This window comes from Mastigoproctus giganteus, chromosome 3 (assembly GCF_048544385.1).
Source record: "Mastigoproctus giganteus isolate SK-2022 chromosome 3, ASM4854438v1, whole genome shotgun sequence".
NCBI classification, from domain to species: Eukaryota; Metazoa; Arthropoda; class Arachnida; order Uropygi; family Thelyphonidae; genus Mastigoproctus; species Mastigoproctus giganteus.
Window position 1 is genome coordinate 115356934 of NC_143577.1, and position 288358 is coordinate 115645291.

The 288358-nt window shown below is 37.9% G+C and overlaps 1 protein-coding gene across 2 annotated transcripts; it reads right to left on the reverse strand.

Annotated features, from left to right (window-relative positions):
• Positions 1-14993: 14993 nt before the first annotated feature.
• On the reverse strand, positions 14994-185258 carry LOC150088239 (protein held out wings-like). Of its 2 annotated transcripts, none has more exons than XM_090369401.1 (8): positions 184988-185258; positions 134299-134432; positions 118832-118948; positions 84191-84334; positions 57225-57315; positions 40321-40578; positions 16983-17068; positions 14994-15801 (listed from the first exon to the last, which is right to left on the reverse strand). In XM_090369401.1, exons 1-7 carry the CDS (start codon positions 185112-185114, stop codon positions 16995-16997), a joined length of 945 nt encoding a protein of 314 aa, XP_090225527.1. In that variant the 5' UTR covers positions 185115-185258; the 3' UTR covers positions 14994-15801; positions 16983-16994. The 2 variants fall into 2 exon arrangements, with proteins under 2 accessions (XP_090225527.1, XP_090225526.1); XM_090369400.1 differs by having other exon boundaries at positions 14996-15801; positions 40321-40617.
• Between the last annotated feature and the right edge of the window lie 103100 nt (positions 185259-288358).

Genomic DNA, 288358 nt, shown 5'->3' on the forward strand with positions numbered 1-288358 from the left:
CTCTCCATTGCTGAATCAACTATTACAAATTTACATGTATTCCACACCCCTCACAGACAAAATGCACCACGGGTATCGGAGGCCCCACGGACCCCAAAATACACCGAATCACCAACCCTAGTATAAGATACTAGAAGGTAGCTAATTTTTGAATATGTCTTGTTCTCTAAATCTTCTCATAAGAAGATAAACAACAATAAAAATTAGTATATTAAAAAAATTCTAAATTTTTAATAAAGAGGTTTATTAGATTTCTAATAAACCCTATTTTGGATTTTAATTAAGAAACATGATTAGAACTCACACTGTCAACCTGCTTTGCTACTTGGTGATTTTTTTACTAATTTCCAGAAAATTCTGTCACTGAATTATGAAACATCTACTTTGGGCTAATTCAAAAAGCCTAAGAGATAAATATTTCTTTCTGCCAATTTAATGCATTTGTATCTTTAAATAGCTTTTAGAAAAAGTTATTTAAATACTATTTGAAATTCAGCCACAGTAGAATGAAATTCCTGTCAAACTAAGTTGAATTTAATGTTTCCAAATTCCTCACAAAAACTAGACATCTGTTTCAGATACCAGCAATATGGATTTGGTTTATGTGCAAAATCTTGGTTTGCAGTACTTCAAAGTAGATATAGAAATCTACTCAGAATAGGAAAAAAAACGTTCAACTTGTGAAATGTTTGCAGATCTTTATGGAACATGTCATGATACAGCCAAGGATGTGTGTGTGTGTGCGCGCGTGCGTACATGCACTAGGTGCAGAGAGCGTGAAGAAAATAGGCACCAACTCAGAGTTCTGATGTGCTTTTATGAGTTTGAAGATTTTTTGCTGATTCTAGTGAAGCAATGAGAGTTTGAAGATTTCTTGCTGATTCTAGTGAGGCAGTGATAGGTGTGTTTGAAAACTGCTAGCTTGGGGGATAGACACAGATTAATAACAGCTTAACTAAAGCTGCAGGCAGAGGTGAAATTGATTCTTGCACTGCTAACTATTGGTACATGCAGCAGCCTGGAAAGCAAGATGCCTGAGACTTCATGCCCAGCTGTGGATCATCATGGAACAAATCTAACATGGGCTGTGTTAGGGTAACTAGGAGTGAGAACATGTGCATGTACACTAGTACTAGGAGCATTGTAAATAAATTTGATGAATTTGAATTGCTGATTGAGTCATCAAATAGTGGAGTGGAGACATGGTGTCACTCAGACATAAGTGATGCTGAATTTGAATATGGAGAGTAGGGTGTGTACAGGAAGAACTGACAGGAGAGGAGAGGTGAAGGGATTATGCACTTAGTGAAAAAGAATATAAATCTAAGGCAGTACATCCAGTTTACTTGGGTGACAAGTGCAATGTTCACAGTTTGATGGTGTGATATAAGCACTGGGAAAACAAAATTGAGAGGAGTGTGTTATAGGCCTAATGACTGTGATGAGTATATAAAACAGCTATACAGAGAAACAGACAGAATCAGCAAAACAGAATGTCTCATAATGGGAATTTTAACTTTCCAGATATTGACTGGAATTTATGGGTTGATTACTCACACACTAGCAAGACTTTTGTGGATTTCTCGAATGACTGTTTTCAACACAGCACATTAGAGAGGCAGCAATACTCTTGATCTGGCTATCAGCAGTGATTCTTCATGCATAAAGAATCTGCAGGTAAAAGACCTACTGGGTTGCAGTGATCAGTGTACTACTGTGGAATATAATTCCACAGTAGTACACTGATCACTGACCACAGTAGTACACTGATGTTTTCTAGTGTACTACTGTGGAATATAATTCCACAGTAGTACACTAGAAAACAAGGGTAAATGGAAAGGCTTTTGATTTTGTAAGGGTGACTACAGCAGTCTCAGACAGTTCTTAAATTTTGTGCAGTAGGTGATATAAGCACTGATGTTACCAACAGCAAATTCCAAATATGAAATATTACTTCAGGAAAGTAATCAAAGAAGGTACTAGGCTTTATACACCAACAAAGAAATACTGTTCAAGGCTTAAACCTAAATAGATTATAGTAGCACTAGTGAGACATGTAGCAGAGAAGAATAGTGCATGAGATGTATATAAATTAGTCTGTTATCAAGTAACAAAGATTAGCAGCCTAAGGCAGATTGCTTATATTAACTAATGATTATTAGTTAAGAAAAGGAGGAATTACCTCTGTGATGTCTTGTAGTAGAACACTTCCATGCTAATACTCTCCATTGCTGAATCAACTATTACAAATTTACATGTATTCCACACCCCTCACAGACAAAATGCACCACGGGTATCGGAGGCCCCACGGACCCCAAAATACACCGAATCACCAACCCTAATCTTTGAGTGAGAGAATACAATACACGTCCGTATTGTATTCTCTTTAAAAACAATTTAAATGTTTGAAACTAAACATATGAATCCATTCTTTTAACATTTTAAAAACAAATATTAAAACAAAAAAAAACATTAAGAAACCAAGAATTTTGTTAGTTTCTTAATGTTTCAGAGGATTCTTAACGTTTTAATATTTGTTTTTAAAGTGTTAAAAGAAAGGATTCATTATACATTTGGTTTCAAAGCATTTAAATTATTTTTAAAATACGCACGTATTTTATTCTCTCACTCAAATTATTACGGTTGGTGATTCAATGTATTTTGGGCTTGGGATCCACAGGCCTCCAATTCAGTGGTGCATTGGAACATTAATTTTGTCTGTGAGGGTGTGGAATAGATGTAAACTATTTGTACAGTTGATTCAACAACAGAGAGTATCAGCAGAGGAGTGTTCTAGAAGACATCTTCTAGAACACTTCTTGGAGAGGGTGCTGACTCTCTTTAAAAATTACAGCTGTGAGTTACAGGCTCCGAAAAAGCAATAAGTGTTTGTCTATTTATTTACATAATTGTTATTTTATATTGTACTTAATATGTAGTCTTATAGTAACGCTGGTTATTTTTATTTTAATTTAGGTAAAGAGTTTTTGTGGATTACTACTTAATATACATGAAACCGTTATTTCGTTCGAATCTTGCAGCCATTGTTTTTGTATATAGTGGTAGGGAATTCAAATTTTTAATTGGGGTAGCTAGGTTGCTCTAACGCATAATTATATAGAGTAATATGCTTCACTGTTTCTAATAGATAGCGTAGTATTGACATTTAATTAATTTAATTTATTGATCTTATTAATTTAACATAGCATGTCCCAAGCTAGAGCAGCAAAGCAACGGGCACAAAGTGGCAGGAGTGCTGTGACTCGGGGGAGAACTGAGGGGGGCGATTTTCCAACGCATCAGCCTAAACAAATGTGCAACTTGTTAAATGTTTGCCGAACTGTCTGGAACAGAACGTGATATTGCCATGGGGGATGTCTTTGTGTGTGCATGATGTAAGGAGTGTAACGAAATCAGGCGGCTACTCAGCGTTGTTATGGGCCTATATGAGAGTTTGAAGGACAGGGTGGATGCCCTCGAAAGTCTAAATTGAGGGGCCCATCGAGCTCTCAGCTGCCCACCTCAACGCCAGAGCTTGCACTTGGTCATTATGCAACACAGCAGCAACCCCCAAGGCAGAATGCGCTGGTCCCAAAGGAACTAGTAGTTGTTGGTGACTATTGTCAGGGAAACGGGGAACATGCTTTGTAAAAAGGATAGATGGAACAGGACCAGGGCATGTCTGCCAGCGACAAAGGTTGATTACGTTGTAGAGCGGATATCATCTTTTAAGGGCACAAAAGGTGATATAGTTGTACATGTTGGCACTAATGATATTAAGAGTAGGAGACCAGCAGAATTACTTAACAAGTACAGGTCACTGTTGAACAAAAGACGAGAATTAGGTTTAATTTGAAAGTGTCTGCAATTCTGCCCAGACACTATAGGAGGGAGTATATGATGAGAGCCTTGTCGATCAATTCGGCCCTGGAAAGACTGTGCAAGGCTCAAGAGATAGAATTTTTTTCAGCCTGGTCTGTACTTGTTAACAGGAGAGACTGCTTCTACAGGGATGGGATACACTTAAATAGAAAGGGTGCAAGAATATTTGCTGATGTTTTCGAGGCAGTGTTAGGTGGGTCGGAAAACTGATAGCTTGGGGGGGGATACAAGGACACTAATAGTTTAACAGTAGCTGTAGGCAAAGGTGAAGGTGATTCTTGCACAATTTCTATTAGAGTAAGTAGCGACCTGGAGTGAGGGGTGTTGGGGGTTTCAGGGACGGATGGCAGTCATCCTGAAATAGGTGGGTATACGGGATGCGTTTGGGTAACTAGAAATAGGAGCATGTATACCAATGCTAGAAGTATAGTAAATAAATTTGATGAATTTGAAGTGTTGGTCAAGACATCAAAGGCGGATATTGTTGGGATATCAAAGACGTGGTGTCACACAGATATAAGGAATGCAGAACTGGAATTTGGGGAGTAGAGATAGAAAGGGCGGAGGTGTTATGCTGTTAATTAAGAAAAACATAAAATCAAAAGAAGGGCACCCAGTCGATATAGATGAACAGTGCACTGTTGAGTCAGTTTAGTGTGACATAAGCACTGCTAAAGCAAAAATAACAGTAGGAGTGTGTTATAGGCCTAATGAGTACAATGAACGATTATACAGAGAAATAGAGTGGGCCAGTAAATCAGAATTTCTTATAATGGAGGATATTAACTTCCCAGATATTGACTGGAACCTGTGGGTTGGTCACTCACACACTAGTCAGACTTTTGTGGATTTATTGGATGATTGTTTTTTGCAGCAGCATGTTCGACAGGCAACCAGAGAGAGTAATACTCTTGATCTGGTGATCATTCGTGTATTAAGAATTTGCAGATAAAGGAACCACTAGGTGGCAGTGATCACAGTTTACTGTGATCACTGCCAGAGTGCCAAATTTAAATCCCTCAATGATATTGTGGGATTTAATTACCATCAGGGGTAAAGGAAAGGGTTTTTGCTTCCGTAAAGGTGATACAGTGGTCTCAGAAAGTTTTTAAATTCTGTACAGTGGGATAAACTGACGATGTTACCAACAGTAAATTCTAAGTGGGAAGCATTCAATGAATTAATCGTGGATGCTACTAAAAGTTTCATACCTATTAAGAAATATTGTTCAAGGTTTAGGCCTAAATGGTTATCTAATGAACTAATCAGACTCGTAACAGGGAAAAAAAATGCATGGGATGCATATATATTATCAAGCGACTCAGAAGCCTATGGCAAATATAAGCTGGTCTGCAATCAGGTCACAAAGGAGGTTAGGCAGGCGAAGGCAGATTACGAGAAATCCTTGCCAAAAGATGCTAAGAAAAACAGCAAGGATTTCTTTACTTATATAAACTCTAAAAGGGGATGAATCTGATTGGTCCACTTGACATTGATGGTTTGACTGTTGATCCTGCTCAGATAGCAAACAAACTGAATGAGTATTTTGCATCTACATTCACACATGACGAATTATTAAGGTTTGAAAATGGCAGAAGGTTATCAAATTGTAGCAGGATATTTAATGATTTTGTAATAACTGAGAGCAAAGTGGAGGAGAAATTGTTGAAGTTAAACATAAGAAAAGCACCTGGGGTGGATGGGATCTATCCAGTTATATTAAAGGAGGTGGCAAAGCAACTAAGCAAACCCTTAGCCATAATTATGAGAGCATTCTTGGACTCAGGGGAGGTTCCCACGGACTGGAGATGTGCAAATGTATCCCTAATTCACAAAGGGGGATCAAAGGGTGACACAAGTAATTACAGACCAGTTAGTTTAACTTCTGTTCCGAGCAAAATAATGGAGTCACTGGTTAAAAATGCATTGCAGGATCATCTAGACAAGACTGCAGCAATAATTCAGACACAGCATGGGTTTGTTAAGGGAAAGTCTTGTTTGACAAATTTGATAGGATATTATAATGTGGTTACAAAGGAACTGGATGCAAAAAATAATTTTGATATCATATATTTGAATTTCAGGAAAGCTTTTGACACTGTTGTGCATGAAAGACTATTGTACAAATTGGAGCAGAATGGTATTAAGGGTAAGTTGCTACAATGGATAAAAGGATGGTTGAGTGGGAGAAGACAGAGGGTGGTAATCAATGGGTGCTGCTCTTCGTGGACTAATGTTATTAGTGGAGTCCCACAGGGTTCGGTGTTGGGTCCACTGTTTTGTATATTTATCAATGATATTGATGAAGGTATATCAGGCTTAATGTCGAAGTTTGCAGATGATACAAAGGTTGGCAGGGTTGTTAATGACAGTAATGGCAGTGTGCTACTGCAACAGGATCTAGATAATTTGGGCAGATGGGCTAAGAAGTGGCAACTGAAGTTTAACCTTGACAAATGCAAAGTACTGCATATGGGTAGAAATAACCCCAGAGAAATGTACCAACTGTGTGGTACTACACTTAAGGTGGTAGAAAATGAAAAAGACATGTGAGTAATTGTGCAGGCAGATATGAAGTTTTCTGAGCAATGCAGACAGGCTGCCAGGGCAGGTCATGGGGTTTTGTCAATGATATATAGGAATTTTGCTAGCAGGGAAAAGGAGGTGATTATCTCTCTGTATATAAGGCATTGGTCAGGCCACGCCTTGAGTACTGCGTACAGGTCTGGAGGCCTCATTTTAGGAAGGATGTAGATTTACTTGAGCGTGTACAGAGAAGGACTACAAGATTGGTGAGGGGAATGAAGGGATCCTCTTACCAAGAGAGGCTTAGGTTCTGCAAATTGCAGTGGCTGGAGACTAGGCACCTGCGCAGTGATCTAATTGAGGTGTATAAGGCCTTGAATGGTTTGAGCACACTGAATTCTGATGGGATCCTTCCACTTGTTCAGATTATGAACCTAAGGGGGCATAAATTCAAATTAAGAAAAGACAGATGTAGAATAGATGTGCAGAAATTTGCCTTCTGCACATCTATTCTACATTCAGCGGGTGGTTAATTGCTGGAACAAACTTCCATCTGTCGTTGTGGAAGTTGATAGGTTGAATAAATTTAGGGAGGAACTGGAGATGCATTTGGAGGGAATGGTGCGATTTTTTTTTTTTTTTGGCTGATGCTGCACAAGCTCATACACATGCGTTCTTGCATCACATGCCACTACGACTACTACATTCTAGAGGTAATTCCTCCTTTTCTTGACTAACTGATATATAACGTAGAACGTATTGAGCCATTGCAGCTATGTATCTATTAATTAACTATTGCTTATAATGACAGTACAAGAAAAGGGCTGAAACACATTGGGCCACTTCATGTCTATGGGTTAACTGTTGATGACCCAGCTCAGGTTGCAGATACAGTAAATAGGTATTTTATACCTACATTCACACATGAGGAATTCTTTAGGGTAAGATTAAGTTTATCAAACTGTAACAAGGAGCTAAAATGACTGTGATAAACTGAAAGGAAAGTGGAGGAGAAATTGAGGATGGGCATAAAAAAGGCAAATTGAACCTTTATATTAATAGAAAGGGTGCAAGAATATTTGCTGCTGCTATCGAGGCAGTGTTAGGTGGGCCGGAAAACTGCTAGCTTGGGGGGAGACAAAGACCAATAGATTGACAGTAGCCACTGGCAGAGGTGAAAGAGATTCTTGCACTGCTTCTATTAGAATGAGCAGAAGCCTGAAAAACAAGATGCCTGGTATTTCAGAGACTGCTGGGAGCCATTGTGGTACAAGTAAACACATGGGTTGTGTTAGGGTAGCTAAGAATAGAAACAGGTGCAGGTATACTTGTGTGTACACCAATGCTAGGAGTTTAGTAAATAAATTTGATGAATTTGAGGTATTGCTCAAAACATCAAAGGCAGATATTGTTGGGAGATCAGAGACGTGGTGTCACACAGATATAAGGGATGCAGAACTGCAATTTGGGGAGTACAACGTGTACAGAAAGGATAGACAGGATAGGAAAGGGGGGAGGGGTTATGCTATTAGTTAAGAAACACATAAAAACCAAGGAAGTGAAGCCAGTCGACATCGCTGGACAGTGCAATGTTGAGTCAGTTTGGTGTGACATAAGCATTGGGAGATCAAAATTGAGAGTAGGAGTGTGCTATAGGCCTAATGACTGATGAGTATAATAAGGAACTGTACAGGGAAATAGAGTGGGCCAGTAAATCAGAGAGTCTTATAATGGGAGATTTTAATTTCCCAGATATTGACTGGAATTTGGGGGCTGGTTACTCACGCACTAGTAGGGCATTTGTGGATTTATTGGATGATTGTTTTCTACATCAGCATGTTTGGGAGGCAACTAGAGGGAGTAATACTCTTGATTTGATTATCAGCAGTGATTCTTCATGCATTAAGAATCTGCAGATAAATGAACCACTAGGTGGCAGTGATCACAGTGTGCTGAAGTGGGATTTACTCAAAGAGGTAACTACCATTAGGGGTAAAGGGAAGGGTTATTGCTTCCGTAAAGGCGACTACGATGGACTGAGACAGTATTTAAATTCTATACAGTGGGACCAACTGATGATGTTACCAACAGCAAATTCAAAATGGGAAGCATTCAAAGAACTTATCTTGGAAGCTACTAGGCTTTACATACCAGCTAAGAAATATTGTTCAAGGTTTAGGCCAAAATGGATGTCAGATGAACTAATGAGGCATATGGCAGAGAAGAAAAATGCATGGGATACTTACAAATTAACACATGACACAGAAGCCTATGATAGATACAAGTTGATATGCAACCAAGTTACAAAGGAGGTTAGGCAGGCGAAGGCAGATTACGAGAAATCCTTGGCAAGGGATGCAAAGAAAAACAGCAAAGAGTTCTTTACTTATGTAAACTCTAGAAGGAAGGGGATGAATCAGATTGGTCCACTTGATATTGATGGGTCAACTGTTGATGATCATGCTCAGGTAGCTAACAAACTAAATGAATATTTTGCATCGACATTCACACATGAGGAGTTATTCAGCAAGGGGAATGCCAGAGGTGTATTCAACTCTAGCAGTAAGCTACAGAATCTTGAAATAACTGGGAGTAAAGTGGAGGAGAAACTGTTGAAGATAAACACAAGAAAGGCACCCGGGGTGGATGGGATCTATCCAGTTATATTAAAGGAGGCAGCAAAGGAAGTAAGCAAACCCTTAGCCATAATTATGAGAGCTTCCTTGGACTCAGGGGAGGTACCCATAGACTGGAAATGTGCAAATGTGACCCCAATTCACAAACGAGGATCAAAGGCTGACACAAGTAATTATAGACCTGTGAGCTTAACTTCTGTTCCAGGAAAATTAATGGAGGCACTGGTTAAAGAAGCACTGCAGGATCATTTAGACAAGACTTCAGTTATAGCTCAGACACAGCATGGTTTTGTTAAGGGGAAGTCTTGCCTGACCAACTTGATTGGATACTATGATGCAGTCACAAAAGAACTGGATGCAGGGAATAACTTTGATATTATATACTTGGATCTTAGAAAGGCTTTTGATACTGTTGCACATGGAAGACTGCTACACAAATTGGAGCAGTGTGACATTGGAGGCAAATTGCTGCTATGGATAAAGGGGTGGTTGAGGGGGAGAAGACAGAGAGTGGTAATCAATGGACACTGCTCATCGTGGACTAATGTTATTAGTGGAGTCCCTCAGGGCTCAGTGTTGGGTCCATTATTGTTTTCTGTATTTATAAATGATATTGATGATGGTATATCAAGCTTAATGTCCAAGTTTGCAGACGATACAAAGGTTGGCAGGGTTGTCAAGGACACTACTGACACTATGCTGCTGCAACAGGATCTGGAAAGGTTGAGCAGATGGGCTGAGAGGTGGCAAATGAAGTTTAACATTGACAAATGTAAAGTACTACACATGGGAAACAGCAACCCCAGAGCAACGTATCAACTCTGTGGTACTACACTGACAGTGGTAGAGAATGAAAGGGACTTGGGGGTAGTTGTGCAGGCAGATATGAAGTTCTCTGAGCAGTGCAGACGGGCTGCAAGAGTAGCTCATGGAGTATTGTCAATGATATACAGGAATTTTTCCAGCAGGGATAAGGAGGTGATTATTCCATTGTATAAGGCAATGGTCAGGCCACACCTAGAGTACTGTATACAGGTCTGGAGGCCTCATTTCAAGAAGGATGTAGAGCTGCTGGAACGAGTACAGAGAAGGGCAACAAGATTAGTGAATGGAACAAAGGGGTGCTCTTACGAAGAAAGGCTTAAGTTTTGCAAATTACAGTGTCTGGAGACTAGGCACCAGCGAGGTGATGTGATAGAGGTGTATAAAGTCTTGAATGGTTTAAGCATGCTCAATGCTGATGGGATTCTTCCTCTTGCTCAGAAAAATTACCTGAGAGGGCATAAATTCAAATTGAGGAAAGACAGATGTAGGATAGACGTGCGGAAATTTGCCTTTAGCCAGCGGGTGGTTGGTTGGTGGAACAGACTTCCATCCCTTGTGGTGGAGGTTGATAGCCTAAATAAGTTTAAGGCTCAGCTGGACAGGTATTTTGAACGAACAGAGGGGTGAAGTGGAAGTGGGTTTTTTTTTTTTTTTTTTCCGGCACATGCTGCATAAGCTTGCTTTCTTGCATCAAATGCCTCTACTAATGCTAATGCTAATAGAGGCCACGAAGGAGGTAAGCAAACCCTTAACCTTAATTATGAGAGAATCTTTGGATTCGATCCCTGTGAACTGGACAAGTGCAAATATATCCCCAATTCATAAAGGGGGAAATCAAAATGTGCAATACAATATCCAATCTGCTATAAGCTGTTCATACTGTGCCCTGCAGTGAAAATTAATTAGTTCCTACGAGACCTTGAACTTTGAAAGTGTTGCAGAGATACTGATTGTTTCCCTTAGTGTAAGTGTATTTTAGGGTTTTGGTGAAGCGGATTGAACAATGTAGTATGGGACTTAGGTTGGTTTTGTCTGTAGCAAAAAATTTTACCCACCTCTTGGGTTTTAGTTTGAATGAAAAGAATTTTGATTTATTTTCTTGGTAAAAAGACAAAGAATTGGTAGTGGCAAATAATGCAAGAAAGCAAGTTTATACAGCATCAGCAAAGATAAATGCCACTTCCCAAGGAGAAATGTTTTATGCTCTGTACTGAAATACTGTGTTATATATCATGCACTGGAACTGAGATACTGACAGATCAACAAGAATGTGTTATCCTCAGTTGATTATTGATTCTGTACACATGACTTTAATTTAAAGACAGTGTGAAATTCTTATTAGAAAGGTATTGTGATGTGCTAGCTGTACTCCTCTGGCTCAAAATCAGTTTTCTCTCTAAGGAAGTGCTACATTATAAGGAAATTAAGAAAATACTTGGAATACCCTAAATCTTTGGACACTCTCAAATTTACGTGGCAAATGAGTAAAACCCGAATTTTTACTATATAGATTATAGTAATCTATGCAGTAAAAATGGAACTGATGAAACCATTAGGACCAATAAAGCAGGGGGCTGTTTTTAGTACGTGTCCTAAGATAAAGCGATGTCAAACTCGAGGCTGTTGTTTTTGATGAACAACAAACCAGAGATAATTACACAACAGCTTAGCATCCAGGGGTAACATTTTCAAAACAGATACCATGAGAAGATATGCACCCGCCAACTTGCATTCTTTCCATTGGATTCTGGTGCAATGAATGAAGAACAGGATAAAAAGTTTCACTGTGATGTCATACTGAAAAGATAGGAGTAAATTGGCCTGAGGCAATAATGGCTTTTGTCTGTTGTGAATCTCTCACAGGAATGAGGGGGGGGGGGGTGCAAAATCATCTATATGCAAGAAAACTGTACAGTACCACTGTTTTTTTTTACTGATTTTATGTATACAAGTGTACATTACCATTTGTTTTTTTAATACTGCATAAGGAATTTTGTTTGCTTAGAATGTTAAAATTTTTTTTCAAAAGTAAAAAATTATACAATTTGATAAGGTATATCAATGAAATTTAACAGCTCCAATTCCAAAAAGCTAAAGAAATTTGCATTTACTGACACACTAAACTCAGAGTATTAACATGATTGCTTTTCTCCATGAAAAAAAACTAGTTTTCTTTTTCAATCTTAGCAGTATTTTCCTTTTAAACAGCTTGACTCTCCTAGATTATAGTTTTTGGGGAATACATGCAAAGGTTGTCACAGAAAGCAGAAGCTGAAGCAATAAAGTGGGAAGAAGAAAAGTTGGTGATGTGAGCCTGGAGCTGGACAGTAAATGGAAGTTTCTACAGAAAAGGCACACAGCAGAAAGAACTTCTGGGGGAAGGGGATTTGTAAGAGTTGGATCATTAATAGGGCTGCCCTCTTCTGAATGGAGTCTAAAAGCCTGAGCAAAGTTCTGGAAGAGCCCAGACGTTGATACAATATTCCTTGGTAGGATGGATTTGAGATTTTTACAGAGTGTAGTTTAACTGAAAACTGACAAGAAAACCAAGTTTTATAGATGCAGGGGAAGCAATATTCGTGATGTGCTTATGCCAAGAGAGATTAGAAGAAAGGGTAATTATCCCCAATGGAGATGTGATCTTGTTGAAAACTGATTTGTCATTGAAGATATATACCAGTTACCACAAGTGGATCAATACTGATGGAAATCCACACTGGCTGTCACTGATTAGATGGAACTAGAAATAAAAATACCAGTGGAATAAGAAAGTGTAAAAAGGTGACATAGAACAGGAGCAAACTCAGGGAGTTTGGGTTTTGAGAACAAGTGGAGAAATACCACCAGGATTTGGAACTTTACTGGCAGCAAAAAACTGCTCAAAATTATTCTGACATCTTTTTAATGGAAGATCACAGGAGGCATTGAGTGAAACAAGAAGCAATTTTTTTACTCTTAGCTTGATTAACTGCTGTTTTACAATTGTTTTGAGCTTTAGTGTAGATAGAAAATGAAACTGGAGATTTGGATGCAACATTGTCTTGAATAGCCTTAGCATTTTTATTGGAGAACCAATGTTTTAAATGATTTCATCCCTACAAGAATAATTTCAGACATGATCTGAGCAGATACTGACATCAGATTTAAAACAATAATCCAAACAAGAAAAAGAAGAATAAAAATTTCACAAATCATCCATTTCAAATCCATGCAGTGCCAAACAACATGAGGCTGAGACTGGCCATGAGAGAAAGGCTTCATTGGAGAAGAGGCCATCAAGTTGTGATCTAAAGGTCATAGATCACAACTTGGATCATAGATGACTTTTGACAGTGTACTTTGAAGATGTGTGCAGTGTGTATCATTAGAATTGCCTGGTATTCTGGTAGGTAAATGAACAATTTCTGCGAGGTTGTTAGTAATTGAAAAAGTAATTGCTATTCACATACCTCTTGAGATGGAATCAAGCTTACCTATTTTGTTTGTCAACAAATTCTTGAAACCATTTACAGCAGAAGTGTTTTTCCTTAATTTAATTTCATCTCACAAATGAAGGTAAGTGCTGAGCAACAATCCTGATTGTAATGAAAGTTTCCACCAAAGGAGACTGCTGTGACTTCATCCATTTTAGTGTTGGTCAAAATGGATAGTCTTCTGCTCCATTTCTTCGTGTAGTAAACTGTTCCACTTTCCCAAAAATGATCCACCAGCAAAATCTAGTTATGCCTTTTGTTTTTGCCAAGGCTATTTTGAAACATTAATTATACTGTAATGAATTTACTGTAAAGTCAAAATTTTCCTTTTGTTTTTTTATATATTACACAGTAAGTAAAAACACACCAGAAAATCAAGGATTCTAACTACCTAATGAGATCATTTGAAAGATTGACCTTACAAAGAAAGTTCATCACTCATATAAGGAATACTTAGTAGATTGAATAATTATATTTACTTCTTTCTTGCTCTGTGTATTATGCATTAAACATTATCACAAATACATATGTAGGAGACAAACTTTATTACAGTAGAAATGCTTTAAGTACATCAGTGAATAGAAGCACCATTTCAGACTAAAATTTGCTCCACACTATTTTCAATGAAATCTGAACACACTTTTTCTGTTCAAAAACAAGTTAATTTCATTAAATGAAATAAGTCCCCCCCTCTACTGAATAACAAGTGAATTTTAAAACAACTGCATTTATTGTACTTTACGTACAATGAATAGCACCTTTTTTAAATACCAAACAATTCAGGCACATTATAGAGATTAATTTCATAATTTTTCTGGGGGGGGGGTATTTCTATGCCAGAATTGCATAGTTGGATGTTGTAGTATCAAAAAGCCTTCAACACCTAATTTAAAAAATAAACTATATGTTATGAACTACAATAGAAAATAAACATGAATTAACATTTTAGCCAGCCTGAATAATAAAATAAAGGCCCTGTTTGGCACTGCTTGTGTGACAACAGGAAATGTACAACTCTTGTTCCTACTTTTATCCCCTATTTGGCACATATGTGAATATGAAAGGTAAAAGGTGCTGGCTCTTGGTGATAATGATAGCCACAACCATAATCTTTAATAAATCTGACAAAATAATAAAATAAATAAAAAAATTAAGTACATATAAGCCACTTATGAACTTTTAATTCACACACAAACACAACAAGGTTGACTGAGATTCATTAGACTTAAGGACCTTTTCATCATCATCATATTTACTTACAGTTAACATCTAATTAAGTAGCTGTAACTGCCTGGAATTAAAAATGATGCCTTAACAATAACAGCAAGTTGTATAGACTTTTTAAAAATAAACTTTGATGGTTTCGTAACATGATTATGTGACAATATTTAACATTCCTCCCTTTTCTGAGGAGGGGAGAGTGATTGAATTCTACCAAAAAACACTATCATTAATAATATACATTCAATAATAATTGCACTGAATCAGATTAGAGGATGCAATGGATGAAAATATTGTGACAGTGTCTTTAGGCACTTTAGTTTAAAAAGTTATGAGGAAACCTGATTATACAAGTAAAAATTCATACATAAGAATTAATATGCATTTTTTTAAAAATAAAACTTATTCTTATGTTATATAGGCATTTGCATTTGTAACTTTGAGGAAAGAGAAAAAATAAAACTAACTATTTTTTAAGTTTTATGACTGAAGGAGTTTATATATACACAGCAGTAGCACAAACTTCTAATCCATTTTCTTAAGTTAACAACTATCATATGAGTATGTGTAAGTTAAGTATCAAAGCTGCCTTATTTTTTGGCCATCATATCATAAACTGCCTACCTACAACCCATAAATTTAATGAGTGTTTTTACAAAATTTACACATTTTTTAATTAAAACTACCTTTTGCTCTTAAGGTACCAAATCTTTACATACATTGCTCCAACAAACTGGAATGTTCTTTTTCGAGTACAAATAATTCTTTCACACAATATTAATACAAGAATCTGTACAAAAAGCAGCTGCCATATTGTACCTGTTAGTCACAATCCAGTCCCATGTTACAAAAATGAATACATTTTGACAGGTTAGCAAAATATGTCAATTACAAATGTTACCAGCAACTGTTTACTTTTACTTTTATTTTGTTATCATTCAAAGAGGAGAAGTTACCAAACACTAGGAAGCAGAACAGACAAAAGTGATATTACCGCAATGGTAGCGTCGAGGTAGGACATTCAGAGCTTGTAAGGCACGCCACGTGGGTCATTTGACCACCTTTGGTTAGTTGATTATCTTGCCAACGAATGAAGGAAGAATGGTGCACTGCACTAAATGGCTGCTGTGGATGAGTGGCTGGCTTCGTGCAGCCGTGCAGACACTGAGCATCAATGGGATTCACAGGTGGGTGGGTTAGTAGTCTCAGCTGTCATGGTGATGGTGGTGTCATGAAGGCTGGGGTTAAAATGTCAACAAGAGAAAAAAAAAAAGAAAAAGAAAATAGTGTTAGTTATTGTCTAAAGCTTTAAATATGGTAGCTGTAGCAATTTGTTATATTTTTTTAAATGGTAGTAAGTGCATTTAAGTTAAGAAGTGAGAAAATTTTGTAAGATTACATATGCAGTGCAAAATTAGATATTCTAAAAAGTATAGACCATTTTAATCTAAGCAAAATAACCCAAATAAGCTTTAAAAAAATACTAATTTCGATATCCTTCACTTCATATACAAAGTTCACCGAAAATTGATAATTTTAATAATTTTATTCGCTTGATGAATACGGATTTTAAACATGCCACATTTAAATTGTGCAAAAACAGGTAAACTGGCACCACAAATATTTGTATATGCAGTGAATTCAAAACAAATTATTTATGATGTATTTTTCAGATAAAAATCAGAAAAGCTAAACTTTATTTTTATACAGAGATACTGATCAATTTTATGTAATGTTAATGTCACACAGCTCTATTAGTAGCAAATTACATTTTCATTAATAAGTTAAATTTCAAAGAATGCCGAGCATGATATACACAAACCAACTACACTATCTGTCATCTCCAGGATATTAACTGAATAAAAAGACATTGGCAGTTTGTGTCTGATTGATTATAGTTGAACTTGGTAAGAACCATCATTCTGATATTCCTTTTATGAAAATTAAAATAATAAAATCCGTATCCATCTTGGCACAACCTATATTAAAATAGTGAAACTGGTGGTATGCATTACTTTGACAAACATGATCTACAAAACCTTAAATTTTTTTAAGCAAAATGTTAACATGTAGCTACCCTGCTACGTGGCTGTCATTCTACTACTGCTTGTTTTATAAACAAAATTAAAAGAATAAAATAAATATCCATTGTGGCACAAAACTCAGAATAACCTATGTTAAGATAGCAAAACAGTCATATAAGTAAGAATTATTTAAATAAACCATGTCTGATCCAGTAACTTAAAAATGAAATGTATGAAACCTGTATATTAAATATTTTCACTAGCATCAGTATCTCTTAATATAGAGTGAAAACTCTACTATCTAAGTGGAGAGAGAAAAAAGTGTGTGTAATGGTTTTCTCTAGTGTAAAAAGCAGTGTGAATTAATGTCTCATTAAGAGGGGGTCAGAACTAACCTTGATGATTATTTATGATAGGGATGCAGCCCTCTGGTAAGGGTGTTCTCGTAGCCCAAAATGTCTTCTTTGCTTAGCCACTGCACCTACATACACAGGGTAGAAAGTTTAACAAACATCCAAGCTCATATTCTCATAGATGAGAATGAAAACAGCAGTTTACCAAAATGGGAAATGAGGGTACATTTTATTTAGCAATTTCCTAACACAAAAACAAACTTCTAAAATACACATTTATTCAACGTATTATTCTATTTCCATATAAATTTCCGATAAAATTCAGATGTTTATCTTTTAACACTTTGTAGTTAGCATAACCTTACAAAGCTAAGCCTCACTAGGTCTGCTACAGGTAAAAATTGAGTCACTAAGTGTGTAATAGCAATATGCAAACTAGGTTTCCATGTGCAAAGAACCTACATCCTGCCTGTACAGTAACATTTTGTAGCCTTCATAAGCAAAAGGCCTTGTTTTACTTAGTTTTTCGACCTGACAACACATCTCACCAATGTTGCCATCTCACAACACTGGTTTTTGCAGTTCCTGCTTTTCTACTGAAGCAATACCAAAGCACTTGTGGTGAAAGGCCTCCAAAAAAAAAAATATAACAATGCATTAAACAGCAAACCTAGTTTGCTCACAACTATGTACATAGTGGGTATATTTAATTATCATAAATGGCATAATTAAAATATTGTAATAAAACACAGTTGAACTTGGTTATAACGAGATCGCAACTGTAACGAGCAAAACGCCATGATTTTAATTTATGTATATCCCATACAAGTGCTCACTGTTATAACGAGCAGACTACACAGATATACCGTACAAATTTTGGCAACTATGCAAACATTCTTAATTGGCCGGGTAGTCAAAAAAACCCAATTCTTGAATAGACAAAAATGAAAAGGGTGACTTATCTTTTATGACCTTGTCCTTTTGGGGACAAGGGCTACACAATAGTACATTGGCGTTATGCTTGTCACAATACCCTATTTACAGGTTCAGTGAATACAAGACAACCTATTTACAGGTTGTCTTGTATTCACTGATCCATAAATTTATTTCTGTATAACTTTGTATGCAGATCACTTTACTGTCATTTTAAATAAAATCAGTTAGAAACAAATTCTTCCTTCAGAAACATGTCTGCTAACAAAAGGAAGTGTCTCTCGATTCGCAAAAAAGTCGAAATTATTCGTGAGTTAGAACGTGGTGCAAAAAACGTAGTGTGTAAAAAGTTTTTGTCCTCTTCAACAGTAATGACACTGTGGAAGAATAATCATGTTTACATATTGGCACTGGAAAATAATATAGCTGGGGGGGGGGGATTTAGACAGTGTGAGGTTACAAATGCTGAAAAAACATTGCTTCAATGGTTCACTACACAAAGAAGTGCTGGATTTTCAATAGACAGTCCAGTCTGGAAGGCCCAAACCGGAAGAATTTGCTAAACGATTTGGATGTGATGATTTTGCATGTAACAATGGTTGGCTGGATTGATTTAAAAACCAAATACAAGCAGAGGTATATACTAATATTTTTTCTCTCTCTAATATTTCTTTTGTTTTTTGAATCTATCTTTTTATCAAGTTATTGAGAATTTAAAAAATAATAATAAATAAATAAAAAAAAAATAGGAGGTCGATTTAACTCATCACTGATATAGTGAGTAACAGTTATAATGAGGAAATTTTGTTGGTCCCTTGATGCTCGTTATAACCAAGTTAGACTAGTTTTTTTTTAAAGAAAAAATCAGTGAAATTTAGTGTCTGATCTATATGCAGGCTCCGTACAACTCTACATAACTTCATATAGTTATTTTCGCTAATGAAAGACAGACTTTGTAAGAGCTATCATTTTTCTATATTTTATAAACAAAAGTAAAAGAATAAAATCTGCATACACTGTGGCACAAGATATCATCTATGTAATAAAGTAATGAAACCCTTTAGATTAGTGTTTCTCAACCTGTGGTCCACAGACCACCAGTGTTCTGTGGGAAGGAAAATTTTATTGTAAGTATAAAATATAATCACATTAAAATTTTTAAAGCCCCTTTTATTTTTTCAATAAAAATGACAACACAAATTTTTCTTTCTTTTAAAATTTCCCTTCCCAATCGTACATTATCACTGATTCATTACTTAACAGAGCTGATAATAAAAGGAAAAAAAAAAACTAAATTTGTCAGGAAAATTCATAGATGTAAAGAAACTCTACCCAGTGGTCTGCGGTAAGAAAAAAATGCTTGAAGTGGTCCGTGAATAATAAAAGGTTGAGAAGCGCTGCTTTAGATGATGGTACACTATAATTCAAAATATGAAATAACAAATCCCAAATAACAAATGTTAGTGCTTACAAAAAGAGCAAAAAAAAAAAATTTGAATGCTTTTCTTCTTAGCTGAATTTAAATGCAATAGAATAATTACAATTCCTAAAAAGTTTATTTTGGTGATTTGTTTTATAACTATCAGAAACTTAATTTTTATAGTAGTAATAAGTTAATATTTTAACTTTATTTTTAAATTAGTAGTAACTTACTTAGTAATAACTGAACAAATGTCTTACCTTACAAACTGTGATACTTATATGTCAGATAATGTACGTTCATTTAATTAAAGAATGCGACATGCACAAGTTGCAACAAACATGATACGCACAAGTGAGATATGGAGTAATGAGTTTCTAAGCATTTATTTGCGTTTTATATTATTGAATATTTCATGGAAGGGGAAACACATTTCACCGTAATAATGTGAAAACCCACAGAATTCCAGCTATCGGTACTATAGCAAATGCAAGATCAGGTTTACTACCTGTTTATAAATGACTAACAGAAAAGCCCAATAAACCGGAAACTGCAAATTGTTTTATGGTCGTGACCTCCAGAAAAATATCACAAAGGCAATAACAACTGGCGAGTCAACAGCAGGGATTCACAAAAAGGAATGGAACCGTTGAAAATTACATCTAACATAATAGCAGATTTTTCCCAGCACAAAAATACAGTGTTGTAGCAGTATCGTGTTATACAGGATTGCCTATATATAATTACTATGATAAGAGTAATATGTACTATATAGGTACTGAAAGTACATTTAACCATAGGCATAACAGAATATAGCCGGCCGTAAGACCAAAAGAACTTATAAAGACTAAGATAGCCTCTGTTGGTATACATTGCCATACCCTAAAAATAAATATATAATTAGCAATAATATAATATAGAATACAACAATGATTATGTAACTAATTGATATACAGATACATTGAATGGAACTTTTTCATGGGCTAACCCCAATAATTAGCAAGGCTATCTGTTTTTGATTGCTATCTGCCTGTTTAACTAGATCCAATTAATAAACAAAGGCGATTTATGACAAACTTTAAATTTAATCACTACTGATTTTATCACTACTGATACCTCAAATTCATCAAATTTATTTACTAAACTCCTAGCATTGGTGTACACGCAAGTATACATGCACCTGTTTCTATTCTTAGCTACCCTAACACAACCCATGTGTTTACTTGTACCGCAATGACTTCCAGCAGTCTGTAGTGATTTACCAGCAAACAGGCAAGATAACAGCTAGCCCGAAAGATAGCTTTGGAAGGAATATACAGAATATTATTCAGAATATAAGGATAAGTATAGTAATAGTACCTCAAATTGCTCTAATAGATCTTGAGGTATAAACATTTAGGGTTAGAAATCAAAAAGTGAAAAGTAAAGAAAATTGCTTTATATAATGGTACTTGGGATATACTGGGAGCATAACTGCCCTGCCCGACGCTTTAGTAAAATAAATTAAAAATAAATAAATTTTCTGTTTATACTCCGGGACGACCAAACATTCAGAGGAGTTCACAAGATAGATAGAATACAAGAAACAGCACCGTATTCAGTAGTCACGGACTTGAAAACCGATCACTCAAGGCACGTGTACTTATGCACCCACGCGCCTGACCACTAGGCTACGGCGGCCTCTTGGTATGACTACAAGGGGTTAAAGGATGGTGTTTAATAAACAAAAATAGGTTTACAGTAATGATGAAATATAGAATGAATACAATAAAGAAATAAAGGAATGGCTAATTCCAAATACCAGAATGTTGAATATTTAAATAAAATTGAAATTAGTAATAATTATAATTCATCCTAACTGATATAATAATAAATTACAGACAATCTTTGCTGAACAGTTAATTAAGAATGACCAATTTCAACAATAAATAAATAGGAAAATGCAGCATATCACCTTGAACTGTACTAAGTAAAAGAACTGAATTTTGAGCACATGTTACTTATTCCCAAACCACAGTGACAACACTGCCCTCTCAGTTCAGATAACTAAATAAATAATTTTTTATCAAAGAAAGCAGCACCCTCTGAATTTTGAACAACTTTAGGACTAACTAATAAACTGAAATTATAGCTTAATTGTACACTATAGAATTTGAATTTTATTCAGAGAATATCCTATGAAAATGAATAGTTGGTTCTCAATTTTTTAGAATGAAAAGTAACAAGACCAATTGGAATGAAATACCTTTAAAATATTTTAAAAAGTAGAAATAAAAAATACCCTTTAAAAGATGAAGTTGATTACTGCCGTAAGAACAAATATAGGTACAATTTTTTCAATGAGCGTAAGCTATATGTTATATGCTCTAAAGTAGTGCCTACTATATATATATATGTACAAGTCCTCAAAATGACCAATGTGATTTTGAATAGCTATTATAGCATTATAATAGCAAACTACGTGTAAAAAAACAAACAGGATTATATTAAAATTTAAATATTTATATAGAAAATACTTTAGCTATGATATAATTTGGGTTTATATTATTGTGCCATTTATTAATAGCAATAAAAATGGCTTTGTGAAAATTTTTAGCGATAAAATTAACTGGACATCCATTATTAATAAGCTTAGACCTCAAGTCTATAAGCGATTCTATGATATTATTAGCATTATTACATATTTTTTATCAGTCTGAAGCTTTGTGAAACAATGATATTCCTGTATATTCTCTTTGAAATATTAGAATGCCAGTATTAAAATTCAGTAAATCTGAATTCTTTGCACTTGTCATATACTTTAGTGTATAATGTTTTATCTTCTATATAGGTATATGTATCGTTACTATGCTTATTTGTACATTCTATCTCTAATTCAGGTGGGTAGTGCTTGCCCAACAAGAAAGTTCGGTTCATTTATTATTATTAGATCATCTGTGTATCGGTAAAGTATTATGTTTTCATTAAGTTTTGTACAAAATGATGTAAATGGAGGTTAGCAACTAGGCATGAGCTGCAGGTCCCCTTGCTATACCTGTATGTAGTTTACATATACTGTTTCCATAGTATGAAACAGAGCTGTAATGCTCAATATGTTCTACGATGATAACAATATTTGTAAAATAATATGAGAAGTTTACCTCAATATAATACGGAGAACACTTCCGTATGATACTCTCCAGCAATTAAAACGAAAAAAAAAAAAAAAAAACCCAAATCTTACATTACACTAAAAAATAAAAAAATAATTAAAACCCAATTGAACACAATTAAAAATTAAATTAATTAAAATAAATTTAACAAAAATGATCGACAACGCTTTTCAACCGTATGTCGTGATCACAGGAACAACGAAAATTACCGAATAGGGTTGAGCATGACACTTAAATAGGATTTTGTGCGGCTTAATATCGGAGATCTATCTCTCAACGATTGAGCATATACATCTGATGCCTTTTCTACCCCATATCACATACTATGGGAGGTATTTAGACGATACTCTAGTTTGTTTTTTTATGAAAACCCCAAACACGAGAGGTATTAGAACCTACAGTACTTAGTACCGTGCTTGGGTTGGAGGTTGAGAAGATGAAAGACGATATCTGTTGACATTAGACTTGAACTTCTGTAGACTGTAATTTTCAGAAAATACGTATGAAGGAAGGTTGTTCCAGAAAACGGCAGCTGAATGAATAAATGAGGAAGATGAAAAGTTGGACAGTAAATGGAGGTTGGCTGGTGGCGGCACGTGTTCGGACTGTTTTGATACAGAGAGAGAGAGAGCGGGAATTATAGAAGCCAATTCAGAGGAACAGTGCCCATGGAAGTATCTGTAGAAAAGGCATGCAGCAGAAACAGTAAGTCTATGAGACAGCAATTGAAGAGACTCTGTTAGAGAGGAGTCATTAATTAACCTAACTGCCCTCTTCTGATGGAATCTAGAAGCCTGAGAGAGGTTTTGGGAGGACCGCCCCAGATGTGGGAACAATATTTCATGGTAGGGCAGATTTTCAATTTGTACAGAGTGAACAGCTGTTTGGAAGAAAAGTAATGCCGAGAGCGAAAGAGAAAACCAAGTTTTTTAGATGCAAAGGAAGCAATATTTGTAATGTGCTTGTGCCAAGAGAGATTAGAAGTCAGGATAATCCCCAAAAGAGATATATCATTTTGCCTAGAAATCGGAGTGTCACCAAAGTAAGCACAGGAGCATAAAAATCCTTTTTGCAATTAATATAAATATAAATGGATTGAAATCAACTAAGTTATCTTTGCCCCACTGGAGAATTACCTGGAGATCAGCATTTAAGGAATTGGTGGCAGATATTAGAGAAGTTGAAGCTGATTGAGCAGGACAAGGTTTCTCAAAATGGAAAGTGGAATGCAATGTGCTATCATCGGCAAAACTATTTATAGGAATTTCCAGTCAATGGAAAAAGGTCATTAATATACAAGAGGAAAAGAGTGGGGGGGAAAAAACCGAACCTTGGGGGACACTAGCATTAGTGGAGAAGTTAGAAGGGAGAGAGCCATCTACCATCACCCTCAGAGAGAAAACTGGATAACCAATTACAAAAAACAGTTGGTAACCCATAAGATGGAAGCTTGTTTAGAAGACCTTTATGCCAAACATGATCGAAAGCCTTTAAGATGTCAAGAGCAACTGCTTGCGTTTCACCAAAGTTTTCTATTGAATTTGTCCGTAAATGAGTAGCATAAGCCAGAATATCACCAGTGGATCGAAACTGATGGAATCCATACTGGCGATCGTCGATCAGACGGAAGGTTTCTAGGTAGATTAAGAATTGGCGGTTAACTGATTTCTCCATTACTTTAGAAAAAGTAGAAGTAATTGCAATGGGACAATAATTGGATGGGAGGGACTTTCACCCTTTTTAGGAACTGGCTAGATATGAAGCAAATTTCCAAGCAGAAGGAAAAACACCTCTGAAATAAGAAAGTGAAAAAAAAAAAAAAAAAAAAGCGGCAAAGAACAGGAGTTAGTTCGGGAGCACAGGTTTTGAGAACAATTGGAAAAATACCATCAGGACCTGAAGCTTTCTTAGCATCAAGATTCATCAAAATCTTTCTGATATCCTTTTGACGGAAGACCACAGGAGGCATGGAGGGTGTTGGGAATGGTGGGAGGTGTTTTATCAAGATCATTAATACACGAGTTGGAAGAAAAATGGGATGCTAGAAGGTGAGCTTTATCCTTGGCTGAAGAGACAACAGAATCTTCTGGTTTTGACAAAGGTGGGAGCAATGGGCAAAAGTTGCGGCCAATAGCTTTGGCAAGAGACCAGAATGCTCGGCTACCATTAGGGCAAGAAGCAAGTTTTCTATTCTTAGCCTGTTCAAAATCTAGTTTTGACTGATTAATAATTGCTTTATAATTGTTGCAAGCTTTGGTGTCAGCAGAAAATGAAACTGAAGAATTGGAAACAAGCCAATTACGATATGCAACGTCCTTCTCTAGAACAGCCTTTCCGACCAAGGAAAAGAAATCTTGCAGGTCATCACATTTTGCATTCTTGTAATGCCAAACAATTCGAGAATAGCCATGAGATAAAGGCTCCATTGGAGAAGAGACTATCACCAAGTTGTGATATGAGGTGCCTAATGGAGCACTCACTTCGATTGTGTACTTAGAAGGGTTGTTTGTGAGAAAAAGATCAAGCATATTGGCTATATGGTTAGGATTGTCTGGTATCCTTGTAAGTAAATAAACAATCTGTGCAAGGTCATTAGTAATTGCAAAAGCTGGGTCTGTGTGACTAGAAAATGGGAGCCAGATGGAGTTGTGAACATGAAAATCACCAAGGAAAATTACCTCACTGTTAGGAAAGTTGGACCCAAGGATCAGTATTAGGACCACTGTTGTTTTTAATTTTCATAAACGACATTGATGAAGGGATAGAGGGTGTGATGTCTAAATTTGCAGATGATGTTAAAATTGGTAGAGTAGTTAATGATCACTGTCAAGCTGAGCTTTTTCAGAGAGACCTAGATAGACTTCAGGAATGGTAAGAAAAATGGCAGCTATGCTTTAATCGAACAAAGTGTAAGGTATTACACCTGGGAAACAGTAATCCCAAAATAACTTATTCACTTGGTGGAGTTCAACTAAACCCAGTACTGGAGGAAAGGGACTTGGGTGTTACGATACAGTCAGACATGAAATTCTCTAAGCATTGTAAACAGGTTGCAAGGAAGGCCCATGGTGTCCTATTGATGATCTATCGAACTTTTGCAAGTAGAGATAGGGACGTGATAATCCCATTATATAAGGCTTATGTTAGACCACACTTGGAATACTGTGTCCAAGTATGGAGACCGCACCTAAAGAAAGACAGAGCTTCTTGAAAGGGTGCAAAGATGGGTAACTCGCTTGGTGAGATCGGCAAAAGGGTGTCCTTATGAAGAAAGACTTCGAATATGTGGGTTGCAGAGTTTGGAAACTAGACACCCTAGAGGAGATTTGATTGAGGTGTTTAAGGCTCTGAGAGGCATCAGTAAAATGAATGAGGACGAAATTTTCAAGATTATAAATGATGCTAGAACTAGGGGACATAAATTCAAGTTACGTGGGGAAATGTTTAGATTGGACTGCAGGAAGTTTTATTTTAGCCAGCGAGTTATAAATTACTGGAATAAGTTGCCTTCATGGGTGGTAGAGGCCGACAGTTTGGGGAAATTCAAAGGTCATCTGGATAGTACTTTCGGGTAAGGGAAGCGCAGGATGATAGGTTTAATTTGCTTTTTTTTTTTTGTTATTATTATTATTTATTATTTTTTTATTTTTATCATTGTTTTGTTCGGATTTTTTTTTTTTTTTTTTTGGCTGGTGCAGCATAAGCTATAGGCTTTCTTGCACCATGCGGCCATTACTAATACTCAATACTAAGTTAAGTTGCAAAGAGAGGAGGTCAAAGAGCTCCATGTGATTAGTGGAGTTGGGAGAACAGTGGAGACAAAAGATGAATTTGACACAATGAGGTAGAGAAATTTTAAGCCAGAGAAGATGGAAAAGAGGAGATTCCAAATTACCCAGTCTCTGACAGGGAATATCGGAACAGACATATGCACAAGTACCACCTTTGAGGCGAAAGGAACCATACAGCGAATAATTTGGACAACTGAGATGAGCAGTAGTTGAATCAACCAATAACTGAGATTCTGTCAGAAAAAGTACATGGGGTTTGGCAGACTGCAAGTGGAAATGGACGTCATTGAGATTAGAATTGAGACCACGTGTATTTGTGAAATGAACTAGGAAGTGTTTGGGAGGTTTAGATCTTTTTGCAGATAAGCTTACTCTATTAGTTTGACATTTCATGGTGTATTCAATAGTAAGAAAAAGTGGGGGGACATGCTAAGAAGTAATGAAATTTTTGGATATGGCGTACTCATGGTAAGAATATACCCAGCTCTTTGACATAACGTGGCCTTGACAATGCCCCGCACATATGCACTACTTGGACTCTCTCCAGTCACTATCTGGCAGAGTACAGGTAGCAAGATTATACACTAGCTGATACGGAAGCCTCCTTAAGAGTTACCAAGAGGTTCAGTCCTGTGTACTAAATAGCAGCCAGCCTGCGAACACCGTTTTAGAGCTGTACCCTCGAAATGTAAGGAAGATTGGATCTCGCCATGATGTTCATCATAACCTCAAAAGTCATCAGTCATACTGCATGATGGAAGAGGTGGGGAAGGGTTGACTGATAGCAGTACTATCCAAGACATTTTGCATTCGTTTAATAATATTCACTCTACGCTCAAATTTACATTGGAAAGGGAGGGTACGAATACAAAGTCAATAAATTTTCTAAATTTCATGCTTACTTGGGACTTGAATAAAATTCAATTTAACATCTATCGAAAACCTACAAACACCGGTATGCTTCTGCATTATAACAGCTATCACCCATTCTCCTACAAGAGATCTATTATCGTTAATCAATTTCTAAATGCCTATAAATATTCAAAGACGGAAACTACTTTGGGCTCAGAAATACAAATTTTAACCAGCAGATTCTTAAACAGGGGTTATCCCCTTGCTACAATAAACCGAATTAGGGTACAAGCTAGAGATAGGATAAAAAAAACTAAATCAACCAACAATTGTAATATTAAAAAATACTTTATTTCTGTCCCATAGGTTGAACAGTGGCACAAACTGCTTAACAGATTTTTTTTAAAGATACCAAATTTAATATTGTGGCCAGACCAATACGGAAACTACACACTATACTGAAAAATGTGTCCTTTCCTCGTTCGCAACACAAATAAATGACCTGGTATATATTTCTTGCGGGGATTGCAACTCATCGTACCAAGGTTCTACGCATTTTCCTCTGAATTTTCGTGTAAATCAACACACGGCCTCATTTCGTGCTTCTCGTTCAGCAGCATCAGAATTAGCCTTTCATGCCGCCACGAAAAATACTTTTTATTATTATTTTTTTTAACGAGGCCAAATTACTTAAGTGTCCAATATAATTATACCAGACTATTAATTGTAGTGAGGGGGAACAGGTATTCTGTGTGTTATCAGACACGCAGTCTAAAACCCATGGATCCAATATCTTTCTATAACAGAATATTTAGGAGAAGTTCGATTGGCCTGCCTGCCTCCCTAAAATACACCATTCACACTTTCTCGATGGTAAGCCTTGTTATTTCACTTAAGTGGCAACGAACGTGTAGAGTGGTTCTCTTCAAGACGCCTGGTGTGTGAAGAGGAAAAGGGTGCCTCCGTAGCCAGGTGGGCAGGAGCAGCAGCGCGTAGCACACACTTCTTGATTAGACCGGGGTTCGAGCTCATGACCACCAAATACGGGGTTATGCGGTGGTCATTCCCTGACCACCGCATATCCCAGGAGCAATATGGCCTTAGTTTCTAATGCTCCTAAAAACCAAATAAAAGAGGAAAAGACCAAACACTCCAGCACATGACAGCACAACAAAACAAATGGCCCTCAGTCCCCAGCGGCTTTCACTTCCCCTCTTATGGCAGCGAGAGGACCAGAATGGAAGCAGAGGGTGCTAAGAATCTCTGAGTACGACCAGGCTGCCATGCACGGAAACTGAACTTGGCCTGTTACAACGTAAGATCACTCATCGGTGAAGACAGGATATTAGAGCTGGAAAAGAAATTAGAAAATATGAATTGGAATATCATCGGTTTGGCTGAAATCAGAAGAAGAAATCAATCATTTATAAGTTTATCAAGTGGAAATCTGCTTTACACCAATGGAAACAGTGAGAGGAGCGAAGGTGGAGTTGGCTTTCTGGCCCATAAAGATATAAAAAACATTTTGGAACTCCAAAGTACATCACCAAGGGTGCCAAGACTAATACTCAGGATTTCTAAGAGGTACAAGCTGAAGGTTATAATGATTTATGCACCAACATCGAACCATGATGATGAGGTTGAAGAAATGTACACCGAAATTGAGAATCTTCTAGATGAGCAGAAAACCCACTACACTATCATTATGGGGGACTTCAATGCTAAGGCTGGAAAAAGACAAAACAGTGCAGAAACAGGAACTATAGGAAATTTTGGAATTGGTGAAAGACTTGTGGAATTTGCAGAATCTTGAGGACTGTCAGTAATGAACACTTTTTTTAAGAAAAGTGTGAACAGAAAGAGGACATGGAAGAGTCCAAATGGATTAACAACTAATGAAATCGACTTCATACTCACTAACAGAAGATATATTGCGAATAATGTTACCGTCCTGAATAAGGTAAATGTTGGAAGTGATCACAGAATGGCAAGATGCACACTTGATATAGATGTAAGAAAAGAAAGGAAAAAACTGACCTGAGTAAATAATATGAAGGTATTTGAGATAACAGAAGAGGAGAAAAAGCAGTATATACTGGAACTCAAGAACAAGTTTGGGCTTCTGCAGACTGCTCAAGACCAAGATATCAACGAGGAATATTACACTTTCTGAGAGTAATAAAGCCCAAGAAACCTATAGGTAAAAAGAAATCCAAAGAAGAAAAAATTAGTCAAGAAATGTCATGATGAACCAAAGGCGACAAATGAAGAGCAAGAAAAACACTGACGAGGGGAAAATTGAGCATACTAAGTTATGCAAAGCCATTAGAAAGAGACTCAAAGAGGACATAAGATTTCACACAAGAAAAGTGAAACAAGCGTTAAGGGAAAACAAAGGACTTAAATCAGCACCCATGAGCAATAATACAGAAAGAAATGATACTGAAACTGGAGAATAGTGATAGTGTACTTATAAATAGCAGAGAAGGCATAATTCAAATAGCAGAAGACTACTATAGAGAATTATACAAGGAGCAAGGGAATGACGGCCAACAGTGGGCAAGATGGATCGCAAATTAATAACACATACGACATACCCAATATTCTTCCTGATGAGGTAGAACACGCGTTGAAGAAAATAAAGAATCAGAAATCCCCAGGGGAAGATAAAATTACTGTAGAGTTGTTAAAATTGGGAGGAAGAGAAGAGGAAAAACTGGCAAGATTCTTCACAAAATGCATTAGAAAAGGTGTTATGCCTAAGGACTGGAATAATGCAATCATAGTTTTGCTGCATAAGAAAGGAGATAAACCAAAAATTGGAAATTATAGACCAATTAGCTTGTTATCTTACATTTACAAGTTGTTCACAAGGGTCATTACTAACAGATTAGAAAGAATACTTGATGAAAATCAACTGAAAGAGGAAGCTGGCTTTAGGACAGGATTCTCAACTATGGATCACTTTCACATATCACAGCTTATGGAGAAAGCAAATGAATATAAAACACCATTATGCCTGGCATTTGTGGATTATGAAAAGGCATTTGACTCCATACAGCATAAGGCAATGTTTCAGGCACTGGAAAGATAAGGTACTGATACCCCATATATTATGATTTTGAAGAAAATATATGAGAACGCTACCTCCTTTATTAGACTAGACAAAGACAGTAGGAAATTTAAAATCGAGAAAGGAGTTCGACAAGGAGACACAATATCTCTGAAGCTGTTTACTGCTGCCCTTGAGGAAACTTTCAGAAGATTAGACTGGTCGCAGAAAGGAGTCAATGTGAATGGAGATTACCTAAACCATTTACGATTTGCAGATGACAGTGCAGCCAGAAGCCAAGATCCCAAAGAATTAGAGGAAAATCTTAGTCATGCAGAATCTCAGTTATGCAGAGTCGGTAAGGATTTTGGACTAAAGATGAATATGGTTAAAACCAAAGTAATGATGAACAAGTATGCCACAGAAAGGGAAATAATGAACAAACGAGCAGTAATTGAAAAGGTGGAGTCATATACTTATCTGGGACAAGTTATTATTTGTAATAATGATAAATGGCTGGAAGTCAAAAGAAGAATAAATTTTGGATGGATAGCATTCAGGAAATATAGTCACATACTGAGGTGCAATATCCCAGTTTGTCTGAAACATAAAATAATGAACCAATGTATACTCCCCACCATGACTTATGGAAGTGAAACTTGGGCACTCAGCAAAATAATGGAACGAATTATATTGGGAATCAGACTGTTAGATAAGAAGAGAAACACATGGATTAGGCAGCAAACTCAAGTAAAGGACATTCTTATCAAAACTAAAGAACTAAAATGGTCTTGGGCAGGACACATAGCTCGAAGACATGATGACAGATGGACTAAGAAAATAACAGAATGGTACCCAAGAGGAGCTAGAAGAAAACCTGGAAGACAATGGCAGAGATAGATAGGTGAAATTCACGAGGTTGTGGGAAGTAATGGATGGCCATTGCACAAAACAGAAGGAATTGGAAAGTTGCTGGAGAGGCCTTCATCCTGCAGTGGATTCAAAATGGCTGATGATCAGTTGCAGATTTCTGCACAGGCACACGAGGTGTGCGCCTGGGGCCTCTTAAATTGAGGGGGCCTCAAATCTCACATCTCAAAAAAAAAAAAAATGTTTCATTTTAAATTTTTACACTCATCTTTAACTCTAACGTTAAACGTTACACTCATCTTTAACGTTAGTAAACTCTAAGCGAATATCCCCACATTATATGAAATATCTATGCGAAGTAAGTGAATCTGAAGTAGAATACGTATTATCATTAATGCTAGATTTTATGTATTAATGTTAGATTTCAGAGGGATGGTAGGTGTGTCATTTTTTCATTTAAACATTAGTTAAAATATGTATGAAAGAACTGCGCAACCAAAAGCACGCTGTAGTGGTACTGAAAATATTTAGAGGGGGGGGGGCTCAAAATTGAATTGCGCCTGGGGCCTTTCAAGTGCTAAATCCACCACTGCTGATGATTAATTGCTGAAACTGTCGAAATTAAATTACATGAGAATTCTGTTAATGTTCGCCGGCCATTTCTAATCTCCGATTCGGGGGATGATTTTACACACATGTGCAAAGACAAATAATCCCTATTTACGTGTCATGCTCACCCGTATTCGGTAATTTTCGTTCCTGTGATCACGACATACAGTCGAAAAGCGTTGTCAGCTTCAAGAAGGAAAATAGTTTTTTTTGCAATTTTTTTCGTTAAATTTCTTTTAATTTAATTTTTTAATTGTGTTCAATTGGGTTTTAATTATTTTTTTATTTTTTAGTGTAATGTAAGATTTGCGATTTTTTCATTTTAATTGCTGGAGAGTATCATATGGAAGTGTTCTCCGTGTTATATTGAGGTAAACTTCTCATATTATTTTACAAATATTGTTATCATCGTAGAACACATTGAGCATTACAGCTCTGATTCATACTATGGAAACAGTATATATAAACAACATACAGGTATAGCAAGGGGGCTTGCAGCTCATGCCTAGTTGCTAACCTCCACAAATGTCTGACTAGTGTCAGAATTTTGTGGATTTATTGGATGACTTTTTTCTGCAGCAGCATGTTCGAGAGGCAACCAGAGAGAGTAATACTCTTGATCTGGTTATCAGCAGTGATCATTCATGTATTAAGAATTTGCAGATAAAGGAACCACTAGGTGACAGTGATCACAGTGTACTGATGTGGGATTTACTTAAAGATTTAATTACCATCAGGGGTAAAGGAAAGGGTTTTTGCTTCCTTAAAGGTGAGTACAGTGGTCTCAGAAAGTTTTTAAATTCTGTACAGTGGGATCAACTGACGATGTTACCAACAGTAAATTCTAAGTGGGAAGCATTCAAGGAATTAATCGTGGATGGTACTAAAAGTTTCATACCTATTAAGAAATATTGTTCAAGGTTTAGGCCTAAATGGTTATCTAATGAACTAATCAGACTCTAAACAGGGAAGAAAAATGCATGGGATGCATATAAATTATCAAGCGACTCAGAAGCCTATGGCAGATATAGGCTAGTCTGTAATCAGGTCACAAAGGAGGATAGGCAGGCAAAGGCAGATTACGAGAAATCTTTGGCAAAAGATGCTAAGAAAAACAGCAAGGATTTCTTTACTTATATAAACTCTAAAAGGAAGGGGATGAATCTGATTGGTCCACTTGACATCGATGGTTCGACTGTTGATGATCCTGCTCAGATAGCAAACAAGCTGAATGAGTATTTTGCATCTACATTCACACATGAGGAGTTATTAAGGTTTGAAAATGGCAGAAGATTATCAAATTGCAGCAGGATACGTAATGATTTTGTAATAATTGAGAGCAAAGTGGAGGAGATATTGTTGAAGTTAAACATAAGAAAAGCACCTGGGGCAGATGGGATCTATCCAGTTATATTAAAGGAGGCGGAAAAGCAACCAAGCAAACCCTTATCCGTAATTATGAGAGCATCCTTGGACTCAGGGGAGGTTCCCATGGACTGGAGATGTGCAAATGTATCCCCAATTCACAAAGGGGGATCAGTGGGTGACACGAGTATTTACAGACCAGTTAGTTTAACTTCTGTTCCAGATAAAATAATGGAGTCACTGGTTAAAAATGCATTGCAGGATCATCTAGACAAAACTGCAGCAATAATTCAGACACAGCATGGGTTTGTTAAGGGAAAGTCTTGTTTGACAAATTTGATAGGATATTATGATGTGGTTACAAAGGAACTGGATGCAAAAAATATTTTTGATATCATACAAAGCTTTTGACACTGTTGTGCATGAAAGACTATTGTACAAATTGGAGCAGAATGGTATTAAGGGTAAGTTGCTACAATAGATAAAAGAATGGTTAAGTGGGAGAAGATAGAGGTTGGTAATCAATGGGTGCTGCCCTTCGTGGACTAGTGTTATTAGTGGAGTCCACAGGGTTCGGTGTTGGGTCCACTGTTGTTCTGTATATTTATCAATGATATTGATGAAGGTATATCAGGCTAAATGTCGAAGTGTAGTACCAACTGTGTGGTACTACACTTAAGGTGGTAGAAAATGAAAAAGACCTGTGAGTAATTGTGCAGGCAGATATGAAGTTTTCTGAGCAATGCAGACAGGCTGCCAGGGCAGGTCATGGGGTTTTGTCAATGATATATAGGAATTTTGCTAGCAGGGAAAAGGAGGTGATTATCCCTCTGTATAAGGCAATGGTCAGGCCACGCCTTGAGTACTGCATACAGGTCTGGAGGCCTCATTTTAGGAAGGATGTAGATTTACTTGAGCATGTACAGGGAAGAGCAACAAGATTGGTGAGGGGAATGAAGGGATCCTCTTACCAACAGAGGCTTAAGTTCTGAAAATTGCAGTGGCTGGAGACTAGGCACCTGCGCGGTGATCTGATTGAGGTGTATAAGGCCTTGAATGGGTTGAGCATGCTGAATTCTGATGGGATCTTCCACTTGTTCATATTACGAACTTAAGGGGGTATAAATTCAAATTAAGAAAGGACAGATGTAGAATAGATTTGCGGAAATTTGCCTTTAGCCAGCGGGTGGTTAATTGCTGGAACAAACTTCCATCTGTCGTTGTGGAAGTTGATAGGTTGAAATAAATTTAAGGAGGAACTGGACAGGCATTTGGAGGGAATGGGAATGGTGTGATTTTTTTTTTTTTTTTTTTTGGCTGATGCTGCATAAGCTCATACACTTGCTTTCTCGCATCACATACCTCTACTACTACACTACTACTACTATTTACATCATTTTGTACACAACTTAATGAAAACCTAATATTTTACCGATACATAGATGATCTAAGAATAATAAATGAACCCAACTTTCTTGTTCGGCAAGCAGTACCCACCCGAATTAGAGACAGAATGTACAAATAAGCATAGTACCAATACAGATACCTATCTAGTTATAGAAATTTACATAGAAGATAAAACATTATACACTAAAGTATATTACAAGTGCAAAGAATTCAGATTTACTGAATTTTAATACTGGCATTCTAATATTTCAAAGAGAATATACAGGAATATCATTGTTTCACAAAGCTTAAGACTGATAAAAAATATGTAATCATGCTAATAATGTCATAGAATCGCTTAGAGGCTTGAGGTCTAAGCTTATTAATAATGGATGTCCAGTCAATTTTATCGCCAAAAATTTTCACAAAGCCATTTTTATTGCTATTAATAAATGGCACAATAATATAAACCCAAATTATATCATAGTTAAAGTATTTTCTATATAAATATTTCAATTATAATATAATCCTCTGCTTGTTCACATATTTTTCTATTACATTTCTCAATGTTCACTATAATCCTCTGTTTTTTTTCACATAGTTTGCTATTATAATGCTATAATAGCTATTCAAAATCACATTAGTCATTTTGAGGACTTGTACATATGTATATAGTAGGCACTACTTTTAGAGCATGTAACATATCGCTTATGCTCATTGAAAAAGTTGTACCTATATTTGTTCTTAAGGCAGTAATTAACTTCATCTTTTAAAGGGTATTTTTTATTTCTACTTTTTAAAATATTTTAAAGGTATTTCATTCCAATTGGTCTTGTTGTTACCTTTCATTCTAAAAAATTGAGAACCAACTATTCATTTTCATAGCATATTCTCTCTGAATAAAATTCAAATTCTATAGTGTACAATTAAGCTATAATTTCAGTTTATTAGTTAGTCCTAAAGTTGTTCGAAATTCAGAGGGCGCTGCTTTCTTTGATAAAAAATTATTTATTTAGTTATCTGAACTGAGAGGGCACTGTTGTCACTATTGATTTGGGAATAAGTAACGTGCTCAAAATTCCATTCTTTTACTTAGTACAGTTCAAGATGATATGCTGCATTTTCCTATTTATTTACTGTTGAAATTGGTCATTCTTAATTAACTGTTCAGCAAAGATCGTCTGCTATTTGGTAGTAATTGGTTAATTTAACAGTTCTGTAAAGATTGTCTGTAATTTATTACTATATCAGTTAGGATGAATTATAATTACTACTAATTTCAATTTTATTTAAATATTCAACATTCTGGTATTTGGAATTAGCCATTCCTTTATTTCTTTACTGTATTCATTCTATATTTCATCATTATTGTAAACCTATTTTTGTCTATTAAACACCATCCTTTAACCCCTTGCAGTCATACCAGGATCCCTTACTAAAGCGTCGGGCAGGGCAGTTATGCTCCCAGCATATCCCAAGTACCATTAAAAATAGAGGTGGTAGATGACTTTCATCAACCGGTGAAATACCACCACTTTGCTTATTGGAGGCTTGAAGTGGTAAAACCCATGTTTAGTCTCTAGAGCAACGTTTCCGGCAACCCCCTCCCTCCATAATTCTCCTTCGACCCATGCACGGTACTAAGTACTATAGGTTTTGATACCTTTCGTGTTTGGGGTTTTCATAAAAAAAATAAATAATAAATAAAAAAATATAAAGCAATTTTCTTTACTTTTCACTTTCTAACCCTAAATGTTTATACCTCAAGATCTATTAGAGCAATTTGAGGGAAATTGAGGTACTATTATTATACTTATCCTTACTTCCTTTCTGCTTATGTCAGCACTAGCTTTCCTTTGCACAAATACAAACAAAATAACAAACAAACCACAACTGAAATGAAAATTTTGGCTGGCCCTCTATTTTCTGTATTATGTTCTGTATATTCCTTCTAAAGCTAGTTATCTCGCCTGTGTGCTGTTAAATTTAAAGTTTGGCATAAATCGCTTTATGTTTATTAACTGGACCTAGTTAAACAGGCAGATAGCAATTAAAAACAGATAGCCTTGCTAATTATTGGTGGGATATATTGAATGGTGTTAGCCCTTGCAATGGTGTTAAATTGAATGGTGTTAGCCAAAAATGTTCCATTCAATGTATCTGTATATCAATAATTAGTTACATAATCATTATTCTAATTATATATTATATTATTGCTAATTATATATTTATTTCTAGGGTATGGCAATGTAGACCAACACAGGCTATCTTAATCTTTATAAGTTCTTTTGGCCTTACGGCCGGCTGTATACTGTTATGCCTATGTTTAAATACACTTTCAGTATAACAGACTTATGAAATGTTCTATCTACTATTGATGGCATTAATCACAATTTTTCATAACACAGAGAGAGAGAGAGAGAGAGAGAGAGGTAACCTTCGATTTATGTCGAGGTTAGGTTCCTGGGGGGACAGGTGCAAATGGAACCCTTTATATAATGGAGTCTATCGGAAATCACAGGATTAGGTTCCGAGCACCAAAAATTTTACCTACTACTTTGCATCGATTGTTTTATTTTATTAGCATTCTTCATAGTTGTAGTAATAGTTAATGGAGGCATATTCATAGCCCTACACACATTAGGGCAGCTTTCATCAGATTCTATCCTCCAAATATTTCACTAGAATTCAATTAACTACTTTTACCAGACATGGCATGTCTTTATTCTATTAAATTAAAAACTTTATAACACGATTGGAAAAAACTGCACATGGCTATCACTATTATTTAGTTTATTAATAGCACAATTAATAAAAAATGTTAGCGTAATAAAGTTCCAAAACCTGTAAATAGCATAAACAACAACCAACTGAAAGGTTCACTGCATGGACCTTTACTACCCGCATCCAGGAGTGGTTACTTTGAGGGCGGGGATCTTTCTAGTCTCCGATACAAATGCGTTAATTGCTGATTGACTCAGATTGTCCAAATCACGTGAACAGTGCACAATACACAGAACAGTATGATGCCAATAAATCTTCTCTGACGATTTGAAACTTTCAATTTATAAAATATTTGCAAAAATAAATAAATAAAAATAGTGTTGTGGTTAGTGATCGGCGCTATTGCGAATCGGACCAGTACAAAACGAGGGCTACCTGTGTATATATATATATATATATATATATATATATATATATATATATATATATATATATGTGCGGGTGCGTGCACAAAGAGAAAATAATAAACTGAATAAATGCTTCAGAAATTTATTCTTGTCAGGAATTCTGCTTTTTCATGGAGAATTTAATTTATAGTTAAAAATCCATATTACATTCAAAGCTAAAGGAATTAAATTTCATATATAAATAAAATACAGTGAAGTATTTTCAAACACAACCAAACATGTAATTAAAATCTATCAAAGCTTATCAATAATTAATTTAGTATTATGCAATACACATACATGCAATATAATTCTTCATGCCAAAATATTTTCATTTAAATAGGATGACTAATATTGAGGGGAGGGAAAGTGTCAGATCAACAAAGCAATGTGCATTTAGCCCTGTAGTGGCCACACAAAATTCCTCTGTACCTGCCAAACTTTGAGAAATCAGCAAAAAGTAATATTTTTTAGCCACCTATAATTTCAATCTTTTCTGACCAAAACTGAAAAATCCATGTTCTATACAAGCAATATTTTTAATTACTTTTTGAAAATTAAAACTCACTTTAGACCAGTTGGAGAGTGCATAAGTAACAGGAGCACTTGCTGCATAAAATGGAAAGTGTATGCACAAACAGTTCGATTCCGGACAATGCATCAATGTCACGAAGCCAGAAAAGTGAAATTACTATCAGTATCTCTTTGTTACATTTTTTTCAATCAATACATGCATATAATTAAGTTTAACTTAATCATGAATTTTTACTAATTATGCAATTATTAACAGACATTTCTAGAATTTTCTGCAACCAATTCAAAGATAATTTTAAACAAGAGGTATTAGGAGTTTCAGTTGTGTGGACAGAGCAGATGATGCACAAATTGCTGTTAGTTGTGTGGGGTCAAATAGACTCAGTGCTAATAACAGGGTTAAAACTATATTTATAAAATTAGTCACCATTACAGAAAACCCAATATAAATGGAAAGACTTTATTTATAAAAAAATATGTGTACTATAGTTATAAATAATGAATTTATATATCTTCTAACACGCACATGCAACATCAAGGGCAAATGAAAATATCACCTCACACTAAATTGATATTCGGCTATATTCATCTGATGAAATAATGGTTATTTATACACATGAAGTATGAATAACTATATTTACATGGAACCTGCCATGAAATTTTGTATTTTAAATTTTCTCATAATAGTCATTATAATTTCACTGGATATGCCCTTTCTCAAAACCATTCAAGGTCACTTGTAATGAATATGAAGAAAGTAATTATCTGAAATTACTAATTTTAAGTTACTGAAAAAAGAAAAACTTTTAATGAGTTAAATAATGACTATAACACTAAACGCTTGTTGGAATAAATGAACTTTGCGAACGTGTGTGTGTGTACTTAACATTAATTCACAATATGGAATGCATGTGATGTAAATAAACCTATTTACAAAAAAAAGGGTTTTTAATTTAGTACATCCAATTTGCTTTTTACCACCAAGCAGAACTGATTGGTGCTAAGAAGCAAAAAAGTGTGCTAAAAGTTACTTCTGACACACGTATGCACATACACACAAATGAATGAAGAATGAAAAGAAGCAAGGATATATATATACAACAATTAACAACTTGACAATGTTGGTCCCATTCCAATTTATATTCACAATTCTGTGAACAAACTCATTTTTCCATCTTTATAAATATAGATGGGTGTGTGTGTGTGTGCAAACATAAATGTGAATTCATGTCTGCATGTACATGTGTCAGAGGCAAAACTATAAATTTATAAATCGTCTCAAGATTTTTGAAAGGTCCCCACATGGATTACAGTAATTTTGCCATTGATACATACATACAAACATATATAAACATGTGTATTGTGACAATGTTGGCCCCATTTCAATTTATATCCACGATTTTTTAAAGCTCATTTTTTTTTCAAAACACACAGATGTACACATGTATATGTACATTCACATAAGGAATAAACCACTTGTCTCACCCATTCTCAAAGAAAACACTACATGGATTCATAAATGATGTCTGCTATAAAATATAAATTAATTTTCCTTGAAATCCCTGCCATAATTCAACTACTAAAATTTGTGTTAATGAATGCCCTTCTGTAGCCAAATAGCTTCTATAACTAATCAGAATAAAAAGAATCTACACAGTAAAAAGTGATCGGTTCTTAAGGCTACCGAGTATGACCTGAGGTAATCTGGTGTCTTACAGCTACTTTGTGTGAATGGATTTTCAACCCACGAGGATCCTTTTGTACTGTAAAACATTCAGCTACAGATCCCTGAGATTGCCAAACTTGCTGCAAGCAAATAATGAAAGCATCCTTGTCCTGTTGGATGTAACGTTGCAGCTGGCTGCTTCAAGACAGTTCAAAGGTGCAGCATTTCAAGAGCTGAAATATCTCTGATAACTTAAGATTTAACTATAAAAATTTCTTAATTGCAAAATGTCTTACTTGAGCAAACAAAGTGCTATTAATGCACAAGTATATATAACCCTTGAACTATTTCAAATCTCAAGAAAAGACAAATATATTATATATAATATGTATATATCACAGAACTTGGATGCACAAAGCCAACAAAGTAGAATATCCTAATTCAGTCTCACTATTTACAGCTAACTGGTTTCATCCAGTGATACTAGAGACTAATTAAATTCCCTATTATTGAGGGCAACCTGGGGGGAAGGGGAGAAATGACATCTTGCTAATGTAGAATTATCTTCCAAATAACCCACCAGCTGCTTCAGCAGTATATTCAGCAAGTAGAGGAGATGCTAGTGCAGCATACTGATGATAATCTGCATATGTGGTATACAGTAATCCTGCTTCTGTTGGAGTGATGAGAGGTGGGGGCCCTCCACCATTAAGAAGTGCTGCAGTTGTTGGTACTGGAAGTCTGGGAGATAAAATCAATGGTGCTCCTAATGGTGTAGCAGTTCGAAGAGGACTGGACAAAGCCACTGGTGGTGCAAGCAGACGTGTTGGTTCTGTCTCTGCAGAATGAAGTGGTATATTGTTTATTGTTGGAAAAACTGAAAAAATAATTTAAATAACAGTTATATATTTCCTTTTACTATTTAAATGTACACTCCAAAGACAATGGAGCACATAAATAAATTCAGAAATTCTTTAAAAAAATGGTTTAATGAAAGGACTAAAAATGTAGTATACAAAAGACAACAGTATTTTGCGTGAAGCTTTCCATATCCAAAATGCATGCATAATACCGGAGCATCACATTTTTTTCCCTTACAGACAGTGGTGAGCTATAGTGGGCTCGCGAGAACCCATTGTAATTTTTTTTTTTGAAAATTTGCAGGCCCATTGTTGAAACAATCATTTATTTTACAAATGAAATCCTGAATGCAATTATTGAGTATCCAGAGCCGAAACTACAGTGGGGCGAGCAGGGCCCCATCCCCAGCATTTTAATGGTGCAATCAATCAGTTATATATTTTAAATTGCTTCATTTTTGATTTATTTACAGTCAGACCTCTGTTTAACCAACTTCTTGGTAGCGAATTTTTTTGAATTCCTCTTGGTAATTACATTTAAAATGGTTTCCATTGAACGAAGAAAATTTCTGTATAACGAACGGATTAGGAGAGACAACTTTGTATGATTGTTCTCACCTCTGGCCTTTAGGCAATTAGAAAGTGCAAATTAAGGGTGAAAGGGATTACCATTTCACAATGTTGTGGTGTCCGTAAAACCTCTGCAGTCACATACCGCGAAGTCGCACTAGTCAACATGCCTTCCATAGCAGTCAGAGGATTAAGAAGATTCTGTGTCGGAATCTTCTTAATCCCCTTTACTCCAACAAATGGGCATATGTTTTTTGGAGAAGTGAGTGATCCACACCTTCCAGTAAATTTCTCCATCTATGTTTACATGGTCACAGTAGCTGAACATCCGAGTGATTCCGACATTTTGCATAATATTCAAAGAACTAGTGAAAGTAGTAAAGTGGGGGGGGGGGGTTGAAGCAACTAAGATATTATATAAACTTTACTGGCAGATTTTGAAACTTCTGTCGGGGCTTTCACTGTGTAGAAAATGTTCTAAACTTTAATGGCATACCAGCAATAATTAAAAAAAAAAAAAAAAAAAAAAGCATGCATATCAACAATCTCCAAAAAACCAGTGCGAATTAAAGTTGATTGCTAAAGAACTTGATGGGGAAACTATAAAGATCGGTCGTGTGTTTGGGCCATGATGTAGCTTGCGGACAGCAATTGCGGATTAGAGGAATTATCCCGCTTTGTGCAAACATTTTGAAACAGAAGTTAAATGTTCTGGATTATTAAATCGACTTTTAATCTGGAATTTCGTAACCATTTAGCACTAATGATTGACATCCTGCAGGAGGTCTCTTACCTTTCAGAAGCTTAACAGATTCATTATAGTAAAAGCAGATAAATTAATTATTCGAACTATCAATGCTATTGCTAATTTGAAAAATTCTAAAGAAAATTATGAAGCTAAAATTGAGAGAATGTTGAACTGGAAACAATTTGAAGAACTCATATTCAAAGTAAGAACACATTTAAAAAATTACCTCGTGACAAGTTATTAAATGCATTGTTTCATCTTTAAAGGATAAGTAATTAATGAACAGAAAGTGATTTTAAATTAAATGAAGAAAATAATGATGCCATTGAAAGAAATTTTAAACATATGCTACCGGAAATCGTGGAATATGAAATAACTTTCGTCTCAGTGGCAAGACAGTGAAAACCGAATAAGAAATTTGTTTTCTGATAAAATATGAAAGAAAAATTAATGATTTTAGAGAGTTTGTCAAAGACAGTTTATCTTATTTTTTTAAATTTATTAATTTTTATTTATAATTTATATTAATTAATTTATTTATTTATTTATACAGTTTATTTTATTTATATACAAATTAACACATGACACAGAAGCCTATGATAGATACAAGTTGATCTGTAACCAAGTTACAAAGGAGGTTAGGCAGACAAAGGCAGATTACAAGAAATCTTTGGCAAGGGATGCAAAGAAAAACAGCAAAGAGTTCTTTACTTATGTAAACTCTAGAAGGAAGGGGATGAATCAGATTGGTCCACTTGATATCGATGGGTCAACTGTTGATGATCCTGCTCAGGTAGCTAACAAACTAAATGAATATTTTGCATCGACATTCACACATGAGGAGTTATTTAGCGAGGGGAAAGCCAGAGGTGTATTCAACTCTAGCAGTAAGCTAGAGAATCTTGTAATAACTGAGAGTAAAGTGGAGGAGAAATTGTTGAAGATAAGAATGTAATGAAAATGTGAGGCGAAAAAAATAAATTGTTGATAAATTGTTTGTATTGTCGCAGTCATATGACAAATACTTGTATTGTTGCAATCATACTTACTGCAGTAGTAACTGCAGGAAGTATGATTGTGATGTCATACTATTCAAGAATTTTAAAAAGTTAGAACTCCAGAAACTATTGTATCCAGTTATCATCGTAAGGGGAGGCATGACGACCAAGTTTTTAAGCTTTTTTTTTTTTATATAGACTTAGGAAGGTTTTACACATTCACAAAAAGCATGGTTAAGGGGGTAATTAGGCTCATCTGTCCTCCCCCTGAATCCGCTGCTGACTTGATATCATGAAAAATGCAGTCATGAAAAATGCTTCACGCGCGCTCTAATCACAATACCGTTGTTTGTTATTTGGTTTTTAGGAGCATTAGCAACTAAGGCCATATTGCTCCAGGGATATGCGGTGGTCATTCCCTGACCTTTCTGTATCCTCCGTATTTAGTGGTCACAGGCTCGAACCCCAGTCTAACCAAGAAGCGTATGCTATGCACTGCTGCTTCTGCCTACCTGGCTACGAAGGCGTCTAATCACACTACTAGTAGTGCAGGCGTGGGAAGCGCCTCTGGTGGAATCCACGGATGACCGATCAAATTTACTGGGTAGAAAGTCAGAAAAACTGCGAGCCCATTGTTAAAATATTCACAGCTCACCACGCATCTGTAAGTGCAACATAACTTCATTAATCTAGTCATATAATGCTAATTATTACAATGTAAGTGTGAACACAATAACCTTATTCTTTTGACAGATGTGTCCTTGCTGCAAAAAAAAATGGAGCATCTAGCAACAAGCTGGCCAACCTATAATATTTATTATAGCAACATTTCATATCAACAGGGATTTTTTTATTTTTTAATGGATAGTCGGCAACCACCCTTTACAAATGCAACAATATCAAGACTTGGATACTTCAATGCAAGTGAGAGGTACCTTGGATTCTGGGAATGCAGTTATTCACATTTTACATAACTGCATTCCCAGTTAACGTATTGCACATTTTCTCTAGTGGAAGACTAGTTTAAAGGTATGTTCCTTTCAGAAAAAATAAACAAATTTGATTTGCAGTTATACACACCGGTGACTAACCTAGTTTTCACATAAGAAGAAACTGTTAACTGTAAAATTGACATACAATTTTTCAATATAATCTGCTTGTGAAGCAGTCAAATCCCTTGCTATGCATCAGAATACTGATTTAGATTCTTATTTTAAGTGCAATATTCCCCATATGAATATTTTCCTAATTCAATTTAAGGGACATTATGCTGACTTATTTATTGGGTTAGTAACTTAGTATATTCATATTTCCATTTCAACATGTTCCTCACCATACATTTGACCATCAAAGTGTGGCGCATACATAAAAAGTTGCAACCACTGCTCTGTTTTAATTTTAATAAAAGCTCTGTATTTATGAACCAGCAGAAATGACTGAGGCTCACTTAATGTTCTCTGTAACACTTCTATTCCACTTCCACATTTTCATTGATCATTGTTGTAGATACCATTGCTTGTAATGGTATCATCCTCTACCAACAAATGTACTACTACTAACTTCTACAGGGCACAAGGAATATTACGAAGCATTTATTTATAAAGATACAGAAGTGATGGAAAACTCAAACTCACGAAGGCCTGCTGCAAGCCTAAAACAACTGCAGTTCAATGAATTAATAAGTGGTACTTCTGTGCAGATGTCCAGCATACAATTAAAACTTCTATGCACAAAGCTAATTAAGTAGGGCTCAATTTGGATGTCTCGCATCATTCACTACATATATTTTTGGGAGAAAATAAAAACAAACTATTTTATAAAGTGATGTAATGAAAAATTATATTCTTTATTTTACCAATTTAATCAATAACAAGAACAAATATCTTTTAGATACAGCAGTTTTGTTTTTTTTTTAAATCAAAATTTAAAAAAAATAATAAAAGTCCCAAATTCCAATGCACAGCAAACAAAATTGAAGCAGAAACCAAACCCCTATGAGAAGATCATATATACATGGGTGAATAAAATCAGTTTTTATATTAATTTGGACTTTTTATGGATACACCTTTTCCAATTAAAAATATAACACACATCATCAAAAAGGATTACTGTATACATTAAAAACCACAATGATATTCTAACGTTAAACATTAACATATTTAGCTCTCGAGCATCAAAGAATATTGAGTCATAAAGAATAGTATCTCTCTAAATGATCAGAAGAGTAGTATCTCTCTAAATGATCAGAAGAATGTATATAATTTAATCTGCAAACCAAAAAAGAGAACAAACCAGAACCTAGAGATGTCAATTCCTAAACACTAAACCAAAAAGATTATGGGTGGGGGGAAAGAAAAGATTGTATTAACACAATATACAATAGAATTACATTCAAATTTATATTATAGGCAATTTTTGATTTTCAGACACGATGCATTCCTAAAAACGTGTCAGGAAATCAACCAATAGAACCAACAGATGTAATAACAAGGATTCAATTCCCAGAGAGGTGAGAAATATTACAAGATTTCTTCTAATTATTGTATACATTTTTAGCTTTTATAGTACAGGGTATTTCAATATATACAGAGTAATTTTTAATCCCCTAAAAGCCACATTTGACCATGCATAATCCATAAAATTAATCTTCAACAATACTTACCTTAAAATCAAGTGTTCACAGCTTACTGGTGGTGAAAACTCAAATTTTCAAATTAGACGGCATAAAATAGATTTAAATGGTGGGATGAAGGGCTTTCTCTGATGGTGATTTTGCAGAGGATTGTGATGCAAACTATGGTGTTAAAGCTCTTCTGATTTTGATGGTGTCTCATTAGCTTTCTTATCAAGAAAAAGTTCAACATACCTTACTTTTTTTTGATGAACTCTCTCAATGCCTCTACAGACTGCTTAAACACATTTCTTTTGTATTAGGGTCAATTTCTTCCACAATGTTTAAGAACTCAAAGTAAATTAGATGATTTATAGAGCTTCTTATTGTACCGTTGTATAATTGACTTAATAGTGTGAATATTAAATAAGTTGAAATAAGTTAATTGAATGAATATTTGAATAAATTGTTAAAATTTTGCTCAAGGAAGTAGAAGTCATCCCTGGTTGTCATTTGAAAAATTGAAATTTAAAATAATATGAAACCTCAAAGTAAGTGAAAGTGGGGTTCTTCACATTAAAAGTTTTTGTAGGACTTTCAATGACTGTCAATCTTATTCTTCAGGCAATGCCTTATTTGCCTACAGCATTGCAATCGGGTCTACATTAGACATAGTTCCTTAATGAGAGAGAGAAAGGCAAATTATTAAATTATTATTTGTGTCTTTCACTGAGACTTCTGAAGCTGTTGAAAGACAGGGGTCTCTTCAAAATCTGTTGTTAACTCTTGGCATAACTGCTTTTCAGATATTATAACCTCCACACAGTTCCTTCATGGTAAGTCCACCTCACTTGTCAGTTGCCATGACAACCTGGTCAATTTATGCTTCATGTAGTAACACATGAAGGCAGCTATAATTGTTTGATACATAGGCTGAATACTGCAAGAAGTGGTTGTAGTCAAAAACACAACTTTAATTTCATGATAAAGATTCTCTAACGAATATGGATATCCATGATTGTTGTCCGAAAATCAACATTTTGGTTAGTTGATTTCATTTTTATTGGCACAGTGGCAGCTTAGGCCGTAATACGCAAAGTAAAATAAAAAGTAATAAATATGTTTGGTAACCTATAAACATGTCATGTCAAAAGGTAAATAAAAAGTACTAAACGTAAATATCAAAAATATAACAATACAAATTTAAATGTGCAAGTATAAATTAATGGACTGCAAAAAGTTAAAACCATCAGACATATTGTCTCGGCCATCTAAAATCTGGCTGGCAGTAAAACATAAAAGCCAAGCATGTGTAAACATGGACATTTGATAAAAACATAACGAACAGTTTTGCAGTTCTCACACATGGGTGGGTCATCTGCCCTCAGATAAAAAGAAGTGTGTTAGATGACTGTGACTTATGCAGAACCAAGAAAGAACAACTTCCTCTCTTCAGACCCTGCAACAGAGTGGACTGCCATTGCTCAATCATGCTTAATTTAGTGTAGTTTATTTCTAGCCTGCCCATGCCACAAGAAATATGGCTTTTTACATATTACTTGCCTGTAGTCTGTATATGGGACTAATAGGCAAACATTATTCAAGGGAATTGCTGATTTTTCAGCAATATCGTTTCCTCTGATTCTAACGTGGCTTGGGATTGGTTGTCAGAGCAGAATTGAATGTTAAATTCAGATAAAAGAGAGATCTGCTTGAATCCAACACAGAATGGAGTGAGGATTATACCTCACTGTTGATAAAGCTTGTAATGAATTAGTGTATCACAAACCTTTGGTGATCACTGTCTTTGATGTGTTCAAGGGCTAGTTCTATTGCATGCAACTGTGCTGTGTGTGTGTGTGTGTATATATATATATATATATATATATATATATGCTAGTTTTTTTCTTGTGGAATCTTCTTGAATACTATTTTGTGTGGGAGGACAGCAGCTGATCTGACATGATTCTGACTTCAAGCCATCTGTATAGACTGACAGAAGTCAGTCTATACAGATGGCTATGTGATGGCCTTCCCACAGAGTTGGAGAGAGACATCACAAGTTAGAAATTGTACATACCAGGGTGGAAGAAGTTACAATGGTGACTGGGCAACATCCACTATCATTTTTAGTTCATTTAACAGCCCTTGGATCTGAATATCAAAGCATCAGCCAGAACTCCAAAGGCTGTTATACAGATTTCTCCATCACAGCTCAAAAACTGATGTACACATGGGGTTGTCAAGCAGGGATTTCAATTTAAAAGTGTACTGCAAGAACAATACTTATGTCAGAGAGATGGTTCGTATGGTTCAACGTCAAGGCTTTGGACAGGAGATGTTCAAAATGCTCCAGTGGCAATGCAGGTGGACTGGATCTAACCACCGAAGTGCACTATCTCTAGCAGAAACATAAACCTGAAAAATATCATTGAGTTTGGTATAGACAAGAGCTTGGTAAAGACAAAAAAAAAAAAAAAAAAAAAAAGTGTACACCAATCTACACCCCACAAAGTTGACAAAAGGGCATGAAGAATGTTAAGCCTTTGGCACATCTTGTCCTTAGCTGAAAAATATGTTGTAGAAAAGTCAGCTTGTCAAAAATAAGTCCTAGGAATTTAGCTTCTGCTATCACTAGGACAATGTTTTGCCCAAGCCTTAATTCTGGGTCAGGATGATGATTTCATTTGCGGCAGAAATGTACAGACTGTCTTCTGTGATGAAAATCTGAATCTATCAGCAAATGTCCAAGATGAAAATTTATCATTGGCTTTTTGCAGTTGCCTTTCAATGATCTTCATGTTGCATTAATGACAAAATATAGTCATCAATGTATAGGCCATTTTTTACAGTAGTAGAAGTTATTCCGAGATGAATTTTATTTTGATAGCAAAAAGCATGGCATTTAAAACGGATCTTTGTTGCAAAACACTCGAGAAAGTGCGAATCCTACAAGAACTTGAAACTGATTAAGAAAGAAAAAACAGGACCATAACTATGGAGTTCTTGTAATATGCCAAGTCACCAGGCTATGTCATAGGTTTTATCAATATCAAATTAAACTGACACCAGATGCTCGGGATTTAATAAAAGCATCATGAATCTGATCTGACTGAATGATCCAAAGTGGGCCTGTTTCTTTGGAAGCAACACTGTTCTGGAAAGGAGATAATTTGTTTCCAAGTACCATACAAGGCGAGCATTAAACATTCTTTCTTTCTTTCTTTGCACAAACAGCTTGCCAGAGCAATGGGATGATAGTTGCTTGGATTTCTAGGATCCTTTCTGGCTTTTGGAATGCAAGAATGATTACCTTCCTCCAGGAAATCCTTGCCATGAAAAATTCTGTTAAATGAAATTAGATGATCCTTAGATTCTTTTGAAAGGTAATTTATCATTTCATAATTGATGTCATCTGGATCCACAGCACTTGCTCATGATAGAATAAATGCTGCTCTTAACTCTTCCTACGTAAAGGGCTTATTGTATGGTTCTGAAGAGAAGTTTAACACATTTCTCACTTTTCTGTTTTAGGGCCAATTACAGATCCCACTGCAATTAGAGATCCAATGTATAGAATCGCTGAAGGGCATGGTAGATATTTTCCCTTCATTTTTAAATCTTATCCCAGGCTACTTTGGAGCAGGCAGCCTGGGTTACGGAGGAGCTAGAGCAGATGAAAGGATCCTTTTGGCTCCAGCAGCAGTGTAGCTCACTTTGGTACGTGCATGTTTAAAGGATGTTAAATTTTTTGTGGTGGGATATCATCTGAATATCCCCCTGCACCTTGTATTGAGCTTTCCTTGTGCACTCTGAGTTCCCCCAAGATTTTGGAAATGGTGGAAACCATGTAGATGTTTTCAGAATTGCAACTGCTGCTGCATGGACAATAACTTCTGTAAATTACATAACTGCATAATTAATGGGCTCACTGCTGGCTGATTCTTGAGATGTCAAACATTCCAATCAGCCTTATGAAACTTCCACTGAGATATCCTTGAGGGCTGACATGGTCTTTTTACAGTCAGAAGAGATATCGCAGGGAAGTAATCACTTCCATTGGGAAGGTCAAGCTCTCATTGTAAAGAAAGGGAGGAGAGAAGGAAAGCATATGGAATGATCAATGACAGTAAATGTAAGGGTAGGCGTGCAAAGAAAGACATTTCTTCCCATATTTAAGAGGGAGAACTTGTTATTTTCTGTCTATATTAATGTCTGTAGTACCCTGGAATATATCCATTAAAATCTCCTAATAAAAGAACAGGAGTAAGCAGTTGCATAAAAAGATAATTGAGATCAGTCTGGGAGATGTTGATTCCAGGTGGCAAATATACTGAACAAATTTTTCAGAGAAACCCTACAAAAGGGGTAAACAGCAAAAAAACCATAAACTTTTATCAGAAATTAAAAAGAAGTTTATACTCTAGAGCAGCGGTTCCCAAACTTTTTTGGTTGCGGAACCCCTATATGCTGTTTTAAAAATTACAGAACCCTAACTATATATATAGTTATTATATTAAAAAATATATATTTGGATAAAAAATGTTTTACAAAATTATGGTAGTGGTATTTATTGAAAACATGTTTGATACAACTTTTAATACAAAAAAACCTGAAATAAATGCAATACATTTTCACAAACTTTTATTTATATAAATGAGACTGAAAAGTAACAGTTTTAAAGTTAACATTCAATTTTATTTCATTCCTAAAAACTAGAAAACATTAAAATGAAAAAAAAAAAAAAAAAAATTCCTGTAATAAGTAAGCTACCTTTTATGATTTGTCTTTGTTTCATATTTATATTTTTCACATAATGTGAGAATCTTTGATAAAACTTTAGCTGGGTTTAATGAGAAGTATGCTTTTGCTTTTTTGGATTCTAATATCCTTTCAAAATTTGGTTCAATATTGGATAATCGAATTCGCATATCTGGCGCTGCATTTAGTTTGCTGCGGTATTTAGTTTTTGTATCAATGCATTTTGAAAAGGCAGATTCACACATGTACGTAGTTGTAAACGGTAACAAAAACCGAATAGCCCTTTTTGATAAATAAGGATATTCGTCATATATATCAGACCAGAAAGTTGTTACCGGGACTGCTTCGAATTTAGCCTTTAATTTAAAATCTGAGCTAATTTCAATCAAACTTTCATATTCTTCTGGCAGAAATCCTTCTGGTTTTTCTTTTACTCTGAATGGGTTTTGTATCCAACAATTATTTGTATCATCTTCTTAATATCTGGAAAATATTTAATTAGGGATTCAAGTAAACTGTGAAGATGACTTCTAATGTCATTACGGCTTTCATTATCTATGCCTAGTTCAGATTCTTGGAGAAATTCACTTAAAGTTGGAAAACAGTCAAAAGTATTTTGTTCCACAGCAGATATCCAATATTCTAATTTACGTGACAACGACAACAACCTATCTTTGACTTGAAAAATATTAATTTCTTTTTCCTGTAAAGTCGCACATGACCCATTCAATTTTGCAAATATATCAGCTAAATAAGCAGATCTTAATAACCATGATGTGTTTGATAATCTGTCAGATAACTTATTTAAATTTATCGTCAGTGAAGTACATTTAAGAGTTCTTTCTGCAATTCAAAAAATTTGGCAAGAATTCTACCTCGTGACAACCACCTTACTTCCGTATGTAGAAGTAAACTGGTGTGAAGACTACCCATATCTTCACACAAAGCTTCAAAAATCCGTGATTTCAACACCCGACTTTTTATAAAATTAATAATATGAACTGCTTCTTCTAAAACTGATTTCAATGTGCCTGGAATTTGTTCTGTAACTAATGCATATCTGTGAAGAATGCAGTGATTAGAGATACAATTTCTTGCAACATTCTTAATTCGTGTACCAGCACCAGCTATTGCTCCTACGATTGATTTAGCTACATCACTGCACACGGCAATACATTTTTCCCAGCTTATTTCACGTGTTTTCAACGTGAAAACACGTGAAAAAAATTATCAACGTTGAAAAAAATTATCAACGTAGTTAAATATATTCTCCCCTGTGGTGTTTAGTTCCATACTTTCACACAACAGCAAATCTTCAATTTTTTTCTTAAAGTCGTACCGAACAAACACAAGTAAAATTGCCAACCCCGCAAAGCTAATTGCAAAGCGTAAGCATCGCAAACCTTCAATCGTGATGTAAGTTCATTTTCAATATGATTAGTGATATCCTTAATACGCCTCGATACAGTTTCATTAGAGACACAACATCAACCTTTTTAGCAAACACTTTGTTGAACAAACACGAAACAATATCTTTTACACAATCTTTAATAAGTAACTCACCTATTACATGTGCCTCACCAGCAAGACCAATGCGATAACATACTTTATATGATGCTAATGTTGCATTCTCATTATCCGTTTAAAATTTTTTTAGCATAAAACTTTTGGATGACTTTCCAACTTTCTTTTAAAAAAAGAAATGTCCTTGTCTTTGTAATTCGGATGATTTGTTTCAAAATGTCTCCTTAGTTTCGCTGGTACTAATGAACTGTTTGTTAATAATTTATTGCAAAATAAACACATGGCATCTGGAGCTTCTTCATCACCAGCACTAGTAAATCCTAATGGCAAATAACTTTTATCGAATTTGCAATTTTTCACTGATGTTTTCGCAAAATTAGAGGGCAAAATCTTTTCTTGTAGTTTAACAGAACTCGAAGTTGATGGTTGGGCGAGTTCTGAAATCTCTACGTCTGCAGATTCCATGGTTTCTACTGTTTTATTGATAATGGTATCTCCTGTTTCTTTGAATGATCCATATTTTAACCATCGACCCATTGTTAAATTGGAATCCCTATATCCAAATTTTTTTTTTTTTAAAGAAAAGATTATAAAAAGTTAGTGATAGAGTTTCACCTGATTTATAAAAGCACAAACTGCAATCTTAATGAGTAGAAAATGAACGTAAAATAGAATAAATTTGTTAAAAATACAATAATCATAAATAATAAACTGATTCGGCAATCCACAGTGCAACAGCGAATGATTTGTTCTAGTTCTAAAGAAATCATAACAAGAAATGAGATGATGTTTTGTTTTAGGTCTTTTAGGATATTCTGACAATAAGGTAATATGTCCTGATTAGCTGGATCGCGTGAGGCCAAGGCTACACTATAATATACAGGTCGTGCTGCTGGTACAGTGATGTCACAGTCAGTAGACGATGGGCCACCTACAATAATTTTTAATGTATTTATGCACATTTCCTCAGCTGTCTTGTCTCCATTACCTCTCAATTGATTAAAATTGATCTTACTTATTTTGCACTACATATTTCAGATTCCATAACGAAATGTATTTCATGCATTTAAATAATGAATAATGTAATTCTTTTGTATTTTTTTTTTGAGTAAATTTTTACATAACTTAATTTTCATTTTTTTAAAATACCTACCCATTTTTATGAAACAATTTTTATGAAAAGATATATAGGGCATCTTGTCTTGCGGAACCCCTGAATTTTATCACGGAACTCTGGAGTTCCATGGAACACACTTTGGGAACCGCTGCTCTAGAGTTAACCCATTGCCCTCCATTGTGCATTAATTAACACACAATGTAGAGCACCTGCTAGGTCCTGTGTGACCTACCACTGGACCAAACAAACGGATATTACAATGGAAAGAACAAGTTAGGGATGATGACTCAGAACTTCCAACGCCCTCCCCCCCCCAAAAAAAACCTAGGCAGGTGCTGTGTTGTGTGTGTTTCAAACTGGATCCCTAATTCTTTCAGAATTGCACAATATGATGCTCCATGCACAGTATTTCATGCTTTTGAAAATGCAAAGACAGACCAACGTAACACTTACCATTATTTTTCTTGCTGGTGGCACAGCTGTAAACTTTGATGTTGAGGGGGTAAATTAAGATGCTTCCAACATACACAATGGATGACATCACTTCCGTGATGCATTTTTTGCTTTTTGTTACCAATCAAATTTACTCAGTAGGTGCCCCCAATTAGCTTACCTAACATATTTCTGTTGCTTCAAGAAATATCTGTTGCAGACTTTGCCCTCTTCAGAAATGTTGAGTCAAAGTTTTGTTCATAACAGTGCTCCTGCTTGGCTGTCAGGAGCATTTCCTACACTCCAAGAAAGAGATCTGAACTCAGTTTTTGTTTTTCTAACCTGGCTTGAATATTTTCTCACACTCGGTACTGCTATGAGGAATTGTTAAAATGCTAAGCATAAAATTTGCTATATTTTCAAGCTTCCTTATGCACACAGTTCCCTGACTAAGAATCACTGTACATTAATTCGCCCTTCTTTCATAATAGCAGGTAGGTTTGTACACTGAAACTGACAGAACTGATGCTGAAAAACATCTATTGCTTAGCACAATTCCTTATCTTTAATGACACAAAGAAAGTATGGAAATTTATCTACAAAAATTAAAAATTTGATGATAATTATGCACTGCCAACTGATGAAATATGTGCAACCTTAGCATTTATAAGAACAATTTTCAATGTGAGATAGTGCACCATGAGATTGTCACATGCAGCCATTAAGTACTTCTGCACTAAGCAAAAAAACAGAATTCTCTCTTATTTTAGATTCTCCGTGACCTCAGTAGAAATGCCCATGACTAAGGCAGAATCAATCTGGATTAGTCTGCTGTAGTAATCAATTTCTTAAATGGAAGGTTTCTTAAATGGAAGAATTTCTTAAATGGAAGACTTGAACTGCTGATAAAGTGAAATTGCACATAATTCTTCAACATGTCTAGGAATAATGATTTCAATACATGGATGTGAGGTATGTTAGATTGAAGAGCTATATTCAGAAATTCTTTTCTTAACTTCGCATCAATTTGTCTTCTTTCAAAACTTTTTGATCACAAATTGGATTTGAACATGAGTCAGTGCCACCCACTAGTGATCACCCATGCTTTTCTCAACCTTTTCTGACCTCTCTTTTAAACATACTTATCAAATGTTGCCATTGTTCTACCAGTCTAGCTACATATTTAACCAAAGGCAGACACCAACATGTACACACATTCTTCAAAATCTTTTTATTTATTTATTATTATTTTTTTTATTTCAGTGGCATGCATCAGATGCCACTGAAATAAAAAAGGAAGGCATGCAGATCCCTTTTCAGCACACTGATTAATAAGATTGTAGAAGTCTTGCTTCTCCATCATTGAGAAGGTTATGAAATGAATTTTATTTCCTAGAACTGCGTTTAAGAGGACTGTAGACTGATTAAGTAGATTGAATCTCCTACGAATGATCTGTATTTTCATATTTTACCTTGTCTTTACTGTATAATGCATTCTTCTGTTACAATGTAAGGAGTAAATTGCACATAATATTGTAAATTAATAATGTAATTAATAAGGTAATCCTTATTAATTCTGTGTAAAAAATTCACATAACATTGAATTTGCACCTGAATTGTAATTATTTTCCCACTTTGCTTCTTGCTCATGCTTCTAGGTGCAACACTACTTGTTGCATTTTATTATGTGACCACCACTTGTTGCTAGCATTGCGGGTCCTTAGCAATGAACATGATCACAAAATGGAAGAAGCTGAAAAGAAAACAGTTACTTAATTTTTTTGTCATTGAAGTTTCAATACTGAGTCAGCAGTACACAAAAATTTTTATATTGTTTAAAAAAATGTGCTACAGTTTGTTAAAACAGAATATGGACCTCATTACCTCCAGTAATGCTTCTTTTAATTTTAAAAAGTTGTAAAGAGTTTGCTAGCATAATCCCGATTTCAGAAGTAATGGAATTTGCCTGGTTTTTTTTGATTATCGTGGATTGAATATTACTTTTCTTCTGAACCAAATGGAACTGTGGCAAACTATTTGTTGGAAGATTAAGATAATAAAATTTCTCTACAAAAGGTAAAATTGTTAAGATAGCAAGCATATCAGAGTCAAGATAAATAATTCCCACCAAGGAAGTGGAATTTTTCTTTCTGAAAAGAAGTGTCATGTATGTTTAAAATTTGATAATTATGCACTGCCAACTGATGAAATATGTGCAACCTTAGCATTTATAAGAACAGTTTTCAATGTGAGATAGTGCACCATGAGAGAGAGATAGTGCACCATTTAAAAGGAAATGGTGGCCAAGATAACTAGAATTGCCCAAAGAGACGTTTTGCTAGTCCTGTGATTTTAATATCACTTATTTCACATGTTAAGAACACTGAACAGTTCCACTTGTTAAAAAAAAAAATGTCTGCTACTAAGAGGATTTATTTAAAATTCTAATATTGTGTACAGTGTTTACTTAGACACTTATTATATAAGTGTCTAAGTAAACACTTATATAATAACCCATTTGTTTGCTAATAAATGGGTTATTTTCAGGATCAGTTACAGACTGCTTAAACAATAAATAGATTTGCAAAATTTTCAAAAATTCAAATTTTAATATAGTTTTATTATTGTTGTTTTTTTTTATGAAAAGAAATGATGGAAAAAAGTTGAGTTTTTGTAAAAAGGTGGAGAAACTCTTCATTACAACTATATTTATGATAGTGAGATATAGAAGGCTCAAATTAAGTTAAAAAAGATGGATTCTCCATCATAAACCTGGATATATCTAGGTAAGAAGATTATGTTTCGTTTTGGCTTTTCTGATTTTATAACAAACTTTAACACAAGCATGTACACACACATGTTCAATGTATTCAGACATGAAAACATCTATGTTCTATTGTCTCAACTTTGAATTAAGCATCTTCCTCAGTGTTCCTTCTTGAAATAGCAAGATCTATTATTTACATATGTATTCCTAATTTAGAAACATAGTGGAAGGGAATTATATACATAACACTTTATGAATAAAACACAAATTTATAACATTTAAACTGGAAATATGCAACAACACTTCCATCTTTGGTTTGAACAAATATAATAATAAAATATTATTATATTTGTTTATTAAGGCAGATTATGTAAATTCAGGCAGATATATTAAACTACCAAACACACATCTGAATGGCACATCCAAAGGAATGATACTATTTTTTCAGAGATGATAAAATTTGCAATAAAGAATTACTACGAGCTGAAGCGGATAACACAAAATTCAGAGAACAAGGATGTGACATGCAATTTATTCTTTCTTGGAATCATTTATTAAATGTGATATACCTTTCCCAATATTTAAGCTTAAATGAGATATTTATGTGCTTGTAGACACACACCTCACACTCCCCATTTGTTTTTGTCTAATCTTAATTGCCAACTGATTACAACATATCAAGAGCCCACTCTTTGATAATGTCCCTATCAAAATAATTTAAGTTTCTATTAGTTCTTTTGAAAATTAAAGTGTATTCCATGATTTTCTAAAAGAAAACCATATGTACAGAATAGAACTCACATACAAAGACACTGAAATACAGAATCTGTATAACAAGGCAAAATCAACTCTTTCTAGCACACAACTGTTTTAAATTCCAACTTAAGATAAGTGGGTACTAATGTTTAAATTAAACCTTTTAACTAAATAAATTAACGTCCATCATGAAATATAAAGCTAAAATTTCAGTATAATATAACATTTCTTTTTATTCTTGGAGAAATTCAGAACACTTTTGTAAAGCTTAGGGCATATTACTTTGTGTATTCCAAAGACAGAATTTTGGTTTTTATCGAAAATGGTATGAAAAACTTACGACTGTTTTTTGTACTACTGTCTCTATAAGTGCCATTAATTATTGCTAATTCCATAAGCTGTCGCTTCTTCAATTCATCTTCGCCTTCAGTCTAAAGAATTAAAGAGAGAGAGAGAGAGGAAAAAAAAAAAAAAAAACACTATTAATTGTAATTACTTATAAACAATAAATAAATAATATTTATTTATCATACTGTGGTACCAAGACTTTTTTTTTTTTGATATAGTAAAGGAGTTCATGAAAACAGAGGCTCAGACTGGTCTGTGTATTTTCTTCTCTTTTTTTTTTTTTTTACTTTACTCGTTAAATTCCTAGTTAAGGAAAATCTAACGTGCTGGTACTTGCTGCATTAGAAATGCCAACAGATAGAGTTACTGCTATGATTAACAACTGACTCACCATTAACAAAAGATAATGGCAGAAAGCTTGTCTATACAGTACATAAACTGTGGAAGCACAGTTGGTAATGCTATTATTATTTTAATAGTGAATTAGTACCTAAAGCTATATTACACTGTGTGTGCGTTATCTGTACCTGTGTGTATGCATGGGTAAGTCTGCATATTTTGCAGGCTGAAATAACTTGCACAGAAAACCACTCTTCTATCTGTTATTATTTAACTACAGCCCTGACTAAAAAGGCCTTTATGGAATTAAATTCCTCCAGTCTCCAATGGGAGATGAAAGAAGACTTCTCTACAAAGGAGTAGCAACTAGAGAAACAAGCCACAACCTCTGCTTTTTTTTTGGTGTTGGCGATGACGTAGACTTCCAAACAGAGCTTTTGCTTATTATCTGGGTCCAAACGATGAAGCCATGTCTCATCCACTGTTATCACCTTGTAAAGAACCTCACCATCTTTGGCAACCATCTGTTGGAATTTCTAACAAACCTCCAAATGAACTTGCTGTTGCTTCAGGTGCGAGGAGTCTTGGAACCCAGCATGCAGAAACACATATCATATGCAAGTGGTCGTGAATTACAAAAGCAGCATTTATAGAATCTGTGGTGACAACAGTGGTTGGAGCTACAATAGCACCAATTTTTGTGACTGAATCGCATCAATCTTTAAACATTGTAAACCACCAGCAAGCTGTGCTATAATCAAGTGTAGAGTCACCACAAGCCTCTTTTAACAGTTCATGTTTCAGCTGTTTTCATTGAGAAAGAAACAAAATTTGTAAGCAACATACTGTAACGAGGAAGATGAAAAGTTGGTTCTGTGAGTTTGAAGTTGGACAGTAAATGGATGTTGGCTGGTGGCGGCACGTGTTTGGACTGTTTTGAAAGAGAGAGCGGGAATTATAGAAGCCAATTCAGAAGAACAGTGCCCATGGAAGTATCTGTAGAAGAGGCAAGCAGCAGAAACAGTACGTCTATGAGAGAGTGAGTGGAGAGACTCTGTTAGAGATGAACATGACACAGAAGCCTATGATAGAGATGGACATGACACAGAAGCCTACGATAGATACAAGTTGATATGCAACCAAGTTACAAAGGAGGTTAGGCAGGCGAAGGCAGATTACGAGAAATCCTTGGCAAGGGATGCAAAGAAAAACAGCAAAGAGTTCTTTACTTATGTAAACTCTAGAAGGAAGGGGATGAATCAGATTGGTCCACTTGATATTGATGGGTCAACTATTGATGATCCTGCTCAGGTAGCTAACAAACAAAATGAATATTTTGCATCGACATTCACGCATGAGGAGTTATTCAGCAAGGGGAATGCCAGAGGTGTATTCAACTCTAGCAGTAAGCTACAGAATCTTGAAATAACTGGGAGTAAAGTGGAGGAGAAACTGTTCAAGATAAACACAAGAAAGGCACCTGGGGTGGATGGGATCTATCCAGTTATATTAAAGGAGGCAGCAAAGGAAGTAAGCAAACCCTTAGCCATAATTATGGGAGCTTCCTTGGACTCAGGGGAGGTACCCATAGACTGGAAATGTGCAAATGTGACCCCAATTCACAAACGAGGATCAAAGGCTGACACAAGTAATTATAGACCTGTGAGCTTAACTTCTGTTCCAGGAAAATTAATGGAGGCACTGGTTAAAGAAGCACTGCAGGATCATTTAGACAAGACTTCAGTTATAGCTCAGACACAGCATGGTTTTGTTAAGGGGAAGTCTTGCCTGACCAACTTGATTGGATACTATGATGCAGTCACAAAAGAACTGGATGCAGGGAATAACTTTGATATTATATACTTGGATCTTAGAAAGGCTTTTGATACTGTTGCACATGGAAGACTGCTACACAAATTGGAGCAGTGTGACATTGGAGGCAAATTGCTGCTATGGATAAAGGGGTGGTTGAGAAGGAGAAGACAGAGTGGTAATCAATGGACACTGCTCATCGTGGACTAATGTTATTAGTGGAGTTCATCAGGGCTCAGTGTTGGGTCCATTATTGTTTTCTGTATTTATAAATGATATTGATGATGGTATATCAAGCTTAATGTCCAAGTTTGCAGATGATACAAAGATTGGCAGGGTTGTCAAGGACACTACTGACACTATGCTGCTGCAACAGGATCTGGAAAGGTTGAGCAGATGGGCTGAGAGGTGGCAAATGAAGTTTAACATTGACAAATGTAAAGTACTACACATGGGAAACAGCAACCTCAGAGCAACGTATCAACTCTGTGGTACTACACTGACAGTGGTAGAGAATGAAAGGGACTTGGGGGTGGTTCTGCAGGCAGATATGAAGTTCTCTGAGCAGTGCAGACGGGCTGCAAGAGTAGCTCATGGAGTATTGTCAATGATATACAGGAATTTTTCCAGCAGGGATAAGGAGGTGATTATTCCATTGTATAAGGCAATGGTCAGGCCACACCTAGAGTACTGTATACAGGTCTGGAGGCCTCATTTCAAGAAGGATGTAGAGCTGCTGGAACGAGTACAGAGAAGGGCAACAAGATTAGTGAATGGAACAAAGGGGTGCTCTTACGAAGAAAGGCTTAAGTTTTGCAAATTACAGTGTCTGGAGACTAGGCACCAGCGAGGTGATCTGATAGAGGTGTATAAAGCCTTGAATGGTTTAAGCATGCTCAATGCTGATGGGATTCTTCCTCTAGCTCAGAAAAATCACCTGAGAGGGCATAAATTCAAATTGAGGAAAGACAGATGTAGGATAGACGTGCAGAAATTTGCCTTTAGCCAGCGGGTGGTTGGTTGGTGGAACAGACTTCCATCCCTTGTGGTGGAGGTTGATAGCCTAAATAAGTTTAAGGCTCAGCTGGACAGGTATTTTGAATGAACAGAGGGGTGAAGTGGAAGTGGGTTTTTTTTTTTTTTTTTTTGGCTGATGCTGCATAAGCTTGCTTTCTTGCATCAAATGCCTCTACTAATGCTAATGCTAATGAATCATTAATTAACCTAACTGCCCTCTTCTGAATGGAATCAAGAAGCCTGAGAGAGGTTTTGAGGGCACCACCCCGGATGTGGGAACAATATTACATGGCAGGGCGGATTTACGATTTATACAGAGTGAGCAGAGTATACAGAGTTTAGAAGAAAAGTAACGCCAAGAGCAAAAGAGAAAACCAAGTTTTTTTAGATGCAGAGAAAGCAATATTTGTAATGTACTTGTGCCAAGGGAGATTAGAAGTCAGGGTAATCCCCAAAAGAGATATATCATTTTGCCTAGAAATCGGAGTGTCACTAAAGATAAGTATAGGAGCAGAAGAATCCTTTTTGCGAGATATAAGACAAGACTGAGTTTTAGAAGGGTTGAAATCAACTAAGTTGTCTTTGCCCCACTGGAGAATTACCTGAAGATCGGCGTTTAAGGAATTGGTAGCATATTTTCGAGAAATTGAAGCTGATTGAGCAGGACAAGGTTTCTCAAAATGGAAAGTGGAATGCAATGTGCTATCATCAGCAAAACTATGGATAGGATTTCCAGTCAATGGAAGGTCATTAATATACAAGAGGAAAAAAGTGGGGAAGAGAACTGAACCTTGGAGGACACCGGCATTAGTGGAGAAGTTAGAAGACAGAGAGCCATCTACCATCACCCTCAGTGAGCGAACAGAGAGAAAACTGGATAACCAATTACAAAAAACAGTTGGCAAACCATAAGATGGATGCTTGTTTAGAAGACCTTTATGCCAAACACGATCGAAAGCCTTTGAGATGTCAAGAGCAACTACTTGTGTTTCACCGAACCTTTCCATTGAATTAGTCCATAAATGGATAACATAAGCCAGAATATCACCAGTGGATCGACACTGACGGAATCCATACTGGCAATCGTTGATCAGATGGAAGGTTTCTAGGTGGTTTAAGAGTTGGCAGTTAATTGATTTCTCCCTTACTTTAGAAGAGTAGAAGTAATTGCAATGGGACGATATCTGGATGGGAGGGATTTGTCACCCTTTTTAGGAACTGCCTGGATATGAGCAAATTTCCAAGCAGAAGGAAAAACACCTTTGGAATAAAAAAGTGAAAAAAGGCAGCAAAGAATAGGAGTAAGTTCAGGAGCACAGGTTTTGAGAACAAGTGGAAAAATACCATCAGGACCTGGAGCTTTCTTAGCAACAAGATTCGACAAAATCCTTCTGACATCCTTTTGACGGAAGACCACAGGAGGGATTGAATGGAGCGTGTTGGGAATGGTAGGAGGTGTTTTACCAAGATCATTAATACATAAGTTGGAAGAAAAATGGGATGCTAGCAGGTCAGCTTTATCCTTGGCTGAAGTGACAACAGAACCATCTGGTTTGGACAGAGGTGGGAGCAGAGATGGGCAAAAGTTGTGGCCAATAGCTTTGGCAAGAGACCAGAATGCTCGGCAACCATTAGGGCAAGAAGCAAGTTTTCTACTCTTAGCCTGTTCAAACTCTAGTTTGGACTGATTAATAACTGCTTTACAATTGTTGCGAGCTTTGGTGTAGGCAGAAAATGAAACTGGAGAATTAGAAAGAAGCCAATTGCGATATGCAACATTCTTCTCTTGAACAGTCTTAGCACATTTATTGGAAAACCAAGGTTTAGATAAAGGATGACATTTTAAAGTGGAGTGTGGGATAAAGGATTCCATTCCTGCAAGAATGATTTCACTGACACGATCTGAGCAAACATTGACATCAGAAGTTTTGAAACAGTAATCCGACCAAGGAAAAGAAGAAAAGAAGTCTCACAGGGCATCCCATTTTGCATTCTTGTAATGCCAAAAAACACGAGGTTGGGAATAGCCACAAGATAAAGGTTCCATTGGAGAAGAGACAATCACCAAGTTGTGATCTGAAGTGCCTAAGGGAGCTCTCACTTCAACCGTGTACTTAGAAGGGTTGTTTGTGAGAAAAAGATCAAGCGTATGGGCTGTATGATTAGGATTGTTCAGTATTCTTGTAGGTAAATGAACAATCTGTGCAAGGTCATTAGTAATTGCAAAAGCCTCAGCATCTCGACCAGCTGGGTTGGTGTGACTAGAAAATGGAAGGCAGCTGGAGTTGTCACCAAGGAAAATTACCTCACTGTTAGGAAAGTTGGACTGGAGAAAGTCAAGTTGCAAAGAGAGGAAGTCAAAGACTTCCAAGTAATTAGTGGAATTGGGAGAACTGTAGAGACAACAGATAAATTTGACACAATGAGGTAGAGAGATTTTAAGCCAGGGAAGATCGAAAAGAGGAGATTCCAAATTGCCAAGTCTCTGACAGGGAATATCAGAACGGACATATGCACAAGTACCACCTTTGAGGTGAAAGGAATCATACCGCGAATAATTTGGGCATCTGAGATGAGCAGTAGTTGAATCAACCAATAACTGAGATTCTGTCAGAAAAAGTACATGGGGTTTGGCAGACTGCAAGTGGAAATGGACATCGTTGAGATTAGAAGTGAAACCACATATATTTGTGAAATGAATTAGGAAGTGCTTGGGAGGTTTAGATCTTTTCGCAGATAAGCTTGCTCTATTAGTTTGACAATTCATGGTGTATTCAATAGTAAGAAAAAGTGGGTGGGACATGCTGTATGAAGTAACGAAATTTTTGGATATGGCGTACATATGGTAAGAATATATCCAGATCCTTGACATGACGTGGCCTCGACAATGCTCCCCGCATATACACTACTTGGACTCCCTCCAGTCACTATCTGGCAGAGTAGAGGTAGCAAGATTATACACTAGCTGATCCGGAAGCCTCCTAGAGAGTTACCAATAGGTTCGGTCCGGTATACTAACTAGCGGCCGGCCTGCGAACACCGTTTTAGAGCTGTACCCTCGAAATGTAAGGAATATTGGATCTCGCCACGATGTTCATCATAACCTCAAAACCCATCAATCATACTGCATGATGGAAGAGATAGCGAAGGGTTGATCAGAACTTAGCTCTAGAGATTAACATGGGTTCCACCACTTCAAGCCTCCAATAAGCAAAGTGGTAGTATTGCACCGGTTGATGAGAGTAATCTACCACCTAGTACTGCCTGGTAACAGAGGGGCGGCGTTCCTCCATGTGGTGTGGGCGCCACACCTCAACCCCTGCTTACGTTGGTTCACACCTGGGTGGTCACCACCATGTACTTGTGAATGGAGGTTATACCCAGGATTACTAACAGTCCCACCATCATGAAGGTGCAAGCAAAGGATTTGGCTATCACAGACCATCTGGACTTCTCCGAAAATGGGTCCACTTGACTTGAGTGTCACCCGAATATCAGTTCCATCAGCGTTTTAGACTCCCAGGTAGCAAGTACAGCTTGTCTGGCATATCTGAGAGAATGTCTGTGACAACCTCAAGGACCAAGGTCTGTTGCCAGAACAATGCTAATTGCATTGAGAGTCTTCTGAGAGGAGGGCTAAATGTTAAGTGTACAGTTTTTCAACTTTCATATATACAACTCCCACATAAAAACCAGAAAAAAAGAAGATAATCCTCTTGAAAGTGCTGTAACAAGAATTTACCATATGTATTCACTAATAAAGAATGTTTGTGACCAACAAACAAAAATAATTCTAATCCACCCATCTTCAAAATCTACCATTCTATATTTTAAAATGTAGCTTTAAAGCTACATTTTTAAGTACTTTACAAAAAAGCTACAAAATAAAATATGTCTGTGTGTGTGCACAGTTCACTCAATATGTAACTGCTTATATATTATCTCAGTTTTCAAAGATGCTAGAGAGGGAAAAAAAAAAAAAAAAAAAAAACACAACCTATCTCTCAGAATTACTGTGACAGGTGAGCTTTTTTACAGGGGCACATGTAATAAGCAGGGTCTAACTTCTCGCAGTCCTCACAGACCAGTTGGCATGCCACCAGTTTAGAGAATTGGTGTATCTTGTTTTAAATTATAAAATTTTTTATTTGATAATGAAAAAGCCAACTTAAAGCCTTTTTTTTTTTTTTTTTTTTAACAACTCTAAGAGGTTTTTGAAAAGGTGTAATATACAGAGTGGCCATTTTAATAAGTACAGCCACCCTTTTCACAAAATGAAGCATTCATTCAGAAATTGTATCATGTTTCTATCCTGTGATAGGGTTATTGCATGTGCTTAACCCAGTGCAAGAATGGGAAAAATAAAAGATTTAGTACAATTATCTATATATTTAATCCGGAAGCCGTTTTCTTTACTCCATCAGTGTGAATTGAGAGGCTTAACTAATTGGGCTGGAAGTGGTGTCAAATTGAAGACATTTCTTCCCAGGTGTGCACAAAGTTATTAAAATTTTAAAATTACAAATAGTTTTATTTTATGAAATGGGCCAGTTTTGTACTACAAACAAGAATAGTTCACTTCATCATAGATGGAGCCACAGGAAGATATTAACTGTTAAACAAACAGTTGTCTAACCTGATAAGCATTGTTTTTCTGATTAACAATTTGTACATTCGCACAATCGTGTCCTTTGTTCCAAAAAATAAAATAAATAAATAAAATAAAATAATAAAACTCTGCTGCCAATTGCAAAATTATCTACTAGCACTGTCTACCTTAAAAGAAAGAACTAATAGTCAGGATTCCACCACAGCTCACTGTATGTCCCAGTTGTGCATGCGAACTCATACACTTATTGCCATTCATTAGGTTTAATACTTTCAGATCTCATTTTATCATTATCAACTTTGAGTTTGTTTTTTGTTTTGAGGTTATTTAAGGTAAGTAATTTAAGGATTTAGAAGTATGTCACAGTCAAAATTCTACTCCGACTGGTCATGTTGAACGTACCTTGTGGCAAAGGAGAAACACGCCTTTTTGTGTTTCTGCAAATGTATTCATGATCGTTTTGAAAGACCAATCCTGAATACATTTACACATATATAATGATACTACATGGGTACTACATTTCTTTAGGACAGCTAGAGAAAAACTCTGCTACCAATTGAAAAATTTTTGCAACAGTACAGCTAGTTGTAGCCATTATGTACAATAGGCCTAACTGATTTGGTCTCAAATTGAAGATATTTCTTCCTAGGTGTGCAGAAACATGGGAAAATATAAAAAATTCCGAACAAACATGCACTACATTTCTTTAGGACAGTTCGAGAAAAACTCTGCTACCAATTGCAAAATTTTCGCAAGGGATACTGCCAGTTTAGCATTATTATTAGCTATATGGTGCAAGGAAGCCTGAGGCTTATGCTGCATCAGCAAAAAAAAAAAAAAAAATCTGAATTATCCTGAGAGAGAGTCAGAAGTAGAAGGGAATCACCAAGAGGGAAGAGTAAGGATATCCAGCTCAGATGGATGAGCAAAGACCATACTCACCAGATGTGAGCCCCTGGAGTTAGCCACAGCGCAAGGAAGCTTTTGCTGCAATGGCCAAAAAAAAAAAATAAAAATTAATAATACAAATAAATAAATCTATACAAAAGTAAAAAGAAAATAAACAACCTTATGTTTCCCTCCCCATGTGGCAAACTAGAATGTTCTTTGAATTACCCCAAATTGTCAGCCTCACTATTAGTAGTAGTCAGTCTCAGAGGTAACATTCCAGAAATTAACAATTTTCTAGTCAAGTCTAAATCACTTTGCTTGTAATTTGATTTTATGACCATTAGTTCTGCTCCCATGACATTAAAAATTTTGCCTTTATTCATTTTACCATACGCTTTCTGAGCCTTACAGACCTCAATCAGATTCTCTCTAATGTGCCCGATTGTAAATTCTATAGACCACAAATCTGAAGTTTTTCCCCATATATATGTGTCCTTTTCCAGATCTCACCAAGAGGGCTGGATGTCTCTGGACCCATTCAAGAAGACTGATGTCTTTTTTTTTAAGCTGTAGTATTCATACTGGACTCATAGTACATCATACTGAGAGAACTTCATGTCTTTTTTTTTTTTTTTTTTATGAAAACCCCAAACACGAAAGGTATCAAAACCTATAGTACTTAGTACCGTGCATGGGTTGAAGGAGAAGTATTGGGGTGGGGGGAATGCCGGAAACTTTGCTCTAGAGACTAAACATGGGTTTCACCACTTCAAGCCTCCAATAAGCAAAGTGGTGGTATTTCACCAGTTGATGCAAGTCATCTACCACTTCATGTCTGACCACATATCTCCCAAATCCCTATTTTCCTCCCCATTTTTAAATTCAACCCCCACCAAGTGTATAAGTTATACTGGAGTTGCTATTCTCCAAAAGTGTGCTGACGAGGATAAGAAAACTACATGTTTTTTCGGGAGCTGACGTGTGGAACTTTGATTTGAAATTTTTTTTTCTTAACTTTTGATTTAAATTTAGTAGTATAGTATTTGTTTGTGATTTTCTGATTAATTTTGGTGTATGTTATTTACTTGGCCCTTGTAATTGCTTAAAAAACCACAGTTTACTTCTGCCAACATTGTGTTGTATCGATATAGCAGATACCGGGGGTTTCTACGTAGGTTTTTAGTAATGTAATCAGTATAAGAAGAGGCTTATAAACTATTAAGTTATAGCACTATATACGTGTTTTAATAACTTAACTTTATCACATAGTCTGTAACATATGACATTAATATTCATAGAGCTTTTAGTATCGGTGATTTGGTATAGATATAGTACAGCAATAGATAGTTAAATTTATTATCTATTATAACTACTTAGAATTTACAAATTGCTATAGTGTAATACATAACTTAAACTTCATAGGAGATACAGAATTCACATAATGTAAACTTCATAGCAGATACAAAATACATATACCATTAGCTTGATATTGAAAAAAAATAAATAATAAAAAAAAAATAATAAATAAATAAAAAAAAAAATATATATATACACACAGTCAAACTTGGTTATAACAAGCACGGAAATAACGAGATCACGGCTGTAATGAGCAAAACGCCGTAATTATTTTAATTTACATGTATTCTCATACAATTGCTCACTGTTATAATGAGCGTACTACATGGATATACTGAACAAATTTTGGTAACTCGGGTAGTTGAAAAAAAACCCAATTCTTCGAATAGACAAAAATGAAAAAGCGACTTAGCTTTTATGACCACCCGCATCACGTAGGATTAGCAGCCAGCTTTTGATCTTGCCCTTTCAGGGATGGGGGCTCTCCAATAGTGCATTGCTACTTGTTGCATTACCCTATTTACAGATAGTCTTGTATTCACTGAACCATAAATTTATTTTGGGACTTTAAGAATTTTGTCATGGGACACCAGTTAGAAACTAAGCCTTCCTTCGGAAACTTCTACTAACGAAAGAAAGAGTCTCTTGATTCGCGAAAAAGTTGATTTGTGAATTGGAACGTGGTGCAAAAAATGATGAAGTGTGTGAAAAGTTTTCTTTGTCTTCTTCAAGCATATTGACATTGTGGAAGAATAAAGAGGTTTACATATTGGCACTGGAAAAGAACATAACTGGAAAAAAAAAAAAAAAAAAAAAAAAAAAAGTAGAAAGTGAGAGGTTACAAACGTTGAGGCATCATTGCTTCAATGGATCACTACACAAGGAAGTGTGGATTTCCAAAAGACGGTCCGATCTTGAAGGCTCAAAGTGAAAAATTTGCTAAACAATTTGAACACGATGATTTTGTATGCAACAATGGTTGTCTGGATCGATTTAAAAACCGACATAACGTTGTTTATGCAAAAATTAGTGGAGAATCTCGATCTGCAGATCCAATAATGGCAAATGAATGGATTAACCGGTTTGGGCAGAAATCAGGAAAGATTTCAATGGCAAAGGCATCTAGAACTGTTGATGCACTGTTGAGTCAGTTTGGTGTGACATAAGCACTGCAAAAGCAAAAATAAGAGTAAGTGTGTTATAAGCCTAATAACTCGAATGAGTACAATGAACAATTGTACAGAGAAATAGAGCGGGCTAGTAAATCAGAATGTTTTATAATGGGGGATTTTAACTTCCCAGATATTGACTGGAACTTGTGGGTTGGTCATTCACACACTAGTAACACTTTTTCGGATTTATTGGATGATTGTTTTCTGCTTCAGCATGTTCGAGGGGCAACCAGAGAGGGTAATACTCTTGATCTGGTTATCAGCAGTGATCATTCGTGTATTAAGAATTTGCAGATAAAGGAACCACTAGGTGGCAGTGATCACAGTGTACTGATATGGGATTTACTTAACGATATAATTACCATCAGGAGTAAAGGAAAGGGTTTTTGCTTCCTTAAAGGTGAGTACAGTGGTCTCAGATAGTTTTTAAATTCTGTACGGTGGGATCAACTGACGATGTTACCAACAGTAAATTCTAAGTGGGAAGTATTCAGGGAATCAATCGTGGACGCTACTAAAAGTTTCCTACCTATTAAGAAATATTGTTCAAGGTTTAGGCTTAAATGGTTATCAAATGAACTAATAAGACTCGTGATAGAGAAGAAAAATGCATGGGATGCATATAAATTATCAAGCGACTCAGAAGCCTATGGCAGATATAAGCTGGCCTGTAATCAGGTCACAAAGGAAGTTAGGCAGGTGAAGGCAGATTACGAGAAATCTTTGGCAAAAGATGCTAAGAAAAACAGCAAGGATTTCTTTACTTTATATAAACTCTAAAAGGAAGGGGATGAATCTGATTGGTCTACTTGATATTGATGGTTCCACTGTTGATGATCCTATTCAGATAGCAAACAAACTGAATGAGTATTTTGAATCTCCATTCAAACAAGAGTTATTAAGGTTTGAAAATGGCAGAAGGTTATCAAATTGTAGCAGAGTGCTTAATGATTTTGTAATAACTGAGAGCAAAGTGGAGGAGAAATTGTTGAAGTTAAACATAAGAAAAGCACCTGGGGCAGATGGGATCTATCCAGTTATATTAAAGGAGGCGGAAAAGCAACTAAGCAAACCCTTAGCCATAATTATGAGAGCATCCTTGGACTCGGGGGAGGTCCCCACGGACTGGAGATGTGCAAATGTATACCCAATTCACAAAGGGGGGGATCAAAGGGTGACATGAGTAATTACAGACCAGTTAGTTTAACTTCTGTTCCAGGTAAAATAATGGAGTCACTGGTTAAAGATGCATTGCAGGATCATCTAGACAAGACTGCAGCAATAATTCAGACACAGCATGGGTTTGTTAAGGGAAAGTCTTGTCTGACAAATTTGATAGGATATTACGATGTGGTTACAAAGGAACTGGATGCAAAAAATAATTCTGATATCATATATTTGGATTTCAGGAAAGCTTTTGACACTGTTGCGCATGGAAGACTATTGTACAAATTGGAGCAGAATGGTATTAAGGGTAAGTTGCTACAATGGATAAAAGGATGGTTGAGTGGGGGAAGACAGGGGGTGGTAATTAATGGGTGCTGCTCTTCGTGGACTAATGTTATTAGTGGAGTCCCACAGGGTTCGGTGTTGGGTCCTCTGTTGTTTTGTATATTTATCAATGATATTGATGAAGGTATATTATATCAGGCTTAGTGTCGAAGTTTGCTGATGATACAAAGGTTGGCAGGGTTGTTAATGACAGTAATGGCAGTGTGCTACTGCAACAGGATCTAGATAATTTGGGCAGATGGGCTAAGAAGTGACAACTGAAGTTTAACCTTGACAAATGCAAAGTACTGCATATGGTTAGAAGTAACCCCAGAGAAACGTACCAACTGTGTGGTACTACACTTAAGGTGGTAGAAAATGAAAAAGACCTGGGAGTAGTTGTGCAATCAGATACGAAGTTTTCTGAGCAATGCAGACAGGCTGCCAGGGCAGGTGATGGGGTTTTGTCAATGATATATAGAAATCTTGCTAGCAGGGAAAAGGAGGTAATTGTCCCTCTGTATAAGGCAATGTTCAGGCCACGCCTTGAGTACTGTGTACAGGTCTGGAGGATTCATTTTAGGAAGGATGTAGATTTACTTGAGCGTGTACAGAGAAGAGCAACAAGATTGGTGAGGGGAATGAAGGGATCCTCTTACCAAGAGAGGCTTAAGTTCTGCAAATTGCAGTGATCTGACTGAGGTGTATAAGGCCTTGAATGGGTTGAGCACGCTGAATTCTGATGGGATCCTTCCACTTGTTCAGGTTACGAACCTAAGGGGGCATAAATTCAAATTAAGAAAAGACAGATGTAAAATAGATGTGCGGAAATTAGCCTGTAGCCAGTGGGTGGTTAATTGCTGGAACAAACTTCCATCTGTCGTTGTGGAAGTTGATAGGTTAAATAAATTTAAGGAGGAATGGACAGGCATTTGGACGGAATGGTGTGATTTTTTTTTTTTTTTGGCTGATGCTGCATAAGCTCATACACTTGTTTTCTTGCATCACATGCCACTACTACTGCTACTACAACACCACCAACAAAACAGGATTTTTTAAATTTTTTATTGCTATTATTTGACACCTGACAATCCATTTAAATTCAAAAGGGAAAATGTGTTGGCGAAAAAAAAAATCAAAAGGCTCACTTGATGGTGCTTTCATATGACCAAATATGACATGAATTGATAAAAAAAAAAAAAAAAAAAAAAGGCTTATTATCAGAAAATTGTTAAAACCCGGTTGTTTCGAAAATGTAAGGAACCTTCCCGTGGATTACACTGCAAACAAGAAAGCTTGGATGACTTCGGATATTTTTGGGCAATACGTAAATGATTGGAATAAGGAGCTATTCAAAAAGAAGAAAAATGTTTTATTGTTAGTTGATAACTGTCCTGCACATTCCCAGATTCAAAATTTGTCCATTAAGCTGTTGTTTCTGCTTCCCAATGTGACGTCAATTTTACAACCAATGGATGATGCTGCATAAGCTCATATCAATGGATGTAGGTGTAATCAAGAGTTTGAAAGGATTTTATAAAAGATTTCTAGTTCTACATCTGATCAGTCAAAGAGAACAAAAACTTACTAAGTCTATACTGATATTGGATGCTATAAATTTATTGAATGATGCGTGGAACAACATTACTTCAACAATCATATCGGATTTCTTCAAGAAATTGAAATTAAATTCAAATGAAATTTCAATCATAGATGAAGATGATGGAAATGAAGAAAACAAGTTAACGTTATCCCAACAGTTGCTATGTAACAACGTTGCAGGTTTTAATGCAATGCAGATAACATCAATGAATTTGTACAAGCCAATGGCAACTTATTAACTAGTGGTCTTCCTACAGAGAGTGATGTAAATATTGTGCTCAACAAAAACGATAACGACGATGATAAAGTTAATGTTGATATGATGACAAGTGAAAGTGAATCAAAATCAGTGCTGACAATCTCACAAGCTCAAGGTGCAATGGAGACACTAGTCAATTTTTTTGAAGGAACTGAGGCAAGTAATGAGACTTTGCGTTCAATATTTTAAGGAGAAACTTAAGAAATATCAAAGTGAAATCTTTAAAACAAACATCAATTTTAAGATTAATAAATAAAGACTAATTGAAATCGTGTTTGGTATTAAGTGTACTCTTCAAATAGGTCTCTGGGGTTGGGAATATTCATACTCATATTATGCCGTCATACACAAAACCGTATTAAAATTGTAGTTTAGTACTGATTAAAATAGTGAAATGAAGTTTAATCAAATAAATAAATGATTACTATGTATAAAATAAAATATAATATTAAACTGCAGGATACTATTTACAATAAAACAATTAAAATACTAGATGATAAAAGCACTAAAAATATATAAAAATACTGTAGCTTTCAAAGGCATCCGCCTCCTTTTTCAACAGTAAGGTTTTTTATCGTACAGCACATTCTTAAATATCAGCAGGCTCACGGCTCTCAGCACGTGGTTCCACAGGAGCATGGGCAGTATTCTCCTCATGTGTACTGGAACCGGAAATGGCTAGGGAGCGTGCCAGGTGGAACCGTTCATCACATCCAAGGATCACCGCCTCAAAGAGGGGATGAATACGTATTCCCCTGTGTCTATTAATAGTACTGTTCCCAGAGGAACAGATCTGCAAGTTCTCAAGCCACTTGCGGTCCCAAAATCTATATGCCCTGTCGACAATAACAGCTCCATCTGGGAAGATTTGATGGTGCTCCTCCCAGAAATGTTCTGCCACAGCAGACTTTCCATAATCGGCAGTCCTTATTGCATTCATATGTTCCCCCAGATGATCTTTGAATCGACGCTTCGTTTCACCAACATAACATTCCCCACAATCCGGGCATTTAATCTTATAGATGACCCCACTTGTAAATTCTCTTGTTATGTTGGTATGGGGTCTTTTACCTGTGACACAACTGTGTGCAATCTACGCCCTGGAAGTTGCACACAACGTGTCTGACATTCTCGTAATACACGAGCTATGCGCTCCATTAGGCCCGGTAGGGAATGTATGCGGTGGCAACTGGTGTGAATGGTTCACTTAGTCCCTGTTCCATTCCTCGGATATGTTTGTTTATGATCCTCTGGGGGTAGCCGCATTTCCTAAGATCTGCTATGACCCGTTTAACTTCTTCCTTTCTATCCTCGGGGTGCAGCAGTGGGACCCAGCCCTATCCAACAATGCCCTAATCACACTATTTTTGTGATGGTTGGCTTGTGCCGAATTGTAATGCGTATATTGACCCCGGCACATAGGTTTCCTATATACACTGGTCTTTAACCTAGGGCCTTCTCTATGAACCAACACATCAAGGAAAGGGAGGGTACCCTCCACTTCCACCTCCGAGGTGAACTGAATAAACGGGGAGAAGCTGTTAAAAAAGCTACAGTATTTTTATATATTTTTAGCGCTTTTATCATCTAGCATTTTAAATGTTTTATTGTAAATATCTTATTGTAAATAGTATCCTGCAGTTTAATATTATATTTTATTTTATACATAGTAATCGTTTATTTATTTGATTAAACTTCATTTCAATATTTTAAACAGTACTAAACTACAATTTTAATAAGGTTGGTGTATGATGGCATAATATGAGTATTAAGTGTACTGTAGTTTATACAGGCATATTAATACAAATAATATGCAGGTATACTTATATTATTATATAAGTATACATACTATAAGTATGTATACTTAATACATAATATAAGTATATATACTTATATTATTTTTTTCTCTCTAATATCTTTTATTTTTTGAATCTATCTTTTTATTAAGTTATTTAAAAAAAATAGGAGGTAGATTTAACTCATCACTGAAGTAAAGGTTATAACGAGGAAATTTTCTCAGTCTTTTGATGTTTTTTATGACCAAGTTCGACTGTATATTCGACAAAGTAAAGTTTGTAGCATAACTGGTGCATAGTGTTATTACTGCATTATGATAAAGTTTAGTGTAGTATTTTTATCAATATTAAATTTGAATTGATATCATGCCTCAGACCAGAGAAGCAAAGCAAAAGGCTCAAGGTAGTCAATGCTGTGGCTCGGATGAGAACTAAGGGGGGGGGGTGTCTCTGAATCACAGCCTTATGAAGTGTCCTGCTTGTTTGATGTTTGTGAACTATCAAGAATGGGACATAATATTGCCAAGGGGAATGTCCTTGTATGTGTGCTCGATGTAAATAGTGCGAGGATGTTAGTGTTAGGTGCCAAGTTAGCATTGTTATGGGCCTTTACGAGAGCTTGAAGAACAGGGTGGATGCCCTCGAAAGATTTAAATTTGGGGGAGGGAGTCATCAAGCTCTCAAGCTGCCACATCAATGCTACAGTGTGCCCCTGATCATCAGGCAAAACAGCGGCAAACCCCAAGGCAGAGAATACGCTAGTCCCACAGGTGCTAATTGTTAGTGAATGTATTGTTGGGGAAATGGGAGAAAAAAAGGTGATATTGTTGTACATGTTGGCACTAATAACATTAAGAATAGATCTGTGGACATACTCAACAAGTCAAGGATGAAAAAAAAAAAAAAAAAATGACACGATGGGAGAGAGAGAGTATATGATGAGAACCTTGTGAATCAATTAAGCCCTGGAGAGATTGTGCAAGGCTCATGGGGTAAAATTTTTCTCAGCATGGCCTGTGCCTGTTAACAGCAGAAGCTGCTTCTACAGGGATAGAATACACGCAAATAGAAAGGTTGCAAGAATATTTGCTGATGCTACAGAGGCAGTGTTAGGCAGGTCGGAAAACTGCTAGCTTGAGGGGAAACAGACTAATAGATTAACAATAGCTACAGGCAGAGGTGAAAGTAATTCCGGCATGCTTCTACTGGAATGAGCAGTAGCCTAGAAAACAAGGTGTTAGGGATATCAAGAACTGCTGGGAGTCATCATGGAACAAGTAAATACATGGGCTGTGTTTGGGTAACTAAGAGTAGTGGAAGAGAAATTGTGGAAGTAACACATAAGAAATACAACCGAAGTGGATGTGATCTACCCAATTATAATAAGGGAGGCAGCAATAATTACAGGTGCACATATGTACCCTTGTATGTACACCAATGCTGTAATAAATAAATTTACTATAATTTCAAATTCAAATTTGATGAATTTGAAGTGCTGGTCAAGACACCAAAGGTGGATATTGTTGGGATATTAGAGATGTGCAACACAGATATAAGGAATGCAGAATTGGAATCTGGGAAGTACAATGTGTATGCCATATCCAAAAATTTCATTATTTTATACAGCATATTTACCCCACCTTTTCTTACTACTGAATACACCATGAATTGTTAAACTAACAGAACAAACTGATCTGTGAAAAGATCTAAACCTCACAAAACACTTCCTTGTTCATTTCACAAATATATGTGGTCTCAGTTCCAATCTCAATGATGCCCATTTTCACTAAGTCTGCCAAACCCGATGTATTTTGACAGAATCTCAGTTATTGGTAGATTCGACCACTGCTCATCTCAGTTGTCCTAATTATTCACTGTATGATTCCTTTCACCTCAAAGGAAGGTACTTGTGTACATGTCCACTCTGATATTCCCTGCCAGAGACTCAGTAATTTGGAATATACTCTTTTTGATCTTCTCCGGCTTACAATCTCTCTCATGCTACCACATTCTGTCAAATTCATCTGTTGGCTCTATATTTCTCCAAACTCCACTAATCACATGGAACTCTTTGGAACTTGACTTTCTCTAGCCCAACTTTGCTAATAATGAGATAACTTTCCTTGGTGATTTTAAATGTTCACAAATTCAGCTGGTCAATATGCTGAGGCTTTTGCAATTACCAATGGCCTTGCACAGATTATTCATTTACCTATCAGAATAGTTAACAATCCTAAACACGCAGCCAACACACGTGGTCATTTTCTCACAAACAACCCTTCTAAGTACATGGTCGGGGTGAGCCTTCTAGTCATCTCAGTTCACAACTCTATGATCTTTTCTCCAAATGGAGCCTTTCTCTCCTGCCCATTCTCAACCTCTTGTTGTTTGGCATTAAAAGAATGCAAAATGGGATGATATACAGTGAAACTCCCCTTTAATGGAAAGCCATGGGGAACGAGAATGTGTCCGTTAAAGAGAAGTGTCTGCTAACAAGAAGTCTGAGGGAGAAAACAAAAAAAGAAAGAAAGAAAAATCATTAAACATTTAATGTAAAATTAAATTAAATTATATACAGATTTTGCACAATATTTTTGTAAATAATATATATACAATTGTGCTATGAATATTATGACTTTATCTTAAGAAAAATACATACAGTAATCACTTATTTTCTTCTGCACCTTCTTCCGGCTGATAATTTTGTTTTCAACATTTGTTTGGAGTGAAGAAACCATCGAAAGTCCTTCAGTGGCGAAAAACATTTTTAAACAATTGATTTGTATGAGTGCTTCTTCTATTTTCATCGGTGGTTCGTCGTTAATATGTTCTTCGACAGAATGACCTCCTTCCATTTCTTCATCTTTATGAGGAACTTCTTGAAAAATATCGATGATAATGTCTTTGATATCTAGAGCACCATCTTCTGTAGTGAGGTTTGAGTCTATATCTTTGTAGCCAGGGTCACTTGTAGTGGAAATATCGTACATTATCAATAGATGTTGAAGTTCTTGTTCTTCTTGGTGCTCCACATTGCTGTTCACAACTTCAATTTTTGCGTTTGAGAAGACAGACTTTACAAAACAGTTCACGACAGTTTGTTTTCTAATTGCGTTTACTGAAGAGGAAATCCATTGAATTGCATCTAGGATGCTGAGTTTCTTTGCAAGGTCACTCGCACATGTTACATCGTTCATGTTTGCAATGAGATGTCTTAAAACACGTTTTCTGTAGCGAAGTTTAAAATTTTTTATTATCCCTTTATCCAAGGGCTGACACTCTGCAGATGTGTTTGGTGGCAGAAAATGATTTGAATGTTGGACAATTCAATGTGCGGGTGAGATGCAGCATTATCCATGAAAAGAATAATTTTTCTGTTTTGACGAATCATGTTTTGGTTAAAGTGACATCCATTCACTCATGATATCTCGTGTCATCCACACTTTTTTATTAGACTTCCAGTCAACATTCAAAAGATTCAACTTTATGACCTTGAAACAACGAGGTTTTGTGGGTTTCCTATAACAAGAGGTTGTTCAAAGTCTCAAAGCATATTTGTACACAATAGTACAGTCAAGGGTTCCTTAGAAATTTTTCCATCCTGGCACTTTGTTTTTTAGACTCATTGTTTTTTCAGGAACAGCTTTAAAAAACAACCCTGTTTCGTCACAGTTGTAAATATCCTTAGCTTCAAAATCACGACATAAATCTTCCAATTTGATGGTCCACTCTATTACAAGCCCAGTATCAACAGATCCACCTTCACCACTTACGGTTTTCCAAGAAATTTTATGCCGAGTTTTGAACTTGTCTAGCCATCCCACAGAAGCTTTGAACTCATTTACTCCCACAGATTTAGCAACCTCCAAAGTCTTTTCCCTAATAATAGGCCCATTAATGGGAATTTTTTTAGAACGTGTGCGACAAAACCACTCATACGTAACATTGTCAATTTGAAGTCCAACAGTTTTTGAACCTGATCATTTAGGTGTTGCCAAAATTGTTTGAGCAGTTCATTTTTTTTTTCTTTAGGATGTCGCTTACCTGCGTCTTCCCGATTTTGAATTTTGCAGCGAGATTGCGAACACTATTTTTTTGCCGATCATACGCATTAATGAGTGACTTTATCTTTTAAAGTTAAATGTTTACGAGAAGACATTGTGCACGTCACACAACACTGAACAAACCTGAAAACTGAAACTCAAAAGACGAAAGGCCGACAAAATCCCCCCCCCCACCGAATTCATCAGAAGTTTTACACGTGCCTTAAAATTCTTGAAAAAGGGTTTAGAACCGCGACGTAAACCTTGATAAAATTCAGAGAATCGGAAATAGAAAATAAACACACGATTGAGGCAATACGTGGAAGAAATGTTCCTAGAAAAAGGGCCGTAGCTCACCCGCTGTCCATTATGGGGAGATCAAATTAAGTGCTAATCTAAACGAAACAGTGCAGATTGCCTGTCTGCGTCCGTTACAGAGAATGTCCGCTAGACAGAAGCTGAAAACACGTTAAAACCAATAGAAGAGAGTTGGGGAATTTGAAAATGTCCGTTGTAGAGAGATGTCTGTAAAAGAGAGGTGTCCGTTAGGAGAAGTTTCACTGTATGTGATTTCTTTTCTTCTTTTCCTTGGTCAGATTACTGTTTCAAATCTTTTGATGTCAACGTTTCAGATCATGTCAGTAAAATTATTCTTGTAAGGATGAAATCCTTTGTTATACACTCCTCTTTAAAATCTCATCCTTTATCTGAACCTTGGTTTTCTGATAAATGTGCTAAGGTGATTCAAGAGAGGAATGTTTATATTGTAATTGGCTTGTATCCAAATTTCTACATTCATTTTCTGCCTACACCAAAGTTCACAACAATTGTAAGGCAGCTATTAATCAGTCCACCGCTTCTTGATTAGACCGGGGTTCGAGCCCGTCACCACCAAATATGGAGGATGCGGAAAGGTCATTCAGGGAATGACCACCGCATATCCCGGAGCAATATGGCCTTAGTTGCTAATGCTCCTAAAAAAAAAAAAAAAAAAAAAAAAAAAAAAATCAGTCCAAACTAGATTTTGAACAGGCCAAAAACAGAAAACTTGCTTCTCATCCAAATGGTAGTCGAGTATCCAGGTCTCTTTCCAAAGCTATTGTCCACAACTTTTGCCCATCTCTGTTCCCACCTCTGTCAAAATTCTATTGCTATCAATAGAACCAACAAAATTCTATTGTTGGCTCTACTGCCACTTCAGCCAAAGATAAAGCTGACGTACTAGCACATCCCATTTTCCTTCCAACTCAAGTATAGGATAAATTTGGTAAACCACCTCCTACCAAGCCCAGTATATTCCATTCAATGCCTCCTGTGGTCTTCTATCAAAAGAATTTTGAACAATCTTGATGCAAAGAAAACTCCAGGTCCTGATGGCATTTCTATACTTGTTCTCAAAACCTGTGCTCCTAAATTTACTCCTGTTCTGCATCACCTTTTTACACATTCTTATTCCTTATTCCCTTCTGCTTGGAAGTTTGCTCATATCCAGCCAGTGGTGACAAATCCCTCCTATCCAATTATCATTCCACTGTACATACTTCTATGGAGAAACGAATTAACCACAAACTTTTAAACTATCTAGAAACCTTCCACCTGATCAATGACTGGCAGTATCGATTCCGTCAGCATCAATCCACTGGTGATATTCTGGCTTATGTTACTTACCTATGAACAAATTTAATGGAAAAGTTTGGTTAAACTCAAGCAGTTGTTCTTGACATTTCAAAGGCTTTTGATCATGTTTGGCATAAAGGTCTTCTAAATAAGCTTCCATCTTATGGTTTTCCAACTCTTTTTTGTAATTGGGTATCCAGTTACTGTGGGTGATAGTAGATGACTCTGTCTTTAACTTTTCCACTAATACAGGTGTTCTTCCCCCCCCCCCAAGGTTCTTTCTCCCACTCTTTTCCTGTTATATATTAATGATCTTGTTCCAATGACTGGAAATCCTATTCACAGTTTTCCTGATAATAGCACATTGCATTCCACCTTCCAGTCTGAGAAAACATGTCCTGCACAAACAGCTTCAACTTCTCGAATATCCATTATCAATTCCTTAAATTCTGATCCCCAGGTAATTCTTTAGTGGGTCAGGATAACTTAGCTGATTTAAATCCTTCTAAAACTCAGTCCTGTCTTATATCTTTCAAAAAGGATTCTTCTGCTCCTATGCTTATCTTATTGATACAATGTGATTTCTAGGAAAGATCATGTATCTCTTGGCATAAGCATATTACAAATATTGTTTCCTCTGCATCTAAAAATTGGGTTTTCTTTTTCGCTCTCAGCATTACTTTTCTTCCAAAGAGCTGTTCACTCTGTACAAATCCATCCTACCACTGAATGTTGTTCCCACATCTGGGGCAGTACCCCCAAAATCTCTCTGGCTTCTAGATTCCATTCAAAAGAGGGCATTTAAGTTAATTAATTGCCCATCTCTAACAAAGTCTCTCTACACTGTCTCACAGACATTCTGTTTCTGCTGCTTGCCTTTTCTATAGATACTTCCATGGACACTGTTCTTCTGAATTGGCTTCTATAATTCCTGCTCTCTCTCCTGCAAAGCAATCCAAACTCATGCTGCAACCAGTCAATATCCTTTTACTGTCCAACTTCGCAATCACAGAGCCAACTTTTCTTCTTCCTCATTTATCCATTCAACTTCTGTTTTCAGGAACAACCTTCCTTCATACATATTTCCTGAAAATTACAATCCACTGAAGTTCAAGTCTAACTTCAAGTATTTTCTTTCATATTCTCAACCTTCAGTCCAAGCACTATAGATTCTAATACCTCTTGTGTTTGGGGCTATCATAAAAAAAAAAAAGAAAAAGTATGTGAATGGCAGGTCATCTGCATAAACGATGAGGTGACTGAGTGAATGCTTGTGACCAGTATTATATTATAAAAAAAATGATCATCTTGATAGATGTCCATATCTAGGTGACACCTATGTCTAGTATGATGATGAATGCAAGATGGCAAATGTGTGAGAGAATGCAGTCTTGTGTGTTGAAAATCAGTCTGTCCAAAATGTGTATTATTTAAAAAAAAAAAAAGTGTACCTATGTATGTGTAAGTATTACAGGTGTGCAGGTGGACTGAGTACATGTAGAGTGTGTTGTTCTGACAGCCCCCATTAGAGCAACCTGCTAGGAAACCCCCCCCCATGAAGGGCATAAGCATAGTTAAAATTGGGAGTTAATGTATAAGATATTGCTCAAGTAAGCTGGAATTACCTCTTTTCTAGCAGATCAATATGATTCATCCTTTTCCTTCTAGTGTTTACATAAGGTTTGTTTGTTGTTGTTTGGTTTTTAGGAGCATTAGCAACTAAGACCATATTGCTCCGGGATATGCGGTGCTCATTCCTTGACCTTTCCGCATCTTCCGTATTTGGTGGTGACGGGCTCGAACCATGGTCTAATCCAGAAGCATGTGCTACGCACTGCTGCTCCTTCCCACCTGGCTATGGAGGCGCCGTTTACATAAGGAAAGAAGTCTTTACTACTTTTTTTTTATTTTTTTTTTTACATTTTTTGCCAGACTTCTCATAATAGCCAGTATATACTGGGCTGTATTAGTAATAGCTGTACTAATACTAATTGGCTTGTGCTTGTACAAGGCTTCCTTGTACAAGCCAAAAATAAGTGAAATAAAATAATAATAAAATAAAAGATTGGTTAGTTGGTAGGTTTGGGTATTTTACTGGCATATCAGCTTTTATGACTATAGCGTGCCGAACTTATGATTTGCAATTTATTATTATTAGCTATATGGCGCAAGGAAGCCTGAGGCTTATGCTGCACCAGTCAAAAAAAAATTCATTCCCGAGTACTCACTGAAGACTTTTACATTAAAGTATAATAGTTTATTCATTTCAGAAACTGGAATGCTGGATATATTAGGTATATCTGCCAATATTGTTTATAATGAAATAGTGTCCATTGCTTTTATGGATTTAAAAATAATTTGTTGTTCGAGTGTAAAGTTAGGGCAATCAAGTAGAATATGTTGAACTGTTAGCACTGTTTGTCAGTCAGAGCTGTTATTGTTATTTGGTTTTTTTTTTTTAGGAGCATTAGCAACTAAGGCCATATTGCTCCGGGAAATGTGGTGATCATTCCCTGACCTTTCCGCATCCTCCGTATTTGGTGGTGACAGGCTCAAACCCCGGTCTAATCAAGAAGTGTGTGTGTGCTATGCGCTGCTGCTCCTTCCCACCTGGCTACAGAGGCGCCGTCAGTCAGAGCACTGAGGTGGAAATTCAGCTTGGAACAGGTAGGAGTGAGTAATATTGGTATGTCCTATTCTTAGTCTTCCTAGTGTAACTCCTTGTATGTTAGATCTTGTACTGGTTTTCCAACATTGTAACAATGGTTTTATCCATAATTTGTTACTGGCTTGCTCCTGCCATTTTTGTTGCCACTGTCTTTCGCCGCCATTTCAGACTGTAATTTTATAGTGTAGCTATGGTAGTTTTGTTGATCAGGCTTTCCTCTCGTTTTTCTGCTTGGTCTGCCTGTTCATTGCCATCTATTCCTACATGTCCAGGAACTCAACAGAAACTTATGTTTTGATTTCATTTTGCTAGTTTTGTAAAATAAAAGAAACTATCTATTTGACTCCTTCCTCATGTAGGTACCTATCTAGCTGACCTTTGAATCTCCTCAACCAATCAGCCTCAACTACGCATGGAGGCAACTTATTCCAGTTATCAACTTGCTTTCTAAAAGAAAACTTCATGCAATCCAGTCTAAATCTAAACCCCACCACATAATTTGAATCTATGGCCCCTAGTTCTAAAATCATTTAGAACAATGAAATTTTCTCCCTCATTCACCTTACTTTCTCCTCCCAGAGGCTTGTACATCTCAATCAGGTCTCCTTTAAGGTGCCTAGTTACTACACTCCATAGCCCACATACTGAAGGTCTTTTCTCATATAGCTTTGCCAATCTCATCAGGCACATTGCCCATCTTTGGACCTTTTCCAGAATTTAGATATGTCTTTTTTTGGGTGTGGTTGCCATATCTGAATACAGTATTCCAAGTGCAGGCCTACAATTACCTTGTACTGTAGGATTATGTCATTCCTATCTCTCAAAGAGAATGTTCAAAGAATCATCAACACCACGGGCCTTCCTTTCCATGGCTCAGAGAATTTTATGTCTGAACATATTGTAACTCTCAAATCCCCTTCTTCCTCTATTTTTAATTCAGTTCCACCAAGTGGATAAGTTATTTTAGAGTTGCTTTTCACCGGTGTAAGATCTTGCATTTTGCTGAACTAAAACTACACTGCCTCTCTTGGCGGCAGAGAGGCAGTGAAGAGGCAGTTTTTTTTGTTTTTTTTTTGGCTGGTGCAGCATAAACCTCAGGCTTCTTTGCACCATATGGCTAATAATAATAATAATAATAATAATAAATGTTCTGCCGATTTTGACAGTGTTTCCTATATCCCTTCATTGATGTCATTTCAGAAAATCTGCCTCTCCTACAATCCACCTAAGTAATTTTTCTAAACTCTGTACAAGTAAACTCAAAGTTGTACTCATCCATTAATTCCTGTTCCAGCATGTTAACAGTCAACATATTTGTTTAAATTTCATCAATTCAAATGCCCTACTAATTATCTGCATTAACTTGATGCTCTTTGATAAAATGTGAAAATTGTGATGTACAAAAATCTGCATAAGAATACAGCTGAAACCAACCTAACTGGAATCAATATGCAGTGCAGTTGATATTGTAATGTAGATTCAAGTTCTAGAAAATAATGTCAGAATATAGGAAAAGTATAATCTGACATTTTTTTTTTTATATTTCAAAAATGCCAGAAATTAATAAAAAGCTCAAAGTAGGATTTTCTTTGTCCTCTTAACATAAAGCGGAATGTCTGAGTTGCATATATAAATCAGTACTGCTGTCATTCAGTACCTTACTTGAAGTCTAATTCATTTTGTACTGGCAATATTAATCATTGCACAACATGGTCTACTGATGTTAGCATGATAGAAATACTAACACAGATAAATATGTCTTCTGCCATTTATGTGAGAAGTTTTAAATTCTAATTTGCATTTAGTTCGTTGAAAAGAAGAATTCCCATCACAACACAAATATTCTAAAATGTTTCCACTTGGCAAAAATTATGTGCTAAATACAGTATATACTTTCATATTTCAAAATAGGAAACAAAATGCAATTTTTATTTTTGCAGTTCTTTTTTGTAGACTTCTTAAATATTTTTGAAAGAAAAATTTAAGTAAGCCTTTCTAAAATTCAAAGGGAGAGAAAGCTGTCCCATAACCTTTCCATGTTTTTTTCAGATACCTACAGACCATCAGTAAACGAAAGAAAAATTTAAGTAAACCTGTCTAAAACTCTGAGGGTGGAAAGTTGTCCCCCAACATTTCCCTTTTTTCTGATGCCTACAGACCACACCATGAAAACTTCCCAGAATTTTATTATACATAGTTGGAAGCCTAGATAGTATATATCTACAAATTAACTGAACATAAACTTAAAATATTTTAAAGAAAAAACTGAAATACGGTGTAACTTACCACAGGAATAAGAAGCATTTTTATCTCCTCAACAGCTCGTTGCAGTTTTAAAGCTGCCCTATTAGGAGTGTCTTCTACAGAAATTAATACATGTAACTCATCATTCAAATGTTCCCAGTTTGGCTTCCCTCTATTCTGATCCTCCTAAAATACAATAGAAAAACAAAAGTTTAAAACTAGAGGATTAAATGCACATCTTAGGTATATCAAGATCTGAAAATAAATGTGTGTGTGTGTGTGTGTGTGTGTGTGTGTGTGTGTGTGTGTGTGTGTGTGTGTGTGTGTGTGTGTGTGTGTGACAATGCATTATACTACGCATTTATTTTAAGAACCATTGTTCAAGAATAAGAAATACATAGGGTGTCATCATTTTAGTAAAAAGAGGGATTTTTTAAATATATTTACTGTAATTTATACATCACACTGCTGAAAACGTTTTGACTTTCATTGAGCTGAATATCAAGAAATTAAAGAGGCCCGTGTGCTCTGGATTCATTATTATTATTATGAATTACTGCATAACACAGAGCGAAATGGAGACAGAATAAATCATGACAAGTTTAATATTAATTGGAAAACACATATATACTAAATTAAATACATACAAAAGGCTTTTGGTTAGTTTGTTAACCTTCATCAGTCAAACTGACAGTTAAGAGTGTGGAACATGTGGGTATTGCTAAAGGGTATCTAATCCAGCGAATGCTAAGTTTTTAATTATATTTAGTCTGTTTATTGATTTAATTGTTAGATTAAATTATTTTCTATAAGTAGCTTATAGATCTAGTCAAGCTCCGTGGTTTATTTTGAATTCAGATAGCGCGATTTTGAAAGTAATTAATACCTTGTGTCCATAGATTTACTGTTCGTAACTTGCAGCCATTGTTTTACGATACAATTTATACACTGAACTAGATAGTGTAAGGTTTAACAGAAAACTAGATAGCAAGTATAGTAGTATCAAATAGTCAGTAAAATTTCTAATCTTATTAAATTTCACTGTCAATTAAATTGTACTTTAACTAAATAAATATAACAACCTAGTTTTTCCAAACGTAACATTAGTTCATCTGACATCCATTTTGGCCTAAACTTTGTAAAAAATATTTCTTAGTTGGTATGAAAAGCATAGTACCTTCCAAGATTAATTCTTTGAATGCTTCCCATTTAGAATTTGCTGTTGGTAACTTTGGGTTGCACTCAGTTGATCCCACTGGATAGAATTTAAAAACTGTCTCAGACCACAGTAGTCACCTTTACATAAGCAAAAACGCTTCCCTTTACCCCTGACGGTAGTTACATCTTTGAGTAAATCCCACATGAGTACAGTGTGATCACTGCCACCTAGTGGTTCCTTTACCTGTAGATTCTTAATGCACGAAGAATCACTACTGATAATCAGATAAAGAGTATTACTCTCTCTGGTTGCCTCTCGAACATGCTGCTGTAGAAAATAATGAAAAAGCCTCTATGTGTGAGTGACCAACCCATAAGTTCCAATCAATATTTGGGAAGTTAAAAATCCCGATTATATGACAATCAGATTTACTGGCCCACTATTTCTCCGTACAGCTGTTCATTATACTCATCAGAGTCATTAGGCCTATAACACGCTCCCTCAATTTTGCTTTCCGGGTGCTTACGTCACACCAAACTGACTCAACATTGCATTGTTCTCCCATGGTAGCCGCGGCTACCAAAATGTAATGTAGCGTTTTAAATCTGACTTGGCGCATTATGGCCTTAGCTGCCAAAGCGCCATTAAAAATCAAATCAAATCAAATTGTTCTCCCATGTCAAGTGGATACCCTGTGCAAAGAGATAATTACCAATCTCTGATAGTAAAATTGCTGTATATCACTGACAAAAGCCCATGAGCTCCTCTGGTAGCATGTCTGCACTGGTCAGAGAACTTCATATCTCGCTACACAATTACCCTTAAAGCTTTTTCATTCTCCACTATCCTGACTGTGGTGGTATTGCGTTGGTAAATTAATCTGGGATTTCTGCTACATATATAAAGTATCTTTCACTTGTTGATGTTAACTTCAATTACTGCTTCTCAGCCCAAATGCCTAATTTATCTGTAATCTTTTGTAGTAGCATATCTTGATTACCATCATTAACCACCCTGCCAACTTTTGTATTATCTGCAAACTTAGACACAGCACCTGATATATACCTTCATTAATATCATTAATAAATGCAGAAAACAGCAATGGGCCGAGCAGTGAATCCCAAAGGACTCAACTAATAACATCAGTCCATGAAGACTACTGTACACTGATAACCACTCTTGGTAGTCTCTCACTCAACCATCCCTTTATCCATAGCAGTAACTTGCCTTTAATGCCACACTATTCCAATCTGTACAGTAGTCTTACATGCAACAGTAAGTTTTTCCAGAAATATAAGTACAGGCAGTTCTTGCTTTACGAGTTTTGTTTTTTCAAGTATCAAGTATCAACAAAATTGAAAATATGAACATTAATTGCAAAAAATGGATGATAAACATTCATAAATACCGCACGTGGCTATACAATACAGCGTACCCCACTTTACGATATTAATCCATTACCATCGTATCGTGAAAATATCGTAATGTGAACCCAATAACACATTGTTTTTTAGTAATTCATTTCACAAGCTCGGAATTTCAAAATTTCGCTATATAACTCCCTAAAAGGTCGTTTTTATAGTGTAAATTGTATTAGTTACCAATTCAAATCATTAAACGCACTAAACTTTCATCGTTATCATACGTTATAAGAACTAATTTTGAACGACTTTGTGATATTTTTCTAAAGCACATTTCTGGAAGTCACGGCCATAAAACAATAAAAACAATTTGCACTTTCCGGTTTATTGGGCTTTTCTGTTACTGCAAGCAATTATAAACAGGTAGTAACAGGTATTGCATTTGTGAAAATACTAACAGCTGGAATTGTGTGGGTTTTTACGCTATTATGGTGAAATATGTTTGCCCTTTACTGAAATCTTCAATCATATAAAAAACAAATAAATTTTCGGAATCTTCTCTTCATTCCTTTTTTTTTTTTTTTAAGCTTCGTAAACTTGTTACTCCGCGCAAATCGTGTTAGTTACAATTTGTGTGTTCTGTGCTTATACATGCTATTGAAATTTATAAAGAAAAGAGAAGATTTTCTTGGAAATAAATGCCCCTTGAAGCATTTCTGAAGACAACTCTTTGTGCAACAAACCAACGAGTGTCACGCCAATAATGAGTGATCAACGAGTTTGCATTTAGTAGATGATGATGATAAACGTTCTTTAACATTTGTAAGTCATAAATAATTTCTCTATTATTATAATTTGCTTGATTTTACAGGCTGCATTTTCATTTCTTTGAATAAATCAATAATTGTTTAAACATAAACTAATCAGCTAACTAATTTCATTAGCATTAGCATTAGTAGAGGCATTTGATGCAAGAAAGCAAGCTTATGCAGCATCAGCCAAAAAAAAAAAAAAAAAAAAAACCCACTTCCACTTCACCCCTCTCTTCGTTCAAAATACCTCTCCAGCTGAGCCTTAAACTTATTTAGGCTATCAACCTCCACCACAAGGGATGGGAGTCTGTTCCACCAACCAACCACCCGCTGGCTAAAGGCAAATTTCCGCACGTCTATCCTACATCTGTCTTTCCTCAATTTGAATTTATGCCCTCTCAGGTGATTATTCTGAGCGAGAGGAAGAATCCCATCAGCATTGAGCATGCTCAAACCATTCAAGGCTTTATACACCTCTATCAGATCACCTCGCTGGTGCCTAGTCTCCAGACACTGTAATTTGCAAAACTTAAGCCTTTCTTCGTAAGAGCACCCCTTTGTTCCATTCACTAATCTTGTTGCCCTTCTCTGTACTCGTTCCAGCAGCTCTACATCCTTCTTGAAATGAGGCCTCCAGACCTGTATACAGTACTCTAGGTGTGGCCTGACCATTGCCTTATACAATGGAATAATCACCTCCTTATCCCTGCTGGAAAAATTCCTGTATATCGTTGACAATACTCCATGAGCTACTCTTGCAGCCCGTCTGCACTGCTCAGAGAACTTCATATCTGCCTGCAGAACCACCCCCAAGTCCCTTTCATTCTCTACCACTGTCAGTGTAGTACCACACAGTTGATACGTTGCTCTGGGGTTGCTGTTTCCCATGTGTAGTACTTTACATTTGTCAATGTTAAACTTCATTTGCCACCTCTCAGCCCATCTGCTCAACCTTTCCAGATCCTGTTGCAGCAGCATAGTGTCAGTAGTGTCCTTGACAACCCTGCCAATCTTTGTATCATCTGCAAACTTGGACATTAAGCTTGATATACCATCATCAATATCATTTATAAATACAGAAAACAATAATGGACCCAACACTGAGCCCTGAGGGACTCCACTAATAACATTAGTCCACGATGAGCAGTGTCCATTGATTACCACTTTGTCTTCTCCTTCTCAACCACCCCTTTATCCATAGCAGCAATTTGCCTCCAATGTCACACTGCTCCAATTTGTGTAGTAGTCTTCCATGTGCAACAGTATCAAAAGCCTTTCTAAGATCCAAGTATATAATATCAAAGTTATTCCCTGCATCCAGTTCTTTTGTGACTGCATCATAGTATCCAATCAAATTGGTCAGGCAAGACTTCCCCTTAACAAAACCATGCTGTGTCTGAGCTATAACTGAAGTCTTGTCTAAATGATCCTGCAGTCCTCCTTTAACCAGTGCCTCCATTAATTTTCCTGGAACAGAAGTTAAGCTCACAGGTCTATAATTACTTGTGTCAGCCTTTGATCCTCCTCTGTGAATTGGGGTCACATTTGCACATTTCCAGTCTACGGGTACCTCCCCTGAGTCCAAGGAAGCTCTCATAATTATGGCTAAGGGTTTGCTTACTTCCTTTGCTGCCTCCTTTAATATAACTGGATAGATCCCATCCACCCCGGGTGCCTTTCTTGTGTTTATCTTCAACAGTTTCTCCTCCACTTTACTCCCAGTTATTTCAAGATTCTGTAGCTTACTGCTAGAGTTGAATACACCTCTGGCATTCCCCTCGCTGAATAACTCCTCATGTGTGAATGTCGATGCAAAATATTCATTTAGTTTGTTAGCTACCTCAGCAGGATCATCAACAGTTGACCCATCAATATCAAGTGGACCAATCTGATTCATCCCCTTCCTTCTAGAGTTCACATAAGTAAAGAACTCTTTGCTGTTTTTCTTTGCATCCCTTGCCAAAGATTTCTCGTAATCTGCCTTCGCCTGCCTAACCTCCTTTGTAACTTGGTTGCATATCAACTTGTATCTATCATAGGCTTCTGTGTCATGTGTTAATTTGTAAGTATCCCATGCATTTTTCTTCTCTGCCATATGCCTCATTAGTTCATCTGACATCCATTTTGGCCTAAACCTTGAACAATATTTCTTAGTTGGTATGTTAGTAGCTTCCAAGATAAGTTCTTTGAATGCTTCCCATTTTGAATTTGCTGTTGGTAACATCATCAGCTGGTCCCACTGTATAGAATTTAAATACTGTCTCAGTCCATCGTAGTCGCCTTTACGGAAGCAATAACCCTTCCCTTTACCCCTAAGTAGTTACCTCTTTGAGTAAATCCCACTTCAGCACACTGTGATCACTGCCACCTAGTGGTTCATTTATCTGCAGATTCTTAATGCATGAAGAATCACTGCTGATAATCAAATCAAGAGTATTACTCCCTCTAGTTGCCTCCCGAACATGCTGATGTAGAAAACAATCATCCAATAAATCATGCTGATGTAGAAAACAATCATCCAATAAATCATGCTGATGTAGAAAACAATCATCCAAACAAAAGCCCTGCTAGTGTGTGAGTAACCAGCCCCCAAATTCCAGTCAATATCTGGGAAATTAAAATCTCCCATTATAAGACTCTCTGATTTACTGGCCCACTCTATTTCTCTGTACAGTTCCTTATTATACTCATCAGAGTCATTAGGCCTATAGCACATTCCTACTCTCAATTTTGATCTCCCAATGCTTATGTCACACCAAACTGACTCGACACTGCACTGTCCAGCGATGTCGACTGGCTTCACTTCCTTGGTTTTTATGTGTTTCTTAACTAATAGCATAACCCCTCCCCCCTTCCTATCCTGTCTATCCTTTCTGTAGACTTTGTACTCCCCAAATTGCAGTTCTGCATCCCTTATATCTGTGTGACACCACGTCTCTGATTTCCCAACAATATCTGCCTTTGATGTTTTGAGCAATACCTCAAATTCATCAAATTTATTTACTAAACTCCTAGCATTGGTGTACACACAAGTATACCTGCACCTGTTTCTATTCTTAGCTACCCTAACACAACCCATGTGTTTACTTGTACCGCAATGGCTCCCAGCAGTCTCTGAAATACCATGCATCTTGTTTTTCAGGCTTCTGCTCATTCTAATAGAAGCAGTGCAAGAATCTCTTTCACCTCTGCCAGTGGCTACTGTCAATCTATTGGTCTTTGTCTCCCTCCAAGCTAGCAGTTTTCCGACCCACCTAACACTGCCTCGATAGCATCAGCAAATATTCTTGCACCCTTTCTATTTAAGTGTATCCCATCCCTGTAGAAGCAATCTCTCCTGTTAACAAGTACAGTCCAGGCTGAAAAAAATTCTACCCCTTGAGCCTTGCAGAATCTTTCCAGGGCCGAATTGATCGACAAGGCTCTCATCATATACTCCTTCCTATTGTGTCTGGGCAGAATTGTAGACACTTTCAAATTCAACCCTAATTCTCGGCTTTTGTTCAACAGTGACCTGTACTTGTTAAGTAATTCTGCCGGTCTCCTACTCTTAATATTATTAGTGCCAACGTGTACAACTATATCACTTTTTGTGCCCTTAAAAGATAATATTCGCTCCACAACGTCATCAACCTTTGCCCCTGGCAGACATACCCTGGTCCTGTTCCACCTATCTTTTTTACAAAGCATGTTCCCCGTTTCCCTGACAATAGAGTCACCAACAACTACTAGTTCCTTCGGGACCAGCGCATTCTGCCTTGGGGGTTGTCTCTGTGTCACGCGATGCCCAAGTGCAAGCTCTGGCATTGATGTGGGCAGCTGAGAGCTTGATGGGCCCCTCAATTTAGTTTCTTCGAGGGCATCCACCCTGTCCTTCAAGCTCTCATATAGGCCCACAAGAACGCCGAGTTGTTGCCTGATATCGATACACTCCTTGCATCGCGCACACACAAAGACATCCCCCTTGGCAGTATCATGTCCCGTACCCGATTGCTCTGCAAACATCAAGCAAACAGTGCATTTTATAAGGCTGTGAGTCAGAGGACAACTGCCCCCCCTCAGTTCTGCTCTGAGCCACAGCACTTCCATTAGCTTGAGCCTTTTGCTTTGCTGCTCTGGTCTGAGTCATGATTCTATTAATTAATTAATTAATTATGTTATGTTATTAATTATGTTAAATATAATTAATTATATTACGTTTGTAATCTAAGTCGTTAGATGTATTTATTTAAACGTACAATTTAACTGCTAACGAAGTTCAACTAACGCTATCTAGTACGGTATATAACTATCGTATCACAAAGGCGGGAAAATTACGAACGGTTAGCGGAGTTGAAACACGTGGAAACCTTTACCGATACTTTTATGCAATTACAAGGCCGAGTAAAGAATAAATACACCAAATTAATCAGAAAATCACAAAATAATGTTATACTACTAAATTTAAATCAAAAGTTTTAGAAAAACAATAATTTCAAATCAATAAATAAGAAAAATCCACTTAGCGGCTTTGAACACGACCGTCTCTAGTAGCCTCGTCAGCAGACTCCTCAATTTATGACTTACATTTGTAAGTCATGAATAATTTCTCTATTATTATAATTTGCTTGATTTTACAGGCTACATTTTCATTTCTTTGAATAAATCAATAATTGTTTAAACATAAACTAATCAGCTAACTAATTTCATTGTTGATAACGTAACCCCTATTTTTAACATTAGGTCTATGGGAATTAAATTCCCGCTTTATGAGTTTTCGCTTTACGAGCGTGTGCTAGGAATGAATTAATTCATAAAGTCGAGAACTACCTACATATGATAAAATAATTTTTTTGCATTCAGTTCCTTTGTTACAGCATCATAATATCCAAACTGGTCACATAGGATCATCCCTTAAATCCATGCTGTGACTACAGCCTAAGTGCATTACTGTCTTGATGGTCCTACATTACTTCTTTATCCAGTGACCCAACTATTTTCCTCAGAAGAGAAGTCAAGCTAACAGGTCTATAATTACTTGCGTCACCTTTTGATCCACCTTTGTGAATTGGGTATCTTCAGTCAACAGGGACCTCTTCTAAATCCAAAGATGCTCTCATAATTATGACTAAGGGATAAACTATCCCCTTTGCTGCCTCCCTTAACACGGGCACTCCCAGCTTACGGAAATTCTTGCTGGCCGGTGCAAACTTAAAAAAAAAATTGCAAAAATGTATTTTGCATCCCATAGGAATAAATGGAGGTATCGTGTAAATAAAGGTGACCCCCGCAATTCATTCCCAAAAAACAGTGCGCTAATTGAATCAGCGCTATGTGAGCACCGTATTCCCGTAATGTAACATATGTATTTGTCAGTCGCAGCCTACGCCATGGGATATTTCCTAATCAATAATAAACGGTAGCGAAAAGATGCACAAAATATTTAATATTTGTACATAAAATAAATGTTCTCCATTACATACACATATAATTATGTGGTACCCAGATACCACGAGATGGTGAGTGCTCCCACCTCGTGGTATCTGGGTCATTGCCTCCGGCTGTTCAAGACTGCACCTGAAATAAACTAGCGAGCTGTGTTTATTTCAGGTGCAGGTTTATTTCAGGCATCACATAAATTACCACAAATAACTTGCCCTTTATAGCAACTGTCTGAAAGTATTCTGCTTTGCCTTCGGTAGGGTATGCAGGTGCGCATGTGCATTTCCGTATGCGCATGTCTGTTTTCGTATCGCGTGTCTATTTTCGTGCGCATGTCTATTTTCGTACGCCGTGCGCATGTCTATTTTCGTACGCCATGCGCATGTCTATTTTCGTACGAGTGTGTGCGTGCATTTTTTGTATACAGTATTCATTTCTGTATGCGCATGCATGTCTATTTTAGTATGAGCGTGCACATGTCTATTTTTGTGTGCGCGTGCACATGCATTTTTCGTATATTCATTTTTGATGGCGCATGTGCATTTTCGTTTGCGCATATATATTTTCATATGCGTATGCATATGAAGATACGAAAATGGATATTTGAATATACAAAAATGAATATACGAAAAATGCGTATGAATTTTTCGTATATTCATTTTTGTATGTGCACATATGCATTTTCGTATGTGCGTGTGCATATGCATTTTCACGTGCGAACATGCATTTTTGTACGTGCACAAATGCATTTTCGTATGCGTGTGTGCATCTTAGCAATCTGGACTGAAGATGAACAAGTTGAGATGAAAAGTTAGTCTCCACATGACTGACGGAGCCCATGAATGAGCCAACTATTTATCTCATCGATGGTTTCAGAATCGGGTCCTGGGGGGGGGGGGGGGTATATAACTGCAATATCAATGCGAGCAGATTTAAGTTCGCATGCCACAATTAGCCCTTCGAACTTAGTGGACTGGCTTTTGTAATTCTTTGTAACAAGTATGTGTAGCGTTTTTTTCTCTGCCTAGTCATTAGGCCTATAACACACTCCTATTTTCATTTTCCCTTTCCTAGTGCTTATGTCACACCAAAAACTGACTTAACATTGCATTGTCCACCAATGTCAACTGGATGCACTTCCTTAGATTTTGTGTTTCGTAACTTAAAGCATTACCCCCTCCTCCCTTCCTATTCTGTCTATCCTTTCTGTACACGTTGTACAGAAAGGATAGACACATTTCCCAAATTTTTCAATTCTGCACTGCTTATATCTGTGTGACATCATGTCTCTGATATCCCAACAATATCTGCCTTTGATGTCTTGACTAGCACTTCAAATTAATCAAATTTATTTACTATACTTCTGGCATTGGTGTACATACAAATATACATGCATGTGTTCCTACTCTTTGTTATCGCAACACAGCCCATGTATTTACTTGTTCCATGATGACTCTCAGCAGTTCTTGAAATCCCCAAGCTACTTGCTCTTTAGGTTGCTGCTCATTACAAAAAAAAGCAGTGCAAGAATCACTTTCACCTCTGCCTGTAGCTACTGTTAATCTTTTAGTCTGTAAATCCACCCCCCAAGCTGGCAGTTTTCTGACCCACCTAACAGTGCCTCGATAGCATCAACAAATATTCTTGCACCCTTTATATTTAAGTTTATCCCATCCCTGTAGAAGCAGTCGCTCCTGTTAGAAAGCACATTTTCTTTGTTTACCAAAAATGTACTTACAGCCTAAACTAACTTGTAAAGTTTTAGAGATGTTCTATGACATGATATGCATTGTTTGTTGTATAAAGTAAAACAAAAGTTATCACAAAAAGAAAATGCAGTTTTGTAGTTAATGTTGTTTGACACTACACCCTTGATATGTGATTATTATTATTTTTATAGAATAAGTCTCATTTTCCAATTGTCACTCTGTGTATTGCTAGCAAAGTGGCAGTGACTGCACTAAGAAGAATGCTAGTGAGATCACATTAGATATTTGCTTGACACTTGAGGCCAGTTTAGAATTTAGTGCTTATGAAGTGCAGTCATATAAAAACCTACATTTACAAAGGATATACAATGCAGATAATCAACAAACAATCAAAACCTTAAAACTATTTTAAATTCACTTATTTAAATTATACATGCAGTGGTGTAAAAATATATTGCGCCAACCTTCTGCTTTGGTACTTATTTTGTAGTAAGATAGACCATTTCACTAGAAACAGCAGATTTAAAAAAAAAAGATATATGCATACAACATTTTATGTTTATTTCAGATAGAGCAACTTGGTATAGAAACAGCAAAAAATGATACGTTACACAATAAATGTTTTCACCACTGTACTTTTATACAGAATATGAAAAATCAGGGTTACTTACATAGTTTCAACATGCTGCATGTGTAAAAAGAGAAATATTTAAATATATATACAAGTATTGCAATATTTCACTGAAAAATACTTAAATTTAAGTAAATAAAAATATGTGCCTGCAAACCCACAACTAAAATCATTTGTCTAGCAGTACTTCCCAACCATGGAATATGTGACTGCATAGAAATAATTCAGATGAACGATTAAATTGTTTCCATAACAAAATTAGTTACAATTCTCTTATTGATTTTATATATTGGACTATATATAACTGCAGTATAACCGTCCCATCACATACAGAAGAAATGCTGCACCTGAAGCCTGTCTAGAGGCTATAAGGTGACAGCCCCACCACTAGACTTACCCCACAAAAAGCTGGTAACCTATCCAGGGGACATTCTAAATACTCAAAATAAGCTCCAAGGAAAAAACTGGACAGATCTCAAGGATAATGACCTAGGCAATGGATATAGGACTACGATTAGGGACATTAAAGTAGCCACTTGGAACGTTAGGGGAATAAATCATAAATTAGATGAATTGACAATGAAACTAGAAATATCGACATAGCAGTCATTACCAAAACAAAAAAGAAGAACAAAGGATCCAAAGAAATAGGTAACTTCATAACGATATACTCAGGCATACCAAGTGAAATGTGGGCATCATCGGGAGTTGCTTTTATAATAAAAAAATGGGAAGACAAAATATTAGACTACTCTCGGATATCACCCAGAATAAGACTGAAATTAAGACTAAAAATTCTATCTTATGCAATAACAATCATTGGCATCTATGCACCAGTAGAAGGCAACAATGATTAAAAGGTTGAATTTTATGATGAATTACAAGAGATCAAACTAACAAGAATGAATATCTCATACTAGCAGAAGGTTTTAATGCAAAAGTTGGTGCTCAATCAATGGACAAATGTATAGGATCAGAAGGTGAACCAGTGGTCAACAATAATGGAAGATGCTTGATAGACTTCCTTTTTTTTAATAAACTTAAAATCACAAATACTTTTTTCAGACACAAGAATATCCATAAATTCATATGGGAAGCAAGAAACTCAAAGTCTATAATAGATTATATTATCATTAATGAAAATTTAAATGACAAAACTGGAGACATGAGTATTCAGAGGCAGTTACAAGGGCTAGTGACTGCACTAAGAAGAATGCTAGTGAGATCACATTAGATCTATGTTTGCCACTTGAGGCAAGCAAATATCTAATGTGATCACTCATTCAGTTTGACAGTGATCACTACCTAGTAGAAAGCACTTTCAAAATAAAAAGAAATTATCTTAATAAAAAGGAGAAAATACCAAAATACCAAAAAAATTGAGATGTACATTTTATATTCATCTTATAGAATCGCAAATTGATGCCAAAATTTGTGCTCAAGGAGATGGAAAGCTTATATATGGAGGAACAACGTTCTTCCATCAGTCAATTGATGGTAAACTTGGAAAGCCTTCCAGTAGCCAAGGGTGGTGCAGATGTAAAGTATGGTCTTCAAAAGTTGAAACGTTACAATCACAGGTAGGAAAGTTTTGTGTTTTGATATTAACTTATAATTTATTTCTTGAGTGAATACAGTTAACTCTCTTCATATTTGAATGTTTGTTCTTCATATTCAGAATGAATTTAGTGTTTCTTAATGAGAACCACATTTAATAAGTTTTTTACATACATTTGAACCAGTTGTTAAAAGAATATAAGTGGAAAAAAAAAATTGGAACATAGAAATTATAATATCAAGTTTTAATGTTAGTGGTGGTATACATTTTTGAATAGTGTATTAAAAAAAAAATTGTGTAAAATGTCTTAATTGTTGCTAAGAATGATTCTAGTTTAAATTTTCATATTAGTTTATTTTATTAAACCAATTTATTAAAATTATACTTTGTCCCTATAATAAGAGAGACTGTTAGAATCACTTTTCAGTATCCATAATACCATTCAACTTTCAGGTGGAAACAGTTATGTAACTAACTTTCTTAAGTAAAGAAAGTACAGCATAAATAATCTTAACTTATCACTTGTTGCTATTAATTATAATGTATTAAAAAATAGTAAGTGAAGAGAACCAATGAATTGGGATAATGAAATGGGATGACTGTCGATGACATTGAATATTCTCTCATTAAAGAGTATGTTTAAATATAGGGTGGGCATAAAATAATATCTCATGATGAAATTACATTTTAGACAAAGGATACTATTTTATAATTTGACGAGTACATATTGCAAAACCTGTTTGGAGATTTAGCTCAGAGTTTGATATGAACACATGCATTTTGATTAGTTTAGCCTAGTTGGGAAACAATTGCTCACAGAGTTATCGAAGTCCTCTAAATTACTATTGAAAATAATGATTTCTTGAAACGTAGTGTTTATAAACCATAAAATTTAGAAGTAAATTTGTAAATGATATAAGTATCAATAAAAATCTGTTTTGTTTTCCAATTCATGTAGTATAACAGTGTCTTAATATATATATTTATATAGAATAAAAATTAAATTGAATGCCAGTAGAATGGCAAACCAGTGGAGTGAAAATAAACTAAAACATACTTGTAAAATGAAACAAAAAAAAAAAAAAAAAAAAAATGGGGGGGGGGGTGAAGAGAAGGGTATTGCAGAAGGAAACATTCATAAAATAATTTAGAAAATGCAAAAATATATAATATCAAATATTGACAAATATTTTGGAATATGCCAATTTACATGATATTTAGAGGTGCCCTCTGACTACCACCTGGTCTAGAAATATCACTTAGAAATGAAACAAAAACCAACTTCAATACTGAACCAACTAAAATTATAAATAAAATGAAATAGACTGACCATTATGCCCCATCTCTATGGCAGAACACAAGGCAAATAATGGTCAGGGAATCACTGCATTTCAAACTTTAGACAAATGTATGCATACGCTAACCAGTACACCAATTGATCCGCAGATGCAATGGATTTGAATAATGGTGGCCCTTATGCAGTGAAAAATTATAATAGAAGAACCTAGTACTCACATGGCAATGTGAGGTGCCTCCGTAGCCAGGTGGGAAGGAGCAGCAGTGCGTAGCACACGCTTCTTGATTAGACCGGGGTTCGAGCCCGTCACCACCAAAATACGGAAAGGTCAGGGAACGACCATATCCCGGATATGGTCGTTCCATATCCGGGATATGGAACGACCATATCACCGCATATCCTGGAGCAATACTTAGTTGCTAATGCTTCTAAAAACCAAATAACAAACAACAATAACAAACATGGCAATGCCATGTGAATAGTAGGTTCTTCTGACAAAATCACTGTTAAGCTGGAATATATAACAGAAATTGGGCTACAGAGGACAGTATGAGCATGTGTTAACTGTCAACTCAGTACTACCATGTAACTTAAATTGAAAAATTAAATGATTACAATAAGATGAAAATTAAGAAAATTATTTATGATAAAAGGAAAAATAATTAAATTAAAATTAGCATTGCAAACATCAAGGGCAGCACTAATGCATAATCTGCAGCATGTTGCTTGAAATTAGAATAAAAATTAAATTGAATAGCAGTAGCATGGCAAATCAGTGTAGAGAAAATAAATTAAGCCATACTTGTAAAAATGAAACAAAAAGGGGGGGGGAATGAAGTGAGGGGTATTGCAGAAGGAAATGTTCATAAAATAATTTATAAATAGCCAAAATATATAATATGAAATATCAACAAATATTTTTGAATATGCCAATTTACATGAAATTTTTGAATATTTTTGATTCTTATAATTTTTTAGTAATTTTATTTATATTTTTATGTTCTAATATATAATTTACAGTTTAATCTTATATTGTCAGCACTGAGGAAGATTGTAAGACAGCAACTGAAATGTATGGTAATTGTAGATAATTAGTAACTACAATTACCATACCCGGTTTTGTACCACACTCAGAATGTGTTATGATATTACATATGAAAGGCCAATTGATTAGCATAATCGTGATACAACTGGAGACTACTACCCTTGACCATTCCATTAAACAAAATTCTCCACAGCAGAAAGCACTTCCCACATGGAGCTTGTTGTAAATGACTCCATTTCCAGGGAAACAGAACATTTATTTTGTAGAAGGAGAGTGGAATAGGATTGAGGTATGTCTGCAGAGGCAAAAGTTGATGATGGGGAGTAGCTACCTTTTAGGGCACAAAGGCTAATACTGTCATGCATATTGGTACTAGTGATATTAAGAGGTCTGAGGATTTATTCACAAGTACAGGGGAACATCGAAGAAAAGCCCCAAATTAGGATTAAATTTGAAAGTGTGTGCATTTCTGCCAAGACAGAATAGGTGCAAACTGACGCAGGTGGTAGATGACTTTCATCAACCGGTGAAATACCACCACTTTGCTTATTGGAGGCTTGAAGTGGTGAAACCCATGTTTAGTCTCTAGAGCAAAGTTTCCGGCATTCCCCCCACCCCAATACTTCTCCTTCAACCCATGCACGGTACTAAGTACTATAGGTTTTGATACCTTTCGTGTTTGGGGTTTTCATAAATAAAAAAAAAAAAAAACTATTAAGAAATTAAAAACACATTTGTTGGAAGATGAAAGCACTAAATTCCTATATGAAAGTCGATTGAAAGATAAACTCAAACAAATGAAAGTGATAATGTTGAGGAAATCTGGTCAAACATGAAAAAATCAATTCTGGGAGCTGCTGAAGAAAGTTTTGGATATAAACCTATAAAAACTAGCCAAGAACTTGGAATGAAGAACTGAAACAAATAATCATGATAAAAAAATAAAAAAAAAAGACCTATAAACTGTTTATACAAACTAAAGACCTGCATCTACACATAAAATATAAAAAGCTTAGAGCAAAAGTCAGAAAACTAACTAGAAGAATCCAACGAGATGATTGGGATAAATTTGTTAAATCCTTAGAACGTGATATCACGGGCGCACAAAGAAGAGGTTTTAAAATTTTTAAGAAATTACAACTAGACTCAAATGATCAAATAAAAACTAACTCCGTCTCTCAAGCAGAATGGAAGCAACACTATTCCAAACTATGGTATAACCCCTGGCACTATGGAATTGGAAGATGAATCTGTTGTAACCAAAGATGAAGAAAATATAACATTGGAAGAACTAGGTGACTATACCACCACTTTGCTTATCGGAGGCTCGAGGTGGTGGAACCCATGTTTAGTCTCCAAAACTAAGTTCTGGTCAACCCTTCCCCATCTCTTCCATCATGCAGTATGACTGATGACTTTTGAGGTTATGATGGACGTCATGGCGAGATCCAATCTTCCTTACATTTCGAGGATACAGCTCTAAAATGGTGTTCACAGGCCGGCCACTAGTAAGTACACCGGATCTATTGATAACTCTTTAGGAGGCTTCCGGATTAGCCAGTGTATAATATTACTACCTCTACTCTGCCAGATAGTAACTAGAGGGAGTCCGATTAGTGTGCATATGGGGGGGGGCATTGTCAAGTCCATATTATGTCAAGACCTATAATATACCCAAGGATCTGGGTATATTCTTACCATGGGTATTCCATATCCAAAAATTTCATTACGTCATACAGCATGCCCCTCCCCGACACTTTTTCTTACTATTGAATACATCATGAATTGCCAAACTAATAGAGTAAGCTTATCTGCGAAAAGATCTAAACCTCCCAAACACTTCCTAGTTCATTTCACAAATATACGTGGTCTCAATTCTTATCTTAACGATGTCCATTTCCACTTGCAGTCTGCCAAACCCCATGTACTTTTTCAGACAGAATCTCAGTTATCAGTTCATTCAACTACTACTCATCTGAGTTGCCCAAATTATTCGCGGTATGATTCCTTTTGCCTCAAAGGTGTGAGGCAAAAGGAATCAACTTGTCCACATGTCTGTTCCGATATTCCCTGTCAGAGATTTGGTATCTTCTCTGGCTTAAAATCCCTCTACCTCATTGTGTCAAATTCATCTGTTGTGTCTACTGTTCTCCCGAGTCCATTAATCACTTGGAGCTCTTCGAATTCCTCTCTTTCCAACTTTCCTAACAGTGAGGTAATTTTCCTTGATTTCAATGTTCACAACTCCAGATGGCTTCTGTTCTCTAGTCACACACACTCAGCTGGTTGAGATGCTGAGGCTTTTGCAATTACTAATAACCTTGCACAGATTGCTCATTTACCTACAAGAATACCGGACAGTCCTAACCATACAGTTAACACGCTTGATCTTTTTTTTTCTCACAAACAACCCTTCTAAGTCACGGTTGAAGTGAGTGGTGCTTTAGGCACCTCAGATCACAACTTGGTGACTGTCTCTTCTCCAATGGAGCCTTTATCTCATGGCTATTCCCAACCTCATGTTGTTTAGCATTACAAGAATGCAAAATGGGATGACCTGCGAGATTTCTTTTCTTCTTTTCCTTGGTCGGACTACTGTTTCAAAACTTTTGATGTCAACATTTGTTCAGATCATGTCAGTGAAATTATTCTTGTAAGAATGGAATCTTTTATCCCACACTCCACTTTAAAATCTCATCCATTATCTAAAAACTTGGTTTTCCAATAAATGTGCAAAGGCTGTTCAGGAGAAGAAGGTTGCATATCGTAATTGGCTTGTTTCCAATTCTTCAGTTTCATTTTCTGCCTACACCAAAGCTCGCAACAGTTGTAAATCAGCTATTAATCAGTCCAAATTAGATTTTGAACAGGCTAAGAGTAAAAAATATGCTTCTTGCCCTAATGGTAGTTGAGCATTCTGGTCTCTTGCTACTGGCCGAATCTTTTGCCCATCTCTGCTCCCACCTCTGTCAAAACCAGAAGATTCTGTTGTCACTTCAGCCAAGGATAAAGCTCACCTGCTAGCATCCCATTTTCTTCCAACTCATGTATTAATGATCTTGGTAAAAAGCATCCCACCATTCCCAACACGTTCCATTCAATGCTTCCTGTGGTCTCCCGTCAAAAGGATATCAGAAGGATTTTGACAAATATTTATGCTAGGAAAGCTCCAGGTCCTGATGGTATTTTTCCACTTGTTCTCAATACCTGTGCTCCTGAACTTACTCCTATTCTTTCCGCTTTTTTTTTTTTTTTTCACTTCCTTATTCCAAAGGTGTTTTTCCTTCTGCTTGGAAATTTGCTCATATCTAGCCAGTTCCTAAAAAGGCTGACAAGTCCCTCCTATCCAATTATTGTCTCATTGCAATTACTTCTACTCTTTCTAAAGTAATGGAGAAATCAATTAACCGCTAACTCTTGAACTACCTAGAAACCTTCTGTCTGATCAACGATTGCCAGTATGGATTCCGTCAGTGTCGATCCACTGGTGATATTCTGGCTTATGTTACCCATTTATGGACAAATTCAATGGAAAAGTTCGGTGAAGCACAAGCAGTTGCTCTAGACATCTCAAAAGCTTTCGATCGTATTTGGCTTAAACGTCTTCTAAACAAGCTTCCATCTTACGGTTTGCCAACTGTTTTTTGTAATTGGTTATCCGGTTTTCTCTCTGATCGCTCTCTGAGGGTGATTGTAGATGGCTCTCTTGTCTTCTAACCTCTCCACAAATGCTGTTGTCCCTTAAGGTTCAGTTCTTTCCCCCACTTTTTTCTTCTTGTATATTAATGACCTTCCATTGACTGGAAATCCTATCCATAGTTTTGCTGATGATAGCACATTGCATTCCACTTTCCATTTTGAGAAACCTTGTCCTACTCAATCAGCTTCAATTTCTCGAAAATATACTACCAATTCCTTAAATGCCGATCTTCAGGTAATTCTCCAGTGGGGGCAAAGACAACTTAGTTTATTTCAATCCTTCTAAAACTCAGTCTTGTCTTATATCTCGCAAAAAGGATTCTTCTCCTATGCTAATCTTTGGTGACACTCCGATTTCTAGGCAAGATGATATTTCTCTTTTGGGGATTACCCTGACTTCTAATCTCTCTCTTGGCACAAGCACATTACAAATATTGTTTCCTCTACATCCAAAAAACTTGGTTTTCTGTTTTGGTCTCGGAGTTACTTTTCTCCCAAACAGCTGTTCATTCTGCACAAATCGCAAATTTGCCCTACCATGGAATATTGTTCCCACATCTGGGGTGGTGCCCCAAAACCTTTCTCTGGATTATAGATTCCATTCAGAAGAGGGCAGTTAGGTTAATTAATGGCTCATCTCTAATAGAGTCTCTCCATTCACTGTCTCATAGACGTTTCTGCTGCATGCCTTTTCTACAGATACTTCAATGGGCACTGTTCTTCTGAATTGGCTTCTATAATTCCCGCTCTCTCTTTGAAAACAGTCCGAACACATGCCGCCACCAGCCAACATCCATTTGCTGTCCAATTTCAAACTCACAGAACCAACTTTATCTTCCTCGTTTATTCATTCAACTGCCATTTTCTGGAACAAACTTCCTTCATCAAGTCTAATATCAACAAATATCTTCTTTAATCTTCTCAACCTCCAACCCAAGCACGATACTAAGTACTATAGGTTCTAATACCTCTTGTGTTTAAGGTTTTCATAAAAAATAAAAATAAAAAAAAAATTGAAAAAAAATTTCATTTTCTAGTTAATACAGCAGGCCCCCGTTATAACGCGGTTCGCTTTACGCTGATTCGCTATAACGCTGTTCTTATATTATAACCCGTATCTGACTATAACGCTGTCAAAACTCACTATAACGCTATTTTACTAGCATACAGATTGAATTTTTGGCAAATCCGTCTTCAGTCCAGTCTGTTTTGAGCCTTTTTTTTTTTTTTTTTTTTTTTTTTTTGGCAAAAGGAGAAAATAGCCACCATGAAATTAACTACAGTAATTATTTTTATAATTTCTACTCTATGTACAAAATTGAAACTTTCAATATGCTCAATTTTCTTGGTGTGGATAGTTTCAAGGGAGAAATTCTTTTTTAATACACAAGCTGAAAAAATTTACCATCCAGTGTCATATGCTGTTACGAAGTCTGCATTTTCTGTTCTGACCTGTAATAGAAAGATACTAAAAATAGATTTACTCCCTATCTCTTCTTTTGTTTTACTGTGGGAACTATAACTTGCGAAATGTTTTTCACACAATCAATCCCATGAGTGCTAAATGCTGTGCTGTTTCTTGTACAGTATTCTCTTGTCTTCTGAACTCCTCTGACCTTGTGGTCACCCGAAGTACATAAAATTTGTTTGTTTTACTGTTTTGGAAATTCCATAAACATTCTCCATGAGTCACACCATAATTTATTACAGTATTTTCGTGCAATAAACAACCATTTGATTTTACTGCACGGTAAAATCGAACTTTTCACATAAATAAAACATTTGTCACCGTCTTCAGCTCACTTGCCAGAGGAATTCTAGATATCATTCAGTGCATACAGACAGTTTACTGTACTCGAACATCGTATCACAATCAGTGCAACGCAGTTACATTTGCAGAGAGTTATGGCGGATAAGAATGAAAAAGCAACAATGTCTGGACGCGGTGCAAAGATTGGAAAGGTAAGAAAAACATTGAGTTTGAAAATTAAATTAGACGTTTTGAAGAGAATTGATTCCAGTCAAAGACAAGTGGATGTGTGCAATAATTTAGGACTGGCAGGTTCAACTGTAAGAACAATCATAAAAAATAAAGAATCAATTTTAGCAACTGGAAAAACAGCTGTTCCCCTGCAGGCAACTAAATTGACCAGGGCTAGGCCGGCTATTATGATTGAAATGGAGAAACTTCTACATAATTTTATTGAAGACAACATTCAACATAGAATTCTGTTAAGTTCAATTATTATTAAAGAAAAAGCGAAGAGCCTATATGAAGATTTAAAGGAGGCTTACCCCGAAAAAAATGTGGAACCATTTAACGCTAGTAAGGGCTGGTTTGATAGATTTAGAAAGCGCTATAACCTGCACAACGTAGCAATACAGGGAGAAGCTGCAAGTGCAGATCAACAAGGAGCCGAAACTTTCAAAAAAGAATTTGTTAAAATTATTGAAGAGGGATGTTATACTGCTCAACAAGTTTTTAACATAGATGAAACAGGTCTTTTTTGGAAACGAATGCCTAAAAGAAGTTTCATATCGAAAGAAGAAAAAAACATGCCAGGCTTCAAAGCGGCGAAGGATCGGTTAACTTTGTTGTTGGGTGGTAACGCTGCGGGCGATTTTAAATTAAAACCCCTTTTAGTTTACCATTCTGAAAATCCAAGGGCTCTTAAAGGTTTAGCTAAATCAAACCTACCTGTCATCTGGAAGGCTAATAAAAAAGCTTGGGTAACCAGACCGCTTTTCATTGATTGGTATGCTGAGTTCTTCTGTCCTGCAGTGGAAAAATATTGTGCAAAAAATAACATTGGTTATAAAGCTATTCTAATCATGGACAATGCGCCAGGACACCCAAGCAAAGAGAGCTTAGAAGACTTGAACAATCACATAAAAGTTTTTTACATACCTCCAAACACTACGTCTCTGATCCAACCAATGGACCAAGGAGTAATTGCCACATTTAAAGCATACTACATAAGGAACACCTTTTCCCAAGCTATTAAAGCCATCAACACTGAAAATGTACCGAGTTTAAAGGAGTTTTGGAAATCCTATAACATTAAAACTGCCATCTACAACATTTCAAGTGCCTGGGATGAAGTGACTCAGAAAACCATGAATGGAGTGTGGAGGAAAGTTTGGAAAAATTGCATAAAGCATTCCCAGGAACCTGATGATGCCGTTGAAAATGTTAAAACACAAATTGTTGAGCTCGGAAAAGAAGCAGGATTACACGAAATTAACGAAGACATCGTACAAGAGATGATCGACAACGACAGGGATGGCCTCTCTAATGAAGAACTAATGGAAATTATAAAAGAACAAGAGCTTGCTATTGAGGGAGATGATGATCAAGATACTATAGATGAAGAACCGATGAAGTCGCTGACTGCAAAAGGACTTAGTGAAGCTTTTGAACACTTCGAAAAAATGTGTGATTATTTCCGGGAGAACGACCCTGACATGGAACGAAGTGCCAAGGTAATAAGAAATTTGAAGAAAGAAATGAATCCCTACATGTTGTTGTACAATGAAAGGAAGAAGGCCAAAGCACAACCCAAAATCGACTCATTTTTCAGTCCAAAGATACGAAAACTCGAGAGCACAGGGCCATCGAATTAATAAATTCATGATTTTCGTTAGTTAATTACCTCATAATTATATGTGTATATAATGTAGAATATTTTATATGTACAAAATTTTGAATATTAAATATTTTTAATCGACATTGGTGCATCGACATTTTCACTACCATTTATTATTGATTAGAAAATATCCTATGGAATAGACCGCAACTCACAAATACATATGTTACCTTATGGGAATATGGCGCTCGCTTAGCGCAGATTCACTTAGCGCCCTGTTTTCCCGGAATGAACTATTAGCATTAAGCGGGGGTCACCTGTATTACAAAAATCAAAAAGCCGAAAAAGCCCAGGCATAGACAATTTGAATGTAGAACTATTTAAATATGTGGCACCATATTAAAAAATGCACTATTAAAATTATATAACATCATATGGCATAAGCAACAGATACCTGAAGATTGGGAAACAGGAATAGTAATCAATATACACAAAAAAGGCTCCAGAAATATCCCTAACAACCACAGAGGGATAACACTGCTATCAACTGCTTCAAAGCTGTACTCTAATATACTAAAGCAAGAGTGACCAACTTAATTTGTGATGCAATAGACTTTTTCTTCAAAATGTGCCACAATCTAACATCTCAAGGAGTTCATTGCACATGGTTAAATAGGTTAATCAACACATAATGAAAAATGTTGTTTATAAATTTTAAAATTATACGTTTGTGTCAATGTCATCTGCGAAGCTTTCAAAATCGGGGATATGCTGTGATAAGTATATCCCCAATTGTATACAATATATATAAGGCCAACTGTAAAGAATCTTCTGAATTCAAGTCCGTAAGAGTAGAGCGATTTTTCGTGTTTTTTTTTTTGTTTTTTTTTTTGTTTCAAATATGAAAAGGCCGATTCACATAGGTATGTGGAACCAAAACAGGAATTTAAAAATTCACTGCATTTTTTACAGTACTTTTCTCGGCAAACATATTTCCAAAAGTCTTTTTCTGATGGCCTGGCTTTTAGGAAGATATCGTTTCACAATGCAATAATTTCATTTTCAAGTAATATTTTCTCCTTGTGAAAAATCTCAGCAATTTCTTCTGCAATTTGTTTCGTATCTCAGTCGACCTTAAATGGACAAGAAATATATTGAACAATGTCTTCAATCATTTTAAAATCACTGAATCTTGTTTCAAAATCATCCACAACTTTCTCAATTTCAGAAACATATTTCTCACTATTAAATTCAAAAACAGGACATTTTTGCAAATGATCTTGCATATTTGCGAAATGATCGAAAATTTTCTTGTTTTAGATCCTTAGCCATTGCCAAAAGTTGATATTTATACTCAAGAAATACTACTAATCATGTCACCCACATTTTTATCTTGTAATTCCAAATTCAGATCACTTAATTTAATGGTAAAATCTGCCAAAAAAGCCAGATTACACAACCACACCGTATCTTGCAGCTGTTGATAATCATCTCCACATTGATCGACAAATATTTTAATTTCATTCAGCAAATTTCGAAATCTGTAGAAACTTACTCCGACTCAGACACTTCACATCTGTGTGTAATATCAGATCTGGTTCATTTTCATTGAGGTGCATTTTGAACAGTCTCCTTTTAAGAGATTGTCCTCTGATGGAATTCACGAATTTAAAAGCTATGTCCATAACACTTTTAGTATTTAATCTTTTCCGGGCTAACACTTGTTGGTGGATGATACAGTGGTAACTCAAAAAATCTGGGAATTCATCATCCTTTTGGCACAATGCGATGAATCCGTTAAGATGGCCTGTCATTGCTTTAGCTCCATCTGTTGTTACTGATACAAGCTTAAATAGTGGTAATTTAATTTTTTCAATAAAATTTTTGAATGCGTTAAATATATCAAGACTTCTAGTTCTTTCTTTTAACGAAAGAACTAGAAGTTCTTTCCCAGCAGTTCTTCTCTAGTGCCAGAATCATAGAAAACCATACGAATAACAACGAGCAATTGAGCTATATCACTGACATCTGTTGTAAAGAAAAGGACACACAATTAGCAATATGAGCATGGAATTGTTCGCTCACATTTTTATTCATTTTTTCAATGCGTCACATCACAGTATTTCAAGATAATTTCAGATCTTGAAGGGCACATTTAATTCCATTTTTGTTCTTAAAATTTTCAAAAAGAGAATGTTATTTCTAAAAAATGCGTCTTTGATGAATTGACCATCAGAAAATGGTTTGCACTTTATTTGCAGAAATGATGCTACAGTTACTGCTTTAGATTGTAAATTAGGTGTCACGAAGAAATTTTGCTGTGCGAATAATCTGGATTTAAGTTTTTAATTAATTTTTAATAAGGTCACTATTAGGCAAAAAATCTGACTGGTATTTACCATGGAGCGATTTGAATGCCTTTCTAAATTTTCTTTTTTTGGGTATAGTCACGGAAGCATCAAATAACAATATTTTTCTTTTATCATTATAAAAAAAGTATTCTAGTTCCCACTCTTGATGAAAATGATAAGTTTTACTCTTTTTCGTAGTATTTATTTTAAATCAAAGGGTATTAAATTAACGTATAAGCACTGTCCAGTTATTAATATCAAGTAAGCCAAATAAGAATTCAACACATATGCTATGCTCTCCTCGACGTAGTAACTGCGTGAATTTTCACTAGACAAGCCTAACGGCTGTGTGGTGACAAGAGTGGTCATGTGGTTCAATGGATTTGTAATAAGTGTATGCAGTGGGGCGTATAATAATAATAACAACCTTTAGATTTTGATGAATCTATTTTTTATATATATTTAAAATTCATCGTGATCGACCGAAATTAAAGCCGCGATGGACTTGCTGGCCAACCCTGTACTAAAGAATAAACTTAATACATACAGTGAACAATTGCATTATAGCCAAAGTAGCTTATGTGCCATCAAACCCCCAAATCAACAGTGAACAATTCTTAGAAGAACAATATGGGTTCAGAAAAGGGAGAAGCACAATAAATGCCATTTTCTCATTACAACAAATTTTGAAGAAAAGAAGAGTATTCAACCTACCAACATTTCTGCTGTTTATTGATTATGAAAAAGCATATGACAATGTAAACCGGGAAAAAGTTTGGCAGATTTTACATGAAGAAAATATCCCAACCCAACTCCGGAACGCCTACATAAAAACTTAGAAGTCTGCATAAAATATTCTAATGGCCAACTATTAGACCCAATTAACACCAATAAAGTAGTCAAACAAGGATGTGGACTATCACCAAATTTATTTAATATCTACATCAATAAAATTATTAAAGGATGGAAACAAACAATTAATAATGGAATACAGTTGAACAACAAGAATAAAATCCAAACTATATTATATGCTGATCAGTTATAATTGCAAAATCCGAAGATGAACTACAGATAGCAGCAAATGAACTGAATAAAATACGTAAAATGTTAGAGATGAAAATCTCCATCTCAAAAACAAAAATCACTGGGATTATGTGGAAAAAACATACAAAGAATCAAAATTGTTATTGATGACAAAATAATAGAACAAATAGTTGTTTTCACCTCAGGGAAATTTAATGTCAAATGGAGGGAAAGACACCTACACTAAACTACAAAAATATAATAAAATGAATGGAATGATTAAACACCACTTCGGAAAACAAATGACAACTGAAACAAAAGTATGACTGCACTGTGAGACTTGGGTCATAAATAAGAAAGATGCACACAAACTACAAGCAGCATAAAGCAGCACATATCCTAAATGACTCGAATGAGTACAATGAACAACTGTAGAGAGAAATAGAGTGGGCTAGTAAATCAGAATGTCTTATAATGGGGAATTTTAACTTACCAGATATTGACTGGAACTTGTGGGTTGGTCACTCACACACTAGTAAGAAATTTGTGGATTTATTGGATGATTGTTTTCTGCAGCAGCATGTTCGAGAGGCAACAAGATAGGGTAATACTCTTGATCTGGTTATCAGCAGTGATCATTCGTGTATTAAGAATTTGCAGATAAAGGAACCACTAGGTGGCAGTGATCACAGTGTACTGATGTGGGATTTACTTAACGATATAATTACCATCAGGTGTAAAGGAAAGGGTTTTTGCTTCCGTAAAGGTGAGTACAGTGGTCTCAGATAGTTTTTAAATTCTGTACAGTGGGATCAACTGACGATATTACCAACAGTAAATTATAAGTGGGAAGCATTCAATGAATTAATCATGGATGCTACTAAAAGTTTCATACCTATTAAGAAATATTGTTCAAGGTTTAGGCCTAAATGGTTATCAAATGAACTAATGAGACTCGTGACAGAGAAGAAAAATGCATGGGATGCATATAAATTATCAAGTGACTCAGAAGCCTATGGCAGATATAAGCTAGTCTGTAATCAGGTCACAAAGGAGGTTAGGCAGGTGAAGGCAGATTACGAGAAATCTTTGGCAAAATATGCTAAGAAAAACAGCAAGGATTTCTTTACTTATATAAACTCTAAAAGGAAGGGGATGAATCTGATTGGTCCACTTGATATCGATGGTTCGACTGTTGATGATCCTGCTCAGATAGCAACCAAACTGAATGAGTATTTTGCATCTACATTCACACATGAGGAGTTATTAAGTTTGAAAATGGCAGAAGGTTATTAAATTGTAGCAGGGTGCTTAATGATTGTGTAATAACTGAGAGCAAAGTGGAGGAGAAATTGTTGAAGTTAAACATAAGAAAGGCACCTGGAGTGGATGGGATTCTATCCAGTTATATAAAGGAGGTGGCAAAGCAACTAAGCAAACCTTAAGCCATAATTATAAGAGCATCCTTGGACTCAGGGGAGATTCTCACGGACTGGAGATGTGTAAATGTATCCCCAATTCAAAAAGGAGAATCGAAAGGTGACACGAGTAATTACAGACCAGTTAGTTTAATCTCTTTTCCGGGTAAAATAATGGAGTCACTGGTTAAAGATGCATTGTAGGATCATTTAGACAAGACTGCAGCAATAATTCAGACACAGCATGGGTTTTTTAAGGGAAAGTCTTGTCTGACAAATTTGATAGGATATTATGATTTGGTTACAAAGGAACTGGATGCAAAAAATAATTTTGATATCATATATTTGGATTTCAGGAAAGCTTTTGACACTGTTGCGCATGGAAGACTATTGTACAAATTGGAGCAGAATGGTATTAAGGGTAAGTTGCTACAATGGATAAAAGGATGGTTGAGTGGGAGAAGACAGAGGGTGGTAATCAATGGGTGCTGCTCTTCGTGGACTAATGTTATTAGTGGGGTCCCACAGGGTTCGGTGTTGGGTCCTCTGTTGTTTTGTATATTTATCAATGATATTGATGAAGGTATATCAGGCTTAGTGTCGAAGTTTGCAAATGATACAAAGGTTGGCAGGGTTGTTAATGACAGTGTGCTACTGCAACAGGATCTAGATAATTTGGGCAGATGGGCTAAGAAGTGGCAACTGAAGTTTAACCTTGACAAATGCAAAGTACTGCATATGGGTAGAAGTAACCCCAGAGAAATGTACCAACTGTGTGGTACTACACTTAAGGTGGTAGAAAATGAAAAAGACCTGGGAGTAATTGTGCAGTCAGATATGAAGTTTTCTGAGCAATGCAGACCAGCTGCCAGGGCAGGTCGTAGAGTTTTGTCAATGATATATAGGAATTTTGCTAGCAGGGAAAAGGAGGTGATTGTCCCTCTGTATAAGGCTATGGTCAGGCAACGCCTTGAGCACTGCATACAGGTCTCGAGGCCTCATTTTAGGAAGGATATAGATTTGCTTTAGCATGTACAGAGAAGGGCAACAAGGTTGGTGAGGGGAATGAACGGATCCTCTTACCAAGAGAGGCTTAAATTCTGCAAATGAGCACGCTGAATTCTGATGGGATCCTTCCACTTGTTCAGATTACGAATCTAAGGGGGCATAAATTCAAATTAAGAAAAGACAGATGTAGAATAGATGTGCGGAAATTTGCCTTTAGCCAGCAGGTGGTTAATTGCTGGAACAAACTTCCATCTGTCATTGTGGAAGTTGATAGGTTAAATAAATTTAAGGCGGAACTGGACAGGCATTTGGAGGGAATGGTGTGATTTTTTTTTTTGGCTGATGCTGCATAAGCTCATACACTTGCTTTCTTGCATCATATGCCACTACTACTACTACTTCTACTACTATCCGTGAGAAATTGAAAGTAGATAACATAGTAAATGACATAAAACGGTATCATAAAAAATGGATCAGCCACATAGAAAGAATGAACCCAGACCGGATCCCAAAATTAGCCTTTAACTACAAACCTACAGGCAAGAGAGATGTGGATCGACCAAGACGACAATGGCAGGATCAAGACCACCTCCAAGAGCTAAAACAAAACAGGTCTTAAAAGACCTGTTTCATTGCTGGACCAAGTTCATGATTATGATGATATTGGACTATAGTTTTCTCATATTGTGGATATATACTTCACAACTGGATTGTCATCATTGCAACATCAGGGTACCTGCCCACCCACCGATGAGGAGCCAATAAGCTCCGAAACAATGCTGTAGGGGTGATGGTATCCTCCGAGAATAAGTAACAATAGTCTTCTCCCTATGGTGAAGCATTACTTATTCGAGGTAGTGCAATATTATGGCAACTTGTTGTGAAGGTATTCACAATATGAGATATACCTAATGATGCCAATTTATAACTACTTGGCTATGTACAGAAAATATGAAAATGCACTAACTTGTACATTAATAAAGAATAAGTAAAGCAAAAGGAGCAGGAAGCCAATTAAAGGAGATGAGATAATATAAGAAAGGGAGATGGTATTCTGGAGGTGACAACTCAAGCATGAACCAATGTAAGCAGAGGTCAAGTAGTAGTTCACATTACACAAAGAATGTTTTTGATCTGGTTAGCGGGTAGTACATGACTCATCAACTGGTGCAATAGAACCACTTGGCTTCAAGTGGTAAAACCCATGTTTAGTTCAGGCAACCTCACATCTATCATACAGTTATGTTATGTTATTTTGGTTTTTAGGAGCATTAGCAACTAATGTCATATTGCTCCGGGGATATGCGATGGTCATTCCCTGACCTTTCTGCATCCTCCGTATTTGGTGGTCACGGGCTCGAGCCCCGGTCTAATCAAGAAGCGCGTGCTACGCTGCTGCTCCTGCCCACCTGGCTACAGGCACCCTATCATACAGTATGACAGGCATCATGGCAAGATCCAATATTCTTTACATTGAGGGTATGGCTCTAAAACTTTCTCTTCACAGGCTGGCCATTAGATAGTCCACCAGACCAGACATATTGATCTCACACTAGTAGGCATCCACGTCAGCTTTTGTATACTGGAGGCATTGTTAAGGTCCAGGGTATATTTTTCTGTGTATGCCATATCGAAAAATTTCATTAATTCATGCATATTCCCTCCCTCTACTTTTACTTTATTTGCTGAATGCACATGAATAGTCAAATTAATAGATTGAACTTATCTGTGAAAAAATCTAAACCTTACAAAAACTTCCATGTTTATTTCACAGATAAATGTGGTTTCACTGCTGCTTTGTTTTTTTTTGGGAATGTATTGTGTTCTCATACTAGACAGGAGTCCTCCCCAAGACACAACTGCAGGTGGTGGAGGATTTATTCAGGAGGTCCTCCCTGTCTGTCTTCTGCTGACACCATGCTGATTCTCTATTCAAGCAGCATGGCATGGGATGCTGATATCAGCTGGTCTGGCCATTACAAGAGATCAGATTCTGACAAAAATGCCATTATGGTGACCCAAACCCAACATAGAGCACCCTGACACCATGATTTTCACCCCCTCCAAAAACTTTAGATCATTCATTTCCCCCTCCACTCCAAAATTTTTTGGCCCACTGTGCACTACCAAACTAAATACCTTTTACTACTCTTAACAGTTCCTCGCCTGTGGAGGATAGGTTGCCTATGTAGGGGTGTCCCCTTCTATCTCTCACCCCTTTAACTTTGGAAGAAAGCCTCCGAATCGCAACGATCACTGAACACTCATTTTCAACAAAACTCCTCCCCCCCCCCGTTTTTTTGGCCCTCTCTGGCAAGCTCATGGCAATGCCAGGATTTACCCCACCAGAGCTCTTATGCAACCCTACTTCTTGGCCCACCTCCAATTGGTACTGAACAGCAACTAAAGGGCTGTGGTGTTCCACAGATCCCTAGGCTAAGAGGCCAAATGAACAACAGACCGACATAACCCAACACTACATGAAACAAACCACACAATAATTCACACCTTTTCTGGCCTTTACAGTCTTACTGGTATCCTCATACTAGACATACATACAATTCATAACACATATTCAGCAATAACTAAAGGCAGAGAGGTTTATAAGTCTGTACTGTGTCACAAAAGTTATATCGTGCAGTCGGGAGATCTCCCCTTGCCCCCAGGTGCTGCAAGACCTGTAACACTATATGTCCTTTCTGTACATGTTTACTCCCCATATTCAAATTTTGCATTCCTCTTATCTGAGTAATACTATGTCTATGATATTTCCACAGTGTCTACATTTGATGACTTCACCAGTATACTTTCAAATTCATCAAATTTATTTGCTATGCTCCTACATTAGTGTGCAAGCAAGTATTTGTGTACCTGTTTTTACTCTTAGTTACCCTAATACAGCCCATGACACCTCATTTTCCAGCCTGCTACGTGTTTCAACAGAAACAGTGCAAGAATCACTGACACCTTGTTTTCCAGACTGCTATAACCACTTCTCAGCAATTGATTTGCTTGATGGCATTGAATGCAATCCATTGAAATGTGCCTGTGCTACAAATCAATTAGGATTGTTGCATATGCACAAGCAGCACTGTGTACACTTCCTCAACACTGTCACATGAGATATACATCACAGTATCCATTAGCAATGTATTCCATTTAGTCAGGATCAATCTTGCTAACATTCACATCTTTCTCTACAAACTGGAATGGATTCTTTTCACTTCTCAACTGCTGATATATTATTGCTATTGAAAATACAATCTGCATGAAAAAACATGCTTTTGAATTGTCTTTTCAAAGCACATTGTAGCTTTGAAAAAACACACATGCTTTTCAAAGCACAGATGTGAAGTTACTAATCTTTAATTATAAATATCTCATCACATAAAAATATCAGAAAAACTGTTCATGTTTCCAACTTTTGGCAAAGAATCATTTTCCATGCCAGTTATTAATCCACACACCCTGTATATATTAAAATAAAATGCTGTGCTGATTTGGATTAGCAACACAGCTTCTGAAAAATTTACATTTATTGATTAAATAAAATGTCTCTATTATAAAGGCAGTCTGTCTATTTCAGGATGCAAATACATTTCTCCTTGAGACTGACTGCTTAGTTAAATTCCATCCCATGACTTTATGCAACACAATATTTTTTGTTGCATAAAGTTTAGTGTTACACAGCACATAATGCCCACTCACTGATGATGAAGCCAAAAGGCTTCAAAACGATCATGCTTGAAGCTTCAAAACTTGATGGTATCCACTGAAAATAAATAAAATTAGTCTTCACTACTAGAGAAGTTATTTATTTGAAGTAGTGCAATACCACCTATCAAGTTATGAAGACACCACAATATGAGATACTATTAAAACAATGCCTTTTACACTACATACGTGGTTAAAATTTATGGGTAAACTGTGGTGTATCTACACCAATATTATATAAAATAAAAATAATAATAAATAAATAAATACCATAAAATAAAATAAAAAGGTAACTTAAACAGAAACTCAAGTCAAATATGTAAATTTAGAATAAATGGCAACACCTTTAATATAATTTCCAAAATTCATGAACTGCCACTATCATCTCATATGCTGTCCAGCATATGAGATGATAGGCTGGACAGCATATCATCTCATATGATAAACAATCAACAAATCTTAAAAAAGATTTGTTGATTGTTTCTTTGGTGCCACTGAGAAAAAAAAGTACTGGTACTTACCTTGTCTCTAACTTTCTAACTCATAACAATAATAAAATAATTCAGCTTTATTAAGAGACTTGAATACTTGCTTATCCATTTCTTTCCTTTTTTGCAGAACTTGAAATTCTTGTTTGTTACTATGGAAATTATTGTTATTGATGAACTTGCATTGCTGATAAAATTCCCTTTAAATGAACATTTCTTTGAATTTATTCATATGCACACTAATGAACATTTTCCTTTAATTTGCATTTATAAACTTCATGCAAAACTTCTAAAAGTAGTAGTAGTGGCATGTGATGCAAGAAAGCAAGTGTATGAGCTTATGCAGCATCAGCCAAAAAAAAAAAAAAAAAACACCCCATTCCCTCCAAATGCCTGTCCAGTTCCTCCTTAAATTTATTCAACCTATCAACTTCCACAACGACAGATGGAAGTTTGTTCCAGCAATTAACTACCCGCTGGCTAAAGGCAAATTTCCGCACATCTATTCTACATCTGTCTTTTCTTAATTTGAATTTATGCCCCCTTAGGTTCGTAATCTGAACAAGTGGAAGGATCCCATCAGAATTCAGCGTGCTCAACCCATTCAAGGCCTTATACATCTCAATCAGATCACCGTGCAGGTGCCTAGTCTCCAGCCACTGCAATTTGCAGAACTTAAACCTCTCTTGGTCAGAGGATCCCTTCATTCCCCTCACCAATCTTGTTGCCCTTCTCTGTACACGCTCAAGTAAATCTACATCCTTCCTAAAATGAGGCCTCCAGACCTGTACGCAGTACTCAAGGTGTGGCCTGACCATTGCCTTATACAGAGGGACAATCACCTCCTTCTCCCTGCTAGCAAAATTCTTATATATAATTGACAAAACCCCATGACCTGCCCTGGCAGACTGTCTGCATTGCTCAGAAAACTTCGTATCTCACTGCACAATTACGCCCAGGTCTTTTTCATTTTCTACCACCTTAAGCGTAGTATCACACAGTTGGTACGTTTCTCTGGGGTTACTTCTACCCACATGCAGTACTTTGCATTTGTCAAGGTTAAATTTCAGTTGCCACTTCTTAGCCCATCTGCTCAAATTATCTAGATCCTGTTGCAGTAGCACACTGCCATTACTGCCATTAACAACCCTGCCAACCTTTGTATCATCTGCAAACTTCGACATTAAGCCTGATATACCTTCATCAATATCATTGATAAATATACAAAACAACAGTGGACCTAACACCGAACCCTGTGGGACTCCACTAATAACATTAGTCCACGAAGAGCAGCACCCATTGATTACCACCCTCTGTCTTCTCCCACTCAACCATCCTTTTATCCATTGTAGCAACTTACCCTTAATACCATTCTGCTCCAATTTGTACAATAGTCTTCCATGCGCAACAGTGTCAACAAAATACCAAAAGTAATTACAACCCCCCCTCCTCATATCTCATTACAACAGCCAACCACCAAAAATAATGAACAGCATGCCAGCAACTGTTAAGTGTTCAAAAACTGAAACAGTTTCAGTTTTTTGACCACAGCACTTGTAGGAGTTTAGTAGAGTAAAACAAGTTGTTGAAATTCAACTTGTGCACAAATGGATATTACACTACTACAGAGTATACTATTATTAGTTTATCCAAGAATAACTGGATAAACTAATAATATCACGATCAAGTATAGTTAAGTACTTATATAGATAATATATATATCAACACTAAGTATATTATATTTTTTTTTTTAGCTCAACTTTCTCAAACAATTAACAGTTAATCAAACAATGAACGTAAACACAAATTAATTGAGCCTAAATAAAGATAGATGAATATCAGCATACCTCATTCTAGAATGTTCTCCTCCTTCTCTTCCCCCACCACCAAAAAACATATATACACCTTAATATTAGTTTATATAAACATACAAAACTATATATGAAAACAAATACAAAAAAATAATTTCATAAAATTATCACATGTAAACATGAAAATTTTATATGTTCAAATGAACATAAGTGTTTTACTTGAATGCTGATATTTATAACAATGAAAAATCAATTCTTGAACTTACAGATATATATATAAACAGTAATTAAAAGCACTAATACCTTAGCTTATGGAAGTGAATCCTCCATCAGCTCCTGAAATATTCAAGAGTTGATGAAGGACGCATTTGTTACACTTAATGAGGCCAGATTCAGGGTATTTAAAACAATTTTCTGATTAAAAGATTCATCTTAATCCCTAAAATAGAAATACATTCTGCTCTGAAAAACATTTAACAAACAATTTTGTTGTATTTGATTACACTTTTATTAATAGTGAATAACAGCACATTCTTTGATTCCTGCAAGAATTTCCTAACCAAAGAAAAGAAACAATGTAAAGAATCTTACCTTTTTTTTGTCCCTCATAGAACCTTTGCCACGAACCATAACTTTGCAACCTGTCTCATGCTCCAACTGCTTTGCAGTCATACCCCTTGGTCCAAGGATGCGTCCCACAAAATTATACTAAAAAAAAAAGATTAAGCACTAAAAAGAAATACAAAGTTTGTAATATTTCTAATTACTAAATTTGTATTCAAAATGACAAAATACTGTAACCATTTAAGCACAGTCTTTTTTTCACCGAAAAATTACAGAATAAATAAACCTCATACTTACTAACATTTAAACTATACAAAGCTATCTTTCATTCAATGCATGCACAATTTTGAGTTGCTGAATGGAAAGAATGATTCACTGGAGTTTGAAGAATGTTAATAAGGAATTAAATCCAAAATTTTAATGGATTTAAAATTATAACAGTTTCACACAAGATGAAATCAGGTGTAAAAACTGTCTAACTTTTTGATTAGTACAATATGCTGAGTCAGGGCCTGCTGACTAAATAAAATAGTTTCACCATGGGAAAAGAATTTACTAATGAGAGTTCATCCAGCTATAAATACTTTGGGTGGTGGTGGAGGATCTGCAAAACTAATGTGGAATCACATTAGTTTTGCCACATTTGTATTTGCAAATATAAGTACAATAAGACTTTGATTAATGTTGAGTTTTTGAAAATTGTGATAGCACTCAGATACACTTGCATTCGCTATGAGAAGCATGCCTGTACACCAATATAGCCAAATAACAATTATACAAGCATCAAAAAGTAGGTTGGCAGAAAGAGGCTTAAACAGCACATTGGAAATTGAGGTCAGAAACGTGTCATTTTATTTTTTTCCACACTGTAGATTCCAGCATGAAAATAAAGGTTTATTCATTTAGCTAGATGTTAATACTGGCTGTATAGCACAAAGAGAGCCATAAGTTTTTGCTGCACTAGCCAAAATTTTTTTAAAAAACATAAATTGATAAAACCACAAACATAGACATAAAATAACAATAAAAGAATAATATAATGAATAAATCAAAAATAACAATAAAAATACAAAGAAAGAAATAAAAAAGTATATATGAAAATAAATAGGAACTTCCTCCTCACATAGGTAACTATGTGAAGAGGGAAGCACATCCAGTTGACCTAGGAATCTCAAGCTGTCAGCCTCAACTAACCACAGAGGTAGCTTGTTTCAATAATCAATAACTTTATGACTAAAACAAAACTTCCTGCAATCCAGTCTAAACTTCTTCATCCCATAATTTGAATTTATAATGCCTAGAATCTGGAATCATTTTATAATAGTGAAAATTTCACCTTCATTCATTTTACTATCACCCTGCTTCAGGGCCTTACAGACCGCAATCACAACTCTAAAGTGCTTAGTGGCCAGGCTCTGTAACCCACATAATAGTATTTGCCATATAGTGCAAGGAACCCAGTCTTTTGCTGCATTGGCAAAAAAAAAAAGTAGATAAGAAAATACAAATTATATGATCCCTCCTCACACAAGCAACTATCCAGTTCACAATTCAATTTGTTCAAACTGTCATTCTCAACTACCTGCAAGGGCAACCTTGTTCCACCTATGATTGACTTGCTAGCTAAAAGAAAACATCCTACAATCTAATCTAAACCTCAACCAGCGTAATTTAATTTGAATTTATGGCCCCTAGTTCTATAATTCTTTATAACAGTGAAAACTCCACCTTCATTCATTTTACTAATACCTCTCAGTGCCTTATAAGCATCAATTGGGTCACCTCTGAGATGCCTAGTTGCCAAGCTCTGTAGCCTACACAATCTGAGTCCTTTTGCCGATCTCACTATTCGAGTTGCTTGTCTTTGGATCCCTTCAAAAAGCGCCATGTCTTTTTTCAGATGAGGTCTCCATATTTGAACACAGTACAGGCACTCCCCGACTTACATACTTAATTGTTTTTTTTTTTTTTTTTTTATGTACATAAGTCTGTTTTTTATGCAAGTCCAATTTCAATCTTGTAGGCATTAAACCCATATACAGTATAACTCACCCAGATTATAACCCCCAACAAATTCACCAGGCTGTATGTACAGTATTGTTTACAACATTTTATGATTTGTAACCAAGTTAAATGAGGCAGGAAAAACCACACAATGAATAATAATGCAGAGTACAGTATTTATTCTAATACCTGTAAACAGTACTATATAGCATATAAACAAGATACAATATACAAGAACAAAAATAAACAAAAGTTTAATTTGTTCACATTATTGTCAGTGTTGTGGAGATGGAGGATCATAAAATTTTAATGACACATTCTGGTGATCTGGGAGTAGATTGGCTGGTCGTGGTACCACTAGTGAATGTGGATGCCATATATTCACATCCACTTTCCACCTTATAGAAAAATCTATGTATTTTAATCTGCAGTTTTCTTCTTCTCTTCTTCACAGATTAGTTTGTAGCAGGCAATGGCACTGTTTACACCTGCTGCCACTTTGGTGAACCTCTCAGTGTTAGGATCTTGAACCTCTATCTATTAAAGAAAAAACTTCAGCTAGCTGACTGCAGGTGAAATTTTTTTCAACAGCTTCTTCCTCTTCAGTGGCCTCCTGCTGTGTCTGTTTTTCAAGTTCGAAGAGATCATTGCTAAGCAGGCCGCCGCAGATTAAAATTGCTGGTAGAACCATCAAACTGACAACTGAGATGAAGTACCTTGGGGTAATTCTCGACCCCAAGCTCACGTTTTACCCGCACATAAGACTACCTTCATCGCAAAGTCAGGAACTACATGGCAATGGTAGTGATTTAGACCCCAGGTCTGACTGGGGCCTAAATCGCCGCTCACTGCAAATGCTATACAAAGCTGTATTTATTCCCACTATAACCTACTGTGCAGGCGTCTGGTTTCATCGTACACTCATTGTTTGTAACCAAAGGAAACTCACCTCCATCCAGTGTAATATCCTTCTCACTATCACCTGTGCCTGCTGCACAGTAAGCAACCCAGCGCTCCAAGTCTTGGCAGGAGTTCTCCCTCTAGACCTGCAGATAATTTGCAAAGGTGTGCACTACTGGCTCGCAAAGGGACCCCCTACCACCATCCTGGATTTCACTACAAACCCAGCGAACACCATCAAAGAAGAAAAAAGGCGCCTTGCAGTCTACCTTCTTAACGCCTGGCAAAACAGATGGAATACCACCCCCAAAGGTTCCATCACTAAAAAATTCTTACCTGAAATAGCCCAGATCTACCCTAAAGCTCCAGCATGGTACAGCCCAGGGTTATATACCACTTTCTTGATTACAGGTCATGGATCCATAAATCACAAACTTGCCTCTATGAACATCATGGATGACCCTCACTGTCTTTGTGGTGAAAACGAAGATTGGGATCACCTATTCTATGTTTGCCCGCTCTACGAGGACCTGCGAACATTACTCATATCAAAAATACATGCCTTGCCTCGAGGAAATGAACATTTTCTGATCAATGAGGAAGACCAGTACCAGTACCATGCTTTCTCTACCTTTGCCCATGATCTCTTCACCAGAAGAAGATCACTAGTACAACGTCCTGGAACTGATGCACATTGATCAACACCCTTTCTCATATAGTGAACATCTTCACCTAGATTGTGACCACTTCTAGCTACTGAACTTGACACTCAGGTCGCTTGAATTGTTTCATCTGTGTCTCTCTTGATACGTGATTGTCTTCCCACTCTCTCGAGGGCCCTCCTCCTCTTCTTCTTCCGCTTAGGTGGGAAAATTCCTGCTCAACCTGTGGAGGATGCCTTCCCTTACATTCTCCGTCGCTCTGTCTACCCTTTTCCTTTACCCTCTCCGGTACATCCTGTACCCCTTTTTTTTTTTTTTTAAATTGGTCTTTTCCCAGGAAGCTCAGGCGACCTGGAGGAGACTAGCCAGACAATTATGGGCAGCCTGGCTACCTCCTAGTGGTGTGTGTGTGCGGTCAACGTGGGGTCCCACCAGGGGCAAAACAGATGGAATAATACTTCATTAACAATAATAATTAATAATTAATTAATAAACAATACTTCATTTACAACACAAAAATTTTTTCTGGCTTTCACAGTGATACTGTTTGTCTCCACAGAGTTCATATGGCACAGATGTGGGAAACCACCGGAAGCCTTTCCCCCAACACTATGCACACTATGTTGGTCAGCTCTTGAGAGTGGCTTTCCAACAATTGGTAAACATACTCTTCTTCCACCTCAAGTACAATTGTTTTCAGAGATCCACCATGTTTTTCAAGACTGACTCTACCTCTTCAAATGTACGGAAGTCTTGAGCAAATTGTGGGATAAGTTTCTTCCATATCTCGTTCATATATGATGATGTTATCTCATGCCATGTAGCATCTATATTCTTGATTGCATCGTAGATGTTATATTCCTCCCAAAATTGCTTTAAGGACATTCTACCCTCTCATTCTGTTGCTGTTAAGGCTGCCTCAAAAGTTCTTCATGTCTAGTAAGCCTTGGTAGCAATAACCTCCTGATCCATTGGCTGTAAGAGGGAGGTGGTATTGGGAGGCAGGTACACCACTTTAGAATGAAAATCATTCAGATGATGTGGATGGCCAAGAGCACTGTCCAGTACTAACACAATCTTGAATGGAAGGTTGTTTTCAGCACAGTACTTTTCTACTTGTGGTATGAAATGTTTGTGAAATCACTTCTTGAAGATTTCGAGAGTAACTCAGGCCTTCGAGTTAGACATGCAGATGACTGGAAGTGAAGCCTTGATAATGACTTTGAGTGCAAAAACCCTTGGATTTTCTGTACAGTACACAAATAATGGTTTGAGTTTGCAGTCGCCAGCAGCATTTCTCCCCCTGCATTAGAGTTAGCCAGTCCTTTGCTGCCTTGTACCTGGGCATTTTCTTTTCTCTCCTTCATAATATACATATGTTCAGGCATTTTTTTTTTTCCAAAACAAGCCAGTTTTGTCTATATTAAAGATCTGTTCTGGCTTGTAATCCTCATTAAAAATAATAATATCCCACAAGAACTCTGGATATTGTTTGGCAGCTTCCTCATTGGCACTAGCTGCCTCACCACTCACTTTAATGTATATCAGATCTGTTTGTACCTTGAAGCATTCAAACCACCATGGCTTGTTTTAAGTCTTCAGCAGCACTTTCACCATGTTTACTCTTCACATCTTCAAATAAACTTTTTGCTTTTTCTTGAATGAGATGTAAGCTACAAGGCATTTGTTTTTGTTGCTTACTTCCAGCCATACACTTAAATGTTGTTTCTCCATTTCCTCAATTGCTGGACTTCTTTTCTTACTTATTACTGTTGACTGCATTGGCACAAAATGCTTTATATGTTCAAGAATTTGCTTTTTGTCCTGGAAAATTGTGTTTATGGTAGAGCCACTCAAGCCCAACTGCTACATCAGTCTGCTTCTTACCCTTTTCAACTTGTTTTATAATGGCTAGTTTCATTTCCATTGTGATAGAGTGTCATTTACCACTACTGCTCTCACTTTTTTTCACTTTGGGGCCATGTTAGGGATATGACAATATCTTTTGTAACAGGAAAAACACTGATCCTATTCTGAACAAGAACAACAAAAAACTGAGGGATCAGGAATACAAGCAGTGGCAGCAATGTGGGTAGCTGATACAGCGTTACCATATATACAGCAGCTGATTTTGGTACTTTGAGTGCATGGTTCAAAACTGTTGATATTTTTGATATACAGTATTTTTATTCATTTTAAAAAAATTTGTGCTTTATATGTATCTATGATTTGTACTAAGTAGAGGAGTCCTGTATTCCAAATGTGATCTTACAATTGCCTAATACAGTGGGATTAAGACCTCCCTATCTCTAGAGCATCTTTTCTCAAACTGGGGTCCATAAACCATTTCCAGGGGGGATCTGCAAAACAGACCATCTGGTTTGTTTTGTTATGTTCGTTATTTGGTTTTAGGAGCATTAGCAACTAAGGCCATATTGCTCCGGGATATGCGGTGGTCATTCCCTGACCTTTCCGCATCCTCCGTATTTAGTGGTGACTGGTTTGAACCCCAGTCTAATCAAGAAGCATGTGTTACGTGATCTTACAATTGCCTAATACAGTGGGATTAAGACCTCCCTATCTCTAGAGCAGCTTTTCTCAAACTGGGGTCCATAAACCATTTCCAGGGGGATCTGCAAAACGGACCATCTGGTTTGTTTTGTTATGTTTGTTATTTGATTTTAGGAGCATTAGCAACTAAGGCCATATTGCTCCGGGATATGCGGTGGTCATTCCCTGACCTTTCCGCATCCTCCGTATTTGGTGGTGATGGGCTCGACCCCCGGTCTAATCAAGAAGCATGTGCTACGCACTGCTGCTCCTTCCCACCTGGCTACGGAGTCACCATTTGCCTTTAGCCAGCAGGTTGTTGATTGCTAGAACAAACTGCCATCTGCTGTTGTAGAAGTTGATAGGTTAAATAAATTTAATGAAGAAGTATTAAAACTACTGGAAGGAATGCATAGGTGAAATGTGAAGGCTTATTTTTTTTTTTTTTGTTTTTGGCTGATGCTGTATAAGCTTGCTTTTTTGCATCATTTGTCACTACTAATGCTAATAATAATGCCATATTACCAAAACAAAATCTGAATACCATTTCTATCTAAATGGATCTTTATTGCACTCTTAATCAGTACCTCCAAGATTTTCACAACCATTTAAGCCAGACTGACTGGTCTACAATTACCCACTTTGATTTTAGAAATGCCTTTTATGTATTTGTAAAAAACTAGCACTTCTCCAAACCAAATAAATCTCTCCCAATTCCAATGATGCCATCATAATTAACCTTAATTGTTCAATGCTCTCTGGGCATAGGCTATAACTCCGGATTATTTATTTGCCCTTTAGACTTGAAAGATTTTCTAATAAACGGTCATCTGTAATTTTGAAATTGCTATCTTTATGTATCTCGGTGTCATCTCACCACGATAGGTCTTTTGTCAATGAAGATTGATGTGAAGTATCTATTAAAATCATCTATAATATTAAGCTGGATTATCTAGCTCTTTCCAGACCCAGCAAAGCAAGCTTAAACAGAGAAATAAAAAAATTACACTTCCCATTTCACTTATTCATTTGCTCCAATAGTTTGTGTAGTTCTTGAATTATTTAAGCTCTCAACTTCCACAGCAACAATGGATGGAAATTTGTTCCACCAATTAAACACCCACTGGCTAAAGGAAAACTTTTGCACAACTAATTTACAACAACCCTTCTTAAATTTGAATTTGTGCTCCACTCATGTGTAATCTGGGCAAGGAGGAAAAAATTCCATCAGCACTGAGATTGCTCAATCCAGTCAAAACCTTACACACCTCTATTAGATCACCTTGAGGGGGGGGGCTAGTTTCCAGATGCCACAATTTGCAGAACTGACACCTTTTTTGGTAAGCACACCCCTTTGTTCTCATTCCAGCAGCTCTGCATCCTTTGTAAAATGAGGCCTCTAGACTTGTATACAGTACTCAAGATGTGGCCTGAATGCTGTTTTATACAATGGGATAATCACCTCCTTATCACTTCTAGAAAATTCCTGTATATCATTGACAAAACCACATGAGCTATACTGGCATCATTCCTCAGAAAACTTCATATTCGAAAGCACAATTATCCCCAGGTCTTTTTCATTTTCCACTACCCTCAGTGTATTGGTACATTACTCTGGGGGTTACTGCTACCCATATGCAGAACTTTGCATTTTTCAACGTTAAACTTCAGTTCCACCTCTCAGCCCATCTGCCCAACTTTTCCAGACCCTGTTATTAAGCATTAGCATTAGTAGATACATATGGTGCAAGAATGTAAGCTTATACAGCATCAGCAAAAGAGAGAGGAAATAAAAAAAAAAAAAAAAACACACTTCCTCCCATCTGTTTGCTTCAAAAGTTTGTCCAACTCTTCCTTGAATTTCTTTAAGCTATCAACTTCCACAATGAACGATGGAAGGTTCTTCAAAACAACCATTCGCTACACATTCTACAACTGCCTTTTCCAGATTTCAATTTATGCCCCCCCCCCACTCAGGGGCATAATCTGAGCAAGAGGAAGAATTAAATAAGTATTGAACTTGCTCAAACCACTCAAGGCCTTATACCCCTCAATCAGATCACCATGCAAGTGCCTTGTCTCCAGATGCTGCAATTTGCAGAACTCAAGCCTTTCTTGGTAAAAGGGTACCTTTGTTCCCTTCATCAATCTCATTGCCCTTCTCTGTGCTCATTCCAACAACTCTACATCATTGCTAAAATGCGGCCCCCAGACCTGTACCCAGCACTCAAGGAGTGGCTTGACTACTGATTTATACAAGGGGATAATCACCTCCTTATCCCTGCTAGCAAAATTCCTGTATATCATTGCCAAGAGCCCTTGACCTGCTCTGGCAATCTGTCTGCAGTGCTCAGAAAACTTTATATCTGACTGCACAATTACCCCAAGGTCTTTTTCATTCTTCACTACCTGAGAATATAATACCACACAGTTAGTATATTACTCTGGGGTTGCTGCTACCCATATGGAGAATTTTGCATTTGTCAATGCTAAACTTCAGTTCCCACTTCTCGGCCCATCTGCCCAACTTTTCAGATTCTGTTGCAGTAGCATACTGTCATTAACACCAACCCTGCCAAACTTAGTATCATCTACAAATTTGGTCATTAACCTGATATAACTTCACCAATATCACTGATAAATACAGAAAACAACAGTGAGCTAAACATTGAACCCTGGAAACTCCACTAATAACATTAATCCACAAAGAGCAGTGTCCACTGATTACCACTCTGTCTTCTCCCACTAAACAATCCCTTAATCCATAGCAGCAACTTGCCTTTAATGCCATACAGCAATCTTCCATATGCAAAAGTATCAAAAGTTTCCTGAAATTCAAGCATATGATATCAAAATTATTTTTTGCATCCAATTTCTTTGTGACAGCATAATAGTATTCAATCAAATTGGTCAGACAAGTCTTCCCTTAACAAATCCAAACTGTGTCTGAACTATAACTGCAGTCTAGTCTAGATGAAACTGCAGTGCTTCTTTAACCAATAACACCATTATTTTCCACAGAACAGAAGTTAAATTAACAGGTCTAAAATTCCCGATCAATAAATCTCGTGTCAGCCTTAGATCCCCTTTGTGAATTGGTGATACATTTCCACATCTCCTGTCCATTGGGACCTTCCCTGTATCCAAGGATGCTCTCATAATTATGACTAAAGGTTGGTTTACTTGCTTTGCTACCTCCTTTAATATAACTGGACAGATCTCATTCACCCTGGGTTCCTTTCTTACTTTCACTATTTCTCTTCCACTTTCCTCAGTTATTACAAAATCATTTAGCTCTCTGTTAGAGTCTCATAAATATCTGGCATAGTCTACTCTAAATAATTCCCCTTGTGTGAATGTAGATACAAAACGCTCATTTAATTTGTCAGCAATCTGAGCAGGATTATCAACAGTCGAATCATCAACGTCAAGTGGAGTAATTTGATTCATCCCCTTCCTTCTTCTAGTGTTTACATAAGTAAAGAAGTGTTCGCTGTTTTTCTTTGCATCCTTTGCCAAAGATTTCTTGTAAAGTGTCTTCGCTTGCTTAATTTCCTTTGACTTGATTATGGACTAGTATATGCCTAAACCATAGGCCTCTGTGATAATTTATGTATCCCAAACATTTTTCTTCTCTGCTACAGGTGTCATCATTTTATCTGGCATCGATTTAGGCCTAAACCTTGAAGAGTATTTTTTAGTTGTATGAAAATCCAAGTAGCTTCTATGATTAATTTCTTGAATGCTTCCCGTTTAGAATTTGCTGATGGTAACATCATCAGCTGGTACCACTGTATAAAATTTAAAAACTATCTGAGAACACTATAGTCACTTTTACGAAAGTAAAAACCCTTCTGTTTACCCTTGATGGTAGCTACATCTTGAAGTAAATCCCAAATCAATACACTGTGATCACTGCCATCTAGTGGTTCTTTTATCTGCAGATAAAAGAACTTAATGCATGAAAAATCACTGCTGATAATCAGACCAAGAGTATTACTCCCTCTTGTTGCCTCTCTAACGGCTGCTGTAGAAAATGGTTATCCAATAAATCCACAAAAGTCTTGCCAGTCTGTGAGTGGTCAACCCATAAGTTCTAGTCTATATCTGGAACTTGTGGGTTGATCACTTACAGTTAAAATTCCCCATTATAAGACATTGCGATTTACTAGCCCATTCTATTTCTCTGTACAGTTTTCCATTGTAGTCAGACTCATCATCAATATGCATTACGGCAATACCAATTTTAATAGGGCCTAAAGGTTATACAATATAATAATGTCTAATGATTATGACTTTTAATAATATAAAAATTATTTAATAATATACACACACACACACACACACCAATGAGCCGAAACAGTATGACCACCTACTTTATATGATGCTGGTCCACCACGTGCAGCCAAAACAGCTCATACCTGGCGAAGCAATGATGCTACAAGATTTCTAAATGTGTCTTGTGGTATCCGGTACCAACACGTAACAAGCAGATCCTTTAACTCCTATAAGGTTCATGATTTAGATGCCACAGATCGGAGTTGCTGTTCCAACACAAACCACAGATGCTCGATGGGATGGATGTCTGGGAAATTTGGACTCCAGGGCAATACCTGAAAGTCTTCCTCGTGTTCTGCAAACCAGTCTTGGACAATCCAGGCAGTGTGGCATGGCGCATTATCCTACTGAAAGACTGCACCGCCACAGGTAAACACCGTTGCCATGAGAGGGTGTACCTGGTCAGCAATGATGTTTAGGTAGGGGGTAGACGTCAGAGTGCCTGGCATATGGATGACTGGACACAGGGTACCCCAGCAGAACATTGCCCAAAGTAAGACACCGCCGCCACCGGCTTGTTTTCATTCCACGGTGCATTCAGGCACCATCACTTCCTCAGGTAAATGATACACATGTACCTGGCCATCCACATGGTGCAACAGGAAACGTGATTCATCGGACCAGACGACCTTCTTTTAATCACTCAAGGTTCAGTTTCGATGCTCGCATGCCCACTGTAGGCATTGTCGCCAGTGAACCATGGTTAGCATGGGCACTCAGAGTGGCCTGAAGCTACACAGCCCCATTTTCAGCACTGTTCTATGTACTGTGTGTTGTGACACATTACTCCTATCACCAGCATTCCAATTACCGGCAAGTTGCACCACAGTTGCCCTTCTGTTGGCAAGTACCATCTGGGAGAGCCTTCGCTCACTTCGAGCATCAATGAGCCATGGTCATCCAACACCTCGCCAGCTGTTTGTGGGTTCCCCCTCCTCGGATCACTTTCGATAGGTAGTAACCACAACTGACTGTGGGCACCCCATCAGACATGCTGTTTCGGATATGCTCTGACCCAGTCATCTGGCCATTACAATTTGGCCTTTATCAAACTTGCTTAAGTCTGCTGCCTTTCCCATCTGATGAACAAGAATGACAGTGATTAATGGAGCTCAGTATCAGGTGTTTTTTATACAGTGTCCTGACCCAAATACATGCCATAGTTCACCTGCAGTTGCTCCAATTTGCATACTCGCTGGTCATAATGTTTTGGCCCATCGGTGTATGTGTATATATAAAGTGCATGCATAATGCACACTGATCATCACTGACTCAATAGCAAACAAAGTGTAGTGTTTTGGGTCTAACTGCACCTGGGGTTTCCCCCATCTCTGCGTTGTGTACTCTGTCACAGAACTCTGCGAAGGTCAAATATTTTACTAAAAAGTGTGTTGTTGTGTCGTGCAATATCTTGTGTTGTTTCTGTGATCTTTTAACCATTGGTTTAAAGTTCATACTCTGGCAGGCCCTACCACATAGTTTCCTAAGATTTCAGTGGCTAGGGCCTATATATATATAAAAAAAAATTAAGTGCAGGAAATTAGGGTAAGACCGAACTGGAGTTTAAATTAGGGTAGAGTAATTTAGATTAAGAGCAAGCATGATGGTTAGGTAAGTTAGTCTAGGGAAGAAGACTGAAGGCTGGGGGTAGGAAACAGAAATAAGAAGGGGTGATAGGGAAGCAGCCCCATAAATATCAGTGGGGTTAAGCCTCACCAGGGAGAAAGGGAGTAAACGTCCTATGCAAAGAAGCACGACACAGATCGCGAGATGGCACAGGCAGCAGAGCTGCATGTCAGGTGGGGGAGGGACATTTACTTCATAATCTGCATTCTCACACTACTTGCATTCTATTTTTACACTTTTTTTTTTTCATACATTTTGTAGTTTTTTTTTTGTTTTTTTTTTTAATATTTTCTGTTAGGTATATTTATATATATTTAGACATAATAAAAGGTAAAAGTGAAAATTTTTGAATGGAATTGCAGGAAAAGAGTCCCAGATCAGATTAATGCAATCAAATTATTGATTAAACATTACATAAGTCTGTGAAATAATTACTATAGTGTGTAAGATAAGGATCTGAACAGTGTTTAAAGTACAATATTGTATAATAACAGTTATACAATAGAGCCCTAAGGCCAATAAGGAAGATAAGATTTTAGAATAAATGTATTCAGTATTAAAGTATATCAGGTGAGCCATGACGCCAAAGGACAGACTTAGATAGCCTGAGCTAGTCTATTTAGCTATACCCTATAAATACACAGATAATTAACAATAAAATAAAATAAGTGCAAATAAATAAAATGATGATAATGAGGCAAATTACTGATATTAGGATACACTGAATGGTACATTTAAGAGGACTAGCACCATTCGTATCACAACCCTACATGAAATTTATTGTTGCCTCTCATTTACTATATTTGTTTCAAAGCTATCTGTCAGGCTAGCTGTTATTTTGCAGCTAAATTTTAATATAATTTTAACAGTAGGATAATTTTAACCTAGCTAAACTAGCAGATAAACAGATACAGATAGCCAATTATTGATTGGATGTATTGAATGGTGCTAGCCCTCGTAAACGTAACATTCATTGTATCCTAATATAATCATTTTATTTTACTTCCATTTAGCATTAGGAAGGGCACATGATGCAAGGAAGCAAGCTTATATAGCATTAGCAAAAAAAAAGGTGCCTCCGTAGCCAGGTGGGAAGGAGCAGTAGTGCGTAGCACACGCTTCTTGATTAGACCGGGGTTTGAGCCCGTCGCCACCAAATACAGAAAGGCCAGGGAATGACCACCGCATATTCCCGGAGCAATATGGCCTTAGTTGCTAATGCTCCTAAAAACCAAACAACAACAACAACAAAAAAAAAAAAAAAAAACTTATTTCACCCATCCACTAGCTCCAAATGTTTGTCAAGTTCTGCCTTGAATCTATTTAAGCTATCAACTTCTACAATGACAGAAGGAATGTAAGTTCCTTCCAATGATGGAAGTTTGTTCCAGCAATCACCCACCCGCTGGCTAAAAGCAAACTTCCACACATCTATCCATAGAACAGAAAGAGAAACATGAAAAGCCAAAATGTGGTAACACATTTTGTGGTAACACTAACAACAAAAAATCGACGCAAACAACAAGAAAGTTAGAAGGATGTGCATTTTTTATTACGCAAAACTGGAAGAGTCGGAAGGAAGATCAGTTGCTAGCAGAAAGGGGAAAAGAGTTTTGGCATATTCATCGGCCTTTCACGTGTTTGGACAACACCATAAATCAAAATAAATATAATTACAATTTTATAATTATAAAATTTGTAATAATAAAGAATTTTTAAATAATGACCAGTTACTCATTTTTTCTTATAGTGCCATGCAAATTTCATCACATGTAACACTGGAGGCCACGCTTTTCAAAAATAACATAAATTTCCATCAACTGTCAGTGCTATACAGCTGACACAGTTCCCACTGAAACAGCGGGTGTCAGCAATATATGTCCGACGCGGTGCCTGAAAAACATAATGGTGTTGGACATATACGGCCGATGCGGCAGTCAACATAAGCTTGCTGTCTTGCATCGTATGCCTCAACTAATGCTGATGCTAAGGCGCCTCCGTAGCCAGGTGGGAAGGAGCAGCAGTGCATAGCACACGCTTCTTGATTAGACCGGGGTTCGAGCCCGTCACCACCAAATACGGAGGATGCGTAAAGGTCAGGGAATGACCACCGCATATCCCGGAGCAATATGGCCTTAGTTGCTAATGCTCCTGAAAACCAAATAATAACATAACATAACATAACTGATGCTAATTATTCCCACGAGGGAATTCCAATTGAGGAAAGACAATTGTAGTAGAATAGATGTGCGTAAATTTGCCTTTGGCCAGCAGGTGGTTGATAGTTGGAACAAACTTCCAGCTGTTGTAGTGGGTCAAGAACTTAAATAAGTTGAAGGTAGAACTAGATAAACATTTGGAGTGAATGGATAGGTGAATTGCAAAGTTTTTTTTTTTTGCTGATATTATGTAAGTTTGCTTTCTTGCAACATATGCCTCTACTAATGCTAATGCCCAAGCCAAATAATCATGTGTGGACCATACTTTAGCTGAAAGAGAATTGGAAGAGTAGATAAAGTGCTGACCTCCAGGGAGGACTTTAGGCTCCCTACTCCATAGATTTAACCAGGTATGTCTATCATTTTGACTACCTGTCATCGGAAACTAATACATGTAATCTAATACATACATTACATATAATACATGTAATTATGTGTACATATATATAAATACTATAGCCGACCAGGCTAGCTGAGTAGGTAAAGTGCCTGCCTGGCAACCCAAAGGTCACGGGTTCGATTCCCGCCTCGGGCTGGATATCATGATGGCATCGAACCAACCGGTTGGTTGGATATCCCGGCCATGATACACGAAGGAAGCAAGAAAAAACTGGTTTCTTCGTGTATTGATCACATCATACGAAATAAATAAATACTATATATATGTACACACAAATACGTACATTAAGGTCATTTTGTGTGCCCATTTATATGAAAACTGTCTATAAATCTTTAATCGGGTTGCATTATCTTATCTTTCAGTACCTGTTTCCAAGTAATTGTAAATGCAGTTTATAATAGGTGGTGGTAATAGCCAACTTTGAAAATATGAAAAAAAACTCTCGTAGTATTTGTTTTACTGGATCATACAAGAGAATAAACTTGGTAAATCTGATCTGCGAGTCAATAAAAGTAAATCACATGTATACAAGTAAATAATATTACTGCAATAAAAAAAAGTAATGGAGAGCTCAGTTATTTCATCATGATTTTGTGCTTTTTTTTTTTTTTTAATTCTGATTTGACTTGACAATGTCACTCTAACAGTGGAAAATCTTAAAACAGTACACATTAATATTTAAAAAGTGCTCTTTATGGAACTTTAAAACCCACATTTTATAGTAGTTTATTTGATATGCAACAATTACAAAAAAAAAAAAAAAAAAATTCAACACATGAATTTTCAAATACTTACATCTGGATGTTCTTTAACTGGAACATAAACTTTCTCTGAACGAGACACAATTGCTCCTTCTGCTTCTGGAAGTATAAGAGGATCTTTCCTAGCACCATTGATCTGGAATAATGAACTTCTTACTTTGCTAATCTCTGGGGACAAAAAATGCCACAGTATATAAATGACTGCTTCATATAAGTTTTGCCTGCCTTTTAAAAATAACTATTTCAATTAGCTATACATCAAATAAACAAAGAAAAACAGAGTCCTCAACTTTCAAACTTAATTTATTCCTGAAAATGTGTCTGAAAGTTGAATGACCAAAGGACCTGCAAGAGATTTATATTATGATGGAAGTTCCATTCCCAGAGTCAAAATATAAAATCACAAATTATGATGCATGTATGTCTATGTACGAGTGCTAACTAAATTGAAATAATATAATAAAATAATAGAGAATGAAAAAATGAGATACAATCAGAAAAACAAATCATAAACCATACCACATATTAACTCATGAAGAAGCCATAGCATGGCCATGTTTTTATGGCCAAAGTATTTCAAAGGCTAGACAATTTAGTTTTATGGACCAGAATGGTAATTTAACAGCAGAAGTTAATTTCAATAAACTATTTTTGTTTTTTTTTTCAATTGAATTGAATGGCAGTAGCTTGAAAAATGCATATATTACTAATATGAATAAGTCATGTGCAAGTGAGAAGCCAAGAGTGTTACTTACTACTTCCGGTACAGCTATGCCATAAGGATGACTGGCATAGCCGTACGCCAAAGAAGTAGTAAGCAGTAGAAAAAAAATAAGACAACATATTTGGTCTTGACTGCTAGGGTACAATTAGTTATGGATTATATATACACTGCCCTACCATTAATATCCAGACGCCTGCCTTTAGACAAAAAAAAAAAAAAAAAAAAAAAAAAAAAGAGAGCTTTTATTGTGTAATTTAATATTTTGTGCCGAAACCTTTTGCTTTTATGATGGCCTTCAATCTTTGTGGCATACTCTCAACCAGCTTTTTATAAATGTCAGATGATATGTTCCTCACACTCGGCTTTTAATGCAGCCACCAGTTCGGCCTTGTTCTTTGGGCAATCTCGACGTGCATGTACCCAATGATCCAATACATCCCAAAGATGCAAGACAGGGTTCAGATCAGAACTCTGGGCTGGCCAATCCAACTTTTCCATACCCATGTCCTCAAACCACTCTGTTATGACCTGAGCAGTATGGCATGGCGTGTTGTGCTGATACAGCTATGGACCTTCCCCGAAGTATTGCCATAATGTTGGAAGTGCATAATTGTCCAAGATGTCCTGGTACTGCACAGCATTTGTGGTTTTGTTGATTACGACTAATGGGCCCAAGCCAAACCATGAAAAGCACTCCCATACCATGACACTGCCTCCACCAAACTTCATTGTTGGAAGGATACAATCAGGAAAGAACTGTTCTCTTGGCATTCATCACACCGAGGAATGGCCACCAAACTGGTAGAATGTGAACCTCTACTCGTCTGTCCACAGGATTGTTTTCCACTGCTCTACAGTCCAGGATTCGCGCTCCTTACACCATGTGTCTGTATTGCATCTGGCATTTGTTGAGGTCATCAATTCTGTTGAATGACCTTAAATGCTCACTTTTTGCAATTATCTGTTCGAAGCCCAGTGTGCATATTTACAGAAGGTTCTGTGACACGTTGCATGCATAGGACCTGTTTCCCCATCCATGGAGAGGTGTCCGGATATTAATGGTAGGGTAGTGGTAGTGTATATATTCTTCTTATTATTATATATATTATATTTTTGTATATAAAGCATAGATACAAATATACACATAATTTCATGTACATGTTTATAAAAAAAAAAAAAAAAAACCATACATACTTCACCCTCCTGAACCCTAACAATCAAAAAATAGTAAAAAGTAAAGAAATAGTTAATGACAGTTCTAACATAACAGTTCATATTCTACTATGAATGTATTTATAACAATTACTATAAAAATTTCCATATAATCTCACATATATATTTTTATTATATATAGTTTGTCCTAGACATTACGTAAGAGATACGTTCCAGGACTTCATACACAAGTTGAGTTTTAAGCAACTCGGGAAAGACTAATAAAATATCATTACTATATCCCTCATATGGCAAAATTACAAAAATCGCATAATAGAAGAATGAAGAAAAATAGTTATATACTATACCAATTAAAAACTTTATCTGGTTACAGCAGTGCAGTACCGCTTTCGCTTATTCACAGGTGGCACTACAATAACGGTCAAATTAAATTTTCTTCAAAGAACTTTTTTTTTTTTTTTTTTTGTTGTTGCTGCATCGGCTTCTGTGGCCATAATGCATGTCCCCAAGTTTTTGCACTACTCTGATCCAAGCCCGAGGCGGGATTCGAACCCGCGACCTTTGGGTTGCCAGGCAGGCACTTTAGCCACCCGGCTAGCCCAGTTGGCTTCAAAGAACGTCACACGGTTAAGTTACAAGAGATGCTGTCACACCTTATGATATGTGAATGAAGCACACACTACATGATTATAGTTTTATGCAAATAGTTGGACAAATTGAATTTCAACTTCACCACAATAACTCTATGTGTAACAAATATTATATACAAAATGCAAAAAAAGCTTCCACTTCGCTCTCAAACAACACTGAACTGATTCTACAATCCAGAAGGAAAGGATGTAGAGTGAAGGGCCAGAGCAGCCTTTTCTCAACCTTTTTTTTTTTTACCCTGGAGGAATCCTTGAAATAATTTTCAGGTCTCAGGAAACCCCTGCAAAAAAATTACTATATCTCTACAGCTGTTGTTGTTGTTATTTCATTTTTACGAGCATTAGCAACTAAGGCCATATTGCTCCGAGGATATGCGGTGGTCATTCTCTGACCTTTCCACATCCTCCGTATTTGGTGGTCACGGGCTCGAACCCCAGTCTAATCAAGAAGCGTGTGCTATGCACTGCCACTCTTGCCCGCAGAGGCACCATGTCTACAGCTCAAAGTACGTTAATGTGATCAGTATGTTGTAGATATAATATTGGATATAATATTTTTCTAATATAATATTTAATATATTAAAATATAACACTGAATTATGACCACCCTTATGAAAAGTGAATGCGACCAGTTGCCCTGGTGAGGTACGAGAGTGCACAGTTAGTCAACCTATGTAGCATAGATAAGGTGTCACTGGTTCAGTAGGTAGTAAAATTCTGAGTGTGATGGGTAAAAGGAAGGATTTATCAGACTTTGATAAAGGACAGATTGTGGGAGCTCAATGAGCTGGTGCCTCGATTTCCCAAACGGCTGAACTGGTAGTGTTCAAGAGCCACCATAGTTAAAGTGTACCAGGACTAGCAACAAAATGGTCAAACAACGACCCGACAGCAAAACTGCAAAGGTCAGCGAAAGGTTGAAGTTAGAGTTGAGTGCTGGGCCCGACGACTCGTACATGCAAACAGGCGCAGCACTGTTCATGGGTTGACTACCCAATACAACATGGGCCAACCCGGAAGAATAACTTCCATGACCATGCATCGCACGCATTGGCTATACCAGCAGACAACCCCTAGGGCATCCTCTCCTAACCAAGGTTCACTGGAGTAAAAGACTCACCTGGTGCAAAGAGCATGCATGTTGGACGTTAGAAGAATGGAAGGTGTGCTGGTCGGATGAGTCACGTTATTTACTCAACACAGTGGATGGTCGTGAACGGATTTGGCGTCAACAACATGAGGCTCTTGATCCATTATGCATGGTATCAAAAGTGCAGGCTGGTAGAGGCGGTTGTATGGTGTGGGGCATGTTTCACTGGCAGGAACTTGGACCCCTGGTGCATGTGGAACAACATATCACTAGTCTCCACTATTGTCAACTGCTTGCTGACTGTGTACACCCCACTTTGTTACACTTTTTTCTTGAATGGCAATGGTGCCTTCCAAGATGACAATGCACCAAGCCATCGGGCACATGTTGTGCGGGAATGGTTTGAGGAACACAGTTCTGACTTCCAGCATATCGATTGGCCTCCAAACTCCCCGCTATCAATCCCATAGAGCACTTGTGGGACACTATGGAAAGTCATATCAGGCATCTGGATACCAATCACCTCCATACCTGCATTGCTGGCCTCGGTTGGTCGTACCTCCCAAACGCTTCTGACATGAATCAATGCCACGTCAGATACCTGCTGTACTAATGGCAAAAGAAGGACCTACAAAGTATTAGGTAGGTGGTCATAATTCAGTGATCACACAGTGATTCAGTGTATAATAAAATAATATATTTTTCTGTTTATTTTGGCAAACTTATTAGCCAACTCTTTGTGTGGTTCCCCCTCCCCACAAAGGATATTAACTCTAATGCAAGTCAGTAGTGTAGGTAGAGGGAACTTCAGTTTTCCTTTTTTATAATTTCCTATTTGATTTTAGGCCTATATGTGCATAAAAGTATAGGCCTATAAATATATGCATAAAAAGTATTATTTTTGACACTAAAAATAAAGAATGAAATTTACCTCTTTAATGTGATACCTGTGCTTGCTTTCTGCTGCACAAATACTCAATTCTGGGTCGAATGAGATAAGCACACATGGATTTCATCTTCAACTGAAATGAGGTTATTTCTGTCCTTGCTCTTGATGCTTATTAAACAAGAAAAAGCTTGCTCATACATATAAGTAGTTGAAAACTGCAGCAAAATGTTCATTGCTTTCCTATGAATGGCAGGATACTCTTCTTTCAAAGAAATCCAGAACTTGTCTAGGCTCAAATTAGTAAATCTCATCTTGAGTGTATGATCAAAGTTCTTCTTCTCTCAAAGTCAAGTTCTCAGGTTGAGCACAAGACTCAGAGAAGGGTCCCTCATGCAGTCACACTTGTGTTGAAAGGGATGGAAAATACTGTTCAATTTTGTTCTGCAGTCCTTCCAGGTGGTTTTCAATAAGACTTGAGAGTTGCTGATATCATTCCTCACTCTCAAGCCCAAGCAGCAGTGGAAACATTTCAAGATTTCGTTTTGCAACATGTTTTTTCCAAAGATTCGGTTACCTTTTAAATCCAAAAATATTGTTGCTTGAAATAAAAACATTTTCTACAGGGCCTTACAGAGACTTATTCCACTGGTTCATGTGATCAAAAATGTCTGCTAAGTAGGCATTTCTACAGCCATTCTTCATCTTTAAAGCACTTAGCAAAATCTGGCCTACTATTTTCTTGAAAGTACTCTTGCAATTCACCTTTCAGCAAAAACACTCTGTTGAGAACTCTTACTCTGCTAAGCCACCAGATTTCTGTATATAGCAGGAGACTCATGTGCTCTTTGTCCAGGTTTTCACACAGTTTTTTTTTAAACATTCTCGAGTGAACTGGTCTTTGTTTAATAAAGATAACCATTTTTGTAGCATCATCCAGAACTTCTCTGTGAAGAAAGCAGTGTGTTGTGACAATGTCAGGATTTTCTTTTTTTACACAAGAGGCAAAACCTCTCAAAGAGCCAACCATCAATGGGGCACCATCAGTACAGATGCCAACACAGTTGCTCCAAGACAGACCTTTTGTTTTCAGACACGAACACAAAACATTAAATACATCTTGGCCTTTGCTTGTAATTTGGCTGTCAGCATGCATTTACAATATTTAAAAAACCATTTTAAATAATCACCATCTAATTTGCAGAGTCAGTTGTTATATTTAGCATCTTTTAGCCACTGATCACTACCGTTTCAAAGAAATGAGGCAGAAGAGTTCTGAGTGGCTGGTGTAAATTCACATCATATCTTTCTCTGATCTCGCAACAAATTTTCAATAAAAAAAAATTACTGACATCAAAGAAATAAAATTACAAATAGTTGTCGAATTTTAAAAAAATGCAACAAATAGTAAAAAATAATAATAGAAATTAAAATAAAATAAATCTACAGCAAGGAGCAACATATGTTAGTATCACAAACTATACGTTTGACGATTGGTGACACCATGGACCATTCATAATTTGTGAACATTCCATTATGTAAACTTATGAAACCTGGAATAATAAATTAACTTGCATGGAATAATAGAATCACCACAAAGTTGGCATTGCATTACACACAAAGCAAATCAATGCATACTTCTCTAACCAGAGGTGCGCATTCATTGTTCACTGAGCACAAAAGGGAAAAAAAAAAATGCAGACAAGAAAATAAACTTTTTGAACTTCATATTTTATCTTACAGAAAAATTTGTAATTTTATTACTGTCAAATTGTAACAAAATGCAAAGAATAGTAAAATAAATAAATAAATAAATCTATGGCAATGAGTAACATATTAGTATCAAAATTGGACAATGTTTGACGGTCACCGTCATGTATCATTCATAATTTGTGAATGGTCTTTCATGCAAACTAATGAAAACTGAAATAATAAATTTACATACATCTTCAGCCTTTCTGTCACAAGTTAGAAAAGAATGGTTAAATATTTTCATACTCTGCAAAATTTGAAAATGTAGAATCACGAATAGTACCATCTTATCAAGCATTATGTACTATCTGTATCTGATACATAATGCTTGATAGAATGCCCAGACAAGAAGTATGGAGATGTATGAGGGAGAAGGGTGCATCAGAAAAGTACGTAAGGCTTGTGAAGAAAATGTACGAGGGAGCGGTGACTCAGGTTAAGAGTAGTGTAGGTATGACTGAGGGGTTCTCTGTAGAAGTTGGACTGCACCAGGGATCAACTCTTAGCCCATATCTGTTTGATCTGGTAATGAATGTGTTGGTGAGAGAAGTGAAGAGTAGAGCACCATGGAGTATGCTGTTCGCGGATGGTATTGTACTGTGCGAACTATCCCAAGGAAAGGTAGAGAAGAAATTGGAGGAATGGAGGAAAGCGTTGGAAGAGAGAGGCATGAGGATAAATAGAACAAAGACAGAATGCATGGTATTGAATGGAGAAGATAAGAGTTCTATAAAACTGCAGGAGGAAAAGCTACCATCAGTTTCGAAATTTAAGTATCTGGGATCGAACGTTGAGAGGGATGGAGGATTGAGTGCAGAAATACAGCATAGAGTGCAATGTGGATGGTTGAACTGGAGAAAGATGAGTGGGGTGCTGTGTGATAAGAAAGTAAATTGTAGAATGAAGGGAAGAGTGTATAAAACTGTGGTTATACCCGCATTGATGTACGGTGCTAAGACATGGACGATTATAAGGGCCAGGGAGAAGAAGATGAAAGTGGCGGAGATGAGGATGCTAAGATGGATGTGTGGTATGACGAGGAAGGACAGGATAAGAAATGACTACATCAGAGGTACGGTTAAGGTGGGCCTCTGAGTAAAAAAATGCAGGAATCTAGGTTGAGGTGGCTTGGACATGTGGAACGAAGAAGTTAGGAGTATGTGGGGAAGAAGTGTGAAAAGTTGGAGGTGATAGGGAAGAGGAAGAGGGGGAGACCTAAGCTGAAATGGAAGGACAAGGTGGCAGAGGATTTAAAAGAGAGGATGGAGGAGAGAGGAAGCCCAGGACAGGGAGAAATGGAGGAAAAGAATTAAGGACGGAAATGCCGACCCCATATAAACGTAGGAAGAAGGCGAAGATAAAGAAGAAGCTTGATAAGAGCATCATGTACTATTCTTGGTAACTCTCTAGGAGGCTTCCGGATCAGTTAGTGTATAATCTCGCTGTATCTACTCTGCCAGATAATGACTGGAGGGAGTCCGAGTAGCATGTACGCAGGTGGCATTGTTCAGGCCCCATTATGCCAAGGAGCTGGTTATATTCTTACCATGTGTATGCCACATCCAAAAATTTCCTTACTTCAAATAGCAAGTCCCCCCCTCCACCTTTTCTTACTGCTGAATACACCATGAATTGTCAAACTAATAGAGCAAATCTGTAAAAAGATCTAAACCTCCCAAACACTTCCTTGTTCATTTCATAAATATACATGGTCTGAGTGCTAATCTCAATGATATCCATTTTCACTTAAGTCTGCCAAACACCAAGTCATTTTTTTTACATAATTTTGGTTATCGGTTGATTCAAACACTGCTCATCTCAGTTGTCCGAATTATTCACTGTATGATAACTTTCGCTTCAAAGGTGGTACTTGTGCATATGTCAAATCCTGATATTCCCTGCCAGAGACAGTAATTTGGAATCTCCTCTTTTTGATCTCCTCTAGCTTAAAATCTGTTTACCACATTCTGTCAAATTAATCTGCCTCTATCGTTCTCCAACTCTACTAACCACTTGGAATGCTTTGACTTTCTCTCTTTGAAACTTGATTTTCTTCAGACCAACTTTCCTAACAGTGAAGTCATTTTTCTTGTTGATTTTAATGTTCACAACTCTAGCTGGCTTCCATCTTCTAGTCACACAGACACAGCTGGTCGAGATGGTGAGACTTTTGCAATTACTAATGACCTCACACAGACTGTTCATTTACCTATCAGAATACCAGACAAACCTAACCACACACTATCTTTTTCTCACAAGCAACCCTTCTAAGTACACGGTCGAGGTGAGTGGTTCTAAGCACCTCAGATTACAACTTGATGATGGTCTCTTCTCCAATCAAGCCTTTCTCTCATGGCCATTCCCAACCTCACGTTGTCATTACAAGAATGCAAAATGGTATGACCTGCGAGATTTCTTTTCTTTTCTTTTTGTTGGTCGAATTAGAGTTTCAAAACCTCTGATGTCAACGTTTGCTCAGAACATGTCAGTGAAATTATTCTTGTAGGGATGGAATCCTTTATTCCACACACCACTTTAAAATCTCATCCTTTATTGAAACCTTGGATTTCCAATAAACGTGTTAAGGCTATTCAAGAAAAGAATGCTCCATATCGTAATTGACCATTTCCAAATCTACAGTTTCATTTTCCGTCTACACCAAAGCTCGAAACAATTGTAAACCAGTTATTAATCAGACCAAACTAGATTTCGAACAGGCTAAGAGTAGAAAACTTGCTTCTTGTCCAAATGGTAGTCGAGCATTCTGATCTCTTGCCAAAGCTACTGGCCACAACCACTGCCCATCTTGGCTCCAGTTCCCATCTCTATCAAAACCATATGATTCTATTGCCACTTCAGCCAAGGATAATGATGAGCTGCTAGCATTGTATTTTTCTTCCAACTAGTGTATTAATGATCTTGGCAGACCACTTCCCACCATTCCCAGTACACTCCCTTCAATCCTCCTGTGGTCTTTGTCAAAAGGATGTAAGATGGATTTTTATGAATCTTGATGCTAAGAAAGCTCCAGGTCTTGATGGTATTTCTCCACTTGTTCTCAAAACCTGTGCACCTGAACTTACTCCTGTTGTGTATTGTCTTTTTTCACTTTCTCATTCCAAAGTTGTTTTTTCCTTCTGCTTGGAAATTGTTTACCAAGATATATCCAGCCAGTTCCCAAAAAAAGGTGACAAATCCCTCCCAACCAATTACCATCCAACTGCAATTGCTTCTACTCTTTCTAAAGTAATGGAGAAATAAATTTAACTACCAACTCTTAAACTATATAAAAACCTTCCATCTGATCAACGATTGCCAGTATGGATTCCATCAGTGTCAATCCACTGGTGATATTCTGGCTTATGTTACACATCTATAGAAAAATTCAATGGAAAAAATTGGATAAACTCAAGCAGTTGCTCTTGACATTCAAAGGCTTTTGATCGAGTTTGGCACAAAGATCTTCTAAATAAACTTCCATCTTATGGTTTGCCAAATGTTTTTTGTACCTGGGTATCCAGTTTCTCCCTGACCACTCATTCCAGGTCATAGTAAATGGCTCTCTGTCTTCTAACTTTTCCACTAATGCTGGTGTTCTCCAAGGTTCAGTTCTTTCTCCCACTCTTTTCCTCTTGTATATTAATCACCTTCTTCCACTGACCGGAAATCCTATCCATAGTTTTGCTGATGATAACACATTGCTTTCCACATTGCAGTTTGAGAAACCTTGCCCTGCTCAAACAGCTTCAACTTTTCAAATATTCACTACCAATTTCTTAAATGCTGATGTCCAGTGGGATAGAAATAACTTAATTGATTTCTATCTCTCTAAAACTTAGTCCTGTCGACACTCCAATTTCTAGGTAAGGTATCTCTATTGGAGTTTACCCTGATTTCTAATCTCTCTCTCTCTCTCTCTCTCTCTCTCTCTCTCTCTCTCTCTCTCTCTCTCTCTCTTCTAAACAGCTGTTCACTCTGCACGAATCGCAAATCTGCCCTACGAAAGAATATTGTTCCCACATCTGGAGCAATGCCACAAAAACCTCTCTGACCTTTAAATCCCATTCAACAGAGGGCAATTAAGTTAATAAATGACATTTCTAACAGAGTTGTTCCACTCACTGTCTCATGGAGAGTGGAGTTTCTGCTGCATGCCTTTTCTATAGATACTTCCATGGGCACTTCTGAATTGGCTTCTATAATTCCCACCCTCTCTTTCAAAGCAGTCCAAACATATGCCACAATCAACCAATATCCATTCACTGTCCAACTTCAAAGTCACAGAACCATCTTTTCTTCTTCCTCATTTATTCATTCAACTTCTGTTTTCTGGAACAACCTTCCTTTTTACAAATTTCCTGAAAATTCTAACTACAGAAGTTCAGGTCTAACATTAACAAATATCCTCTTTCATCTTCTCAACCTTCCATCAACGCATGGTACTAAGAACTATAAGTCATAATACCTCTCGTGTTTTGGGGTTTTCATTAAAAAAAAAAAAAAAAAAAAAAAAATTATGAGAGCATTCCTAGTGTAAATGTACTGCCAATTCAAAAAGGGAGATCAAAAGTCAACATGAGTTATTACACACCTGTTAACTTAACATCTGTTCCAGGAACAATAATGGAATCACTGGTTAAAAACGAAATGCAAGTTAACTGGACTGGCATGCAATTATACTGCAATCACAGCATGGATTTGTCAAGGGGCAAGTCTTGTCCAACCAATCTAAGAGGTTACTATGATACAGTAACCAAGTAACTGGATGTAAAAAATAATTTTGACTTCATATACTTAGATTTCGGGAAAGGTTTTGATACTGTTGCACATAAAAGACTTCTGTATATCTGTAAAAATTCATATATAGCATGGTTTTTTAGGGGCAACTCCTGTGTCACCAATTTTATTGGGTACTATGATGTGGTCACAAAGGAACTGGATGCAAAAAATAACTTTGATATCCTATACAGGAGTATATGTGCGGTTAATAGTGTGGTTAATAGCGCTATGCGAAACCACGCTGATCGAGTTATTATTAGTATGTATAGTGTAATGTGTTCCAACAATTTGATTATATGGGTCGAGTTGCAAAAATATATAGGTGTTTGTTTACTATAAATTTATGCACACAAAGTTCTTGCAAAAAGAGAAACTAAAATGATAAAAATTAAAAATACTAGTAAGCAGTCCAAACAGTGGCGGATTACCCATTAAGGCACGTGCATAGGGGGCCCAGGCTTTGGGGGGCCTCCAAGCCAAGACATTTTCCTATAGTGTTCTAAAATAGATTAAATGTTTTCAGTAAACATCATAAAAATCTTGATTAAGCGAAAATTTAAGCAAAAAATTCAAAAGTACAAAATTTCATTTATTTGCCACCTAACTTTTATTTATTTTTTATTTATTTTTTTATTATTATTATTTTTGGGGGGGCCTCCAAATATAATTTGCCTAGGGGCCCCAACTATCCTTAATCCGCCACTGAGTACAGTACAAATGATTTTTACTGCAGTATGCACATACCAAAAGAATATAAGCGAAGTATGTACTGTATTTTTATTTTGAAAAATAACTGATCAACTTAGTTTACGCAGTTTTTTCTTCTTTTTATCTGCATACATCTCTTTATGGCATTGGAAAACTGCTAGCTTGGGGGGGGGAGATACAAGGACTAATAGATTAACAGTAGCCACTGGCAGACGTGAAAGTGATTCTTGCACTGTATCTATTGGAACGAGCAGCAGCCTGGAAAACAAGATGCAGGGTATTTCAGAGACTGCTGGGAGTCATTGCGGTACAAGTAAACACATGGCTTGTGTTAGGGTAGCTAAGAATAGGAACAGGTGCATGTATACTAGCGTATACACCAATGCTAAATACGGAAAGGTCAGGGAACGACCATCGCATATCCCGGAGCAATATGGCCTTAGTTGCTATTGCTCCTGAAAACCAAATAACAAAACAAACCATTGCCAGGAGTTTGGTAAATAAATTTGATGAATTTGAGGTATTGCTCAAAACATCAAAGGCAGATATTGTTGGGATATCAGAGATGTGGTGTCACACAGATATAAGGAATGCAGAACTGGAATTTGGGGAGTACAATGTGTAGAGGAAGGATAGACAGGATAGGAAGGGAGGAGGGGTTAAGCTATTAGATAAGAAACATAAAATCCAAGAAAGTGAAGCCAGTCGAGATCGCTGGAAAGTGCAGTGTCGAGTCAGTTTGGTGTGACATAAGCATTGGGAGATGAAAATTGAGATTAGCAGTGTCTTATAGGCCTAATGACTCTGATGAGTATAATAAGAAACTGTACAGGAAAATAGAGTGGGCCAGTAAATCAGAGAGTCTTATAATGGGGAATTTTAATTTCTCATATACTGACTGTAATTTGTGGGTTGGTCACTCACACACTAGCAAGGCTTTTGTGGATTTATTGGATGGTTGTTTTCTACATCAGCATGTTCAGGAGGCAACTAGAGGGAGTAATACTCTTTATCTGATCATCAGTAGTGATTCTTCATGGATTAAGAATCTACAGATAAAGGAACCACTAGGTGGCTGTGATCACAGTGTGCTGAAGTGGGATTTACTCAAAGAGGTAACTACCATTAGGGGTAAAGGGAAGGGTTTTTGCTTTCGAAAAGGTGACTACTGTGGTCTGAGACAGTATTAAAATTCTATACGGTGCGACCAACTGATGATGTTACCAACAGCAAATTCAAAATGGGAAGCATTCAAAGAATTTATCTTGGAAGCTACTAGGTTTTACATACCAACTAAGAAATATTGTTCAAGGTTTAGGCCTAAATGGATGTCAGATTAACTAATGAGACATAGGGCAGAGAAGAAAAATGCATGGGATACATATAAATTAATGGGTGACATGGAAGCCTATGATAGATATAAGCTGGTCTGTAACCAAGCCACAAAGGAGATTAGGCAGGCAAAGGCAGATTATGGGAAATCTTTGGTAAAGGATGCAAATAAAAACAAAGAGTTCTTTACCTATGTAAACTCTAGAAGGAAAGGGATGAATCAGATTGGTCCACTAGATATTGATTGTTCAACTGTTGATGATCCTGCTTAGGTGGCTAACAAACTAAATGATTATTTTGCATCTATATTCACAAATGAGTTATTCAGAGAGGGGAATGCCAGAGGTGAGTTAAACTTTGGCAGTGAATTAGATGATTTTGTAATAACTCAGAGGAAAGTGGACGAGAAATTGTTAAAGATAAACATAAAAAAGCCACCCGAGGTGGATGGGATCTATCCAGTTATATTAAAGGAGGCAGCAAAGGAAGTAAGCAAACCCTTAGCCATAATTATGAGCTTCTTTGGACTCAGGGGAGGTACCCATGGATTGGAGATGTGCAAATGTGACCCCAATTCCCAAAGGAGGATTAAAGTGCGACAAGTAATTATAGTCCTGTTAGTTTAACTTCTGTTACAGGAAAATTAATGGAGGCACTGGTTAAAGAGCACTGCAGGATCATCTAGACAAGACTTAAGTTATAGCTCGGACACAGCATGGTTTTGTTAAGGGAAAGTCTTGCCTGACCAATTTGATTGGATACTATGATGTGGTCACAAAGGAACTGGAGGCAGGGAATAATTTTGATATCATATATTTGGATCTTAGAAAGGCTTTTAATACCATTGCACATGGAAGACTGCTGCACAAATTGGAGCAGTGTGGCATTGGAGGCAAATTGCTGCTATGGATAAAGGGATGGCTGAGTGGGAGAAGACAGAGTGGTAATCAATGGACACTGCTCATCGTGGATTAATGTTATTAGTGGAGTCCCTCAGGTTTCAGTGTTTTGTCCATTGTTGTTTTCTGTATTTATAAATGATACTGATGATGGTATATCAAGCTTAATGTCCAAGTTTGCAGATGATACGAAGGTTGGGAGGGTTGTTAAGAATACTAATGACAGTACGCTGCTGCTGCAACAGGATCTAGAAAAGGAAAGCAGATGGCCTGTGAGGTGGCAAATGAAGTTTACATTCACAAATGTAAAGTACTACATATGGGAAGCAGTAACCCAGAGTAAACGTATCAGCTCTGTGGTACTACACTGACAGTGGTAGAGAACGAAAAGGACCTGGGGGCAATTGTGCAGGCAAATATGAAGTTTTCTGAGCAGTGCAGATGGTCTGCAAGAGTAGCTCATGGTGTCTTGTCAATGATATACAGGAATTTTTTTAGCTGGATAAGGAGGTGATTATCCTCTTGTATAAGGCAATGGTCAGGCCATATGTTGAGTACTGTACTGTATACAGGTCTGGAAGCCTCATTTTAGGAAGGATGTAGAGCTGTTGGAACGAGTAAAGAGAAGGGCAACACGGTGAATGGAACAAAGGGTTGTTCTTATGAAGAAATGCTTAAGTTTTGCATATTACGGTGTCTGGACACTAGGCACCTGCGAGGTGATCTGATTGAGGTATATAAAGCCTTGAATGGTTTGAGCATGCTCAGTGCTGATGGGATTCTTCCTCTTGTCAGAATAATCACCTGAGAGGGCATAAATTCAAATTGAGGAAAGACAGATGTAAGATAGATGTACAGAGGTTGGCCTTTAGCCAACAGGTAGTTGGTTGGTGGAACAGACTTCCAACCTTTGTTGTGGAAGTTGATAGCCTAAATAAATTTAAGGCTGAGCTGGACAGGTATTTGGAACGAAAGGAGTGGTGAAATGGGAGCGTTTTTTTTTTTTGGCTGATGTTGCCTAAGCTTACTTTCTTGCATCATATGCCTCTACTAATGCTAATGTCATTTTGACAATGCCTGCCTTACTTTCATACCTCGTTCAATGTTTGGATCTAGAAGAACACTCAGCGCCATTACATTTCTTCTTTCCACTCATATTTGTGTATAAAGGTAGTGTAACGTTTTTAAAAAATAATCTTTAATAAAAATACACAGCCAAAAATATTTGTACAGCTTACACACAGTCAACGACCTCACTGCTCAGAATCTAGAGTGTTTACTAATGTATAAATACTAGCAGAGTCCGTATATAACGGGAGTTGCAACAACAGTCAGCATGGCCTTGAATCAATAATGCATTGGCCTACGTGCTGGCATTATAATACATACATATCAAATGTATTGGTGTGTAACACAGTAAGTTTTGTTTCAATTTGTAAACCACGCTATAGCAAATCCCGCGCTGTTCAAAACCGTGGTATGCGAGGTATTCCTATACTTGTATTTCAGGAAAGCTTTTAATACCGTTTCACATGGAAGACTACTGTAGAAATGGGAGCAGAATGGTATTAAGGGAAAGTTACTGCTATGGATAAAGTGATGGTTAAGTCGAAGAAGACAGAGTGGTTATCGATGGGCACTGCTCTTTATGGGCTAATATTATTAGTGGAGTTCCCCAGGGTACAGTGCTGGGTCCATTGTTGTTTTTAATATTTTCCAATGACACCGATGAAAGTTTATCATGCATAGTGTCCAAGTTTGCAGATGATACAAAGGTTAGCAAGGTGGTTAATGACAGTCATCAGGCTGATCTTATGCAACAAGACCTAGGAAAATTGAGTCGAGGAGCTGAGGAATGGCAGTTGAAGTTTAACATTGACAATTCAAGTAAGTTAGCAGGGTTATAGAGGTGATTATCCTTTTGTGTACTGCCATGGTTTGCCCACATCTTGAGTACTGTATACAGGTCTGGAGGCCTCACTTTAGGAAAGATGAAAATCTGGAATGGGTGCAGAGAAAGGCGAGGTTGGGCAACCAGAAAGGGGGGCATAAGGGTGTTCTTGCCTAGAAAAGCTTGAGTTCTGCAATTAGCAGTATCTCAAGACCAAGCATCTGAGGGAATATATCTGACTGAGGTGTTTAAAGCCTTGAATGAATTGAGTAAGCTGAATGTTAATGACATTCTTAGAAGAAGAACTCTTTATTGCATACAAAACGCACATGCCGTATGCAATACCCTTCACGGCTACAAGCCAGGGGTTAATACAAGCCAGGCTCAGGTCTTCCACTTACTGAGACTGTACACATGAGGGGACATAAATTTAAGTTGAGGAAGGATGGTTGCCTTCAGCCAGCAGGTTGTTGATTGTTTGATCAAGCTTCCATGTTGTTATGGAAGTGGATAGATAAAATAAATTCAAGGAAGAACTACACAAATTGTTGACGGGTATGGATGGGTTAATTGTGTTTTTTTTTTTTTTTTTGACGTAAATAACGTCTATTCTGGGGGTACCCTATGGCACTCAGGCTGTCATGAAAAGTGAAACGTCTAACTGCTGTTATATCTCCGAAACTAAAAGACAACAGTATAAACAATTTATACTTATTTTGTTGGGTATATAAGGCCGTCGACAAATAAGCAAGAAAAAAAATTTGAAATTTTGATATTTAATATCATTTTTTTCGAAAAAACTAAAAAGTTCACATTTTGGTCATTTGCCGTTGCGCCTTGGTTACTTTCACTCTTAACTTCTAAACTATTGATAGATAGGCATAAACAGTAAAGAACAAAATTGTTCAGTACGAAACAGTTTACATCTATAAATAGTTTTGATGAAGCTCTTATGGTTCCTGAGTAATAGCAATGCAAAGTTGAGAGAGTTGAAAAATTCAAGCATTTTCAAGTTTGTTTTTGCAATATAATGAAAACTATAGATGTTAGACAAAAACAGTAAGCAACAAAATTGTTGCCCTCTCAGAGCTCTACAAGGATATTTAACTAGATTTCAAATTTGGTTTTTAGTTTTCGAGAGTTCAACAACTCGTTAAAGTAACTACTTCATTCAGTTACTTTGCATTTGTCGAGCAGTGCAGTCGGTATTTCATTTAGTTAAGTTGTGACAATGCCAAAAGTTACATCGGCTAAACATGTTCAAAGATTTGACAAAATCTCAAATCTAGTGTTGAAAAAGCAAGCACCAACGTCGGTGGCGGAATGGAAGAGAGAGGGTTGTAAGCGTAACCACGAACAAGATCAATTAGAGGCAAAGGTCCAGCCATCAATATCAAAAAGAACAGTGCAATCAGCAAATGGAGATCGTCAAAAGTGTTATACATTAGATTCAAAAGAATTTGAAAGAACGTTTTTGAACAACTCGTTCGGATATATCTGCAGTGTTTGTGACAGATTGTGGTTTCAGAATGATTTGAGATTAACAAACCATATACAAATTCTTGAAGATGAATTTCCAGAAGCAGAGAACATGGCATCATTTATGCTTTGCAATACATGCTTCACAAGCATAGAATCGGGAAATGTACCATCGTTATCCAAGTCCGACAGTTTCATATATCATCCGTTTCCATCAAATTTACCACCGCTTCATTGTATAAGTGAACGGTTGGTTTCAGCTAGATTGCCATTCGTGCAGATTTGACATTTGTGATATGAAACTGGCAGTTATGGTATCGTCGGACAAGTCATAAATGTTCCAGTCAACATGAATAATATGGTTAGAGAGTTGCCTCATGCTTTAGACGACGATTATGCATTCAATGTTCACATCAAGAAGAATTTGATTCATAAATCGACTGACTTGCAAGTTTATGTGAGAAAAGAAACGGTCAAATCGTGGCTAAGGAATTTAATCAATACTCCTCTGTATAAATGTTATAACATCGCAGTCAATCGTCAGTTGCTTGCTATAGTTCCATCGAGGGTTACCAATAGCGAACAAGTAGACAATGTAGAGAAGATCGCATCATGTGAAAGTGACATCGAATTACTTATGGCACGCAGCAACACACTACTTTGGAATGAAGACAAATATCATGCAATTGCTCCTGGAAAACACAATCAACCGATGTCTATAGTTAGTATTAGTAATGGCCGCATGGTGCAAGAAAGCCTATGGCTTATGCTGCACCAGCCAAAAAAAAAAAAAACTGAATAAAACAATGATAAATAAATAAATAATAATAATTAATAAAAGAAAAGGAAATTAAACCTATCACCCTATGCGCTTGCTTCCCTGACCCGAAGGTACTATCCAGATGACCTTTGAATTTCTCCAAACTGTCAACCTCTACCACCCATGTAGGCAACTTATTCCAGTAATTTATAACTCGCTGGCTAAAATAAAACTTCCTGCAATCCAATCTAAACATTTCCCCCCCGTAACTTGAATTTATGTCCCCTAGTTCCAGTATCATTTATAATCTTGAAAATTTCATCCTCATTCATTTTACTGATGCCTCTCAGAGCCTTAAACACCTCAATCAAATCTCCTCTAAGGTGTCTAGTTTCCAAACTCTGCAACCCACATATTCAAAGTCTTTCTTCATAAGGACGCCCTTTTGCCGATCATACCGGCGAGTTACCCGTCTTTGCACCCTTTCAAGAAGCTCGATGTCTATCTTTAGGTGCGGTCTCCATACTTGAACACAGTATTCCAAGTGTGGTCTAACTGGATAAACCTTTAATATAACTGTATCTAACCTTTAATATAACTGGATAAATTCCATCCACCTCAGGTGCCTTTGTTTATTTTCAATAATTTCTGCTGCACTTTGCTCTCAGTTATTACTAAATCATTTAGCTCACTGCCAGAGTTTAATACACCTATGGCATTCCCCTCCTTGAATAACTCCTCATGTGTAAATGTTGATGCAAAATATTCATTTAGTTTGTTAGCTACCTGAGCAGGATCATCAACAGTTGAACCGTTGATATCAAGTGGGCCAATCTGATTCATCCCCTTCCTTCTAGAGTTTACATAAGTAAAGAGCTCTTTGCTGATTTTCTTTGCATTTTTTGCTGTTTTTCTTTGCATCCTTTGCCAAAGTTTTCTTGTATTCTGCTTTTGCCTGCATAATCTCATTTGTGACTTCATTACAGACCAGCTTATATCTATCATAGGCTTCTGTGTCACCTGTTAATTTATATGTATCCCATGCATTTTTCTTCTCTGCTATATCTCATTAGTTCATCTGGCATCCATTTAAGCCTAAACCTTGAACAACATTTCTCAGTTAGTATGAAAAGCCTAGTAGCTTCCAATATTAATTCTTTGAATGTTTCCCACTTGGAATTTGCTGTTGCACCATCAGTTGGTACCACTGTATAGAATTTAAAAACTGTCTCAGACCACTGTAGTCACCTTTATGAAAGCAAAAACTCTTCCCTTTACCCCTGATGGTAGTTAGCTCTGAGTAAATCTTGATCTGATTATCTGACTGATAATCAGATCAAGAGAATCACTCCCTCTGGTTGCCACCCAAACATGCTGCTGTAGAAAACAATCATCCAATAAATCCAAAAAAGCCTTGCTACTGTGTCAGTGACCAACCCACAAGTCCCAGTCAATATCTGCGAAATTAAAATCCCACATTATAAGACAATCTGATTTACTGGCTCACTTTATTTCTCTGTACAGTTGTTCATTATACTCATCAGAGTCATTAGGCCTATAACACACTCCTACTCTCAATTTTGCTTTCCCAATGCTTATGTCACACCAAAATGACTCAACACTGCACTTTCTTAGATTTTATGTCTTTCTTACTAATAGCACAACCCCTACTCCCTTCCTATCCTGTATATCCTTTCTTAAAAACTTCCCAAATTCCAATTCTGTATATCTGTGTGTACTTCCCAAATTCCAATTCTGTATATCTGTGTGACACCATGTCTCTGATATCCCAACAATATCTGCCTTTGATGTTTTGACCAATTCCTCAAATTCATCAAATTTGTTTACTAAACTCCTAGCATTGTGTACATCCAAGTATACATGCACCTGTTCTTATTCTTAGCTACCTAACACAGCCCATATATTTACTTGTTCCATCATGACTCCCAGCAGTCTTTGAAATCCCCTGCACCTTGTTTTCCAGGCTGCTGCTCATTACGATAGAAGCAGTGCAAGAATCACTTTCACCTCTGCCAGCGACTATTTAGGCCGCCGTAGCCTAGTGGTCAGGCGCGCGGGTGCATACGTACACGTGCCTTGAGTGACCGGGGTTCAAGCCCGTGACTGCTGAATACGGTTCTGTTTCTTGTATTCTGTGTATCTTGTAAACTCCTCTGACCGTTTGGTTGTCCCGGAGTATAAACAGAAAATTTACTGTTAATCTATTAGTGTATCCCCCCAAGCTAGCAGTTTTCCGACCCACCTAACACTGCTTCGATAGCATCAGCAAATATTCTTGCACCCTTTCTATTTAAGTGTATCCCATCCCTGTAGATGGCATATGATTTTTCAATGAACTTCAATTCACAGTGCATGCCTTCAAAAGGTGTGGTATCTGATTTCACTAGTAAAAATTGACTTTTTACCAATACTATACTAGACTTAAGGGATTAAAAAAAAAAATTTTTTTTTTTTATAAATACATTAATATATTATAATATATATATTATATTATATTATATATTATATACTAATAGACAGTGTTGTTAATAAAACTTGTCTTCAGGAACTGTTGTTTTCTAACAAAGTTTGCTTGTACAGAGAATTGCTTTTGGGTACACACTGCTCACTAGCAAAGCTCAGCAATGCTTTTGGTTTACTTTTTTTTGGTAGTCAGTTCTGGTTTACATATTGTTTGCGTGCATTTGTGTCTCAGTAATTGAATTGTTTACTGTATAGGTAGTTTATACTTCTGTTTTTTTTTTTTAAATGGCCTAAAAGAAATCAAGTGAGTTAACAAGAGCTCATAATACAAAGGTGAAAAGCTATCAAAATAACCTGTCACTGGAAACTAACCTCAACTTCAGGAGAGCATTATACAGTTGTGCTCCCGTAGCCGCTGATTCGGTATCCACTGATTCAGTTACCCACAGTTAACCACAGAAAAAACATGAAAAAAAAAAAACGAAAAAAACTTAACACATACTACTCGCGTATCCAATACAATGCTTCCCTTTATTTTTTACAATGTTGCATATGGTTTGATCAACAACATTATAGTGGTTCTTCAGAAATTTAATGGATGCACCGTTTTCAAACTTTTGAATAATTTCAAGTTTTCGTTTAATTTGAAAGCACAACTCTTGCGTTTGCTATCATTTTCGCGATTTCTAAACAAAAAAAAAAAAAAAAAATATAGTTAATATAAAAAATATTCCAACATCCCTGACATAAATAGCAAAACAAAATTTGTCCTTTTGCAGTGCGATGGAACACAACAATCAACACAACGCACTAAATCAAACTAAACATTTGATCTTTTTTTTTTTTTGTTTTGAGCGGTAAGTGTAAAAACAGCAGCAGTTCCAAGATAATAGGTACACAAATCTCCCAATGAAGACTTATAATGCCGGTTCTTGTTGCTTATTTACGACTCGCAAAATATCTGTTTATACCTATTCTAGTTATTACTTGAATTTTATAATTTCTGGTTGATTTTTTTATTATTTGGAGCCTTGAAGTGTCCCGGTTAATCCAATCCAGGTAAATTGGAAGGCTGTTGTACTTTATTATACGTATGTATATACAAGAAAATCACGTTATATATGAGGTCAGCAGGTGTTCACTTATATCTTTTTTTTTTTTTTATGAAAACCCCAAACACGAAAGGTATCAAAACCTATAGTACTTAGTACCGTGCATGGGTTGAAGGAGAAGTATGGGGGGAGGGGGATGCCGGAAACTTTGCTCTAGAGACTAAACATGGGTTTCACCACTTCAAGCCTCCAATAAGCGAAGTCTTGGAACGTATCCCCCACGGATACTGTATTTACACTACATTAAATAGTTTTGAGTTTGAGTTTGAGTTGAATATACATACACATGTATAAGTTTCCATGATTTTAAAGTAAGTTTTCTTGCATTTTCTTGAACACAATGTATTTATGTTTTATCACAATCTATACGGCACCTCCGTAGCCAGGTGGGCAGGAGCAGCAGTGTGTAGCACATGCGTCTTGATTAGACCGGAGTTCGAGCCAGTGACCACCAAATACGGAGGATGCGGAAAGGTCAGAGAATGACCACCGCAATGATTCCCGGAGCAATATAGTCAGGCAATGAGCCCTGGAGCAATATAGCCTTAGTTGCTAATGCTCCTAAAAACCAACAATTAAAGATTTAAATGTTTCTGCTACATCTAATAGTTATGCACAGAAATGGTGCTTAAAATCAGCTAGAAATACTGATCACACCAACCAGTTCAACTAGTTAAAATTATTTAACTTATTTTCGTATGGCTAAATCTCCACAGCTTAGTGCAGATCACTCAGTGGTCTTTTTTTAATGGCCCTAATTAAAAACATTAAGTGTATTTTTTTTTTTTTTTTGTTTGCTGCTGCATGTTTATTAAAGCTTAATGATATTCTCTGGAACACTGCTTTTGCCCTCATCCCTTTAACTACTTTAGCCAATAGCCTTTCACTTCCACAGACAATTCCAGGATTCTCTGGGAAGGTAGTTACCATGTGATTACATTTCCAAGATCTTGGTGCAAACTGCAAAGGAGAATATGCCACATCTCAGACGACTGCCTTATACACCAGTTTACGCCTTATGTAAACAGTCTCAGAGTAGTGGAGTTAATATCAGACATGGTGCACACAGATATAAGGACTGCAGAAATGGAATTCAGGGAGTACAATGTGTACAGGAAGGATAGACAGGATAGGAAGGGAGGAGGGATTATGCAATTAGTTAAGAAACATAAAATCCAAAGAAGTACAGCCAGTCAACATGGCTGGACAGTGCAGTGTCGAGTCAGTTTGGAGTTTGGTGTGACAAACACTGAGAACGCAAAATGGAGTGTGTTATAGGCCTAATGACCCTGTTGAGTATAATAAACAACTGTTTAATTAAGACGGCCTCCGTAGCCGAGTGGTCAAGAGCTGGAGTGCAGTAGCACATGCTCTTTGAGTAGACCAGGGTTCAAGCCCCCTGTCTGCTGAATACGGTCGATCTGACAACCCACACTGGACCAGCATGGCAGATTATGGTCCATTTCCCTCAGCATGAATTGTTGAGGAGGCTTCCATCATGGAGTGGGTTGATAATGGCTGCACTTTACCTTTATTTAAAAGATAAAACAGAGGAAATTGCAACTTCTACATATTCAAGAAGTGCAGCAGAATTTACTCAAAAAATTTAAAACCATTATTTAAAAAAATAGTGGTTCTTCCACAATTTTAAGCAATACTCAGAGAGAAAGAAAGCAATATTAATTTAACAATTCATTCATCCCCAAAAAGTTCAATGTAATAGGATGTTACTGTATTACCAAAAGAGAAAAGTCAGGGGAAGATACCAGAATTCACTTAAGGATTGTATGCCACTGGCACATTGTCCAGTGGCATACAATCCTTAAATCCTCTAAATGGTAATGGAATTTAAAACCACCATTCCTGAAGTAATTACTCCCTGAGAAACACAATCTTTCATGTGTATCAGTGAGCAGTCACTTCAGGTACGACCAAGTACCAAATTCAAATTATTCTGACAGTATTGGAGCTTGTCACTCATATCAGTATATGTGTACCTTGTCTGAAGAAGTGTACATAGGCTGATTTGCATGTTGTGTGGGCTGTAAAAATTTAGAGTAACTCACAGGGATAAACTAACTGAATACAACTTCAGAAATTCCTCCCACTGTCAATGGGAATAAAACCCCAGCCCATTCCAAGTGGATGGCACAAAATGTATTGTATTGACTAAACTGTCACAGAGCATTATGCGAGTACCACTGGAAACAACTCAAAGTACTTCAATGTACACCTCTGAGATGTTTTTTAACTGTCCTATTACTTGCTACCATCATTGCAATGTCATCCCTTTTGAAATTTAGTTCATCCATTTTTTACTCACTTCCAGTAACATACAGAAATACTTCTTTGAAAATCAATCTATTTAATTAAGTAAAAACTATTCTAACTTAGTGTTTTTCACTTATGTAACTCATCCCCATTTAGACACTACTAATGATTGTGCCACACCTCAGACTAAAGGTGGCTCTTACACATGCACACAATTATATGTGGTATGATCGTGAAAGATGAAGCATCCAAGTATTGGTGACAATTTTAGTGGTTATTACGAAGTGGCATTAAGTTAATTGTTGTTAAGCAAGATATACTAATGATTTCAAGGGCAAGAGCTGGGATTTTGGAAAATGGTGGTGGCTTACTGGTTGGGAAACCAAGATTTTGTTTTAATGTCACCAAAAGTAAATAACATTCTTGTGAATAAAAAAAAAAAAAAAGTATCGTGAAAAGAAACAATTCAATAACCGTAGCATACCTCACATGAAATGTACTTGCACTCCACATTTATAAAGCAGCTACTCTTAACTTCAGGGGTGGGCAGAGGGTGCATATGCTCCCCCTTAACCATGTGCATAAGTGTTCATAGGTCAATCTGAAACGATAGTGCTTAACTTTAAGACAATTAGGCTAAAGCGTTTTAAGGGCTTAAGCCTCAGGCTGCGAAAGAATTAGACAACATATGTTTGTGCAAAAGCAGCATATTAGTATGCAGCATTTCTAAAAAATCTAAAAACAGCATCGTTTTAATTATATTACATTGTGAATACCTTCACGAGTTGCCATGATACTGCACTACTTCAAATAAGTAATGCTTCAGCAATGGAAAAAAGGCTATTGTTACTTATTCTTGGCGGATACCACCACCCAGATGGCACCGTTTCAGGGCTATTTAGTCTTCTACATTGGTGAAGTGTTACTTACTCAAAGTAGTGCAATATCATGGCAACTCGTGAAGGTATTCACAATATGAGATAATTAAAACTATGCAGTTTTTAGCTTTTTTATAATTGCTGCGTACTAATATGCTTCTTTTGCACAAACTTGTACATTGTCTTTAAGGCAATTATATTTCAAGCCACTATCCTTTGTGTAGGAAGCAGTTACTGCAAGAATGCATGATATTATATGATATCCATGACACTAACATACAACTTTAAGATAATTGCTGTCACCAATCCTGTTACTACTATTTGTGCATAATTTGTGGTAAAGGGGATTGCATGTATATGCAATCCCCTTTACCACAAATCAGACACATCCACTTTAACCCATTCCCAATAACACACAAATTCAATGCATGAGGCAGAAATAATTCTTCCCAATATGTATAAATTAATTCATTAATGAAAGTTTAACAACCTGTTAAATTAATATTTATACAATTTACTGTGAGTTTAGACATACAGGAGTAGAGTTATCATTTATATATGTAACATATACAGGGTGTTTCAGTTAAATGTTTCAGAACTTCTAAGAGGGGTAGGGTACATCCTGACAACTCGAAATCATATAGCAATGTGGGGTCGGAAATGCTTTCCTGAAGCGGTGTTGTACACAGAAGCACCATAAAGAAAAGAGACCGTAAGTGAGAAATCGTTTTAATAATACATGAAAAGAAGCAAAAAGGTACATGGATTAAAGTAAGTGTTCGAAGTTTCTTCCACGGGCTACAATGCACGCCTCACATCTCCGACGCATGGACATCCGAACATTCTGGAATACTCCAGGCGAATTTCTTCGGCAGCTACTGCGATTCTTGCAACCAGCTCCTCAGCATTGTCAACAGGAGTGTCATAAACTAGCGATTTCATATGACCCCAGAAATAAAAATCAAGACATGATAGGTCGGGTGACCGAGCAGGCACGGGACCAACGCACGGGACCACCACGTCCGATCCACTGTTGACCAAATGTGACATCCAGGTAGTTACGAACATCTCCGCTAAAATGGGCAGGGACCACATTGTCTGTTGCGTCGATGCAGAAATCTGTTCATCTCTCAAAAGTTGTGGCAATACTTGCTGCAGAAAGATCAAGTAGATAGGTCCGGTTAGACGACACGGTAACAGGTAAGGTCCGATGAGGTGATCTCCCATAATACCGGCCCATACATTGACCGAAAATCGAATCTGTGCTGCACGACGTCGTATTGCATGCGGGTTCTCGACCGCCCAGATATGGTCGTTATGCGTGTTGAAAATTCCTTCCCTTGTGAAGGATGCCTCATTGGAAAAAGGGGATTTGTAGCACATTTTCCAAGGTACCACTGTGCGAAAGCAATACGAGGTGCATAATCCTCCGGTTGCTGTGTCTGGACACGCTGCACGTGAAACGGATGCATGTCTTGTTATCGGAGAATCCTCCAGACGCTGCAATGGGAAGCCCCGACTGCGTTTGCTAGACTTCGTGTACTCGTTCTTGGATTCCCCTGTACATGCTGCAGCACATTCTGTTCGACGGCTGGAGTCCGTGCTGTTCTTACCCTGTCCCTGTCAGCTCTTTCAAATGAACCTCTCTCAGCTAACCTCTCGTGCAGTCTTGCAAAGAAATTATGACTGGGAATACGCCTCGTCGGATATCGTTCCGCGTACAAACGCTGTGCGGCTGGCCCACTACATTTTGCAGCCCCTTACGCCAAATGCATATCGGCTAACTCTGCGTTCGTGTAATCATCCATCCTACTAACTTGGCGTTCTTGTTCAAGAAATTCGAAATTCGCCTGGAGTATTCCAGAATGTTCGGATGTCCATGCGTCGGAGATACGAGGCGTGCATTGTAGCCCGTGGAAGAAACTTCGAACACTTACTTTAATCCATGTACCTTTTGCTTCTTTTCATGTATTATTAAAACGATTTCTCACTTACGGTCTCTTTTCTTTATGGTGCTTCTGTGTACAACACCGCTTCAGGAAAGCATTTCCGACCCCACATTGCTATATGATTTCGAGTTGTCAGGATGTACCCTACCCCTCTTAGAAGTTCTGAAACGTTTAACTGAAACACCCTGTATAAATGGTATGTATAAGAGGGCATAAATTCAAATTATGAAAACCTAAGAGGGCATAAATTCAAATTAAGAAAAAACAGATGTAGAATAGGTTAATTGCTGGAACAAACTTCCATCTGTCATTGTTGAAGTTGATAGGTTAAATAAATTTAAGGAGGAACTGGACAGGCATTTGGAGGGAATGGTGTGATTTTTTTTTTTTTTTTTGGCTGATGCTGCATAAGCTCATACACTTGCTTTCTTGCATCACATACCACTACTACATCATTACTAACAGACTTTATTTGCATAAATTACTGAAAACTATTTTTATAGGGTCAGCACCTTATATGAAATTCCTTTTGATTCCTTAAAAAACTATCAAAATATATGAACATCAAGATAAAATTAGCAAAATTTTATTAATAAAATTAGCAAACTGGAGTATCCAGTTTCTCCAAATTGATTTCCCAATCAATTCGGAGATCAATTTAGCATTACATTTCCAATTAAAGTAATTTACTCTCCTTAACAATCAACACTAGTTTTGAAAATAAAATACATTTTCAATTTACTTTCCATATACAACACAATGCAGGGGGCAAAGCACGTGAAACAAAAACAATTGAATTTTAGATAATATTCTGGTTGAGGTGTATAAGGCCTTGAATGGTTTGAGCAAGTTCACTGATGGGATTCTTCTCTTGCTGAGATTATGCATTTGAGGAGATAAATACAAACTGAGGAAAGACAGTTGTAGAACAGATGTGCGGAAATTTGCTTCTGGCCAGCAGGTGGCTGATTGCTGGAACAAACTTCCATCTGTCATTGTAGAAGTTGGTTCAAGGAAGAACTGGGCAAACTTTTGGAGCAGATGGATGGGAGAAATGGGAAATTTTTCTTTCTATTTTTTGGCTGATGCTGTATAAGCTTGCTTTCTAGCATCATAAGCCTCTACTAATGCTAAAGTGTAGGAAGGAAAATCCACAGAACTGAGTGAGTTATCTGACATGGTTCTAAAAAACATATTTTAATATGTTTATTAGCACAATCTGTAGCTAAATCTATCTAAATCTTTCTATTCCCAATATAACATGCTCAACTTTCAAATGAAAATTAATCTTGGGAGCAACAAATACTGCAACTATTATATATAATCCAATAAAGTTTAAATATCAAAAATTAAATATTAAGGAGCAAATTCAGTAACACTAAAGAATAATGCAAGACTATTAAAACAAATGAGCAAAAGAAGTAATAGAAAAACATGAACTGAGTGCATGTTCTCTGGAATACTAACAGAAGCCATTCACTGAATTGTGCTGCAGGGAGCAACTGTGATTTATTGCATATAAAGTTGACAATTATATGACAAGCAGGTATTTCTGATACTTCAGACAATTTTCTCATGTCTGCTGTGCTTTTTGCCTAACCACATTCCTCACAGCTCACACACTTTTGGCCATTACAATAAATCATTAAGTATCACGCAAATGGAATTAAATTTCATGAATTACAATTAATATTTTAACATTTTTTGAGGAGGGGTCCATCACATTTATATGGAGGTAATTTTCAATCTCTCTCCCCACATACAGAGAGAGAGAGAGAGAGAGAGAGAGAGAGAGAGAGAGAGAGAGAGCGAGAATTATTTGTTAAATATATGTATTAGTTTATGGGGAAGAGTATCGCAAAAGATACACCTAAATAAATCTATGGATAATGAGTAGGTAATTTTTCATTAATCACCTATTGCATTCAGATTTATAAACTCGCATGGACTTTGCATTCAGATTTATAAACTCGTAGTACCTGGAGATTTATGCTAAATCTCCAGGTACTACGTTAGAAAAATTACTAAAATCAATATTAAATAACATAAATAAAAGTAACATCATAAACTCACCTATCATTATTACTATAAAAATAATAATATAATACAGATACAAATATTTCACTTTAAACGACTATTCACCAGCACTTATCTTAATTTAAAAGTTGTTCTTAATGGATTGAAACACGTACTGGGATACAGTAAGTTAAGGCAACCTTGCCTTAACTTACTGGGTTACACTAATTAACCTTTTTAGTTTAACAACAACGTATACCTACAAGTGAAAGGCACCCCTATGGGAAGTCCAGTATTACGTATAATAGCAAACCGATAACCATATTCAGCTGAATAAAAAAAAATAATAAAAAACAATTCCAGATAGCCTATCACTATTTAGAGACATCTTTGATTTATGTGTCCTTAACTGTCCACATTTCATTCAAGATTTCAGCAGCCTACATCCAGAAGAGGGATATCATCATTCTTCTCTTTCTTAGTGATTTCATTCCCCCCCCCTCTCTCTCTGGATTTAAAAATATTAATCTCCACCAATACAAAAAAATATAACTGTCTATAACAAAAGAGATGCATTTAATTTCAATGTAGTCACCTTACACATTGGTCAACCAATATCTCTAAATCTGTGCATACCAATATTATTCTATCCCAATGCCTCGGGATTGCTTCCATCTGCATTAAAAGTTCTGCCTATATAACTATCGAAGCCTTGCATAATAAAATGGTTTATAATAATTTCCCAATTCCATGTCTAAAATATCACTTCAGAGGGTCCATATATTATAAATTTCAAAATCTCCTAACAGAATGCTAATTTAGTAATTGTAAATAATATAATGGGTTTTAGATTCAGAACAGGTCCTACATCTATGAACATAAAGTATATAGTATACACTTCTCTCTCTTGGTGTATTACAGTCTGAAAAACTTGTACCCACTTGTGTACAAACTTGTGATAGCAACCTCAAGTGTATTACTTATAACCTTTTTATTTATTCTTTGTATTCCACTTTTAAGTTTTGTTTCATATCAATATATTTATTCCACATTGCTCTACATTCCATCTCACCTCGATTCTTCCCCCTTATTGTTTCATTATTGCTGTATATGTACATCACCCCACTTAAGTTCACACAATGATTTTCAAATTCAGCTGAGGGTCCTACTATACAAATGGGTTTACAATCCCAAGTTTCATGCACATTAATACACATTTTACCGTGACACACACACAGAATTTTACCATGACACACACAGAGAGAGAGAGAGAGAGAGAGAGAGAGAGAGAGATCACCACTTTTCATTTCTCAAATTATACACAACTCCATTTCTTTTTCGGTTACAGTAAGGACCACATGTGGTTCTTTTGCTTGTAAGTCTCCTTATACCACATGCTTTATTTTTGCTTTTAACTTTATATCCTTCATTCCCTGCTGGGCCAATGATGATCAATGTTGTACTGCACATTACAGAAATTTTAAATTTCTTAATTTTTATTATATTTTATATAATCTTAAATTTTATTATTTGTTACCTAATCTCAAAATTGATTTTGCCATAATGAAAATTTATCATTACAGAAACAGAGAATACCCCTTATTGTTAGTTATTTTTTCTTTTCAATTTGGGTGGATAACCCCAAAAGAAGTCACCCAAATTGTAGGTAAACAGCAATCAGTTTTTGTACAGTTGGGTCTCCATGTTGGGTCTCCATGTGATCTGTATTCGCGTATTCAGGTTTTCGCATCGGTGGTTGCGAAATTTATCATACTAAAAATTTGGCTGCTGCTTGCTGCACTCACTCAGTGAGTGCCATCTGAGTAGGATGGCTTGTGACCTCTGTGTGTGTCTGTGTTAGGCTACTTGTGCTTAAAATATTACTGTGATTATGTGAATACTCACGAGTTCTAAACAAAGTGCATCTAGTGACAAACAAAAGCCTAAAAGCGCCAAGAAAATTATGACTTTGAAAGAGAAAGTGCAGATTCTAGATAAATGTTGAGAAGGGCTCACATATGCAGCCATAGGCTGTATGTATGGTATCAACAAAAGTACCGTATGATACGTAAGGAAACAAAAAACTGAGATCAGAGAGGCATGTTAAGTGGAGAAATTCTCACTGCTAAATATGCAGCTTATGTACGTGATAAAGTGGCGTTAAAAATGGAGAATGATCCAAATGAACAGTACAAAGACCAACACAAGAAAAACAACTTTGCCTGTGTACATTGGTATGATTTCCACTAATGCCCTCATTCTTTACAACAAATTTAACCCCTGTACTAGCAGCACCACATAAACCACTTTCATTTCCAGCAAAGGCTGGTTCCAGAAATTCAAGAGGCATTATTCACTCCATAACGTAAAGATTGTGGGCAAGTCTGCTTCAGCTGATCACAAGGCTGCTAAGGCCTACCCTGCTCAACTCAAGAAGTTCATCAAGGAGAATGGATATAAACTTGAACAGGTTTTCAATGCCAATGAGACAGAATTATTCTGGAAGATGCCTCAGTGCAGCTATATAGCTGCCAGGATTCAAGGCAGATGTCTCTACGTCAGCCAACCCTGCTTCTTCTCCAGCCTCTGAAATCCCTACTACTGAGGAGTACTGAATCCTCTGGTGAATACCCTGATGCATGCCTTGTTCTTAACTATGTAATAAAATTTTGATACAGTATTTTTCAAACATGGGTCTAAAATGTTACTCATTATTGTAAAACACAACTAAAACCTTTTAAACACTTTTCTGTTAATTGCAAATGGTTGCAGATGTGTTTAGGCATATGTAGAAAACATGTGGGGCTATTTGGGCGAGAGTACAGATTTTTTGCAGAATTTCACATTTTCGTGGGAAGTGTTGACATGTAACCTCCACAAATATGGAGACCTGACTGCATATTATCTTATGTGTCTATGTAACATACTTTGCCTATGCATTCTCCACATATTTATCTAGGTATGTCTTTTGCATTACTCTTCCCCATAAACTAATACATATATTTAACAAATAATACCATGTGTGTGTATATATATATATATACACACATGGTATATATATACTATATACCATACTATATACCAACTGTATACTATATACCATACTATATATATATATATATATATATATAGAATCAAATTACTAAAGCGTAGAACTGGGATATTATAAGATTATATTAACCAATCAGATTAATGCCATCTGAGATAGAACATTACATCCGTTGTTAAATATATGCAGGAATGAAATAATGTTAACAAAGTCCCTTGCAAAGTATCTTTTCCCATGGTTGGCTAATTATGTATATTTTTTATTGAATTTAATATTTATGTTTAACCATTGTTGCCTAGGGTCCGGTTTGTTCTTGGATTGCTTCGGGTATTTTAAACTATAGGACGGCTTCTACATTTCTACAATTTAACATTATTTCATTCCTGCATATATATATATATATATATATATATATATATATATATATATATATATATATATATGCATGCAGGAATGAAATAATTAAATGTACTTTATATTAGAAGACAATAAAATAATAAAAAAGGAAAGGAAGAAACGAAGAGAGAAGGAAAGGAAAGAAAAACAGAATATCCATGGAATACGGTTACTGACAGGCAGACCAACCCAACAAGCATTATGATTAATAGTTTTAAGAGCAGAGGAATGAAGACAGATGGAAAAGTGGTGGAGAGAAATAGAGGTAATAAGGATAGAAACAGATTAGTTAGACAAAAATAGTGAAAGATGAGGAACAATAAAAGCAATAGAAATAAGAGCTAGGTGAAAAACAAGAGAGGGAGAAAAAATTAGTTCAAAAAGGGGATTAAAGGGGAGTGAAAGAATCAAAGAGGGAATAATAATAAATTAGACAAAAATAGTGAAAGAAAAACAAGAGAAAGATAGATGAGTGAAGAAAGAGAAAAGATTAGTTAAAAATTCATTAGGAGAAACAGTAGTGAAAGAGAAAGATAATGGGCAAAGGGATATAGATTATTGAAGAGTAGTTATCAGAAGAGTAAGAAAATTAGAAGGAAAATAAAAAAAGGAATACCGAGAAAAGAGAAGAGAGAGTGAGAATAATAATATAGGTTAAAAAAAAACAACATAAAATAAAAAATTAATATTAAATGATATGACATCTAAAGAAAGGTAGATATTAGCATTTAGTATTAGTAGAAGCATATGATGCAAGAAAGCAAACTTATACAGCATCAGCCAAAAAAATGCCACTTTAGATTTCACCCATCCATTCACTCCAAATGTTTGTCTAGTTCAGCCTTGAATTTATTTAAGCTGTCAAATTTTCCAACGACAGTTGGAAGTTTGTTCCAGCAATCAACCACCCACTAGCTAAAGGCAAATTTCCACACATGTATTCTATAATTGTCTTTCCTCAATTTGAATTCTATGTGCCCTAAGTCAATTAATCTGGGCAAGAGGAAGAATCTCATTAACACTGAGCTTGCTCAAACCATTCAAGGCCTTATACACCTCAATCAGATCACCTTGCAGGTGCCTAGTCTCCAGACACTCATTTGCAAAGCTTAAGCTTTTCTTCTTAAGAGCAACCCTTTGTTCCATTCACTAATCATGTTGCCCTTCTTTGTACTCATTCCAGTCGCTCTACATCCTTCCCAAAATGAGGCATCCAGACCAGTACACAGTACTCAAGGTGTGGCCTGATCATTGCCTTATACAAGGCAATAATCACCTCCTTATCCCTGGTAGAAAAATTCCTGTATATCACTGACAAGACACCATGCAGACAGTCTGCACTGCTCAGAAAACTTCATATCTGACTGCACAATTAGCCCCAGGTCTTTTTCATTCTCTACCACCTGAGTGTAGTACTACACAGTTGATACGTTATGCTGGGGTTACTGCTACCCATATGCAGTACTTTACATTTTTCAATGTTAAACATCAGTTGCCACCTCTCAGCCCATCTGCTCAACTTTTCTAGATCCTGTTGCAGTAGTGTACTGTCATTAACAACCCTGCCAACCTTTGTATCATCGGCAAACTTAGACATTAAGCTTGATATACCTTCATTCATCAGTATCATTAATAAATACAGAAAACAACAATGGATCCAATACTGAACCCTGGAGGACTCCACTAATAATATTAGTCCACAAAGAGCAATGTCCACTGATTACCACTCTCTGTCTTCTTCCACTCAACCATCCCTTTATCCATAGCAGCAACTTGCCCTTAATGCCACACTGCTCCGATTTGTACAGCAGTCTTCCATGTGCAACAGTATCAAAAGCCTTTTTAAGATTCACGTACATACAGTAGAGCGTCAGTTATCCAGAATAACTGATGGATAACCAAATTTTCCAGATAATTTTTCTGGTAAGATTAAATTAATTTAATCTTACCAGAAAAATAGGTAAGATTAAATTAATTTAATCTTACCTTATGACTGAATTAAATAAGATTAATTAAATAAAAAAAATTATAAACCAATCTTAGAAAACAGAAACATCCATCCAGGCATTTTTATGATTTTTATACAAAACAGGAAAATTAGAAAGATTTTTAAATGCTCTCGGGTTTTTTTTTTGGCTTACCGATAATGAACACAGACAATGTGTGTGTCCCGTTAGCATTTGTACACATAGCAATTGTAACTCTCTCTTTTCTCATCTTAAAACTTGGTGCAGGCATTTGTTTTAGTGGCTAGGGTTTTTCTTGGTAATGCTTTCCATAATAAGCCCATCTCATCAACATTATAAACATTTTCTTTCTCATAATTTGCTATAACTGAAGTAAATTTACTTTTCAAAGGACAACACTGCCAATTTGTCTGCAGAAAGTTTCTTGCCTTGAATATCTAAGTCATGTGTACAGTGTCTCAGTTTAAAGTTTTTCAGCCAATCTGTGTTTGCCTTAAAATCTTCATTACCTATTTAATTTTCGATTAAAATCCAATGCTTTTTCACACAACATGGCCCAGACACTAGTTCATCTAAACTTCACTCTGTCTGGAGAAAACAAAAAAATAAAGTGAGTGCACTCTCTAAAGCGGCATTTTCAGGTTTCGACCATCTTTTTCCTGCTAGATCCTCCTTTACTATCCATAATCTACACAAATTCTCTTATAGCATTGGAATTTTTCTTGATGTTGTAAATTGGTGAAGTCTCCACGTTAAACTCCTTGGAGAGATTTCCTAAATTTTCACTTTTTCTAATTCTATTAATAATTTCTGTTTTTTGTTGCAATGTTAAAACTATGCGTTTTCTTTACATTCACATTTTACCGTTAAAAATTGAGAAAAATAATAGATCGCATAGTTTCGGGCCGATATATTCTTACCGGATCTGGAGCTAAATTAATTCACTCATGGTTTCCGAGAAAACCCAGTAGGCTCTGTGATATTTTTCTAAAGCACATTTCTGAAAGTCAGATAGAATTCTGGAGGTCACAACCATAAAATAAAAACAATTTGCAGTTTTCGGTTTATTGGGCTTTTTGTTTGTACAATCTGTTATAAACAGGTAGTAAACTTGATCTTTCACTTATTATAATCGAAATTCAATTTGCAAACATGACCACTATAACCAGAGCTTACTGTACTACCTTTAATAAAAAAAAAAAAAAAAAAAAAAAGAAGAAAAGATCAGCCTTTCAAAATACTCTGAATAACCGACACTCTACTGTATATGATATCAAAATTATTCTTTGCATCCAGTTCCTTCGTGACCACATCATAGTATCCAATCCAATTGGTCAGATATGACTTCCCCTAACAAACGAATGCTGTGTCCAAACTATAACTGAAGTTGGCTAAGGTAAAGAAAGCCTGCACAAGAAGCATGCAAAAGTTCGATGAAATTTGCCGGTAAAAGTACTTTGCCGTAACGACATTTGTATTGTTGCTCGCTCTGTGAACAGACGGTGGGTGTTATTGGTCTGGAGTACAAGTTGAATCCCACGGGAGATTGAAGTGGAGGGGGAGTAACCTGACCTTTCTTCTTTAGAATCACTATTTGAATTAACTAATTGAATCACGAACAGGGTCATATTGGAAGTTCTGGCGTCGTAAAAATTGTTCATAACATAGTTTCACTAGTAAACTTTTTCGAAAATTGCCGTGCTTCTCGTGTGGGCTTCCTTTGCTTTTTTTCTTTCTTAATAAACAATTTATCCACTAGTCCACCAGTGATTCTAAAGAAAAAAGGTCAGGTACCCCCTCCCCACTACGGGAGGGTTTCAATCTCCCATGGGATTCAATTTCTATTCCTGACCGATAACACCCACTGTCTGTTTACCAAGTGAGCAACAATACAAATGCCATTAAGGCAAAGTACTTTTACCAGTAAATTTCATCAAACTTTTGCATGCTTCTCGTGCAGGCTTTCTTTACCTTCACCCTGAAGTCTTGTCTAGATGATCCTGCAGTGCTTCTTTAACCAGTGCCTCGTATATTGTTACACAACATACAATCTCAGAGTCTTTTACAAGAACCAAAAAAGGAAAATACTTTTTGAAAAACTTTCAGAAACAGACAAGCTTGATATTATTTTTATACATACAATTTCAGTGACTGGTTCTTGAAAAAGACTGAGATTGTACGTGTAACAATATCCACTTTTCTTTAGATATCATTTAGTATTAAAATAAACTGTCGAAACAACGGCATTGCAAATTACGGAAAATTCAAGCTTACAGCACATTGAGATTGGATGTTTACATACAACGCAGACGTTTTGCAGTGCTGAAAAAAGAAAATGGCATGTCAAGTGATTACTGTATTTGTTTACATTTGCCATTTTGAAATTAAATTCTGTACTGATAATCACAGATTATACCGTTGTTTTACATTTATTTTAAATTAAAAACCCCTCACTATGGCTCCTAAAGTTAATAAACCTTATACAGAGAAGAAAAGAACTACAACTTTAAAGCTTAGTGACAAAAACCTGATATAATAAAAAAAAAATAGAATGGGAGACATAAGTAGAAATGTATTAATGGCAGAATATAACAATGGATCGTCAACATTGTATGATATTAAACATTCAAAGAACAAAATTTTAAATTTACTGCATGTTCAGAACCTAACAATAAGACAGTTAATAGAAAAGTTTACGCAGGCCAAAATTAAAAAACTTAGAAAAAGTGCTGCATGAGTGTTTTATTAAAACGATCGGAAGGTATGGCTATTGCCTAGTTGGGGTTAAAGACTATTGCCAAAGAAAAAATAGGCATTGATACAACAATTGCTTTTACTGATGGATGTTTAACTAAATTTATGATAAGACACCAAATCAGAAAATTAGACATTACAGTAAACCCCCGCTATTAGCAGGGGTTACGTTCCTGAGAAATGCCACGAATACTGAGTTATGGCTCTCATAGTAATAAAGGGGTTCTGTTCCAAAGTATGAAATATATAAGAAAAACTAGTCTAAAATTTTGTCTACGTATGTATTATATGTATCTTCATAATATGACTATGTACATAGATAGCACATGAAATGCAAGCATATGGCATCGAAATGAAACTAAGAAACAATTTAATATTAATTGTAATATTTATTAGAAATTTCAAACAAATCTTTCAAACCAGCGCCTTTGCTAGCTAAAACTTATCCCGCCAGTGTTATCACCAGTTTTGCTAAAGTGTTGATAAAGGAGTTTTGCCTTTTCACGAATGATGAGTGAACTTAACAGAATTTTATTTTGAGTTCGGTCTTCTATCCACAGATTTAAAGCTTTTTCCATTTTTTCTAATTTAACATCACGAGTTACAGAGCAAATTTTTGAAACAATTAGCACGTTTTCACGGACACTACGGCATATTTTTTCTTCCGACTTCTTGTTTGATCGTACCATTGACTCATTGATTTTATAATGTTTTGTCACTGAGGAGACACTTTCACTATTAGAAATTTTGTCTAATAACTCAATTTTATTCACTAATGTCATCACCTTCTTTGATCTTTTCACATTTCCCTTGTTATTCGTAGCCATATTTTTGTATGAGTTAGAAAAACTTGTCCACAATAAAGTCACTTTCTTCCGTTAACACACTCGAAAAAGTGTGTTTTACACTGCAAAACGCTAGATTTATCACTTTTGTAAGCATATCAATTTATAAATTGATAAATTTATTCAATTTATTAGCATATAAATTAAAAGCAAACCACGAAACCTTCCATGACAAGCGCATAACACATTGAACAAGGGTTAGCGAGAAACATCCACGCTCGCGATTTTGTCATCCCCTCTCCCCCCACCCATCCACTGAGCGCTGTTTTGACCGGGAAAGATAATTTTAGCCACGCCCATGCTTTTTTTATGGCGGAAAATGTTCACGGTGCTTTAAAATTCACATTTTTTTAGGTTTCATTTTATGTTAAATCAGCGACCGCGAATAGCGGGGGTTTACTGTACAGGAGAAAAACAGTCTGCTAACAAAGAGGTGGCGAAAGAATACAGTGTGACATTTGAGAAGTTTGTTAATGACAATAATCTCACAACTAACCAAATATAGAAAGCTGACAAAACTGGTCTCTACTGGAAATGTCTGCCACAAAAAACATTGGCAGGTTGCAAAGAAAAAAGTGAAAGTGGTTTTATTCAAAATAAAGAAAGAGTGACAGTTCTTAAGTGTGCAAATGCATCTCGTCAACACAAAATTAAGCCTTTAGTATTTCATAAATACCATCGACCACAAGCCTTGAAGGGAATTATGCATTTGCCGGTGACTTATAAGGCCCAAAAAAAAAAAAAAATGCTTGTATGGATAAGAAAATTTTCAAGATTGGTGCACTCGTGAATTTGTTTCAGAGTTCGAAAGAATTTATGTGATATGGGGAAGAGTCCAAATTCTAAATTCATACTTCTACACGTGTGTAGAAGTATGAAATTGCCTCCATCCCCTGTGAGTACCATAATGAAAAATGCAGATAAAATAAAACAGTCTATGCAACATGCTATGGCAGCAGGTGCGATGAAAGTGAGTTATAGCAAAAGTAAACTTTTAGAAAAAAATGGAGAAATTATTGTCATTGTGGGTGGATGACTTAAATCAAAAAAAAAAAAAAAAGCATTCCATTGACTCAAGCTGTTAGATAATGCAAAGTCAATTTCTGAAGATCTTAAGAAATAAAGAGAGATGTGATGAGACTTTTTAGGTAGCAAGGGATGGTTCATGCAATTTAAATCTTGAAGTGCCGCTGTGTGTGAAATTAAATGGTGAGGCAGAAAGTGCAGATGCTGAGGCAGCTTCGGCATTTCCTGCAGAGTTTCAAGCTATTGTAGAAGAGGGTAATTATCCTCCTGATCTCATTTTGAATGTTGATAAGACCAGGCTTTATTGGAAGAAACTGCCATCACGAACCTTCATTGCCCAGGAAGAGCAGTCTGCACCAGGTTTCAAGACTGCAAAAGACAGGCTAACACTTCTGCTGGGTGCAAGTGTCTCTGGCACTTAAATTAAAACCAACGCTGGCATACCATTCACAGACACCACATGCTCTCAAGGGCATAAACAAATCCACATTGAAGGTCTACTGGAAATGGAACAGGACGACTTGGGTGACAAGAAATCTTGGATTGGTACACAAACTATTTTTGCCCTATTGTGCTCCGTTTTTGTCAAGAGAATGAGTTACCAGCCAAGGCTGGTAACTCATTCTCCTTTTAGACAGACAATGCCCCTGGCAATCCTGCAAACCTTGCTGAAGTTGAAACATCTCTGGACAAAACAATTTTGTTTACATTGAATTCACCAAACACCACTTCAGTTTTGCAACCAAATGAGGTGCCTCCGTAGCCAGGTGGGCAGGAGCGGCAGTGCGTAGCAAACACTTCTAGATTAGGCCGGGGTTCAAGCCCGTCAAAACCAAATACGGAGGACACAGAAAGGTCACGGAATGACCACCGCATATCCCCGGAGCAATATGGCCTTAGTTGTTAATGCTTCTAAAAACCAAACAACAACAACAACAACAGCAGCAGCAACCAAATGACCGGGGGGTAATAGCAACCTTTAAAGCCTATTATGTCCACCAAACTTTCATGGAAATGGTGAGAGTTGTGGACAGGTCAGCCAAAACTATCAAAGATTACTGACACTCAATCAATATTTTGAAGGGCATTAATAACATCAACAAAGCTTCGGAGGAAGTGTCAGTGAACTGTTTGAATGGAGTTTGCAGTAAACTTCTACACAATTTATGCACGGCTTCACAGGATTATAGCCAGTGGAGAACATTGTTGAAGACGTTAGCAGGCTGGTGCAAGAGGTGGGATTGGACAAGGTTACAGCTGAAGATATAACAGTGCTGTTGGATAGCCATGGACAGCAGATTTCCAATGAAGACATGGAAAGATTGTCTAAAGAACTTAGCCAACAGAAGGAGGGGAGAAAAAAAAAGAAGTATCTCCTCTAAAAGAGAAGACATCTCTCCTTACTCATCTCTTCTATCATACTACATGATAGAGGAAATGAGGGAGGGTTTACCAGAACTTTGCTCTGGAGACTAAACATGGATTCCACCACTTCAAGCCTCAAATAAGCAAAGAGGTGGTATTGCACCAGTTGACGAGTCATCTACCACCTAGTATTGCCTGGTAACACAGAGGAGCAGCACTCTGTGGGTGCCACACCTTGACCCCTGCTTACGTTGGTTCACACCTGGGGTCACCTACAGTCTGCTAGGTGCCATATTTCAGGACTTACACATGAGGGTTATTTGGCTATCACAAACCGACCGGACTTTGCCAAATTGGGTTCACTTGATTTGAGTGTCACTCGAATATCAGTTCTATCAGGGTTTTAGTCTCCCAGGTAGCAAGCATAGCTTGGCATAACACTGTGTTTGGACAGCCTTAAGGACCATTTCAATCCTCATAAAATTCAGTCCTGGCTTAGATCTTGCAAAGACGTTCTTCTGCACCTATGCATATATTCACTGACACTTAGATTTCTAGACAAGCTCACACATCCCTGTTAGGGATATCCAGACTTCTATCTCTCTTGGCATAAGCACATCATAAATACTGCTTCCTCTGCATCTAAAAAACTGTTTTCTCTTCTGCTCTCGGCATTACTTTTCTTCCAAACAACTGTTCACTATGTACAAATCGCAGATCCACCCTACCATGAGATATTGTTCCCACATCTGGGGCAGTACCCCTAAAACCTCTCTCAGGCTTCTAGATTCCGTTCAAAAGAGGGAACAGTTAGGTTAATTAATGACCCATTTCTAACAAAGTCTCTACACTGTTTCTGCTGCATGCCTTTTCTATAGATACTTCCATGGGTACTGTTCTTCTGAATTGGCTTCTATAATTTGCCACTCTCTTCCAAACAAGTCTGAACACGTGTTGCAACCACTCAGCACCATTTTACTGTCCAACTTCAAACTCGCAGAACCAACTTTTCTTATTCTTCATATGTATTTCCTGAAAATTACGATCTACACAAATTCAAGTCTAATGTCAACAAGTATCTTCAACCCATGCATGGTACTAGGTACCACAGGTTCTAATACCTCTCTTGCTTGGGGTTTTCATACAAAAAAAAAAATAATAATAATAACAGACTGACACAGCGGACAGATAAATATCAAAGTATTAGAGACTGATGATTCCTGCTTTTGAGTGAGGCATCCCAATGGCCTCTACAAATCCCATTTTATTTGGTGCAGTTTTTTCTAAAAACTATTCCAAATAAATTGTTGGTTTTTAAAAATAATGCCATTTTACTTATGGAGTTAATTTTTACGTTACACGTGCACTTTTTAAGTGGTATGTTTCCCCCCACCTCCTAATTTTACTGGAGGCTGATCAAGATGACTGCACACCAGGAAATAATTATTGGCACTGTTAAGACTAAAACACTTATAATCTCACATCTATAACAATTGTTGCTATAATTCAGGTTAAAAAACAATCATAATAAAATAATGTTTACTGATTTGCCATCTATTCCCAATAGATATTATTATTAGCCGTATGGTGTGAGAGAGAGAGAGAGAGAGAGAGAGAGAGAGAGAGAGAGAGAGAGAGAGAGAGAGAGAGAGAGAGAGAGAGAGTGAGTGTCATAAGTAGAAGGAATCACTAAGAAAATGAAGAATGATGATATCCAGCTCAAGACCCTGGGTTTGCCATGCCCATACTCACCAGACATGAGCCCCTGGGAATAGATGGTGAAGCTTTCGACTCGGTCCAAATCACACCACTTCTTGCCTTACTTGAAAGATTATATGGGATATCCGGAAATATACTCGAGATCCTCAATAATCTGCTATCTAGGAGAATGCTTCGCTTCACAGGTAATGACATTATAGTCTGTAAAATTGCCGAACTAGGGATTCCACAAGGTGGTTCCTACTCAGCCTTACTATTTTCAGCAATATTTGTTCCACTTATAGGTTCCACAAGTGCCAGCATTCCTATCGTATACAGGTGATATTGTATGCTACTTTAGCATTAGTATTAGTGGAGGCATATGATGCAAGAAAGCAAGCTTAAGCAGCTTCAGCCAGAAAAAAAAAAAAAAAAAACAGGTCCCATTTCACCCCTGCCTTCGTTCCAAATACCTGTCCAGCTCAAACTTAAATTTATTTAGGCTATCAACTTCCACAACAAAAGATGGAAGTCTGTTCCACCAATCAACTACCCACTGGCTAAAGGCAAACTTCCGCACATCTATCCTACAACTGTCTTTCTTCAATTTGAATTTATGCACTCTCATATGATTATTCTGAGCAAGAGGAAGAATCCCATCAGCACTGAGCATGCTCAAACCATTCAATGCTTTATACACCTCAATCAGATCACCTCGCAGGTGCCTAGTCTTCAAACACTGCAAAATCTGCAAAACGAGTAATGTGTATGCGGGGGGGGGGGGGCATTGTCAAGGCCATGTTATGTCGAGAATCTGGGTATATCCTTGCCATGTATATGCCATATCCAAAAATTTAATTACTTCATATAGCATGTCCCCCCACCTTTCCTTACTATTGAATACACCATGAATAGTTAAAATAATAGAGCAAGCTTATCTGAGAAAAGATATAAACCTCCCAAACACTTCCTAGTTCATTTCGCAAATATACGTGGTCTCAGTTCTAATCTCAATGGATGTCCATTTTCGCTTGCAGTCTGCCAAACCCCATGTACTTTTTCTGACAGAATCTTAGTTATTGGTTGATTCAAACACTGCTCATTTCAGTTACCCAAATTATTCGCTGAATAATTCCTTTTGCCTCAAAGTTGGTACTTGTGCATATGTTCGTTCCGATATTCTCTGTCAGAAATTTGGTAATTTAGAATCTCCTCTTTTCGATCTTCTCTGGTTTAAAATCTCTCTACCCAATTCTGTCAAATTCATCTGTTGTTTCTACTGTTCTCCTAACTCCACTAATCACCTGGAGCTCTTTGACTTCCTGTCTTTGCAGCTTGACTTTCTCCAGTCCAACTTTCTTAACAGTGAGGTAATTTTCCTTGGTGATTTTAATGTTCACAACTCCAGATGGCTTCCGTTCTCTAGTCACACCAATCCATGCTGAGGCTTTTGCAATTACTAATGACCTTGCACACATTGTTCATTTACTACCAGAATATCAAACAATCCTAACATTACAACCAACACACTTGATCTTTTTATCACAAACAACCCGTCTAAGTAAACGGTCAAAGTGAGTGGTCCTTTAAGCATCTCAGATCACAACTTTGTGATAGTCTCTTCTCCAACTGAGCCTTTATCTCATGGCTATTTCCAACCTAGTATTGTTTGGCATTACAAGAATGTAAAGTGGGATGACCTGCGAGATTTCTTTTCTTCTTTTCCTTAAGTCTGATTACTGTTTCAAACTTCTGATGTCAATGTTTGCTCAGAACGTATCAGTAAAATTATTCTTGTAGGAACTTCTGATGTCAACATTTGCTCAGATTGTGTCAGTGAAATTATTCTTGTAGGAATGGAATCCTTTATTCCCCACTCCACTCTAAAATCTCGTACTTTATCTACCTTGGTTTTCCAATAAATGTGCTCAGGCTGTTCAAGAGAAGAATGTTGCATATCGTAATTGGCTTGTTTCCAATTCTTCAGTTTCATTTTCTGCCTACAACAAAGCTCGCAACAATTATAAAGCAGTTATTAATCAGTCCAAACTAGATTTTTAAAAAGGCTAAGAGTAGAAAACTTGCTTCTTGCCCTAATGGTAGCCAAGCATTCTGGTCTCTTGCTATTGGCCAAAACTTTTACCCATCTCTGCCAAAACCAGATGGTTGTATTGTCACCTCAGCCAAGGATAAAGCTGACCTGCTAGCATCCCATTTTTCTTCCAACTCAAGTATTAATAATCTTGGTAAATCCCCTGCCTCCACCATTCCCAACTCCATTCAATCTTCCTGTGGTCTTCCATCAAAGGATATTGACAAACCTTGATGCTAAGAAAGCTGCAGGTCCTGATGGTATTTCTCCACTTATTCTCAAAACTTGTGCTCCTGAACTTACTTAGTTCAGGAGCACAAGTGCCAGCATTCTTATTCCAAAGATGTTTTTCCTTTTGCTTGGAAATTTGCTCATATCCAGCCAGTTCCTAAAAAGGGTGACAAATCCCTCCCATCCAATTATCATCCCATTGCAATTCTTTCTAATGTAATGGAGAAATCAATTAACCGCCAACTCTTAAAATAACCTAGAAACCTTCCGTCTGATTAACGATCGCCAGTATGGATTCCGTCAATGTCGATCCACTGGTGATATTCTGGTTTATGTTACCCATTTATGGACAAATTCAATGGAAAAGTTCAGTTAAACACAAGCAGTTACTCTTGATATCTCAAAGGCTTTCGATCGTGTTTGGCATAAAGGTCTTCTAAACAAGATTCCATCTTATGGTTTGCCAACTGTTTTTTTCAATTAATTATCCAGTTTTCTGTCTGACCTTGCATTCCACTTTTCAGTTTGAGAAACCTTGCCCTTCTCAATCAGCTTCGACTTAGACTATCCGCTACCAATTCCTTAAAAGCTGATCTCCAGGTAATTCTCCAGTGGGGCAATGACAACTTAGTTGATTTCAATCCTTCTAAAACTCAGTCCCGTTTTATATCTCGCAAAAAGGATTCTTCTCCTATGCTTATCTTTGGTGGCACTCTGATTTCTAGGCAAGATGACATACGGGTAGTTCTCGACTTTACAAGTTAACTCATTCCTAGCGCGCACTTGTAAAGCGGGAATTTATTTCCAATAGACATAAGGTTAAAAATAGGAGTTACATTCTCAGCAATTAAATTAGTTAGCTAATTAGTGTGTTTAAACAATGATTGATTTATCGAAAGAAATGAGAACATAGCCTGTAAAATCAAGAAAATTATAATAATAAAAAAATTATCTACGACTTACAAATGTTAAAGAATGTTTATTCTTCATCTTCATCGACTAAATGCACACTCATTGATCACTCATTATTGATCTGGCACTCGGTTTGTTGCACAAGAAGTCGTCGTCTTCAGAAATGCTTCAAGAGGCATTTGCTTCCAAAATAATCTTCTCTTTTCTTTTTTAAATTTCACGATTGCATGCATAAGCATTTTTTAATGGCACACACAAATTGCAACTAACACTGTTCAAGTGGAGTAACAAGTTTACGAAGCTTAAAAAAAAAAAAAAAGGAAATGAAGAGAAGATTCTGAAAATTTATTTGTTTTTTATACGACTGAAGATTTCAGTGAAGGGGAAACATTTCACCATAATAACGTAAAAAACCACACAATTCCAGCTATCGGTATTTTCGCAAATGCAAGAAGATCGAGCATACTACCCGTTTATAATTGATCGGAGTAACAGAAAAGCCCAATAACCCGGAAAGTGCAAATTGTTTTTATTGTCTTTTGGTAGTGAACTCCAGAAATGTGTTTTAGAAAAATATCACAATGGCGTTAAAAATTGGTTCAAACAATGAAAGTCTAGTGCATTTTAATGATTAGAATTGGTAACTAATTCAATTTACAAACCACGCTCACTATGGACGCCGAGCCACACTAGCCCAACAAGCAAATAACAACACAACTGGAAACTAAATGGGACAAGCCATTCCCACAACAAATTCAATACCTCCAATGAGAATAAAAGGACATGGCCTACAACTCTGCGACTGACTGAACCCTGAATCTGCAAAAGCCCACATGGACCTGAACCATGCAGCTTCACTGCCATCAAGACTCGTTGGGGACCAGAATCGAGCACCTGACTCGATTCCTTTCCAAACCTACCACGGCGGGGCGGAGACTCCTTGTGTCCCCTCGCCGAACCCCCCCCCCCTTTTCCTCTCTGGTGAGGCATGGGCATGCCTCACTGACCAACTGGGGGCATCTTCTCTATCGCTCCCATATTTCTATCTTTACCCCCCAGTCTTCTGTCTCCCCTCCTACTCTATCTATGTACAATGCGAACGCCCCACACACTAAATTTAACAACACTCAAAATAATCTTCGCCCAGTTTCGGCCTATCCATCTATGTAATATCAAACCCCCCAGCGGTGTGTATAGGCATACAACATATGGTGTATGCAGACAAGTGAAATGAGTATATACATGTGCATATACATACATATTATGATTTTTTTTTTTTTTTTTTAAAGGTCCTAGCCGCCGAAATCTCAGGAAACTAAGCGGCAGGACCTGCCAGAGTAACTAAGTCTACTGGGTTCCTGGTCTGCCTCCACGGGGCGAAGGTGGGGCAACGTTGGGCTCCAACAGGGGCCCAGCGGCTAAATGACCAGATGAACAACGGTACACGACATTACACATGTACAATACCCACACACTTTTAAATCTCTGGCATTCCCAGCAAGCTGGTACACCCACAATGAAAGCAACGCGGAGATGGGGGAAACCCCTGGTGCCGCATGACATCAATATACCTTACACCTTACACCTTACCTTATGGCCTTAAGGTCATATAAGCTTGTGACCTTAAAAATGACATTTTAGAGAGATAAATAGCTTTAGTTATACAGCGAAAATTTCAACTTCCGAGATCTTGAAACCAATTACCAAAAAACAATGTGTTATTGGATTCACATTACGATAGTGACTCTGACTCTGGAACTGATTAATATCATAAAGTGGGGTACACTGCATTGTATAGCTACGCATGTGGTTTGGAATGCGGTATTTATTAATGTTTAAATTCTTTCTTTCTCTCTCTCTCTCTCTCTCTCTCTCTCTCTCTCTCTCTCTCTCTCTCTCTCTCTCTCTCTCTCTCTCTCTCATTTCAGAAAAAAATTTTTTTGGCTGATGCAGCATAAGCCTCAGGCTTCCTTGCACCATATGGCTCATAATAATAATAACTGAAATTTACAAACACCACTTGCAAAAAGGTGAACCATGGAAAAAAAGCAAAAAAAAAAAAAAGAAAAAAGAAAATGTACATATTAAATTGTCAGATCATCCCATGATACAATATACTCATAGCTGTAAACTTTTGACTTTAAAAAAAGCCAGATCAGGAAATTATATCAGGAGGAACATTGCAGATTTCTGTGCAAAAGAATTCTTTTTTTTACAAGAAAATTAGATTTTTCAAAGAGCAGGAGGTTTCTGTAAAGTCACTGCACTAGAAATTAAATTGAATCAATAACAAAATGCGCATTTTATATTAAAATAGAGTCATAGGCCTGTTTACTAGTTCAGGATGCTTTCAAACATACCTAGGATTTTGATTTTTCTGCCTGTGGATTGCAGTTTGGATTGTCTTCTAGACAAGAACTGATTATAACTGCTTTGAGAAAGATACTTACATACTATCCAACTTTTCAAAAATGTCTTTTGCCTTTAGCCAGCAGGTGGTTGGTTGGTGGAACCAACCAACCACCAATTTTTCTAATAATAATAAAACACAAGGGATGGAACAGACTTCCATCCCTTGTAGTGGAGGTTGATAGCCTAAATAAGTTTAAGGCTCAGCTGGACAGGTATTTTGAACGAACAGAGGGGTGAAGTGGAAGTGGTTTTTTTTTTTTTTTTTTTTTGGCTGATGCTGCATAAGCTTGCTTTCTTGCATCAAATGCCTCTACTAATGCTAATGTGAAGACAAAATATTGTTCATAACAATTGTACTGCTTCAGACTTGGCTGTCAAGAGCATTTCAAAAAATTTGACCCCAGGGGCTCACATCTGGTGAGTATGGACTTGGCAGGGTCTTGAGCTGGATATCATCTCTCTCTCTCTCTCTCTCTCTCTCTCTCTCTCACACACACACACACACACACACACACACACACACACACACACACACACACAGGGTAACTCGGGAATTTTTTTTGGCTGGTTATTATCCTTGCATCATATGGCTAATAATAAAAACTGCACTAGAGAGAGGTATGAATTCAGTTCCCCCCTCCTGAATTCAGTGACACTCAGCACTCCCACAATGAATTATTAAAATGCAAAGAAAGTTGAGATAATGTGTTATATTTCATGTTTCCTTGTGCACTTGTCAGTTCCATCAAGGGCCACTGTGCATCATTTTTTTTAATAGCATCTGGTACATTCTTGCACTGAAACTGACTACTACAAAACACTGATTGCTTTATCTATTTCTTTAATGACACCAAGAAATATACTTATCCAAAAAAAAATTTATATTTAAAAATGGCACACTGCCAATTGATAAAATTTGTGCTACTGAAGCATTTATAAGAACATGGGAATTTGTGCTCCATGTAGTTATCACATGCAGCAATAATGGGCTTCCCCAATAAACAAAAGAACAGAATCTTCTCTTCTTTAAAACTCTCCATGACTTTGGTGGTAGAAATGCTTAAGTCAGAGTCAATTTTTTTGTTTAGCCCGCTAACGAATCAATTTCCAAAATAGAAGCAGAAGATTCAAAAAAGCATTCAACATATCTGGGAGTAATGAACCCCGACACATGTGAAGTACATGTGTCGGGGTTCATTACTCCGACACATGTGAAGTACACCAAATTGAAGAGTTATGTTCAGATTTTCAAATACTGGAATAACATTTAAAAGAAATAAGCAAACTGCTCTATTCAAGCCAGAAGAAAGGAACACAAACAGACTTTCTGCATGAGCAAGAATAATATGCCTAGAATGCTTAGCTTGCTTAGCCTGTTTAGGATTGCTTTCACCAGAAGTTTGCAGTTACCTTGGAGTTTTCATAAAACTTTTTTTTTTTTTTTTGTATCACACACTGGATGTGGATAAACTCTATGGCAACCAATGATCCCTTGTACTTTTCAGTTTGGTAATGCTGAAAAGCTCATATATGACTTTCCTCACACTAAACTCTTCTTTAAACAGATTTGTCATTTAACCCTATTCTACCAGTCTAGTTACATACTTAAACAAAGACAGCCAATGTGTAATACTCGGGCTTCTAAATCTTTACTTCATTGGTATGAATCAGTTCAAATTATCTTTTCATTTAGTACTTCTTTCTATATAGTCATAAATGTCTACCAAATATTCATCAACTTTCAGAGGAAGGCATGCAGACCCATTTCAGTACACAAATTAATAAGATGAAAAGGTCAGATTATTACCACTAAGTGCTAAATCTCCTATTTTAATACAGTTGCTACTCCAGTCTTTTTCGCATACTACACAGTTATAAAAAATAAAGTGAGAAGCAGTAGTTGTTTTACACTTGGAAACAACAGTATTCTGTTAATGGGGAATCCACAATTCTATTAATAAAATCAAGAGAGAAGGTACAGCTTTTATTTATCTCAATTATACAGATCATGATAACTTCGACGACACATAATATAGAAATGATAAGAACATCCACATCCTACCACAAATCACAGCATGTTCTAATATTTACAATCACAGTGACAGTTTTGTCACCATGATTACCGAAACTATTTATCTCTTATATTTGATGAGAGCGGAACTGTGGTTATTTGCACACAACAAATATTTAGCCTAAGAGATAAGTCACTAAGCCGTCATCATTTCATCCAAATTTCCATCAACGGAGAAGTGACAAATGGAACCTAATACTCCCGTGTCACTTGTCCCGTGGGAAATAAACAGCAACAGTAAAGGGTTTCACTTCACCAAACGATATTTTGGCGATTTTACAATGCCTTATGGCCTTCTTTCGTCAATTTTTTTCTCTTGTAATTTTATAAATTGGAAACCGAAAATAATTATTCGTTTAGTTCACTTATCCAATAGTTGAGCAACGGGACTGGCTTAATCTTAAAATATATACAATTTTTCAATGGCAGAGGGGTAATGGAATTATTTTCTTACAAATATGTAAAGTTGTGCGAATTATTTGCTGATACACAGTAACTAGAAAAATAAGATATCGATTATGTTCACAGTTGGCGAAACTACTCCAAGATGGCGCCTACAACTTTTGTTTTTACATCAATGGGCTGTGATGGAATGCGGAGGATGGACTTGTCCATGCGGAGTCGTTTAGGCCTAGTATATATATTACATATAGTCTGAAGAAAGCAAGTAAAGTAAATAATTTTACCAACTAAACGAGACATTCAATGAAGAGCCCATGTTGTAAATGTGGTTTAAATGGCTCAATAAAATTCACAAAGAAAAAAAAATATACTCCGTCAACATGTACTACACTAATCAAAATTACACAAACATTTAAGGCAAAAATGAGGAACTTTGAGATATACATGTGTGTGTGTGTATTTAGATATGGAAAAGTAATGTTTGCGCATCTATTTAAACCCAAAACTAAGGTACTAGATATGTCCATTAATCCCCCACCTCTTCCAAACAATAATCATCCCCTTTTAATGAGTCAAAAGAGTCGCATATATAAACGAAATCAATAAAAATTACTCTGTGATCTAAAAATTCAAGGATATCGAACGTTCCTTAAAGTAGACTGTTGCTTACCTTCATCAAGTAACCTCTCCAAATGAATAAAAACATTGGGAAAAGCTGCAAGTTGTTTCTTGTCTTTTAACAGTTGAGCTAAATAATCGGCAGTACCTTGAGCATTATTGTTTGCTGTTTCACCCATTGTTTACACTACTTAGTTCAGAAAATTGAAGGACGGAAATAACTCCAAATAATATTACAAACAAGCGACTACTGCTGACGTAAAAACAGTACACACTGCTCCTACTCGCCCACAAAACCTGCTGTTTCTCAACTAAATTACAAACTTTCGTCCGGACTCGAGAGAGTGCATCGGTCGTGTTACGGAACTTAAAACGCATGCGCACAGTTGGAATATTCCGACACTTTCTGGGGTGAGAAACTTTTAGTTACTTGCATTGGATTAGCGAGATGGTCGTTGGTGAAAAATTACTGCACTGTGCAAAAAAAAAAAAAAAAATTCCTATGATCTGAAGAAATTTTAAACACCTAACCACTTGAAACATTTTAACAAAACGCCTTTTTTCTGTTTTATGCGCGTAAATCAAATTGCGAAATGTGAAGTAGAAAAAAGGATCCAATTTTTCTAATAATAATCGGTTTATTATTATTATTAGAGAAGCAAAAAATCAATTTGTTACAGGTTGGTCATTAAATAGCAGAAAAAAATAAATAAATAAATAAATGTACACAACAATTATTATAATTTTTGATGCAATTTAATTGATGAAGACTAATAAATATGTTCACTAATAAATATTGAATTGTATTATTATTATTATTACACAACAATACAGTATTTATTAGTCTTCATCAATTAAATTACATCAAAAACTTACATTAACTTAAATTAAATTACATCAATAATAATAAACTAGGGGAGGGCTCTTTCCCCCTGCTCGCTTTTCTCGCCAACCCACGCGCATGCTATTCTACGTAAAATGTAAAGGTATTACGGAGTAAGCAAATATTTTCTACATAAACGACACACCTGTCGAACGCACTGATCGAAATCTAATCAGTAAATGGCCTATGTAATTTTTCCTGTGCATTTGTAGTGACGCAATTGCTCTGTCCATGTGACCCGTACCCACTTCTCCCATTGGCTACCCCAAGCCCCACCACGCAGCATTCTCAAGGTCGAATAAATATCATTATGCAATTATTTACCTGCATTTACATAGGTCACTTAGAAAAAGGCCTTTTGCTTTGGGTTCCATAATGCATGAAGAATATTCTTGCATCTCTGAAAGAGAAGAAATAAAATATTTGCAAACTATACAAATATTTAAAATATTTATAAAATACTAAACTTTTTGCAAATATATAAACTATATCGGGATGATGGGTCCCTTATTAATATACAAAAAACGTTACAATGTAACATCAAATGATGCCGGGTGTGGTCACATATTAGGCAGTGAAGCATGTGCACGAGGTTAGTGAATGTTCTGGAGGCAGTTGTCTTGCAATGCAAACAATGGTGGCATGCATCCCACGTACGCACTCTACATTGTGAACAGCAAATGTCTGATTCTGCCCAGTAACCCATTTGTGTTTCTTCCATTTAACATTCGCCAACCTCGTGCCTGTGCTTCCCTGTCTAATACATGACCACGCCCAGCATCATTTGATCATTGTAATGTTTTTCGTGTTAATGTCAGCTGACGAAAGAACCCATCGTCCCAATATAGTAGAGGTATGATTGTAAATAGTTCTGTATTTTGTAAACATTTCAGTTTTTTGTAAATATATGTATAGTTTTGTTATTATTTGTATAATAATATTATACTAACATTATAATCAAAATCTAATCAGGAAATGACCTATGTAATTATTTACCTGCGCATTTGTAGGGACGTAATTGCCCCACCTTCTCCTCGCATTGGCTTCAATAAATATCACTAGGAGGAAAATTTTTTAATGATACTAGTTGATACTAGAGAGATACTAGTTGATCAAAGAAAGTGTACCATATTACAAGTACGAACCCCAGGCAGTACTAGAAACCCCAACCCACAAGATGTACTGAGACGGTGCCATAAAAACAGACAAAACAATCCTGGACAACAGACCAGACATAACCCTTGTCGACAAGACGGAAAAGGCTACCTATCTGATTGACATAGCAGTGCCCAACACTGGCAACCTCCAGAAAACGCATGAGGAAAAAATTAGGACGAACATGAACTAAGACAAAAGATCAAAGAGATGTGACATATGCAACAAGTAACGACCATCCTGATCTTTGTGTCGACCACCGGTATGGTGCCAAAGACCCTGCATAATAGCCTAGCAGCAATAGGTCTCCAGAGAACACCTACAAGCAGGGTTGTCAGACGGCCTTTATTTCAAAGAACAATCCTTTATTTTATCCAAACTGTCACTGTCCTTTATTGAAACGAGAAAGGACGCAATTTGTCCTTTATTTTCATTTTTCAATGTCTGTGCCTCGTAATGGCAGTGGCGGATTTCAGCACAGGCGTACACTTCGGACCCCCACATGCGCAGGGCCCCCCAAACTGACAAAAAATTACAGTTTCATTTCAAAGCTTCAACAGGGGATATGTGAAAAAAAAACCTCAAATGCAAAATCAGCCACTGAGAAATGAATCATAAAGAGATAATCTTAACCTATTCTAGCCTCTCCGGCTCATATATGTGTATATAATATTTCGGGACGAGACTACGTGTTCAGTATATGTAACCCACTGCACGTAGTATCTCGTACCCTGATATGTACTTAGCACCCTCCTGGCACTTTGCCGTCCCGGGGTGGTTTCCTTATGGAAATAAACGGATAATAATAATAATAATAATATATAGTTTCACGAACACCATACACTTAACTTCATACTTCTCGATGAAATTATATTTTTTTGCAAAGCATAAAAACTTGCACCTGTGTGGCCATGATCTGATTTTCACGAAAATCGTACGACTGGTAGATAATTAATAAAATCATAGGTATCGGAAAAATCACTTTTTATAATATGGAGTTCAATGGCTTTAAACTGTTTTTCTATAACTTTACAAAGAAACATTTATCTATTTCATTTATACGGTTATAGGCACCTACATATTTCATGTTATATACAAACATGTTTTATATTTTAGCCATCAAAAATGGAATTTCCGCCAAAAAAGAAGAATCCTTGTTCTTAGAACAAAAATTGGGAGCAAGAATATGAATGGCTAGCTACAACAAATGATCATCACGAAACGAGATGTCTCCTATGCAGAAATGTATTTAAAGTTGGTTATATGGGCATCTTAGCAGTTACTCAGCATTAAGACTCACAATCTCATAAATCGGCTCAAAAATCGGAAAATCCTTCAGATCTTCTTAATAGGTTTCTTGCGAAAAAGAATATGAAAGAAGAGGATTTAGTTACTGCAGCTGAAATAACTCATATATATCATTCAATTAAGCATCACCATTCTTAAAACTCATTAGATTGTAGCATGAAATTGAACTCTAAACTTTACAATGATTAAAAAATTGCAGCAAAAATATCATGCGTAAGAACTAAATTTGCTGCCATTGTTTGTAATGTTTTAGGTAAAAAAGCATCGCAAATTGGACAAGACATCATAGAGGTGACATCATTTATGGCGCTCTAGTCGCGGAAGAGAACAGTCGGTGGATTTTTGGCTGCTGTAAAGGGATAAGTATTTTTAATATTTACAGTATTCATTGTTAATTAACATAGTACATTGTGTTTTACAGAGATATTAAATAGGTTTCATAGCGTTAGTTAGCTCTTATTTTGAATTTAACCAGTGATTTTTGGAAATTACGTCTCCAGGTGTTGGCCCCAATATTGTTGAACTAGCCGCCACATTGTAGTCGATAAGAAATAGCGTAACGTATATATATCCCGAATTGATAGCGTAAGGTATAAAGTAAAAACACTATAGCGTAATATGAAGTACTCAATTAGGAATTTGTTAGTTATTATAGTATTATCAATTATTCAAAAATATCATTAATCTTATTAAATTTCATTGTTAATTAAATGATATTTAAACGGAAATCATGACCAAAACTTGAGCTGCGAAGCAAAGATCACAGACTAGTGAGAATGCTATGACTCGGAGGAGAAAGGAAGGGGGCGATTCTCCAACGCATCACAGTCTCAAAAAATGTGTGAAATGTTTGCCGATCTTTCTAAAACAGGACAGGATCTAGCCAAGGAGGATGCTTGTGTGTGCTAGGTGTCTAGAATGTCAAGAAATTAGGCGCCAACTCAGCGTTCTGATGGGCGTCTACGAGAGCTTGAGGTGTAGAATAAATGCCCTCGAAGAAATTAATATGAGGGACTCATCCAACTCTCAGCTGCCCACCCTTGTGCATCAGGCAACACAGAGGGAATCTCCAAGGCAGAATGCACTGGTCCCAAAGGAACTAGTTATTGTTGGTGAATCTATTGTCAGGGAGATGGGGATTATATTATGCATGAAGGATAGGTGGAACAGGACCACTGTAAGCGAGGAGTCCACCCCCAACCAGGAAGTATACACGAAGCTAGAAAAATAGGCAGAGAAGACACTCCATTGCAGAAACTACAATGATCTCCATCAGGATCACATCAGGAGCATAGATAAAATTGCTTCCAATGCATGGCTCACAAGCGGGACGCTCTTCCCCGAGACTGAAGGAGTCATGCTTGCCATCCAAGACCACGTAATCAACACGAGGAACTATAGAAAATACATGGCCAAGGAGCCCGGAGTGTTAGATAACACATGTCGACGATGCCACCTGGCCTCAAAAACGATCGAACACATCAACGCGGGATGCAAGTTGATCACCCAGACTGAGTAGACTCATAGTCACGACCAGGTAGCCAGGATAATACATCAAAAGCTAGCAAATAAATACCAGTTGGTCGAAAAAAGTGTATCGTACTACAAGTACGAACCCCCGGCAGTACTGGAGACCTCAACCCACAAGCTCTACTGGGACCGTGCAATAATAACAGATAGGACAATCCCGCACAACAGACCGCACATAACCCATGTGGATAAGAAGGAAAAGGCTAGTTATCTGATTGATCTAGCGGTACACAACACTGGCAAGCTCCAGAAAACCCATGGGGAAAAATCAGAAAGTACATTAACCTAAGACAGGAGATCAAAGAGATGTGGCATATGCAACAAGTAACAACCATCCCGGTCATCGTGTCAACCAAAGGTATGGTGCCAAAGACCCTACTTAACAGCCTAGCAGTGATTGGTCTCCCAGGGAACACCTACAAGGAACTCCAGAAAGTCGCAATACTGAACACCTTTAGGATAGTTCCTCGACCAACAGTAACACCAGACATAACAACAACCACCCTGTGTATTTGGTAGCAATACCCGTCACGTGGTGGAACCCCCAACAGGGAGAAATAATAATATAATAATAATACTTATTATTATTATTATCATTCTTATTCTTATTCTTATTATTATACTGATTGCACTAGGGAAAATTAGTCAGCCGAAACTTTCAGCTGCAGGCTGGCAAAGAGATCTAAGCTATGACAGATGGAGAGGCCTACAAATACTGCGGATGATGCAGGCTCAGCAGTTACAGCACAAGGAAATTCAGGCCTGCCTGTCCGCAAAATACCATCAGAGACTCAGATGCCTGATGAAAGCAAAGCTGAACAGAGGAAACACAGTTAAAGCCATACCTATGCAGTACCAGTGATAATAGAGTGCCAGCTAAAACCAGTGTTAGTCCAATCTATGATTCCTTCGGAGTCAATGTATGACTGGAGGATATCATGAGAAAGACAAGGACCGTAATGATCAAGATCCGCCAGCATCACCCGTAGAGATACTGACGATTGCTCGGAAAGGAGGAGAGGGCCTGATAGACCTCATCGAGCAACAGAAAACAGCGACTGCGAACCTGAAGGATTATTTCCAGAAACATACAGTAGCACTCCACCAGGCCATAAGGAAGATAGATAAGCGGTATACCGCAATCAACCTGGGCAAGGAGTCCCCTCCCAACCAGGAGGCACAAAGGAAGCTATACAGATGGGCAAAGAAGGCACACAATGATCTACAGCAAGATCACATAGATAAAATTGCTTCCAGTGCATGGCTAACGAGCGGGACGCTCTTCCCCGAGACTGAAGGATTCATGCTCGCCATCCAAGACCAGGTAATCAACACCAGAAATTATATAAAATACATCATCAAGGAGCCAGAAGTGTCAGATAACACGTCAACGATGCCACCTGCTCTCAAAAACGATCCAACACATCACTGCAGGATGCAAAGTGATTACCCAGACTGAGTACACTCGTAGACACGACCAGATAGCCAGGATAATACATCAAAAGCTAGTTAATCAATTAAAGTTTACCGTACTAAAAGTACGAACCACAGAAAGCACTAGAGACCGCAACCCGCAAGCTGTACTGGAACGGCGTTATAATAACGGGTAAATAATCCTGCAGGGATTATCTTATCCGGTTATTATACAGGTGTTCAAGATTGCACAACAGACCGGACATAACCCTTGTAGACAAGAAGGAAAAGGCTACCGGTGTGATTGACATGGCCGTTCCCAACACTGGCAACCTGCAGAAAATCCATGAGGAAAAATCATGAGGATCAAAGAGATGTAGCATATGCAACAAGTAACGACCGTCCCGATCATCGTGTCAACCACAGGTATGGTGCCAAAGACCCTGCATAACAGCCTAGCAGCAATAGGTATCCCAGAGAACACCTACAAAGAACTCCAGAAAGTCACAATGCTGAACACCTGCTGCCCCTTCAAGCCATCACCTCGCTGCATCCGTCATTCACTAGTGGCCTGGATAAAGTCCAGCATTTAATACTAAATTGTCTCAGGCCATATATCCTCGATCCTGTGGAAAAAGCCCTTCTACTGCACATAACACACCAACTTTTTCCACAACCAACCAATGCAACTTAATTATGTGTTCCCCAACAGATCAACTGTGTTCAACCTTCTGGCAGTCCAAACAGCAATTCTAAATGCATTTGGGTCCAGAGCAGAAATGGCGGTTGTTTATGCCGATATCGAAGCTGCTTTTGATAGACTAAATATTATAGCCTTTCTGAACTGAACCTGCTAACCAATTTCTTCCGGATAATTTAACATATATTATTTAAGTAGGCCTGACGTAGCCCAGTGGTCAGGAGCGAGAGTGCATAGCATGCGTTCCTTGACTGGACCGGGGTTCAAGCCCGTGAATACTAAATACGATAAATATTTGTATTGACTATTTATTGTAAACTCTACTGACTTGGTTGTCGTGCCGGAGTATAAATAAAAAATTTTTTTTTTTATTACGTACAACTTTACAATCGGCGGTAAAACCTGATGGTATGTTTATATTCGCTTATTTTCATTATTTCATTATTACGCTGCATACTGTACACATACTACGCTGCATAGGCCCGGCGCGGCTGCCCTACCGCTCCTCGGAGCAATAGAATCGTATTTGCTGCTTTGTACTTACAAAGGTTCTCCTGCAGTGCAGACTTACGATATACGCGTATATCGTTGAAATTATATTAAGATGAAATTAATTCCTGTTGTTACATCAGCGCCTGGATTTTCGTAGTTTATGAATAATTTTTGAATTTTAATTAATTATTAATTTATTGCACTATAAGGAAAAATCTCTTCTCTAGTATTCTAATCATTCAGACTATTAAATTTTATATTTTTCTTTTCATTGGTAGGCTACCAATAAATGAAACGACCTCTATCAGGGGCTGAAAAAAGTCAAATTAAAAAAAGACGCGAATATAATATAATACATATACGGTATTATATTCAAATTTTATTGGAAATAAAACATTAATAATACATAATATTTTTTATTTATTTAAAAAAAATGGTTAACATATATTTTTATTTTCCCTGTCTCTCTCTTTTTTTTAAGGGGCCCAATATTTTCTTCTGCGCCCGGGGCCTCAACCGACCTTAATTCGCTTCTGCGCCCGAATTCCCATTATATAACTAAACAATATCAGTATTAAATCAATATTCAACATTCAACAGTGTAATTATGTGATTACAGCTTAATTGCGAATTGAATTTGAACTTGGTAAGTTGAAGTTATATTATGAGGTGATGTGTAAGTAAAACTTTATTACTACGATACGATTTTGTGAAATTTGATTCGATCATGGCCTCCATGCTTCCCCATGAAGTAAATCGCGTGACAGTGAATAAACTTCAGTAACTTAGTTTTTCACAATTATCCCTCCAAGAAAAGAATTCCATTAAAAAAGAAGGCCGCCCCACACCAAAGATTCAAATTTCTCAGTGAGGAATAAGTAATAATACGAAATATATTTGCGGTTTTAAAACTGAATGGTTCCAAAGGAAAAGTTGGCTTTGTGGTTGTGAAGTTAAAATGCATTGTTTTGTTTTCCATGTTTACTGTTCGGAGGTGATTTAACGTGGACAAAAAGTGGCTTTGCAAACATAAACAGAATGAAAGAAAAAACTCTAAAATATGAGAGTTCGAAGAAACATATTTGATAATGTGATTTCACTATCGCTTTTAGGAAGCGTAAATTAGAACAGCTTAGTGAGGCCTATAGACTTTCGATCTGCAAACATAACAGAAAATTCACCAAAAATCGTGAGGCATTATCTAAAATAATAGACTACCTGAAATTTTGTGGACAGTTTGAAATTCCTTTACGTGGACATAACGAAAAAGACGATTCTAAAAATCCAGGCCTATTCAGAGGATTAATAAATTTCGCTTGTACATTAGATTCCAATTTAAAGAGCCATTTAGAAAGTAATGCAGCATTTAACATGATATGCTTCACTGTTTGCTGCAATAAATGCCGGGACGAAATAAAAAGAGAAATTAAAGAAGCTTCATTCATAGCTGTCATGGCTGATGACTCGACAGATGTTTCAGAACATATACAAATGGTAATTGTTCTGAGATATGAACTGAATGGAGACATTTTTGAGCATTTTTCCACTCCGGAAAACCAAACGGCAGACGGAATATCGAAGTGCATTCTAGATCAGGTAGACATAATCCTCGAACGAAATGATCATAAACTGGTTGCTCAGACATTTGATGGCGCAAGTGTGATGAAAGTCAAGAAAATGGGAGTTCAGGCTAAAATAAAAGAAGTGTACAAAAATGCACATTTTATTTACTGCTATGCACACCAACTGAATCTGATGATGAGAAATGCAGCAAGTAGTATCGGAGATTCAAGAATATTCTTTTCGAACCTCATGTCGATACCAACATTTTTCTCGAGATCACCACAGCGTCTCTCTGTTCTCAGAAAGCGTATGGACAGCCGTGTTGCTCGACCTTCCCCTGCAAGATGGAACTTCAATATACGCACCGTGAACAGCGTTTATGAAAATTTTGCATCCTTAAAAAAGTGCATTTTTAATTTAAGGATTCAAAAAATTTTGAATCCTTAAAAAAGGAATTACAAGCGACAGCAAACGCAGATAAGACGATTTCAGAAGCAACTGGAATTTTGCACATCTTGAATAATGAAAAATTGGAGTTTTGGTTAGAACTTTTCCATCAGGAAATGCTTCACATGGAATTTATTTATAATCAAATGCAATCTCGAGAAATTGAGGCAGTTAAAATACACGAATATATAGGAAACTTTAAGAATTCCATTCTGAAAATCAGGAATTCAATGTACTGTGAAAATCCTTCAAAACCACTCATGATTGAAGCGAAGGAAGTATGCGACTATATAAGTGTTGACATAAGTGAGAGATATTCTTTTACGAAGCAATTAATTGCTACTAAATTGTTTAAAAATGAGAAATTTGTTATTTTTCAAACCAAAATGCCCATGGAAGAGGTACGGGAGACTACTGAGGCATGTCCCATGATTGAAAGAGAAAAACCTCTTACGGAATTACAAGTTTTCTATAGCAGAGATGATCTACACAATTATTGCATATTAACTGACTTGCTGAAATTTATCTCAGAAAATAATTTAGCTGAAGTTCTTTGTGAACTTACAAAACTCATAAAAGTTCTTTTGACCATTCCGATGACTACTTCAGCGCACGAACGCTGCCATTCGGCATTAAAAAGAATAAAAACATTTTTAAGGAGCACTATGAATCAGGAAAGGCTAAATGCTCAAGCAATGCTTTCAATAGAGAAATGCTTGGTCAACAGTGCACCAAACTTAAATGAAAAGTTATTAATCTATTTTCAACAAATAAAAACCGGAGAATGGATTTTGTTTTTAAATAAAAGTTCAAGTCTGTTAATGATAAATTTCTAGTTAATGTTTTGTAGTATTTTTTGAGTAGACCGGGGTTCAAGCCCCTGACTGCTGAATACGGTCGATCTGCCAACCCGCACTGGACCAGCGTGGCAGATTATGGTCCATTTCCCTCAGCATGAATTGTTGAGGAGGCTTCCACCCTGCAGTGGGTTGATAATGGCTGCACTTTACTTTTTAGTATTTTTAACTTGCTTATTATTACTACTGTGTATGTCTACATGTCTTATAACCAAAGGCAATTTAATGTAACTTTAAGACGCAGCACCCCCAAACATCAAAGTCACGAACCACCATTGTTCCCTTTCCTTCTAGAGTTTATATACAAAGTAAAGTATTTGTAAGTAAAGAAGTCATTGCTGTTTTTCTTAGCATCCTTTGCCAAAGATTTCTTGTAATCTGCGTTCGCTTGCCTAACCTCCTTTGTGACTTGATTACAGACTAGTTTATATTTGTCATAGAGATAACAATTATCATGAGATCGAAGAAAAGGCTCTAAGACAGGGGTTCCCAACCTTTTTTACCTGTCTACCTCTTTAAAAAATATATTTTTTCCTTATCGACTCCCTCAATACAAAAAAAAAACACACACATTTTAATTTTAATGGATGGTAATCCATGAAAATATAAGAAAAATCTGTTAATTATCTATATATATAAAACGCTTGGGTATGCTTCCCAAATTTTTCAACTGCTAATTGTTGCCAGCACAGGTTCACCTCGCATGACCACTACACCGGGCATTCTTTATTAATTTTTGTACTAACGTTTTTCGACTGAAGAAAGGCAGCCTATGCCTGAAAGCTATCGATGTATGTTTATTTTAACAATTTATTTTATCTGTCTTGAATTTTAATAAACCGTTCTAAGTTTTAAGAAGTGTAAAAATGGCTGAACAGTGTGCAAGAACTTTGAGAAGGAGAAGCACTGCTGCTCCTTCCCACCTGGCTACGGAGGCACCTTGGGAAATATGTGTTAGAAAGTGCAAGAACTTTGAGAAGAAATGCTAATGAAACATTGGAGGAGAGATCTAATAGACTAAGATACCGAAACGAGACTCTACGACTATGATGACGGAGAGAAAACATTGAAGAAAAGAAGTAAGATTGGAAATGAAAAGACGGGCTAAACACCGTAGGACTAAGCAAATAGAATTGATGCGAATAACCAACAAGCTGTGATTAATGGTATTAAGTAACACATAGGAACACAGGAAATATGTTTGTTTGTTATTTGGTTTTTAGAAGCATTAGCAACTAAGGACATATTGCTCCGGGGATATGCGGTGGTGATTCCCTGACCTTTCCGCATCCTCCGTATTTGGTGGTGACGGGCTCGAACCCCGGTCTAATCAAGAAGCGTGTGCTACGCACTGCTGCTCCTTCCCACCTGGCTACGGAGGCGCCTTAGGAAATATGTGTTACAACTGTGAGTATTGCAATGCAAGATATTGGGGACATGAGTTAACCACATCGAATAAATACACGAAATGCTGTCATGTTGGAAAAGTTTCCCTTGACCCACTGTCTGAGACACCTACTCTATTACGAGAGCTGCTTACAGGGGATACAAATGAAGCAAATAACTACAGAGAACATAAACGAGATAGTACAACTCAGCAATGGTGTTCGCATCAATTAGCGCAGAGATTAAATCACCACCTGGAAATGGTCCATACTATTTTAGAATATACGACCAGATTTACCATTTGGTCTCACCGCTATATCCAACGAGGCAAATAAGCCAGGATATCGACAACTTTATATTTTCGATTCTGCTGAAGCAACAACAAAACGGCTTAAAAAACAATCAAACCAAAGGTGTATGGCCGAAGTAATTTGACGAGATGCTGCAACAAGTTAACCCATTTGCTGAGTCGTATAAAAAAATGCATCAAATAACCCAGGACAGTCCAACAATGAATGTGCGCATGGTATTTATAGAAGACAGGACTTAGATAAGAGACGATATAATGCACCTACATCCAAAACGAAGGTTGCTGTAATATTTGTTGGAGAAGACGGGGAACCACCTGCAAATAGAGATATATGCATATATCCCACAGGTGACTGCTGTAGAATTATATCACCGCTAAACAAGAATGGTGACGACTGAAAGGCGCCTCCGTAGCCAGGTGGGGAGGAGCACCAGTGCGTAGCACACGCTTCTTGATTAGACCGGGGTTCGAGCCCGTCACCACCAAATAGGAGGATGCGGAAAGGTCAGGGAATGACCACCGCATATCCCGGAGCAATATGGCCTTTGTTGCTAATGCTCCTAAAAAAAAAAAAAAAAACCAAAGACGACTGAAGGATCTAGATTAAACTGACGTAGCCGAGTTGTCAGGAGCGATGTGCATAGCACGCGTTCCTTGAGTGGATCCGGGGTTCAAGCCTAAATACGATAAATATTTGTATTGACGATGTATTGTAAACTCTACTGACTTGGTTGCCGTGCCGGAGTATAAACGGAAAATTTATTTATTTAAACGACTTACGCCACAATCAGAAATATTGTGTATGTTACGCCGGGTACAACTAGTAGTTAATTATTTACTTAATAAAAATTCAGTGAAAAGCGTCAGACTGTATAGAAAATTTACAGACATATAAGTTAATGCAAATGCATCATGTCTATATGCAGTAAATTAACCAAAGTTACTAAAGTGGCATCGTTTTGTTACATCACATACCTTCGCAACGACAACTATTTGGTTATACTTCGAACAAGTAACGCTTCCAAGATAGAGAAAACTATTGTTACTTATCTATTTGGCCCTTATCGACATGATACAGACATGATGTATATTTCCACTAATTTATATATTCGTAAAATTTCCCCACAGTCTGAGGCTCTTGTTTACATTTTTCTTGAGTATTAAACTACGAAACACCATTTGGCATCTCTCATACTGTGGACCTAATTTCACAACTGAGTTGCCAGCTGTTTATACCCTCAGGGTACCTACCTACCCACTGATGAATAGCCGAATAGCCCCGAAACGACACCAGGGGAAGCCTGATGATGTCCGGAGTTTCCAAGAATAGGTAACAACAGCCTTCTCCACTGGGGAAGCGTTGCCTATTTGTGGAGTTTGAGTGGTGTGAGTTGAAGGAGTTACTGTCCCTTTCATTCTTCTACACCGTTTCTTTTCCTCTTCGGCTCCTACTATTAGTTTCCCCTCTACCTTTTTGCTTTTCTAAGTCTAATAGGGACAACTGGATAGTCGAGTTATTATACCACACAAATACAAAATAGCCTTGAAACGGTCGTTTTGGTGGTATCCACTAAGACCGAGATTATTGTTAGTTAACAATAATCTTCTCTGTTAGGGAAGCATTACTGATTCAAAATACAAATGAGTGAGTGTGAGCAAAATAATGGATGCGGATCCTTGCTTTGGGTAAACTTTGGTCTACTGCTATCCTTTTTCTTTGCGCTAACTCTTAAGCTTTTCGACAACTTTTAGGAGCCTGTAGCTTAAGAGCATTACATCTTTACATATACACTCTGTTTTGGTATCCACTGAGACTGAGTACAGTATAACAATAGTCTTCTCTATCGGGGAAGCGTTACTTATTCGAAATATAACCGAATAGGCAATTCGTTGTGAAGGTATTCACAATATGAAGTGTACGAAAAGATGCCACTACGGGGCCTTGGCCACGTAAGAAGCGGTTGTATTCTGGCACGTATAATAACTTCAGTTATTTTATTGCGTATAGACATAATGCATTTGCACTAACTTATATGTCTAGTTAATTATTTATGAAAAATATCAAATAATTATAACACATCGGTAAGTAACAGTCAGTTCGTGTTTAGTTTAGTAACAAAAAACCAGTAAAAATTATATATATACAGTATATATATATAATCTTTATTGTATACAAACGTGATATATACAATAGACCCGTCACAGCAGCAATGCCAGGGGTTTTACATTGGCTGGTGGACAATAGCCTTGGGGAGACGGGGCCCACATCGAAGTTCGGGCTCATCCCCCAGAGCCAACAATAAAATAGAATATTTACAGGATACTGTATATGCCTTTGACAGTATTTACAATGAAATAATAAAGATATTCATATTTACATTATGTTATATTAATATTTATATTAATAAAGATATTCTTGACTTTATTTACAACACATTCATAAAGACACCGTGCTTTGAACATTATTTACAATATATTGGGCATTATTATGCTGCCCTTATCAATGTGCACTTTGCCTGGCCAGACTCTTAAGGATCTATCTTCGGTACCTCCGATCCTTCACAAACCTACAGATGTCGCCGTCAATTGAAAGGATCGTGGGGAGCATCTCCCTGGGGAGAAAGCGGTCACTGAGCGCTAGTCTGTTATAGTGAGCTGTGAGCGTGGGAGCTGACCTCAGTCCGGGTAGAGGGATCCTCCAGCCACACAGTTCCCAGATGCTTGGCTCCGAGACCATTCCGGTTGTCTTCTTGACAGTGAGAACAAGGCGTTTTTCAAATACAAGACCTGGAAGTCGGGCAAAATGAAGTGACGTCGCCATCGCAGTTGTTCTTTGCTGGGATGGACGACGATATTTTTGCGTGATCCAACGAAGGAGCCAGTATTCGGCGGAGTACACGCGCTTGATGTTGGTAGGGGCCGCGGACCCCCAAATTTCCGAGGTATACAGTACGATGGAGTATACTGATGTGTATATGTACCGACGAGTCACATCCAGATCCCTAACGTGGAGCAGTTGTTGTTTTGTGGTCCAGCGCATTTGACAGAATTTTGCTGTGAGCTTGTCAATGTGGGGGTTGAAGCTCCGTTTATAGTCGAAGACGACTCCCAAGTCTGTATGCACCTTGACCACTGGGAAGGGAATGCCGTCTAGAGAAGCTTGGATTTCAGTGGGTTGGCGCTTCAGAGAAAAGAAAATTTGGGCTGATTTAGCAGGATTAATGAGGAGGCGAAATTGATGGAGATAGGATCCTAAGTCGTGTAAATTTTCACAGATCTTTTTATTGATGTTTGAGAGATGTTCGCCGGAGTTAATCTAAGTATATATCTTAATATCATCGGCATAGCAGAGTATGTCTTCTCTCTGTTGCACAAACGGAATAATAACTGCAGTGAATAATGCTCCGGAGAGAACTCCGCCTTGGGGAACTCCCGCAGTGATCTTTCTTCAGATTGTGTGTTGATCCGCTTAAAGAAGAATGGTTCTGTCAGAGAGCAGGGCTATGATAAACCACAACATGTCACCTTTTAGTAGAAGTAGTTTTCTAGAAGGTGAACATGTGAGGGGATACTGATGGAGTCGAAAGCAGCTTCCAGGTCGATGTAGGTGACAGAAAGCTCTGCTTTAGCTTCTAGTGCACTGAGAATGTTGTTGATTATCGATGTTAAATTGGTGACTGTGGATCTACTTGGAATGCCATAGTGAATCTGGGGGTTTGTGAGGCATGATTTGATTGGTGATGGTGGAAAGTAATGTCTTCTCCATGAGCTTCAAGAGGCTGGAAGAATGAGAGATTGGCCTGAACTGTTTAATGAGAGTTGCAGATTGGCATTTAGGGTGTGGCCTCACAGCATATCTGTTCCAGAGAGGGGGAAAGTAGTGCTACGTTAAGACACGGTTAAAAATTGATAGTAGAGGATCGATGATAAACGAGCTAAGACATTTAATCATGAATTGTGGCACAAGATCGGGGCCTGCAGTTGCAGTGGGTGGCAATCCATTTATTTCAGTTATAAGCTGCTTCCTGGTGATGCGAACGGTGGCGAGCATATCAGTAGGGACGTTGTTGATGGGTAAGTTGCCTAGGTGCATCGGGGCCACAGTGTTTGAGAACTGTGCAATGTGGTCCATATACAGTTCAAGGTCCAGTGTTTTAGGAATTACTGTGTGCTGAGAGTCATAAAACGATTTGCCTTTTTGTTGGGTTGAATTTATATGCTTTTTAATTGCAAATATTTTCTGACGGTTGAAAACTGCCTGGGCTCTGGAGAAGGCAATACGATCTTGTATAGCGCCTGATTCTTTCCATCTCTTATGCAGATTTTGTTTTTGTTGAAAGCTGTTGTTCAGTGCTGGTGTCCACCAAGCTCTCGAACGGGGAGTGATGCAGACAGTCTTTGTAGCACCATAATTTGCAATGGTTCGAATCCATCTGGTCATGAGGTCCACAGCTAGCTCGAGATCACAATTACTGAGAGCCTCCCAAGGCATCGAGGATGCAGCTTCGAGACATCGTGGTGGATCAATGAATTTGGGTGCTGTGATGTCTTTTTTCTTTTTTGGGCTTTGGATATCAAAGTTAGGTGCGGCTAAGTGCAGGAGTATGGCAATGGGTTCGTGATCGGATTGAAATAGGTTTTGAGGACTGTCTTCGAGGTCGCATGGTGCTGAAGAGAATATCAGATCCAAGAGATTAGATCCTCTCGGGGGGGGGTGGAAATTAAGTAGGCCGATACCCAATGAATCCATACTTCTAATGAGTTTCCTACTAAGATGTGTGAGAGTAGGTGGAAGATTGAAATCTCCACAAATAATGTGCTTAGCAGAAGCATAGAGGTGATTTACCAGCCAGTGGATCACATCTTCAATGATGTCACTGTTTAGGCCTGGTGGAATGTATACTGTTGCTATGTCTATTAGGTTAGCATTGAGCTTGAGGAATACCATAGCAGCTTCAAATGCAAGGGATTGTGTTACCACAGAATGTGCCAATGAGAAGATAGTGGTATTATAGAATATTGCGACTCCCCCCCCCCTCTACGATCCTCTCTGGAAAAACTGAGCATCTGGTATCCAGCCTGAGGAGCACAGGCAAAGGAGTCCTGTCCATTCCCAAGCCACGTTTCGGCAATACAGAGAATACCAAAGGTTTTAGAGAGGAGAAGCTGTTCGACAGTATCTAGCTTGTTACAAATACTCCTTGCATTTTGATAGACAAGTCGAATGGTGGTAGCCATAGTAAATGGAGTTCGTACAGGTGGCAAGTCTCTTTTTAAGGTTCGCACTGGTCTACTGTGGATTGCGATGTGTACAGGGATATTCTTTACAGGTCTGGAGCCCTGGGGATTGTCATTATAATCTGCTGAGAGTTGGATTGAATGATATGTGGACAGTTTGTTTCCTATGGTAAGTTTGTTCTCAGTGAAGTTATCTGATTTTTCATGTGTTTTGTTGGCTTGGGAACTTGGTAGCTTTAATTGCTATTGCATTTGATGTTGATGTCAGTGGTTTATTGCGGTCCTTGGCTTCTGATCTAAGAAGGGCTTGACGAGGATTCCAGGGGGCCATAGCCTTGGATCCACTACGAAGCTCATCTTCTCTGGGTGGTAGATAAGGATGAAAGAGGCATAGGTTGGATACTTAGTTCTTCTCTGTCTCACATCAATATTCATCCCATGTACTTCTGTAAACATGGCCTTAATGCTGTCTGGTTTAGTAGTCGGTTCCAGTCGAGATATAAAGATTCGACCACGAGTCTGAACTGCTGTGATATTGTACGAATTAGCACGACTCCCCTTCGAGGAAAGTTCTGTAGCATCTCTATTGCCGTGTTGTCTTCCATGTTCCATGTTCTGATATGTTGAATATGTCATCCAGATTTCTTTTGAGTGAACATGTTCGTCGGCGAGAGATGCCAGGGAGTAGAGGCTGCCCATGAGCCCTGCTGGTGAGATCTTTTGGTTATTCTCAGCATCTTTTTTGCCGGTGACTACTTCTGCAAATGTGGGTCTTGATGCACCCTTTCCAGTATGGATTGTTTCCTTTAACCTTTTAGATTTAGTAGTATTTTGGGTCGGTATTGTGGAGAGGGCCACCTGAGAGGTCTTTGAGTGGCTACCCCCAGTGTTGTTAGATTGAGGTTTGGGAGAGTTACCATCATTGAGACCTGCATCTCTGCTATTAAGCCGATTCTTATCTCCTTGTGTTACGGCTGTCATTGGACTAAGGGCAACAGGCATATGAGGCATTGCATTATACATAAATTGGGAAGTATAATTCCTTTTAGCGTTGGAATCATGTATCAATTCTACTTCTTGTGGCTTGTTTTCCGATGTTCCCTGAGCCACGTTGAGTGGGACGTTGTTGGATATACTGTTTTCATTGGGCATAAATAAGGTTGCTAGTTGATGCACTTGATTGGTTAGGAGACTTATTTCTTGTTTCATGTCACTGTTCTGTGCACGAAGCTGCCGATTCTCTTCACATAAATTCTGAAGACTGTCAGAGATTGATGTGAGTTTCCACATTATGTTTTCCATAAATTCCGCAGTTTGCATGTGGAACAATTTCATGTGTTCTGTACAGATGCCATCAATGTTTTTCACGAACCTGTTTTGCTCATTATTAAGGAGGGCACTTTCCCCTTGGCTTTCTTTCCTGCATTCCACAGCATTATCATGTGTCGCGATGATTGGTTGTTGACTGCAGACCTCTGAGTCCATTTCACACTCTGGGTTATCCACTACTGAGTCAGTTTGACTTGCAGCGTGAGTCTGACTAAAGTTTGATGTTTGGACGTTTGTTTGGTTATTTTCGACCTCCGTGTCATTCTGGATATCCACATATACCGTTGCATTTGTCATTTGTTCTTTACTTTCTTTGCAGAATGGGCAAATGTACTTTTGACATCGCTGCTTGTTGAACCGCTTTATAGCGCATTTAGTACAGGCTGCACAGTAAAATTGCCGACACGACGTACATTGGATTACTGCTTCCTAATCTACTTTACAACGGAAGCACGTGGGAGGGGTTGTCAAAATTTCTGATTCTGCCATACTTTGCCTTTAGGTTGAAATTTGTCCGACTAATTACTTTTCTGTGAAGAATTAAAACCGCTTGTATTTTAGGTGTTCTCTTGACGATGGTTTGCCTGTGGGGGTCGGAATAAGACGGGTTATACAGTGCCTTTATGTTGACTTCTGAGGATTAGTATTGATACAAATACAGTATTTCTGCTGAGAGGAGAGTTTTTAAAGTTGAAAGAATAGGAGAATTTAACGTACCCTGGGGGTTCAGCAGCGCAGGGCTTTGTGACTTCTCAAGGTTGACCACGATGTCGTCATATGCCTTTAGAGCACTAGTATTTGCTGGCTGTATACGGGTTAGAGCTAATATAATGGAAGCAATAGCACAAAAAAAGTATAAAACATGAAGTACTGTACCTGTTTGTTTGATGATGGAGATGATGGCTCATCGGTGTTGGGCGGAAGAAGAGGAATCTATTGGTACTTGAATCATGCTGTACAGTCAAGGATAAGTAACTAAAACTTGCTATATATGAAGAGCATAACCAAACACGACATACATCAACTCGCGCAAGCGCACTGTTGTTACTGGGTTTATTATTGCCATTTTAGTTTCGTAAAAATCACAGCCCGTTACATACCCATTTTGTTCATTAGCATTAATTGTTAATGGGACTATTGGGGCTGATGGTTTGCAATAAGTTGTCAGATATCCAGGCTAAAATTACTTAATTTGATCCTTAGGTCCCCACGTTCCGATATGTTCAATCTGTTTCTTGGTTTCTCAGTAAATTATTAATGTGGCTGAATCCAGCTTCCACTAAATATAAGAACTGGGGAAAGTTAGCAAAGGCGATTGATTATACTGTAGTTTGTAATTTAGGATATCATTTCACGTACTTATTCCAATAGGAGGCATGCCCTTTAGTTTACAACAGAGATTTGGCCTCCAAATATTCTGCAATTTCAATTAATCTTCTTGTAAAATAAACTAAACTTGGAACATATTACACTCAAACGGTTGTAGATTCCATTCTGGTACAATCATGTTATGAAGATCTTGATACCGAATGATAGTCCTTTTTAGTTTCTTCAAGTGGAACGCGTAAAATGACAAATCGTCTCTAAAATTCTATCTTTTTTTCATAACTGACGGAGATGACAAGTTAGCAAAGTAGCGAAAATCTCTTCAATTTAAAATGGATATAAATGGGTCCATTTTGGATTGAAACCCGAGAATAATTATCCGAACTTGAATTATGTATATTGATATTTCTGTCTTGTATTCTTGTTTGGATATCATTAAACTTATTATTAATTAACGAAATATCATTAAACTTCACTCAATGATCGCTGAATTGTGACAACCCCATCCGTAACTATGCCGCATAGCTAACCGTGTAAAAAGCCCAACAGCTTCATAAGTAGGAGTAGACGTAATTTTCATTTGGTTGTGTAAGTCAAAGTTATAAAGTAGCAGTTACGGCACATAGTAGAGATATCACAGAGTTTCGAAAGGGCATGATCGTGTAACCTCATGCATCGGGTGTTTCCATTTCGGAAACGGAACGCATTGTCGGTTGCTCAAGGCCCACTATAGTTAAAATGTAAAAGAATGGAGTTGAAAGGGTCAAGTCCGCCGACAGAATTGTAAAGGATTACGCAAGGTGGGTGTTCGTGGTCAGCAAAGGATACATACAGCACATCAGTTTGTGTATTGTACGAGCTCAACAGCACATCACTTTGTGACATAGTATGTCACAAAGGGATGTGCTGTTGAGCCCATGCGATGAACTGTATCCTTTGCACATCACTTTGTGACAAAAAAAAATAATTCAAATTATTATATTAGGACCACCCATTAATTTCTTACATCTACCCATATATTTATTTGTCTGTAAATTGCGTGTGTTCTCTGGTCGAGTTACCTGTTTGCTGGATGAAAAAACTCAATTTTTCTGGGGGAAAAACCTTGCTATCTACGCCTGAGACCGATCAACTCAGCCACTGATTGAAAAAATCCCACTAAAGTTTCTCGCGTCATCGACGGGATTCGAACCCGGGCTTTTTTCATTCGGTGTGGTGAGGAAGGTGACTATACCACTGTGCTAAGCGCGCAGATATCACTTTGTGACAGTTGACATCGCAAGAACAATAACCCAAATGATGATGCGCCGTACACTCAGACGTGTGGGGTTCCACATCAGACGATCCAAGAGACGCTCTCTCTCTCCTCACCGCTGATCATCGTCAACGGCGAATCTGTGGTGTCACCAACATTCTGCTTGGACATTGGAGGACTGGAACCAGTGTGCTGGTCGGATGAGGCCAAATACTTGGTGCAACACGCCAACAGACGACTTCGTGTGTGGTGCAAACAACACACCAGTCTACAGACCAGTGGCGGATTTAGCACTTGAGAGGCCCCAGGCGCAATTCAATTTTGAGACCTCCCCCCTCTAAATATTTTCGGTACCACTACAGTGTGCATTATACGCGCCAGTTTTTACTATAGCAGGCGCTCTAGATTTGGTGTTGTGGTTTTAATCATTTTGGTTGCGCAATTCTTTCATACATATTTTAATGTTTAAATGAAAAAATGGCACAACTAAGCATTAATGATAATATCTATTCTATTTCAGATTCACTTAGTTCGTATAGATATTTCATATGATATGTGGGGATATTCGCATAAGAGTTTACTAACTTCTCATATTAAATTATAGTTTTATTCAGTAACGGTAATAATGGTGAGTGTAAAAATTAAAAATGAAACAATTTTATTTTTTCATAAGTAGGAAACTTTTTTTGAGACCTGAGATTTGAGTCCCCCTCTATTTAAGAGGCCCCAGGCGCGCGCCTCGTACGCCTGTGCGGAAATACGCCACTGCTACAGACCCATAGTGCCCACTATCCCGGCTGGACGGTAGTTGCTTAATATGGGGCAGGTTCTGTTGGCAAGAACTAGGACCTCACGAGCTGTTCTGTCAGCCTGTCTGTATTGCGCAGAGAACTTCATATCTCAATGCACGATTACCCTCAAGTCTTTTTTCATTTTCCACTATTCTGAGTGTAGTTCTACACACTTGGTGCGTTAATTTGGGATTAATACTACCCATATGCAATATTTTGTATTTGTCAATGTTGAACTTCAAATTGTGGGGGGTTGAATTTTTAAGAAGGCGTCCTTTATTTAATATTAATTTAATATTCTTTGTTTCTATTCTTATTTTGTTTTGTTCCCTTATGTGTGTTTGTCCACTTTATCTTATTTCCCCCACTTACGCATCTGACATTTCTTCACCGGAGAATTCCAGAATCAAGAGAACTTCTCAATTATTTATAATTCCCTTCGGAAATGGCTGAGTGTTCAATAATGACAAACAACACACACATTATTATATAACATAACATAGTTTATTTACACTTATATATACAACATGAAAATTATCAACTCTCAGGCACATACTATTATTATTCAATTTTTCCTATGTAGTATCAGTTATATATATATGCAATTACGTACATTGGTTTACTCTAGCAAGGTTATCCCCTTCTATACAACACAATCAATATAATTACAGAAAATTGCTATAGTTTCTTCTTCTTTGCACATGATCCATAAATACTTAAGAGGTTTAGTTAACATCCCTTTTATACAACCTATGTAAATCAAATTCTTACCCTGTAACTGATTTAGGAATTTCGCTCTTCTGATTTATCTAGTGCCCTTTTTTTTTGTCTTGGGGATTATAATATCACAATCTTCTCTAATTAGGATAAATCATACATTTGATATAAATTTCTGGACTAATGCTTGTCCCAGCTACATTTAGAAGGCTATCTCTTACTCTGTGTTTCTTTATCCTTCCCTTCCAAAATATATCATACATATATGTCAGACAATAACTTAATAACATATATCCAATTTCTCTCCTTTGCCTTCCTACATAGGTCTAGGAAGACCTATGTAGGAAGGCAAAGGAGAGAAATTACATATACAATAATCAAAGTCATTACTATCATTAAACACCAGTATTTTCTCAATTTACATAGTTATACCTGTCAAATTACAATTATTATCTAACTTATCTTCATTTTATGTGTATAATTTGTACATATATATATATATATATATATATATATATATATATATATATATATATATATATATATATATATATATATATATATATATATATATATATATATATATCTCACAGTATCTTTCTAAACTTCCACTAATCTACTATTAGGGTTCCTACAGTCCTTCAGGGGTAAATAAGAATGCTATATACTAGTCACTTACTTAATTCTTCGAATCGAGCTCCTCAGTTTTGGAGGTTTCAGCTCCTTGTTGTGACTGGCATCATCATATGTCAAGGGCATTCATCTCCGGACTTCTAGCGGAATTTTCGTGCGGGTTACAATTCTGGTACTCTGCTGATCTTACTGTTCTATCTGGACTGGACTGGCACTTAGCGGTACGATCATACTCCGTCGTTTTGGGGACTGCTATCTTTCCTTCTGCGGCCTTTCTCCACCTTATACAGGCCACTTTCCATTTGCTGCTTCCTTCTTTATCAAGCTACTAATTCCTAGTTTTCACTCCTTCTCTCGAGCTACTAATTTTGCGGATTTCGCTCATTCACAAACTTATTCACAAGAAGAAAACTCACAGGGCATCTCACACTACCTCCTTCTCTACTCCACTTTTTACAGCTCATCCAAAAGGAGAGAGCTCATAGGGTGCCACCCTCCCTCCTCCGCCCACCTATTAAGAACTTCTTATTAAATTAAGAAATATTTCACAGCGCTCGTTGCATTCGGGTCACTACCCTTGCCTTTCTTCCGATGTGGATTAGACTAGCATACGGCCACTGCTCTTGCCTTCCAATGACGAACAGGCTTATTCTCCTTACACTCCATAATTTCTAACTCGACAAAAAACTCAACTGTCAACTGTTACCAACTTTCTACCGCGACCAAACACTCAACTGTCCATGTTACTAACTCAGTTTTACTCACACTGACGAAAAAACTCAACTGTCCTTCCTTACTCAAACCCCGACAAGAATCTCCACTTTGTCATTCTTAACTCATTTTTCCAAACGCCGACAAGAATCTCAACTTTGTCTCCCCCTAACTCATTTCCATACACAGCCACATAACTCAACTCAGGGATCTGACTCTCTCTCCCCCTGTTCACTCACTTTTTTCATCTGAATTACGTATCGTCCCTATGTGTCAAGCCTGCCCCCTATTTTTCAGCTTTAACCAATCTTCTTCTTTTTATCAACTTTCATTCTGTCCTATTCGTCCTTTAACTTTTCTCAAGCTGTATCTACAATATACGATTCAACCTCTTATTTTAATAAATCGTAATTTTCCCAGGTTGTCTGTACCTTTGAAGTGCGCCGTCATCTTCGCCACCCCTGGTTAAACTTAGCGGATTTATTTCACACGATCTACCAAACTTACCATCGCCGACAGCCAGACGCCAGTCCTAGTTCTAATCCGTGCATTTGACCCGTATTTACCACCTGTCCCATCTCCAAATGTCACAATCAAAGAAATGTCCGACAATATTCAGTCTACTGCCCTTTGTTCTTTCAGAGCCTTAATTGTTCACACATACTCGCCAGTAGTCGCTGCTATCGTTCCCGTTGTTTTGGTGTTAGCCTGGGAGCTCACCCCTTATTGCCTTTGTCAAGCTTACCGCTCTCTTTCTATAATTTAACCTTGTCTAATTTTAATCCCTTGCGAGTGCCTTAGTAATATTAGTGACTGGTAATGTTTTGCTGTCCCATATTGCTATTTCATAAGCTTTACTTTATATTAATCTCACTTTTTATAAAATATTATACTTGTAAGATTTTACATCTTACAAAATGTCATTTCCCATCCCATTTGCCTAAGTTTTCTAGATCTTGTTGCAATGGTATACATTGATTATTGTCATTAATAATCCTGCCAACCTTTGTATCATCGCAAACTTAGACATTAAACCTGATATACCTTTATCTATACCATTAAAAATATTGAAAACAACAATGAGCTCAGCACTGAACCCTCGGGAACTCCACTAATAACATTACTCCATGAAGGGCAGTGTCCATTAAAAACAAAACCCTGTCTTCTCACACTCAAACATCCCTTTATCCATAGCAGTAAATGGGCCGTAATGACACACTACTCCAATTTTTACAGAAGTATTTTATTTGCAACACTATCAAAAGCTTTCTTGAAATCCAGGCATATGATATCAAAATTATTTTTTGCATCCGGTTCCTTTGTTATTGCATCATAATATCCAATCAGATTGGTCAGACAAGATTGTCCTTAACAAAACCATACTGTGACTGCAGTATAACGGCACTTCTGTCTGCACTACTTCTTTAACAAGAGAGTCTATTATTTTCCCTGGAACAGAAATTAAGTTAACAGGTCTGCATTGATATCCCTTTGTGAAATGGGGATACATTCGCACAGCTCCAGTCTATAGGGACGTCCCCTGAATCCAACGATGCTCTCATAATTATGGCTGAGGGTTTGCTTATCTTCTTTGCTGCCTCCATTAATATAATTGGGTAGATCCTATCCACCAGAGGCACCTTTTGATGTTTGCCTTAAAAATTTTCTCTTCCACTTTCCTTTCAGTTATCTCAAAATCATCCAACACCCCGTTAGAATTCGACAAATTTCTAGAATTCTCTTCCCTAAAGAATTCTTCTTTGTGATTGTGGACGCAAAATACCTATTCAGCTTGTTAGCAACCTAAGCTGTATCATCAACTGGCCAATGTGATTCAATGCCTTCTTTCCACTGTTAATATAAGCAAAGTTTGTTTTCTGTTTTTCTTTATATTCTTTGCAAGAACTTTTCGCAATCTTCTCTGTCTTAGCCTGTGTAACCACCTTTGTGAAATGATTGCACTTCCCTTTCAGTTATCCTGAAATCATCCATTTTGGGATAACTGAAAGGGAAGTGCAATCCACTCCCTAAAGAATTCTTCTGCGTGATTATAGACGCGTCACTATAGATCACAGACACTTAGCATTAGCATTAGCATTAGTAGAGGCATATGATGCAAGAAAGCAAGCTTATTCAGCATCAGCCAAAAAAAAAAAAAAAAAAACCCTCTCCCATTTCACCCCTCCGTTCGTTCGAAATACCTGTCCCACTTTATATGCACTTTATATGCATCCCATTAGGGTTTACAATACCGGTCAAAATCTTAATACCGGTATTTTTAATTTATGAAACAGGGATACCGGTATTCCAAAAACAAACGTTTTTCTCAATAAATTTTGATGACGGTTAGGTGCAATAAAGTAAGGAAAAAACAAGTGTGTGTAATTACTTGAATTCCAGTTTTAAATAAACATTTATTGCGATAATAAATATTCTGAAAAATATCATTAAAAATACTTTAATAATAAACTTTGCAGTAACAGTATGTATTTTTTTGTTTTTAGTTAGTGTTCTAAAAACAAAGAAATACATATTGTTACTGCAAAGTTTAGTTATGTTTAAGCATCCACACTACCTGTCCGAATAAAGTGAGCTCTTAAGAAACATAAGAAATCTATAGAATGATCGTTTAAAATGGATCTAATTTTGGTACATATTTGATTAGCGGCAGAAAATACCCTTTCGGATTCTATTCTGGTACTATTGTACTGAGATAACCGTATACGACCTCAGTCTATGTTTTCTAGGCTTTGAACTTTTTTAGCAAAAATAGTTAAAAGTATTTCATTAATTTCCGACTCAAGTTCATCTTTTAAAATCTCATTGGAGTCTGGCATTTTCTTATTTTGGAAAGAATTTTCAGAACACTGATGTTCTGTTCCATGTTGGTCTTCCATGGTTGAATTATTTTCATCATTTTTTGAAGGAGAAAGACGTTTTATTCAGCGAAGTATAATTTTCGCTGTAGTATTTTTACTGAGTCTAGGAGAGAGCAAAGAGTGCAGCTAAGGAATTCTTCACATATATAAATGCAAAGAAGAGAAGGACAAATCAGCTTGGACGCATGGGACGAATTGCGTGGGATAGTATTAGATACCACAACTGATGTTGCGCGCCTCCGTAGCCAGGTGGGAAGGAGCAGCAGTGCATAGCACACGCTTCTTGATTAGACCGGGGTTCGAGCCCGTCACCACCAAATACGGAGAATACGGAGAATGCGGAAAGGTCAGGGAATGACCACCGCATATCCCGGAGCAATATGGCCTTAGTTGCTAATGCTCCTAAAAACCAAATAACAAACAAACAAACTGATGTTGCAGATGAACTCGACAGTTACTTTGCATCGATATTTACAGAAGAAAAACCTTTATGTCAATGAGAAATTATGGGAATGAAGTTGAAAAAAATGTAATTAATGATGTTGAAATTTCACATATTGATTTAATGAGAAAACTTTCGCGCCCACAGGCGAGTAAGGCTCCTGTGGTTGATGGCATATACCCTATAATCTTAAAAGAGGAGGCAAGTGAGTGCATTGAACCATTAAGGCTAGTTATGAGAGCATCACTGGACTCAGGAGAGATTCTGTTAGATTGGTGTAAATTGGAACATAAAAGCGGTTCTAGGAGTGTAACGGGAAATTACTGACTAGTCAGTCTAACTTCAGTAATAGGGAAAATCATGGAGGCAATGATCAGGGGTGGAATTCAGGATCATTCAGATGGAAATGGAACTCTGTAGGATACACAGCATGGTTTTGTAAAGGGAAAACAATGTTTAACAAATCTAGTTAGTCATTTTGATGGCCACTCGTGAGCTGGATTTAGAGAATAATTTCGACATTGTTTATTTAGATATCAGCAAAGCATTTGACTCAGTCCCACATGAGCGGTTACTTTATAAGTTGGAGCAGGCTAGAATCATAGGGAAAATCCTTAGATGGATAGCACGATGGCTTGAGGGCACCAGGCAAGGGGTTGTGATAAATGGTTATTCCTCAGATTGGGTTAATGTAAGAAGCGGGGTTCCCCAAGGATCAGTATTGGGACCACTGTTGTTTTTTATTATCTGAAATGACATCTATGAAGGGATATAGGGTGAGAGGCAGATGATGTAAAGATCAGTAGAGTAGTTAATGATCGTCGCCAAACAGAGCTTCTTCAGAGTGATCTAGATAGACTTCCGGGATGGTCAGAAAAGTGGCAGCTATATGCTTTAATTCAGCAAAATGCAAGGTCTTACACCCGGAGAACAGCAACCCCAAAATAACTTATACACTTGGTGGAGTTGAACTAATTTGCGAACCGTTTCTATTGAAGAAACCAAGTAGCAGAAGTCCTCCGGAGTGGGTAATCCGCAGGCTCCAATGATTGGACGCATTGCAGATGGTATGAAGTCGTTTGGTTTGGTGACAGTATCCTCCATACAGTGGATTGGGAAATACCCAATCGTTGGCCTATCGCTCGAGTACTCCTACTCGGATTGCGGTCTGCAAGGCGTAGGACATTCTCTTCATTGTCTGGCGTCCTCGTCGTTCGCTCTCGATTCATGGTACCTCTCGTGAAACAACGTCTCACGTAACACGTGAGACGTCCACACGTGCACACGTGCGAAAATCGTGCACACGTGCGAAAATCGTATGATGAGGAGCACGCCTGTGCGGGAAACGTTCCTGGTACAAGCGCAAAGCGGCGCGCCCGTTACAGTCGGCAACTCCATACGCGAGGTGCATGTCGGCCAGTTCAACGTTTCAATACTCGTCCATCCTACTGCCTCGGGAACCGATTCGCAAATGCTGACTTCCAGCGGGATCGCTGTTCACGCGACCTCCTGTTCAACGTCCTCTACCACATGACGAAGGCATTTCGGACCCTGCAATGCTATGTGATTCCGATTCGTCTTTGTGCCCCTACACCTCCTGCAAGTTTGTCGCACTGGTAGTGAATCACCCTGTATATACACACCGAGTTGGCTTTGCCTTAACAACACCTACCTAATACCTCGTGGGCCCACCTATTTCGATAATACAGACTGTACACGTTTTGAATGGATTCTACAAGGTGTTGCAGAGTGTCCTGTGGTAATGCTACCTAGGCGTTGCACAATGTGTCCAATAATACCCACATTGTTAGGTGGATGGTCGTATCATCGAATGTCCTTTTTCAGCAGGTCCTGAACGTGCTCATGTGGGTTGGGATCGGTGAGTTGGGTCGCCATGGGAGGACAGGGAATTCATTGTCTGTTTCTGAAACCAGTTAGCAATCTGCTGGGCCTTTTAGCATATCACGTTGCCTTGTTGAGAGAAGCCGGAGTTGTCTGCATACACTGTCATCGTGAAAGGGTGTACTTGGTTGATGAGGATAGAAAAGTAGGCGTTCTCATTGATCAACCGATTAACGGTGATAAGAGCACCCATGACATGCCATTAAAACAGTCCTCAATTCATAGTACCACTACTTCCAGCCTGCCAAACAAAAACAGTGCATTCAGGTAGAAACATGTCCTCATGTTTCTTTCTCCAAATGCAAATACGACCGTCAGCATGATAGAGTTGGAAACGCGAATCATCAGACCAGGTTACAAATCTCGAACTGTCGGTGGTGTAGTGTTGGTGTTCACATACCCATGCAAGGCGTAGTTTCTTGTGTGAACATGGGTACCCATGCAAGGCGTTTATTTATCTCACGAAAGGTGCACACCCGATATGTGGAGCCCCCGGCCGGAACGCAGTCTCATGAGTGACTTTCTACTCGGCTGAATTCCAACCAACCGAATGAGACCGCAGAGCTTTCTGCATATGCCAGCCATGATGACAATCGATGCCGGTACTCTTGCCGGGCCCATCTTTCTTTCCCCCTCCCTCGTCACCAGGGGAGGAAGCGGTCCCTCCTGCCTCCTTTCCTCCTCGCCAACCCAGATTTCCTACTTGTGGGGCATGCCCATTCCCCACTGACTTATAATGGGGTCGTCTCCTCTATTGACCCCATTTCTTCTAACTTAACTATTTGGAATTCCCCAGGACATCCACCAACATTTGTTTCTGCCTCCGGACAATCCTTTATTGATGTCACATTGACTAACAGAACGTTTGGTCACTGTGTCAGGGACTGGAGGGTTCATACCTCCTGGACCGGCAGTGACCACTATGTTATTGCATTCAACATTGTATCGTCTTCAGATCCCAGATATCATAATTGTAATTATGATTTTCCTCGTTACAAAACACAAAGTACAGATTGGGAGCTCTTTGATTCCAAGTTAAGAGAAATTTTCACTGATGACAATGTTGAACGTTTGGGAGAACTGGATTTAAACTGGCAATTGCGAGAGGTAATGAAACTTATTACTGAGGTTTGTGATGGAACTCTCCAAAAGAAAAAAGACCAAGGAATTCTGTCCCGTGGTGGACTCGGGATCTTTCTGCTTTGCGAAGCAACCTAATGAATGCCAGGCGAGATTACCAACGCGCAAAATGTAATAACAGACCAAATGAGGAGATCGAGCGCTTACAGGAAATTTATAAAGAGATCAGAAGAACATATTTTAATCTTATTTATAAAGAAAAGCGTTTAGAATGGGAACGATTGGTAAAAACAATTCTTGATGAAGACCCATGGGGTCTCCCTTACAAACTGGTTGTTGATGAGATACATCCGGCAGAGATCTTCTCATCCATATTAAAGTCAAATAATACTGAAATGCTTACATGGTCAGAGACCATGAATGCTATTCTGGACGAAATAATACATCAGGATGTTCAGTCTCCAGAAAATACCGAACAGACTAGAATAAGAATAAACCATTTAACCTACAAAGGACCTTCATTTGAAGAAATTTCAAGCGTGAGTAGATTTATGAGGCCATTTGCTCCATGAAGGAGGGAAAATTCCCGGGTTTAGATTTGATGGAAGTTTCTGTCTTGAAAAGAATTTGGAAAGTTTGTCCAAAACTGATTGAAAATCTACTTAGCACCTGTCTTAAAGAAGGTTCTTTTCCCAAATCGTGGAAGCAAGCGAATTTGAAAATATTATTAAAAAATCCTAACAAATCCGTAAACCAGGCGTCATCATACCGTCCTATTGCCCTTCTTCCCGTTCCTGGGAAGGTACTGGAAAGACTTATTGTTGCAAGATTTCTAAATTATTACAATAGAAAAAATTTACACGTATCTAATCAATTCGGTTTTACTAAAGAAAAATCTACAGTAGGATACAATTAAACAAACTATGGATTTGGTCTCTACTTCAAGTACTAAATACGTCCTCGGCCTCTTCGTGGACTTCAAAGGGGCCTTTGACACCTTATGGTGGCAGAGTGTCCTGGCGAGATTCCGGGAGGCCGGGGTCTCTGTCCCCATTTACAGAATTATCACTGACTACTTTCTGGACAGATATCTTGTAGTCTCATCTGGACATTGCTCTGTATTGTATCGAGACCAGTTACTCGCGGCTGCCCTCAGGGATCCGTTCTCGGCCCTGTTTGCTGGAACGTGGTCCTTGATGGGTGGCTGGTTAAAGAACATCTGGTGGGCACGGGCTACGTCAAATGTGTAACAGCTATATTTCCCATTTACTGTAGTTGTATTGGTCGGAGGCACACTGTTGTTATTCGCTGTAATCATAAGATAACACGTGATATTGTAGGCTGACTCATATTTTTAAGAGTTCACATTTTTCTGTTCGAATAGAAATTTCGTGAGGTGTGATAGCGTGAGCAGAGGAGCACATTTCTGGAGGTCAATACTATAAAACAATAACAACAGTTTGCAAGTCCTGGTTTATTGGGCTTTTCACTTAGTGCAATCTAATTATAAACGGTTATTAAACTCAGTCTTACTGCATTTGCATTATACCGACAGTGGGATTCTGTGTGTTTTTACGTTATTATGGTGAAATGTGTTTCCCCTTCCCACTGAAATCTTCAATCATAAAAAAAACATAAATAAATTATCGGAATCTTCTCTTCATTCCTATATTTTAAGCTTCGTAAACTTGTCTGACTTGTGCAATTTGTGCGTCCCGTGTTCGTCGTTATTAATTGCTCATCCTAAAATACTGTTTTAAATTTTACAACACCAAAAAAAAAAAGAAAATGTCAGTGAACAGAAAATATAAATCAAACATCATATCTTGTCAAGGTAAAGTGCTGTATTTACTGTATTATTTATTTATTAGAAATTTAAGATGTTTGAACATGTTTTACTTACCAGACTGAACATTTTTCGTTTTTGACTGCTCTGCCCCTATCCCTATTTTTCCAATAAGTCCTGTTGTTTTTAATGCGAGAAATACCATAACGCGGAGATTTTTAGAAACACATGTACAGCGTTATAGCAGAACTGACTGATTATACAGTGAAACGCGTGCACGAGGTTATGGCGTGGGGTCTGTTCTATTGGTTACGGACGAAGTTCGCTCTTACCGTTAAAAGGCCATGTTACCTACAATGAATATCTTTCTGTCGCATTGGACCACCTTCACCCTGCAATGCTTCGTTTTTAACCTAGATTGCAATGGATTCTTTTAAGACGACAGTGGAGCAATCCAGAGTGAAAAAAGTGTCTGAATGGTTCACGGAATATTCCCAAGATTTCCAACTGTGTTCGCCAGATCTGAATCTAATTAAAAATGTCTGGAACGTATTGGAAAGGACAGTTTAATTCTTAATCAATTCTTTAATTTTTTGGTCAATAAGTATATTATATCATTACATATTATATACATTTATATATATATACAGCGTGTCCCAAAAGTCACTACGTATTTTGGTGAAACAGTGTGATTTTCAAATAAATTTCATTAAGTATATTTATTCTTTTTTACATAAAACACAAGTATTTGTAATGTGTTAGAGATGTTATTAAATTAATAAAAAATTTTATTAATTTTTTTAATGTTTTCTTTTCAAACCCATAATTCATGATGAATGTTCAAGAGAGAATTTTTGTTGTAACACCCCGCATCAAAGGAATGAAGTTTTGTGAAATTAGAGAAAGTTTTCAAGGTGATTTCATAGTGTAGTCCGTTAAGCTGTTATTTTGAATTTGATCGCACAAATTGCTAGTTCGACGTGTAAAACCTTCTTCATGCAGGTCATGCAGCAGTTAGATGTGGTAGGGATTTTTCATCGGTGTCGAACGCAGAATTCTGTGATGTCTTGGGTATATTTAGTCATCGAGATCCCTCCCTAGCTGATAATTTTGGGTCCTCTTCGGATATTTCTCGAATTGATTCAATGCTTTCACGTGCTGTCCTTGGGCGTCGTCACGCACAGACCCAGTTCTTTTAAACTTATTCACCAGTGCACCAATGGTATTGTCTGTAGGACCGGGACTATGAACTCTCCTTGAAAATCTTTCCCAAATTTCCCGAAACTTCATTCCTTTGATGCGGAATGTTACAACAGAAATTCGCTCATGTACATTTATGATGAATGTACATGAGCGAATCATGAATTATGGGTCTGAAAAGAAAACTTTAAAAAATTAATAAAAATTATAATGACATCTGTAACCCATTACAAATACTGTACTTATGGCTTATGTAAAAAAGAATAAATTAGGCTGATCATAATTCCTTGCGGCCAAAACGGTACGGTTAAAGATGAAAACGGGACGATGAACGAGCAGATGCTTTGAACCGAATTCTGTTTTCTCAGCATCCGTATGTTTCTGGTTACGTAGATGTTGGTCAATGTCACTCCTACCTCCATGAGGAATAGAAAAATAAACATTATACTAATTGTCCAGTTTAATAAATTGGAATTCTTTTTGAATGTCTTCGTTAAATGTGCAATTTCTCCTTTTTGACATGTTAAATTTTGAGGCGTAAAACTTTTAAAATTATAAAATAAAACCTTCAAGTGTGTGTATGCGACAACCGAACAAGCATACAGAACAAATGCCGATTACAGACAGTACTGATCAACTACTGACACTCCACGCATTGTTCAACTGGTGTTAAAGGCCTATGATAAAAATTGGCGGTCTCTTTGTCCTGGTGGTAGTAGTAGAGTAGTAGTAGTAGTGGCATGTGATGCAAGAAAGCAAGTGTATGAGCTTATGCAGCATCAGCCAAAAAAAAAAAAAAATCCATCTGCCGGTGGTAACCACCGGCAGATGGAATTCTCGGTATTCCATCGATCTGTGGTTACACGAATGACTACTACCTACGATGGCAGCCATTCTACGATATAATCATGATTATAGGTTATGTTGCGCCAATATTTAAGCTTTTTTTAAAGTTTTTTTTTTTTTTTTTTAAATCGGGACAAATACGATGTTTTTACTTAAACGGCTGGGAGACGGGAAAAAAATATATTTTATACACCTTCTGGGGCCTCCTTTGAAATTGCGAAGCCCTTTGGCAAGCGTTACGTCCGACCCACGTAAGTGCCGCTGCTCATCATTCTTCACTCGCCGCCGGCAATTATCAGTGGGCGATAAACAAGTATCACACTGGCATTTTTATGTTTTTAAATGGACTCCACTCGATCTAAATATAAAATCTCACCTTACATTTCTTCTAGCGTCAATGAGATCTTGAGGTAATACCAAGTTCGACGTCCTCAGGGTGCATACCTGGGCGTATTTTATTATTGCTCTCGTTTAACCCTGAAGTTAAAAAAAAAAAATCGGTAGTCAGCTAACTGCTTCTGGCAATGATTAACACTTCGCGCGTTCCCGGCATTCGTGTGGAATAGCTTTGGACAACGAGAGTTCTTATGTTCAACTTGTTTCTAGCACGTAGTCATTAATCTGCTCTTGTGAATTCTAGGCGCATCCATTTCTGATCGGATCTGTTAATTGAACTTAATTCGACCTTTACCGTTTGTTGTGATTTATAAAGAAACCTAACAACAACTAACGCACAGCGCACCTTACATGCATTATAAAGCACAAAATGAGATGCACAAAACTAAGCTGGTAGAAACATCAAAAAGTTTGGATGACTAATACAAATTTCCGTTTTACACGACGACGGAACAGAGAAACAGACTGGCCCCTGGAGCCAGTAAAGGCTCGAAGTCGGGAACGGCTGATAGGTTCGGTAAGATTGTAGTTCGCACACGTGTTCTCGTTTATACTCCGGCACGACCATCAGCTCAGTGGAGTTTACAATAAATCAATCAATACAAATGATAATCGTATTTAGCAGTCACGGGCTTGAGCCCCGGTCCACTCAAAGAGCGTGTGCTACTGCACTCGCGCTCCTGACCACTCGGCTACGTCACGACTGCAGTTTTTGAAAAACAGTTTTCCAAGGAACATTGGGTCACCTTGGAGATCTTTCCGGAAAGTGTAATGATAGTGAGTGCAAGAAGTGCAGGTGCCAGTATCTCAATACAAATAACACACAACTAAGTTGGCTATTTGTATAGTTCGTGTGTTTTCTTTAAACCGCTTAAACCTACACATGGATGACAAACAACTTCCTAATACTGAGGAGTTTCTTCCGTCAGTATCTACGGCTGAAAGTTCTGGGTTATTAAATCCACAAGTTGCCCTCGAGGGATCGGATGATTCTGAGTCTTCGCAAGATGAAACTTTTTCGTCAGAAATCTCTTTCCACTGAACAGATGGAATTGAATGGCCACTGAACGAATGACAAGTTGGATACAGTCTCCCAAGGTGAATTGAACTTACAAACAAAGCTAAATGAAATGATCACACCTATCATTTTGAGAACCATATCTAAATTGCATAATGATTCTCAAGAGGGTAAACAAGATTGCTAAAACAGCTGGTAATATCCTAAGAGAAAAGTGGCACAATATGGAAACCGTGGCAATGTCACTTCTCATTGAAAACGAAAAACTAAAGGCACTTAATCAGGGGGTACAAAATAGAACAGATTTCCTTGATAGGATTATAAATACCTTCCCAGCCTTTGTGATGAATTCAGATGCGGCCAGACGAGAGAAATCAAAGGATCTGATGGGATCCGAGGTTATTTCTTCTCACCTGATAAGGGAGCCAGACCTGTAATGTTCAGAACCTAATCATTCTGGGTTACTACCTGCTTCTCCTTTTCCTAGATCATATGCAGACACTGTTCGAATTTCGGTACAAAAGACTGGACAACCGAAAGTTAAAACTGATAATGTTCGTATTCTTCGGGCTTCAGACACCAGTGGGTGCAAAACAAGTGGCGATGTTAAAAATCTTGTTACTAAGACCCTCAAGTCTGATCTTAGGATCAGACATCTCCAAATTATGTTTTTCGTCCATACACTCGGCCTTTCAGAAATTTAGAGTGTTTCATCATCGAATTTACCAAAAAAAAATTTTTTTTCTTTCTCTATTTTTTTTTTCTTTGTCTTTTTTATTTTTTTGCCGCCTAAAATCTCAAGAAATTAAGCAGCAGGACCTGCCAGAGTAAATCTTAGTCTACTGGTGTTTCCTGGTCTGCTTCCACGGGGCGAAAGTAAGTAAGTGTAAGTGTGTTTAGGGTCAAACGGCACAAGGGGTTCCCCCCATCTCCGCGTAGTTTACATTGTGGGTGAACCAGTTGACTGGAAAAGCCAGAGATTTAAAAGTGTATGGACTTTGTATATGTGTGATGCCTTGTACCGTTGTTCATCTGGTCATTTAGCCGCTGGGCCCCTATTGAGGCCCAACGTTGCCCCACTTACGCCCCGTGGAGGCAGACCAGGAACCCAGTAGTCTGTTTCACTCTGGCAGGTCCTGCCACTTAATTTCCTGAGATTTCGGCGGCTAGGACCTTAAAAAAAAAATAAATAAAAATAAATAAAGAAATAAATAAAAAAAAATAAATAAAAAAAGAAAGACAGAAACGCGTCGACGTAGGGGTAGAATCGCTTAGTTTTGCTAGGCCAAGTTATGGGCGTAAGGTAATTTAGATATGTTAAGTTTTTGGGTAGGGCTTTCGCTAGCGTATAGATAGAGAGGGGTGAGGCAGAAGGCTGGGGGGAGAAAGACAGAAATATGGGGCCAATAGAATAGGTAGCCCACGGGCGAAAGTGGGGAAACGTTGGGCCTCAGCAGGGGTATACCTGCTAAACGACCAGATAAACAACGGTACGTGACACTACACATATACAAGGCGCCTCCGTAGCCAGGTGAACAGGAGCAGCAGTGCGTAGCACACGTTTCTTGATTCAACCGGGGTTCGAGCCCGTGACTACAAAATACGGAAGATGTGGAATGGTCAGGGAATGACCACCGCATATCCCTGGAGCAATATGGTCTTAGTTGCTAATGCTCCTAAAAACCAAATAACAAACAAACAAACAACAACAAACGCATATTCAATATCCATGCACTTTTAAATTTCTGGCATTTCCCAGCGAACTGGTTCACCCACAATGAAAACAACGCGGAGATGGGGGGAACCTCTGGCGCCGTTTGACCCTAAACACACTTTACGACCTAGGTCTTGGTTTAGGAAGCCGTCGAGAAACATGTTCCAGAGGAGCGGACCCAAGACTGAGACCGTGGGCAGCCTCTGAAGATCTGTCTGGAAATGGAATGGTATGGAGCTTCTCCAAGTAGATATTACAAGTAGATATTTATGGTTTGTTGTTACATTTCATTCATTTCATTTATTTGTACACACAATTATTACATAAATATATATACAATACTTACAAAAAAAGATACGTATACAATTTTATATACATTAACATTTCTTTACACATATATAAGACATTATGTGATATTTGACCTCATGGTACACTGCCTACGTGTATTCCAGAGTCAAGGATGGCTTCTAGGCAAAAGCCCATCTCCACCTAGTTCATCTGTTTTGGCATAGAAACTCAACAAATCTAAAAACATGTGCGAGGTATTTTACCACCGCCAATATAAAACAGCTACTGCCCGGTGCCCTTCTCTAGGCCCGGGTTTACGTTTTGTATTTGTGCCGAATGCACAATTCCCACACGCACCGGATGTTGTGCTATACCAGTGGGTGTCGACAAATGAATTATTAGTGGAGAACTTCCCCAAATTATCCTCACTAACACCCAGTAATTATTATATTAAACAGACATATACAATACTTTTATTTAAATATGCTCAGTCTCAGAATTCCTTTTTTTTTTTTTTTTTTTTTGGTATTTGTTGGCGCATAGGTTTCTGTGGCCATAATGCACCTCCCAAGGTTTTTGCAGTACTTTGATCCAAGCCCGAGGCGGGAATCGAACCCGCAACCTTTGGGTTATCAGGCAGGTACTTTACCCACCCGGCTAGCCCGGTCGGCCCGAATTCCTTAGAATTAAGAAAACAATATATAATATACAATGGACAATTAATAACACTGTCTACTTTGTCCGCTGGACCTTTCAAACCTGTTTACAAGCACAATGAGATAGCTACTAAATGATTCTCATAAACCTTGTGTTTCACAGAAACCAATCTTTGCAATAACAATTGACATAAATCTTGTCAATAACAATTGGCCAAATTCAATGCAACATTAATTAACATAAATCAACACAATAACAATCCATATAAGTCAAGACAATAACAATTACCTTAAATATTCTGTTTACACTTAAACCTTTTGTCTTTTGGTCATTTGTGAAGTCAATTCCCAGAAGAAGCTGAAGTTCTTAGCTGAGTCCACAATATGAAAACTGTGTGACTAAAATACTGTAATTAAATGTCACTCGATGCGTCTCATCAAGTGAAAGTTAACTCACTGAAGCTTTCACACAATATTTTCCGCATATCAAGAACGAAGAAAAAATAAACGTTTCGGTATTAAATCCTTTCGTCACAGCCAATGCCAGTCAATTTAAAAAGAGTTTATTAGAAATTGCAGCGGATAACTGATTGAAAACAATTTTTGAAAGCCTGACAATATGCGACTTTTGGTCCAAAACTCGAAAACAGTTCAGAGAAATTAGTGATGAAGCTCTTTCAAAGCTTCTCGTATTTCCCTCAGCTTATTTGTTTGAACAAGGCCTTAACGTCGATAAAAGTTAAGGACAGAAACCGTTTGAATCCAGAGTCAGCGATCATTCTTGCCCTAATTTCTACTCGGCCACGAATTGAACTTCTGGCTTCAACAAAACAAGCTCAAGATCCTCACTGAGTTTTTAATATTTGTTATTTGTAATGAGAATAAATGTCTGTATTTCGACAATTTGTAGCGCAACACAAAACATGTGCAGAAAAGGGGTCTTATCATCTGTTTTACTATATAAGTACAAAAAAGTTAACTCACTGTAAGCATTTAGAAATCAAGTATAGAGGTTTACTTGTAGTAAAATATAGTAGACATACATACACTATGCTGCCACTTTATTAGGTACACCCCTGCTGTGCACACAAATGGGTTGTCCCATTTGTGTGCCTAGAGAAGGGCACCGGGCAGTAGCTGTTTTATATCGGTGGTAGTAAAATACCTCGCACATGTTTTTAGATTTGTTGAGTTTCTACGCCAAAACAGATGAACTAGGTAGAGATGGGCTTTTGCCTAGAAGCCATCCTTGACTCTGGAATACACGTAGGCAGTGTACCATGAGGTCAAATATCATATAATGTCTTATATATGTGTAACGAAATGTTAACGTATATAAAATTGTATACGTATCTTTTTTGTAAGTATTGTATATATATTTATGTAATAATTGTGTGTACAAATAAATGAAGTGAATGAAATGTAACAACAAACCATAAATATCTACTTGTAATATCTACTTGGAGAAGCTCCATGCCATTCCATTTCCAGACAGATCTTCAGAGGCTGCCCACGGTCTCAGTCTTGGGTCCGTTCCTCTGGAAGTTTCTCGACGGCTTCCTAAACCAAGACCTAGGTCGTAAAGTGTGTTTAGGGTCAAACGGCGCCAGGGATTCCCCCATCTCCGCGTTGTGGATATAAATGCAGAAGAACAACATTTCTAGTATCAATTAAGCGTCCAAACCGTAGTAAGGATGGGGAAATGGAGTGATCTAACGGACTTCCAACGTGGCATGGTAGCAGGTGCAAGACGTGCTAGACAAAGCATCTCTGAAACGGCAGTTCTCCTGAACTTTTCACGCACCACAGTTTCAAGTGTGTGTCGAGAATGGTGCAACGAACAGAAAACATCCTCTGAACGGTACAATTCTAGCCATCCTCCTCTGACCTCTCTGTTAATGAGAGAGGTCAGAGGAGGATGGCTAGAATTGTGCAAGCAAACAGACAGGCCACAATGTCGCATACCACGTCAGAATACAACCTTGGTTGGCAGAACAAAATATCGCAATGGACCACTAGTCGCACTTTGTCGCGAATGGGCTACAACAGCCAACGGCCACATCGCATACCTTTGTTGTCAATGAAGAACAAGAGAGCACGTCTCCTGTGGGCACAGCAACACCAACACTGGACTATCGAGGATTGGAAAACAGTTGCTTGGTCTGACGAGTCGAAGTTCCTGGTACATCATGTTGATGGAAGGCTCAGAATTTGGCGAAAACAACATGAATCCATGGACCCGTCATGTCTGATAACTACTGTGCAAGGTAGTGGGGGCTGTGTTCTGGTGTGGGGAATGTTTTCTTGGCACACGTTGGGCCCATTGACACCCATAGATTCACGTCTGAATGCCACATCGTACCTAAACATCGTTGCTAATCAAGTGCATCCGTTCATGTTGACAGTTTATCCTCAGTCAGATGGTTACTTCTAGCAGGATAATGCGCCAGTGCACAAAGCCCGAATCACTATGAAATGGTTCCAGGAACATGACAATCACTTTTCTTTGCTGCAATGGCCCGCTCAGTCCACGGATCTCAATCCTATAGAACATCTTTGGGATGAGGTGGATAGGGCTGTTCGCTGCAGACCTACATTTCAGTTGAATCTCAAGGAACTGCGTGACACACTCATGTCTCGCATGGTACTTCATTCCTGCACAAACCGTAGTTTGTGCAGGAATGAAGTTTTTTCAGGATCTTGTTCAATCCATGCCTAGACGAATTCAGGCTGTTTCGAAGGCTAAAGGAGACCCAACACGCTACTAGGTAGGTGTACCTAATAAAATGGCAGCACAGTGTATATGGGGATACAAAAATAAGAACGTGGTTCTTTGGGGGTACGCGAACAAAAAAGGTTGAGAAACACTGGTATAGAGGATAGACCACTGGAACCTACCCAACCATGCGGCTGGGTTAACAGGTAATCCCACCCCGGATAGTCCTGAGTTAGTAAGTCGATGTAAAAAGGTTGATTAGAGATTTTATTTCCGATTTGGGCAAGTCTTTCACGGGTTTATATCCCTAGCATCAGTTGTTTGTAGAGTCCTGCGCCTAGCAAAGAGGTCCTGTGGGTACTCGTAATTTGTAGTATTGTTAGTCAGAAATGAACAAGTGCTCTTGTCCTTGAGGTGTGTGCTGGAGTCCGGTGTATAGTATTGCTCGAAGATCGTCATAAATCCCAAAAAAAAAAAAAAAAAAAAAAAACTATTATTTTTAGGCCACCCAAATAATTAAATTCATCTGCCGTCTTATGTCTGTTAAGTGCTCTATGGTCGATTTTTGTGTTTTGCTGGACGAAAAACCCAGGTTCTGGGGAATAAAACCTTGCTATCTACGCCTGAGACCGACTAACTCAGCCACGGAGTGAAAAAAGCCAATTAAAGTTCCTCGCGTCATCGACGGGATTCGAACCCGGGCTTTCTCCACCTGGTGTGGGGAGGACAGTAACGATACCACTGTGCTGCGTGCTCAGACTGATAAATCCCACATTTTTTTTCATTCATTCATTTATTAATTACACACAATATATAGTCTCAAGGTTATGTACATCAAAGTTTTTTATATACATGATTTATATACAATATATATTTACATATAATTAGATGCTCTGTACATATCATTAAACACTCGTGTGTGTGTGTGTAAGTGTGTTCTTTAATCAGGGTAGCTCCCAGGCATAAGCCCAACTCTACCTTGAGAACTTGTGAATATGTTGTCTTTACAAAGCGGGACTGCAAAAGTATGTTGAATTACCTGGGTCCGATTTTACTGTAGCGCAATTCGCACATGAAATCCCGCACCCACTGGAGGTAGTGCAATACCAGTGAGTGCCAGCAATCCCACTCCCAGGGTTGCCCATGCCAGGGAGCGAGCAGGAAAAAATAAATAAATAAAATAAAACAACACTAATAATCAATAGTCTGGATGGCACAACTATAAACTTCAAAAATCACATTTCGACTGAATATTTCCTTATTTGCTGTTTCACATGCACTGAACCTCCAAACCGAATAAAGGTACTGTCCAGCAAATGTCCAACTATACGCCATGGATAATAGAACCATTAGAGCACCAGACCCGACACAATGAATCAGATCCAGCACCCCAGAATCCAGAAGGAAATATTCATTATCACTGCACAAAAGACAACTAACGAGAGCACCAGACCCAACACCATGAATCAGGGCCAGCACTCCAGCTGCTAGCCAGCGGTAGAAACCAATGGTTGAACGCAACGTTCTCCAAAATCACAGAACCGGCACATGGAATCGGGTCCAACAAGAAACTCCATGAAGACAATCCAGTAACCAGTTTTGCCTCTCAAAGAAAGGCTCTAAGAACAGTTCTTCTTGCAAAAACAGCAGCTGAAAACTCCTGAAATGAATTAAAGCAGTCACGATTTTCCATTTATTTACACACACAATTTTATGTACATTTTCATGATATAAACAATTTATATACAATATTATATACAGTTTTATAGATATTATGATATATATATATATATATATATATATATATATATAATGGTAATCAAGGTACTGTGTGTATGTGTGTGTTCTTATATCGGGGTTGCTCCTAGGCGTTAGCCCATCTCCACCTTTGTACTCTGTTATGGTGCAGAAATTCTGCATAATGGGCCTGAAAAAGTGGAAGTATATGTGTGTAAATATTAATGTGTGTTGTTTTGTTTGTGTCAGGCTACTATGCCACCAGGGTGTAGCCAACGCACCCTGGTGCCCATCCCTAGCACCGGGCCTGGGTCAACAGTCATCCTGTATCGGTGTAATTACCACCAAAAATCTCGCAACCGCCAGAGGTAGTGCAATACTGGCGGGTGTACAAATTTCATTGATTTATTTTCATTTATTTACACACACAATTTTATGTACATTTTCAAGATTTATACATTAATTTATATACAAGATTTGTATACAATTTAAAATATATATTCTCATGTGGGAACATCTGTATGTGTGTGTGTGTGTGTATTTGTGTTTCCGGGTGGCTCCTAGGCTAAAAGCCCATCTCCAGCTTGTCCTCGGTTTTGGTACAGGAACTCTGTATGGTGGGCCTGGAAAAGTGTAAATGTTTGGGTGTGAGATGTTAGTGTGTGTGTGTGTTCTGTTTTGTGGCAGGCCATTTTTCCACCAGGGAGCAGCCAACATCTGGTCAGCTGCTGCCTGGTGTCCAACCCTGGCACTAGGATCCAGGCCTGGCTATTATCACCTGTGTTTTGCGAAAAGCACTAAATCCCGTACCTGGTCTGCCTCTCTCATCCCTCCTCTGCCACCCCATATACTTCGCCTGGTGAGGCATGGGCATGCCTTACTGACCACCTGGGGTTGCCTTCCCTATCGACCCCATACTTCTGTCTTTCCCTCCAATCTCCAGTCTCTTCACCCTACTCTGACTAATACGCCAGCGTAAACCCCACACAACTAATCAAAATTAACGATTTCTTAATTGAAACCTGATATGGGCCTGAAAAAGTGGAAGTTCTTCTAAACTTATATGTCCCTCGTTTTTTTTTTTTTTTTTTTTTTTATTAGGGCCTAGCCACCGAAATCTCAGGAAATTAGGTGGCAGGACCTGCCAGAGTAAGCTACTGGGTTCCTGGTCTGCCTCCATGGGGCGTAAGTGAGGTAACGTTGGGCCCCAACAGGGGTTCAGCGGCTAAACAACCAGAAGAAAAAGGTGGGCAGAAACAACCAAAGGAGCCATCACCCACAAGTTCTTGCCATAACTTGAAAAAATCTATCCAAAATCGCCTATTTGGTTTTTTCTGGGGTTGCAAACAACATACTTGCTAACTGGACACAGCCCCTTTAACGCAAAGTTAATGGATTTCGCCCTTGTAGAGGACCCATGCTGTACATGTGGAGAGATCGAAACCTGGGAACACCTCATGTACGACTGTCTGCAATACGAGAATCTCAGGTGCATTATAATCACGAGTATAAGATACCTCCCCAGTGAGCAAGAGTTTCACCTACTGGATTCAGAGAAGGAATACAGAGCCCTGATCAACTTCGCTCAAGAACTCTTCTCAAGAAGGAGAACCCTAATTGCAATACACCAAGAGTGAAAGACGACCAGCCAGATAACAAATCAAAACATCCTTTCAGACACACCCCGGAATGATAATTATGTGGAAGATACTAGCTGTCTTGCCTTGGGAACAGTGACTATGCACTTCCTACAATGATACGAAGGAACACTTGAACCAAGAAACCCTGCCTATGTACCAACAAATATGAGACCTTAGTGAAACTGAAAAAGATAGAGAACCAAAAACAAAGACATTCAACTTGGACGGGACAATGTCCCATGAGTGACTTTACTACCGGACATGATCTTATGACTACACTACGACTGCTGCAGCCTCACTGCCATGTAGCCAAATGGCGATCTGTACCATCTCCCTTGCCTGGTACCTTTTTTCCTCTCCCCAGCAGGGGGGGGAGGAGGAGATGGTCTGCCTGCCTCCTCCCTCCCCTGACACTCCATATACTTAGCCTGATGAGGCATGGGTATGCTTTACTGACCACCCGGAGTTGCCTTCCCTATCAACCCCATACTCCCAGGTAGCCCGCACCTGGGAGCCAGCAAAAAAAAAATAATAATAATAATTAAATAAAAATAATATAAACATAGTTATAAAAAATGAATAATAAATCCTTACTGAAAAAAGAAGAGAGAGAGAGAGAGAGAAGTTGAGGAGATCACTTAATTACATCCTCTGAGAGCCAGGGATCTTAGTTGAAGAAGCTTCTTGAAAACATTTGTAGCAAAATCTTGAAGGGCTTTAAAGTTACTGACACACTCAACAAGAATACTGACGTTTTCTTCTGATAACTCTGGAACAAGATCAACTAAAGTCTGTCTGAATTGTTCATATTTCGGGAAAAATAAGAGAACATGTCCAAATTTCGAGGTCACTGCATGTACAGTATGGATCAGGTTCGAGTCCACGTTCAAAGAGCTTAGCCCGTACGGAGCTGTGCCCCGTGAGCAGATAGGAAGTGTACATATTTGGCGTAAACGATGAGTTGATAGCTGGGGATGTTAGGTAGTCAGCCTTTTGTATATATTTCCTAGTGATGAGACCAAATTGGCACTTCCTACAATGAATTAACAATGATTTAACTGGAATACTTCCTACAATGAATTAACTGGAATTGCGAAATTCCAGTTAATTCACTCCAAATTCTAGCATTTTCTTGCTTTATGTTATTTGCGGGGTCGGTTGTTATTCCGTACGCTGTGATCGAAAGTCCCTTTTTGAGATTGTACAACATTCCTCGATAAATGATATAAAGGTAAAGGGCATTACTCGTCCCAAAACCTACAAGGCATTGTTAGAAGTAGTTCTTGGAATGCGGTGAATGGTTAGTAAGACGGATCTTTGCAAGGATATTAGCTTTGTTTTTATCTTGACTTTGGTAACATTTTGATGCCAAATGCTGGCGGCATAAGAAACTGCAAGCAAAAAGATCGTCTTATAATACAATGATAATGTCTTCCTAGTAAGACTCCATTCTTTTCTAGAGATCCCAACCACTGAGGCAGTAAAATTTCGAATTTTGTTCTTCAATTTTGAAACATGCGACTGAAAAGTTAATCTATCATCTAATATAACTCCTAAATATTTAGTCTCAGAGACATATGGTTTCTGTATGTTATTAAGAACGATCCTAGCAGGTCTGTTATAGTCGAAGTGATTGCCAAAAGTCATAAAAGTCGTCTTACTTGGTGAAATTTTTAATTTGTTTGTATTCGCCCATGTTACAAATCGTGAATAAGTGGTTGCATACACTCCTCAAGCACCTTTCTGAATCTCCCATCGATGGCCACCACTAAGTCATCGGCATATGAAATTTTAAGTACACCTCGATGATCTCTCAAAAGCCATTTCTCTAGAACTGCGTTCCAGAGGAGAAGCCCCAACATCGATCCTTGAGGGCATCCTCTGGATTAACTCCGGGGGCTCACATCTGGTGAGTATAGGCTTGGCAAACCCAGGGTCCTGAGCTGGATATCATCATTCTTCTCTTTCTTGGTGATTCCTTTCTACTTCTCTCTCTCTCTCTCTCTCTCTCTCTCTCTCTCTCTCTCTCAGGGGGTAACTTGGGATTTTTTTTTTTTTTTTGGCTGGTGCAGCATAAGCCTTAGGCTTCCTTGTACCATATGGCCAATAATAATAATAATAATAATAATAATAATAATAATAATAATACAGGGAACTATATGTATATGTCAGGTGCTTAGAAATTGCCTTTACTGAAATAAGATCACTGAAATAAGATCTTAAGACCTTGTAGGTATAATCATCACAATTAGTAGCTCTTAAGGACTCGAGGGCGCTCTCCCACCAAAGGTAGTTGAAAGCACCCTCGAAGTCCACAAACACAGCCAAAACATACTTTGAAGTAGAATTCCGAGCATAAGTAGTTAGAGCAGATATGGCCTCCTCCGTAGATTTCCCTCCATTGAAGCCAAATTGTACGTTAGAACAAAGTCGTTTCTCACGTAACACATCTTATGGAGTCTCGGGGCTAAAAGTCTTTCAAAGAGTTTTCCGAGATTCGCAAGCAATGAAATAGGTCTGTAAGCACGGGAATCAGATGTTGGTTTCCCTGGCTTGTGAAGAATTTTCAGCAAAGCCACTTTCCATTGCCTTGGTAAAAGACCCTAAATGAGACGTTTGTTCATAAGATTTAACAGAATTTGCAGAAACAGGTCAAAAAATTTAACAATAACACCATTCTCAGTAAGGTCAATCCCAGGACATTTTTTACTGTTTAGTTTACTAACAGCAGCACCAAGATCCAAGAGGGTAAAAGGGACGATGTCCATAGGGCCACTATATATTTCATTACTGCGTCTTATCTCCTGTTCTAGTGTATCAAATTCAGGGCAGTTCAGAGGGAAAATGTTGGAGACAACAGACCTTATTGTGGAAATCCAGTCACTTGTTTCCTGCCCTTGCTCCATAACAGTATTATACACGTCTACACAAAAAAACCTATTATATTTAGCCCTGAATAATTAAATTCATCTGCCATGCTGTGTCTTATGTCTGTTAATTGCGTGTGTTCTATGGTCAATTTGTCTGTTTCCTGGACGAAAAACTCCAGTTTCTGGGGAAAACACGCACCGTAGTTCACCTGCAGTTGCTTCTATTTGCATAACGACTCACTGGTCATAATGTTTTGTCTCATCAGTGTATATTTAGGCCCTTTACGCAGTTTATATTTTTAGACAATATTACTAGGTGGATATGGATGAGAGTCTTGGGGGACACCTTGAACAGTTGCACTGATACAGATGCAGTAATTCTACTATGATCAGGGTTAGCTTATTTGGGAGAGATCTCTGATGCATTTATCTTTCTGCTTGGTTGTAGCCGTTAGCAGTAGGCTTTAGTTTCCAGGGAGCTGGACTCTGTGGGATCCAGTTTGACCTGTTGTTTATTCTATTTGCCTGCCTGGTCGCAAAGACTGCTGGGCGAACTGAGTGAAGGCTGCAAAGGAGTCCGCATCCTCCAAGACGATGTGCTCTTGATGAAGAGGGCTGCCAAGCAATGGGTGCAAAGCCGCAGACGGTACTCTTCATATGAGATGCAGGTGTACATTACGTAGTCCAAGGATTCATCTTCACCGCAATGGCTGCATGGGTCTTGCTCTATGTATAGAGCAAGTATTAGTAAGTATACTAGTATTATTATTAGTAATGGCTATATGGTACAAGGAAGCCTAAGGCTTATGCTGCACCAGTAAAAAAAAATAAATAAATAAAAAGAAAAAAAAGAGTAAAATAATAATAAAGTTAAAAAAAATTAATAAATAATAAAAGAGAAGGAAATGGACCCTAAATACGTTTCCCTCCTCCCATAGGTGACCTTTGAATTTCCCCAAACTGTCAGCCTTTGCTGCCCATGTGGGTAACTTATTCCAGTAAATTACAATATATTGTTGAATGCATTCGTATGAATGTAAAGTATTCGTATAAATGAATGTAAAGATGCCCAGAAAGCCTAGAAAATTGGCAACGGATCCCAAGGCATATCGCGCTATATCCCTTCTGGGAAATCTTGGAAAGTTTATGAGAGATTATTAGCCCATAGGATGCAGAAGGTTTTGGCCTTCTGCATCCTAGTATATACTGTACAAGTAATATGATTTCTAATTCACAACTCGGCTTTAAGAAGGGCTCCACCACTGAAGATGCCATCAGAAATTTGGTGAATCTATGTAAAACAACAGACAAGAAATACATGATGGTTATTTTTATCGACTTTGAGGGCGCTTTCGATACACTCTGATGGGAGAGCGCCCTCAGATCACTTCAAGAGGCAAAATGTGATGATTTACTATATCAGATTATTAGATCTTATTTTTCAATCAGGGAGATAAAAGTCATCTCACAACGTTTGGTATTTTCAAAATTCATTTCCAGAGGACACCCACAAGGCTCGTCGGTCCTTGGACCTCTCCTCTGGAATTCTGTTTTAGACTAATGGTTACTAAAAGAAAGTCAAATTTGCAATAAAATAGTATATGCTGACGATTTAGTGCTATGCATACCAGGCAGGTCAAGGCTTTTGCTAGAAACATATGGGAAAGAAATCTTGGATGATTTGCTGGAATGGGCTAGAAAAAACAAATTAAAAATTTTTGAGACGAAAACTAAAATTATGATTTCCATAATAAATTGGATTATAACAGACCTCCTAAACTCCATATCAACAATGCCCAAATTCCTTATGTTTCTCAAATAAATATCTTGGTCTCTTAATTGATGATAAATTTTCTTTTATCCCCCACGTAAAGAACTTAGCTGAAAAGATTAAGAAGTTTACTGCCAATGTGATTAGGCTCTCCAGAGCTGAATGGGATATAAAGCACAAAACTTTGGCATTATATTATAAGGCTATATTTTTGCCAATTGTAGTATATGCGGCTGCCATATGGTTTCCTAAGGTTACTCACGTCACAGCGAAGGCCAAACTTTTATCACTGCAAAGAAAGATGATATTGACAACACACAGATGCTGCAGAAAAAACATTAACCAATGCATTACAAGTGATCTCAGGTTGTATTCCGATTGATATTTATGTGGCATGATTTCTAACTTAAAGAAAGGTTTGGCAACTCAAATCCTCGACATTGTAAGTCCACGTACATTCGGCAGGAGAAAATTAATCTTTGGACAAAATTCACTGAGAAGTGGAAATACAGATGGCAATCCAAGGAAAAGGACTCACTACCAGGGAGTTCATTGAAGATGCAACGTTTGCTGTAAATAAGAAAGTTATTTGATGGTTTTATCCTTCAATGACAACGTCGTATTTAATTACTGGATATGGTTCACTGTGGGATAAATTGTGTAAATTTGGACTTGAACCTAACCCGTTGTGTTTTTGTGGTGCAGTACAAGATTGGAGGCATGTTCTGCTTTATTGCCCGGCTTATGACGACTTCAGACAAGACTTGAATTTTAATTCAAGATGTCAAGAACTTTGCAGCATTCCAATCTTTTTCTGACAAGGTGTTTAAAAGAAGACAGACCTCGTTTACTAATTCTAGAAGTGGACAGTAGACTGATGTATTCATGAACTTATATTTCTACTTTACTAGGGCAAACAGCTCTTAACTTAGAAACTAAATATTGTTTTCTTAAATTAGTAATAACATTGAATGTATATAATGGTATTACCTATACATAGAATTTTTTTACATTGAATTCTTTATTTATTTTTTTTATTTTTATTTATTTATTTAAAATTTTTTTTTCCCTCGGGTTGGGCAGCCCGAGGGCTCCTGTATTGCTTTCCTTCCACTGGACGACAAATTGGTGCAGCAGCACTAGATAATAAAACCAAGCACAATTCCTCATGCTTAGAAATGGGCACTAGGCAGCGATTGACCTGGTGTTGATCGCTGTAGACAGTGTTACTTTTTCAACGCAGATTTTCCAAGGTGGAGTTCGACTAAACGTCTAGGTGCCACCCAAAACAAGTACATATGCATACATAGTATACCTTTTATTGCTTGCAAGTGAAGTTGTATAATTAAAATTGTTTCTTACGCAGAATGCGATGATTATAAATAGAAAGTGTCTGTATCTATGTATATTTGTATACAGGGTGTTTCAGTTAAACGTTTCAGAACTTCTAAGAGGGGTAGGGTACATCCTGACAACTCGAAATCATATAGCAATGTGGGGTCGGAAATGCTTTCCTGAAGCGGTGTTGTACACAGAAGCACCATAAAGAAAAGAGACCGTAAGTGAAAAATCGTTTTAATAATACATGAAAAGAAGCAAAAGGTACATGGATTAAAGTAGGTGTTCGAAGTTTCTTCCACGGGCTACAATGCACGCCTCACATCTCCGACGCATGGACATCCGAACATTCTGGAATACTCCAGGCGAATTTCGAATTTCTTTGACAGCTACTGCGATTCTTGCAACCAGCTCCTCAGCATTGTCAACAGGGGTGTCATAAACTAGCGATTTCATATGACCCCAGAAATAAAAATCAAGACATGATAGGTCGGGTGACCGAGCAGGCACGGGACCAACGCACGGGACCACCACGTCCGATCCACTGTTGACCAAATGTGACATCCAGGTAGTTACGAACATCTCCGCTATAATGGGCAGGGACCACATTGTCTGTTGCGTCGATGCAGAAATCTGTTCATCTCTCAAAAGTTGTGGCAATACTTGCTGCAGAAAGATCAAGTAGATAGGTCCGGTTAGACGACACGGTAACAGGTAAGGTCCGATGAGGTGATCTCCCATAATACCGGCCCATACATTGACCGAAAATCGAATCTGTGCTGCACGACGTCGTATTGCATGCGGGTTCTCGACCGCCCAGATATGGTCGTTATGCGTGTTGAAAATTCCTTCCCTTGTGAAGGATGCCTCATCGGAAAACAACACTTCAGCAGGAAAAAGGGGATTTGTAGCACATTTTCCAAGGTACCGCTGTGCGAAAGCAATACGAGGTGCATAATCCTCCGGTTGCTGTGTCTGGACACGCTGCACGTGAAACGGATGCATGTCTTGTTCTCGGAGAATCCTCCAGACGCTGCAATGGGAAACCCCGACTGCGTTTGCTAGACTTCGTGTACTCGTTCTTGGATTCCCCTGTACATGCTGCAGCACATTCTGTTCGACGGCTGGAGTCCGTGCTGTTCTTACCCTGTCCCTGTCAGCTCTTTCAAATGAACCTCTCTCAGCTAACCTCTGGTGCAGTCTTGCAAAGAAATTATGACTGGGAATACGCCTCGTCGGATATCGTTCCGCGTACAAACGCTGTGCGGCTGGCCCACTACAATTTGCAGCCCCGTACGCCAAATGCATATCGGCTAACTCTGCGTTCGTGTAATCATCCATCCTACTAACTTGGCGTTCTTGTTCAAGAAATTCGAAATTCGCCTGGAGTATTCCAGAATGTTCGGATGTCCATGCGTCGGAGATGTGAGGCGTGCATTGTAGCCCGTGGAAGAAACTTCGAACACTTACTTTAATCCATGTACCTTTTGCTTCTTTTCATGTATTATTAAAACGATTTCTCACTTACGGTCTCTTTTCTTTATGGTGCTTCTGTGTACAACACCGCTTCAGGAAAGCATTTCCGACCCCACATTGCTATATGATTTCGAGTTGTCAGGATGTACCCTACCCCTCTTAGAAGTTCTGAAACGTTTAACTGAAACACCCTGTATATATGAAGCATGAAGTATGAAGTATTTTCGGGTCTAATGGCACCAGGGACTTCTCCCATCTCTACCTATGTTCATTGTATCGAGGACAGTACACTGTCAAAGCCAGAGATTTAAAAGTGTGTGTATCATGTGTTGTGTAGTATGCTGTGCCCATTGTTCGTCTGACTCATTAGCCGCTGAGCCCCTAGTGGGATTCAACGTTTCCATACTTCGCCGCGGGGAGGCTAGCCAGGTGTACCAGTTGTCAATATATTACTCTGGCAGGTCCTGCTACCTATTTTCCTGAGATTTCGGTGACTAGGACCTAAATAAAATAAAATAAAGATAAAATGATCGCGGTTTTTTTTTTTTTTTTTTTTAGTAAGTAGTTATTAGAAACTCCAGACGGGGTTGTACGCTAAAATGATAAATTCTAAGAGCCTAAAAGGTTGGGCAGGAATTTTGATGTTATTTAAATTTGGACTTGTGGGGCAATACACTGTGTAAGAAGAAAGTGCTGTGGGAGGAGGAAGACTGGGGGGTAGGAAAACAGAAGAAAGGGGGTCGATAGAAGAAGACCGCCGTGAGGCAGTGGGGCAAGCCTATACCCCACCAGAAGGAAAAGTGGGTGGTGGCAGGAGGGGAGGAGACAGCTGCCTAAACATCATTGCTGACCAGATACACCCTTTCATGGCAACGGTCTTCCCTTCTGGCGGTGCCGTCTTTCAGCAGGATAATGCGCCATGGATTGTTCGAGACTGGTTCGCGGAACATGAGGAAGACTACCAGGTATTGCCCTGGCCTCCAAGTTCCCCAGCCATCAATCCCATCGAGCATCTGTGGTTTTTATTAGAACAGCAATTCCGATCTGCGGCGTCTCAACTGCGCAATTTACAGGAGTTAAAGGATTCGCTGGTTACGTGTTGGTACCAGATACCACAAGACACATTTAGAAATATTTTTTAGGGTTTCCCCGTGTAGCGGCCATGCCTCTCCGGGTACGAGCTGTTTTGGCTGCACACGGAAGACCAACATCATATTAGGTAGGTGGTCATAATGTTTTGGCTCATCGGTGTATATACCATACGCACGCTTCTGGCATTTACAGAGTTTTGTATACTTCACAAGAGTACTGATGGCGCTGTTGTGGTAGACCACCGGTGGCGCCTCACCTCCAAACTATGTTACTATATACTGTCTGTAAATTGCTCGTGTTCTGCTTGTGTTTGCTGGACGAAAAATGAGAATTTCCGGAAGTAAAGACTTGCCTGAGATCGACTAACTCAACCACGTTTGAAAAAGACTCATAAAAATTCCTCGCGTCATTGACGGGATTCGAACTGAGGGCCTTTCCAACCGGAGTGGGAAGAACTGCGATTCTACCACCTGTACTACTCACTAGGGACAGCTACAATGTACGGTATGGATAGCCTACGCGTATGAGGGGGAAAAAAAAAAAAAAAGAAGAAGAAAAGAAACAAATTCTATTGGTCCGATTTTAGTGAAATTTGGGGGGCGGCTCGATAAATCTTTTTAAAAGGAAAAATATAAAATTTCGTGAAAATTCATGCGCTGGGAGCAGAATTTTTACATGCGGACGGATATCGCGAAGACATTATGTATACATGTTAATACACCTAAAAATGCGCTGAACACATCTACTTACGCTGTTGAATGATACACTGTAGCTGATGGATCGAAAAATACAATATGATAGGACATATAGCAATCCCAAATAGCAAAACACACACAAATTCCCAATATGAGTGGTAGCGTTACAAAAGTAAAAACAACGTTTGCTACTTCAGGCAAATATGCATTTATAAACAAATACAAATGTATAAGTAAACGAAAGCTGAGTGCAGCACAATCTACATAATTTCAGTTTGCTATAATAGCTTCGTGAAAGAAAATGCCGGCTTTGTACTGTTAAAGAGATAATCCGATGTTTTGTCGAGCTGTAATCGTTTGTGTTTAAGATATGCTTAATGTTGCGGAGTATTATTAATTGACGCCCAGATGAATATAAATAAAAATCAAAAGAAACCTCTGAAATGTATTTGACCTACTTTTGCGAGAGTGAGATTTATTTATTCCAAGTTGTGAAAACGATGAAAATTTGGCTTGCATTTTCATTTACTTTGAAGAAATTAGGCTTACATGTGGGACGTGAAATGAGAGAGAGAGACGTGTAGGCTCGAGGCAGAACTCACCTCTAGGAGATACGGTGTTTGTTGCAGATACTGGGCGGCTCCCAGAATTTGGTCCTTTGGGCGGATGAAAGCGCGAGTTCAGCCCAGGGAAGAAAGCTGGCTACCTCTTAGACTACACACTCAAGAAGGAAGCGACGACGCTTTTCTGAAGTTGGCGTACCAACAGGTGTTTTATTTATTTGCAGCGTGGAAATTCGGCCTAAAAGTTCGTTATTTTTCACAACACACGCAGCTTTACGGCGAAAAATATAAGTCTCAAGAATAAAATTGACGAAATATAGCTATGGATGTGTTGTTGGTAATTAAACGGTGACAGGTGCGAGCGTAATCACAGGAAGAAGGTTTAGCGCCGCCTACGACATTGCGTGGAACAGGTGTCATTCGGGAAGGTCAACCAACATTAAAGTACCGAATCTCTACAAACAGCAAATGGGCAGATCAGACTGCAGTAATAGGCCACTATCGAATAACTAGAAAGACCGCTTTGCGGACACTTCTGAAAATCCGGAAACACTCGTTGCAGAGGATTGTAGTTATAGACAAATTAATAGTTAGAAAAAACACAAATCCTGCATGAATCACAATAAATTTGTCTCATTTTTCGTATTATTCTTCTACTGTACATTAACTCAGGGGGTGAGCAACCTTTTCTTTCTCGTGACTGCCTTTTTTGTACATTAAAGCTATAAAATTCCCCACGCGCACCACTGGATTGGTGTTCGAAATATAACTAAAGAAATAACTCGTTTTAAGGCTATTTTTACGTGTCAATGTAGGGTTTGCCTCTTCCAAGAATGACTAACTCAGCTACAGTACGAAAATTCCATAAGTGTTACTTATGGAATTTACTTATGGAATAAATTAAATTAGACGTTTTGAAGCGAATCGATTCCAGTCAACGACAATCGGATATGTGCCATAATTTAAGACTTGCAAGAACAATTATAAAAAAATAAATTAATTCTTTATTTTTTTAATAATTGTTCCACTGCAAGCAACTAGAGCTAGGATTGAAATGAAATGACGTTAACTAATTTTATTGAAGATAATATCAATGCAGAATTCAGTTAAGTTAAATATTACAAAAAAAAAAAAAAAAAAAAAAAGAGATTAGCCAATATGATGATCTGAAGAAAAAACTAAAAAAAAAGTGGAACCATTTAAAACTGGTAACGGCTGGTTGAATAGATTTAAAAATATAGGGAGAAGCCGCAAGTGCAGATCAAGGAACCGAAACTTTAAAAAAAGAACTTGTTAAAATTATTGAAGAGGGGTATTGTATTGTGTGTTATACTTCTCAACAAGTTTTTAACATAGATGAAGCAGCACTTTTGTGGAAACGAAAGTCTAAAAGTTTCGTATTGAAAGAAGAAAAAAAAGACATGCCAGGTTTCAAAGCAGCGAAGGATTTAAAATTAATACCCCTTTTAGTTTATTTAGAAGAGGGCCAACCCAAAGTCGACACATTTTTCATGATTAAATCCATCAATTAAATTAATGATTTTAATTGTAATACGTAAGTAGTTACCAGAATTATGTACGTATGTAATGCAGAATATTTTATATGTACAAATATTTGAATATTTTGACCGACATTTGTGCATCTTTTCACTACCGTTTATTATTGATTAGGAAATATCCTATGGCACCGACAGCAACTTACAAATACATGTTACCTTATGGGACTGCGGCGCTCGCTTAGCGCGGATTCACTTAGCGCTGTTTTTCCGGAACGAATTATCAGCGTTAAGCGGGGGTAACCTGTATATATATACAATAGAACCTGGATAAGAAATTCCCGCATAAGAAGTTTTCCGCTGTACTAATTGTATAAGAAGTAGTCTCGCATAAGCAGTTTTCCGCTGTATATATTGTAATGTATTATTTTCCCTCATAAGAAGTACGCGATAAAGAATACACAGTGTATTATTATAATGACGTTTTCCCCCTTGATACGTTTTTTAATATAGAAATTCTTTATTTTTATATTAAAAAATTATATAATATAAACATTTTGATAATCGAACACGGGATCATTTTAGTTCGTAGTAAATCACGGAAGTTGATGAAATGACATGTTTTTGTTATATCTCATACTGTGAAGGCCTTCACAACGAGTTGCCCTGATATTGCACTACCTCGAATAGGCAGCATTTCGCCAGTAGAGGAAAAAAAATTATATTAGGATCACCCCTAAATGATTACATCTATTCATATATTTATTTTTTCTTTAAAAACTGCGTGTGTTCTCTGGTCTATTTGCCTGTTTTACTGGACGAAAAAACCACAGTTTGTGTGTGGGGGGGGGGGAAACTTTGTAATCTACGCTTGAGACCAACTAATTCAGCCACGGAGTGAAAAAAGCCCATTACCACTGTGTTACCCGCGCAGACTCATGTTACTTATTCTCGGCGGATTCCGAGATGTTACTTATTCTTGGCGTATACTACCTCCCCAATCCTGAGTGGTATACGCCGAGAATAAGTAACATTAGTCTTCTCCACTGGCGAAGCGTTGCTTATTCGAGGTAGTGCAATATCAGACAATTCGTTGTGAAGGTTACCACCAGATTCTCGGCGGATACCACCACCACTCTTGGATGGTGATGTTGGTATCGGCCTAGAATAAGTAACATAGTGCCGACCGGGCTAGCCGAGTAGGTAAAGTACCTACCCGGCAACCCAAAGGTCGCGGGTTCGATTCCCGCCTCGGGCTTGGATCAAAGTACTGCAAAAAAAAAAACCTTGGGAGGTGCAATATGGCCACAGAAGCCGATGCGCCAACAACTACCAAATCAAAAAAAAAAAAAAAAAAAGTAACATGGTCTCATGTTACTTACTCTATTGGCAAAGCGTTGGTTATTCGATATAGTGCAATATCAAGACAACTCGTTGTGAAGGCATTCACAACATGAGATGTAACAAAAACTATGCCATTTCACCTACTTCGGTGATTTAGTAATAATAATAGAGGCATGTGATGCAAATAAAGGGAGCGTATGAGATTATGTAGCATCAACTAAAAAAAAAAATAAATAAATAAAATAAAAAATCTTAAATTTAAAAAAAATTAACACAACCATTCCCTCTAAAAGTTTGTCCAGTTCCTCCTTGAATTTATTTAAGCTATCAACTTCCACAACGACAGATGGAAGTTTGTTCCAGCAATTAACCACCCGCTGGCTAAAGGCAAATTTCCGCACATCTATTCTACAACTGCCTTTCTTCAATTAGAATTTATGCCCCCCCCCTTAAATTCGTGATCTGAACAAGTGGAAGAATCCCATCAGCGTGCTCAACCCATTCAAGGCCTTATACACCTCAATCAGATCACCTCGCAGGTGCCTAGTCTCCATCCGCTGCAATTTGCAGAACTTAAGCCTCTCTTGGTAAGAGGATCCCTTCATTTCCCTCATTAATCTTGTTGCCGTTCTCTGTACACGCTCAAGCGAATTTACATATTTCCTAAAATAGGCCTCCAGACCTGTACGCAGTACTCAAGGCGTGGCGTGACCATTCCCTCATACAAAGGGATAATCATCTTCTTTTCCCTGCTAGCAAAATTCCTGTATATCATTGACCTGCCCTTGCAGCCCGTCTGCATTGCTCAGAAAACTTCATGTCTGACTACACAATTACTCCCAGGTCTTTTTCATTTTCTACCACCTTAAGTGTAGTACCACACAGTTGGTACGTTTCTCTGGGGTTACTTCTACCCATATGCAGTACTTTGCATTTGTCAATGTTAAACTTCAGTTGCTACTTCTACCCATATGTAGTACTTTGCATTTGTCAATGTTAAACTTCAGTTGCTACTTCTCAGCCCAATTACCCAAATTATCTAGATCCTGTTTCAGTAGCACACTGCCATTACTGTCATTAACAACCCTGCTAACTTTTGTATCATCTGCAAACTTCGACACTAAGTCTGATATACCTTCATCAATATCATTGATAAATATACAAAAGAACAGTGGGTTCAACACCGAACCCTGTAGCACTCCACTAATAACATTAGTCCACGAAGTGCAGCGTCCATTGCTTACCACCCTCTGTCTTCTCCCACTCAAGTACCCTTTTATCCATTGTAGCAACTTACCCTTAATACCATACTGCTGCAATTTGTACAGTAGTCTTCCGTACGCAATAGTGTCAAAAGTTTTCCTGAAATCCAAGTATAGGAACTCTCCGACGTAAGGAAATTCGACTTTACGTAAGATTTTGCCGGCCGGTGCAAACTTAAGAAATTCGTGGAAACGTATTTTGCATCCCGTAGGAACAAATGAAGATATCGTGAAAATATCGTAATGAATAAGACTATCCAACATTTTTTTTTTTTTTTTTGTAATTCTTTCCAAGTCCTTGGAAGTTGAAAATTTCGCTATGTTACTATGCTACTTATCTCTGTAAAATTGCATATTTATGATGGAAATTGCACTACACTTCCATCGTTATCATATGTTTCCGTTATAAAAAATCAATTTTGAACGCCCGTGTGATGTTTTTCTAAAGCACGTTTCTAGAGGTCACGACCAAAAAACAATAAAAATAATTCTTTGGGCTTTACTGTTCGTGCATCTAATTATAAACGGGTAGTAAACTCGATCTTATTGCATTTGCAATAATACCGATAACTGCAATTGTGTGGGTTTTTACGCTATTATGGTGAAATGTGTTCCCCTTCACTGAAATCTTCAATCATATAAAAAACAAATTTTCAGAAACTTCTCTTCATTCCTATTTATGTATTACAATGATGAAGGGAAAGCGACCAACGAAAACTGCAAGTGATGTAGATGAAAATGATTAAGAAGTACGAAGCAGGACAAAGTTTATCATCTATTGCAAGGGAATTAGGTCTCGCTGCTTCAACAGTGAATAATATTTTATAGGACAGTGTGCGTATAAAAGAAAATGTCAAAGGATCAACGCACTTAAGGTCAACAGTGATCACAAAACAGAATTCTGGTGCAATATCGAAGATGGAAAAGCTGTTAAAAATATGGATGGAAAATCAGATTCAGAAGAGAGTGCCCCTGAGCCTTATGACCATTCAAACAAAAGCAAAAAGTATTTATAAAGATATTAAGGATAAGTACGACGAACCCCAACCCAAGTTCGTGGCAAGCAACGGGTGATTTAATAGGTTTAAGCATCGCGTTGGTTTCCGCGACATTAAAGTATGCGGTGAAGTCGCCAGTGCCGATTCTGTAGCTGCAGAGAAATTTTGTGACGTGTCAGAAAAAAAAAATTATTGATGAAGGCGGCTATTCAATGCAACAAATTTTTAACGTTGACGAGACTGCTCTGTATTGGAAAAAACATGCCGGATCGAACATACATTGTCAAAGAGGAAAGTACAATGCCAGGTTCCAAGGCATCAACAGATAGGGGCACGCTCTTGTTTGGGGCTAATGCAGCGGGAGATTACAGATTAAAACCACTGCTTGTGTACCATTCTGGAAATCCTCGTGCATTTAAGGGCATCAATAAAGCCATCCTACTCTTGCATTCCCGATCGAACCAGAGAGCATGGATAACAATATCTCTCTTTGAGGATTGGTTTAAATGCTGCTTCATTCCCGAGGTTGAAAAATATTGTAAAGACAACGACGTTCCTTTCACGATTTTGCTTCTATTAGATAATGTTCCTGGACATCCTACGCATCTAGATGATTTCAATTCGAACGTGGGAGTTATATTTCTATAACTCACCAAACACGACTTCACTCATCCAACCTATGGATCAGGGAGTTATTTCGTATTTAAAAGCATGCTATTTACGCACAATATTTGCTCCGGCATTGTCTGCAGTAGACGATGAGAAAAATTTTACGTTGAGAGACTTTTGGAAATTTTACAATATTTACCACACCCTGTTAAACATTAATAAGCCATGGGCGGAAATTACTAAAAGTTGTTTAAATGACGCATGGAAGAAAATATGACCACGGCACGTAAAAGGCTACGGAGGATTTGAAAAAGACGAATCATATGAAGAGGTTATAGATAAAATTGTAAAGGTTGCAGAGCTACTTCTTGTAAAGGTTGCAGAGCTACAGTTGGAGGATGATGCCAAAGACGTGAAGGAGTCAATAGAGAAAGAAGAGAAGGAATTATCTAACGAATAACATATTGAAAAAAAAAAAAAAAAAACAGTGGAAGAAGAAATGCTGACGAAGCTCAAGATGAACCAAATGAGCAGCCGAGACGCTTCATCACCAGAGAGATGGCAATGGCATTTGTGAAATTGCATCGGCAATGGCCGAGGTTTGAGAAGATGGATCCTGACAGCGAACGATTCTTAAAAGTTAACAGAAGGGTGAATGATATACTTGCTTGCTTGCTATAAAGAAATCTACGATGAAAAGAAAAAAGCCACCGTCCAGTCATCCATTAGTATGTTCTTTTTTAAGGTTGAGCGGCCGACCCCTTCTAAATCTCCACAGCCCTCAACGTCCGCAGCGGCGTACTTATCAGCTGAAGACGTCGATTCTGGCAACGATGCTCGAGAGTTTTACCTCTTATTGATGTTATCTCTGTCTCCTCTCTTTTTTTCTAATTTTATAATTTTGAAATTTTTTTAAATTGCACGCTTATGTAATTTTTCTTGCGCATGCGATAAAAAATGTAATAAATACAATAAATAATTCTATTTACATGTTCGTGGAACATTTCTTTTTTTTTTAATTCAATCAATTCAGCGAGCACAGTTGCGAGTGCTGCACAAGCATGGGGGAAATTCCCCGAATTACGTAGCGTTCCGCGTAACGCAACTCTTACGTACGTCGGGGAGTTCCTGTATATGATATCAAAATTATTTTTTGCATCCAGTTCCTTTGTAACCACATCATGGTATCCAATCAAATTTATCAGAAAAGACTTCCTTTAACAAACCCTGCTGGGTCTGAATTATTGCTGCAGTCTTGTCTAGATGGTCCTGCAATGCATCTTTAACCAGTGACTCCATTATTTTACCCGGAACAGAAGTTAAACTAACTGGTCTGTAATTACACGTGTCACCATTTGACCCCCCTTTGTGAATTGGGGATACATTTCCACATTTCCAGTCCGTGGAGACTTCCCCTGACTCCAAGGATGCTCTCATAATTATGGCTAAGGGTTCGCTTAGTTCCTTTGCCACCTCCTTTAATATAACTGGATAGATCCCATCCACTCAAGGAGCCTTTCTTATGTTTAACTTCAACAATTTCTCCTCCACTTTGCTCTCAGTTATTACAAAATCATTAAGCACCCTGTTGCAGTTTGATAAACTTCTGGCATTTTCCTTCCTTAATAACTCCTCATGTGTGAATGTAGATGCAAAATACTCATTGAGTTTGTTTGCTATCTGAGCAGGATCATCAACAATCGAACCATCGATGTCAAGTGGACCAATCTGATTCATCTCCTTCCTTTTAGAGTTTATATAAGTAAAGAAATCCTTGATGTTTTTCTTAGCATCCTTTGACAAAGATTTCTCGTAATCTGCCGTCTCTTGCCTAATCTCCTTTGTGACTTGATTACAGACTAGCTTACGATCTGCCATAGGCTTCTGTGTCGCCTGATAATTTATATGCATTTTTCTTCTCTACCACGAGTCTCATTAGTTCATTTGACAACCATTTATGCCTAAACCTTGAACAATATTTCTTAATAGGTATGAAAAGTCTAGTAGCTTCCACGATTAATTTCTTGAATGCTTCCCACTTAGAATTTGCTGTTGGTAACATCATCAGTCGGTCCCACTGTACAGAATTTAAAAACTGCCTGAGACCACTGTAGCCACCTTTACGGGAGCAAAAACCCTTTCCTTTATCCTTGATGGTAATTATATCTTTAAGTAAATCCCACATCAGTACACTGTGATCACTGCCACCTATCTGCAAATTTATCTGCAAATATACTGCGAACTAAAATGATGCTATGCACTAACTTGTTCGATTTGTGAATTTTCCACAGTCTGATTCTTTCAGCCCTAAAACCTTTTTAGTATAAACATTTTGATATAATGGAAGTGACATATTGCAACTGTTTTCATCGATATCTATAATTGATATCGTCGATCACATGAAGAGTATGCCGTTAAGTTCTGATGGTTTTGAACAGTTCTAAATTACTTAGTGGATTGTTACTGTGACGTATTGTAATTGTGACCTCTTAAGATATGTTGAAAGCTAAATTTATAATACTTTTATTTGTTTCTGTAGATTATCATTATCAGTATTTTTGGTAACTTTTTCAAGAATAACTGTATTTTTGTCTAACTACCGTATTGGCCCTAATTATTCGTCCCTCCTTGGCAGTTTTATTTTAACGCTCAAATATTAGTTATTAATTATACTGATTATATGAGTATAATAATTATTAATTATACTGATTATACTAATTATATTATATTTTTATAACTGGAAGGGGTATAGTTGGAAGGATGAACTCCAAAGGAGTTCATCCTTCCAACTTGATAATGAGTTTAATGAACAGAATGTTAAGCAATAAGAAACCTCAGTTTAAAAATGTCTCCTATAGACAGAGTAATTCTGACAGAGAAATTCGGAAATAGTACTTAAAATTACTTTAACTTATGTATGTGTATCTTTTCATTTTTATTTGTGTAGTTAATATTTCATACCATTAGGTCATTTTCCCTTTTAAAATGTTTTCCCTCGTAAGAAGTTCTAAACCTCCAGTCCCTTAGAAAACTTCTTATCCGGATTCTACTGTATATATTTCAGGCCTGACGTAGTCGAGTTGTCGGGAGCGTGAGTGCAGTAATACGCGCTCTTTGAATGGACCAGCGTTCAATCCTGTGACTGCTGAGTACGATTGACGATTTATTTTAATTGCTCAGTTGTTGCTCATTGATACTCAAATGCACTAATAACTAATTGAAAGGAAATAAAAGTCTGAATAAACAACAGAACTAATAATAAAAATCAAGTTTATTCCACATAATACAATATTTCAACGAGGGAATATACATGAAATTAGGCAATCTAGGCCTTTTTGCCAGACACTTCACTCCGTTTGCTTGCAACCAGCTTCGCGAGATTTGGAGCCAAAAATTGAGAAGACACAACTTTTATTATGGAAGACAGATGGGCAACGGTTAGACTTGATCTGTGGGCTGTTTTGTTAGCTTTCCACGCGAAAACAGTTGTTCACATAAATATGTGCTCCCAAGGTAACATAGAATTTGTGCATCAAACTTTCTTATCTCTGGGTAATTTCTCTTTTGCGCAAAAAAACCCTTCGCGGGCCGTCAGTTTGACACCCCTAGTCTAAATAAAGTCTAAAGTCGGGGGGGGGGGGGAGTCTAATAAAAGTCTGTCGTAGGGCGAATTTACATACAAAATTTTCCCGTCATTATTCATATAAAATTCACAATTTGTGTATAAAATAAATAAATAAATTTTCTGTTTATACTCCGGCACGACAACCAAGTCAGTAGAGTTTACAATAAAACGTCAATACAAATATTTATCGTATTTAGTAATCACGGGCTTGAACCCCGGTGCACTACAAGGAATACGTGCTATGCATTCTCGTTCCTGACCACTACTGGTAAACATAATAAATATTTTTATTGCAGGTAATGATTGGTTACATGATTGCCTGATGCAATAATACGCGTAACAGCGACAATGCTAGGGGTTTAACATTAAATAACTAATACAAGAAAAATTACTTAAACCATATATTAGGACATAAAACGTATAATTACATATAAAATAAATATTAACATGTGAAATGAAGACACATGAAAAGCGATGAGAAGACGATGGCAGTCACTCGATTGAAGACGAAAGCTGGTCCCTGATGATGCGTCTTCTGTACGATTTGTCCTCTATGAACTTTTGTAGTCCACATCTATCTCCTGGACGTTGTGGAGCATCTCCATGGGCAGGAATCTATCCCCTATTCTGAGCCTCCACGCCACAGACTGCAGAGAGGAGAGGGCTCTTAAGGGTTTCGGGGGAATCCTCCAATTGCACATCTGCCAAAAATTTGGCGTATTGACTTCACCCGCTATCATTTTAATTGACACGAGCAAGCGGAGGGCAAATATCCGTTTGGAGACTTTTCTGTAATTTAGAATTTGGGTGATATCTGAAGTATGTGTGAGTGGTGGCAGTTTATGCTTGAAGAGGATCCACCGAAGAAGCCAGTACTCATCAGATGCAATGGTTTTTAGCGGGTTTTCGTTGCCGACGCCCAGATTTCTGACCCGTAGGTGATGGCTGGCTGCAGAAACCGGTATATGTATTGGAGCGTGTACTCAGACTCTGTGACATGAAGGAGGTGTTGTTTGGCAAGCCATCTTGCCCTGCAGACCTTGTTGTGAATGTCTGCAACATGGTGTTTGAAACAGAGTTTAGGGTCGAAAATAACGCCGAGATCTTTGTTCTGGGTGACTGAGGTGATGGGGATTCTGTGGATTTCCGGGTATAGTTGCGTTGGGTTTAATTTGAGGGAAAATACCATTTGTGCAGATTTTTTTGGATTTTTCTTAAGAGAAAACTGTGCCAAGTATGTAATCAGATTCTTAAGGCTGTTGATAATGGTTTCAGAAACAGAATCAGGTCGGTTTCCCTTTGATCCGATAGAGGAGCTTCAAGTCGTCTGCATAACTGATAAATTCTGTTTGCTGGGGTGGATGGCAGCCGTAAAGAGGAGCCCTGAGAGAACTCCGCCCTGGGGTACACCTACGCAAACTTTCCTTGTGAAAGATTTTTTATTCACAGTCAAGTGAAGGGCCCTGGTCGTAAGTGGCGACTTCAAGAATTCCAGTATATTGCCTTTTATCTGGTATCCATCCTCACAAAGTTGCAGGAGGGGCTGGATGTCTGTGCTGTCGAATGCAGACCGGATATCCAGATAAACAATTGCCATCTCAGCCCTATCTTGTAGAGCCCCCAGAATGATGTTGGTGGTTTGCAGTAGGTTGGTAATAGTGGACCTGCGTTTCAAGGCATAGTGAATGTATGGTGATTCAAATGGCAGAATCTGGTTGGTTAGGATGGGAAGAAGCACTTCTCCATGACTTTGAGGAGACATGAGGCTTTCATTATTGGCCTGAATTGTGAAATTGATGTCGCTCCTTGTGTTTTGGGGTTTGGTCGGACCATATATTGATTCCAGGCTGTTGGGAAACTTTGCATTGTGGGGATTCCATTGAAGATACCTAGGAGTGCATCAATGATGAAAACACTAACGCTCTTAAGAATGAATTGTGGGACCCCCATCATATCCAGTGCAAGACGTTGATGGGATATCATTGATGGCCTGGATAAGCTCTCTTTTTGTGATGATGATGATGGAAGCGAGGACATCTCGCTGACAACTGTTGTGAATGCTTTTAAGGTCTGATGCTGACTTTGGCTTAAATCTTGTGATGTAGTCTAGCCATTCAATTGGATAAAGTTGTTGAGGGAATTCATCATGCCTTGCCTTAAACGGTGCCTTCCCGATCTTGATTGTTTTGTCCATGTAGGCTTTAATGGCTTCAGATTTGCTTCTATTGAACTGGGCACGGGCTCTTGAGTATGCAATTCTGTCTAGTGGGTCTGATTTTGCTTTCCATTTTGCATGTAGTCTTTGTTTATTCTGAAATTTAAGGCTGAGATCTTGGATCCACCATGCTTGGGTCCACCATACAGGAGATTGAAACTGTTTTTGACGCTGCAGTTCGAGCAATAGACTGCAGCCAGCAGGTAAGAAAGTGCAGCCCGAGCTGTGGATGACATTGGTTTAGGGCTTCCCAAGGAAAAATGGATGCTGCGAAGCAGCATTTCTCCGGATTGAGGAGAGAAGGGCTAATCACTGTCTTCTTAACTGGTGCCTGTTGTTGCCAGGATGTCCTGGAAGTGATTGGAAGAATCAGGGCTAATGGTAGATGGTCTGACATGAAGGCTGTTTCGGGTGGCTGTCAATGGTGAGGGTGTCTGTTGCAAATATTAGGTCTAACAGGTTAGCGCCTCTGGTAGGGGAACAATTTTGGAGGGTCAGACCTACTGAAGCCAGATTAGAAGATAACAATTTGCGAAGACTGTGTTGGCCTGAGCTAATATTAAAGCCTCCACACACTAGTAATGTTGCTTTAGGGTGGCATTGATTAATGATCCAGTTGGAGATCTCTTGTAAAGTGTTCTTTACTGTGGGAGGGGGGATGTAGACTGTGCACACGTCAAGTCTGTGGCCTTGAATGCTGAGTGAGGCTCTTGCAGCCTCAAACAGTTCTGTTTTTAGAGTGGCTGAGCTAGTCAGTGAGAATTTTTTTGTGTTGAAGAGAATGCCTACACCACCACCAGTCGTCCGTTCCCTGGAGGCAAAAATGCCTGAGAAGCAAGCGGGTTGAGAGAATGCGAGGTCTTCTTCATTGGGGGACAGCCATGTTTCTGTGATACAAATGATGTCATACAACCTTGACAAGAGAAGAATTTCCATTGTCTGAAGTTTATTTCTCAGACTTCTAGTATTTTGATAGAAAATTGTGCACATTAAAGAAGTTTGGATGTATGCCCTTGTTGGAGCTCTGATGGCCTTCATCAATCGTCTATGGTTCGTTCTGGAGGTAGTTCTCACCTCAATCTTCATATGTCTTCCCTCAGGCGTTTGTGGTGAGTGATCATGTCGCTGGCAAGCTTCTGTGAGAGTGTTTGAACCTTTAAGAAGGTCCTGTTCAGTATAACCGCAATGTTCCTCCCCAAACTTAGACTTAATGGAGGGTCTGAGTCAGGTTTTCCTTTCATTATTTGTGGTTTCAATACGTTGGGGATACTGCATCCAGGTAGAGGTACGCTTTGTAGTGTAGAAGTGTTTCACTAGTGCCCCTGCAGGCCAAGAAGATGCAAGGCTGAGTAGTTTGTAGTTTGATTCTGCTGTAGTGATTTTGAATGATGCATAGTATGGTTGTTTGGTCGTGAGCCTGGTAACTTCTGTGTCTATACCTAAGTCTTCATTCAAATAAGATCACATCTGTTCAACAGTTGTCTGTGGAGAAAGCCTGGAGACAAAAATTGATTTTTCATGTGAAGAGATTTTTAGCAGAATTGCATGCATTTTCGTTGAGTTAGCAGTCCCGACTATGGGCTTCATGTTGTAGTATGGCTTTTCTGGTGCAGTTACTTGGTTTTTTGTGTATTTCTGCTTCCCTTTGCACTTTGTCATCTTCTTAGGAAATTTTGAGTGTCTTGGTTTGGTTGTTTCTTCGATGTGGGGGCGAAATGAATAATTTCGGGATGATTTGTTGTGATTCAGAAATTTCCGGGTGCGATTTGGTTGATAGGGAAGCTCCAGTGCTTCAGATTGTAGACTTTGCACACCGGGAATTGGTTGCTCCTCTTCCTCCGGTGCGTGCGGCCTGACCCGTAAGCTGGGGGAATTCTTCGAAGGTGTCCGGACGGTTGAATGATTAGATTTAAGGACATCTGCAAATGTAGCACATTGGCTTACTTCTGAGTCTTGGACGGAATAGTTTTGAACCCGAGACGGGAGAAAATGGGTGGTGCTGTCCTTCTGTGATTTATGTGAGGAGGGGTAAGAAAAGGTTTGGAGTTCCGACGCTGATTCTCCAGGAGGGGGAAATCGTTCATTGTGTTGAAACTCCTAATCGTTTGTTCGCTCCTAATGTTTGTTCCTTGAATGGCTTGGTATTGATCCTGAGTAGGGGATGGTATTCATCAGTTGTCTTTTCCTGTGATCGAGAATGATTTTTTCCTTGGGAAGAACACTATTCCTTCTTGACTTCTGAAGGGGGCTGTTGGAGACCAGTGGATTCGGACTGATCGGGGATGTCGATCGAGGCCTCAGCGGAGTCGCTTCTTCTGGGATTTGTAGCGGAAGGAACGTGGCTAGATTTCGTTTTACACTCAGGACAAATTAACACGATATTGGTCTTTTCATAATTTTTATAAATCTTAATAAGGTCCTGCGCGTTGAGAAGGTTGGCAAGCTATCTAGAATCCTCGGACTTATTCAGTTCGATTTTATTGTATGTCCTTGATGTCCTTGAGCTTGATGTCCTTGTTACATGGGTGCAGAAATGTGACGTTATCATGGAGTTCTGCGAGGTTCGCTTTCATCATACTGAAGCCGAATTCCATTTTCGTAATGACGTCGGTCATTTACAAAGGAATTAATCGATTTATTCACAGGTTGTTGTTGTTTTGTTTTAGGAGCATCGGTGACTAAGGCCATGTTGCTCCGTGTATATTGTTTGTAAATTGCGTGCGTTCTGAGATCGATTTTCTGATTGCTGGAGGAAAAATACGAGTTTCCAGGAGAAAAAACCATGCTACTCTCGCCTGAGACCGACTAACTCAGCGTCGTAAACAAAGACCCAAAAAATTCCTCCCGTCATCAATGGAATTCGAGTCTTTTCCACTAGGTGTGGGGAGGACGGCGATCCTACCAACTCTGTTATTCACGGGAAAAGCACAATCAGTCAGCCTACCTGAAATTCTTGTTTAATTAATATCTTTATTGCAAGCAGTGAATAGTTACATGATTGCCTGATGCAATAATACCCATAACAGCCACAATGCTAAGGAGTTTAACATAAAATAACTAACACAGGAAAAATTACATAAAACATATATTAAAATATAAAACGTATAATTACATATTTTACATATAAAATTAATATTAACATGGGAAATGAAAGAACATGAAAAGCGATGAAAAGACGATGACAGTCACTCGGATGAAGATGAAAGCTGTTGCCTGATGATGCGTCTTCTGTAGGATTTGTCCTCTTATGTACTTTTTGTAGTTCACATCCATCTCTGAACGTTGTGGAGCATCTCCATGGGCAGGAATCTATCGCCTATCCTGAGCCTCCACGCCACAGACTACAGAGAGGGGAGGGCTCTTAAGGGTTTCGGGGGATCCTCCAATTGCACATCTGACAAAAACCTGGCGTATTGACTTCACCCGCTATCATTTTAATTGACACGAGCAAGCGGAGGGCAAATATCCGTTTGGAGACTTTTCTGTAATTTAGAATTTGGGTGATATCTGAACCTTGGAGAACTAGAGCTTTATTTTAAGTTATTAAAAGTAGCAATGACGTTAGAAGTGAGTGAAGAATGATCAGAGTGGAATATAGGATAGCCTTTGTGAATAGCTGAGTGGAGGAAAATATAAGATCAAGATAGGCGTTATTTGTGGTAGGAAAATTGCAAACCGTGTTTAAGATTATAAATATGAAAACTATCAGAGTCCTAGTCTAAAGGGAAGGAGATGCCAAATTTGCGTTTTGCGAATGCCTGAAAACATTATCGAATTAGCAGATTGTAGGGAGATTCCAGTGATATTTCTAAATTTTGAAGGTCATTATTACATAAAGGAGGAGTATAAACTAATATTGAAGAACTTTTAAACTGTCAAGATGGTTTGTTTGTTTGTTATTTGGTTTTTAGGAGCATTAGCAACTAAGGCCATATTGCTCCGGGAATGTACGGTGGTCATTCCCTGACCTTTCTGCATCCTCCGTATTTGGTGGTGACGGGATCGAACCCCGGTCTAATCAAGAAGCGTGTGTTACGCACTGCTGCTCCTTCCCACCTGGCTACGGAGGCGCTGTCAAGATGGAGAAAGCAATATAGTCATTCAATGTTTGGAAAAGCTGAGCAGTTTCATATTCAATTCGGTCTGAGTATATAATAGCTACTCCACCTCCAGATTCTCTATCTTTCCTATGGATTGTGTACCGAGATTTATAATCTCGTAGTCAAAAATATATTCAGAGAGCCACGTTTCAGTGAGGAGTTATATCATATACAATATTTGCGATTGCTTTGAAGTTGCTTAGGTTACTAACTATACTGCTGAATATACTAACTATACTACTGCGGTTTTGTAGGTATATATTGAAGGGCTGCGATCCGGGGATTCTTTGATGAGAAAGCGTGCATAGCAGAAGTAGGAAACAAGGACAATGACTGCTATGCATTTGAAGTGATTGTCGATTCCATTGGCGTGAAAAATGTGTGAAAAGTCTGTGAAAATTTTGACTTGGGGGGTGGGGAGCCCTGCTACAAAAGATTATTTCGTGTTTTCAGAGAGCGGATCCACATTTAATCCATATTTTTCCTTATTCCTTCATACATCGGGGGCCAAGTGTGAAGACAAAAATACAGGCTTTAATGGGAATAATGGCGATGCATTTTTGCTTGAGTATTTGAAATTTAACTACATTAATTTCATTCGGGGTTTTCATACCTTTGGCTAGAAGCATGGAGTGAGTTGATTAGAGACTTCAGCACTTCCTGATGGCTTGTTTTGTTTTGCTCTTGGATATGACACATGAGATTGGGAATCAGATGCAGGCTTTCACTGTGAGTGCGGCCATGTAGGGGAAGTTTATAAACCTCAGTTGAAGAAGTAGCAGATATTTAAGCATACGTCGATTTTACTAATTTAAGTAGATTCCTCTTGGTGATTTAGATTTAGTAAAGTACGGCTGTTAACAAAAATATCTTGCAGCAATAATTTTGAAGTCTCTATTATAGGGAGCAGTGGTTTGATTTCAATCAGAGGATTTATCTGACAGAATCAGAAAAGTATTCATTTGTTTTGTTTATGGATTTAATTTATCAATACTGGTAGAATTGGGTGAATTAGCATTTGCATCATTTAGTGTAATGGAGGCCCGTAAGAAATGAAATACTGGCTTCAGAATTTTTATTTTTGTTTCCGAGTTCTTACAAGTTTCCAGTAAATATTTAGTAATAATTGATCTTAGATTCTTGGCATAGGCATAGACGGGAGAAATTCCACTAACCAATATTAACTGTTGAGCAGTTAATATTGCTTTGATGCAATTAATCTCTACATTTCCTTGGTTTTGTGTATTATAGTGATAAACAATATCTACGTTTACAGTAAGTGAAGATGTTATGAGTTTGAGCTTCACTGAAGATTTTATTCACAGCTTTAAGCAATAGTTCCTGGAATATACTACAATAGTGTTCAAAGAAAGTGCATCACCTCTTAAAATTGTAATTGTCATCCGAATAACGTAGGTATATGGCAATATTTCTTACAGATTGCATCAGATAAGATTGAAACACATAAGTGATGACGTAATATTGCATCAGATAAGATTGAAACACATAAGTGATGACGTAATATTGCATCAGATAAGATTGACACGTGTAGGTGATGACGTAATATTGTATCAGCTGTTACTTTCAGCTATATAAGCATGCTCTGCAAGAGTTGCAGTCATTCCTTCTTGTGTCAGGATGGCGAGTTACGTGCAGTTGACGCCACGAAGAAAGATATTCTTCCTGTCATATTGCTTATAGAGTGTCTCGTAAACAGTCGACAGTGCGTAGATTTCCTTCCAAACTCAAGAATACTGGTTCTGCTGATAGGAAAAAAGGAACCGGACTCAAACGAGTCTCTACGCCAAAACAGGACCGTATTTTGAAGCGTTTATGCCTTAAAAACAGTAAAGCTTCTTCGTCTGAGCTGAAAAGAGAATGGAAAGAACACACAAGAGTGGTAGCAAATGCAGTAACAGTCAAAAGAAGTCTCTTCAAAAATGGATTTGTAGCCCGTCGTCCTAAGAAGCCCCCCCCTCCTCACACAAAAAATGAAAAAGGCCCGATTAATTAGGTGTAAGGAGCATGTCAAATGGACCCCTGAGCAGTAGAAGTCAGTTATTTTCTCGGATGAGAAGAAATTCAACCTGTATGGCTCTGATGGCAGACAAACGATTCGCCGTAGACGTGGTGAAGAATACCATCTAGACTGTATGGTGTCTACAGTGAAATTCCCTAACAGCCAAATGATATGGGGGTGCATTTCGCATCGCGGAGTAGGTCACCTGCAGTTTATAAAAGGTTCCGTAAATGCCAATGGATACCTGGCTATATTGGGAAGCAAATTGCTGCCAACCAGTAGAGACCATTTCAACCTGCCAAGTAACTGCATCTTTCAGGACGACTCTGGTCCTTGTCATTGGGCGAAAAGTGTAAGTAGGCACTATTCTAGTTACTTTAGCATCATTTCTGCATTAGAGGTTCGACAGTAATGTATTTACATTTGTTGTTGTTGTTGTTGTGGGGGTTTTATGGCGCATAAGCTGCTTTGGCTATAATGCGCCATTTACATTTGTTACAGGTGAAAAAATGGTTGGAAGAAGGGTCCATTACAACTGTTAGCTGGCCAGGAAACAGCCCGAACCTGAATCCTATAGAGAACTGTTGGCATCGTGTGGAATGTGCAGTTGCCAGAAAGAAACCAAAGATCCTTCGTGAACTTCAAGAAGCCATAATTCGTGTTTGGAACCACGAACTATCAGCTTTATCTTGTAAATGCCTCGACGGTGTGCTGTTGTCATCAGGGCCAGAGGAGGTTGAAATAAATATTAGTTTGCACCTGGTGAACTTTTCATTTTGTTTTCCATTTAAAATGATAAACTGAAGCAAATTGAGGGCTTCCGATAACATTTCAGCCATAATTGTCGTGTTCACCAAAATTGTTGTATAAAGGTTGTAAATACTCATTTTGGAATATTTTGAGAGCACCTGTCAAATATTACTTAGCTTTGCCTTAACTATTAATAAATATCTTTTGTTTATATTTCTATTTGTGATGCTAGTCATTAATGTAGCATACCATCGTGAAAATGGGTTAGAAATGTGAAATTCCTAGGTGATGCACTTTCTTTGAACACCAGTGTAGATTGTAGAACAGATAATACAGGACCCTGAATGTGGGTACAGGCGGAACTAATGTTGGGATTGTAGAACAGATAATACAGGACCCTGAATGTGGGTACAGGTGGAACTAATGTTGGGATTGTAGAACAGATAATACAGGACCCTGAATGTGGGTAGAGGAGGAACTAGTGTTGGGATTGCCTGAGAGTAGTCACTAGTCACGTATGTGTTTCAGTTGATGCTTGGATAGCTTAATATAACCCTGGAGACAGCAAGGAGATATTGAAACAATTTTCAAAAGTTAGGCTTACCAGTTATTAGCATGATGTAGTAGTATCTGACATGGAATAGGATGTTTTATTGTTGTTAGTTAAAAGGAAGAGAGATGAATCAGGCTCCTTGCTATTTTGAGTAGTAGCAGTATTAAGACTTTTCTGAGAAATTCTGTCTTAAGAGAATTCCAATTACTTTTATTTAATATTTTTGAGATTGGGTACTGTTATTGCATATTAATGATGTTTGCAATCAATGCGTCGAATTATGGGGTCAGAACTGGAAAACAGAGGGAGCAGATATATGTGTTTTCGTTACAAGTAGTATCAGACATTTTGTCTTAAATGATATATATTTATTATTTCTTCTTATTATTATTTTTTAAACTATTGTTGGTTTAACATTTGATTAGGGAAGCCACAAAAAAGGTAGTTTGAAATATTATTACATATAATTTATTACAGATATTTAATATTGTTGGTAGAACTACACTATTGTAATGTAATTTATTTCAATCTGTGCTTTAAGAAAATTTACTGCTATAAATCTATTTCAAGTTGGCTTTCACGCAGTTAAGCTGGTTTTGTACCGATAAACAGTTACAGAGTACTGTAAAAAAACTGAAATGAGGGAGAATAATTACTTAGCATTAGCAAGGACAAATGATGCAAGAAAGCAAGCTTATATAGCATCAGCTAAACAAAAACACACACACACACACACACACACACACACACACACACACACACACACACACACACACACCCTTCTCATTTCACCCATTCACTCGCTCGAAATGTTTATCTAATTCTGCTTTGAATCTGTTTAAGCTATCAACTTCTACAACGACAGTTTGTTCAACCAATCAAACACCCACTGGCTAAAGGCAAACTTCCGCACATTTATCCTACAACTGTCTATCCTCAATTTGAATTTATGCCCTCTCAGGCGATTATTCTGAGCAAGAGGAAGAATCCCATCAGCACTGAGCATGCTCAAACCATTCAAGGCTTTATACACCTCAAACAGATCACCTCGCAGGCGCCTAGTCTCCAGACACTGTAATTTGCAAAATATAAGCCTTTCCTCGTTGTTCCATTCACTAATCTTGTTGCCCTTCTCTGTACTCGTTCCAACAGCTCTATATCCTTCTTAAAAGGAGGCCTCCAGCCCTGTATAAGTACTCAAGGTGTGGCCTGACCATTGCCTTGTATAAGGGAATAATCACCTCCTTATCGCTGCTAGAAAAATTCCTATATATCATTGACATGACACCATGAGCTACTCTTGCAGACCGTCTGCACTGCTCAGAAAACTTCATATCTACCTGCACAATTACCCCCAGGTACTTTTCACTCTCTACTACTGTCAGTGTAGTTTCACACAGTTGATACATTACTCTGGGATTACGGCTTACCATATGTAGTACTTTACATTTGTCAATGTTAAACTGCAGTTGCCACCTTTCAGCCCATCTGCTCAACTTTTCTAGATCCTGTTGCAGCAGCGTACTGTCATTAGTGTCATTAACAACCCTGCCGACCTTCGTATCGTCTGCAAACTTGGACATTAAGCCTGATATACCATCATCAATATCATTAATGAGAGAGGGCGCTGACCAAGTACTGGCCACACGCATAGTTTTGGTGCTCCGTTATTTGTTGTGCCGTTTATTGGTTTCAAGTGTCACATTTTCATTTATTTTGTGTCCATTAAGTTCCTCTTTTCAAGATGTGTCCATGGACATCAATTTCGTGAAGATCGGCCAAGGTAATCGAAAGTTATGAAAATTTTTATTAGCGTTGATCTCGCCGGGTCACAACGTGATTTTGCATTGCATATTGTTATATAGCCAATTTTGTTAAAGTGAATAGTATAACAAATAATTCCTAAATATTGATGATAGTAATTATCGGGAACAGTAATTGAACAGTTCTACAACCACATGTAACTTTCATAATGAATTTTGGATATTTTGCTAGTTTTCCTTGTTTGACTTTAGTATGCTGGTTAATAAACAAAGGCCTTTGTTCTCAATTTACACCACGCGGTCAAGCCCTGATTGGTCAAGCCCTGTTTTGAGTTTTGAGTGACCGGTAGCGTGAGTTGGTAGCTACGTACCTCAAGACATCTATATCCAGAATATTTATTGGTGCTAAATTTATTTGATTTAAAATATGAATAGAAATTATTAATTTAATTACATTTAAGATATTGAGAACACATATGTATATATATAATAATATGCGCAGTGCCGTGCTCCCAATGGCTCCCCAGGACAAACAATAAACCAAGCTCGTCATCCAGTATTCTTCATATCTAGGGGTTAAGACTTCCCCCCCCTCCCACTCGCAAAACTCCAAGACTCTGAACTAAACACTGCACCCCAGCAGCAAAGCAACTGCCCCTCAGAACCTTTCATCCCGCAGATTTCATCCTGCTGCAAAAAATTATTTTGGCACCATTATCCAATTCTGGGTATGGGAACACAAGACCTGGAGGAGATGCCAGACAGTCAACAAGGCCAGCCAGAGGGTTCCCAGACATCTACCGACAAGCGAGCGGTGAAACCCACCCTGGACAAACCAGAAGAACAAGACGAAACCAGACAAGACACCACCTGCAAGAGGAGAAACAAGAGGTACAATATTGAAAAACCAGACCGGGAAATGAGGAGCAATAGTGAAGCTAGAGATCGACAGGAGCCAAGCAAAAACACAGAAGAGCAAAAACAAGGGGAAAAAATCTCCCTCCCTGATCTCTCATTGCCACAGGGAACAGTCCTTGAGCAAGTGCTCACCCTGCGAGCCACTCTAGAAAACATAATGAGAGATAACAGTAGCAGAATTTCTTCAACCTTAAGAGCAGACATAGTCCTTCAATGGACTAAATTAGAAACAATCCTCCTGCAAACAAATGTGGAGCACCAGAGGGCGCTTGCAGCCCTAGAAGCATATAAAGATGCTGATGGTGGCAAACAAATGCTACAGCGCGCCCCATCATATGCCCAACCGCTGAGGCATACCCCAAGTGAGAGGGAAAAAACCAGTGAATTACAAGTGCCAAAGAAGAAAGTACTCACAAAAACTCCAAATATAGTGATAGTGAGACCTATCGGGGACAGCAACCAATCAAGTGAGCAAATCAAACAAAAAGTCATAGATAATATGAAGGAAGACTTTCAAAACACCAGGATAAAGTCTATCCGCAAAACCAGGAACCCAGGGATCGTGATTGAGACTGAGAGCGAGAAGGAGATAGAAGAAATAAAAGCAAATGAGAAAATAACCACATTAGGGCTAAAGGCAGAATTACCAAAAAAGAAAGGCCCAACTATACTAATATTTGATGTAGAGTATGATATGGATCCGCAGCAATTAACCAACGAGATTTATAGAAAGAACTTACAGAGCCACTTCTCAGAGTTGGAACCCTCTGAGCTGATTTTTCCAAAGTTCAAAATAAAAGCAAAGAACGGGATGGGAGTAAATTGGACGGTGGAACTGGCGCCAACTGCTTGGCAAATCTTAAGCACCCAAAACAGAATATATATAGAATGGAGCAGCCTGAGATACAGGGAACATATATCCATTCCCAAGTGCTTTCGCTGCTGCAGATATGGCCACACCACTCATACTTGCACACAAAGAGAGCCGACCTGCGGCCACTGCTCTGGCAAAGGGCATGAGTACAATACCTGCCCCAACAAAACCGACGCACCAACCTGCGCAAACTGTAAGAGTCTGAAACTGGAGCACTCACACTCCATCCGCGATACTGGGTGTCCGACATACCAAAAAATCAAGAGTTCCTACCAACAGAGAATAGATTATGGCCACACACCATAAACAATTCAACTCCAGCGTTCTCACATTCCACCAGCTCAATGCACAGCGTGCCAGAGCGGTGGCGGAGCAAGTCCGACTAAAAGCTGACGATGAAAATGCTGACATCCTCATAATATTGGAACCGTACACGCACCAAAAGCAAGTACGGGGGTATCCTATTAAATACAAAATTGTGCAGTACACAGATGAAACCCCATGGGCAACTGTGATAATCAGGAACCCCCATATCACGGTCACAAAAATCCCACAATTCTGCACACCATGGGCAGCATGTGCCCACCTTGTCACCTCTCTGGGAAGTCTTTATGTGGTTGCTCTATACTGCAGGCCAGGGGCAGAAATCGACTATGCGATAACATACCTGGAGAATCTTCAAACTGCACTAAGCGGAAACAAGATAATAGTGGGGGCAGACGTCAACTGCAGATCCCCCCTCTGGCACAGTACCACGCCTGAAAGAAGAGGCTCAACAAATGGGCAAAGGCTCGAGGAGCACCTGGCCAACTCCATATTTGTTGTTAAAAACCAACCCTTCTGCCTCCCGACCTCCTGCAACACCTTATGGGAAGCAGAGATTGACATAACATTAGCCACAAGAAACATAGACACCCACATCACAAATTGGACGGTTAGAAATGCCTGGACGACCTCGGACCATCGTACAATAACCTTCACATTAGAAAGGAACTTGACAAGAACAGCTGCCGACAGGCACACGCTAAATAGATTCGCCCTAAGCAAGGCAAACTGGGACACCTTCCGAGAGACTCTACGCACAGTAGGCCAGCAATACCTGCACACACTGAGGGAGCAGGAATGCGGGAGCGAAAACCCGGAACGACTCCAGAAGGATTTAACAAAAATAATAACAGAAGCAGCAGAGAAAGCCATGAAGAGAAGAATCCCCATTGCAGGGGCCACGCCCTGGTGGACTCCAGAGCTCACACGAATGAGGAAAATAGTACAACACAGAAGGAAACAATTTCAAAGGGCTAGGAGGAATTGGCCGCAACAAGAAGTCACTGAACTCAGAAACCAATATAGAATCGCTAGAAATTGTTATACTGAACAGATAAAGAAAAATAAAAGAGATCCATGGGAGAGGTTGGTACAAGGGTCAGGAAACAGCAACCCCTGGGGGGTGGTATACAAAATTACCACTCACAAACTCCCCAGGGGGGAAGTCGTGACAGCCACCAAAACAGCACAAGGAAATTTAACCATAACCTGGGAGGAGTCGATTGGGAACATCCTGGACAACATCCTTCAGGAGCTGCCAACAACACTAACAGATGAGCAGCAGGCTATCTGCCAAGCAAACAATTCCTATAATAATGACCAAATAGAACTCCCCTTCACCTTAAAAGAAATTCAGGATGCAGCAAGCCGCGCGAAAAATAAGAAATGCCCTGGACTGGACCTAATTGAACCGGAGATGGCAAAAGAAGCAACGGAACATATACCTGAATTACTGCTAAAACTATTCAATTGCTGCCTGGAAGCAGGTAAATTTCCACTACAGTGGAAAAAAGCAAATTTAAAACTGATCCTAAAAAACCCAACAAAGCCACCAGAGACACCTAGTTCCTACAGACCCATAGCCCTGCTACCAACCCTCAGTAAAATATTCGAACGGCTGCTACATACAAGAATCACAAGGCATTATAATGAAGCAAATCGTAACATGTCAAAGCAATACGGATTTACTCCTGGCAAATCCACTATCGAAGCAATACAGAACCTCCTCTCTAGAGTCGCCCATTGTAAAAGGAAATACTTCCTAGTCATCGCAGTGGATTTCGCTGGGGCGTTCGACACCCTCTGGTGGCCGAGCATCTTGGCGAGACTCAGAGCTGCCAACCTTCCATTGAATCTTTATTATTGCATGAAGGATTACCTGGCTGATAGAGCAGTGCAAGTTACCACACCATATAAATGCCTCAGTCGTCCAGTCTGCAGGGGCTGCCCCCAGGGTTCTGTCCTGGAGCCGCTCCTGTGGAACTTTGTCCTGGATGAATTCCTCGCCATGGATCTGGGTGGTGTGGAGGCCCAGGCCTATGCAGATGACTTGATCTTGACCATCGAGGCTGACAGCAGATCTTCCTTAGAAATCCAAGCAAATGATGCCCTGCAAAAGCTGCTAGATTGGACGAAGCTACACTTGCTCAAACTAGCACCCGACAAGACAAATTCGGTGCTGCTAAAAGGTACGCTAGACTTAAGGAGACCACCACAAATTAAGATTGAGAACAAAACAGTTAAGCTGTGCGAACAGATTAAATACCTGGGAATAATCTTGGACAGAAAATTAAATTTCAAGCCACACCTAGAATATATTAAAGAAAAGATAAGAAGATATGCGGCCCTCCTCGCTAGAGTCACTCGCAGGGACTGGGGACTCAGACGTACTACCCTATCTTTGTACTACAAAGCTCTCTTCATCCCTGCCATCACATATGGCTCCCCTGTCTGGTACGCGAGGGCGGCACTAGAAGTGAATAAGCGGATCCTCGAAACCATTCAGAGGACCATCCTCCTTACCATGTCGAGAGCAACTAGAACGACTAGCACGGCTGCCCTCCAAGTCCTGGTAGGAGTTCTACCCCTGGATCTCGAAGCTACCCGCTGTGGTCTGCTCTACCATCTTGCCAGAAACACATCGGCTACGATGTATGACCTCACCACTGACATCACTAATGACCGCAACTATGAGAAGAGAAGAATCACCGACCACCTCATCCAGATTTGGCAGAGGAGATGGAGCAACACAGAAAAGGGTGCAGTGACCAGAAGATTCCTCCCCACTGTCACCAAGCTGTACCCTAAGGCGCCAGTGTGGTTTCACCCTGGTCGAAATACCACCTTCCTCCTTACAGGACACGGCCCGTTTAAAGCTAAACTTCACCAACTTGGTATCATAAATAACGCGGACTGTTCCTGTGGCAACCCGGAGTCCTGGAGACACTTAATGTTTGAGTGCGATTTGTATGACGACCTGCGACTGCAGCTAATAACGTCAATCCAATATATCCCAGACAACCAAGAATCCAGACTGCTAGACACTCAAGAGGACAACAAGGCACTCAGTCAATATGCCCACGATCTATTTTCTAGAAGGAAAACAATGATAGAAATATACCAAAGGCAACCCAACTAGAAAGAATGCAGGAGGTCAAACAAGTAAAAAAAAAAAAAAAAAACAATCAAAAAACTCACCATACCACAGAAAGACAAGACATTAGGATGATTTGAATGGCCTACTGTCGACCCAAAACTGCACTCCCTTGTGCGGGTTTTTTTTTTTTTTTTTTTTCGGGGAGGGAGAGGGGGAGGGAGTATTTGCTCTTCTCCTCTCTTCCCCATATTTTCACTCTGGTGGGGCATGGGCATGCCCCACAGAAAATGGGGGGTCACCTCTATCCGACCCCTCTTCTTCCTATTTCATCCCCCCAGTCTTCACCCTCCCCTCCCAACACTTTCTCTTGTACAGCGACTGCCCTACATGTCCAAATTTAAATCACATCAAATTTTGCCCGACCTTTTATGCTCTCTAGAAATAGTTCTTTCAGCGTAAAACCCCACGCAGCGCTTTCTAAATGCAATTTTACTTAAACCGATAACTCCAACTTAGCGATAACTCCAACCTTTATTTTAGGTCCTCGTCACCGAAATCCCAGGAAAGTAAGTGGCAGGACCTGCCAGAGTATAATTAGTCTCTTGGTACACCCGGCCGGCGTCACCGTCGCTAGGTATGGTAACGCCGGGTCCCACTGGGGGCCCGGCGGCCAACAGGCCGGATGAACAATGGGCACAACAAACTACATACCACATGACCCATACATTATTTTTAAACCTCTGGCATAGACAGGGTACTGTCACTCGATACAAAGAACATACGCGGAGATGGGAGAAATCCCCGGAGCCGTCAGACCCTCAACATACCTATACCTATACCTATCATTAATGAATACAGTAAACAACAATGGACCCAACACTGCACCCTGAGGGATTTCACTAATAACATTAGTCCACGAAGAGCAGTGTCCATTGATTACCACTCTCTGTCTTCTCTTACTCAACCTTCCCTTTATCCATAGCAACAATTTGCCACCAATGCTACACTGCTCCAATTTGTGCAGCAGTCTTCCAAATGCAACAGTATCAAAAGCCTTTCTAAGATCCAAATATATGATAGCAAAATTATTCTTTGCATCCAGTTCCTTTGTGACTACATCATAGTATCCAATCAAACTGGTCAGACAAGACTTTCCCTTAACAAACCCATGCTGTGTCCGAGCTATAACTAAAGTCTTGTCTAGATGATCCTGCAATGCTTCTTTAACCAGTGCCTCAATTAATTTCCCTGGAACATAAGTTAAACTAACAGGTGTGTAATAACCTGTGTCTCCCTTTGATCCTCCTTCTGGATTGGGGTCACATTTGCACATCTCCAGTCCACGGGTAACTCCTCTGGCCAAGGAAGCTCTCATAATTATGGCTAAGGGTTTGCTTACTTCATTTGCTGCCTCCTTTAATATAACTGGATAGATTCCACCCACCTCAGGTGCCTTTCTTATGTTTATATTCAACAATTTCTCCTCCACGTTACTCTAAATTATTACAAGATTAACTCGATTACTGTCAGAGTTGAATACATCTCTGGCATTCCTCTCCCTGAATAACTCCTCATGTGTGAATGTAGATGCAAAATATTCATTTAATTTGTTAGCTACCTGAGCAAGATCGTCAACAGTTGAACCATCGATATCAAGTGGACCGATCTGATTCATCCTCTTCCTTCTAGTGTTTACATAAGTAAAGAACTCTTTGCTGTTCTTCTTTGCATCCTTTGCCAAAGATTTCTCGTAATCTGCTTTGCCTGTCTAACCTCCTTTGTGACTTGGTTACAGATCAGTTTATATCTATCATAGGCTTCTGTGTCACGTGTTAATTTATGTGTATCCCATGCATTTTCTTCTCTGTCACATGTCTAATTAGTTCATCTGACATCCATTTAGGCCTAAATCTTGAACAATATTTCTTAGCTGGTATGAAAAGCCTAGTTATTAATTCTAGTTATTAATTGAAAAGCCTAGTTATTAATTCTAGTTATTAATTGAAAAGCCTAGTTATTAATTCTAGTTATTAATTGAAAAGCCTAGTTATTAATTCTTTGAATACTTCCCATTTTGAATTTGCTGTTGGTAACATCATCAGTTGGTCCCACCGTATACAATTTAAATAGTCTCAGACCACCGTAGTCACCTTTACGAAAGCAAAAACCCTTCCCTTTACTCTTGATGGTAGTTACCTCTTTGAGTAAATCCCACTTCAGCACACTGTGATCACTGCCACCTAGTGGTTCATTTATCTGCAGATTCTTACTGCATGAAATATCACTACTGATAATCAGATCAAGAGTATTACTCCCTCTAGTTGCCTCCCGAACATGTTGCTGTAGAAAACAATCATCCAATAAATCCACAAAAGCCTTGCTAGTGTGTGAGTGACCAACCCACAAATTCCAGTCAATATCCAGGAAATTAAAATCCCTTATTATAAGACATTTGATTTACTGGCTCACTCTATTTCTCTGCAGAATTGATCATTGTACTCATTAGATTCATTAGGCCTGTAACACACACCTACTCTAATTTTCCTTTCTCTGTGTTTAAGTCACACCAAACAGACTCAACATTGCATTGTCCACCAACATCAATTGGATGCACTTCCTTACATTTTATGTGTAGTAGTAGTAGTAGTAGTAGTAGTGGCATGTGACGCAAGAAAGCAAGTGTATGAGCTTATGCAGCATCAGCCAAAAAAAAAAAAAAAAAAAAAAAATCACACCATTCCCTCCAAATGCCTATCCAGTTCTTCCTTAAATTTATTTAACCTGTCAACTTCCACAACGACAGATGGAAGTTTGTTTCAGCAATTAACCACCCGCTGGCGAAAGACAAATTTCCGCACATCTATTCTACATCTGTCTTTTCTTAATTTGAATTTATGCCCCCTTAGGTTCGTAAACTGAACACGTGGAAGGATCCCATCAGAATTCAGCGTGCTCAACCCAGCGTGTTTCTTAACTAAAAGCCTAACCCTTCCTCCCTTTCTGACCTGTCTATCCTTTCTGTACACATTGTACTCCCCAAATTCCAATTCTGCACTGGTTATGTCTCTGTGGCACCACGTCTCTGATATCCCAACGATATCTGCCTTTGATGCCTTGACTACACTTCAAGCTCATCAAATTTATTAATTAAATTCCTAGCATTGGTGTACATGCAAGTATACATGCACCTCTTTCTACTCTTAGTTACCCTATCACAGCTCATGTATTTACTTGTTCCACTACGACTCCCAGCAATCCTAGAAATCCCCATTGCCTTGCTTTTCAGGCTGCTGCTCAATTGCATTTTAATAGAAGCAGTGCCAGAATCACTTTCATCCCTGCTAGCGGCTACTGTTAATCTATTAGTCCGTGTATCTTCCCAAGCTAGCAGTTTTCCGACCCACCTAACTCTGCCTCGATAGCATCAGCAAATATTTTTTGCAAAATACTGTAAGAAAACTGAGATGAGGGCGAATAATTACTTATGGGAGCACAAGTAGCCTTGATTTTGGGATCGCAGCAAAGCACATAGAGTTCTGTTATAGTTAATGGCCTCGCAGGACAACTGAACAGGTCAATGGTTGCCAATTATTCTAAAGAATGGTTTCCACGAAATGATCAGAAATTCATGTTACTTACTTTGTGGTCAGCATAGTAACAGAAATCATTGGACCAGTGCAGATCTTCATGGAGTAACGAAACGTTTATAAAAAATAATTAAAAATATACAGAAAGTTATTAATTAAAAAAAAAATGGTAAACTGCGGCCATTATCAATCCACTGTAGGAAGGAAACCTCCTCAACAATTTATGTTGAGGGAATGGATCATAATCAACCTCCTGAACAATTCATGTTAAGGGAATGGACCATAATCTGCCACGCTGTCCAGTGGGAGTTATTATTATTATTATTATTATTTTAAGGTTACCGGTAATTAAATACATTAACCCGTATTTGTGTCTGTAAATTGCGTATGTTCTATGGTTGATTTGCCTGTTTTGCTGGACGAAAAAACCCCAGTTACTGGGGAGAAAAACCTTGCTATCTACGCCTGAGACCAACTAACTCAGCCACGGAGTTGAAAAAAGCCCATTAAAGTTCCTCGCGTCATCGACGGGATTCGAACCCAGGCCTTTTCCACCCGGTGTGGGGAGGACGGTGACGATACCACTGTGCTACCCGCGCAGTCCAGTGGGAGTTGGCAGATAGATGGTATTTAGCGATCAGGAGCTTGACCCGGGGTTTACTCAAAGAGCGTGTGCTATTGCACTCCCGCTCCTCACTTGCCTATGGAGGCCTTTAAGTTATTAATATTAGTGTTATAAAAGCTGAATGATGCAGAACGCTTTCTGTATCTGCCAAAACATAAAAAAAAAAAAAAAAAAAACTGTCACTCGCTCATACCTTCTCTGCGGCCAAAATGTGGCCATCGAATTACTCTTTGAAATTTACCATACTCTCTACCTCGACCACCATGGCAGGCAATTTATTCCAATGATCAACAACGCACTACCAGAAGGTAAACGTCATGAGATTCACTCGTTTTTATATTTGTGATCCTTAGTTGTTTTTCCTACCAATGAAAATACGCCTCCCTCCTTCATTTCACTGATTTTCTTCAGAGGTTAATATGCCTCAATCAGTCCACGCTGAGATGTCCAGTTGCAAACTTTGCAGAACGCACCTTCTAAACAGTTCTTCACGTGTACGTCTATTAGCGCATCACCACCAATCTGGGTACTCTTCTTTGAACCTTTCTAAAAGCACTATATCCTTCTTGAAGTGTGGCCACTAGACTTGAACACACTATTCTAACCGCTGTTTCACAATCGTCTTACATAAAGGAACAATTAACATCCTTTTTCCCTACTTGTGAAGCTCCTATACTGAGCACCATGCCTTCCTCACCGGTTGCTTACACTGCATGGAAAAATTCATGGCTTACTGAACAGTAATATCTAAGTCTTTTTAGTTCAGAAATACATTTAATTCCCTTCTCCTCCTAGCTTTAAAGTAACTCCTGGTTTTCTGTTCCCCAGGTGCAAAGACTTGCAGTTAGAAGCATTAAAATTCAGTTACCATCATTCAGATCATTACTTACCATCATTGTCTTAAAGATGTTCAGGATTGCAACTTTCTGGAGTTCCTTGTCTGGGAGGCCAATTGCTGCTAGGCTCTTATGCAGGGTCTTTGGTACCATGCCGGTGGTTTATACAGTGATTGAGATGGTCATTACTTGTTGCGTATGCCACGAAAAAGTTCAGGCAGGTAGCTAGAATCTACCTGCCAGATCTTTTATGCCATATTGATCTTCATTCCAGCGGTGGCTACTAGACAGAAGACGACATTACACATCAGTAACTCTAGGTTAGAGAAATCAAAGAACTCGTTCTTTAAAGAACTATGGCTCTTATGAACAAGTATGATCTGGATATGGCTGTGGACAGGAAACAGTTTAACAGAACTATTTGGAGCAAGTTGGCTGGTTGACAGCAGTTCGGTTCAAGGTGAAAGTTATGATTAAATAATATACAGGGTGTTTCAAAAATGATGGTCGATAATTTAAAGGTGAAAAGTACAAACTAAAATAAGCAAAAAAGTCCCAGTGAACATCGGGCCACAAATGAACCGTATTGGAGATAATGCACATTTTCTGTTAAGATCCGCCACTAACTATGGGAGCACTCTGGGAGAGTAGCCTGTATTGCTAAGACCTTGTACACTCTGGCGATGTAAAATTCGCCACACACTGCTATGACTCAGTAGACGCTCCTGCAAAGCAACCCTTCTTGTCGAAATTCCTGGATTTTGTTCATTCTTTCTAACAGTCTGCGTGGGTAGCACAGTGGTATCGTCACGTCCTCCCCACACCGGGTGGAAAAAGCCCGGGTTCAGTCCCGTCGATGACATGAGGAACTTTAATGGGCTTTTTTCACTCCGTGGCTGAGTTAGTCGGTCTCAGGTGTAGACAGCAAGGTTTTTCCCCCAGAAACTGGGGTATTTCGTCCAGAAAACAGGCAAATCGACCACAGAACACACGCAATTTACAGACATAACACATAAATGGGTATATGTAATCATTTACGGGAGACCCTAATATAATATAATATAATATAGTATAATATAATAAATTCTTTCTAACGCCCTTTCCTCAACATCAGGTGTTATGCTTCTGGGCCTACCTGCTCGTATTCCATGTGCGAAGCGCCCATGTTCTCTAAGGCGTTGATGTACCCTGATGGATGTGCACCTGTTGGGCTGCCTTCGGCGGGGAAATGCTTCTTGGTACAAACGTGCAGCCTTGAGCGCACTGCCGTTGGCTTTACCATACATGAAGTTCATGTCCGCATACTCTTCGTTGCTGTAACCTCTTTCCGTGTTGACTATCCTTTGACAAGTACTAGTAAGCCTGCTACGTCTCAGAGCATTGAGAGAGGGGAAAGGGAGAGAATGAGATGAGCATAACCTAATCTAAACAAACAAGTCAGTGGTGGATCCCAACTAGAAATGTGCAATATCTCGAAAACGATTCACTTAAGGACCTATGTTTACTAGGCTTTTTTTTGCATATTGTAGTCTGTACAATTCACCTTCAAATTATTGACCATCACTTTTGAAACACTGTATATTCTTTATTTATTTACATGTTAATATATAATCTTTGTATCTTCATGTACTTTCTGTTCTGTTATACACTTTAACCAGGATTGTCTTGTCCGTCATTATGGCACGGTGCCAGTACAGTTTGTGAGTAGAGGTCTCTAGTATGGCCTTAGGTTCGTACTTGTAATACTATAATACTTGTAAATTTTCTTTCATTAGCTGATATTTTTCGCTGGATTATGTTGTATTATCCTAGCCATAATGTCTGTGAGGGTACTCTGTCTGAGTGATTATCATGCATCCTGCCGTGATGTGCTGGATTGTTTCTGGGGCCAGGTGGCATCAACGATATGTGTCATCTGTTACTTCGGGGTCCTTGGCGATATAGTTCCTGGTGTTGATTACCTGACGAGCATGAATCCTTCGGTCTCGGGAAGGAGCCTACCTTTCGTGAGCCAAGCGTTGGAGGCGATTCTATCTATGTATTGCTTCTACATAGATAGAATGTAGATAGAAATCTATCTATGTAGTGTTGATGGAGGTCATGAAGTGTCTTCCAATGAGTGTTTTCTTCTCCCATCTTCCTTTCTTTGTTTCTTCTGTCTGTGTGAGTGTGTTCTCCTTGTTGAGGTTGAGCGTTGTGTGCCGTATTTCAGGTCGTCCAGATTTTCTGAAAGATGACAACGAAGAAGATCGACAGATGAAATTCAAGAGTTCGTGGGTAGTAAACGGATGACCATTGCACAAAACCGAAGGAACTGGAAAGTTGCTGGAGAGGCCCTCATCCTGCGGTGAATTGAAAATAGCCGATGATGATGATGTTTGTCTATCTTTCTTATGGCTTGGTGGTGTTGTGTTTTCCTGGAAGTTATTATTATTATTCTGTCCAGCAGATTTTACGTTTCCTGCTTTTACAAAGCCGACCGGCTAGAAGAGTGTACAGGAAATGCAAGAAACAGCATTTATTTATATTGTAAAGGAATATTATTTCACCATTTAATTTTTATGTTGCATAAAAATGATTAACTGCTTAATCTCTCTCCATTTTTTTTATCCCCAAGAGCTTTCTTCGGGGGTACCCCCGTTCTATAGTTAAAGTAAGGTACTTTATTCCATCAATATCGCTTGCTCTGCCAGTATTTCGTAGGGTCTGCTTCCAATGAATTAAAAGATTGACTGTGTTGTTCGGAAAGAAAGTTTTTAGACAGGAGATGTTGGACAGTACAGAATGTAATGGTAAGTTTGAGTTGCCATTACTAGGTCCAGCTCGTGGAGTAGAGGTAAAACCTTGAAGATTTGGGTCGTCAATAACACCGGTAAATTTATTTATTTATTTATTTATTTATTATTCAATTTATTACATATGCTTCACCCCTGGACAGCCTTTAGCTAGGAGGATGCCTATATACATTTGTACATTATAACTTAGAGAGCAAACATAGAAATCGTACATAAATTACGCATATTATTATTATTTCTATTTTATAGAAACATTAGTTTCTATATAATATTATAAACATTAGTTTCTATATTCCAACAAATAACATCTAAAGTGAGCAAATAAAGCAGATACAAATATATATACAGTGACACAAGCAAAAAGTAGAGACATATAAACACATACTCGTCCTAATATATGCATATACAGCTAATACATATACATACAAAACACATAATGATTTAAAACAAATTAATTCTTCAGCAAAGTAGAGTTGATGGGAGATTCCATCCTGAAAGAGATAATCAGGAAACTTCTACAGTTGTATGTGATGGTACATGTCCTGTATCTTCCCAAATCTGTATTCTTTCTCATCACAGAACTTGTGGGGCCTACAACAAGATTATGGACATTTGGAGCGTCAAAGCGATCGGTGAGGAGTTGACAGAGATTACGCAGATTTCCTGTAATGAGCAACTGATTCCAAGAAGTGCAACCAAGGTCAGCATACATGATTGATCTCGAGATGGTGAAAGGGTAGCCATTAACACAGTTCAACCACCTTAAAATCCAGTACTCGATACCCGTGAATTTTTTGATGTTAGTGAGGGAAACAGAAGACCAGATCGTCGAGGCATACATGGGAATCGGAACAAGATATGTTTGTATGTAGTGAGTGGCAGGATTTTGGTTGTTTACTCCAGTAAGTTCCTGTCTTATCGCCCACATTGCTGACAGAGTTTTTGCTTTAGTGTTGGCAAAGTGCTGTTGGTTTAGGTCAGGCCTTCATCCCAGGTGAGCCCTAGATCAGTGTGATGAGAAACCTTTTGGACTCTAATACCATTGATGTAGATGTCTAAGTTCATCTTCTTCTTTAAGTTGATGAAAGACATTTGTGCTGACTTGGTCGGATTTATGGATAGGCCAATATTCTCAAGATAATAGTCAAGTTCTTCTATTAGGGTAGTGGCATGGGCGTTGATTGCGTCAGATTTGTCACCGTGTTTTGACGAGATGAAGAGTTTTATATCATCTGCGTAAGAGTTGCAGTCAGGATGCTTAGAGAGGAAGGGGTCCAAAGCGGTAGCAAAAGTTGCTGAGAAAGAAGGAAAATATTGCTGGATGCTATGAAAATTTGCCCCGAAATTATGTTCAGGTTGGGATACAGCCCTGGAAATGGTGAATGGGTTGTTCATGACCCCCCATCCATCCATCTAATTATCCAGTTTTCGACTGAAGGGAATCTGTTTACATACAACGGTGGAGAAGAAGACCAAACTGGGGAAGCATAAACATCTAGACGTATCTTGTGACTGCATCTTTTCGAATTGCCCATATTCCACCATGAAATCTTCGTGTTCATGGTGGAAAAATGATTCTGAACTCATTTCTCCACTATGTGCAACAAATCCGTCGTTTTGAAGCAAAAAAGGCTTTGTTCTGCTTGTTAACCATTCTTGCTGCCTTTAAATCATTTAAAAACTTCAACATCTTCCTCCTGTACTCCCCCATTAATGTCATTAAGGTAGATGAGAAAGAGAAGTAGCCCCAATACTGATCCCCCTGTCGAACTCCAACTTATTACAATGATCCACCCTGAGATATGTCTATTTATGATTACTCCCTCTTTCCTGTTTCCTGTCTTTTTAAATAGATCGAACGAAGGATCCTCCGTATTCCCAGTTTTGCTCTTATTTATGTATATTGGTCCTTGAGGTTGTCACAGACATTCTCTCAGATATGCCAGACAAGCTTTACTTGCTACCTGGGAGTCTAAAACGCTGATGTAACTGATATTCGGGTGACGCTCAAGTCAAGTGGACCTAATTTCGGCGAAGTCCGGATGGTCTGTGACAGCCAAATCCTCTGCTTGCACCTTCACGATGGTGGGTCTGTTAGTAATCCTGGGTATAACCTCCACCCAGGTGTGAACCAACGTAAGCAGGGGTCGAGGTGTGGCGCCCACACTACACGGAAGAACGCCGCCCCTCTGTGTTACCGGGCAGTACTAGGTGGTAGATGACTCTCATCAACAGGTGCAATACCACCACTTTGCTTATTGGAGGCTTGAAGTGGTGGAACCCATGTTTAGTCTCTAGAGCTAAGTTCCGGTCAACCCTTCCCTATCTCTTCCATCATGCAGTATGAATGATGACTTTTGAGGTTATGATGAACGTCGTGGCGAGATCAATATTCCTTACATTTCGAGGTTACAGCTCTAAAACGGTGTTCGCAGGCCGGCCGCTAGTTAGTACACCGGACCGAACCTATTGGTAACTCTCTAGGAGGCTTCGGGATCAGCTAGTGTATAATCTTGCTACCTCTACTCTGCCAGATAGTGACTGGAGGGAGTCCGAGTAGTGTGTATGCGGGGAGTATTTTGGAGGCCACGTTATGTCAAGGATCTGGGTATATTCTTACCACGTGTACGCCATATCCAAAAATTTCATTACTTCATACAGCATGTCCCACCCACTTTTTCTTACTATTGAATACACCATGAATTGTCAAACTAATAGAGCAAGCTTATCTGCGAAAAGATCTAAACCTCTCAAGCACTTCCTAATTCATTTCACAAATATACGTGGTCTCAATTCTAATCTCAACGATGTCCATTTCCACTTGCAGTCTGCCAAACCCCATGTACTTTTCTGACAGAATCTCAGTTATCGGTTGATTCAACTACTGCTCATCTCAGATGCCCAAATTATTCGCTGTATGATTCCTTTCGCCTCAAAGGTGGTACTTGTGCATATGTCCGTTCTGATATTCCCTGTCAGAGACTTGGCAATTTGGAATCTCCTCTCTTTAATCTTCTCTGGCTTAAAATCTCTCTACCTCATTGTGTCAAATTCATCTGTTGTCTCTACCGTTCTCCCAACTCCACTAATCAATTGGAGCTCTTTGACTTCCTCTCTTTGCAACTTGACTTTCTCCAGTCCAACTTTCCTAACAATGAGGTAATTTTCCTTGGTGATTAATGTTCACAACTCCAGCTGGCCTCCGTTTTCTAGTCACACCGACCCAGCAGGTCGAGATGCTGAGGCTTTTGCGATTACTAATGACCTAGCACAGATTGTTCATTTACCTACAAGAATACCGGACAATCCTAATCATACAGCCAATACGCTTGATCTTTTTTCTCACAAACAACCCTTCTAAGTACACGGTCGAAGTGAGAGGTCCTTTATGCACTTCAGATCACAACTTGGTGATTGTCTCTTCTCCAATGGAACCTTTATCTCATGGCTATTCCGAATCTCTTGTTGTTTGGCATTACAAGAATGCAAAATGGGATGACCTGCGAGACTTCTTTTCTTCTTTTCCTTGGTCGGATTACTGTTTCAAAATGTCTGATGTCAACGTTTGCTCAGATCGTGTCTGTGAAATTATTCTTGCAGGAATGGAATCGTTTATCCCACACTCCACTTTAAAATCTCGTCCTTTATCTAAACCTAGGTTTTCCAATAAATGTGCTAAGGCTGTTCAAGAGAAGAATGTTGCATATAGGAATTGGTTTGTTTCTAATTCTTCAGTTTCATTTTCTACCTACACCAAAGTTCGCAACGATTGTAAAGCAGTTATTAATCAATCCAAACTAGAGTTTGAACAGGCTAAGAGTAGAAAACTTTCTCCTTGCCCTAATGGTTGCCGAGCATTCTGGTCTCTTGCCAAAGCTATTGGCCGCAACTTTTTCCCATCTCTGCTGCCACCTCTGTCCAAACCAGATAGTTCTGTTGTCACTTCAGCCAAGGATAAAGCTGACCTGCTAGCATCCCATTTTTCTTCAAGCCCATGTATTAATGATCTTGGTACAACACCTCCCACCATTCCCAACACGCTCCATTCAATACCTCCTATGGTCTTCCGTCAAAAGGATATCAGAAGGATTTTGATGAATCTAGATGCTAAGAAAGCTCCAGGTCCTGATGGTATTTCTCCGCTTGTTCTCAAAACCTGTGCTCCTGAACTTACTCCTATTCTTTGCCGAATTTTTTTCACTTTCTTATTCCAAAGGTGGTTTTCCTTCTGCTTGGAAATTTGCTCATATCCAGCCAGTTCCTAAAAAGGGTGACAAATCCTCCCATCCAATTATCGTCCCATTGCAATTACTTCTCCAACTCGCCAACTCGTAAACTCTTAAACTAAATTAATCGCCAACTCTTAAACTACCTAGAAACCTTCCGTCTGATCAACGATCGCCAGTATGGATTCCGTCAATGTCGATCCGCTGGTGATATTCTGGCTTATGTTACCCATTTATGGACTAATTCAATGGAAAGGTTCGGTGAAACACAAGTAGTTGCTCTTGACATCTCAAAGGTTTTCGATCGTGTTTGGCATAAAGGTCTTCTAAACAAGCTTCCATCTTATGGTTTGCCAACTGTTTTAAGTAATTGGTTATCCAGTTTTCTCTCTGATCGCTCACTGTGGGTGATGGTAGATGGCTCTCTGTCTTCTAACTTCTCCACTATGCCGGTGTCCCCCAAGGTTCAGTTCTTTCCCCCACTCTTTTCCTCTTGTGTATTAATGACCTTCTTCCATTGACTGGAAAGCCTAACCATACTTTTGCCGATGATAGCACATTGCATTACACTTTCCATTTTGAGAAACCTTGTCCTGCTCAATCAGCTTCAACTTCTCAAAAATCTGCTACCAATTCCTTAAATGCCGATCTTCAGGTAATTCTTCAGTGGGGCAAAGACAACTTAGTTGATTTCAACCCTTACAAAACTCAGTCTTGTCTTATATCTCGCAAAAAGGATTCTTCTGCTCCTATGCTTATCTTTAGTGACACTCCGATTTCTAGGCAAAATGATATATCTCTTTCGGGGATTACCCTAACTTCTAATCTCTCTTGGCACAAGCACATTACAAATATTGCTTCCTTTGCATCTAAAAAACTTGGTTTTCTCTTTCTCTCGGCGTTACTCTTCTTCGAAACAGCTGCTCACTCTGTATAAATCGCAAATCCGCCCTGCCATGGAATATTGTTTCCACATATGGAGTGGTGCCCCCAAAACCTCTCTCAGGCTTCTTCATTCCATTCAGAAGAGGGCAGTTAGATTAATTAATGATTCATCTCTAACAGAGTCTCTCCACTCGCTTTCTCATATACGTACTGTTTCTGCTGCATGCCTCCTCTACAGATACTTCCATGGGCACTGTTCTTCTGAATTGGCTTCTATAATTCCCGCTCTCTCTTTCAAAACAGTCCGAACACTTACCGTTACCAGCCAACATCCATTTACTGTCCAACTTCAAACCCACAGAACCAACTTTTCATCTTCCTCATTTATTCATTCAACTGCCATTTTCTGGAACAACCTTCCTTCATACGTATATCCTGAAAATTACAATCTACAGAAGTTCAAGTCCAATGTCAACAAATATCTTCTTTCGTGTTCTCAACCTCCAACCCAAGCACGGTACTAAGTGCTATAGGTTCTAATACCTCTCGTGTTTGGGGTTCACATAAAAAAAAAAAATAATAATAAATAAACTGGAGTTAAATTAAATAACGTCAAAGTTGTTTCTTGCATCATACTGTTTTATGCCTTCGTCACAATAATTAATTAGGTTGATTAGACAAGATTTTTCCCTTCACCAATCCATGAGGTGATATTAAGGATATCATTCCTATCGAGTTAATTGTGTGTCGAATCCTTAACCACAGACTACATGCTCTTTCCCATCACCGAAATCAAATTCACTGGTCTATTGTTGTCCACACACCTTTCCCACCTGCTTTGTGGATTGAGGAGACACTAGCGTGTCTGCAGTTCACGGGGACATCCAGGATTAAAAAGATAAACTCTCCCAACTCTCTCACTAACACTCCCAACGGGATTATATGCACTCACATGCAGGCTTTTTTAGTATAACAGGATATATCGTACAATCCTTTATCTTTACTTCGTTCATCTTCATATTTTTATCATTAGACTTTTCGAGATCGTTATATAACTTGATTCCCTATCAGGTTAATACAATGACTTGACTCCTTGTCAGATTAATACAATTTACGTCAGTCTGTTTACTGTTCTCTCGTAGTTAAAATGGTCTTTCAACTATAAAAATCATTGCAAAGTACCTATTCATCTCGACTGCGGTTTCTAGGCTTGCTATGACTCTTTCACTTCAATCAAGTAACGGGGCTATCTGATTTATACTTTCATAATCTGTAAATACAAAAAGAACGCTGTCCCCAATTTTAGTTCTCCTTGCTGGTGATTTCTCATATTCGGCTTTCGAGTGTCTTCCCCCATCTGTAGTCGCTAATACACGCTAATACCACTCATAGATATCAGCTTGTAAGTATCCTATGTTTTTACTTTTATTAAATTAAACCCTGAACCTCACTTCTGTCATCCAATTGGGCATCTTTCTTCTCCACTGAAACAAATGCATTTGTAGCTTTCAAGATAAATCACTTGAATTATCTCTATAATGAATTCGTATCTAACACCTATATTTGTCTCTCCAGTTAACAGAGCCCAAGAAATACCTCAACCCACTACAGTTTTCCTATTTTTTTTTTGTAAAATAATAAGAGAAGTACATTATTTTACAAATATTGATATCAACGTAGAACGTATTGAGCATTACAGCTCTGGGTCATACTATCTAATTTCCTATTTTGAAAATGAAGCTCTCACCTTTTAACACAGAAATCTCAAATCTCTTTAGACATTAGCATTAGCATTAGTAGAGGCATTTGATGCAAGAAAGCAAGCTTATGCAGCATCAGCCAAAAAAAAAAAACACACCACTCCCCTTTCACCCCTCCGTTCGTTCGAAATACCTGTCCAGTTGAGCCTTAAATTTGTTTAGGCTATCAACTTCAACAACAAGTGATGGAAGTCGGTTCCACCAACCAACCACCCGCTGGCAAAAGACAAATTTCCGCACATCTATCCGACATCCGTCCTTCCTCAATTTGAATTTATGCCCTCTCAGTTGATTATTCTGAGCTAGAGGAAGAATCCCATTGGCATTGAGCATGCTCAAACCATTCAAAGCTTTATACACCTCTATCAGATCACCTCGCCGGTGCCTAGCCATTACCCATTTTATGATGTTATGGTTATTACCTGTTATTAGTTACTGTCAAGTTTTAGATGCAGTTTGTAATATCTACTTTTTACACTGCAATTTATTTATGGTATATGAAAGAGTTTGTTTACGTTCAAATTTCTGAATGCGTGAAACTTGTGAGGAGTAATTACGTTCAGTTTTGAACAGTAGTTACGTTGATTATGTTAAAAATATATTTTATAGTATGGAAATTTTAATAAAAATATTGGGCAATAACTTTAGCCTTTTCTTTCTTTGTTGTTTCACTATTTAATGTATAAAAAAATCTTATCCTTCTGAGAAACGTTAAATGGGGAGAATTCTTTGCGTTGAACGTTATTATTTTGGGTTTCGGGTGAAAAAATAGTGATAAAAACCAGGTAACTTCGAAACAACGTTTAAGACATGATTAGAGAAACTTCCATTTACCCCAACATCATCAGATGGTATTTATTTATTTATAGGAAATATATTTCCTACAGTTTTTCACTTATCATTCTGAAGAATGGCATTGCAATTCGCTATCTCAAAGATGAATAAATGCATTGAAACACGTATACCTTAAAGAGTATTCCAGTAGAATGGTTTCTATGTATTTCATTACATGTTTTTGAGTGAAAATAGCTGGTTCACTGTAATTTTATGTTTTGTGGTATAGCTCTCGAGAGTAAAAATATCTTCTCTGGGAGTTTGCTACCGCAAAGACCCCCACAAGACACTATATTTGGAAACCTACACTTGCCATCATTCTCATCTCTACGTCCATTACTGGCGTTACACTTCACGGTCTACTGTAAACATAACCTCCGCATTGGCCCGATTCAGCCGCCCACATCGAGGAGAGAAAGAGAACGTGTGTCTCACAGAGAGAGATTAGCCTCTGTTTTCAGGTTTGTAACGCTCTGTAAACGTACCGTTTGAATATGTTAGTTCTTGCTGACTGTGGCGCCTATCTGCTGAGTGGATTAAAAAAAAAAAAAAACCTAAAATTTCTCGAAGAATTAATTAATATCCATTTTTCCGTTTAAAAATTTTAATAAAATTTTGTTAAGGATAAGTGGGATTCTCTTTGTACTTCATTTTTAGAAGTAAAATATTTTATTAACGAGCATTTCGTTTGGTAAAAGTTTCCATTTCAACTAGTGAGATGATTAAATTTGGCATGGAAGACAATCGTTTCATGAAATATCGGTCATGAAACGATATGTGTGTGAAATTATTAATAAGTCATGTCCTTTCTGAAATATGCAAATAAAAATGAGCATCCATCAGAAGAGGATGCAGACGTTAAAGAGTTGGGGGTATGATTACTTCTGACAGCCAGACAACATTCACATCGGACTCTCATGAGATTGATTAAGAATGGCGGTAATAGTGAAGCCCACCCTTACCAGAAGCAGTTCAGAGCTTACGTAAGGTTCTCAGACGGATGACTAGAACATTTCATACATGCTCACTGGGATTCAATTCTAAAAATCTCTGTGGTCATAAGGCACCTCCGTAGCCAGGTGGGAAGGAGCAGCAGTGCGTAGCACACGCTTCTTGATTAGACCGGGGTTCTTTGGCGTATTGTACTACTTTTAGCTTAAATCCAATACTCTAATTTTGCCTCCGTAGCCAGGTGCGGCAGTGCGTAGCACCCGCTTCTTGATTAGACCGGGGTTCGAGCCCGTGACCACCAAATACGGAGGATACGGAAAGGTCAGGGAATGACCACCGCATATCCCGGAGCAATATGGCCTTAGTTGCTAATGCTCCTAAAAACCAAATAACAAACAAACAAACTGTGGTCATAACACACGTCTCCAGATTTGTTCCCAGTTCTTTACCAGTTGCACTCTAAGGAAGAGGGATATTATCAAGTATTAAAAGGAAGCGAGAACCAGAAGCGACTGCACAAAACGAATCTCAACAAATTCAAGGACATTAACTGAACCATTGCTCTTCGGTCTATCTGATATATCCGACACTAAAAACAGAAAAGAAAAATTCATAAAAATGCCTCCTGTCTTGAGGGGATTCGACATCAGGCTATTTGCACACTGTGTGGAAAGATAGCAATCGTAAACACTGTGCCACCCCCGAATCCCCTTCATTAGGGAGATGTCAGAAAAGTTCTCAGCAGGCTCGATAGAAATCTGGCGCCCACACAGAAACGACATTTTCCATGAAAACAAATATGTACAGTAAGCTTCAGAAAAGAGGACTCTGTACGTGAAATAGCCTATATTTTGTACTTTTCTTACTCCACTTCTGGTTTTCTGATCTGGTTTTCTGCTGAGAGTAACGTTTCTAGTTACAAAACCAATGGGCTAATGTTCTCAATACATGTGAGTTGAGTCATTTTTGAAACTGATTTTTGACGTGTTTTTATCTGGAGAGAATGTGGAATGCGCTCACAAGCCTAACATCAAGGAAATTCACTAATAAGCATTACGAAGAAACTATACAAGAGTTCCTAGATGAAACTCAGAGAGAGAGAGAGAGAGAATCAGAATCTCTCGTCCAAAAATTTCATAATTTCCCAATCTGTGAAATTTTTAAGAATTGTGAAAATCTGTGAAAATTTCAGGAATTAAGAAAAATAATCCTACGATCAGTCAACAAAAATTGCAATATATCAAACCGAATCAAATGCAACAGATATATTGAAAAAATCATATCTGAAAAATAGATCTGCTATTCCAAGCTTTGTAAATCAAACGACATAAAATAACTCAGGCATGACTTAGTTAATCGAGCAGAAAGGCCACCTATGGATAACCGGATTTAAATGATGCAGTAAATTACACAGAAATGGTCACCACAATGACGTAACAGAAGCTTGTTTTACTGTGGTAAAACAAGCTTCTGTTTTAGCGTGGTTATGCTAGATAAACCCCGTGTGCACGCACTTTATTTATCTAGCATGACCACGCGGTACCATTCTTGATTTCGATATGTAACGTATTTATGTATTCATAGCTGAGGAAGAGACGCACACAGTGTCGAAAGGTTCTATAAGTATTTTATTTTATTTTTTCAAAAGATGCGAACGCAGCGAGCAGGGGACGAATATCCTAATAATACATTAAAAATAAAAAAATAATAGTAGAAAATAAAATAATAAAACACAACATGGTATTCATGCTATGGATTCATAGTGGATTTTCTTCAAAGTAGTTTCCCTGACACTATTTCCAAAGCTTTCAAAACTTCTGGAAGCATTCCTGATACACTTCTTTTAGTTCACGTCACGTTCTGGATAATTTCCTCAATCTGTACAAATCTGTGTAACTTTTCAAAATGAGACACAAAAGCTTGAGACACAAAAATAAAATTACAGGCAGCTAAATCCGATGAATGCAGCAGATATAGATGATATATCTGCTGCATATAGAGCGCGTCGCAAAAAATGCTTGAAGGGAAAGTGCCAAGTGTGCAGGGACGTTATCAAGCGCCAACTCATTGCAGTGAATTCATTCAGTGAAGCCCGCTTTTCTGACTGTTTTCGTCAAAAAAACATTATACAGTTGCCACAGTTGTTGTTGTTGTGGTGTTTTTTTGGTGCAAGGGCAACTTAGGTCATATTGCACCTCCCAAATCAATTGACTTTACATACGGGAACTGCTTGTACAGCAGTTAAAAACGATCATACACTTTAATTTGTTTTAAATAGAGAAATAATTCAGAGAGATTTGCTTCTTTGCCTATGATGCTATTGAGAGACAAAGGTTGTTGCAGATCTGAGGTGGAACTAAAAGCCATTCGTCGGGCGTTGTTAAACAAGCTACATTCGACAAGTATATGTTTTACTGTAAGTGGCTGTGAGCAGTTTGCACATTGAGGAGGGTCATTCCCTGTAAGCAGATAGAGATGTGTGAGGTGAGTGTGACCTATTCGGATTCTCGCTAAGATTACTTCTTCTTTTCTATTTTTACGAAGGCTAGAAGTCCATAATTGTGGTTCAGATTTTATTTGAAATAGCTTGTTATTTGTTTGCATTTTCCACAGAAGTGTCCATTGTTCCATGCATGTTTTCTGAATTTTGTGTCTGTAATCAGGATATGGGACTAGATCATTTGTTGAGGCTATATTAGAAGGATGCTTTGCAGCATCATCTGCACATTCATTTCCTGGAATACCACTGTGGCCTGGAACCCAAGAAAAGATAACAGTTTGTTTATGCCCATGAAGTTGCATCAGCTTATGTTTTATGAGTTTTAATAAAGGATTGGTAGGTGAGAAAATACCTTTCAAAGCTAAAATAGCACTTTGTGAATCGGTATATACTATACTTTTATTTATTGACAGCAGTGAAATATTTTCAAGAGCAAGCTTAATGGCATGAAGCTCAGCGGTATAACTGCTACATTCGACTGGAAGTGAAAATGAGATAGTTGAATTAGGGAAGACAGCAGCTGCACCCACTTGATTGTCAGACTTTGAACCATCAGTATAGATCTTGGTGAATTCGGCGTACTTTTGTGTATGAGAATAATGTAGTTGTTGGATGTTAATATTTGCTATGGAACTTTTACCCCATTGCTCAAGGTATTCATGAGAAGAAAATGTGAGATTAGACCATGGGGGATCTGGATCTTTTGATTCTCTGAGGATATTATCGAATTGGATGTTCCAGCTTTCTGCTAGAATCTGCAGTCTGATACCAGCAGGCTGAATTGTTCTAGGTTTATTTCTATAGTGAGTTTTCCACAGAGGATCATGCAGGAGTGGCCAAACAGGATGAGTAGGCAGGCTTTTAATTTTAGCTGAGTAATTCATCAGTAACATTTTTCTTCTGATGCTAAGTGGAGGTTCGTGAGCTTCAACGTAAAGACTTTGAACCGGTGATGTTCTATATGCCCCTAGGGCTATCCTAAGAGACGAATGTTGGATGGGCGCAAGACGCGCTAAGGTGCTTTCCCTAGCTGAGTCATAAACAGGTGCTCCGTAGTCTAGCCGAGATCTAATTAGGGACTTATACAAGTGGAGCAGGGTACAGCGATCTGCACCCCAAGATGTACTGGAGATTACCCTGAGTATATTCATTTTCCTTGCGCAAGAGGTTCTTAGATATTTTATGTGCTCCTGGAAATTTAATTTCTTATCAAAAATTAGCCCTAGGAGCCGAATACTGTTAACGATTGGTATAGGGTGATTGGCCAAGTGCAACTCAGGTTCAGGATGCATTCTGTGCTTTGTGCAGAAATGTATGGCTGTTGATTTATGGCTTGACAGTCTGTATCCATTTTGTGCCATCCATAATTCAATGTTGTTTATGGATATTTGTAGATGCCTCTCGATATAGTTCATATTCTGGGAATGGCAGGATATGGTAAGGTCATCCGCATAGAGATATGAGTCAATGGTGCTGGAATGCAGTTTGTAATATTGTTTATTCGTAGTGAGAACAGAGTGGCACTAAGAACAGACCCCTGTGGGACTCATTCTTCTTGAATATATGTTTGAGATAAAACCTGCCGGTACTTAACTTGGAAAGACCTGTGTCGAAGAAAGCTTTGAATAAAATATGGTAAGTGCCCTCTCATATGAATAGAATGGAATTCTCTTAGGATGCCGTATCGCCATGTGGTATCAAAAGCCTTCTCTATATCAAGGCATATCATGACGAGATGTTGATTGCTGATGAATGCATTTCTTATGTTGGATTCGGCTTTGGTCATGAGGTCTAAGGATGATCTATTCTTTCGGAAACCAAACTGATTATGTTTCGGGATTCAAGATACCATGTGAGACGATGGTGAACCATTTTTTCCAAAGTCTTACTCAAGCAGCTGGTAAGAGAAATTGGTCTATAATTGTGCGGAATCGAGTAATCTTTTCCAGGTTTCGGTATAGCTATTATATAAGAATGTTGCCAGGAGGTCGGGAATATATGTTCTGAGAATATCCGATTGTAAAGTTTAAGCAATAAACATAGTGATTTCTGATTGAGATGTTGAAGCATTGTATAGTAAATTCCGTCAGGGCCAGGGGCACTGTTTCTTGAGGTATACATAACTTCTTTCAGTTCAGAAATTGTTAATGGTTGGTTATAGGGTAAATGGCAGTTAGCTTTGAAGTTCAGTTTCCTTTTCTCTATTCCGGCTTTAATTTTTTGGAAAGACTGTTGATATGCACTTGAGGCAGATAATTCACAGAACACAGTTCCTAAAGCATTGGCAATCTCTCCAGGAGAGGAGATCTCCTTCCCATTCCAGTTAATTATAGGAGAAGGTGGTACATGATATTTTCCACTTAGCTTCTTAATTTTTTCCCAGATTATTCGGGTATCAGTATCTTTGTTGATTGAGGAGGCGAATTTTACCCATGAATCTTTTTTGGCCTGTCGCCGGATGAAACGAGCTTTGGCTCTCAGTTTCTTGTACTTAATAAGGTTGGCAGTGGTGGGATATTTGCGGAAGGTATTCCATGCTGCATTTTTTTCCTTTTTCGCTTTATTGCAATCACCATTCCACCAGTGATTGGTATGTCGATGGTTTCTTATTTGAGACTTTGGGATGGCTGCTGTTGCAGCTGTTAGTATCTGCTTTGTAATATATTCGGTGGTAGCGTCAATAGGATAAGACGTAATGATATCTTCATCAAAAGATACATGATTGGTAAATTTTGTCCAGTTTGCTTTGGAAAATTTCCATTGAGTTTTTGTTTGTGTTTGTCTGAAATGGGTGGACTGAATTCTACAAATCAGCGGAAAGTGATCGCTGTTTAGAGGATTGTCGTGTACTGTCCACTCTATGGTTGGGAACAGGATCGGAGAGCAGATTGAGAGATCGATAGCAGTGCTTGACCCAGTAGGAAAATGGATATAGGTGGGTAAGCCAGTGTTCAACAGTGTCAGATTCTCTCTATCAAGTAGCATTTCAATAAGTTCGCCACGTTCATCTGAGACCAATGAACCCCACAATGGATGATGTCCATTAAAATCGCCTAATAGACAGATCGGAGATGGTAATTGAGAAATAAGGTTTTCCAGATCCTGAAATGTGCATGGATGGTTTGGCGAAAGATATATCGAGACCACTGTCAATGTGATACCGATAACTATACGCGTTGCAACAGCTTCTAATGGTGTTTTCAAAGGAATGTGCCTGGAAGGGACTCTTGATTCCACAAGTACAGCTACTCCTCCATGAGGACTGTTAGTTTCAGATCGATCTTTTCTGAAGATGGTATAATTTTTGACTGAAACGGAGATTTTTGGTGTTAAATTTGTTTCTTGTAAGCACATAGCAGCGGGTTTGAAATGGTGAATTAATTCATAAATATCGTCAATACTGCTGCGAAAACCTCTGCAATTCCACTGTATGATCTGTTCCATTATTTAGTTCTGTGGATGGAAGTTGAGTCTGTCTGTTTTTTGTGGGTGGCTTGTTTACCTCTTTCGAGTTTTGATATTTCTTTTCTTAAAAAATTAGGGCGTTCTGAGTCATTGCTTTCTTCCATATCTCCATCTGCATGTATTTCAAGCAGATCCTGATTAGTTATGTCATCAGTGTCCATGCTTGATATATGAAATTGCTTTGCCTCAACAGGATCTGATTTCTGTAAATTATCTACTGCTTGACAACGGGGAGGTCTCTGGGATGGAACTGTTAGTGGTGTATTAATACCTTGGTCTACTACGTTTGGTGGAGATGGATGTTCAATAGATAGGACTAACCGAGCCCAGTTGGAGATCGATGTGTCTGGAGGAATGGTCACTTCAGTCTGACATGCTACTGATTAGTGACTGTGTAGCAGTAGCATAGGTGTGTTTTGGCATACTTAATTTTACTTGTTTTCTTGCCTCTTAATAGGAAACCTTATTTTCAATTTTATATTTTTGTATTTTTTCCCCAACTTCCAGAGGTCGCAGTCTTTGGAATAAGCGGGATGGCTGCCTTTGCAATTCGGACACTGTGGAGTTGGTGCCTTACATTCTGTTTGTGTATGTGTTTTACACCCACAGTTTGCACAAGTTGCATCTCCACGGCATGCTATCTGGGAATGGCCAAATTTCTGGCATTTAAAACATCTTAGGGGGTTCGGGATATAGGGCCGAACGCGACAGTTTAAATATCCTGCCTTGACTGAAGATGGTAGATTTGGAGAACTGAATGTTAAAATTATACTCCGGGTAGGGACTAAATTGCCATCTTTTCGGATCATGATCCTTTTTGCTTGAGTGACGTTTTGTTCTTTAAGTTCTTAACTATTTCATC

Excerpts from the sequence above, each read along its gene's own strand:
- LOC150088239 (XM_090369400.1), bottom strand. The coding sequence starts at position 185,114 with ATGGGTGAAACAGCAAACAATAATGCTCAAGGTACTGCCGATTATTTA. Across the intron at positions 118,949-134,298 it reads CAGTTAAAGAACATCCAGAT|TATAATTTTGTGGGACGCAT; the intron begins GTAAGTATTTGA and ends TTTTTTTTTTAG. Across the intron at positions 17,069-40,320 it reads ATATACTGCTGAAGCAGCTG|GTGCAGTGGCTAAGCAAAGA; the intron begins GTGGGTTATTTG and ends CTGTGTATGTAG.